At 46.2% G+C, this 229404-nt stretch overlaps 6 protein-coding genes, 3 long non-coding RNA genes and 1 pseudogene across 25 annotated transcripts; 5 read left to right on the top strand and 5 right to left on the bottom strand.

Annotated features, from left to right (window-relative positions):
* Positions 1–25513: 25513 nt before the first annotated feature.
* TMEM229B (transmembrane protein 229B) lies at positions 25514–65617 on the bottom strand. Of its 9 annotated transcripts, XM_061156834.1 has the most exons (6): positions 40784–40928; positions 39391–39614; positions 39023–39202; positions 34663–34748; positions 34295–34394; positions 25514–29352 (listed from the first exon to the last, which is right to left on the bottom strand). In XM_061156834.1, exon 6 carries the CDS (start codon positions 29325–29327, stop codon positions 28824–28826), a length of 504 nt encoding a protein of 167 aa, XP_061012817.1. In that variant the 5' UTR covers positions 29328–29352; positions 34295–34394; positions 34663–34748; positions 39023–39202; positions 39391–39614; positions 40784–40928; the 3' UTR covers positions 25514–28823. The 9 variants fall into 9 exon arrangements, with proteins under 9 accessions (XP_061012817.1, XP_061012816.1, XP_061012811.1 ...); XM_061156833.1 differs by lacking the exons at positions 39391–39614; positions 40784–40928 and adding an exon at positions 65461–65617 and having other exon boundaries at positions 34663–34751; XM_061156828.1 differs by lacking the exons at positions 39391–39614; positions 40784–40928 and adding an exon at positions 65461–65617.
* Positions 42166–48513, top strand: LOC133066101 (uncharacterized). The gene is made up of 3 exons (XR_009695075.1): positions 42166–43109; positions 44057–44221; positions 45603–48513. It is a non-coding gene; the product is annotated as an uncharacterized LOC133066101 (long non-coding RNA).
* Positions 65618–68756: 3139 nt separating the features above from the next.
* On the top strand, positions 68757–71209 carry LOC133066102 (uncharacterized). 2 transcript variants are annotated; one of them, XR_009695077.1, is made up of 3 exons: positions 68757–68861; positions 70148–70419; positions 71127–71209. It is a non-coding gene; the product is annotated as an uncharacterized LOC133066102 (long non-coding RNA). The 2 variants fall into 2 exon arrangements; XR_009695076.1 differs by lacking the exon at positions 68757–68861 and adding an exon at positions 69522–69624.
* Positions 71210–75468: 4259 nt separating this feature from the next.
* Positions 75469–138485, top strand: PLEKHH1 (pleckstrin homology, MyTH4 and FERM domain containing H1). 4 transcript variants are annotated; one of them, XM_061156823.1, is made up of 29 exons: positions 75469–75562; positions 93102–93260; positions 106695–106757; positions 107663–107812; positions 112530–112613; positions 114127–114208; positions 114341–115083; positions 117481–117559; positions 118183–118274; positions 120456–120606; positions 120777–120919; positions 121917–122027; positions 122969–123055; positions 123359–123520; positions 124605–124685; positions 125003–125185; positions 125588–125696; positions 126518–126630; positions 127225–127401; positions 127741–127838; positions 128307–128484; positions 129191–129346; positions 130405–130505; positions 131494–131635; positions 132729–132871; positions 132983–133112; positions 134679–134765; positions 135036–135182; positions 136089–138485. In XM_061156823.1, the coding sequence occupies exons 2-29, from the start codon at positions 93135–93137 to the stop codon at positions 136197–136199; spliced, it is 4029 nt and encodes a 1342-aa protein (XP_061012806.1). In that variant the 5' UTR covers positions 75469–75562; positions 93102–93134; the 3' UTR covers positions 136200–138485. The 4 variants fall into 4 exon arrangements, with proteins under 4 accessions (XP_061012806.1, XP_061012805.1, XP_061012808.1 ...); XM_061156822.1 differs by lacking the exon at positions 75469–75562 and adding an exon at positions 83813–83957; XM_061156825.1 differs by lacking the exon at positions 75469–75562 and adding an exon at positions 84514–84664.
* Positions 138486–138508: 23 nt separating this feature from the next.
* Positions 138509–148717, bottom strand: PIGH (phosphatidylinositol glycan anchor biosynthesis class H). 2 transcript variants are annotated; one of them, XM_061156827.1, is made up of 4 exons: positions 148440–148717; positions 143635–143844; positions 140968–141048; positions 138509–139158 (listed from the first exon to the last, which is right to left on the bottom strand). In XM_061156827.1, the coding sequence occupies exons 1-4, from the start codon at positions 148647–148649 to the stop codon at positions 139066–139068; spliced, it is 594 nt and encodes a 197-aa protein (XP_061012810.1). In that variant the 5' UTR covers positions 148650–148717; the 3' UTR covers positions 138509–139065. The 2 variants fall into 2 exon arrangements, with proteins under 2 accessions (XP_061012810.1, XP_061012809.1); XM_061156826.1 differs by having other exon boundaries at positions 140968–141051; positions 148440–148716.
* LOC133066097 (beta-1,3-N-acetylglucosaminyltransferase manic fringe-like) lies at positions 141080–142685 on the top strand (annotated as a pseudogene).
* Positions 148718–160042: 11325 nt separating the features above from the next.
* On the bottom strand, positions 160043–162117 carry LOC133066095 (uncharacterized). Its single transcript, XR_009695074.1, has 3 exons — positions 161986–162117; positions 160633–160783; positions 160043–160297 (listed from the first exon to the last, which is right to left on the bottom strand). It is a non-coding gene; the product is annotated as an uncharacterized LOC133066095 (long non-coding RNA).
* A 397-nt stretch (positions 162118–162514) lies between these two features.
* ARG2 (arginase 2) lies at positions 162515–195406 on the top strand. The gene is made up of 8 exons (XM_061156817.1): positions 162515–162692; positions 163617–163689; positions 184280–184457; positions 186883–187042; positions 191058–191152; positions 191328–191432; positions 192367–192503; positions 194939–195406. Exons 1-8 carry the CDS (start codon positions 162582–162584, stop codon positions 195142–195144), a joined length of 1065 nt encoding a protein of 354 aa, XP_061012800.1. The 5' UTR covers positions 162515–162581; the 3' UTR covers positions 195145–195406.
* Positions 195366–213707, bottom strand: VTI1B (vesicle transport through interaction with t-SNAREs 1B). Of its 3 annotated transcripts, XM_061156819.1 has the most exons (6): positions 213372–213662; positions 205032–205090; positions 203203–203394; positions 200870–201043; positions 196924–196985; positions 195366–195693 (listed from the first exon to the last, which is right to left on the bottom strand). In XM_061156819.1, exons 1-6 carry the CDS (start codon positions 213484–213486, stop codon positions 195597–195599), a joined length of 699 nt encoding a protein of 232 aa, XP_061012802.1. In that variant the 5' UTR covers positions 213487–213662; the 3' UTR covers positions 195366–195596. The 3 variants fall into 3 exon arrangements, with proteins under 3 accessions (XP_061012802.1, XP_061012803.1, XP_061012804.1); XM_061156820.1 differs by lacking the exon at positions 196924–196985 and having other exon boundaries at positions 213372–213707; XM_061156821.1 differs by lacking the exons at positions 195366–195693; positions 196924–196985 and adding an exon at positions 196834–196869 and having other exon boundaries at positions 213372–213678.
* Positions 213708–216550: 2843 nt separating this feature from the next.
* RDH11 (retinol dehydrogenase 11) lies at positions 216551–229054 on the bottom strand. 2 transcript variants are annotated; one of them, XM_061156816.1, is made up of 7 exons: positions 228898–229054; positions 226707–226825; positions 225048–225203; positions 223543–223647; positions 221818–222027; positions 220041–220236; positions 216551–218293 (listed from the first exon to the last, which is right to left on the bottom strand). In XM_061156816.1, the coding sequence occupies exons 1-7, from the start codon at positions 228963–228965 to the stop codon at positions 218191–218193; spliced, it is 957 nt and encodes a 318-aa protein (XP_061012799.1). In that variant the 5' UTR covers positions 228966–229054; the 3' UTR covers positions 216551–218190. The 2 variants fall into 2 exon arrangements, with proteins under 2 accessions (XP_061012799.1, XP_061012798.1); XM_061156815.1 differs by having other exon boundaries at positions 228886–229040.
* Positions 229055–229404: the final 350 nt, after the last annotated feature.

The raw sequence follows: 229404 nt of genomic DNA, 5'->3' as shown, positions 1-229404 counted from the left end.
CCACATAAGAGCTTGAAGATGGATCTGGGAGCATGTGAAATTCAATAGCCACCAAACTCTAGGTGTCAGAGTTGGATGTCTACAATGCTGTTTTCTCCAGGATAGGGCAATATGGGGGGAAAAAATAACAGCTAGTGGGTTTTCTTAAATCTAAATTTACTCCATTTTTCAACTTTGAGATTTTCATCCTTCAGACATTCGGTGTTGAAGTGGTCTTTCTTTTATAAAGTATTGGTGATAGTCTTTGGTGATGTGACTGTTTGATGATCCATTCTGGTGGATGTGACTGGTGATGATCCATACTGGTCCATGAAACCTCAAATCTGAAAACCACTGGTCTTTTTTACAAATGGAGAAACTGAGAGATGGGGAAGAAGTGACTTGCCCAAGGTTACAAGTTTTGTGGTTTGTGACAGAGCTAGGGCTGGAACTTGAGTGTCCTGACTCCCAGGCCAGTGCTTTTCTCACTGGACTCTTCCATGGCTCATTTAGGACTCTTTCACTTGCCAGTGAGTGAAACCCACTGCCTTAAGCAAAACAGAAATTCAAAAAGACTTCCAACTAGAAAAAAGGAGAAATAGATTCTTGACAGGAAAAAAAAAAGCTTTGAATGTCCATGAAATCCCTGGAAATAGACCCTCATCACAACCAGAGGAGAGGAGTACATCATGAGAACTGGCCGAGAGGAGTTACCCCACATCCAAGGTCAGGAGCAGCAGCTGCGCTTTGCTGGAGCAGCCGTGAAGCCCACGTCCAAGGTAAGAGAAACCCGATAGGTAGGTGTTGCGAGAGGGCATCAGAGGGCAGACACACTAAAACCACAATCACAGAAAACTAGCCAATCTGATCACAAGACCACAGCCTTGTCTAACTCAGTGAAACTAAGCCATGCTGTGTGGGGCCACCCAAGACGGTCGGGTCATGGTGGAGAGGTCTGACAGAACGTGGTCCACTGGAGAAGGGAATGGCAAACCACTTCAGTATTCTTGCCTTGAGAACCCCATGAACAGTATGAAAAGGCAAAAAGATAGGACACTGAAAGATGAACTCCCCAGGTCAGTAGGTGCCCAATATGCCACTGGAGATCAGTGGAGAAATAACTCTAGAAAGAATGAAGGGATGGAGCCAAAGCAAAAACAATACCCAGTTGTGGATGTGACTGGTGATAGAAGCAAGGTCCAAAGCTATAAAGAGCAATATTGCATAGGAACCTGGAATGTTAGGTCCATGAATCAAGGCAAATTGGAAGTGGTCAAACAGGAGATAGCAAGAGTGAACATTGACATTCTAGGAATCAGCGAACTAAAATGGATTGGAATGGGTGAATTTAACTCAGATGACCATTATATCTACTACTGTGGGCAGGAATCCCTTAGAAGAAATGGAATAGCCATCACGTCAACAAAAGAGTCCGAAATGCAGTACTTGAATGCAATCTCAAAAATGACAGAATGATCTCTGTTCGTTTCCAAGGCAAACCATTCAATATCACGGTAATCGAAGTCTATGCCCTGACCAGTAACACTGAAGAAGCTGAAGTTGAACAGTCTATGAAGACCTACAAGACCTTTTAGAACTAACACCAAAAAAAAAAAAAAAAAAAATGATGTCCTTTTCATTATAAGGGACGGGAATGCAAAAGTAGGAAGTCAAGAAACACCTGGAATAACAGGCAAATTTGGCCTTGGAGTGCAGAATGAAGCAGGACAAAGGCTAATAGAGTTTTGCCAAAAGAATGCACTGGTCATAGCAAACACCCTCTTCCAACAACATAAGAGAAGACTCTACACATGGACAGTACATCATGTGTACCATGCAGAGTACATCATGAGAAACGCTGGGCTGGAAGAAGCACAAGCTGGAATCAAGATTGCCAGGAGAAATATCAATAACCTCACATATGCAGATGACACCACCCTTATGGCAGAAAGTGAAGAACTAAAGATCCTCTTAATGAAAGTGAAAGAGGAGAGTGAAAAAGTTGGCCTAAAGCTCAACATTCAGAAAACTAAGATCATGGCATCTGGTCCCATCACTTCATGGCAAATAGATGGGGCAACAGTGGTTGATTTTATTTTTCTGGGCTCCAAAATCACTGCAGATGGTGACTGCCGCCATTAAATTAAAAGACGCTTACTCCTTGGAAGGAAAGTTATGACCAAACTAGACAGCATATTAAAAAGCAGAGACATTACTTTGCCAACAAAGGTCCATCTAGTCAAGGCTATGGTTTTTCCAGTGGTCACGTATGAATGTAAGAGTTGGACTGTGAAGAAAGCTGAGTGCTGAAAAGTTGTTGATTTTGAACTGTGGTATTGGAGAAGACTCTTGAGAGTCCCTTGGGCTGCAAAGAGATCTAACCAGTCCATCCTAAAGGAGATCAGTCCTGGGTGTTCATTGGAAAGACTGATGCTGAAGCTGAAACTCCAGTACTTTGGCCACCTCATGTGAAGAGCTAACTCATTTGAAAAGATCCTGATGCTGGGAAAGATTGAGGGCAGGAGGAGAAGGGGACGACAGAGGATGAGATGGTTGGATGGCATCACAGACTCAATGGACATGAGTTTGGGTAAACTCTGGCATTTGGTGATGGACAGGGAGTCCTGGCGTGCTGTGGTTCATGAGGTCGCAAAGAGTCAGACACAACTGAGCAACTGAACTGAAGTGAACAAACACAACCAGAGTTTCCCCTCTCCGGTTCAAAACCCATCATTAGACTTGCCTGGATTCTTAGCCTCCACCCCACCCCTCCAACATACACACCCTGTCCTCCAACACACAAACACACATACAACACATTGATCTGCTCCCTCATATACACACACACAGAGATTCCTCATTCTGATCAGTTCCTGAGGACCCAGACTTTGCCTCACTGACCCTGACTCACGCCTTTTCTCAGGAGGCACCAACCTGGAGTGTCTAATCGACCCCTCATTAAACCCATCTCACTTCTTCCTCAGGGACAGAGTTACCTCCCTAGCAAAGGTCATCATAACACACTGTCCCCAGGAGCCTTTGAGACAGGACTTACTGGCTGAGCAGTTCTGCCTTTCTGCATTTTCTTTACTGTGTTGTTGACAATCCGCACACATCCAGAGAACTAAAAATAAATGGCAGGAGGGCTGACTTTGAAGCTGGGTCAGTGTTTATTTTCTCAAAGATTGAACTTCCTTGATGTGGATGTAAAGCTACATGAAATGGGCCTTAGATGCATGGACTGTGGTCTGTGTTTTAAACATACAGACAGGGAGGATTTGCCCTGAAAATCTTAACTGTGGAATCCCTGTCTCACTCGCCTTGCCCCGCTCCCGGGTCAGGTCTAGGGCATGGGACACACACTTCACGAATCTCCCACTTTGCCCTGGTGCTGCCTGATTCTACTTCTCCCCCTGCCTTGACACACCAAGCAAATGGACACCCTTCTCGAGGCCTTACTGTCCCCATCCAGCAAGTGGGTCAGTAGAATAGAATGGAGGGAATGATGGCAGAATGTTGATCTTAACTGTTTTAGTGTCTTAAGGATAGAAGTGGTTTGTGACAAAAGAGAGATGAAGCCCTTTCTGGTGGTGATGACCTCCCCACAAGAACATGCCTCTCGCCAAGGATCTCCTTCATCCCTCTCCAGAATAGAAAACACAGGAAGAAGTGCCTGGTTCGTATTTCGTGGCTATGAAATGCCCAGGATGCTATGCAATCACCACCGTTTTTAGCCAGGCGTAAACAGTAGTTTTGTGTGTTGGCTGCTCTCCTGTCCTCTGCCAGGCTATGAGGAAAAACAATCTTCCAGAAGGATGCTCCTTCAGACAGAAGCAGCACTAAAAGCACCCTATACCAAGATGAATGGAAAACCATCCCAATAAACGCATTTTGGATACAAAAAAAAAGAGAAAGAGACAGATGAAAAGTCAATCCTCCAAGACCTTGACTCCCTTTCTTTCTTATTCCACCCAGCTAGAGATTAAAATGCCTGGGCTCCAGCCCCCAGGCTCAAGACCCCTGGCAGTGAGCCCAGGTATCCACTGTATGCTCAGAGCTATCTCTTCTGTAGGTTCCTTTTACAAAGTGGTAACGCCAAGGAAAGGGCCATGTGTAACTTACTCCCTAAATCCTCAGGGCCAGCTTCTCCAATAGGCTCAATAGACAAGGTGCCTAAAGTCCTGGATTGGTTAATTTTATGTGTCAGCTTGACTGAGCCATGAGATGCTCAGATACCTGGCTAAACATTATCCTGGGTATGTTTGTGTTTCTGGCTGAGATTTGGATCAGTGGACCCATGGAGCAGATTGCCCTATTCAGTGTGGGTGGGCCTCATCCAATTTGTTGGAGGCCTAAATAGGACAAAAGAAGGCAGAGCAGGGAGGCATTGAAGCTCACTTAGCCTGGGATATTGATTTTCTGTATTCAGTCTCACACTCAGGTAAGAACTTACGCCATTGGCTCTCCTGGTTCTTCAGGTTGTCAACTGAAGCCTGTAGGACTCCTTGGCCTCAGTTACCACATGAGCTAATTCCTTACAATAAATCTCTTTATATATTTATATATCTCCTAGTGGTTCTCCTTCTCTGGAGAACCCAGACTAATACAGTTACCAGTACTTTTAGGGGTCCGTGAAAATGTTGCAGGTTTTTAATCAGAAAGAGAAGACAAATATAATAAAAATGAATATACAAAAAAACTAGTCAAGGCTGAATTATACTTGTCTTTACGCCAATGTAGCCACAAAGTATAATTTCAAATATATTTTTATATAAGAAAAGGCCTATAAAGGGACAAGTGCCTAAAGCCCAGGAAAGCCATAACGTGACCCCATTCACCCTCCATAGTGCTCCATCCTTGAGGATTGGGGTCTTTTTATCTGGGATCCAGTGTCCACCAATTGGTTCAGTGGGTTGACCAGGATGGTGTCTCTATGGCCTTGAACTGACCTTGAAGATGATGTTATTTTGGAGTTGCCCTCTTGAGTTGTATCTATTAATAGAACTCTGTGTGTGTGTGTGTGTGTGTGTGTGTGTAGTGGGGGTGGATCTAGCTGTGCAGAAGGCTAGCTGGGCAGTAAACCGGAACTAGGAATTTGATAGCAATAGCTTCTCCTTCAGAAGAGGTTGGCTGTAAGGAGCACCCTCCCTGCCTCCACCCCAACCAGTTTTCCTCTGTGTCCTGTCCTGGTTCTTGTCTAATTAGGGTGACCTCTCTCTCCAATAGACCAGGACTCAATATTTAGTCTCCAAGATATGTCAGATACTGCTCGGGGCAGAGATCAACAACACCATGCCTGTAGCCTTTGCAAGCAGTTTTCCTTGGTGGCTCAGACAGTGTAGAATCTGCCTGCAGTGCAGGTGACTTGGGTTCGATCCCTGGGTAGGGAAGATCCGCTGGAGAAGGGAATGGCTACCCACTCCAGTATTCTTCCCTGGAGAATCCCTTGGATGGAGGAGCCTGGTGGGCTACAATCCATGGGGTTGCAAAGAGTTGGACAGGACTGAGACACACACACACACACACACACACACACACACACACAAAAGCCTGTAAACAAACTGATGGAATAGAGTACCAGGTGCTACGGGAAGACCAGTTTTAATTCCGCCTGGGTAACCACAAAGACGTCGTCATACAGGTGGGAACACTTGGGCAAGACTTGGAAGTATGGTTGTGATTTTGACCACAGGTGTAGCCTCAGGGGAAAGGGGGAGAGGGTGTGTATCCTCCCATCTGCCCAAAGGGAAGAATTTGTTTGTGATGACGAGAAATGCGATAGAACAGAAGCAAATGTAAATAAAGAGCATTCTGTCAGGACTTCCCTGAGGGTCCAGTGGTTGAGACCTCGCCTTCCAATGCAGGGAGTCGGATTTATCCCTGGTTTGGGAGCTAAGATCTCACATGTCTCAGGGCTGAAAAACCAGAATATAAACAACAGAAGCAATATTGTAACAAATTCAATAAAGACTTTAAAATGATCCAAAAAAAAAAAAAGAGTTCCCTGTCTTAGAAGACCTACCAACATCACAAAGCATTCTGTGCCCTGCAACCTTTTTGATCACCTGCACTTTGACAGGAAAAGAAGGGAAAGAAGGTCATGCCAACAGACAGCATGGTGCAGGCAAAGGGGAAGAGGGCCCATGCCTTGGGGATGGCAGGTAGTTCGGCCAACTCAGAAGTGGGGTATAAGAATGACATGGCCCCAACCAAGCCCTTTACCCAGATAAGGAAACAGGAACCAAGAAAATGGGGCTTCTCTGGTGTCTCAGGCATAGAATCTGCCTGCAGTTCAGGAGACCTGGGTTTGATCCCTAGGTAGGGAAGATCCTCTGGAGGAGGGCATGGCAACCCCCTCTAGTTCTTGCCTGGAAAATCCCATGAACAAAGGAGCCTGGTGGGCTACAGTCCATAGGGTCAAAAAGAGCTGGACATGATGGAGAAAAGGAGCATCCTTGCCTTTCCTGGGAGGAGGGTGACCTCTTAACAATGAACATGATAAAGTAAGTGTCCAGAGTGTGTTTCTGAGGCTCTTGCTATAAACATCCTAACTGATTTAGGCACTACATATACAATATATATATATAGTATAGTGTACTATGTATAACAGAAAAAGATTAGTCTGTGTTCTGGGTTCCTGGCACAAAGGTCCTAAAACCCTTGGAATTTCCTGATAGGAGTGTCTTTTGCTATTCACAATAGGCCCTTTTGAACACACTAGAGTTTATACTAATGAGGTGACTCAGGATGAGACCCCTAGAGATAGCTTTATGGGGGCTGCTCACCCAAAAGACCAATTATTCTTGAGGGTGGGAATATTCAGCCCCACGTTCCAACCCCTGAGGAAGGGAGGGGCTGGAGACTGAGTTATAAAAACTCAGGAGCAATGAAATTTGGAGAATGTTGGGGTTGGTGAACTTGTTGAGGCGCTGGGCAGACAGTGAGCCCTGAGAGGACACAGAAGCTCCCCTCATGCTTTTCCCTGTGTATCTCCTCCATTTGGCCCTTCCAGAGTTCTATCCTCTATAATAAAGTCATTAAAAGCAGAGCACTTCCTGAGTTCTGAGTCACTTTAAGTGAATTGTAGAACCGGAAGAGGGGAGTCATGGAAACCCCCATAATTGGTCGGGTAGAAGTGATGGTCACTGGGGGGCTCCACTTGCAGCTGGCAAGTGAAGGGGCAGTGTGGTGGGACTGAGCTCGTAACTGGTGGGAAGTGACTGTAAGTCTAGGTAGACAGTGTCAGCCAGGTGGTTCCCGTCTGGCTTTCCGTAGATATCCTCTGTGTCTTAGGGCAAGTTGTGCCCATCTCAGGTTTCAGCTTCCTCATCCATAAATGAGAGGTCCTGGACGTGATGAATACTCAGGTCCACCCCGCCCCAGGGAGGGTGCCCCAGAACACAGTAAAAGAGCAGGCAGCAGCAGCAGTTGAGTAAAGGAATTTTTCAGAGAAGCAAACAGACTCCAGGTGACTCCTGCCCCACCCCTGAGCCAGATGCCCTCCAGGAAATCAGAGAAACAGAGACTGCAAGTTGGCCCCTGGGTCAACAGAGGCTGTGTAATTAGAAGGCTGTCCAGCCATAAATAAGATGAATCAAAACCTTCAAAATGGGAGAAAATATTTGCAGATGAAGCAACTGACAAAGGATTAAACTTCAAAATATACAAGCAGCTCATGCAGCTCAACATAAAAAAAAAAACAAAAAACAAACGACCCAATCAAAAACTGAGCAAAAGACCTAAACAGACATTTCTCCAAAGAAGACATACAGAGAGTCAACAAACACATGGGAAGATGCTCAACATCACTAATTATTGGAGAAATGCAAATGAAAACCACAATGAAGTACTACTTCACACCAATCAGAAAAAAAAGTGGAAAGTGAAGTCACTCAGTTGTGTCTGACTCTTTGCAACCCCACGGACTGTAGCCTACCAGGCTCCTCTGTCCATGGGATTTTCCAGGCAAGAGTACTGGAGTGGGTTGCCATTTCTTTCTCCAAGGGATCTTCCTGACCCAGGGATTGAACCTGGGTCTCCTGCATTGTAGGCAGACGCTTTTACCATCTGTGCTACCAGGGAAGTCATATTTCACCAGTCAGAAAGCCCACCATCAAAAAAAATCTACAAACAATAAGTGGAGGAAAGGGAACCCTCTTGCACTGTTGTGGGAATGTAAATTGATACAGCCACTATGGAGAACCGTATGCAGGTTCCTTAAAAAACTAAAAACAGAACTACCATATGACCCAGCAATTCCACTATTGGGCATATACCCTGAGAAAACCTTAATTCAAAAAGATATATATACCCCAATGTTCTGGAGGAGGAAATGGCAACCCACTCCAGTATTCTTGCCTGGAGAACCCCGTGGACAGAGGAGCCTGGTGGGCTACAGTCCCTGGGGTCACAAAGAGTCAGACACAACTGAAGTGAGTTAGCACAGCACAACATTCATTGCAGCATTATTTACAATATCTAGGATGTGGAAGCAGCCTACATGTCCATCGACAGATTTATGCATAAAGAAGATGTAGTACATATACACATGGAATATTAGTCATAAAAAGGAATGAAATTGACCCATTTGTAGTGATATGGATGAACCTAGAGTCTGTCATACAGAGTGAAGTAAGTCAGAAAGAGAAAAACAAATATTGTATATTAACATATATACATGGAATCTAAAAAAAAAAACAGTACAGATGAATCTATTTACAGGGCAGGAATAGAGACACAGATGTAGAAAACAGACTTGTGGGGGAAGTGGGGGAAGGAGAGGGTGGGACAAATAGTACTCTTGCCTGGAAAATCCCATGGGCGGAGGAGCCTGGTAGGCTGCAGTCCATGGAGTCGCTAAGAGTCGGACACGACTGAGCGGCTTCACTTTCACTTTTCACTTTCATGCATTGGAGAAGGAAATGGCAACCCACTCCAGTGTTCTTGCCTGGAGAATCCCAGGGACGGCGGAGCCTGGTGGGCTGCTGTCTATGGGGTTGCACAGAGTCAGACACGACTGAAGTGACTTAGCAGCAGCAGCAGCAGCATTGGCATATATACACTAACATGTGTGAAACACATGTTTGTCTAGCTCAGGGAAATCAGCTTCTTGCTCTGTGATGACCTGGAGGTGTGGGTTGGGGGAGGGTGGGAGGGAGGCCTTAGAGAGAGGGGATATGCATATGTACACATATGTACATGTATACACACACACACACATAGCTGATTCACAGCAGAAACACAGCATGGTACAACAATTATACATCAATTAGAAGAAAAAACAGAAGATTGTCCAGTCAAGCAACCTTCCCCTGGCAGTCCTGCCTTCTCCCTAGTGAGACCTTTCCCAGGATGGGCAGCATACCACCACTTACCACATTTTCAAGAGCCTGCTGGTCTGATGAACCACGACGACCCTGAAAGTGCACCCAATACGCACGGGACACAGAGCAGAGGGGGAGAGCTACTGTGCTGGGTGGTAGAATCAGGTTTCAAAACTACGCCCCCTGACTTGAAAGATGCATTGAAGTTAATGAGATTATGTTTAATAAGGAGAAATGAGACCAAGCTCAGATCCAAAAAGACCAAGTAGATCAGGGGTTGGCAAACTTTAGCCTGAGTGCTGAGACCAGCCTGCAGCAGCTTTTGTAAAATTAGATTTTACTGGAACACAGCCACATTCATTTGCTCACATGCTTACATGCTACAATGAGAAAGTGGAGTAGTTGCACCAGGATCCTATGGTCCACAAAGTCTAAAATAATTGCCATCTATCTGTGTGACTCCTGAAAATCAAACAAGGAAGTGTGGAGGAGATTTAAATTTATAGCAGCTCAAATAGAAATAGAGAGGGGGAGAGAGAAAATGAAGGTGTGATTATTTAGTCTGCATTAATAGTGGAAACTGGAAAAGATCCTGATGCTGGGAAAGATTGAGGGCAGGAAGGGAAGGGGGTGATAGAGGATGAGATGATTGGATGGCATCACCGACTCAACGGACTTGAACTTCAGCAAGCTCCGGGGGGTAGCGAAGGACAGGAAAGCCTGGTGTGCTTCAGTCCATGGGGTCACAAAGAGTCAGGCATGACAGAGTGACTAAACAGCAACAGCAAAAGGGTGTTACAATGTTAAGACAGATTCCCTGGTGGCTCAGTAGTAGAGAATCCACCTACCAGTGCAGGAGACGAGATCTGCCAATGCAGGAGATGTGGGTTTGATCTCTGGGTCAGGAAGATCCCCTGGAGAAGGAAATGGCAACGCACTCCAGTATCCTTACCTGGAAAATCCCAGGGACAGAGGAGCCTGGAGGGCTACAGTCCACGAGATCGAAACAGAGTTGGACGTGACTGAGCAACTAAGCAGCAATAGCAACAATATTAAGACGAGGAATGTGTTAGATAGATAGGTCTCCTTTAGCTGTAAGTGACCAAAAGTAATGCAAGATTAGCTCAGCACCAGAGGAGTGTATTGGAGGGACACAGTCAGATGACCCCAAAGGTCTGAGCTATTGACTTGGCCCTAGGCCTTTATGTGAAGGAGGCTGGGTTGGGTCCAATTGCCCCTTTCCCTGATTTCAGGGGTGTATGAGCCTATCAGCCATTGCACCAAGGGAGCCCCTGACAGATAGAGCAGAAGAGCAGGGAGGGACCGCACCAGGGAAAGCATCCTGGCATTTGAGAGATGGATGGTCTGCCAGAGGCCCAGGCCCTGCGGGGGTGTCACACATGGACCGTGCAGGCCCCCGGGATGCTGACTCAATGAATCCTTAATCGCCTTCCCCTAGATTGGACTGTGGCCTTCCTGCCCATCAGTTCAGTTCGATTCAGTTCAGTCGCTCAGTTGTGTCTGACTCTTTGCGACCCCATGAACCGCAGCACACCAGGCCTCCCTGTCTATCACCAAATCCCGGAGTTTACTCAAACTCTTGTCCGTCGAGTCGCTGATGCCATCCAGCCATCTCATCCTCTGCCGTCCCCTTCTCCTCCTGCCCCCAATCCCTCCCAGCATCAAGGTCTTTTCCAATGAGTCAACTCTTCGCATGAGGTGGCCAAAGTATTGGAGTTTCAGCTTCAGCATCAGTTCTTCCAATGAACACCCAGGACTGATCTCCTTTAGGATGGACTGGTTGGATCTCCTTGTAGTCCAAGGGACTCCCAAGAGTCTTCTCCAATACCACAGTTCAAAATCAACAACTTTTCAGCACTCAGCTTTCTTCACAGTCCAACTCTCACATCCATACATGACCACTGGAGAAACCACAGCCTTGACTAGACGGACCTTTGTTGGCAAAATAATGTCTCTGCTTTTTAATATGCTATCCAGGTTGGTCATAACTTTCCTTCCAAGGAGTAAGCGTCTTTTAATTTCATGGCTGCAATCACCATCTGCAGTGATTTTGGAGCCCCCCAAAAATAAAGTCTGACACTGTTTTCACTGTTTACCCATCTATTTGCCATGAAGTGATGGGACCAGATGCCATGATCTCAGCTTTCTGAATGTTGAGCTTTAAGCCAACTTTTTCACTCTCCTCTTTCACTTTCATCAAGAGGCTTTTTAGTTCCTCTTCACTTTCTGCCATAAGGGTAATAATAAGGCTGTAATCATCTGCATATGTGAGGTTATTGATATTTCTCCTGGCAATCTTGATTCCAGCTTGTGCTTCTTCCAGCCCAGCGTTTCTCATGATGTACTCTGCATATAAGTTAAATAAGCAGGGTGACAACATACAGCCTTGACGTACTCCTTATCCTATTTGGAACCAGTCTGTTGTTCCATGTCCAGTTCTAACTGTTGCTTCCTGACCTGCATACAGATTTCTCAAGAGGTATGTCAGGTGGTCTGGTACTCCCATCTCTTTCAGAATTTTCCACAGTTTATTGTGATCCACACAGTCAAAAGCTTTGGCATAGTCAATAAAGCAGAAGTAGATGTTTTTCTGGAACTCTCTTGCTTTTTCGATGATCCAGCGGATGTTGGCAATTTGATCTCTGGTTCCTCTGCCTTTTCTAAAACCAGCTCGAACATCTGGAAGTTCACGGTTCACGTATTGCTGAAGCCTGGCTTGGAGAATTTTGAGCATTACTTTACTAGTGTGTGAGATGAGTGCAATTGTGCGGTAGTTTGAGCATTATTTGGGATTGCCTTTCTTTGGGATTGGAATGAAAACTGACCTTTTCCAGTCCTGTGGCCACTGCTGACTTTTACAAATTTGCTGGCATATTGAGTGCAGCAGTTTCACAGCATCATCTTTCAGGATTTGAAACAGCTCAACTGGAATTCCATCACCTCCACTAACTTTGTTCATAGGCACACTTGACTTCACATTCCAGGATGTCTGGCTCTAGGTGAGTGATCACACCATCATGATTATCTGGGTCATGAGGATCTTTTTTGTACAGTTCTTCTGTGTATTCTTGCCACCTCTTCTTAATATCTTCTGCTTCTGTTAGGTCCATACCATTTCTGTCCTTTATCGAACCCATCTTTGCATGAAATGTTCCCTTGGTATCTCTAATTTTCTTGAAGAGATCTCTAGTCTTTCCCATTCCTCTATTTCTTTGCATTGATTGCTGAGGAAGGCTTTCTTATCTCTCCTTGCTATTCTTTTGAACTCTGTGTTCAAATGGGAATGTCTTTCCTGCCCATCAGGGATGCATAAATAGATTTTAATTTTTTTTCCCCCAAAGTTGCTGATGGATTTAACTGTTCCTAATTTCGTGCCAGGTCGAGGTAGTATTTCTGTCTCGATGGTGGTGGGTTTGAGCTTCAGAGCTGGGATGAGAAGTTGAGGAGTAGACAGGGCATTGTTGAGTCAGAACTGTACACACAGGGCATTGCATTTGCCAGACCTTGGCTGGGGCTCCCCTGCTGCGGAGGGAATGGGCTAACCCCCAGGTTTAGAGCTTAGCAGAGTGCATCAGGGGGGCATGGGAGAGAGCAAGGTGGCTGTAATTATAGATCCTGGCTCTGCCACATACCAGGTGGCTGATCTTCGGCAAGTTAGCTTCTCTAAGCCTCAGTTTTCTCATCTGCAAAATGGGGAAGAATCAGATGTCCGTCTCAGGAGGATGTTAAAAAAGATGCCAGTTCCTCAGTTATACCAGCAGTAGAGCAAGGGCTGGCTTGAGGGCAGCATGAGGTGGTGATAAGAACCTGGCTTCTGGGCCAAAGTGCTTGGTTAAGGCCGGACTGCTTACCTCTATGGAACATATTGAACCTCTCTGCCTTCCAGTTTCCTATTCTGTAAAATAGACATAGTCACAGTTAAGTGCTTCAAGCAATTGTTAGAGAATTTAAATACTAAATACGTGTGAAGCATTTAGAATAGTACTTGGCACATAACACATGGGAGTCTACTAAATACCCAGGTGACATTCTTGTTCATCCTTATAAATCCAGACAACTTTACCTGTCAAAATTCCTTTTTCGCATCTCATAAGCATCTTGACATTGTCATCCCTCCTTCCTTTTAAGGATGACACTGTGTACCCTTTTTTCCTTCATGTGGTACTTGTTCAGTCACTCAGTTGTGTCCGACTCTTTGCAACCCCGTGGACTACGCACGCCAAGCTTCCCTGTTCTACACCATCTCCCAGAACTTGCTCAAACTCATGTCAATTGAGTCAATGGTACCATCCAACCATCTCATCCTCTATCGTCCCCTTCTCTTCCAGCCTTCAATCTTTCCCAGCATCAGGGTCTTTTCCAATGAGTCAGTTCTTCACATCAGGTAGCCAAAGTATTAGAGCTTCAGCTTTAGCATCAGTCCTTCTAATGAATATTCAGGATTGATTTCCTTTAGGATGAACTAGTTTGATGTCCTTGCAGTCCAAGGGCCTCTCAAGCGTCTTCTCCAACACCACAGTTCAAAAGCAGCAATTCTTCGGTGCTCAGCCTTCTTTATGCCCCAACTCTCACACCCATATATAACTACTGGAAAAACTACAGCTTTGACTAGATGGACCACTGTCAGCAAAGTAATGTCTCTGCTTTTTAATTCAGAGGTTTGTCATAGCTTTCCCTCCAAGGAGCAAGCGTCTTTTAATTTCATGGCTGTAGTCACCATCTTCAGTGATTTTGGAGCCCAAGAGAATAAAGTCTGTCACTGTTTCCATTGTTCCCCATCTCTTTGCCATGAAGTAATGGGACCAGATGCATGATCTTAGTTTTTTGAATGCTGAGTTTTAAGCCAGCTTTTTACTCTCCTCTTTCACTTTTATCAAGAGGCTCTTTAGTTCCTCTTCACTTTCTGCCATAAAGGTGGTATCATCTGCAGATCTGAGGTTATTAATATTTCTCCCGGCAATCTTGATTCCAGCTTGTGCTTCATCCAGCCCAGCATTTCGCATGAGGTACTCTATATATAAAGTTAAATAAGCAGAGTGACAATGTACAGCCTTGACATATTCCTTTCCCAATTTTGAACCAGTCCGTTTTTCCATGTCTGGTTCTAACTGTTGCTTTGTGACCTGCCTACAGGTTTCGCAGGAGGCGCGTTCCACATGGTTTTCATTGCACAGAATCTTCTGACCTTTCTTTTTTTCCAGCCTTCTGGCTCCCTTCTCCTCCAGAACTCAGCAGAGACCTCCCATCCACATTCTCCTGTTAACAGCACAGGGCTCACCTAGGGCTTCCTGAGTGTGTAGAGATCCAAACACCTGTCCAGCACACGCCGTGACCTGAGGGCTCTCCACTCATTCATTCACTCATCAAACACTCGGGTCGTCTCTCACTCTCAGGCACTGTGTTAGGCACTGGTGGCACAGGAAGAATAGCCAAGGTCTCTGCCCTCCTGGAGCTCACAAATCAAGAGACAGGGAGACCAAAAACAAGAAAAGAGATCATTAAAGTTGACTTTTATAAGTTGAATGATAAGAGGAAGTCCTGGTCCCTTGGGAACACAAAAGAGGTGCCTAACCTAGGCTGAGGGGTTGGGGCCAGTCTCCTGGAGGAGGTGCCTTGGCCCAGGGCACCCTTTGAGCACATCTGGTTGCTGCTGGCCATCTGCTCTGCTTGGGCCTCACCAAGGGCCATCCTGCCCTCCCCGCTCCCTGGCGGTGCTCAGTTTCTCCTCCTTGCAGGCTCCCTCCCCGCACCCCCAGGCCTTCTGCATATCATCCCCTCTTCCAATAGTTTCCTTCAGTCCCCACCTTAGCTCCCAGTTAATGACTGTTTCCTTCTAGATCTTGGCTCGCAAGTGACTTCCCTTGACCTCCCTGACTAGGTCAAATCCCCCACCTCTGACTCTTCATAGGTGCTTGTAGACGTTTGTACCTCTGTTTTTGTAGCCCCGAGACACACATTCTGTGACCAGTTAATTCAAATCTCTCCTACAGATCAAATGTAAAATTGAATGAATGAATGAACGAGGGAAAAAATGGATAATAAATAAATAAGGCAGGAAAATGTGTATGTTAGTCTTGAGAGACTATGGAAATCATGCTTCCTTTTAAAGTAATTTATGATAATTACTTATTTATAATAACCATCACTTACTACATAGAACAACACTGCAATAAGAGTTTATTTATTGTCCATGGGATTCTCCCAGCAAGAATACAGGAGTGGGTTGCCATTTCTTCCTCCAAGGGATCTTCCCAACCCGGAGATCAAACCCGCATCTCTGACATCTGCACTGGCAGGCGGTTTCTTTACCACAAGCATCACCTGGGAAGCTCATTCATTTATCCACAAACATTAATTAAGTGTCTGCTTTGGGTCAGGCACTCTTCTCAGCACTGGGATGAGAAAGCGGTGAAAGGGTTAAGCATGCGCCCTGCCCTCTGAACCCTACATTTGAGTGGAGAAGACAGAGAATTAAGAGATAAATGCATAAGTATAGAAATCAGATTTTGGAAAGCCGTCACAATCCCACAGCTGCAGACCTTCAAAATTTGTCCTGTCCTTGAGGATATCACAATGAGAAAGATGACATTGACTCAAGAAATACAGGAAACCTTATTGGGAAAGTTCCACCAGACTCGAGCCTCTTTGAGCTCCCTAGCGCAGGCCTGACCAGGAGTTGTTGGTACCAAATGCCCCAGGAGCAGTGGGCGGGCGGGGCTAGGAGATGACGGAACACCTGAGGTTCCGGCTGGGGGTGCGTCAGGTGTGGCTGCTCTCTGGTGCCAGGCCAGAGAGCCACTTGGCTGACTCCTGTGGCCCAACATTCCCCTGCCTCAGCAGACAGGAGCGGGAAACAAGGGCGGAGCTGGCCAGTCCCTTGTGGCAGCGAGTGCTGCAGCCCGAAACCCGAGCAGATGGGCTGAGATCAGTGCTGGCCTCTGCTTCCCAGCCAGGGGTGAACTCAAGGCTTCGAATCTTTGCTGCCGTGGATGAGGGACTCCTTATAGTGGATATGGGGTGCCAGAATCAGGATGGGGTCCACTCTGGGGACGATGGATACGGGGTTGAAGCTGGAATGGGGTGAGCCTCCTCTTCAGGCTAGGAGTTGATGGAAGGATGTGTAGTTCTCTGTCCTTTATGGACTTGTGATTATACCTGCCTATTCCGTCATTCACTCCACAAATGTTTATTGAGCTTCTACTGTCTGTCAGACCCACACTGTACAGGTGCTTGGGATGTGGTAGTGAGATGTGGTCCCCAGTCTCCCCCAGATCATGTGGACAACATTTTGTTCTTTTTACTGCACTATGAGGATCTCAAATTATCCTTGTTACAATCCTGTGAGTCCCATGAGAACGTTACTATTGTTCCCATTTGATGGATAGACAAACAGAGGCAGAGAGAGGTTAAGTAATTTGCTAGTTAGAACCAGCCATCAGATCTTGCTTAGTCCTTTTGCTGACCCGCCCCCCACCAAGGGAATTCAGGGAGGTGGTCAGTCACTTCAGTCTCTCGGTCGTGTCCGACTCTTTGCAACCTCATGGACTGCAGCACACCAGGCTTCTCTGTCCATCACCAACTCCTGGAGCTTGCTCAAACTCATCCATCAAGTCGATGATGCCTTCCAACCATCTCATCCTCTGTTGTCCCCTTCTCCTCCTGCCTTCAATCTTTCCCAGCATCAGGGTCTTTTCTAATGAGTCAGTTCTTAGCATCAGGTGGCCAAAGTATTGGAGCTTCACTGGAGGAGGGAATGCCAAGCCACTTCAGTATTCTTGCCTTGAGAACCCCATGAACAGTATGAACAGGGAGGTGGTACTTTCTACTGATTTTTAATGATTCATCCTGCTCGTTAGCGTCTGAAAGTAAAACTTTCTAAATCAGGGAAGGTTTCATGGAACACCTGACCTTGTTTTCCTCATTCATTATTTCATTTTTAGCACCTTCTTCCTGAATGGAACCAAAGCCCTTGACAGGCAAGGGGATACATCAGAGACCTATTTAAAGTTCTTGCTTTCACCACTCATGTAACACCCTGGTGCCCATCTTTACCAGCCCTGCTTAGAAGGCCTCACTGGCTGGATGCAAACCTGGCTTGGTTTGAAGCTGAAAGGCCTCCTGGGTTACACATCAGGCTCTTAAGGGTCAGAGACATAGCGTATGCTTCTGTGCCCCTTCACAGCAACAAAGAGCTCCCTGTTCCCCACGTAGGCGTTCAATAAACCCTAATTGATTAGCTGATTGGGAACAACAAATATATGGTGTAAGTGCCGGGAAATACAATCTCCCAAAGGTTGCCAGCCAGCCAGGGGCTCAAGGGACAGGTGTTTTCAGATCAATGTGCTTGCTCATCCCCAAGGCAAAGTTTAAAGTGAGTGACTGAGCATTATTTTAGAGCAGTGCAAAATTGGAAAGAGGCAAATACCCAGCGACAGGGGAATAGCTAAGCTAACTGGGTTATATTAAGATGCTGGAAGACTGTATAGTTTTAAAAAATGACACCACAACACAATACCAAATAGAAAATTGTGTACCAAGTACCAAAGTGGGGAAAGCAGAGTATGTGGAGAATGTGGAAATATACACACAACTGTTTAGAAAGACAAGAAGAAAATGACTACTTAGTAGCAGCTTTTTTGTTAAGTTCACTAAGGAAAGGGAATGACTATAGCAGGGTGGTGTCTGTCATGGTGTGTGGTGTGATGGGAAGAGTCCCTGGACCAGTTGACCAGGTGACCCAGGGATCCTGGTGCTGCCAATTATAGTCCACGTGCTCTTGAACTTTAGTTTGTTACCTGTCAAGTGAGAACTTTAATACTTGCCCTACTTGTCTCACAAAGTAAGAACTTATTTACCCCACGTAGTGTGATATTTATAGGTTTCCTGTGGAAATAATAATGTGTTTGACTACGGGGTGCTGACTCACACCTGGTTCAGGTGTTACAAAATACACAGCATTTAAATGTTATTATTTTTCTGAAATCCAGAAAGTCTCACAAAATCCCGTGGGTTTAGAGTAAGGAGTCAGGAACCTGTACTAAGCGTTTAGACACATAATTTTATTTAACTTAACTTTCACAATAATCCTTCAAGTAGGTTAGATCATTCCCACTCTACAAATGAGAAAACTTGTGTGTTTAGAGGTTTATATGCTTTTCCGTTGATAATAAAGTGGACCAGTTCAGTTTGGGAGCACTCAAAGCCCATGATTTTGGCCACCATGCCTACATCAGCAGGAGTCCAGAAATCTGTGGTGGAGTGACATCTGCTTGTATTTGACTATGAGACCAACAAAGAATATTTCTTCTCATATCTGACACCAACTGCATGCCAAGCACTTGACGAGTATTGTCTCATCTGATGCCCATGACTCTGGGAAGTGCAGACTAATATTAGCCCCATTTTCAGATGGGAGACTGAAGCATAGACAGGTTACATCACACACCCAAGTGAGTCAGGGACCTGAGATTCAAACTCAGGTCTAATGACTCCAAAGCCTGGGATGCTGCATCTTCTCCTGAACAATCAGGAAGCTGCCAGGGTAACACGGAGTGCAGATGGTCACATTCTGGAAAGACTGAGAAAGGGCCTGGTTACAAATAATGTCATGAATGTAGAGCAATCTGGTCCTTCCATGTCCTGGTTTTGAACCTTCCCTCCCCTCTCCCTTATCTTCATTTTCCCTCTTCATGGACAAGGTTAGCAGGCATCTCAAGGACATGAAATGTAAGCTGGGATTGGGTCCCAAGTGCCTTCAGCAGAGTCATAGGAAGGAAAAGTGTATGGATAACTAGATGGGATCACAGATATGTCAATTAGAAGGAGATGAGGAGTTGTTTCTCAGGATGGCCAAGGCCTGCACAAAAGCAGAAATGATGAGATATTCCTACAAAAGGTACCATCTGGTCCTGCTGGTCAGCAGGCCTGACACCCTAGGGGAACAGACTGAGTAAAGTCAGCAAAATAATACCTAACGTCATTTTGTTCTCATTTCTCAAGTGATCCAAGGAAGAGGCTTGTTCTTTGGTGTTGAAGTGGTCTAGACAAGGTTCTGTCTTCTGCCTTGACCCTTGATGTTGGTTCAGCAGGAGAGACTGTCCCAAGGAGCAGCCCATGGGGGAGTCAGGTAGGCAATGGGCAGTAGCTGTCCTTACCTGTCTACCCAGAGGTGGTGGGCAGACTTGTGCCTATCTCTAAAGGATTTAGAGATCTTCAGTTTCCCCATCTGAAAATGGGGCTAATATCAGTTCAGAGCCCTAAAGGTTTCCTAGAGACCCTACTGCAGAGAAGGACAGTTTCTGAATCAGATGAATCCCAATCGGAACAGGTCTGAGCCCTGGAATACGCACAAAATTAGAAAGAGTGTTACTTGTACTTCTTAGCTGATAAAAGAAGGGCCTAGTTTGGGGCACTCCCATGTTGAAACTTCCTCAGCTTTCAGCAGTCAACCTAAGTCTCCCAGCAGGTGCAGAGCTGGCAGGCATAGATGGTCATGGGTGAGGTCTCCTGGAGGAGGGGTGCAGACTGGATAAGGGGGTATTAGTTCAAGGCACAAGCAACATCTCGCGAATCAGGAAGGAGGAGTGTGAGGGCTAATGATACGACTACAGGTGACAGCTGATGCTGGAAAGAAGTCAGCTGTGTAGCAGGGTTCCTGACTGTCAACACAGGAGGTTCTCACTGCTTTGCAGAGAGTGGGAGAAGGGTTGGTTAAAAGCAACAGAATCAACTAACACAAACCAAGAAGGGATTAATTGGAAAATTGTGAGGGGCACCTATGGTGTCAAAGGAAAGGCCAAAGAACACTTCGAGAAAACAACAGGAACCCAAAGTCCTCTGGGGCTCCAGGGGACAGGAAGGGTTTATTGGACGGAGATGAGCATGTTTTGTTCACTGCTGTGTGTAGGCCTAGCACAGGACCTGGCATGTCGCAGGGTGAATGAATGAATGAAGGTCTGCTGCATGGACAGCCCCGGAAGAACGGAGCTACTGCTGCTGGCAGCTGTCATGCTGAGGGTTTCCAGGGAGACAGCTTCCATCCTGAGTTTGCCTGAACTAAATCGAGAGCTGGGGCCAGTGAGAGTGTGAAGTAAACAGAGACCAACCATGCTGGCTGTAATCGAGCTCATCTGTCATCTAGTTGGGCTAAGAGAAGGGGTAAGAACATTCCAGGAAGAGGAACATAGGGCTGAAGGCCCAGAGGCAGTGAGTGGGGACATGCCAAGGGAACCACAAGTCATTCTCCCTGGACTGTGCAAGGCTGAGGGGGAGGCGAGAAATGAGGCCAAACCACAGAGGGTTGTGTAAGCCTCGCCGAGGTGGTGAACTTGATCCTAAAGGTAATGGGAAATCGTTAAAGAGTCTGGAGTAGGGAGTGAAGTGGTCAGGTCTGCATCTAAACAGAAAACCCAACTGCAGCTACAGGCTGTCTTGGGATGGACAGCTTCAATCACAACCTAAATGCTTGAGTTCTCTCCCAGATGAACTACATTGTACTTCTAGCTCTTACTCATAATGGAATTCCTACATGGGTGTAGGATACAGGGCTTCAGAAGCAATCTCCCTCCTGAGCCCTTGAGTGGCTCCCCAAAAGACAGTGTTGTTGTTGATTTTCAGTCGCTAAGGCCTGTCCGACTCTCTGTGACCCCAAGGACTGTGGCCTTCCAGGCTTCTCTGTCCATGGGGTTCCCAGGCAAGAATATTGGAGTGGGTTGCCATTTCCTTCTCCAGGGGGTCTTCAAGACCCAGGGATTAAACCCGTGTCTCCTGCTTGGCAGGTGGATTTTTTATCACTGAGCCATCTGGGAAGCCCCTTCCCCAAAAGATAGATCCACATTCAAATCCATGGAACATGTAAATGTGACCTTATTTGGAAAAGGGGTCTTTGCAGATGTAATTAAGTTAGGGATCTTGGGATGAGATCATCCTGGATTACCTAGATGTGCCCTAAGTCCAGTGATAAATGTCCTTAGAAGAGAAGACACAGAAGGGGAAGAGGCCATGTGACCATGTGGCAAAAACTTGAGTGATGCTACCACAAGCCTAGGGAGCCAAGACGTGCCAACAGCCACTGGAAACTGGAAGAGACAAAGAACAATACTCCCCTACAACCACCAGAAGAAAGTCCTGCTGAAACCTTCATGTCAGACTTCTGACTTCCAGCACTGTGAAAGAATAAATCTCATTATCTTCAGCTAGCTAGCTTGTGGTAACTGCAGTAGCCACAGGAACTAATTACAGCCTTACACTCTGAGAAGAGTCAGCCTTCATCATCAGTGGACCCTTATAAACCAGAACATTTCCTTTCTGTTTGGAAAGTGTGATTGTGACAGAGGCAAGAAGCCAGACTAGACTAACAGTGATTCCTTCTTCTTTGAACTGCTTGGCACTGAAAGGACACCTCTGCCCACACCAAGAAAGCATATCACCAGAATGAAGCAATGGACAAGTCAGTGGAGCTGGGTCTTTGGCCAAGGACCAAAGACTCTGGGAGTGAAGCTGGAATGCTGGCAGGGCCCTGCAGGGACTAATGGTTTGGAAACAGAGGGGAGGGCAGTGAGTTGCTCTATGGCAGTGGGCACAGGTATGGCAGGGATGACTGTTACCAAAACAGGATTCCTAACTCCAGGTTCCCGAAGGGGCAGTGGGTGCTCTGGAACATCCAGCCTGGTCTTTAGGGTGGGCTTACTAGGTCGGACATCCTGTAAGACTTCATTCATCAAGAGGTCCTTAAAGCACCCACTGTGTGCTGGCTTTGTTCTGCAGTCTACCCATCTAGGTGTCTCACAAAGCACAATCAACATACATCTTTCTGGACAGTGAGAAGTCAGCCCACCGCTGAGAGCATAAGTACTTGGCCTTCAGGTCTGCGCTGTGTCTCTTCTGTGGGGAGTCCTTGCCTATCCCTGTAGATGCGTCAGCTCCTCTGTCAGACTGAGGCTTCTCTTTTGGAGGCCTGATCAACATTGTACTGATACAACTATCTGCATGAATGAACATTCAATGCCTGTCTCTTGACTAGCTGTGAGGACCCCAGTAACTAGCCTGGTCCCCAGCTCATTGCAGGTGTCCAATAAGAAGTTGAAGAACTAACCAGGTCAATTCTCAGGCCAACTGAGTTTTCAAAAGGAAAAAGATTTCACCTCGTGGTGAAGACCTTGATGCTGGGAAAGACCGAAGGCAGGAGGAGTAGGGAACGACAGAGGATGAGATGATTGGATAGTATCACTGACTCAATGGACATGAGTCTGAGAAAGCTCTGGGAGTTGGTGATGGACAGGGAAGCCTGGAGTGCTGCAGTCCATGGGGTCGCAAAGAGTTGGACACAACTGAGCAACTGAACTGAACTGGCCGTGTCAGACCCTCTGAGAGCACCTACAGCTAGGGGATAGGCTTAATCTCAAGAGAAGGAAATAGGATCAAAGGTGGAAGACCCAGGGAATAAATAAAGTTGCACATGGGAGGGAGAGAAGGTGTCAACCCTAAACTCAGGTTGCCAAAGGCCAAAATCTCACAACCCTCCCTCCATGAGGAGCCATGAGCCAGTTGGTTTAAGTCTTGGCTGAGATGGTGCCTCTTGAGAAACCTGTAAGCAGGTCAGGAAGCAGCAGTTAGAACTGGACATGGAACAACAGACTGGTTCCAAATAGGAAAAGGAGTATGTCAAGGCTGTATATTGTCACCCTGCTTATTTAACTTATATGCAGAGTACATCATGAGAAACGCTGGGCTAGATGAAGCACAAGCTGGAATCAAGATTGCTGGGAGAAATATCAATAACCTCAGATATGCAGATGACACCACCCTTATGGCAGAAAGTGAAGAGGAACTAAAAAGCCTCTTGATGAAAGTGAAAGAGGAGAGTGAAAGAGTTGGCTTAAAGCTCAACATTCAGAAAACTAAGATCATGGCATCTGGTCCCATCACTTCATGGCAAATAGATGGGGAAACAGTGGAAACAGTGACAGACTTTATTTTTGGGGGCTCCAAAATCACTGTAGATGGTGACTGTAGCCATGAAATTAAAAGACGCTTACTCCTTGGAAGGAAAGTTATGACCAAACTGGATAGCATATTAAAAAGCAGAGACATTACTTTGTCAACAAAGGTCCATCTAGTGAAGGCTATGGTTTTTCTAGTGGTCATGTATGGATGTGAGAGTCGGACTATAAAGAAAGCTGAGCACAGAAGAATTGATGCTTTTGAACTGTGGTGTTGGAGAAGACTCTTAAGAGTCCCTTGGACTGCAAGGAGATCCAACCAGTCCATCCTAAGGGAGATCAGTCCTGGGTGTTCATTGGAAGAACTGATGCTGAAGCTGAAACTCCAGTACTTTGGCCACCTCATGTGAAGAGCTGACTCATTTGAAAAGACCCTGATGCTGGGAAAGATTGAGGGCAGGAGGAGAAGGGGACGACAGAGGATGAGATGGTTGGATGGCATCACTGACTCGATGGACATGCGGTTGGGTGGACTCCGGGAGTTGGTGATGGACAGGGAGGCCTGGCGCGCTGCGGTTCATGGGGTCACAAAGAGTCAGATATGACTGAGCGACTGAACTGAACTGAACTGAACTGAGATGGTATCTCATACTTTCTTCTTTATAGCCCCCATCTCTCCCCCGAAACCTCCTCCTCCTGCAGGTTAATTTCTGAGGTTAACCTCCTCCTGAGGTTAATTTCTCTTCGTGGATGGCATTGGGAGGGGCTGGGCTCTAACAACATCCGGAATCTCATTAAAGCACAAAAGAGCACCTGAATCATCACAAGTTCTTGCTAAAGTAAGGGAAGGGTCTTTTGCTCACATTAAAACAAAAAAAGTGATGTGGTAAATTGCAACTGGAGACTGGTTGCCCCCAGACCTCCTCTGTAAAATAGGGAAACAGCGGAACTCACCTAGGATAGGAGAAAATTCGAGAATGAGAGTGAGCTTTCAGTGCAATGCCTGAATGGTCGCAGCTGCAGCACCACCAGCAGCAGCAGCCACAGCTCTTGTTCTTCTAACCTGTGATGCGATGAGTCAGACGGTCCCATTGAATTGGGTTAGGGTGGGGCAGAGGAGGCGAGGAAGGAAATTTATCAAGAAAGGAAGGTATCCACTGAGTGGAGTACAGAAGGTACTGGCCGATGAAGAAGGGCCTCAAGTCCTTTCAGGCTCTTTGTTCTGGGTCTTACCTCTTCTCCATCAAGTAGACCTTGTTCCACGGAGCTTGCCTCTTTCTTTTTGTAAACACCTGCTCTAATGAACTAGTCTTACAGGTTTATTTGTACTAACACGTAAGTGACTGTTGGGGTTTTGCTCATTTGTATAAAGGGAAACGCTTTCAGTTACAGCAATGAATACCATCAAGGGGGGGGGGGGGTGCGGGTGGAGGCTGAGGGCCTTCTCAGTAATTCAGAAAGCTCACTGCTTATTCCATCCAGAAAACCAACATGTAATTTATAGCTGAACTGTGGCAGTAGGGGGCAGGGTGGGGTGGGGTGGGGTAGGCAGGCAGGCCATCTTGGTTTGGTTAAACTTGCTGAGCAAATTCTGAACCCTCCCTCCTCTTCCCAGAAGCAAGAAAGTAGGCGGGTGGAAGTAAGAAAGTAGGAGCATGGTGGGAGGAGAGGAGGACAAGGGGGGCTAGACAGAAGAGAGGTTCACAGAGCAGGAAGGGATGACTCCCTCCAAATGCACTTCTCAGGGAAAAGAGCACTGCTGGGGGGAGTGCAGAATTCTGTTTCTAAATAGCATGACTCCCAAGGCAATGGGAAGTAAGGGAGTCTGGTCTTCCAGCTCTCTGGGGTACCCTCAGACTCGATCCATGGGCCCTCCCACCCCATGAGACATGGCAGGTCATGGCTGGCGTTTTGAGAGGAGCTCATCTCATGGGCAGTAACCTACAGCCAACCTGGATACTGCTGAGCGGCTCCATCCTTGCAGTCTGGGCCCAAAGTCAGGACTGGACCAGACTGTGATAGGGAGTGGGAGGGGCTGGGTGGAGAATTCAGGTTACCAGAGCAGGTCAGCACAAAGATTGTGGATAGGACTGGTGGAGAGGGCCATCTGCCCTTCCTACGGCACCGCCCTGTCCAGCGTGCTTCAGGGCAGCGTGACGCCAGCGTGTGCTGGCCAGTGTGTGCAGGGCCAGCAGCCCCTAGGGAAGGGGCTCCAAAATATAAGAAACAGAGATGGGCCAGAGTCAGTCCTGGAACACAAACACCAGTATATTTTATGTGCACGAATGTGAAAAGAAAGAGACAATGAGACCAATGAAGACAGAGCAGGCAATGGGCGCACAAACCAGTCATGTGTCCTTCAGAAGAGCTGCCATAACTGGGGGACAGTCCCACCCATAAAAGGCCCTTTTGCAGAGCAGGGACCTGCAGGTCCTCCAGGCCTGGGGTGGCCTCGGAGTAGAAGCTGCTTTCCTCGCTTGAGCCATAACTCCCCCAGGCCTGGGCCTCCCAATTTTCTGCATCCCCTTGACGATGTCTGCATAGCCCAGAGTTTCATAAATACAGGTTCTCATGACCTCATCCACTCAATGGCTGCCTCCCCAGGAGACCCATGCAGAAGGCGAGGGACCAGGACAAAAGGACTTTGCGGGCACCCCCTAGGTATTATTGCTGTGAATAAGCATAGGCCGTTGTGACTCACTGGCACATCCGAGGGAACACGGCACAAGGGACAGGATGCCTAGCAGATGTTGGAAGCGATTCAACCATGCAGGGCAGCACATGGCGACCTGTGCCTCAGAGATGCTGCCATGGCCAGTGGGGAGAGGCCCAGGACATCAGAGGTTCATGAACAGTGAGTAGATTCTCTCCTGCTTTGCAGGGCTGGATTACTCCAAACTTTTGAGTCCTTGGGCACTAATGGATTGGGGCCCTGAAGATACCCAAAAAAAGCAAGAGTTGAGGTCTGGGTGACCTCTGGTGAGCTCTGAACCTGCAGATCCCATGGTTAAGCTCCAGGTCATCACCTGGAGTGAAAGTGAGAGAACAGGAGCCTTGGGGCAGCTGGATGAAGCAGAAGCATAATGCTCTGCATGCTGCCAGGCAGGCAGGTTTACTCGGGGACCTTTCGCACTTGGGAATTTATAGGGCCCGGAGAGATGGTACCAGGGAGCATGGACAGGGCAACCTTCTGGAGCAGACAGACCCAGTGGGCCATCCAAGGACTGGCTCTGGGAGAGAATCACAGAGGCCTTGGGCTGGGAGACATCAACAAGCTGACCACCAGATTTCTGTCGTGAAGGAAAGAACAAAAGGTGAGTGGTGTGGCCAAAGGGCCCACTAGGGGGCTTGGAGGGGTCAGGGTTGGGGGTCCAGGAGACCGAGATAACATGGAGCAAGGGGAAAAGACCAAGGAGACGACTACAGGGCAGAACGACTACAGGGCCGTCGTAGCAGATGACCATGGAACGGGGACCAGGCAATACTCTTCCTGTGGAATCCCTTCCACCTATAGATGGAAAGCAATTGGCCCCCACTGGAAGGCTGAGTCCCTGGGAGCCCCAAAGCCCTGGAATTGGAGCCACATAAAATCAAAGGGAGAGTTAATCCCTGCAGAATGTAGGTCGTGCCTGGACTTGAGGAGCCTGCCCAGGACAGAGAGACTGGGGATCACCCTTTATCCTGTCCTGGATGGGTCACTGCAGAACTCAACCCTGCCAAAGGCAGAGTCTCTCAGCCTTTCTCCCAAACCAAGACACCACTTCTGCCCACCCCCAGCACCCCCACCCTGGCTTGCACCCTGGCTGGTACTATCTGCACAGTATACCTGGAGTAGTACAGCAAGAAGAGGAAGTTCTCTCCACAGGTGGTATTACCACTTTTAATGTTCTATAAAAAGGGAAAGGCTAGTTTCTACCTAAGAGTCCTAGGGTGGTCAAAAAGAGACCACGTACTGCCAGATAGGTTGCATTTGATGGAGCCCTCCCCTGGGGGAGGCAGCAGAGCTGGAAGTGGGCTGGAGTTAGGATCTCACCTGTCCACTGCCAGCAATGGACCTGTCAGTGGGGAAGGTGGGGCAACTGAGATGACAATGCCCGTGATGGCAGGCTTAATACTGTTTAAGGAGCAAACTCAGCGTGTTCCTCTTTCTGGGAGGGGGAAGGAGAGGATAGACCCGAGGAGGTTTTGCTGCAGGGCTGGGGCTATGGCAGAACCAGAACTAACTCATTCCCGCTGAGGATGCTTTGAGGACCCTCCGAAAGCCAAAGTGTTAGTCCATCAGTCATGTCTGACTTTTTGCGACCCCACGAACTATAGCCTGCCAGGTTCATCTGTCCATGGAATTCTCCAGGCAAAGATACTGGAGTGGGTTGCCATTGTCAAAGCTGAAAAGCCCTCTTTTTCTCCCTCACTCAGTCTCCATGACTCTTCAGCACTGGATACCTGCTCCTCCACCCTCTGGAAAGCTGGACTGTCCCGAACTGGTTTGAAAATAAACCAGCCGGGTGCCTTTCCTGCCCACCTCCCCCTCCCCCTTCAACTGATTTGTCTCTCGGTCCCCACTGTGGATCTGTGGGGCCCATCTTAGCCTGACTGTGCGTTGGGGGTATTATTCGGTTTTTAGCCACTGTCCCCCAGATAAGGGGGTGGGGAGCCATAACAAGGAACTTCCCAGGGATCAGGCCAGTGGCAACAGGGGAGGGCAGGCTGCAAGAGGGTGGGACGGGTCTGCTCAGGGTTCTATCTCTGGCAGCTGTTGTGTTGGCTAGGGAGATGGGGGTGGGGACAGGTGGGGTGGTTGACTTGGATACAGGGGGCTGCTAGTGGTAAAGGCTCTGAAAATAAGAGAAAAGGGGGAAACGCCACCGAACACACAGGGATTGAAACCTCCCAAAGCCTAAGGTTGGTGGGAATCCAGCACCAGGGGGGAGCCCCAGAAGGCCAAGGGAGCAGCGTGGGGCCCTGGGGGAGGGTAGAGGAGCCAAGGGAAGGCCTCCCAGCCCTTGCAGACCAGCACTCCTGCCCAGCAGCCTCCTAGCTGCCCAGTCTCTTCTTAGGCTGCAGCTCAACAGGCCTTGGGGGGAGGTATTGGTTGCAAGCAAGCACCTGAATATTGCCTAATGGAACCAGCCCAAGCCCAACTAAACTAGGTGAGAGGGAGGGAGCCAGCGGCGGCTGCAGCCGCCCACAGCCCCTGCAGGCCTTGCCCCCCACCTTCTGTCCCCTTCTTAGACTACCTTAGCCAGGACAGGGCCTGCTGCTTCCAAAGTCACCCACATAGTCCAGTCGCTGCATAACCACAGGCCTCCCGCCTCCAGCCCCTGAGCTGGGCTGAGATCCACGCACTCCACCCCAAGTCCCTCTGTCGCCCCCAACACCTGACCACGCCTCCAACCCCGCCCACAGCGGACGGTCCTGGGGTGCTCCGTGTGCCCCCCATGGGGCGGGGCTTGTGCTGTACCGAAGGGGCAACCCCGCCAGCTTGGTACCCTTGTCCACAGGGTCCATGAGAGCCCCCGGGGGCCCCCATCCCAGCAGCTCCCCGCCCCCACCCCCCAACTCAGTCAGTCTTGACGTGGCCATTGGCCAGGGCCAGGGCGCCGCTGGGCTCCCCGGGCTCGGCGTCCTTGTCGAAGCGGAGGCGGAGGGTGTTGCGGATGATGAACTGCTCCACGATGAGGGCCCCGCAGAACCAGGGCACGGCGTACTCCAGGGTGATGAGGCCCATGAAGTCAAAGTCGAACTGGGAGTAGTCCCAGGGGCAGGCGTTGAACTGGCGCAGGATGAAGCCGGTGGTGAACTCCCACAGGTATGTCCAGAGCGTGTAGATGAGGCAGCGCACCAGCAGCGGGCAGCGGCCGCGCAGGCGCAGGTACATGCGCTCCACGATGAGGATGGACGTGCCGTAGATGAAGAGCGCCCACACGCTCGTCACCCCCGGGAACTTCCAGTTGAAGTTCACCACGAACTCCCAGGCCGCCGTGAACATCACCTCGCAGAAGTAGCCGTGGATGGCGTACAGGTACCAGCGGGACAGCGCCGTCAGGGGCTCGGCGGAAGCCATGGTGCCGACGGGGGCCGGCGGGCCGCTGGGGACCAAAGGACACACAGGTGAGGCAGGCGCGGGGGGACTGCCGAGGCCAGGCCGGAGGGGATTTCAAGCCTGCTTCTGCCCCTCTCTTTAGGCAGCCATCGTATTCCTAAGCCTATCCCATGGTCCTTACTTCAGTTCATAGTCCTTCCCTGAGCCAGGGAGGCAGGAGAAGTGAGAGAATACAAACAGCCCCGACTGGCTTCCTCTGAGCCAACTCTACTCAGGTGCTACTTAGAGGGAGGTGGCCAGTACACTCCCCATCATAACTTCTTAGGATTTATTCGTGGTCAGTGAAATAGTCAGCTATCCTGGCCCAGAATCACCCCCATTTCCAATCTACTTGCTGATCTTTTGCCACTGGGGTTCCCATCTCTTCCTCCACTTCTCAAACATCTCCACATCACTCATGTTTCTGAGATCTAAGGATCCAGTAACATTTGCGTGTGTATGTGAACATATGAAAGTTACCACTTTACTTTGTGTTAAGTGTACACTCAATGGTATTACGTTCGGTCTCATTGTTGTGTTACCATCACCACCAGTCAGCTCCAAAACATTTCCCCCATTCCAAACTGAAACTGCACACTCATTAAACACTGACTTCCATCCCCTCCCCAGACCATGGCAACCACTGTTTTACTGTGTCTTTATGAATTTGACTTCTATAGGTATCTTATAATTTAAATGGAATCATACAATATTTGTCCTATTGTGACTGGCTTATTTCACCGAGCATAACATTTTCATGGTTCATCCATGTTGTGGCATGTGTCAGAATTTCCTTCCCTTTTTAAGGCTAAATAATATTCTACGCTGATCTATCTAGATATATCATATTTTGTTTATCAATCCATCCATTAATGGGTGTTTTTGGTTACTGTGAATAATGCTGCTCTGAACTGTGCTTAGTCACTCAGTCGTGTCCGGCTCTTTGCAACCCCGTGAATTGCAACCTGCCAGGCTCATCTGTCCATGGGGATTCTCCAGACAAGAATCCTGGAGTGGGTTGCCATGCCCTCCCCCAGGAGATCTTCCCAACTCAGAGGTAGAACCCAGATCTCTGGCATTGCAGGCTGAGCCACCAGGGAAGACGGCTGCTCTGAAGATGGGTGTACAAATATGTATTCCAGTCTCTGGTTTCAATTCTTTTGGGTACATACCCAGAAGTAGACTTGCTGGATCATATGGCAATTTTATTTTCATTTTCTGTTTTCCACAGCAGCTATACTATATTACATTCCCACCAGCAATGCACAAGAGTTCCAATTTCTCCATATCCCTGCCAGCACTTGCTATTTTCTGGTTTTGTGACGATGGCTGTTCTAATGAGTGTGAAGTGGTGGCTCGTTGTGGTCTCATTTGTCTTTAACTGCTCCGTTAAGTGGGGTTTTGATGTTTAGTTTGTTGAAAGGAAACCAGTGGGCTGACAGAGGAGAGAGTCCTCCCTTGTACTTCTTATTCCCTTCCATTCCTCTCTTTTAAACCCCACTGATCTTCAAGGCCCCATCACATTTCCCCAGAGACTGTCCTGGCCCTGCACTGGAGACTGTGTGGACCATTCATTTGGTCCTTTATTCAGTGCTACCCCAGTTTACTATTTTGAGGCACATACCCTCTTGATCCCACCAGCCTGTGTACTCCTCAAGGGCAGCAACTACCTCCCAGTCCTCTGTCTTGAAGCCTTGGCACAGACATCCCCTGAACAGGCATCTCTAAATGACATGTAGTTTATATGGAGGGTGGGATGAGAGAGTTCGTGGTTAAATTGAGAATGGGAAGATAAAGCAGGAGAACATGAACCACGGCTCTGCCAGCTGCCAGTAGACTCTAGGCTGACACCTCTGGCAGTCCTCTCTCCGAAGTGGTAGAGGGGACAGACGTGAACAAGATGACATCTGTAGGGACTTCCCTGGTGGTCCAGTGGCTAAGTTTCTGTGCTCCCAATGCAGGGGGCCTGGCATTTAAGACTCTCCAGGATCTCACTCCAATCTACTTTTTCAGCCTAATTCTCACATTTCCAGCTCTCCCTGTCTTACCACCATCCGGTTTATTGTTTTATGTGTGTTTATCTCCTTGCCCGCACAAATACAAACCCAGCTTACAGGTTACCTCCGGTACAAAATCTTTTGCATTCTCCCAACCACAAATCCTTTCTTCCTCCTCTGAATATCCACAGCAAGTACTTTGTCTCTCTTTGGTATAGATGATCTTGTTTCACTATGTTGATAATTTTCAGTCTCCAGCCAAACATCTTTCCTGTGTTCTATACCTATTTATCCTATTCCTTTCTGAACACCTCCACCCAAGTGTCCTATGGGCACCTCATATTCCTTTCCTCAATCAAACTCATTATCTTCTCTCCAAAAGTCTGTTTTCCTCCCATGACCCCCATCTTGATTAACGGTACCACCACGAACCCAGTTAGCAGACAGAGGTCCTTCTTGCTTCTTCTGCCACATTGCCCCTTTAACCTGAACTCCCTGAAATTAAGGGCTTTGTCTGATTCAGCACTGCATCCCCAGATGCAAAGAATACTGCCTCGAACACAGTAAACACTCAATTCAAGAATGAAGACATTTTTATCACTCAGCAAGTGCTACATAACAAATCACCCCCAAACTCGGTGGCTTAAATAAACTCTCACTTATTATTACAGCTCACATGCCTGTGGAATGGCAGATCTTGGCTGGCCTCAGTCACGAGACTGTGAGTCATCTGCGGGCTCTGTCTGGCGTATGCTTGGCCGGGATGGCTCTGCTCCGCTTGCCTCTCGCCCCTTCCCTGGGCCCAGCAGACGAGCCTCATCAAGTTCTTCTAATGGCAAGGGCAGAGGCCCAAGAGCAAGCAACCCAACTGCACCAGTGCTTTTCAATACTGGTTAAATGTTTAAGTCACGTCCACTAACATCTTATTGGTCCAAGCAAGTCACATGGCAAAGCCACCAAGTCAGCCATTAACTCCTATCCATTCTACCTCATTTTTAAATATCTTTGAAATCCATCTCCTCCTCCTCTTTCCTCTTTCTCATTCCTGCTCTAGTTCAAGCCTCATCATCTCTCACCTGGATGACTCCAATAGTCTCAGTCTCCCAGACTTGCTTTGCTCCTTTCAATTCACCCATCACACTGTGAAAGAGTGTATAAAAACAACAGTCTTTCTAAAATACAAACCCAATGTTTCTCTCCACTTAAAGCCTAGGCTCAACTCCTAGGGATGACTGGCAAAGCCCTTCGTGATCCACTTCTGCTTTGGAGCCTCTCCTCCTGATCCCTCCATTGCTGACTTTGTTACCTGGGGTGCCCTTCCCAACTGCTGCTGCTGCACAATGCACCCCTACCCCTGCCACCCGTCCAGCCCATGGCCCGAGAAGTCATAATCCTTCTTCAAGATCCACCTCCTCCTTTGTGAATATTTTCCTAAACACTTGCAGCTCCGGAGCTGTCCACTGCCCTGTCTACCTCTGCACCCCACTTGCTTCTGTGATGACAGCTAGCACTCGGCTTTGCTACAATTTGTTTGAAGGCCAGCACTAGTAGCTGCTTGATGAATGTTTGTTTAATACAATATTAAGAGAAAAAAGGCAGAATTCAAAACAGGATACTTAGTACAATTTTGATTTTGCAAAGGCATGCAGTGTGTGTTAGTCACTCAGTCGTGTCCGACTCTTTGCGACCCCATAGACTGTAGCCTGCCAGGTTCCTCTGTTCATGGAATTCTCCAGGGAAGAATACTGGAGTGGGTAACCATTCCTGTCTCCAGGGGATCTTCCCGACCCAGGGATTAAACTCATGTCTCTTGCATCTCGTGCATTGGCAAGTAGATTCTTTACCACTGAGCCACCTGGGACGCCCCAGTTTCCTTACATGGGAGAGTAATGAGTAACTTGCTCCAAGGGTTACAGGGCCAATGGATGAGCTAAGAGAAGTCCACTACTAAGGATATAGCAAATGCTCAAAAAAAGGTGGCTTTCATTTCTGGCACAGAGCCAGGCTTCTGATCGGCTTCTCCCTCCTACCTGTGGCAGAGTCTTTCTGCCCCTGTCCTTGCTAGCAGCCGGGCAGCCTTCCATACCAAGCAAGTCAGGTCTTCGCCTCCACCCAGAGCCCCAATCCAGGCAGCCAAGCTACTCATGAAAATAAAGTCTCACCATAGCCCACAGAAGGACAGAAACCCAGCTGAGGAGGGTCAACGGGAGCTGGAAGCTCCTGTGTGGCTGAGGAGGTTTGATGAGTGGGGAGGGGTCCCAGAACCAGCCCTGTGAGGGCCAGGCTTTAAAAGAATATGAGTGAAAAGGCCAGCATTCCTGGCACAGTTCCTCAAGCTCTCATTTTATCCTGAACTCCTAACAGGTTCTAAGCTCTGCTCAGAGCAGAGCGGGGCAGTGAAACTAGTGAGGAGTGAGGAGGGGTCCATGGTCTGAGGGGGGTGGACAGAGGTGGCCTGGAGACCACTCTGCCTCCCGCCTGACTCAGGGTCCCCTGAACTCAGGTTTCTCCACCTGACCAGCACTTGTACCCCTGGCCCCTCTGTCCCACAGGACTCCAAGGAAGGGGCTTCTTCAGATGTGTCCTTCAGCAGCCTCATGTAACTGGTGGAGACATCACTCAGCTCAGTCCCCATCTTGATGCTGATTTTAAAACCCTGCTCTCGTTGCCTCTTGGTCTCATCTTTTGCGGCGGCCAAGAATGGCTTCCTGGCCAGTTACACATCAGAGGCTCCAGCCCCCACCTCGACCCTGGAGCAGGTGACGTGGAAGAGATGGACCCCCCAAACCCTAGAGAGCAGAAGCAAGATTAGAGGAGTAGCTGTCAAAGGGTAAGAGGATGGTGGCAGAGAGAGAACAGGGAGAGCCCAAGACCTGGATTCCATTTTTAGACTCTTCTGAGCCTGGAAGAACACAGGTAGGGGGTGGGGGTGAGGGGTGGGGGGAAGCATACCTAGGAGAAGTCAGGCCGAGTCTGAGAGGTTGTGCCAAGACTGGTCCACGGAAGATGAATGGGGAAGGCTGGAAGTCCTGGCTGGGGCCAGAAGGCACGGCTGAGGACAGGGACAGGGATGTGAGAAAGTGTCGTCAGCCGGGATGGCAGCTCACACTGTGATGGGACAGATGCTAAAATTAGAGGCGGCCAGTGGCCGGGGTGGATTTTCAGAACTCCACTCCCCAAACCCATTTCTAATCATCACAGGAGCTGTGCTTAAACTTTGAGCTAGCACAGGCTCTCCCTCCCTCTGCTAGGCCCAGCAGCCCCCCATCCTTGCCTGGCCTCCCTCCACCTGAACCCTTTGCCCCAGGCCCTTCTAGTACCTCTCTTGTTCTGCCCCGGGGATCAGAGCCCCAGTCAGACCGGCATCAAAAGGAACCAGCAGCTCACGAGACGTTGCTCCTTTCTCCTGCTGACAAACATAACCATCCTGAGGACCGTGACACAAAGATGGGACAGCCCGGCAAAGAAAACTCGGGGCGGAGTAGAGAGGAGAGCATGGGCAAGACTGAGGGCAGAGAAAACATTCTGGAGAGCAGTGGATGGTTTCACAAGCAGGATTTGGGGGAACAGTACACAAGTACAAGAGCCCTCGTGTATGATGAAAGAATCTGGGCACAAGGAGTTCCCGCAAAGGACCAGAGCTTAAGAGGCTCCTAAGGACAGGGCACCGCCCCTCCCAGGAAACAGGTGGGGACCGGGGGGAAGGCCGGCTTTCTGAGCCTGGCTCCCTGGGAGAATCTCACCTGCTATTCTCAGAACCTGCTGAGCTGTTCCTTAGGTGGCAGAGAGCAGAGCAAGTAATTGAGAGAAGTGAAGAGAATACCATAAAAGTCCAAGATGGTCTGGAGGCAAAACCAGATGGGGTGACTGCTCCTGGTTTTGCCCAAAACTCCTATCCTGTTCCTGGAAGCTAAGCTGCTACAACACAGAGACTCTGGGAGTTTTCGTCCAGAGGAGCATCTTGCTAGAAAACTGGGAGTCCCCTTCCATGCAGACACGCTAGGCAGGCCTTCCTCTTTCACTTAATTTACTTCCCAAATTTCACTCCCCATCCCCAGGCAACAAAGCAACTAGAGTTAATTAATACCACTGCCCCAGGGAGAAGCACAAGCCTTCCGGGGGCCCCTGAGGGCAAGGGATTTGGGGCATGGCTTGAGCGACCCCGAGTCTAGTCTCCTGGTAGGGGAGTGGAGTCAATGAAGGGTGGGCGGGTGCCCTGACAGCTGGGCGCCAGATGCAAGTTCTCAAGCAGTCCTGAGCTTCCCCTGTGGTCATCAGGTTGAATGAGAGGAAAACTGTGGTGGGGAGGGCCTTCAGGGCCAGAAGGGAAGCAAGTGGGGGAAAATACCTGTGGTCACTGGCTGCTCAGAACGCTGTACAGTCCCACTCTCTCTTGCTGTGGGTGTCCCCCAGGAAAGCTCCCAGGGATGGTCTGTCTGCCACTTCCCAAGTCACAATAATAATCAGGCACTCTTCACAGTACTTTCCATGTGTTAACTCAGATAATCTTTAAACCCATTTCACAGATGGGGAATTTGAGGCAGAGAAAGGCTGCAAAATTAGCCCAAGTTCCTACTTGGCTAAGTACAGCCTTGTACAGCTATACAAGGCAGCTGTCCGCTGGGACTCAAACCCAGCTCGAGAGCCTTCCCTCCTGATCAGCACGCCTCACTGCCCTTAAACCTGACTGCAGGCTCCTCTAAGGGCACTACATTTTCTGAGTTTCTGCTTGTGGCAGGCTGAGATGGCATATGGAGAGACAACAGGAAAGCAAGGACAGGAGCTTCTAGGTAGATCATCAGTGAAGCTCAGGTCTGGTGTCAGAGCTGCTGAAGGCTCTCAGCCTCTCCTGAGAGGCCAGGTTCTATTCTGAAGCTGCGTTCTGGCAGGAACGACGTGAAGGTCCTCCTGGGTCATAGCTGACCCTCCCAGGACCATCACAGCAACACGTGCCACTCAAAGACCTCTCACCAGGACATATATTACCCAGAGCTTCCCTGACTGCCAGCCTGCCCCAGTGCTGCCGGGAATCTTAGATGCCCCAGCCCTGCCATGGCAGTGCCAGTCAAGAGCAGTGGAGGTTGCCCAGAGAAGCCTTGTGCCTGGAGCAGCAGCAACCAAAGTATCAGAAGCAACCGATCCACGCAGGATGGCCGGCAGGGGAGGATTCAGATGCGCTTAGATGCTAAGCATATCCCAGCTGGCAGGTGCAGGGGGGCAAGTGGGCCTGGGGCATAGAGTCAGGTTGGCACAGAGGCTCACGGGGGCTCAGGCAGCAACGGACAGCCTGCGGGTGGTGCCTGCAGGCTGCAGGACCCCCCCTTCCCAGACCTCCCGAGGCTGCCTCTCTGTTGTTATTCAGATCTCAGCTCATCCATTACCCCTCAGAGGATTCTCTGATCTCTGATGCAAAGCAGCCTCCCCATCACTCACATCATGCCATTTTAGTCACAGCACTTTCAGTTTCTGATATTTTGCTACTTGTTCAGTCACAGCACTTTCAGTTTCTGACATTTTGCTACTTGTTCACTGTCTGTCTCTCCCAGTTAGAATGAGCCTGGGTAATCAGTGCCTAGAACAGTGAGCAGCAGTGAAATCCACTGATACCTGTGAATGAATAGGTTGATGATGAATGAATGGGCCCAAACAGGTTCAGGTCCTTAAACTGATAGGAGCAGGTATAAATAGCTAACCAGCTCAGCCTTTCTCTTCAACTCTTTCTTGGGAAATATAGCCTTTAAAATTTTTTTATTTCTAGCATTTTAAAGTCATTTTCCCAATTACAAAAATGACATGTGCTCACAGTTGAAATGTAAACATGACAGAAAGGAATGACGTAGAAAGCAGAAGTCCCCCATCTTCCCACAAGTTAGAGAAAATCACTTTTAAAGGTATGGTGTGTACACATCCAGATTTAATTTCATTTTAAAATAAACAAGTTAATGCATCATAGAAAGAAAAGGCATTCATAATTCCAGCAGCTAGCAGGCATTATCATTTCCCCTCTGCAGTCTTTTCTCATGTGTTTATTTTACAAGTTACCATAATGTACCTATCCTGTAACCTGACACTTCACTCATGACATCATAATCATTATTTCAAGTTGTTATATTTCCCATGTCCTCCTCATTATAATGGCTGCATAATATTCCACCAAGTGGGAAACTATAATTTACTTAACCTAGATGTTCAACAAAGGGAGAATAACTGTTTTCCATATCCACTGTGACAATGACACCACAAGAAACATCTCTTTTATGCCCGTAACAGGAAAATTCAGCCCTTGTCTTTGCTGGGACTATTTCCTAATGAAAGAGTTCTCAACAATTCCAGAAGTGGGATCACTGGACGAAAGGGTACAACCATTTTGTTTTTGTTTTTGGCCACTCCGCATGGCATATGGGATCTTAGTTCCCCAACCAGGGATCAAACCCATGCCCCCTGTAGTGGAAGCATGGAGTCTTAACCACTGAACTGCCAGGGAAGTCCAGGGCACAGCTATTTTAAGGCTGAGGATTTAGGTTGTTCTGGGGAATTCTGTCTAATGCAGGGAATAGATCTCTGTCTGAGTGGCCGTGTTTCCCACAGTGGCCTCCATGACCATCCATCCACCCCAAACCCCCTCCCATGGTCCAGGCTTGCTCACACCACCTTGGCTATAAATCAATACAGTAACACATTTCCTGAAAGACTGTCTAGTCACGAACTGATTTTGTAAGCCTTGGCTGACTGAAAAGTAAATTCTAGCCTTGAGTGTTAAACTGTCAACTAGCAGTGGAGTCAAGAGTTACCTAAAGCTGAGAAGTGCCCAGTTGCCCTTGCCCCTCTCCTAAGTAGAATCTAAGGGCTCCGCACTCCCATGGACCAGTCCAACACCTCCTAGAAGCCTATCCAGTCAGCAGTGCAAAAGCACCAGCCCTCCCTGACCTGCCTTCCCGGGGAGCTCTAAATCTGCTGGCTCTGAATCCCTCAGTGGGGCTGACTGCCCTGTTCAGGCAGATGAGCCTTCAGGCTGGACAGCCTCTGGGTAAAGCAGCCAATTGTCATTTTTTAAAGTGTCCTCAAGGAAAAGCCAGAGGCTGAGGCTGGAAAGGAAGGCTGTGTGAGGACAGAGGAGACTCCGCAGCCAGAGGGCCCTCGCCCTAGAGCCGCTCCTCTGGACTGCGGAGGAGACGTGGCTGAGACACTTGGAAGCAGTGGAGGACTTGCTTCTCTTGACGACATTCATGGCAGCCAAGACGCCACAAATCCCTCCCCATCCAGTGGCCTGGATGCCCTACCCAAGCCACAAGATCCGCTCCTGGCTTCTGGGCAGAGTCTGGGAGCCTAGGTAAGATCCAGTTCCCACTGCACAGAGGCGAAGCCCAGGGCCCAACGCATCCATGAGCCTACAGATGAGAACAAGAATTGGGGAAGTTGCCGTCTCCTTGGGGCTGGGTGTCTCCCATCACTCAGCTCAACTGGCTCTGGCCTGGTTTTTAGAAGCCATGTAGCTGTAAGATGGCTCTGGCATGTGACACGGCCTGAAACTGCTGGAAAACGCCCTCTCATTCCAAAACATAACCCTGTGACAGGCCCTCGGATGGGAAGCAGGCTCAGAAGTGGAATCTCCAGACGCGTGCTTGTGCCGCTGAGGCAGGAAGGGCCAGTGATTCCCCTGGGAGCCAGTAACATACTCACTTATCACACCCTTGAGTGCGCAGCTCTGAACAGACATCAGGATCACTGGCCACGAGTGTCCCGGGTTAACCTTTGTGGGTGCCTGGCTGGGCCGCAGTGCCACTCTCAACAGTGTGAGCAAGCATTAGCCCCAGGGCTCAGCTGATCCTTGGCTACTGGGCCGGTGGCTTCCATTTATCCCTGGAATTAAAGAGGAGGAGTTCATCAGCTTAAACTGCCCCAGATCTGAGCTACCAGACCGGTCAGAGCGGCGACCTCAAGGCAGACATGACAACTCCAGGCACTGGCTCAGCACCAGACACGCATCACGCCCAGGCCACGGGGCCCTCTCCTGGAGCCGGCCACCTCCTCCCGGCCGTCCTGCTCACCCAGGTCTGGTTAATCCGGTGATGAGAACCAGGCAAGGATCCCAGGCGACTCCCGCGGGGGCTAGGACGCAGCGCTTCTTGCGCCATGAGTGAATGTGTGCACATTTGTAAATCCGAGTGGCGATATAATTTTAGAATCCAGTTCCCTTCTCAATTGAGCTTCAAATTACACTCTCACCTTCACCCTGTAGTGGGTACATCTGTTCTCAAGGGCAGTCAAGAACCTCACAGGAGACAGACAACATAGGACATTTGTTTTTAGCATTTGGGGAGCCAAGCACAATTACACCTGGAAAAACAAGCACACCAACACAATGTGCACCAAAGCCCCATCCCCGCAACCCCACTCACTCAAATTTAATTCATTCTATTATTTTTTTTTATTATTGTCAGACTGTTCCTATTAACATCAGTGACTGACTACAAGCTGATGTAAATCTGATTTTATGACATCCCTTGCCACATATATGTTTTTAATTTAGCCCTAAGACTTGACCATTTGGTAGAGATTTCAACATTTCTTTTTGTTTCCTAAAGGAAATCAACCCTGAATATTCATTGGAAGGACTGATGCTGAAGCTGAAGCTCCAATACTTTGGCCGTGTGATGCCAAGAGCTGACTCACTGGAAAAGACCCTGATACTGGGAGAGAGTGAGGGCAGCAGGAGAAGGGGAAAGCAGAGGATGAGATGGTTGGATGGCGTCATCAACTCAATGGACATGAGCTTGAACAAACTCTGGGAGATAGTCAGGGAAGGGACAGGGAAGCCTGGTGTGCTACAGTCCATGGGGTCACAAAGAGTCAGACACAACTGAGCAACTGAACAACATTTTTGCTTTAATATGAAAGTGCTGAAGCTTCCACTGAAAATCCCTGGGACACTGCCCCTTCTGCATGAGCCCAAGGACAGCCCAGTCCTACAGAAGGAGGGACCAGCTGCTCAGAAACCGAGAACAGTGTGTGACCAGGGGGAGCTGTCACCATACCCAGGGGACATCAAGCAGGGTGAGCCATAGAGGCATCACCTGAGCTGCTTGCTACCCATGGCCACCCTCCTCCTTCCCTCTACCTGCCAGGCTCTCTGAGCAGGGGTGACTTGGGCCTTTGCTTCCAAAGCTGACAACCTGCAAGGCAGCAGGGGAGCCAAGAGAAGTGAAAGGGCAGGACTTGAGGAACTGAAATTCATTGTGTGCGCATGTACTTTGGGGTAGGAAAGCTGTGCACCACCAGCTCTCTCCCGGGAGCCTCTGGATGAAGGACAGAGTGGGTGAGGGGCTGTGGGTTGCTATGCTGTCCTGGCCTCAGCCCCTCCCCATCTCCTCCACAAACAGGAGCCCACCCTCCCTTCTCCCAGCCTGCCAGACCATGGGCAGGGGTCACCCTGGCACGTACCTGTCATCGGCATATCCAGCACACCCTCCACTCCCAGCATCACCATGGCCCAATGCCTGGGGAGTTTGATTCCCCTTCACGGGCACTTCCCCTTCTCTGGGCCCTAAGCAGGCCTCCTTAATAGCACAAGTCAAACCCAAACAGAAACAGAAACCAAAGCCCACATCCTGGCAGCACAGCCTGCCTGCAGTCAGCCCTGGGAGCCCCTCACTGGCTGCGGGGCCGCCCCAGCAGATGAGGTGCAGCAGTCAAAACGGGGTCCATCTGGGGCTCCTCCTCAGGTTGGAGCCCCCCTCCTTCCTCATCTGCAGGCTGTCCCTCTAGGGAGCCAGGGGGTGGTGGGGGTGCTGGATAAGGACTTGATGGGGTCCCACCTCTGCCTCCAAGTGTACCAGCTGTTCCCAGACTCCTCTGACACTCCCTGGACCCTTCGACTGGGTCCCAGGGTATAGAGGGCATGCTCCCTTGTGGACAGCATGACCTGAACCAGAAGTTTCTGGAAGAGAGGAATGGGCGAAGAGCCATTAGACAACTAACATGGGGGTAGAACTTACACTTTTTCAAGTGTATCATCTCTCATGATTCTCCCCAAACTCCTGCAGAGAAGGCAGGAATTAGTCTACCTCCCACCCTGTCCCCAACCCTGCTGCATTTTAAAGATGAAAACACGGAGTTTTAGGACATTAAGCGATTAGGCCAAATCCACACACTTGATTCAAGCCCTGGTCCTAGGGCTCCAGAGTCACCCCTCTCTCCACACGGCATTCCTTCCAGTTGCTTCCCATCCCAGTTTCATTCTCAAGGCCCATGTCCGCACATGCTCGTCCTTCGTTGAGTGTAATCTACTTAGTCCGTTCCGTAAGCCGCTTACTCGAAAACACTGCTGAGTCTGTCCATCCAGCTTCTTCTTCAACACAACCAGATGCCCCAGAAGCTTGAAGGAGACCACGTTCAAGTTCAAGCTCTCTCTAACTGCCCTCCTCCACAGCCCATCACACCCACACCTCCTTTGAGATCCTGCCCCTCTTCATTCTTTTGTGACATCCTCCCACAGTCCCCCAGTTATTCCATCACCGATGTTCCTACAGGGCATTGAACATCCTCCCATTGAAACATATGGTCCCATCTTAAAACGATTCAGTGTCTGTTTCCCCCTTCATATGGTGAATCCCTTGAAACCATGGAACTTCTGTTGGATGGAGGGACAGGCAAGGTAGAGAAGGCTCCAGCTAAATTACTGGGTGATTGCAACATCCAGTGTTACTAATCAAACATAATGATGCCTGAAAGTGTTAAGTCACTCAGTCATTGTCTGACTCTTTGTGACCCCATGGACTGTATGTAGCCCACCAGGCTCCTCTGTCCATGGAATTCTCCAGGCAAGAATACTGGAGTGGGTAGCCATTCCCTTCTCCAGGGAATGAAGAATCCCTTTCCAGGGTTGGAATCCCTTTCCAACCTAGGGATTGAACCGAGTCTCCTGCATTGCAAGCAGATTCTTTACCATCTGAGCCACCAGGGAAGCCCCGTATCTTCTCTAATTTTTAGGCCACCATCACAGAAGGGTTCTTTCCCACAAAGCACGTAAATATTGGTTTACAATGGCCAGGGCTGTCTCTGCAGAGGAAAGAAAGAAGGGTGCTTGCTATCCTTTCTCCTACCTCCAAAAGCCATCACCCAGCCTAAGGTGAGGAGAGATGGGGTGAGTGCCTGGGGTCTGGACAATACAGAAGACATGAGAGGAGAGATGGGGCTAGAACAGAGCATCCTAGGCATCCTGGGAGACACTGAAGGCTCTCACGTGGGCAAGAGGCCAAGCTCAGGTTCAAGTCAGAGAATACCAACGCCTATTCTGTTATTTCTACGATGTGCTGGCACTCTCAAAAGGCGCATCCAGTTTTGATATACGTAGGATTCATCTCCCAAAGAGGTTTAACCAGCAGCTGCTGGCAGGAAATTCCCACCGCAATGCTCTCTCTCCTCCCCTGTAACTATTTAGGGTAAGCTGGGCTTGCAGGATTGAATCTCTGCTTCTCTGACTAGAACCTCAAAATCCAATGTACCCTCCCCCAACCCTTCTCCATGGCTCGGAACCTAAGACTGAAACCAGAAAGCGGCAGGCAAACACTATGCCTTTTTCTCTTCTATTCTCTTCCACAGATTCCCCCAACCAGGTGCACATAAAGTAAAGAAAAGATGCCCCAGAGACTCACTGGGGTGTGCTCTGGTTATGCAAATCCTCCCCAGTTCTTCCCTTTTGCTTTTACTTGTCCTGTAGTAAGACCAACCCTGAACGCAAGTGGATTTGGCAACTTCCCAAACCAAGGTGTGAACCCCGGGGTGGGGTGGGGAGTGGGGGGCAGGGAGGCTGAGTGTGGTCAGCTCCCTCTGGGGAGCAAGGAGCCCCAAGCCCTGGGGCCTGACCGGCATGCGGAAGAAAGGGTGGAGATAGGGGATAGGTTCCCCACTCCACCTGGCCGTGTCCTTCCACTCCATTCCCCTCACCTTGGGCTTGGAATGTGGGTTTCCCTGCCTGTTGGACATCTCACCGCCCTGCCCCGCCCCCTCCCCCCCCCCCCCCCGCCCCGCCCTGACCCCGGGTCTTCTGCCTCACCTGCAGACCACCCTGTCCTGATAACCTTCTCTTCTTCCTTCCTCCTCCCCACTCTCCAGCCCACTCTCCCCAACTCCCCACTTCCCTCCTACCCCCAGAACCAACCCTGAAGGCCTGCCCACATCCCCCTACACCTTAGAGGGTGGTCTCTGACCCTGCGCTCCTTGCCTTCCCTCCCATCCCACCCCCTGGCCCTGGGTGGCTGCTGCTCGCGGCCTGAAAGGCTGGACAGCTGCTGGGCTCTCTAATTAGCTGCCTGGCCGCCGTCCCAGAGCGAGGCGTGTGTTACTGTACAGAGCCGGCTCCCCTCCCCTCGGCCAATAATCCCTTATGCAGATCCCACCGGGCAGCAGCTGAGGGGCCCTGGGATCCTCATCACGTGACCCCAGCCAGGTTCCTGCTGTCAGCTGGACAGGAAGAGACGACAGTGGCCTCACGGGCGCCCCCACACACTGAGCAGGAATTCATCTATCTGGTTTCTCCCTATTACTGCTCACATCCTTAGGAGGTCCCACAGGTAAATCCACCGCACCCTACCTTTGCAGCAATGGAGACCCTGCCCCTTCGTTGCCTTCCCAGGGAAGGCAGAAAGAAACCCAGGGCGAGGACAAGTCTGGACGTTGTCAACAGCGTGACACCCAATGCCCTACTTTTCACAGCCTTCTGCAGCCAAGCCACCCCCGGAGATTTCTAAACAACAGGGGACTGGGTCCAGGAAGTCCTGTGGAGGCTGGTTTCTTCATCTGAGGTGTCGTATTCCAGAAGTCAACAAATATTGACCAAGCACCTGCTGAAGGCCAGGCACTACACCCACTGTGAGCAAGGTGAGGTTCCTGCCCGCTTGATGCTCGCAGCTCTGTGGGGAGACAGACAATAAGGAAGCCAGCCAGCACATGCTGTAATGTCTGATATCAGGCCACGAAGAAGGGGAAAGGCCTGGTAGGGGGCAGAAAGAAACTAGATGCTGGAGGACGAGTCTTAAACTTCTCTAAGGAGCTAGCATCGGGCATAGGTCAGAAAGATGCAAAGAAGCTTTGCAAAGAGTGTCGGGAAAAGCATTCCAGGCAGAGGGAACAGAAGTGCAAAGATCCTGAGGCAGAAACAAGCTAAACAAGCTTTGTGTAATTAGGGGTCTGACATTCCCTGCCCCCAGAGTCCTCTGGTGATCCCTACAGGGTCTACTAGGTCAGGGCAAAGTGCTCAGGTGCCAAGTAAATACAGCCAGCCCACTGAAAACTCTTTCTGTGGTCAGGGGCTGGAAATTGTGAAACCTTCAGCTTTTGTTGGCAATTGTATTGAACAATGAAGGGAAGACAAAATCCTTTGACTGATGGCCTAGAATTTCCACCTGCTTCTGATCAAAAGAATTTAAGTAACTTTACCAAATCCTCTCTAGTCCGGGTGTTTCACCTTAACGAGAAAGTAGATATTCCTTTTTTTCTCCAGCTAGTTTGTTAGATTTTCTGTCACTTGTGATCAAGAAAATCCTGACCAGCACAGGTAGTTTTTCCATCATCTGGAACATACGTAGCTGGCATGAGAATCACATACCTGAGCACCACCTACCCATCTCTGCTGCTGTGAAAACCAGTGGCTTTGCCCCCTGCAGACTGTAAGGGGGCAGAACTGTGGAATAAGAAGGTCAGATGCCCAGCACAGTCAGTGAATCTCAGCAGGAAGGCTATAGCTCTGGGGGTTCCAAATTGCCCTTCTGGTCACTGATTTTTGTCATTGCCCCTTGACTCACCTGGCCTTTGCCAACAGCACACTCAACTCTCTTCTCCAAACAGGACATGTGAAAACTAGTAGCCTTGAGATGCAGCCCAAGCCCAGAATATGAAGTACTCAGAGATTAATTTTCTGATAACTGCACAACTGCACTAGCCAGTCTGATAGCTACATATAGCTATTTAAAATTTAACTTTAATTAACTAAAAATGAATAGAATTTAAAAATCCAGTTCCTTAGTCACTGGAGCCACATTTCAAGTGCACAGAGCTACATGTGGCAAGTGTCCACCATATTGGACAGTGCAGAGGTAGAACGTTTCCATCATCACAGAGAGTTCCACTGGACATTGCTCTCGGAATTATCAAGGGTGACCAAAAGGCTGGCAAACATACAGACCTAAGACTGAGCTTCGTTCCTTGTTCTTGGAAATCTTTGTGTTCTGAACAGACACCCTACTCTCCTTCTCTCCCACAGGCTCAGGCCTAGTCAACCACGGCTGCCATTGTGAGATGGGGGAGAATGAACCCTTGTTCCAAGACAGTCACTGTCTACTGTCTGAAGAGTGACTTTTATCTAAGAGGCCAGGAGAGGGCCCTGGCCATTGGTGAATGAGACCCGTCCCTGTGTCTTTGGCTGTAACTCAGCATAGGGGCTGCTTCTTGGAGTGTTTAAAAAAAAAAAACAAAACTTCAAACCATTTATTGAGCACCCTCTACATGCTGGGCAGGTGTCACACAGGTCGTCTCATGGGTCCCCTCCATAAGCCCATGACGTGGATTGACTCAGGAGGCAAGGGAGGCTCAGAGGCTTAATGACAGCTGGAAAATGGGAGGACCGAGGTTTTCATCAGCACTTCCCCTCCCATCACTCATGAGAGATGCAGATGTGTGGACAGGAGTCAGGGCACTTAATTCTCCTATGGCAACAGCCCACCTACAGCTGCCCCTTCATTCTTACAGCAAACAATCTCATATGACCTGCCCCTTCCAGCCTACTCAGGCCCACCCAGGAGCTTGGGAGAGATGCCTTCCATGGATCTGCCCACGAAGGCCCAGTTATTGAAAGACACCTCAGAACACATCGGAACTAAAGGAAGGTACAGAAGATAAACCCTGGAAGAGGGTAGGGGTCAGAACACAGACATGTGACATTGCTCCTGGGCAAAGAGGAGAAGGGTGTGATCAAATTTTTGGTTTTGGAAAGCCATCTGGACCATGGGTTCCTTATCTTTGCATCCTCATGTCCTGGATAAAACTTGACATACAGTAGGAACTCAAAATCCAAGTACTGAATGGGAGAAAAGGCAGGGGGCAGGTCCCCCAAGAGTGAGAGGCTTGGCCAAGAGGATCCTGAAGGCCAGGTGCACTAGGGGGGAGGACTGAATGAGTTGTTGAGGAGGAGCTGTTATGGTTGCTGTTTGCTCCATACATGACCTGATCTGATCATCCCTTTAGGTAACGGCCCAGAGGACAGGCCAGCATACCCGAGGCTGGGCACTGACTGCAGCCAGGCGCTTCCACTGTGGGCCTTAAGTCCTGAAACCCAGGTCCCTCTGGACCAGCTTCTCTCAGACAGCTCCATCCACTGTGAAAGTACCAAGCTTTGCAACACGTTCAGATATGGCTCCAAACAGCACTTAGGCAAGAGTAATTAAAGGGAATGTTATCTCAGCCAGGCTCTCATTAGCCACATAATTAGACTGCTGAAAATAATTAACATTCCTTTTGACAAAGGAAGCAGAGGACCCATTACATTCATTAGGACAGCCTCAAACCAGCCTGAGGAAGGCCCAGAAGAGGACTCATCCCCTCCCAGGCCTGCACAAGACAGAGTCAGCATCCAGGATCCCAGACCAGGTGGCAAGTCCTGCCCTCGGCCAGGCTCCTGGGTGAGCAGAGAGAGATGGCAATGGATGCCTTCGTGTACATATTACAGATAATAATAAGACTCATACAGCTCACTGAAGAAGATTTGAAGGAAATGTATCACTGTATCAAGATGGCAGACCAGGGTCAACTGTGTACCTCCCCCAAGGCCCTTGAAAGTGACACAAAAGACATTTTCTAAGAAGAATAAATCCATCACAGCAAAAAACAAGAGGGAATTCTATCCTTGAAGATGGAAGTAAATGATAATAAACTGATAGAGAAACCACAACCCCCACAAATAAAACCATGAAAAATAATAATAACTGACATTCATACAGCACATATATTGAACCCTCACAAAAATCCTTTGAGACAGAGACTATTATTTTCCTCACTTTACCAATAAGACCCAGAGTTCCATAGCTTTCCCAAGGTCATAGTGCTAGTAAGTGCCGGTGCTAGGATTTTAACCCCAGCAGTGTGGCTAAGGATTCTACATTTGGGGGAATGGCTCTGGGGGATCCAGTTTGGAGCAAGCAGATTAGGGGTCCCGGAGAGGCCCTGAGTGGTTGGTCATGGGATCTGGAGCAGCCAGGCAAGCAGCCCCTGGCCCACGTCTCCACCCAGCTGTCCCTCCACCAGGGACATTAGGGCATTGAGGCAAAGGGACACCTAGACAGTTCCTGCATCCTGGCTTGAGAGCATGTAATCGGGATTCATGTAGAGGTGACCGAAAAACCTCAAAATACAGAGAGAGAAACACAACCAAGACTCACCAAACATTTGACAAAAACCAAAACAGCCAAAGAAGCACCAAATTAGAGAATACAAGTTCTAGCTAGAAAACAAAATTAGTAAAGTCAACAGAATGAAACGTTTGTCAAAATATGATTAATAGCCTCTGAGGGACAAGAAGGGCTCCTGAGTCCATGAACCCAAATGAGCCACTGCCAGAAGAATGTCAAAGATCTCAGAAATGAAGGAACCACACTACGGTTAACTGGTTATCTCTGGATGAAAGAACAGAGTGACTTCATTAAAAATTTTCTTTCTATAGCTCTATTTTTCTAAATGTCTTATACCACACATGTATCACTTGTAGAATCAGAAAAGTTTTTTTTTTTTTTTAATGCCTGGTATGAGGTAGGTGTTCAGTAAGGTGTAGATCCTGCCACCTACAGCAACCCTTGGCCCCATCCAGGCTGGTACATAACTCGCCATCCCACAGTCACTCCATCCATACTCTCATCTCTGGGCCTTTGTGCACACCATTCCCCTTCTGGAGTGCCCTTATTTCTGTTTATCCAGATTTACCTGTCCTTCAATGCCCACTCAGAGATGACCCTTGTTAACGAAAGGTCCCTGCATCAATCTTACCTAAACCACTTTGATCCCTCTCCCCCCAAATTCCTAAGAGCCTCTAATTCTCCAGGGTCACAGGATAACTCTTGTTGAGTTGTCCTGTGGGGTCACAGTACTAAAGACTTACATGTTCTTTACCTTTCAGTGACCAAGTCTTGTCTCCCCAACTCAATGGTAGGCTTCTTAAAGGCATCGAAGGAATGAGCTTTCTTTTTATACCCTACCGTGCCCAAATAAAGCTGTGAAGCTTTCGCAAGAACATTCTTATGTGTCAGTTGAGTGAATGACGAATGAGTTTCTGTTTCTGGTGGGAGTAGGAAGAGGGAAATTATCATGGAGATGCGGTTACTCAACAGGGCTGGGTAGCACAGCCAGGCCCTCCCATGTGGGTGAGGCCCTCATATATAGGTCACCTGGTCCCGGATAGCTCGACCTCCCATCCCTCGGGTGGGATCCAGAAATACCTGCAAATCCAGTGTGGATGATTGCTAAGTCTTGGGGCAAAATGTAGATTCGGAGTAAGACATTCATATGGTCTTGTCTCCCCACAGACTGCTTATTAGTAGTGAGGAAAAATTAGTAAACACACAGTGAAGAAATGGGACACCTTGGCCGAGTGATCAAACGTAACATCACATAAAAGTGACAGAAGGGCATTTGGTGCCTCTGGGTGTAACACACCAAAAAAGACACAACATCACTCCTGTGTATGCTAGCTGGGAATGTGTAACTTGGAGTCTAAACATGACCCAACAGCAGACCACTCCAAAGGGAAGAGCATTCCATTTTTTTTTTTTTTAAAGGTGAAAAGAAGGCTGTCTTCTTTGAACATGTCATTGTCATGAAAGACAAAGAAAGACTGAGGAACTGTTCTGGATGAAAAGAGACTAAAAGAGACATAACAAATGCCATGTTGGATCCTGACTGGGGAAAAATGCTGTAAAGGATGCTATTAAGTTAATCAACAAATCTGCAATAAAATCAGCAGATTAGATAAAGTGTCATATTAAAGTTCAACATACTGCAGAGATTATAAAACAGTATCCTTATTCTTAGGAATCCACACATGAATTATCCAGAGAGAAAGGGCCACCATGTAGGCAACTGACTCTAAAAAGGCTCAGGAAAAAGAGAAAGAAGGAGAGAGAACATAAATGATAAAGCAAAATGTTAAAAAAAATATTGAATCTGGATAAAGAGTATATGTGTATTCTGTGGGCTTCCCAGGTGGCACTTGTGGCAAAGAACCCAATCCCTGGGTGGGGAAGATCCCCTGGAGGAGAGCATGACAACCCACTCCAGTATTCTTGCCTGGAGAATCCCATGGACAGAGGAGCCTGGGGTCTACAGCAATGAGTCAGACACAACTGAAGTGACTTAGCATGCATGCATGTGTGTTCTGTACTATTCTGCCAACTTTTCTGAAGTTACTTCTGAAGTAAGTCTGAAATTACTTCCAAGTAAAAAGTTAGAAAAATTAGGACAACAACAAAGGAACCCCTGCCACTAGTTGGAGTGGGATGGAGTAGAGCAGACACGGAGGGTGAACCCAGGAAGGACACTGGTCATCGGCTGTCTACCTGGGCCCCCAGATTCCAGCCCTGTCAATGGGTCCCTCATAGACACATTTCCCCTCCAGTGGGGCCTTCCCCTTCTCTTACTTCTCCACCCGTTTACTCCTCTCTCTCCCCAAGATCAGCAATCTTCCAGGAGACCACCCTATCAGGACCAGAGGACAGGATTATTTAGATCTATTCTTGGATGTAGTTAATGTTTGCTGGAGATATTTTGACACTTGTTTTGTCCACAATCCCATACTAATGAGTTAGGGTATGTTTGCGAAACCACAGCCTTCTGGGTATTACCTGGTATTTCCTTTCCCCTACACTGCCCAGATTTGTGGTTAGTCCTATTCATACTGCCTGACTTTAGGTCTTTAGACCATGTTCATCCCTTCTGAGATCTCATGCAGGCACAGCCTTCCTCCCCCGAGTACCATGTCTGTCACAGCTGAGTGTGGCCACTTTGTTTTTTTCTTCTATTTTCTGGCCACACCACATGGCAGTTCCCCTACCAGGGATCGAACCTGTGCCCCCTGCCACGGAAGCGTGGTCTCTTAACCACTGGACCACCAGGGATGTCCCAGGGTGTGGCCACTTTAAATAACGCACCTCTTTAAATAAGGGGCAGGTGATGGAGTCTCTTGAAGCAGCCTCACTGCAGGAAAGGGAATCAAGCAAACCATCATGTTGTGCAACTTCATTTATTTATTAATTCAGAAATCCTCAGATGCATCTTTTATGTTCAGACTACTCAGTGCAAAGTGGCTTGAAGTATGAAAGCTGAAGCACAACAGTGGCGCTGATTGTCTTTAGAACATTATAAATATACAATCTTGGAAATTGTACTGTAGCATCAAATACCAGAAGCCTAGTAATGATAATAACTTTCAACAGTGCCTTTTACTTAAATGAACCTACTTCAAGTTCATCTCATTATTCATGCACTCATTCACATGTTCCTTAAACAATTACTCAGTATCTATGTCATGCCACTAGGTACACACAAACACCCAAGAGGCAAAAACCACAGGCAAAGACATCTCAGGCCACAGGTGGCTGACATTCTAAGTGATCCTGGATTGTCCAAACTGGCCCACTAGACACACACTTAGGCCTACCAGCCACAGTAGGGCACCAGAGGAAAATATTTTAAAGAAGATCAAATGAGAGAGATTAAAAAAGAAGCTATGAGAGAGAATAAAAGAGAAACTACTGTGGCTTTGGTATACAAATAAATTTTCTTGTTTCTGAAAACATTATTTTATATTATAATTCAGAATGAGGTTAATTTATTTTTAATTACTTAGGAAACTCTAAGCCCTTCCGTGCCGAGAGCCCCTAGAGACCTTAATCCAGCCAAACAATAAGTACAGGTTGCAATCCTAAATGTCAACAAGGGTCAGGCAGCCAACTCAAATTAGCAAAGACTCCAGAACTATTAAGAAAGCAGGACTGAAAGGACTCAGTGATAGATTTATTGGAGGTGGGGCAGGGGGTGGGAAGGAAGGAGGTATGAGAGAGAGAGGAGAACGGCACCCATAGTTCTGACGTGGGCCATGGTAGGATCATTGTAGGTTCATTCACTGAGAGAAGAGGATGCAGGCAAAGGTGTGCATCAGAGGTGATCCCCAGTGAACTGTGTTTCAGATGCTCTGATTTTGAGATGCCCACAGCATTCTAGGCTGGAGGCAGGTCTCAGCCCCCAGTGGATGCAGTGGTAGAGAGGAGAAGCCTGCTGGGGAGAAGGTGCAATGGGTGACATCCAGGGCCCATAGAGGATGGAAGATGAAGCTTTGGAAAGGCCAGGGAGGAAGCAGGGCACCCAGGAAGGGATCCTTCTGGGGAAGTGGGGGCAGGAGTGTGTGAGGGGTCACAGTCAACTGCAGAGGCAAGCCAAACAGGGACTGAGGAGAGTTAGCAGCAAAAAGGTTCCTGGGGACCGCTGTGACTGAGACAGTATGGACCCGTGACTCTTTTGAGAATTTTGCTTATGAAGGGAAGGAGAGGAAAAAGCTGCTGGAAAGTAGAGATGGGGGCAGGGGGAGGTGTCCCTTCTCCCTTCCTCCTTCCCAGATAAGAGAGACGTGTGTGTGTGTGTGTGTGTGTGTGTGTAAGTCACTCAGTCATGTCTGACTCTTAACTCCATGGACTGTAGACTACCAGACTACCAAGCTCCTCTGTCCATGGAATTCTCCAAGCAAGAATACTGGAGTGGGTTGCCATTCCCTTCTCCAGAGGATCTTCCCCACCCGGGTATCTAGCTTGGGTCTCCTGCATTGCAGCCAGTTTCTTCATCATCTGAGCCACCAGGGAAGCCCTAAGAGAGACATAAATATGTTAAAATGCTCAAGAGAAAACCATAGTGGGGGAGAGCTGTGGCTGGGACATACACTGTGCGGTACATATGGATGCTCTGCGCTGACCTGAGATCGTGGAGGGAGCAGTGAGCCACAATCCCAAAGACCAAGGACAAGTGTGTCATTATATTAATAACCCCTTTTCAGAGAGGAGACCCAGGCGGCCAGAGTTAAGGTCATACAAGTACTAAGGTGCCTTGACCCGAAATCAGATCTCCCAGTTCCTGGTCCTCCGGTCGTTCTTCCAGACCAGTAGGTCTCAGTGGGGCCACTCCTGGAAATGGTGGGGGTAGGGTGGGGGACCTGTGTCAGCACCACAGTGGGTGGGGAGCGCTGCAGGTACTTATTAGTGGGGAGCTGGAATGCCGGACGCCCTGCCATTCCCACAACAACCCACAGAAGAACCCTCCCACATAACTTAGAACATGCCACTGGGCATTCACAGAGAGGAAACGCTCATTCCTTGTTATCAGCATCTAGAACCAAACTCCTTTCTGAAATAAACACAGGAGATTTTTGCACAGTTTTAACATATACTGAATTGACCAGGAATACCACTGGAGTGCAAACCAAGGGGATACGGTACTTTATGTTTGGAACTTTACCAAGAGAGGTTCAGCATCTGGGAAAACCACATCAACTTCAGGGGCGCCTCTCCTGATATCTGAGTCACCCACACGACACACCTGTATCTTGTGGGTATTTGTGGCTGTTACATTCTTGGTGATTCTACGCACAGGTTCAAGCACCTGGCTCCTTCCTTCTGCTTTCTGTGTCGTTGTGCCCAAGCAATCCATATCAGAATATGTGGTATGGTATTATAATTAATTTTCCCCTTAGTTCTCTTTCAATTTAGGCATGTTGATTTTTTAATTTATGTATACAGGTATGTCATATTATCTATAAATTTTAATTGGGGTAATCAGGAGGCATTACAAATAATTGTTCTAATAAAAAGGGACACCATCCTAGATTGTGCAATGCAAGGGAAACTGCAGTGCTGAGGAAAATGGAGATGAGTAGAATCAGGGTGGCTTTGTGTGATCAAACCCAGACAGTAAGTTCAATGGTCTCTTACAGATATTGACATGAAGTTCCTGAATTATGGGTACACGGTGTGATCAAACCTTGGGGCTTAAGACAACTATACAACTGGGGGCCTTTGGGAAATTTCACCTCCACAATTAATTTAAATTATACTATACTGTAGCATTTTCCAGCACATAATAATAGGTAGAAGACCGCATGTCATCTGCAGGGCCCAGGGAAATGACAAATGGTTGAATGTCTGGAGGCAGAGGTGTGTTAAGAAGTCAAAGAAAGAGGTGCCAGGCTTGATCTGGTGAATATCTTCCTAATGGATGAGAAGATGAGTAAACAGTATGTAAGAGGATGCTTAAGGATATTTATGGAAATGCTATATCACGAGGAATCGTGAACAGAAATAGGGATAGAGAAATGATCTCAGAGGACCTCCAATAGGTTAGAAAAGCAGGCCAGAAATACTTACGGCTCAGAATATAAGAGGGGCTGGTTACTTAATGGTAGGGGAAAGGTGGCCTCAACTCCCATAGGCATGCTCATCACTGCCAAATAGGTATGAGGGGTTCAAAAAAAGTGTCTTTCTGTATATACCTATGGCTGATTCATGTTGATGTGTGGCAGAAACCAACACAATATTGTAAAGCAATCATCCTCCAATTAAAAATAAATAAAATTCTTTAAAAGTGTCCTTCAATCAAGAGGAGATAGCTAACTGATTCATGGATCCGCCCCATCTGAGGTCACCTGGGGATGGGAAAAAAGGAAAGTCACAGCCTGCTGGCTTGGATACTAATGGAGGGCCTGGAAACAGGGCTGTCTGAACCTGGCTCTTCCACAAACCCTCACAACTCTATTACCTCTCCTCTCGATTCCCTCATCCAAAAGTGAAGAAAACACAATAAAACATTTTAGATTCCATCACTGTACATTTTTCTACTGTTCCGCTGTTCTTCCAGGAGCATTTGTGTGTATATATATATATATATATATTTTAATTTTAAAATGTCAGGTTGAAGCAGCTATTGGGATTAACAAGAAGAGTGATTCTCAAATGAGTAACTGCATCCCTTCTCAGAAGGTGGTAGAGGAACTTGGCTCACATGGGCTCTGAAGAAACATCCATGTGTAGGACTTGCGTCCAGGAACCAGCTTATAAGTCTCTCTTCAGACCTGACTCAGTCAAGGGCCAACAGCCTACCCCCCACCCCTACCCCCAGGATTAGAGTGAAATGCAAGCACCCAGCAGGCACTCACACCTGGAGGACACACCAGTTCATCATTGAGACAAACCAGGAAACCTTCTTGATTTTCTAGGGTGAGGCAAGATTGACAATGTACCTAAGGCACAGAACTGAAGGAGGTGCCAAAAAAAATCTCAGCAATCAAGATAAATGGCATTGTATGCAATACAATATTTTAAAAAACCAAATCGGTAAACCAAGGTGTGGGCTGTCATACTGGAACTAGGGCCGAGATTAGGACAAGGTCAAGGAGGCAAGATCATGTGAGGGTCTGTGACGCCGGCATTGTCCTGCATCCAAAGGACCTCTCTACCCGTTACTGCCAATAGCACCTCTGGAGAAATACTGCCCAGAACCACAACCTCTGGTCCCAAACCCCTGACATTCAGAATTGTTTAGATTTTTTTTTTAAGGTAATGTAGAGCGCATCCAGTAGATTACATAACCCCCACAACTGGGTCTGGGGGCAACATCCCAAATACATGAACATCTCTGCAGCCAAATTTATGAATATGCTCGCTCTGCGGATAAAAGAGACCACCACTGGCCTCATGTTCGTCCAGGTCAGGGTTTGCCATCACACAAGTTTAAAAAAGCTTTTTGGTTTTAGAATGTTTTGGATTTTGAAACCACAGATAAAGGAGTATGGGCCTGAATAGCATTACATTAGGTCTCTTAAAGAAAAAAGGCAGCAGATTGGACCCAAAACTTCTGTTACCAACTTGTACAAAAAACAGAACTCCAAAGGTCCTCAGCAGTGACCACCCTGAGGAAGGTGATTTCTAGAAGTCACTCAAGCCCAAAGGAGACTTACAGCCTCTCCCACCGACCAACCAACCGACACTTAAATACCGTCTGCATGTAAAAGCTTGGGCAGAGTCCTGGGCTCTACTGAGACATCCAAGACACAGGTCCAGCCCTTGAGAGCTGAACAGTTAGAGGAGGCCGGAAGGCAACTACGAACCACTGTATTTTGGAAATCAGAAGGAGCAAATCCACACCCACACTTTAGGAATGATGAAACCAAAAGTTCATAGGGGGTGAAGGCCTTTCACATATTAGCAACAGGAAGTGTCAGGGAGAGTTCATACTGGGGTGTGCTAACTGCCCTTCCCTACGTTCTGCATAAAGGCACATAATAACTGCCATTTTAGTGAGGACATGGCAAGAGTTGTCAAAGATCCTAGCTGAAGTGGCTTTGGTCAAATACACCTTTGCAGCAAAGATGGGTCCTCTTAAAAGGACTGTAATGTAGGGAGGGAGCAAAGAGGTGAGGGGCCTCCTGGCAGGGAAATAATGAGGTATGGGATGGGTGATATGTGGCAGGTGAGCGGGCATGTGGATTAGGCTTTGGTGAAAGGCAGACGGAGTTGTTGGGAAAGCAGGCAGAGGCGATGAATGGAGAGCTCAAATGTCAGGGTGAGGACTCTGCAGTTAGGTCCTAAGGCAGCATTTCTCAATCATTTGAGTTCCGCCTTCATGACTTACGGCTTTCGACTACCCTTGTAGGAAGAGGCAGATACAGCGATTTAAGAGAGACCACTCTGGGACTTCCCTGGTGGTCCAGTGGTTAAGGGTTTGGTTCCTGATCCAGTAAGATCTCAGATGACTTGGGGCAACTAAGCCTGTGTGCCACAACTACTGAGCTTGGCCTGGGAGCCATGACTACTGAAGGCTGTGTGCCCTAGAGCCTGTGATCTGCAACAAGAGAAGCCACTGCAATGAGAAGCCTATGCACCACAACTAGAGGATAGCCCCTGCTCTCCGCACCTACAGAAAGGCCACGGAAAGCAACAAAGACACAGCGCAGCCAGGAAAAAAAAAAAAAGAGCCCACTCTGGGGTCACATTCTTTCCATCTGAATCTGGGCTCTGATGCCAGCTGTGTGACCTTAGAGAAGCTCTCTCTGCCTCTGCTTACTCAGTTGTAAATTAAAAAATAACACAAGTACCTCCCTTGTAAGAGTTACATGAAAGACTGTTCTTGGTTGTTCGGTTGCTCCGTCATGTCTGACTCTTTGCGACCCCACGGACTGCAGCACGCTAGGCTTCTCTGTCCTTCACCATCTCCCAGAAATTGCTCAAATTCATGTCCATCCCAAAAAGAGCACCTGGCATTTGTTATATGTTTTCAGTAAATGTTAGCTGTTGCTAACGTCTTGATTTAAGTTAAATTTGTAGTTATGTATGTATTGTAGCCTTATCCTAAGCAATAATATTCACGAAATCCTGGGTTTTTCCTGTCGTTATAATTCTTATGACACACAAAACAAGAGGTTCAATCAAAAGTCTTGAAAATCTTAACTAAAGCACTGAATACAACAGGTCTGATGCTCCCCAGCTGGTGCAAGGGCCTCCAACAGAACCATCCAGGGAATCTGATATCTGAGCCTGCAACTGAGAGGACAAGGTGGACTGGCACCTGACTGTACCTGAGACACACAAGGTGTGAGACGTGCGCTGCCCATCTGCTGTGGGTGGAGCAGAGGGAGCCAGCTGAGCTGGGGGCGTGGGGGTGGGCCCGCGTCCTCGGGTTCGCTGCAGGAGAGACAGTGTGATTGCTTCCCGGGCTAATGTGGGCCACATGCAAGAGAGGCTGGCTCCAGATCAGAGCAGGTCTTGTCCAAGAGGGCCATTTGGACAGATGGAAAGACCTTAGCTGAAAGAGGCGAGAGGTGAATCGCTGGATTTTCAGGGGCTGAGGAAAGAACAGTGATCTAGAATAGAGGATAATTTGCTCTTTTCAAGACAACTGGAAGTAAACAGTCCCCACTCATGGAGGAAGAGTCTCTGAGAAACCCATGACCATGGCCACAAGAAGAGACTCAGCATTAGGTACCTGCCAAGCCCAGGAAGCTGGGAGCTGGCCGACAACAGTGCTGGCCAAGCAAGCCCTTTCCTGTCCCTCTCAGCCCAGGGACAAAGGACTGGACGTATTCAGTACTGAATTGAGACAGTTTGTGACTTAAAGTGACCACAGGACCTTCTACTGCCTAACAATGACCCGGGTCATTCGTTATGAGGCCTGATGGAGTTTTCCTGCCGGGTCAGGGAAACAACCAATCCCACTGAATAAAGGGACAGCGGGAGACAAAATCAAGTCGTATTATGAGTGAATCCCAATGATTCATGTTTCTTTACACTCATTAGAAACATAGCTATTAAAATAAAATGTTTGTCTCTGTACCAACTAAAATAATTTCTCAATATCCCCAGTGGTATGGTAACCACCATTCGAAATCACTGCAATAAGGCAATAAGGAACTCAGGAAGAAAGCAAGGCAGGCAGGGACAGAAAAGATTGGTTTGGTGGATTCAATGGCAACTCATTTGCTCCCCAACCTTGAATATGATGAAATTAAAAGACGTACCAATGGAGAGCAGAATCCTTGGATGAGTGGCTTGTTTAAAAGGAAATCGAGGCAGCCCAATTCCATGAACAGAAAAGCTGTGACTCTCTGGATCCCTAGGCTGAGCTTATCATATGATCTTGTTCTTTTAGGAGGAACTAGGGCTGCAGCATTGGAAAAGACCCTGATGCAGGGAAAGACTGAGAGCAGGAGAAGAAGGGGGCAACAAAGGATGCAATGGTTGGATGGCATCACCGACTCAATGGACATGAGTTTGAGCAAACTCCAGGAGATGGTGAAGGACAGGGAAACCTGGCATGCTGCAGTCCGTGGGGTCACAGAGAGTTGGACATGACTGAGCGACTGAACAATAACAAGGGCTGCAGCGGGCGATACATCCTCATTGACTCTGAGTCACTGGGAAAACATCGGCCGGTCCCTACGTCCTGGGGCTTTGGAAGGATACTGGGCTGAACCAGAACCTGTATCTGCCAAATCCAAGCACAGACTGCAAGACATACACCAGTGCACGACCTCCCTGCTGTCTTCACTTGGGGAGAGTAGGAGGATGGGGGGGATGAAGATTAAGTTTTAAGACAAGATCATTGGGAGATGACAACAATAAGGGTGAACAGAAGTCACCTCTTGGCTCCCCATTTTAACAAGGAGACGTGACCCAACCCAAGCCTCCTTCACAAGACTTGGTCCCTAACTTGTAATAGGGCTTCTTTCTCCTTCAACCTTACCTCTATTCTCTCAGCTGTGACTTCTTCCTACTCCAGACCAGCTGAGTTATCGCCTGAGAAAGAACCAAATTATCCAGATTCTAACAAGTCTGTGTGCACTTAGTTGCCCAGTCATATCTGACTCTTCGAGACCCCATGGACTGTAGCCCACCAGGTTCCTCTGTCCATGGGATTTCCCAGGCAAGCACACATTCCCTTCTTAAGGGACCTTCCCGACCCAGGGATTAAACCCATGTCTCGTGTTGGCAGGCAGATTCTTTACTGCTGAGCCACTAGGGAAGCCCCAGAAATCTACTAGATGACCCAAGCATTATTGCCGGGGGAGATGTTAGAGAATATCTCTCCCGACGCTCCTATTTTACAGATAAGGAAACGAATTTATGTCACATGCCCTGAGTCACTGAGTTGAAACAAGAACTGAAGTCCCACGACCTCAGCTCCATTATACACTGTCACGTCAACTCTCAAAAGGGGGTCAGCCCCCCTGCTCCAGGCCACCAGCTCAACCTCCACTCCTCTTCCAAAAGCATCTCAAAAATGGTAGAAAAGCCCCAGAGTTAACTTGCCTGAAACAAACAAGAAAAAAAAGAGATGAGAACCATCTCAGTGAACTAGCTGGTCAACTTTGAATGGAGTAATCAGCGACCACAAACACTTTCTCAGAAGGACAGGATGGTCCAATGCTTGCTGTACCCTAGAGAGTATACCTGAGATCCAGAGTCATAATCAGGGTCTCCACAGCTGGATTATAATGATGGGCAGGGGAAGGCCCAGAAACTAGGTTGGAAAATGAGGCCTGGAGTCCAGAATCTGCAAAGGACTTCCCTGGGGGTACAGTGGATGGGAATCCACCTGCCAATGCAGGGGACCCGGGTTCAATCCCTGGTCCGGGAACTAAGATTCCACATGCCACGGGCAACTGAGTTTGTGCACTACAACTACTCACCCCATGTGCCTAGAGCCTGTGCGCCACAACAAGAGAAGCCCCTGCAATGAGAAGCCCGTGCACCGCAATGAAGAGTAGACCCCACTCATTGCAGCCAGAGAAAGCCCACACATAGCAACAAAGACCCAGCACAACCAAAAATTTAAGATTAAAAAAGAATCTGCAAAGATAAACTACTATGACTAGAAGAGGTAGGGTGATAGAAGGAAAATGCTGCCCCAATAGCTGGTTAAGCAAGAGAAAAATTTGGCATGCAAATGTAATGGGGTTTATGAGATACATTCTTATGCTAAGCAGAAAGTCTGTCCTCTTATAGTAACTCCCAGGCTTCCCCAGTGCAGAATACTGACCTCTCTCTTGCCGAACATTCAAACACTCGTCAGGATGTTGTTTTTCAAAGGAGAATCTCAATTTCCGTCTCCTTTTAACTAGCTGTGTTTAACCCACACCAGCTCTCCTACTTACACTTTAACTGCCACCACCTCCACTTGACTTTCTCCCCGACATTTGTTCCACCATGCGATCCGAGGCTATAGAACACAGTGGACTCGGACAGATCTCAGTTCAAATCTCAGTTTGGACTCTTTCTAACTGTGTGGCATGTGCAGTGATTTTATCCTTTATCAAGTGCTCAGCCCAGTGCCTGGCATAGAGTGAGTAGTCAATAAACAGTGGCTGTCATTGTTATTATCGCTATGTTCCCAGAAGCCAGCTGGAGCTCCACGGGTGGGACGAAATCTCAGAGGGCTGAAGTGGGCTGTCCAAGGTCACACAAGTGAGTCAGGGAGGGATCCCAGATTTCCTAATCCCAGAAGCCTTTGCCAACCGTCAGCTCCTACACAAACAGCATTATCGCCCAACGACCTCGAAATCTGGGTATCCGATTATATCCAGGTACTCCAGCTGATGATTAAATAGGTACTCACTATGTGCTGGAAACTGGGTAGACTATATGAAAGCTCTGAGGCGTCTACAGGTTAGTACAGGAAGGCCATCCCCTTGTTGTGACAGACAAAAACACAATCACAATACAAAAGTCTGGAGCCACTGCTTGTGTTGCCCAGTGGTGATAATATTTCTCATCCATACTTGTTTTCAGAAGGTAGATGAAAGGAAGACCAATGCCCTGGCTGCCCCATTCCTGGCTTTTAGAGAGGCTTTTTCAATTGAGAAAGAGAAGGGGAGTGGTCCTAGGGACTGAAGACTAAATGGGTCCGACCAAGGACTGCTATGAAAAACAAGATGGGGGCTGGAAGTGGGCTAAAAATAGGTCCCACCATTGATTCAAAGAACTGTGGTTATTTTCTTCAAGGTGGGCTTCTTGTTGTACCAGGACCTGTCTCTCCACTGACTGTGCAAATGACAAGACCGGGGGGCCCCAGGAAGCACACTTTATCTCAAAGTATGAATCACCCCCTCAGAACTCCAGAAAAGAATCCTCTCTTTGTGGCCCTTCACTCTCCTTCTTGGCAGGCATCCCTCACTCCTCAGGGCTGCTGTCAAGGCTTTAGGATAACCCAGGGTAAGTGTCCTTTCTGATGGAGACAGACCATTCCAGAAACTCACGAGACAGGAGTGCCTCTTAAAAACTGAAAGGAAACAATGAATGAATGAACCAGCTAGAAGGCTTTCATTATTCAAGTCCCATTGAGAAAGCAGTCCCAGTGTGCCCTGAATGCAGGGCTTCTGAAGTGGAAAGCGGTGGCAGAAAGAGCCCTCAGTGATTACGCCCCCTGATCTATTAGATCTCCCAATGGTAAGTTAGGATTTGACAATGCCATGCTTGATTTTTTTTAACTGCCATGCATCTAGAGGGTGGAGCAGCAGAAAGGAGCAATCTGAGGACCCAAGTCCTGCCACGTAGACTGTCTGCCCTAATTCCAAGGGTGCTGTCCCGTCTACAATACCAGCCACGTGGAGAGCCAAGAGCCCTGAAAGGATATCAAACTCCCCGCTAGGGAGCAAGCAGAATAAAAGGCAATGGGGAGCTGAATGTTCAGAAACAGGAACTGGCAATGACTTTGGTTACTCTTCAAGCTGCCAGACTTAATTGTGACCGACCCCAAAGGCAGAAACACCAACATCAGTAGAGGGTGGAAAGTTACCTTTCAGAACCATCCTTTGAGGAAACAGAGAGCCATTATTACTCATTCTGGGGCTTTGACCCCACCAAATACCTAAAGGAACTGATGGATGTTAAAATGAACATTGGGGACAGCCTTAGGGCAAAGGGGAGTGGGAATCCACAGCCGCAGGATGGTGTGAGCAAAGGGTAGGGAGCAGGCTCTCCCTTTTATCTGTGAATGGGATAGATTCCCTATCCAGCCTCAGTTCTGTCTATGGATGTTAGCTGCAGGGGTGAAAACCCCTTCCATTCCCTTGAATCACAGCAGCATGGCACATGCCATAGCACAAAGTCTAAGACAAATGTTTATCTGAAATCAAACATGTGGGTACCTAAATTCTATCAGTGCCTGTTTATCTCATAACAAAAAAGTGTAACCAGTGGATCTCTGGTACTGGATTCTAAACACTTTTAAATCCCAGGCAAGGAAAACTTCCCCAACACAGGCATTCACACACATATCATGGCCAGCATGCTAACTCACAGTGTGACTCAGTTTCCCTCCACGGAAGCCATAGTCAAGAGCGCCACTTCCTAGCCCTTCCCCAGAAATCAGCTTGGACTTTACTTTTCAAATATAAAGCCTCTATGATTTCTGAGAGGTGGTGGTGGGAGAAGCAGAAGCCCTGGCCAGTCAGGCTGAGTTCCTTCCTGCTCAGAGCACCAGAGTCCCTCCGACATTCCCAGGTCTTGCCACAAAGGAAGTTGAGAGTTTGCCAAGGCAGAAGTTGTCCACACCTTAAAAGGAATGTTCCTGGAATAATTATAAAAAACAAACAAACAAACAAACCTAAACCACCTTGCCTGTAAAACTGGGGATGGGGGAGGAGCGCAAAGGAAAGTAGAGAGACAAAAATTTGTAAACAGCCAGGGTTAGATTTCCCTTCCCTCAAGGACAGCCAGATCTGATACGGCTGCTGATAAGGCCAAGCAGCTTCACTTTACTGCCCTTATCCAGGTCTCAATTTATAACATCAGTGTTCCCAAACATCATCAGAGACCCTTCTGAGAGTATGGAGGGGGATTGTCACTGACATCCAGGCTGGACAACATCTACCAGAAAAAAATCCTACTAGGAAGGAGCTCAAAAGGCTTCCGGAAAGCAGGGGCAGAAAGCATAGCACTTGCTGCCCGCAAGTACCTTTCTGATGAAAAAACTACACTTTTGAAACCAACACTGAGCTTTCCCTATCACAAAGGCTGTAATGTGGCCCTTTCCTGCCAAAGGAGACCTTTCCCTTTAGAAACAATGTGTGAATCTCATACAAGTGAAATAAACACTGTATAAGACTCCCTAGCTCATTAAACATCTTTCATTCAAGACTTCAAGGCACTTAAGTCATTTTATAAATGTAAAAATTCATGCCTCATCACTTTAAAAGGGGGAGTCAGAGGGAGTATCATTTCCCCATCTTACGTTCAGTACATTTGAGAAACAGTCCATGGAAAAGCCCCTCTCTCCCCACTGTAAGTGGGGAGGTCAAACCTCTATATCATTATCCTCAGCTCGGAAAAGCTTGGGATAAACCCAAAGGAGAATTGAGCCATAGTCAACCCTGCCTGTTGGGAGGGGAAAGGGCCCTAAAAGCGGGGTTGGTGGTGCTCTCCAGTCTCACACCTGCATCTGACTTCAGCCACAGGTCCCAGGGCCATATAGAGCTATAGCTCAGGGGACTTCATTTTTCCTGATATCCTTTACTGCACCCTCCCTCCTGTACCTTTAAGTGGCCAAAGTCAACACGAAATCAGCTTGTTGTTTCCCTCCAAGGACTGGATAAATAAGTTGACCCAGCATCGACTGTTTCCCCAGTTACTCAACTCTGTCCCCAAATATAAACTAAAGCCTTGGGGAGGAGGGTCAAGCCTTATCTCAGCCCACCCCTCCATGTGTCCGGCCAGGCCCAACCCTGGCCCAACCACTTACAGCATTAGTAATTCATTTACAGAAGCAGACAGAAGAGTCACCCAGCCAGCCTGCCCCCACTCCCCGCAACGCCACCCCCAATCCCACCCAGCGCATTCTGTCTCCACAAGCAAGCAGATGTAGGTCTGCCTTGCAACCAGTGGATAACCTGATTCTCAAAGGGCTGTCCTTTCTAAGAAGGCAATGGGCAGTCCTGCCACAGGATGGAAGCTGGGGGTCACATGCAAGAGGCTCAGAGCTGGAGGCACATTCTTCTTGGAGACACAAGGTCGGGGACTGGGGACCTGGAAACTGGCTCATTTGCTTTCTATAGAAAAAGACACTTTATCCACCCCACCCCCACCCCCCAATCCCCAGAGGGTGTTCTGCCCTCCCCTTGACCACTCTCCCTGCTTACAGCAAAGAGAAAACCCCAGGCCTCCCGACTCAAGTCGGAAGGCCAGAATAACAGCTCATTTGTTACTGGGCGCTGAGAAGGCAGACTTGTGAGCTGAGCCCCCAAGGTTACACTGGCGCAGCTCCCCAGGGTCCTGTTCTTCTCCTTCTGGGAGGGCTCCCAGTGGTATCAAAACAACCTGCCACCCTCAGCAGGTTGTACCCGAGGCAACCAAACAAACATACCCCCGAGGAAACTGAGGAGAAAGCGGGAGACATAGTCCAGGGAGGGAAGGAAGGGGGTCAGTTTCCGACTGGACATAGAAGGAGGGAAAGGAAGACACCTGGGGAAAAGGCCAACGTCTCCCTCCCCTTGCGGTAATGGTCCCCATCCCAGCCCCGCCTCTCCAACAGAGCACCGGAGATCAGGGTGGGCAGATGGAGCTCTAGCAGCCAGGGGGCTGGGCTGGGCCCCAGGGCCCGGACCGGGGGAGGGGAGGACTAGGTGTGCAGTCCACCATCGCCTCGTTTTCCCATGCACCCTGGAGAGAGGGTTCATCTTGGCACGGTTTCCTCCCCTTCAGAAAAGTCCTCAAACTCAGGAGGGCCCGTGATTCAAGCCTCTCTAGCTTCCACCCAGACTGACGCCCCCTCCGCCCTCCCGAGGCTTCGGGGATGCTCTCCGCGCGGAGGAAGAGGGGGTGTCAACCTTGCGCTGCCGGAGATCCCCGGCTGGCCCCTTCCCCTCGCATCTCCCGGATGCCCCCTTTGTTTCTGGCGGTGAAAGTTGCCAAGGTGCACCCCTTCCCCAACACGCCCCCCTGTGCGCCCATCCCCCGCAGCGAATCCAAGCCCGGGCGCACCATCTAATCTGCGGCTCGCTCTCTATCCTGGGCACCGCAACGAAATCGAAAGCAAAGAGCAGGCGGGATCCGGCAGCGCCTCCAGCCTGGTCACCCGGTCGCAGGGTCTTCCCCATCACCTCACCATCGCCCGCGCCCCCCGCAACTCGGCGCTGCCCGCCCCGCGTGGCCACTTCTCCTGGCGGCGGAAAGGCCTCTCTGCGGGCATCGAGGGCACCTACCGGTGCGGGGCCGGGATCGCGAGCCGGGGCAGGGCAGGGCCGGCCGCCTGCCGGGCGCAGGTGCGGCCAGGAGCGCCGTCTCCCGGGCTCGCTCCCGCTCCTCCTCCCGCGCCGGGACTCGGGGCGCTCTCCTGCGCCGCCTGCTCCCCGCCCCCACGCCCGGCGCTCGGGCTCCCCCCGCGCCGAGTTGCCGCTGCCCGTGCCTCCCCCACGCCGCCGGCCCTCCCGCGCCGCGCCTAGTCCGGCATCGTGTGTAGGCGTCCGCCGCGGCGCGGGGGTCGGAGGGCTGCGGCCGCCGCTGCCCGGGCCGAGCGGAGCCCCCGGCGGCGGCGGCGGCGGCGGCACTCACCCATAGTATGGATGCGGTGCAAACTGCACATGCTCGCGTCTGACAGGCGCTCTGCCTCCGGCCCCGCTTAACTCCTTGCTCGCCCGTTCACCGGCTCGCCCTCCGGGTTCGCGGCCCGGCCGACTCCCTAGCCCCTCCCCCGCCTCCGGGAGTCGGTTGCGCCCGGGCGCCTGGAAATGCGCCCCCGGGTCCCGACCGCGGCGCGCCGGGCTGCAGTGCAGAGCTCCTCTGCCCGCCCGGCCCCTGCACCCCGCCTGCGTGTAAGGTGTCTGAAGGAGCCCCGAGGAGAGCACCCCTCAGCTCCCCGCTTGTAGGAGTTGTGGGGGTACAAATTCCACTGTGGGTATCCTCTGGGTACCAGTTCCCCGAGGGCCACGGTCCGCATGGCACTGCAGACCCACTAGATGCCAGCACTGTGTCTTGTGTTGTCCATTCGTTGAAATAGGCCTGCAAGATCGGTTTTATTATCCCCACTTTCAAGATGGAAAAACTGAGGCCTGTGGCAGTTAAGGAATCTACCTAATGCAGAGCCTGAATTTCCAAGGTTGACAGTTTGGTTTATACCACAAAGATTAAGCAGATAGAACTTTCTTAAGTCAGTTGGGATCCTTCTATTGGAAGGTGGAAAATGATGGCTGTCATCTAGAAAACCTGGAGATTCTGGTATGTGGATCAGTGGGAAATCCCTGACAGGAGGGCCAGAACTTGAGACAGGCCCCTCAGGTGGGCCCTAGGTCCTGCAGAAAGGCTGGGAGGGAGGAGGAAGACAATGCAACTCCAATCCCTACGTCAAGCCAGGGTTTGGTACAGGAGCTACAGCCAAGAGGAAAAGACATTTTTACGATTTCTAGTGCCCACTAGGATATCTCTTTGTCAATTATCGGCCCGGAGGGGACACCCTTTGCTAATTCTCACAGGGACCCTATGTGTGTCAAGGCCTGATCAGAGAGGTCTGATGGCTGCTTCCCTGCTAGCCCTCACCCCCGTTTTAATCACATGCCACAGTGACAGAGAGTTCTCAGAGGTGCAAGGCAGCACAGAGTCTTCTAAGGAAAGGAACCATCCAGCCAGTCTCGCCCCACTCTGGATGAGAAGCTGAGCTGCTGTCCTAATCCGAAATTGTGGGTTTCTCAAGCCGGCAGAGGAAGTGCACTGCCACGTGGTGCCAATGGCAAGAGCTCTTGGCTTCCCTGAGTTAGTTTTCTCTCTGAGATGGAGGTAGTAAGGCCTGGGTCATAAGTAGATTGTGATGACCCAGTAACGAAATGCATGTAGCGTCCTCAGCGCAGGAGGCCTTCCATAACAGGAGAGTATTTTCTGCTGAGGGTAAAGCAGGGCTGGGGAGAAGGGATCAGGGCTACAGTGAAGCCGTGGGTTGTCCTAGGACACTGTCAGAGAGGCAGGAGACAGGCCCCTCTCAGGAACACCTTGCAAGAAGATCCTGCAGTCAATCTGGCAGCAAAGCCCACCTGCTGAAGGCGCCTCCTTGGCGCCCCCTTGCCTTGGAGTCCGGCTCTGCTCTGGTTTTCCATCTCTGGCTGGTGGCTGATTCCACTCCCTTCTGGCTCAGGGAGGCAGCATTGTGCAGAAGAAAGTATAACGGGCTGTTCAGACAGAGGATCTGAATTGGGGGTGATTTATCCCTTAGGTACAGTGCAAGGCTGAGCATCCACAATATTTTTAGGGCCCATAAAATTTTCTGAGTTTCTTTTAAACTCAGAGGCAAAAAATAAACTTTGAGGTCGAAGAAAATGTTTTCCTATATAATTTTAGTTTAGAAGCCATAGTGTATGGAAGCCAAGGGACCAGTTACAGAAAATAAAAGAAGGAAGAGTTAGGAACTAAAGCCCAAGATTTGGCGTCCGTCAGTCTCTATCCAGCTCTCCCACGGACTTCACTCCATCATCTGGGTCTTCCTCATTCCGAAATTAGGAATCATCTGTTCCTAACAAAAATGTATACAATGCCTTACAGTTGACTTATCTCGTTTCTTGGGTTTATTATTAATCCCCATCTTATAAATGAGGAAGTCAAGGCTCAGAGAGATTATATGGTTTGGTCAAGGTTATGTTGCTAGTAAAAGCGGAATGCAATTCAAACACAAGTCTTCTGGCACTCTGTCCAAAGTCCTTTCCATCTACATGCCAAGTAAGATCAGGTGTATACAGGACAGAACTGCCTGCTGCAGAAGCAGACCTAAAAATAACATCTGTAATAGTGAGTGGGTCCCCTGGCTTTTCACCCAGGGAATGCTGAGACATACGTTCATTGTTGTGAGAATGGGTAGAGAGGGTGACCCTGGGTGAAGGGAGGCACTGTATAATGGTTCTAGTGATTCAAGTACAGATTCAAGGTGGAGGGCCATGGGACAAACCAAGCCCCACGGCACTAACACACACACCAGAGGATACGAGCCCCTTTTCTGACTTCTTGTCTTATCCGAGCAACCTGGCCCTGAGTTCAGACTCCACATCCTAGTCAGGCGTCTTAAGGCAGTTTATTTAACCTTTCTGAGCCTATTTCCTCATCTGTAAAATGGAAATGGCAATAAAACTCAACTCCATGGCTGTTGCAAGCATAAATAAAGATGATGAACACATACAGAGTTTGAAGTCCCTGCCATCACAGGCATTTAATGATCGTTCTTTTCACATCTCTCTTCTACCACCAGGTAGGGAAAAAGAAAGTCTCACAAGTGTCTTTGTAGTCTCTAAAGTACCTTGAAAATGTTAGGTCCTTAACCATATATTCTGAAAGACAAGAACTTTTCCGCCCTTCTGCAAAGCAAACCATCCATAAAGTGGTAGCTCTTGTCCACCATAAGACATTTTCTTGAGGACTTTCAAGGGGAACCAGAAAAACTTCTGCATACTTGTTAGAGAGGGTTGGTTTCCTGGGGGTTGCCCTCTGACCACAAGTCAGGAGACATGTTGCTCAAGAGGGTGATTTCAGCGAAGGGGCTGGGCCAGCAGCCAGAGCAGGAAGGACTTAGGAGGGGACCGAGGCGTGGAAACTGGAGGCCAAGAGATAACCGTGTATGGTCTGTCACAGAATGCTGTGATAAGAAAAAGAGAAGTGAGGTAGGGTGGAGGAAGCGCTGAAGTCAAAGGCTATCTTGAGTTTGGAGTTATTTGGAAGAGCTTAGCAGGAAAACGGGCTTCCCAGGTGGCATTAGTGCTAAAGAACCTACCTGTCAATGCAGGAGACACAAGAGACACAGATTGGGAAAATCCCTGGGTGGGGAAGATCCCCTGGAGGAGGGCCTGGCAACCCACTCCAGTGTTCTTGCCTGGAGAATCCCATGGACAGAGGAGCCTGGAGGGCTACCATTCATAGGGTCACAAAGAGTCGGACACAGCTGAAGTGACTTAGCAGGCACGCACGACAGGAAAATAATCTGGGTGAGAGAGAACTGGAGAAACCCCCCAGGGAACCAGTCTTCCCTTACAAGCATACAGAAACCTTCCTGTTCTCTTTGAATGTCATTATGAAATTACTTACGGTAGACAGGCGCTACTGCTTTATGGATGGTATGCTTATGGTATGCAATGGAAGGGCAGAAAATTTCTTGTTTACCAGAAGATACGGGCATGGTCGAGGCAGTAAGAGAGGAAGACAAGATCTGCTGGAGTCTGAAAATGGGGTGGGAGGAGGAATCTGTTTGTAACAGCCTTTTTTTCAAATAGGAAGGAAAGAGGCATAAAATTTAGAGGCATAAAGAGCCTAACTGGAAGGAATATGAAGCTGGAACTTTTAGGATTCTTTGGTTGCAAGTAACAGAACCCAACTTTAGCTGTCTAAAAGGAATTTATTAGCAGGATACGATCAGATGGCTCACAGATTTGGAAGGCGTGCTGGCAAAACAGACTTGAAAAGGCTAGGACCAGGAGGACAGCTTTGGGAGCCCAGGGAATTGGAAGTAACTGAGAGCCTCCTGGGCTCTGCTGCCAGAACAACGGGACTTCAATTATTTTTATCACTTTTATCTGCTCAAGTGCAAGGGTTAAGTTGGTTAAGTTTACCTAAGTTGAGTCTTGTATCTACCGCTCGACCAGAGAAAGGCCAGGAGTATACGCTGATGTAAGCTCCACCAACGCCCCACATCACAATTCAGAGGAAGACAGAGAAATTGAAGTGTTGTTACCCCAAGGGAGAGAAAGGCTGGTAGGCAGCCCCAGAAAAGGGGATGTCCACGGTATATGGGGGAAGCAGCACAGGGACTGTGCAGTTGACTTGGGGCCCCATTAAGTTCTCAGTTAGGAGAGAAGGTGAAGGGAGAAAAGTACTGGGACAGGGAGGCCTAGATTGCTGACTAAAGTCAGTGCTCGCTCTAGGGTGGGTATCGAGCTGGAGATAGGCCAAGATTTTCGGGACTTTGCACAGCTATGAGCTGTGCTCAGAAATGGATGAACTGTGATAGGAAAGCAGGTGCAATGGGTTATTAAGGATGTCCTTGAATGTTTGTTAAATGCTTCTGAGGGGTGGGAAAGTGGTACCAGCGGAGGGCTGGGAGGCATCAGGCCCCAGAGAAATGGTCAAGTTGCCTACAGGTTTATCAGAAGGTTTTCTATTCAAATGTCCATGTGGGAGAGGGGTTTGTGTACTTTCACCGAGCTCTCAAAATAATGTATGTTCCTACTTTATGGATCTTTAAAAGTCATGTCCTCTTTTTTTTCTTTTTTTTCAGTCATCAAAAAGAAAATGCAGTGGATAAGAACTATGCAGTATTCATGAACACCTAGAGCCTGAAAATGAGGAACTTACTATATTCTGTGATAATGTGAATTCATCCATAAAGCATTAAGACATTAATGTGTGGGCACTAAGATAGCCCAGAAAATGAACGCAGGTTCATGAAACCAGCAGTAAATTAAGGGGTGGGGGAAGGCCAACGCTCAAAGAAATCAAAGCGAGAATATGAACACACATGGGAACTACACAACTTCATAGTCGTTAAGTGTGAGTTTAACTGTGACGGTGGTAAACTGGAGGAGGGGGGAGGCTAGAGTTGATTATGAAACTTAGGAATCATGGGGAGAGCCGTCCCCATCCCCAGCTGCTCTCATTTCCGACTCAGCAGTCAGCCCAGGTGCTGGGCAAATTTGAAAGAATTTCTGCCCTGGAGATTAGAAACCAAACTCCAAGCTAGTCACCTCCCCTCCGTGCCTCCCTCTGCCAGGATACAAGGAGCTCAGTCGTCTGAGGAGGGACAAAGGAGTATTGTTAAAGCAAGCCTGGTTAAGAGAAGGCTTTGCAACTAAAAGCTTTTATGTTGCTATCTAAGCCCTTCTGCCTGGGGCGGGGGTGGTGTACTCTGTGTGCCTGTCCCAACTTCACTAGATCAGTTCAAAGAGAAATTTCAGCCTGGAATTTTTGATTGCAGAAGGATAGCTTGGGACTTGGCAGCATTAATAGGTTAAGAATGTCTATCACAACATCTCATCCAAGACCCAGTTCCTGGTCCCACTAGGTCCTGAGATGGGTTAGAGTGGGATAATCCTTTTTTTTTTTTTTTTTTTAAGATTTGAGTTAAAGAAGTTGTTCTATAGGAGCTGACTGAGAGGCAGCCCAGCTTGGGGGTGAGAGTAGGGGTAGATGGGTGGGGGTGTTGGGACTATATTACCTAGGGTAGGATATAACCTGTATCAATTCTTTTCACCCAACAGACCACCAGCCCAGGTGGGATGCATGAGACAAGTGCTCTGGCCTGGTGCACTGGGAAGACCCAGAGGAATCGGGTGGAGAGGGAGGTGGGAGGGGGGATCGGGATGGGGAATACATGTAACTCCATGGCTGATTCATGTCAATGTATGACAAAACCCACTGAAATGTTGTGAAGTAATTAGCCTCCAACTAATAAAGAAAAAAAAGAAAAAAAAAAATTCTTTTCACCCTCTTTGTCCTGCCCTGTGTAGAACTCTGCCACCTCCAGGAAGGGCTGCACAAGCCTGAGGGGTGGATGATCTCAGAGATTCCATCTTGTCTGAGACATGAATTCAGGTGAGGTGTCCCATTAGTCTCAGATGCTCACTAATTAATAAGTTTTATATCTAATCTCTTCTCTGGTACTGTGCTGTCATGAGGACTGGACTCCTGATTTGAAGAAAATTGTTACTTAGTTCAACAACTATTAACGTACATGCGCTGTGTTGAGGAGTAGGGTTATGGAGGTAAAAAGATTGAGACCTAAGTGTTTGGATGTGGGGACACTACACAAGCATCTCTAACAGAGATCCCATGCTCCTAGGGACTTAAATTTTCTCCCTCCCATGGAGCTCAGTTCAGTTCAGTTCAGTCACTCAGTCGTGTCTGACTCTTTGCGACCCCATGTACTGCAGCACACCAGGCCTCCCTGTCCATCACCAACTCCCGGAGTCTACTTAAACTCATGTCCATTGAATTGGAGATGAAAGGCAGTGATTATTAGTGTTCTAAGGTGAAAAAAAAATAATAAGATGGAGGTTTATCCCTACCACACTTGATTTGTAAAGCAACTTTCAGGCACTGGCTCAATATTGACTAGTATTTGCAAATTTGTACATTTCTTTCTGTCAAAGACTCTGCCTTTCTTTCTTGCCTGTGACTTAGGTCAAAGTTTGCTTTTGTTTATGCCCTTCAGCAAGATACAGACTTGGGACAGGGCATTGTCATCTTTACTGGAATTTTCCATACTTATGAGCAGTAATGATGTCAGGTATAGAGCTGTGACCTCCCTGGAGAATACAGCAGAGGGGTCTAGGGACAGGGAAGGAAGAAGAGTGAGGTTCCCCATGACTTAAAGAAAGACCACAGAGGACAAGAGTGCTTTGTTACGGACCTCCGTGTGTGTTCTTAGCACCGTCAAAGAAGGGAACTAGTTGCTCCAGGCCTCATCTTAACCTAGTAAGTGTCCTTATGGGCAGTTGTATGATGGGAGGTTAACACTACCCCATATCCTAGCATTTTTACTATTGAAATCCAAATTCATCTTGTAGGAAGACACTGGACCCAGTGAATCCCACCCTCTAGCTTAACTGAAAGGAGCTGAATGATGGCCCAAAACTCTAAGAATGTTGAAGGAAGGGTCATGAGTGTCTCTGGTGCTGCAGTCAAGGAGCGTGGATGAGCATAGGTGGGTGTGGTGGAATGAGAAGCGTAGAAGGAAGGAACAGGGGCTCTAGACTTTCTTCCTGAGATCATGCACCATGCTGCTCCCAGCCAGAGGCTCACAAAGTCTACCCTCTGGACCACACCCCACTAGCTTCACATTCCTTCTTCCCTCAAGTGGACACCACGGCTGAATGCATCATTTCCCTTGTAGGATGTAAAATGGGCTTGGGTTAGACCTAGACCCAACTTAACTCTGTCCTCAGACTTGTGTCTGCTCCTTCAAAACCTGGACTACTTCCAGACCACAAGAACATAGTGTATAAGAGGAATCCAGTAATGCTGTTGTGGGCACAGCTTAATTGCTCTGAAGAGGTAACAGGATCCGGGCAATATCAAAAGCATGTGAGTCCCCTCTGATCTCAGCAATGGTCCCCAGCTCCTCCCCCTGTCGTACCCCTGCCCAGGATCTTCACCAGTTGGAGACAGTGAGTTGGCATTAAACTTGAAGGATGGGAGGTTATGAGGCAAGTTCTTTGACTGGTAGATTGTAGCTTTCTTGAGTTAGTTGTCAACTTCCCTGAATCTCAACTTTATACTTTACCGATGAGATCCATGTTTTTTAAACATTTTAATAGCTTTATTAGAAAAATAATCTATACTCCTTGTAAAACATTCACATAATATAAAAGAACAAAAACTAAAAATATTACACCAGATTTCTACACCCAAATATAATCAGATAATCACCATTAATGTTTGGGGGAAAAGCCATCTACTTATATTTATTTACATATAGTTTTATATATATATATATAGGTATATATATATTAAAAAATAATAGAATATTTTATATATTTAATAAAAATATATTTTAATAAATAAAACAAATATATAATTTTATATATAAATTTACATATATATAGGTGTATAAATATATACAACCATATGTGTGTGTGTGTGTGTATATATATATAGGCTTCCCAGGTGGCTCAGTGGTAAACAATCTGCCTGCCAACACAGGAGACACAGGAGGTGCAGGTTCTAACCCTGGGTCAGGAAGATACCCTGGAGAAGGAATTGGCTACCCACTCCACAATCTTGCCTGGACAATTCCATGGACAGGGGAGCCTGGCAGGCTATAATTCATGGGGTCGCAAAGAGTCAGACATGACTGAGTGACTAAGCACAGCATATATATAGTTCTACATAAAGTAAATTCTATTATACATACTTTTCTGGAAATTGTTTCACTTGACATTAATAATGAATTTGTTCCATATCAATAAAAACAATTCTTCAACATAAATTTTAATGGCCGCATAGTATTTTATTTTCTAGACGAATTTTAATCATTTATTTACTAGGTTCCAAGTGATGAACATTTAGGTTGTATCCTTTTTTCTTTACTCTGTTATTATTGCTGCTATAAATATTTGGGGCAACACAGTCCTTTGAAACATCTTTCTCCTAATGACAAAAATACTGAATGATGTAGCTTGAGGAAGGGCACAAGAATCATAAAACTCTGTCAGTGAGAACAGGAATTTGGAGTGGAGGAAAAGGCCTTAGAAAATATTTAGTGATCCTCACCTGTATAAATGGTTTCCAATCTTATGTACATTACTACATATGTACATGACTATTGCTCTGCCTTAAGTAGCAAGTTTATTAGAGTTATTTCTCATTCTGAATATCCAGCGAATTTATTTCAACACAAAACTTTGCTTCCCAAAAGAACCGTGTTCTTCCCAGGAGACGCTTTGTTCCAGAGATCCTGCGTCCACGTAAGCACAACTCTCTGTGCCCTGCAGGGAGATTCCTTCTTGCAGGGTCAGGCCATTCCAGAAGCTATCTGAATGTTTCCCCAGTGGCCAATGAGGCGATGCATAATAGTGTTTGGAAAGAGCAGCAGTCACATGTCACCCCTAGAGCAATGCCTGTTGGTTTCCCATCCTAGGAGCCTGTGTGTTCTGCTCCTTACTCACCTCCCTTCATATGTACAAGACCTGTCTGTAGGTACTACCTGATTCCTTAGGGTGGACTCCATTCTGCAAGGGGGAAAGAACTAGTGCTCCCTCTTCTGGGACTGGATCAGGAAACTGAGAACCTGCAAGTGTGGATATTCCTTTTTGGAAAGGTACACTGTCCATAGGACCTCTCTGAGAACTCCAAAGGTCACTTTTACATGAGAAAAGCCCAGTTCATGCATGGATTCCATCAGTATTCTGAGTCAAGCCATCTGATTCCAGCTCCATGTCCCATCTCTTTATCTGTGGCACAGCAGAGATGATTCTTAATGCTCAATTTGCACTTTGTGCAGAAGAGACTTGTCCTGTGCCCTCCTCTTATGGCACAGCTGGGTGAGAGATGCCTGGAATACATGCCAAGCTGATGGTGTGTGTGTGCATGCTGGAGCCACGCAACTGGGGAAAAGGAGAACGTTCTTTCTATCTATCCCTACTTCACCCTAGTCTTTTAATACCACTAAATTCTCCAATCCCCTTCCCCAAAACTATATAAAACTGAACAAGGATAAAGGATATGGAATTTAAAGTTTCCACTTTAGGCAGAGCTTAAAGCCTCATGAATCACTTGTCAAAGTGTCCAAAGCCCGCAGTGGTTTGATCAGAAGGGATATAGCCCTAGGTGTGGCCAGAAGCAGGAATGCGCGGGCTCAGGGTCTTTTCCGGAAATAAGCCAAGCCCACCACTAGATGGCGCTGAGAGATAGCCTCCAACGTCCTAGCAGGTAGCGACTCACACCCAGGACTTTGAGATGGAAGACAGGTTACATTGCCTGGACTAACCCCTCTTCGCAAAAAGGAGTTGGCAATCAGAGCTTCTGATAGGATGTAAGCCCTGACGCTTCTCATAAAAAACCCTGAGCCGGAGCCTGATGATCAGAAGCACAGGAGAGAAAGGTGTGATTGATCAAGGGAGACCTACTGGTTTCACACTAAACCAGCCGGAAACTGAGGAACTGCTGCAAGGGCTATGTCTTCTCATCCGTTCAGGTATTTCTGGTCTTCCTTTCTCTGTGAATTCTGAGGAGCGTGTTGGCCCACTGTTAACAGCAACCACACCCTGGAAAGTGTGGTTGGTGCCCTGCAGGGTCATGCTGTATTCCTGAAGCAGAGGGAACTCTCAGCCTTGTCTGGCCATCCCCACCTCAGTCCATAGGCCTCTTCCAGTCGACAGAAGCAGCTGCTTAGAAGGGAAACCAAGCTGCCATAGCACCTGCCACCTACCTGGACTTGGTCCCTGCCCAGGCCCTCCTGCCCACTGATGTGAGCAGCCATTGTTTTCATCTGTGATGAAAGTTGAAGGAGAAAAAAGACAGCTGCTTTCAAACCACAATGTTCCAAGTTCTGAAATGATCTATCAATAGAATCCCAGTTAGATGGCTGGATTTACCGGATTCCATGCCCTGAGCTCCATCAGCTCCAAATTTAGCTTCTCTTTCCCCTTCCCTGCCATCTCCTCTCCCTGATTTCCTCCTTCATCCTACCTAGTCCCACTCCTCCTGGCTTTTTCTTGCCTGGGGAGCCCTCAGCTGCACTGGACAGATCATTCTGCATTGATAAATGTCATCATTGCGTCAGTTTTACCCTGTGTTCCCTCTGGGGCTGTTGCTGCTCTCTGAGAAGATCAGCGGAATGTGGGAATATGATGTATGACAAACCTGTCAGTACTGAGCAGGATCCAGGGCCTAAGCAGCAGAAAAATACATATCCCTGAGCCTGCTGATCCCAAAGGTCACGGCCCGAATGCATATTTTGAATAAGTGCCCCCAGGATTTTGTGACCAGAGGCTAGATGGAGAATCACTGCCTACCTTCTTATTGGAATCCTTCTCCTCCACACCTCCTGTCACCTAGTCCTCTTAATAGTTACCAGGTCTTTAGTTTTTGCATATCTTCCTAGTCTTCTACCCCTTTATACCCTCATGTTCACTCCTCATTTAACAACACTCATTAGGTGTCTATCATATGCCAAGGATGGGGCTAGACCTTCACCTCCACTCCTCAGAGCAGGTAAGAATCCTGCTCCCTGCCCTCCAAATGCAGAACCCCTCCCCTCCCCATCCTCCACCTGGCTTTCTCTGGCTTCAGAGCCCACTGCTGCCCTGGACATATGGGTCATTTGCAGAGACACAAGCGGTAACTGCATCGGTTCTTCCCCATGGTCCCCACTGGGAAAAGCGTGGATTAACAGCAGGTATGTCTGCTTCTGAAACCCGTGTCCTGCGTTCATCCATCACACTTGCCACACTTTGTCTCCTCGTACAGTGCCTGGAAAACAGGAAGTGCTCCCTAAATATTTGTTAGGGAGCAGCTGAACGAATAAATGAGAGAAGGAGCCACATTCGATCTTAGGATACTCCCCCAACACACACACACAAATCCTGCCTCTGGGCCATCTCAAGTCCTTCCTGCCCAGCACCTCTCTGCATGTCCCATCACTGCCTTCCCAGCCCTATTTGGATGATGATTGAGCCTCCGTGACCCCAGCCCATCATTGCTCTGGCTGCTCCCAGAGATTCATCAGTAGAAATAGCCTCCTGATTTCTCTGTAACCCCAAAGCCACCAAGCTCTGCTCCTGAAGCAAAAGGCTGGACAGGGGACTGGCCCCAGGGCTCCTGAGACTCTGAGGCCCCTCCCCCCTTCTCCTCTTTACTCTCCTCCTTACAGCAAGTGAGAATCAAGCTGTGAAGGCAAAAGGGTTGCTTTGATTTGATAAGGTTTCTGTGAAGCAGGAGGGCTCTCTTTGGAGCCCAGAACCCTGCTCAGAGAAAACAAGTGGGGTTGGGAAGTGAGGTCTCTGGAAAGCCCAGGACATGGGGAGGACAAACTGTCAAGCATTTCATCAGTTCTCCTGGAGTTATTGCTGTCTCCCAAGCTATCTTGCTTAACTACTGCACTGCAGTCTTACAACAAAGAGAATTCTTTGGAAGCAGATAACACTTCTGGACCTAGTAGGGGAGGGGTGTGGGAGGGTAACTAGTAAACATTAGACCTCCAGCAAATATTTGTGCAAGAATGCATAATAAAAGCTATCATTTAGACAGAAACTTGCTAAGTGCCAGACATGTACTATCTCACCGAACCCTCTCAAAAGGCCTAAGTTGCAAGAATTGTCATCACCATTTTACAAATGAAAAATTAACTCTGAAAGCTTAGCAATTGTTCCAAGGTTACATCAGCACATGGGTAGTGAAGCTGGGACTCGAACTGTGGCCTGGCTGGTTCCAAGGTTCCCATTCCCTTCCACAGTGCTGCCCAGGGAACCAGGCACAGCCTGGGATGCTGTTGTATTGACTCTGGAGGAATTTCTTTTTTAACTCTTTCAGTCCAAACAGTGTGGTGTGTGTATATGAACAGACTCTCCTCTCACCCCTAGAGTGGTCAGTTAGAATCTGAAGTGCCCGAATAAGGAATCCGCACTCTACAGCACAGTTACATAAACACTTCAAATGCTACTAAATGCTACACAAGCGGACTGGATGTGCTCGAGGGATACTAGAAATAATCTCTCACTGGTAAAATGAGTGGCTTTCGAAATATGGAGGTAGTCAGAGAGATGATCGGGCCCTCGTGTGACAGACACGTGAGAACAAAACCAGGCCAACTCCCCAAGTCCCGTGAAGCAGGTTGTGGGGCTTCTGGTGCCTGCTTGCTGATAAATGTAATGTTTGTACATTTGGTAGGTTCTGGCCTTGGCCACATTTAATGCCCCACCTGCAGGAAGCAATGGAAAGGGGACACGTGGCCTCCACTCACCTCTCATTTCCAGTGGCTGCAAATATTGGGTTGGCCCAAAAGTTCATTCAGGTTTTCTGTAAGATGATATGGAAAAACTCGAATAAACTTTTTTACCCAACCCAATAGGAGACCTTGACTATCACCAAAGGGCCAAATGGGTTCAGAGCTGTTCACAGTGGGTGCTTATCCAGGCCTCATCCTCCTCTCAGAAAGGTGAAAGGAGGCCTTTGGCTTCTGTGGCCTGGCTGAGCCTTCATCTCTGGGAACATGATGGCTTTCTCCTCTCCTCTGTTCTGTCAGGCCACCTGTAATGATAAGCAGAAACAAGCTTTAGGTGTGGAGGGTACCGTCTCTCCGTGGACCCTTCAGGGGGCCTGCAAACTCACAGCCTCTCTCTCAGCTCCGTCCAGTCCTGCCTGCTCTCCTGCCTCTCCCACAATGGCACTGGCCCAAAGCAACTTATTATTTTTTTTGTCTCAGTTTTTCAAAGGTTCCCCTCTTCTGTGGGGACTCCCTCACAATCCAGCCTTTTCTCCCTCATAATCCAGCCTTTTCCTCCGACTCTCAAATATCATGATCCAGAGGGTAGCTGAGCAGAGGAAATAATTTCCCTACTTTGTTGTCGTTCAGCTGCTAAATCACAGGATAAACTGAGGCAGGAAGCAAGGAGATAGTTTATCCAAGCTTGTAGCTGGGCAGCTAATAGATTCCCTGGAACAACTTGAAAGTCAGCTACCAGAAATGAGCAAATGAATGAATGAATGAAAGGGTGGGAGAGAGGGACAGATATCAGCAGATACTGTCCACTGAGTCAGCAGTAGCCACGGTTTGACTTTGTCTCAGTCCATGGAGGGCTACATAAAAAGTGCTTTTCTTTTCTTTTTTTTAATTAATATTTCAATGTGGACCATTTTTAAAGTCTTTATTGAATCTGTTACATTATTGCTTCTGTTTTGGTTTTTTGGCCAAGAGACATGTGGGATCTCAGCTCCCCTCCCAAACCCCCTGCATTGGAAGGCCAAGTCTCAATCACCGGACCTCCAGGGAAGTCCCAGAAAGAGCTTTAAGACAAAAAGACTGTGGGAAAAAGACAGTGTCTCAGACATTCCAACCCTGAATCTCAGAGTTGAGTTAGGCGTAGGCCAGCCTTAAGGTCCGGAAGAATCCATCCTTGGGGAGGCGTGGCACAGGGAGCTATGGCTGAGGGCACCACTGGGGAGCCAGCCTCACTGGAGCCTGAGCAGTCTGTCTCTGATGATTGGGGACCAATGAGGGGGCTGGTGCAGGAACCCATCCAGAGTTGGGGGACAGTGGGCAGGACCTCTCTGGGCTGCTATCATGGAGGTGGCTGGGGTCAGGCAGAGGAGGCAACTGCAGCAAAGGCTGGTGGGACAACCTGTAGCATCAGATGGGAAACTGCTCTTCTTGTGAGCATTCCTGCCGGCCTGCTTATTGATTACCTGCCAGGGTCTGGGGCTGTGGGAGTCACTTTTTCCCCTGGAGCGGAGGAGGAGACAGGCCCATCTTCCTCCAGGCAACCATTCACCCTGGGGAGTACTAGGTAGGGATTAGTAATAGTAAATAGAAGAGCTATAAAACTGGGCTATAAAGGGCAATATTGGGGCAATTGGGGAAATTTATGGCCTGTACAGTCAATGATAGTATTGTGTTGATGCTAAATTTTGTAAGTGTGATGATACTAGGAAAACATGCTTGTTCTTAGCAGGAACATCCTGAAGTATCCAGGGACAAAAGGTCATGATGTGTACAACTAAGTCTCAAATGGAAAATACACACACACACACACACACACACACACATATACATGGAGAGAGAGAAAGTAAATACAGCAGTGTGTTAACAATTGGTAAGTCTAAGTGAAGAGTATATGGGTGTTTAATATACTGTTTTTTGCAACTTCTCTAGGTCTGGAATTTTCATAATAAAAAGTTGAGGGGGGAGCAGAACTAAGAGAAGAAGAATAGCCATCACTTATCAAACAATGATTGGATCTCAAAATTTCAGTTCAGTTCAGTTCAGTTCAGTCGCTCAGTCATATCCGACTCTTTGCGACCCCATGAATCGCAGCACGCCAGGCCTCCCTGCCCATCACCAACTCCCAGAGTTTACTCAAACTCATGTCCATCGAGTTGGTGATGCCATCCAGCCATCTCATCCTCTGTCGTCCCCTTCTCCTCCTGCCCCCAATCCCTCCCAGCATCAGGGTCTTTTCCAATGAGTCAACTCTTCGCATGAGGTGGCCAAATACTGGAGTTTCAGCTTCAGCATCAGTCCTTCCAATGAACAGCCAGGACTGGTCTCCTTTAGGATGGACTGGTTGGATCTCCTTGCAGTCCAAGGGACTCTCAAGAGTCTTCTCCAACACCACAGTTCAAAAGCATCAGTTTTTTGGCGCTCAGCTTTCTTCACAGTCCAACTCTCACATCCATACATGACCACTGGAGAAACCACAGCCTTGACTAGATGGACCTTTGTTGGCAAAGTAATGTCTCTGCTTTTTAATATGCTGTCTAGGTTGGTTATAACTTTCCTTCCAAGCAGTAAGTGTCTTTTACTTTCATGGCTACAGTCACCATCTGCAGTGATTTTGGAGCCCAAAAAATAAACTCTGACACTGTTTCCACTGGCTCCCCATCTATTTGCCATGAAGTGATGGGACCAGATGCCATGATCTCAGTTTTCTGAATGTTGAGCTTTAAGCCAACTTTTTCACTCTCCTCTTTCACTTTCATCAAGAGGCTTTTTAGTCCCTCTTCACTTTCAGCCATAAGGGTGGTGTCATCTGCATATCTGAGATTATTGACGTTTCTCCCGGCAATCTTGATTCCAGCTTGTGCTTCTTCCAGCCCAGTGTTTCTGATGATGTACTCTGCATATACGTTAAATAAGCAGGGTGACAATATACAGCCTTGACATACTCCTTTTCCTATTTGGAACCAATCTGTTGTTCCATGTCCAGTTCTAACTGTTGTAAAATTTAGGTAACTCTAATATCTGATTTAATCCTCAAACCAACTCCAGAGGGAGACATTACAATCCTCATATTAAAGATATGGAAACTGAGTCCCAGAGAGACTAAGGAACTCACCCAAGTTTACAGAGCAGGGATTGAGACAGAGCCCAGAGAAGGGGAGGTCTTGCAGGGGAGTGTGGCTGGGACTCTGTCATCTAACACTTTTATTGAGCCTTTCTGTGTGCTGGCAGTGTTTTAAAATCATCCATGTGTTTAACTCATTTCATCTTCCCTTCCTAAAAGCTTTGTGCTTTGTGATAAATCACTTCATCATTATGGGTGGGAGGGAACAAAGGATCACTCAAATGCATCGACAGAAGTGTTGGTTGGTACAGTCTCCTTTGAGGGCAGTGCGCAGCATCTATTGAAATTTAAAATTCACATTGTGTTTACATCCAGCAATTCCACTTCTAAGTGTTAAACCATAAAGATAGTCACATATGTGGACCAAGAAATAGGTATAGAGATATTCACTGCAGCAAGGTATATAATAGCCAAAGACTGGAAATGTTCTAAATATCCATCATTAGGCGTGCTAGGGAACCATTTAAAAAGTAAGGCAAATGAACAAACATAACAAAACACAAACAGATTTATAGGGACAGAGAACAAACAGGTGGTTATCAGAGGGAGGAGATTGGGGAGAAGAAAGAAATAGGTGAGGGAGATAAAGAGGTACAAACTTCCAGTTGCAAAATAAATGAGTCATGAGTATGAAATGTACAGTGTGATGAATATAATCAATAATTATGTAATATCTTTTAATGGTGATGTATAATAATAACCAGTAGTTAGAACCTAACATGGAACAACAGACTGGTTCAAAGTTGGAAAAGGAGTATGTCAAGGCTGTATATTGTCACCCTGCTTATTTAACTTATATGCAGAGTACATCATGAGAAATGCTGGGCTGGATGAAGCACAAGCTGGAATCAAGATTGCCCAGAGAAATATCAATAACCTCAGATATGCAGATGACACCACCCTTATGGCTGAAAGTGAAGAGGAACTAAAAAGCCTTTGATGAAAGTAAAAGAAGAGAAAGGAAAAGTTGGCTTAAAACTCAGCATTCAGAAAACTAAGATCATGGCATCTGGTCCCATTACTTCATGGCAAATAGATGGGGAAACAGTGGAAACAGTGACAGACTCTATTTTTTGGGGTTCCAAAATCACTGTGGATGGTGACTGTAGCCATGAAATTAAAAGACGCTTACTCCTTGGAAGGAAAGTTATGACCAACCTAGACAGCCTATTAAAAAGCAGAGACATGACTTTACTGACAAAGGCCCATATAGTCAAAGCTATGGTTTTTCCAGTAATCATGTATGGATAAGAGAGTTGGACCATAAAAAAGGCTAAGCGCCAAAGAATTGATGCTTTTGAACTGTGGTGTTGCAGAAGACTCTTGAGAGTCCCCTGGACTGAAAGGAGATCAAACCAGTCAATCCGAAAGGAAATCAATCCTGAATATTCACTGGAAGGACTGAGGCTGAATCTGAAGCTTCAATACTTTGGCCACCTGATGTGAAGAGCCAACTCATTTGAAAAGACTCTGATGCTGGGAAAGACAGAAGGCAGGAGGAGAAGGGGATGACAGAGGATGGGATGGTTGGATGGCATCATCAACTTAATGGACATGAGTTTGAGCAAGCTCCAGGAAATGGCCAAGGACAGGGAAGCCTGGTGTGCTGCAGTCCATGGGGTTGCAAAGAGTCAAACACGACTGAGTGCACACACACACGTATACACACAGACTAGGGGACAAGGGACAGGTGAGGAAGGAGACTTACTATTCATTGTTAGCCCTTTGGTATTATTAATAATTCAAATTTATACTATGTGAATGATTACCTATTCAAAGTGAGTGAATGCATGCATGAATGAACATAAGAAGTCTCCTTGACAAACTCCACAGGACTTGTTTCGGGGCTTCCTTAGCAATATTTCCAGTCTTGAAGGGGACAGAGGCCAGTTACCCACACACAGTTTGGGGTTGATCTACTCCAATCCTCAGGAGGTATGAGTCCATGTGTAAGCTCATTAAGTCCCAGTAACCCTGTTGAACTTTCACCCTTGGCCTCCTGAACTACACGAGTCAGCTTTCCACAGAATCTGGGCTCTCAAAAGTTGTGCATGAGATTTACTTGGAGGCCTTATTAACTGCACAACTTTCCAGGCTAACCTCCAGACACTCAGTTTCAAACATGGGGTGCAGCCGGGGGCACCACCACCTGGAATGAAACTTTCAAAGCCCCTTGGGAGAAACTCTGGTCAGTCTGCCTGTGTTCAGAACTAGCCTGAGAGCCTGCCGGATTGGGGAAGAAAGCTGTTCTGAAACGTGGATCCTTCCCTGCAATATTCTCCATATTCATCGTCTTTACCCCATATCCACCTAACTAAAAACTGAGTACTCCACCCCCCCCACCCCCTCGCAGGTTTAGGATTGTGTTGGTGAGCGCAGGGGCTGCAAGAGTGCACGGTGAGCTGCCGGCGCAAGCGACGTCCTGTTTGCCTTTCCGGTTCCTCGGCCGGCCGGCTCCTTTAAAATAAATAATACGTGCATGCATACATACAGACGTACGGACGCAAGCAAGTTACCCTCTAGGCTGCGGTGAGTTTTGTTTTTTCCTTCATATTACACATCAGAACTTTGGTCTCCCAATGGGACAGACTCTTTGAAATAAGGATTTCTGCTCCAAATATCCAGGCGTGACGGTTCCTGCAAGTTGTTCGGCCAATGAGGGAATCTCCTTTTGGGGAGGGACGGGGGAGGGTCTGGTCTTGAGCCCCATCCAGGGAGGGTCTCAGGCTGGTTGGGAGCTGAGGAGATGCTGGGGCGCCCCGGCCGCCCCAGGTGGCCGCTGATTCGGCCTCTGCAGAGAGCTCGGGGCCGGAGCTCGGGACACGTCTCGGCCCGCGGGACCCCGCCGCCGTCCCCGCCGCCCCAGGGACTAGCCCGGCGGTGCCGAGAGGAGGGAGGCTGGAGCCTGCTGAGGTCATTTCCTGCGCCTCTCCGCGAGCCGCCCCGCGAGCCAAGCCTGGCGCTCTGCCTCTAAGGAGCGGGCGGGGAGGGGGCGCGGCGGAGTATTGAATGGGGCGCTGCGAGGTCGGCTCGGCTTTTGTGCAGCCAGCGGGCGGGCAAACCTCCCGGGCCAGCCCGGCCCGCCCCGCCCACGCCGACCCCTGCTGCCGGGGAGCGGAGACCCGGCGGCGGCGGCGGCGGACTCGGGAGAGATCGACGCAAGGTCAGCGGCGGACGCGCGCGGGGGGCGCCCGTGTGCCCGGTGCGCAGCGGGGACGCCCGGGATCTGGCTGGAGGTGAGCGGCCCCCGGGAGCCCCGGGGCAGAGATGGGGTGGGCGCGGGGGTGGGAGTGAGGGTTCGCTGGCCGGGGAGGGTGTTTGGTTAGACTGAGACAGGATCCGCTGCCTCTGGCCGGCGGGCGATTCCGGAGCAGGTGCCTCCCTACCTGGAAACAAGCTCCTAGCAGCCAGGAGCGCTGGGAGCGGAGCGTCGGGCTTGGGGAACTGGCACCGCCAGGAGAGGAGTAGCGTTCCTGGAGAGGATCCGGAGTGTGGGACCGGCTCGATCCAGTTGCTCCCGGGAAGGGCCCTCGGAGCGAACCTGCAGGCTTTCCACCGAGTTGCCTGAGCTCTAGCAGGCTCTCAAGTCCTCCCGCTTTCTTCCCGGTCTCATCTCGGGTTATCGCCTCTGTGATTCCTGGGTGGTTCTCTTAGGGTCCCGGATTGGGCTTGAATTATGGAGGCAGGTCAGCCAAACAGAAGAGAAAACCAGTCGGGCGCCAAATGACAGCAGAACTTTGCGTCCTAGGAGCCTTAGAGAGGAATCCGTCACCGGGGCGCAGGGGGTCTTAATGGACATGGCAGGGGCAATGAAGACCCTCATTTGGGAGTAGATCTGCTCTCTGTTGGATCTGTCCCTGGTGGTTTAGTCGCTCAGTCGTGTCCGACTCTTTTGAGACCCCATGGACTGCAGCCTGCCAGGCTCCTCTGTCTATAGGATTTCCCAGGCAAGAATACTGGTTTGGGTTGCCATTTCCATCTCCGGGGGATCTTTACCCACCCAGGGATGGAACCTAAGTGTGGCGGGAAGTCTCCTGCATCGCAGGCAGAGTCTTTACCAACTGGGCCACCAGGGAAGCTCTGGATCTGTTCCTGCCAGGGGACAAATAAGCTTTTACTATGAATACACTTCATGAAACTTCAGGACAAAGCTTTAGTTCTGGCTAAAACTTCTGCTTGAAAGATCGTTTTAATATCAATTTCAGTGGAAAAGTTATTTGTTCCTTCCTTAAACTTTTTGGACTGTCTTCTATGCTGCAGACGTTGTGTCTATGGTAACTTCACTCAACTCTTTATAGAACATCACTTTGAGTGTTTCTGCATGATGTTATCTCCGTTTTATAAAGGAGGAAACTAGGACTCAGAAAAACAGTGACTTGCCCAAGGTCACATTGCTGAAAAGTGGAGGAGGCAAGACTCAAAGGAAGCCTCTTAAACTGCATTTACCTCGCTGTTCACCACCCTCCTTCTCCACAGGCTGCTGAGGGGGCCTGTTCAGAGCTGGGTTACTCATTGAAACTAACAAGCGCACTGAGAAAATGCCTCTGGCACCCCTTCTGCCCTCTGCAGAAGGCATCAGCTATGGGAAGAGGTCACTGCTCGCAGAGGAGTGCTCCAGACTGTTCCCATCTTCTCTCTGTGAGGCTGTGTGTGTGTGTATTGCTTCATCGTGTCTAACTCTTGCAGACCCCATGGACTGTAGCCTGCCAGGCTCCTCTGTCCGTGGGATTCTCCTGGCAAGAAGACTGGAGTGGGTTGCCAGTTCCTTCTCCAGGGGATCTGTCTGACCCAGGGATCAAACCCAGGTCTCCCACATTGCAGGCAGCTTCTTTACTTCCTGGGCCACCAGGCAAGCCCCACGCGAGGCTGCGTGACTGTGCAGAACTCTGTGCTCCCTGTGGGTTGGAGAGTGCGTTCTACACGCTGGCGCTGAGGTGTCAGGATCCCCTCACTACTGATCCAAGTGACTCCATGGCAGTCTGGCCAGTGAGCCACCATCCTGTGTTCTCTGGCAAACCCTTCGTCAAAAACGAATTAAAAACTGATTACCTCTGTGGGGAAATTGGTGCTTATTGCTGACTGGAATATGAGTTAGAATAGCCTCAGGGGAGAGCAGTTGGAACTCTTTGGCCATTGCAAAATGTACATCACTCAGAGGTCCAGTTCTATTTCTGAGACTTTATCCTTGAGATAAACTGTATTTCATACATGTGTATGAAATAATGAAATATGAAATAATGTCTATTCATTGAATATTCATTGCAGCATTGTTTTTATGAAAGGTTTATAACAACCCAAGTGTCTGTCAATTGGGGACTCAAATGAAATCATGTAATAGCCACACAAGAGGATACAATATAGCTCTTAAAAAGCATGAGGGAAGAACGGGGCAGGTATATATTATTATATATGCACACTTTTTCTCTGGTGGCACAGTGGTAAAGAATCCACCTGCAATGCAGGAGACGCAGGAGACATGGGTTTGATCCCTGAGTCAGGAAGATCCCCTGGAGGAGGAAATGGCAATCCACTCAGTACTTGCTGGGAAAATCCCATGGACAGAGGAACCTGGTGGGCTGCATTCCATGGGGTTGCAGAGTCAGACTGAGTGAGCATGCATGCATACACACATACACACGTATAGGAAGCTCTCTGAGTTATATTAAGTACAGTGTGTATAGTGTACCACCTTGTGTGTATGTGTGTGCAACATACATATGGACACTGGTATATGCAGGAAACATCTCAGAAAGACTCAAATCCTCCTAACAGTGGTTGCCTCTGGGGAAAGCTATGCCTGGAGCTCAGGGGTGGGAAGAAGCCTTACTTTGTACCATATACTCTTTTGCTTAGTATTCAAAAACAAAGAGGTAAATAATTTTTTCATTTGGCCACGCTACACAGCATATGGGATCTTAGTTCTCTGACCAGAGATCGAACCCATGCCCCTTGCATTGGAAACCCAGAGTCTTAACCACTGGACTGTCAGGGAAGTCCTGAGATAAAAGAATTTTTAAAAAATCTTCTGACCTGTTCTCTGATCATGGTGGTGAGCACATCTCCAGGTATGCCCAGGGCACTGTTGGTTTGCCTCTTGTTTGTTGATAATAGCTGTTTTTTATTGAGTATTTCCTGTGTGCCGGGCTTTTGTATTATAATACCTCCCTTGATTCTCAAAAAAATCCAACATAGTATGGCCTATGAAATTGCCAATTTTGAAAGTAAAAAAATGGTTAAGTGTTGACAGTTTCACATGGTTCGAACAAATATTATTATGCTCCTTTCAAATATTATTGCCTTCAATTTCAAATAGGTTCAGAGAAGTCAAGCAGATGGTTGAAGGTCACAGTTCGTTCTTGAGTCAGTATTCAAACTCAGGTCTGTTTGGTGCCAAAATTCAGGATCTTAAGTACTACACTCTGCCATTTCTCTTTGTTGGTTTTTGTCTGAGGGATGCTATATTCCTGGATCTCTTAGCCCCTTTTGGGATTTATGTCCCAGAAGTCTGTAACATGCTCACCTTTTCCTGACTCTCCCACCATTGTGAAATGGGATGCTCACTCAGCACCCAAAAGAGGTAAAAATGCATGTTGTTGGCTTGATAAGATGACAGTGGGAGATCAGATCGGAGGGAGCTGTGCCCCTGTGTGCACTCACCCTCCCTCCGGCTTCATCCCTGGAAAGGGAGCTTTTCCTTGCCCAGAGCTGGGCAGGTGGTCAGCCTCATCTGCACAGCCCTTTCAGAAGCCCACTGCTAGTGAGTGGGAATCATGGAAGGTGCTCACACTCAGAGAGTGAGCCTCAGTGTGGTGACCCAGGAGAGCCTAGTGGAGACTGCACCAGAATGTAGCCCCTGTTATCTTCTGATGCCCCCTGCAGTGCCTTTAGGCACTTGCTCTGATTGGCTGTCTTTGCAGGAAGGTTCCAGGATATTCATACTGTAGACCTGAAACCTCACAAACCACAGGGTCTTTGTTCCTCTTTGTGTCTCCAACCTCACACATAGGAATCACCTAACAAAAGTTGGTTAAGTTAAATTTACTATCAACATTTTGTCCATTTCTGGTCCATATCCCTAAAGTTTCCAGAGCTATCCCAGGTCAAGTCTGTGTTTTCTCTGATACAGACTGAAGTCACCTAACAACTTCCTCTTGCCTCTTTTCACCGCCTTCCACCCATGGCCCCTGCCTCTTGAGGCATATCTCTGCTGACCTCTGTGGCCATGTCAGGCCAGGGTGCTGGGAGCCTTAGGGAGTTCTAAAGCAGGTGCCAAGGCCATGGCAACCATTTGACTCTTGCCTGCCAAGCCATTCAGCATGCTGGGTGCTAGTGGGAATCGAGAACTAGCTTTCACAAGAGCGACTATGAGTTGGTGATCATTATAGCTGGCCGGATGGCACATGGGGATTTATTGTATTGTCCTCCCTACTTGTGTGTGTTTGAAGATTTCCAGGATAAAACATGAAACAAACAATTGAGCTGGGTTTTGTCCCCAGCTCACATCTCTTCTGTCATTTCCGCATCTAACGCAGCACATTAATGCTGTATGCTATTAGACTAGCCTGGTACCGCCACTATGGAAGCATCTTCATGGAAAGAGAACAGTTCTAGATGTTGCGAGATCAGGATTCTTAGCCCAGCTCTGATACTACTTGCCTCTGTGTCCCTGAGCAAGTCACTGATGTGGGGAGTTTGCTCACCTATTCAGTGTGAATTATATATCACTTGTCCTCCATCTCGGGGATATGTGAGAGGGTAACGAGAGAAATAACACCTGACAACGCAATGCTTTGAAGAGTTAAGGACCATTCTGCAAGTTCATTTCTTCTTATCCTTGTACATCTTTATGGGCGGTTCAAATGCAAGGTGACTTAGCAGCTGAGGTTCATCTTACTGGTATCTCCCCCTAACGTCCTGTATACTCAAGCTGCAGCTCCAGACACCTGCCTGTGTCGAAAGAGCCTCTGGGTCTTGGTTTCACAGCAGGCACCTTGCTCCAGATCCATTTAGAAACCTCTTAGTTCCACTCACATGCTGAGACAAGCCTAACAAGATTGCCAGCTCCTTCACCAGCATCCCCAAGGCAGGGAGAGGATTAAGCTGAACACTTTTAAAAACCAGGATGACATGAAGATGCTGGATTGGGGAAAGAACTCCTTCCAGACTAGGTATAATCTCAGGTATCACCGTGAGGCAGAGACCAATGATGTAGTTTATTTCCAAAATCCCTGGAGATTTTGATAATTTGGGTTTCTGCCCTCCAACAGAATCTGAGCTGCAGCTTTGGCAATCAGTAAGAGGGAATTAACATTCGCCAAACTTTTTTTAAACAACACAAAAGAACTGAGTTTCTGCTGCCCTTTGGTTTTACTTGGGTGCTTTTACTGCTAATTCTTAGCCCCGGGCTAGGTTGCAAGACTCCAAGGTCCTAACTTTGGGTCTGCCACTTTTTGTACTTAGGCAGGGAAAGTGAAATCCCCTTTAAAGGACAAAGAAAACTAAACATGAAGCCTCTGGGCCTTCTATGGAGGCCCCACAAGGTTCTGTTGTGTCTTTTCAGCTGTGATCTTAGCTCAGAGAAGGTCATGTTTTGTTTTTGTCTTTTGTCTTCCTGTCCGTTCCAGTTGGTCCCAGTCTTTTGAGGTGGGGATCGCTGGGAGGTCACAATGTCGAATTGTTTGGGATGACAGTTCTGGGAGCGCAGGACTGAGGTCATGTGTCCAGTGTTCTGAGCCGCCCAGAACCGAAAGACTCCATCACCTGACCTATCAGTGGTTTCATTGTTGGGCCTTTCTCTACAGGTCTACTGACCCTGTTTTTTAAACAGAAAGGGCACATGACAAATATCCTTGCTTATGGAGGTTAAAGGGTCAGAATATTTGAGACTAGGGTGCCCTGGGAAGTCTAGGGTGTAGGTTCAGGTTTGCACTGAAAATCTTGAGAGAGCCTATAAAATGTTTCATTCTTAACAGTCTGCTTCACTCTTTTTTTTTTTTTTTTTTTAATAGTGAACACTTTTATTAATTTTTTTAATACTTATTTTTGTTTATTTGGCGGTGCCAGGGTTTAGTTGCAGCATGCAGGATCTTTGGCTGTGGCATGTGGGATCTAGTTCCCTGACCAGGGCTAGAATCCGGGCCCCCTGCATTGGGAACCTGGAGTCTTAACCACTGACCACCAGGGAAGTCTTCTCCATTCCACTCTTTGTGAAATCAATTCTTGCAGTTTTTGGATGGGTAAGGAGCTCAGTGGCTAAGAGTAGGCACTTTAGAATGAGAATCTCAGCCCTACTGCTTGCCGGCCACAGACTCTGTTCCTCAGAGTCCTCACCTGAGAGTGTGGACTAATGCCCACTCCTTGTCTCATGGGTTCTTGTGAAAATGAAAGAGGCCACTTGTGCCTGGAGTACAGTGAGGACTCAGTAGGTAATAGCTCTTTGTGGTGTATAATGGAAGAAAGATATTGTAGAGGTCACATGTCAGGTGGGAGGCAATACGGGTGGTGAACCTACCAAGGACAGGCTCACTGGTGCCCCAGGGTAGTATTTAGTGACATACAGGAGGTGGCTGGGTTTTCTGAGACCATGTGTCTCCTGAAGAAGGGAAAAGAGATTTTTTTAAAACGACAAATTTTTTCATCTCTCTTTTTTTATTGAAGTATAGTTGATTTACAGTGTTGTACTAATTTCTGCTCTACAACAAAGTGACTCCGCTATACACACATATACATTTCTTTTTTAATGTCATTTTCCATTACGGTCTGTCCCAGGAGATTGGATATAGTTCCCTTTGCTATACAGTAGGACCTTGTTGTTTATCCATTCTAAATGTAGTAGTTTCCATCTGCTTATCCCAAATTCCCAGTCCATCTCTCCCCCACACCCCTTGACAACCACAAGTCTGTTCTCTAAAGACAAATTTTTATTATGGGAAATTCCAGGCATGTATTCAAGTAGAGAGACCAGTATACCCATCACCCAGTTTCAGAAATTATCAGTGTTTTGACAAGTCTCATTGCATATATCTCTCTCCACCCCAGCTTCTCACCTCCTATGGTGAAGTGTTTTAAAGCAAACTCCAGGCATTACATCATTTCACCTGTAAGCCATAGCCATCTCTAAAAGATAACATTAAAATATATTATCAACCTAAGACTCCTGCTTCCACTGCAGAGGGCACAAGTTCAATCCCTGGTCAGGGAACTAAGATCCCACATGCTACACAGCACCGTCCCCGCCCCCAACTTTTTAATGAAAAAAAAAAAAAAAATTATCAACCTAGAAAATAAACAATCATTCTTTAAAATCACCTGATAGTAGGGAGACCACATGTCATGGTTTGGGACCGACCAAATTTATGCTTATTGTCAAACATAATTATTAAAAGCTCCCTAGAAAGGGGATTTAAAAAGGCCTGGTGATGGATATGTCTCCAGCCCTTCTCTTCTCTGTGCCCCCTCTGCGCCTGTATCTCCCTTCTCATGCACACTTACACATTCTTCTTCATTTTCTCATCCCTGACCCAGGTTTGTTTCTCTGAAATACGTTCAGGAGACATCTGGGTAAATTCCCCTGGCTGGGGATATTCTAGGTGTCTACTTGGCTTGTTCTGAATCTGACTGAAGTGTTTTCTAAAGATCTGTGGTTTCCTCCAGTGTGTGTGCATGCCTGGTCGCTCAGTTGTGTCCAGCTCTTTGCAACCCTGTGGACCGTAGCCTGCTAGGCTTCTCTGCCCATGGGATTTTCCATGGCAAGAATACTGGAATGGGTTGCCATTTCCTCCTTCAGGGGATCTTCCCAACCCAGGGATCGAACCCGTGCCTTCTGTGTCTCCTGCATTGGCAGGCGGGTTCTTTACAGCTGAGCTACCGGGGAAGCCCATGGTTTCCTCCAGAGGCTACAGCAAAGTATCTACCAATTTTCTGGTTTGCATTTTATAACTTAAAGGAAAGTGAGAATCTGTTCTGAAACAGGATGATTTGATGACAACATATGAAATCCCAACTGAATAGAAACTTGTCAAGGAAATTTGAAGCATTAAATTTTCACTCTATTTTTTTTTCCCATCTGAAATCTTTTTAGTTGTGAAAAATCAGTACCCACCTGGGAACCATGATTCTATCTCCAGTTAGCCTTGTGATCATGGATGAATCCGTTATCCAGTTTGAGCTTTCCCTAAACACCCTCCCCCTAACACAGTCCTCTCCATTTCTCTACTTCCTTTTATTGATTAGTAATTGTGACTACATTGTAATTTTGCAATTAGACTTTTCCAAAGAGTTGTTTGAAAAGACACGGGGACCTCTTTCATTTCCCTTTGCATCTCCAATGTCTAGAACAGTGTCTGGCACTGAATGTTTTGTTGAATGAACACATTTTTTGTTAAATGGATAATTGAATGAAAAACCAATGAGCCCTGCTTTTCACTTCTGTAATAGGAGACGAGGTTCTCCTTGCGGTTTCTCAGGTTTTGTGATTTCTCACAAAGGTTGCACAGCTGCCTTATGATGAAACAGGACCAGCTGGGCTCAGAGCTTGCCGATGCGACAGAGGGAGAGCCAGGCTCACTTACCTTCCCCGCCCTGTTTCCTCTGCTTTGCGTCGGTCTCCTCCTTTCCCCACCGAACTCCTCCTCACACACTTATCTTTTTCCCTCTCTGTATGCTGGTCCTCAGGGCTCCCTGGAATCCCCACAAGTTGCTCCCATCATGGCAGAACTCACGGTGGAGACACGGACCAGTGTGGACTGGCAGAAGCGCTACCTGGCTCTAGAAACCCAACTTTTCCGGTTCCGACTGCAGGCCAGCAAGATCAGAGAGCTGCTGGCCGACAAGGTGAGTCCTGGGGAGCAGGTAGTCTCTACAGTCCCTGCAGAAATCACTGTCAGAGAGGAGAGCTGGAGAAGGCCAACTTTCTTTTTCTTTTCATTTTTTGTTTTTTAGAGGTTTGATTGATTGGTTGACTGACTGAAATATATTTGACATATAACATTGTGTAATTCAAGGTGTACAACATGTTAATTTGATCCATTTATATATTATAATATGATCACCATTGCAGCAATAATTAGCTTGTCTATCATATTACGTAATTATCATATCTTTTTAGTGGTTGGAATAATTGTGTTCTAGTCTCAGCAAGTTTGATGATTATACTACAATGAAAAGTGAAAGTGTTAGTCACTCAGTCATGTCCAACTCTTTGAGACCCCATGGACTGTAGCCCGCCAGGCTCCTCTGTCCATGGAATTTTCCAGGCAAGAATACTCGAGTGAGTAGCCATTCCCTTCTCCAGGGGATCTTCCCAACCCAGGGATTGAACCCGGGTCTCCTGCATTGCAGGTGGATTCTTTACCATTTGAGCTTCCAGGGAAGCCCTAGGGTACAATATTGTTGTCTATATTCATTATACTGTGCATTTGATCTCTAGGGCTTTTTTAGTACCTGTTGCAGTAAGATGAACTTTAAAAAAAAAAAAATTTATTTCTAATTGGAAGATAATTGCTTTACAACATTGTGTTGGTTTCTGCCAACATCACCATGAACCAACCATAGGTATACATGTGTCCCCTCCCTCTTGAAAGGGCTTCTCCAATAGCTCAGTTGGTAAAAAACTTGCCTTCAATGCGGGAGACCCCGGTTCAATTACAGTCAGGAAGATCCGCTGGAGAAGGGGTAGGCTACCCACTCCAGCATTCTTGTGTTTCCCTTTTGGCTCAGCTGGTAACGAATCTGCCTGCAATGCAGGAGGCTTGGGTTTGATCCCTGGGTTGGGAAGATCTCCTGGAGAAGGAAATGGCTACCCACTCCAGTATTCTGACCTGGAGAATTCCATGGACTGTATAGTCCATGGGGTCTCCAAGAGTTGAACATGACTGAGCGACTTTCACTTTCCCTCTTGAATTTCCCTCCCACTTCCCACCCCATCCTACCCCTCTCCAAAATATGCAGGCAGCTCATGCAGCTCAATACCAGAAAAACAACTCAGTCAAAAAGTGGGCAGACATTTCTCCAAAGAAGACATACAGACGACTACTAAACACATGAAAAGATGCTCAAATTGCTCATTATTAAAGAAATGCAAATCAAAACTAGTAATACAAGGAAGGTGAACTTTTAATAAGGTACTTTCCACACTTATAAAATAAAACCCGGATAGTTTTTTTTTTTTTTCCAAAGATCAAAATCTAAGCAATTTACTAATCCGTCATCTGGCATTCTTTCCCACTCTGTATCTCCCTGTAACACACCAAAGAAATGCTACAAATCTTCTTGGTCTTGCATCACTTCTTGAGTCATGTGTGTCTGCAGTGGGGGTTCTATTATTCTCCTAACACTTCTTTCTCAGTGTGAGAAAGAAGATATTTTAGGAGAGTTGTTCCACACGCAGATGTATTTTTGATATATTTGTGGGGAGGAAGGTACTCGCCACATGCTACTCCTCTGCCATCTTGAAGGTCCCCCCGATATTTTAGGAGAGGTGAATGGATATCTCCACCCTGCTGCTCACCCTCTGTTAAGAGTGTGAACTATGGAAGGCAGCCTGCTTACTGGTGACAAAGACCCAGGCTTTGGATCCAGACTACCTGGCTCTGCCACTTTTTAGCTTTGTGACTGAGGGCACATCCCTTTACCTCTCAGGCAAGGACACAAATGTCTGCCTACACAGGAAAAAGGAAAGTCCTTAGTGAAAATGAATATATGATCCACAATGACTAAATACTTGAGAGAATAGCCCACAGTGAGTGAGAGTCCATGTATGCAACAAACTGGACTCAATCTCCCCCACAAGAATTTCTAATAACTGTTGTTCCAACTGTTCTAAGAACTGTTGGCAAGACACTATAAAGTCCATGAATTCAAAACTACTTAAGGGAATTCCCTGGCAGCCAGTGGTTAGGACTGCATACTTTCACTTCTGAGGACCCAGGTTCAGTCCCTGCTCGGGGAACTAAGATCCCACAAGCCACTCAATGTGCCCCCCCCAAAATAAAACTATTGAAGACATAATAAAGTAATTGAAAATATAAGATGAAGACAGGACATCATCCAAAAAGATCAGAAAAAGAACCAAATAGGACAGCTAGACATGAAAAATATTTGCACTGAAATGAAATACTCAGTGGCTAGATTAACACCAGATAAGGCGCCGCATGAGAAAGACTTCAGGAATGGAAAGATGGACCTGAGGACATAACCCAGACTCGAGGGCAACACAGAGAGATGAAGACACAGGCTAAGACGTGGATGCCAGAATGACAAGATCCTTTTTGAAGATTCCAGAAGTGGAGAAGAGAAGCATGACTTCAAGAGATAATGCCTTTAAAGTTTCCAAAGTTGATGAAAGACCTGAAGCCTCAGATTTAGGAAACAGGATGAGCCAGGCAGTACATGTGTTTAAAAAATCCATTCCTTTTCATGTGACATTCCAGACATAAGCAGCCTAACTCTGCAGGGAGGTCTGCACATGTTTGAAGGTGGTTCACCCTCATGTCCACATTCCAGTCCCTTGCCTTTGAGAGCATGACCCAAAGGCTGCCTTCATTCCTTCCACTCACATCCCATTGGCCACTTATTCATGGTTATATCCCGCCACCAAGAAGATTGGAAAGTGTAGTCTTTATTCTAGATAACCATGTGCTCTGTTAAAAGTCAGAGCTTCTACCTATATGACAAATAGGGGGAGAAGAGAATGTGGGGAACAAATAGAAGTCTTTAAGTCTAAGTCACTTCAGTTGCTCAGTCATGTCCAACTCTTTGCGACCCCATGGACTGCACTACACCAAGCTTCCCTGTCCATCACCAACTCCCAGAGCTTGCTCAAACTCATGTCCATAGAGTCAGTGATGCCATCCAACCATCTCATCCTCTGTCATCCCCTTCTCCTCCTGCCTTCAGTCTTTCCCAGCATCAGGGTCTTTTCAAATGAGTCAGCTCTTTGCATCAGGTGGCCAAAGTATTGGAGTTTCAGCTTCAGCATCAGTCCTTCCAATGAAGATTCAGGACTGATTTCCTTTAGGATTGACTGGTTGGATCTCTTTGCAGTCCAGGGGACTCTCAAGAGTCTTCTCCCAACACTACAGTTTGAAAGCATCAATTCTTCGGCACTCAGCTTTCTTTATAGTCCAACTCTTACATCCATACATGACTACTGGAAAAACCATAGCTTTGACTAGACACACCTTTGTTGGCAAAGTAATGTCTCTGCTTTTTAATATGCTGTCTAGGTTGGTCATAACTTTTCTTCCAAGGAGCAAGCGTCTTTTAATTTCATGGCTGCAGTCACCATCTGCAGTGATTTTGGAGCCCAAGAAAATAAAGTCTGTCACTGTTTCCATTATTTCTCCATCTATTTGCCATAGAGTGATGGGACTGGATGCCATGATCCTAGTTTTTTTTTTTTTCCTTAGTTTTTTGAATGTTGAATTTTAAGTCAACTTTTTCACTCTCCTCTTTCACTTTCATCAAGAGGCTCTTTAGTTCCTCTTCACTTTCTGCCACAAGGGTGATGTCATCTGTTATAGAAATAACAAATAGAATGTATAACCTTCCAATCAGGAGAGTAGCTACTGGAAATGGAATAAAATCTATTAAATCCAGGCAGGGAAGAGAAACAGGAATATAGAAAATAAGGAGTAAATACAAAGCACAAAATGCAGCAGTAGAAATAAATCCATATACAACATTGTAACCAACTATACTTCAATTAAAAAAAACAAGAAATCCAAATATATTGGTCATAAATAGACCTATACAAGAATGTCTATTGCAGCATTGATGCATGAAAAGTTGAAAATATTCTAAATGTTTATCAGTGTGATTGGGTAACTATGTTGAGTGTATTTGCACAATAGAATACTACATTGCAGTTAAAAATGAGTCAAGTAAAGCCATATGTATAAGATCAATGAATCTCAAAAACCAACATTGAACAAAAAGGATCAGAAGAATATATATACAAAAATACACTTTATATAAAGTATTAAACCTGCACAAAACAGTAATCTCTGTTGTTGAGGGGTGTTTACAAATGAGGTAAAAATGTAAACATACTCAAATGTAGGGTACATATATTTGAAAGGAGAGGAGTAACATTGGAGAGAGGAACACTGGAAGCGTCAACTGTCTGTAGTGGTTTATTTCTTAAAAAATCAGAAGCAGATCTGACAAAAATTAAGATTTGACAAAGATGAATAGTGGATACATGTTTTTAAAAAAATTATTCTCTATACATTTCTGTTGGCCTGAAACGTTTCATGATAGAAAAGTAAAGCGTTTTAAAATGCTTTCCTCCCCTATTCCCCAGCAGCCTTAAACACATTATAAATAAACATGTTCTTTTTCCACAGCCCCTTGGATCTGGGGAGGTTGAACTTCTATTGGGTTGGCCAAAAAGTTCACTCAGCATTTTCCATAAGATGATGTGGAAAAACCCAAACAAACCCTCTGGCCAACCCAGTATAATATCAACCCTTTCTTTTCTTCTAGACTGTATTTGCTAAGTAACCAGAATGCTCTCTAAGTACCAGTACTTACCATCTAAGCAACCAGAATGCTCTCCCATAAAGACGTTGGGGGCTCAGGGTGGGACTTGAGTAAAGAAAGGAGAAGCATATAGACTCAGGGCAGAAGAGCCTGGGGGTGTAGGAATGGAGAAGGGAGGGAAAGAAACTTTGACTAGGAATCATGGGCTAGAAGACTTAATCAGGGACTACGGCTGGGGCATTAGCTTGACATCGGACCTCTTGGCAGGAAACCGTAAGGCCATAAATATTGTGTTGCTCAATGTTGGGGCCGCTCTTGTCATCTGGTGTCATTCCCCAAACCAGTAGGCCAGATTCAAGAATTCATTAGAGGCTTTCCCCAGTACATCAAGGTAAGTTTCAGGTTATAGTAAGAGATGACCCAGATTTCTCAGGAGAGCTCCTGCCAGGGCTGGGCCCTGGTCCCCATCTCTGTCGCTGCTCCCAGAACTTACTTATTAGTCATCATCAGTACCCACCTGCACCCAGGTGAGCCAGGTCAGCTGGGTCCCTTTGCCCCACCCCCTCACCTGCCTGCCCCCTCCACTGCCCCTGTTGTACACAGCTCACCCACTGGCCTGACCGCCCGTGGAGATGACACTGCCTGGATGACCGATGGCCACTCACTCGCCGCTGGCAGTGGTGCAGGGCAAGCCGAGCCTGCGTGTCTCCCAGGGGACGGGCCCTGCCTGTGATCAGATGCCACCCGCTGGCTGCTAAGACTTGGGAGCGAGCCCTCCTCCTTCCCCATCACACAGCCTGCTCGTACCTGACCCCCTTTTTCAGAATTGTCATTCGACACATGGAATCGTCATGCTGAAAACCAAATTTTTTTAAAAAAGAAAAAATGTCAAGGATGCCAGATAATTCCTCACCTGTTTTTGGGGGCTCCAAAATCACTGCAGATGGTCACTGCAGCCATGAAATTAAAAGACCCTTGCTCAGTTATGACCAACCTAGACAGCATGTTAAAAAGCAGAGACATTACTTTGCCAACAAAGGTGTGTCTAGTCAAAGCTATGGTTTTTCCAGTGGTCATGTATGGATGTAAGAGTTGGACTATAAAGAAAGCTGAGTGCCGAAGAATTGATGCTTTCAAACTGTAGTGTTGGGAGAAGACTCTTGAGAGTCCCCTGGACTGCAAAGAGATCCAACCAGTCAATCCTAAAGGAAATCAGTCCTGAATCTTCATTGGAAGGACTGATGCTGAAGCTGAAACTCCAATACTTTGGCCACCTGATGCAAAGAGCTGACTCATTTGAAAAGACCCTGATGCTGGGAAAGACTGAAGGCAGGAGGAGAAGGGGATGACAGAGGATGAGATGGTTGGATGGCATCAACCGACTCGATGGACATGAGTTTGGGCAAACTCTGGGAGTTGATGATGGACAGGGAGGCCTGGCGTGTTGCAGTCCATGGGGTCGCAAAGAGTCGGACACGACTGAGTGACTGAACTGAACTGAACTGAAGGGTGAGCGAGGGGAGGAAGCGGGAGAGAGAAGACGGTTCTAGACCTTGTTTCTGCTGGGACACCTCTCATGGTCTGCTGTGCCCTTGTCAGGGCCACCCATTCGGAGGCCAGGTGAGCCGTGGACTCACTTTCCATCTGGCACAGGAGTCGAGGGAATGGCTCATGTTTCGGAGGTCGCATCCTGTCCTGCTTCCAGGAGCCATTTTTCTGGCTGTCTTCTTGGTTGTGTTGAAGAAGTCACAGCTAGTCTGATCAATCTAAGGTGAAATGAAGTGAAGTTGTCGCTCAGTCGTGTCTGACTCTTTGCGACCCTGTGGAGCCTACTAGGCTCCTTCATCCATGGGATTTCCCAGGCAAGAATACTGGAGTGGGTTGCCATTTCCTTCTCCAGGGAATCTTTCCAACCCAGGGATTGAACCAAAGTCTCCTGCATTTGCGGGCAGATGCTTTAACCTCTGAGCCACCAGGGGCGCCCCGCTCAATCTAAAAGTTGATGCTGTCCTAAGAGCTGGATGTGTTAAAAGTCCCTTGGACTTTGTTCATTCTTGCTAACCTTGTGCCTCAGTTTTCCCATCAGAAAAGTGGGAGTATAGCATCTATCTGCAACAGAGCTTCGTAGGAATTATCATGATGAGTACATGGCATCAATATGAGGACTAAAATGAGTTTAATATTTTTTTATTTATTTACTCCCTCTCTGCTTCCAAAGGGTATTTGAGTGGATCTGTTAAAGAGAGGACTTTATGTAATAAAACATCCCTCATTTTTTAGCTTGAATATTTTTAACTGAGGCAGGTCTTCCTGAGGCCTGTTCTGGTGGGTCCGTATGCATTTCCTCTTTTTCTAGAATCCTTTACTAGTTTCTCTAACCAAGGTTTTGAAATACAGTAACTCAGTTTTATGTTTATATACCAAAAATTTGTACTTCAGGATTTTTTTTTTGAGTGTATCAATGGTTCAGTTCAGCCTGTTACACAAAGGAACAATGGCTATTGCTCTTCCCTACTCTGACCAAGGATTATACAGAGGCGGCGATTCAGTTTAGGCACCAGCTTGACAGCACAAGGATGGTTCACAGAGCCCAGAAAAACATCCTTATATACTTCAGAAGTTGTGAGAAGGCCGATACTGTTATATAAAAGGAGAACACTAGGGCTAATTAGGACTAGTTGGAAATAAAGAAAGTCTGCATAAAGTCATCTCAGAAAAAAAAAAAAAGTCATCTCAGAATCGGCCTTAGCAGATCTTGCTGATAGATCCGATTTGCCTTCTAGAACTTTTATTCACTATGTTTAAGGGTGTGCATGCACGTGTGTGTGTGTGTGTAGAGAATTTTTTTTTTATTCTCCTAATCCCCATTTTTAATAAGGCTCACTATAAGATTTCCCAGGAACCATAGTCTTTGCTAGACCTTTGTACTCCTATAAAGTCATTTGAGAAGAGTCCTGTACTGATGCGGGCTTGACCTTGGGATGTTTGCATCCCCAAAGGAGTCAGTTAGCTTTGCTTTGCATTCTGTAGCCGGTCTAGCGTTTTTCAGTGGTGTGTGGACCACCCGTATCAGGATCACCTGGGGTTTTCTTTTCAAGCATATTCCTGGGTTCACGCCTCAGATGTGCTAAATAAAAACCTCTGTGGGCACAACCCAGGGATCTGTAACAAGCTCTGTGTGGATCACTGTGCCCCTGAGAGTGCGAAATCTGCTGCTACGAACTCCTCCCCTGAACATGTCCCTGGGCCCCATCCACCCATCCTTCTAGCCTTGAGCCCTGTGCGCCTCCGATGGACTTTTGGGCTGGGTGGGGCCAGTGGAGCCACAGACAAGACTTAGGAGTCCCTTCTTTCCTGCCTCTTCTGCACTCGGATACCGGGGCAGCCCCACAGTTGTGTGTTTTATATATTTGGGAATAAGAATATGATTTCAATTGAACACGAGATTTGATATTAAAAAACAAAAAGTTGAGAATCAAGGTCTTTGATGACAACAGAGTTAGAACCATTTAATAGCTAACACTGGGGGTTGCAATCTCAAAGGCTTGCAGTTAACTAATCTTCTATGAATGCAGTGGGAGGGTTTTGGGGAGGATTCAAGGAATGTGCTATAGCTAGAGGAGGAAGCCAGGTGTTGCCAAAAGGTAAGTGTCGTGTGTCCAGGTCTGAGTTTTCAGGAGAAGCTGGGAATTGGGGATTGCATTTTGGAATCGGTTTTTGCAGGACAGGAAATTTGGATGTGAGGGCCACAGTGTGAAGTCGCTTAGTCCTGTCCGACTCTTTGCGACCCCATGGACTGTAGCCCACCAGGCTCCTCCATCCATGGGATTCTCCAGGCAAGAATACTGGAGTGGGGTTGCCATTTCCTTCTCCAGGGGATCTTCCCGACCCAGGGATCGAACCCGGGTCTCCCGCATTGCGGGCAGACACTTTAACCTCTGAGCCACCAGGGAAGCCCAGAGGGTATAATAGGGTATAATAGACTCTGGAACCAGTCCTCTGGAGTTTGAATCCTGGCTCTGCCTCCTGGCTGTGTGACCTTAGGCAAATTGCCTCATCCCTCTGTGTCAGTTTATCTGTACAACAGGGATAATAACAGGACCTGCCTCCTAGGATTGGGATGAAGACGAAATGAGTTGATACTTGTAAAGTGCTTTAACCAGTGCCAGACACATAGCAAGTGGCCTTGTTTAAATATATCTGTGTTGGCTAAATGCCCACAACATGGTAGATCTTACATGATGCTCTGTAGGCTAATAGCCCTGACTTAAAGCCATTCTTTCTGTAGATGGATTGTAAGCAGCATGACCAGGTAATTTATCATCTAAACCAGGAGACTTTGGAGAGAGAAAGGAAGGGTCTATTACTCATTATTCTGGAGGACAGGTGACCACAGGACTGTCCCAGGCAAACTGGTCTCCCTGGTCCTAAGCACCATCTTTGGTAATGAAAATCCAGCAAGTAACTGATATCTGCACACTGCTCAGTAAGTGCCAGGTTGTGCATGTGAGCTGGCATCTCCTGTGATCTTCACCACAACCCTAGGAGGTGGACATTCATTACTGTTTTTTTCTACTGGTGAGAAAACTGAGGCTCAGAGAGGTTAAGGAATTTATCTTAAGTCACACTGTGATGGAGCCAGCCGGGCTCCAGAGCCTTATTGCTTACCTGTACCTTTCTCTTCAGAGGGTGTGATGCAATGGTAAGATGTTGAGCCCTTTTCAGAGGGATGGCTGAGACCAGCCTGGCGAGGCTCCGGGCTCGAACCACTGCTCAGCACGCAGGTCTGTCCTGGGAGCACAGGAGGGTGCCTTCTGCCTTGGGGCCAGTATTTCACAGCACCACAAGGAGCTGTGGACATGGGGATTAAATACCAGGTTGGTGCCAAGAGCCTTTCATCAGGTCACTGCAGCCCATTCTAGGATGGCTTACAAGTCTCATGTGTAAGTCGAAGCTGGTGAAAGTGGATCCTGCCTAAAAGTCAGCCGCCTAAACCTGACGCCACCTTGGCTGGCGTGTCACCCAGACTGAAAGGATAGCTGAGGACTCAGTCCTAGGGAACCCTCTGAAAGGAGAAACAGAACCCAAATAAGGGGGCCTGCCTGTAGCTCACCTTTTCAGATCTCCCAGTGTGGCCCTCTAAGTGAGTGCAGGGGATGATCTGCCATCATGAATTGTGTTGATCCTGGAATTAAGAGTTTGAAAACTCCAAAATCGACACTCAGGTATAGGCACAGTTGGGAGTGTTCCCACAGCAATGGAGAAAATGTGTTTTCATAAAAATGGAGGGAAACATGATGTTAAAGATATTCTCTTCAGACAAGGATGGCAGGATGTTGGTAACTGTTAGAGCACAGTCATGGATACATATATGGTTTTTTATACTCTTCTCTTTTAAAAAGCTACCAGATGTGCCAAGTGGTTTCAATGTTCGGAAATTTGTTTTAGAGACAAGAGAGTGCTCCAGCATAAAGGTGACTACAGACTGCTTTTAGCTTTGAGTCTCAAGTGCCCTTGCCCAGTAGATAAGAATGGCTGGAGGATGGGTGACAGGAAGGACCACGTGGCAGTCAGGCCAAGGCTGGGAAGAGACCCTAGGTTCCAAGGGGCGCCTTCCTTTCCATCTGCTTCAGTGGTAGCTTACCCTAAAGGATATCTGACATTAAAAATTTAGGGGGTTGAATGCTCACCTCTGACCAGTGTCATTGACCCTCTTGACCCAAATGGAAATGCCCAAGTGGGAGGTAAGACTCAAATGCATTCTCTTCTTCTCTCTACCATGGTTTCTTTACTGTGTAAGGTCACAGACATGCATGATCATTTCTTATGGAAATCATATGTCTTCCGAGCTACAGAGCAGATGTCAGATCTAAATGAAGGTGAATCTAGGAAACTTGTCAAGAATCTAAAGCCTTCCCATCCAGTGTTTCACTGTGTTCTTAAAAATTAAATGCTCCTAGTAATTGTATTAGTTAGATATGTTCCTGATGTGGGCAGAAATTTCAACCCTGGCTAGCTTAAACAGACAGGGGATTTATTAGGAAGGACCTGGGACATATCACAGAACTGAGGGACTTACCTGATAATCATGACTTGGTAAAGTTTGTGCATGTTCTCTGGTGCAGTCCCCTGACTCTCATCTCTGGCCTCTTAATCCCACATTTCGGCTTTCTGGGAAGAGAGAACCTGATTTGCTCCTGGAAGAGTCGGTTCTGGTGCCCAAGTGGGAAGGGTTATATAGTACTAACCTGGTCACTGGGTTATGTGTCAATCACCACCCCACCCCAACACCAAGTGGAATGTTTTTTGCACTATGCAACCATGCCTATCACCATAATATTGGTTTATTCTATGCTGTTACCTCCCCCGTAGCTATGATAGCCTGAGGACTGTTTGATTTTGGAAAGGCCATCTGGCTATAATTGATGCCTGAGTCTGGCCAGAACCAACCCAGTGTCTCAGGCTTGAGTCAAGAGGTTCCATCATGATTATTAAACCCAGGAGAGTAAGGAAAGAGGAGATGTAGACATCCTTGGACTGAGCACAGAAATGCTCATCAAAGATGGTCCTGTCCGTTGGGAGCCCAGGGAACATTTTTGTCCCCTGGGTTGTAAATCTTGAGGTTTTATTTGGTATCCTCTGTCCTTTCAAAGGGTACGTGTACTGAAAACATCCGTCTCTCCCCAATTCCAAGGAGGAAAAAACAGATGAGGGAAGGCGGTCCTGAGAGCAGTTTCTCCAGGCTCTCTAACTTGAACCACTTCTGGGTAACCCTGCTTTCACTGCCTGGCACCAGACTGGGGGACTTCTTTTCTTTTCCATCCTTTAATCAAGGCCTGAAAGCAGAATTTCACCTAGGCAGAAGAGAGATTGGGAAAGATAGAAAATTAATTGCTCAGTTCACTGGTAAATATCGAGCCAGGGTCCATGCTACATGGAGAAAGCTGAGTGGCTAGAGAAAAGGCCAAATCTGCAAAGATAAGGTGGGCGAGGACTGGACTGGACCTTGGGACATGAGGCCTGTCCAGTCTCACGGAGGACACAGCTGGGACATGATGCCTCTAGTATGGTTCTCCTGCATACCTGTTGCCCTGGGACAAGGCATGGTGGGGAAAGCAGGAATTGACTCAACCAGACCATGGCCCATGGCATCTGGTTGGAGAATGCAATGTGTGACTGTGCCCTGCTTCTGCAGGGCCTTTATGTGATGGCGTGTGGTTTTGGCAGTGCTCTCTGAGCCCTGACCAGGGGGAGGGTGGGAGCTGAAATCCACTCCACTCGGTAGGCTGTACGCTCAAGAAGTGGCAGAGATGCCCCCACTGCTCCTGAGCTGCTCCTTAGGCTTTAGCTTAGATCTGTTCCCTGATGAGCTTCTGTGTGTAAGAGCATTGGTCCCTTTTCTTGGGCCGGTTGGCATGAGATTCCAGAATTGCTGTGATCCTCAGACCTCTATGGGAAGCAAGAGAGAATTTTTAAGAAATGTGTCTTAAGCCTCTATTTAAGATTAAAACAATCAAGAAGGGGATATCCATGAATGCCATTTGCAGTTGGAGGTGTCTGGAGAGAAGGAGAGGAAGTATTTGTCCCCAGCCATTCCCAGTGGGAAGAAACAGCCTCATCCTGATGATGGCGGCTCACGTGGGAGTAGGCTCCATGTCAGACACGTGGCGAGCAGTGGCGGGGCACTGCCTGCAGCCCGCTGCGAGGAGGACGGCCTGGGAGAGGAGCCTGAAGGCAAGAGTGGGGTCGAGGACACCCCAGGAAGAAAGATGGTGGTACTGCTGCCCCTTCCCGGTGCCCCCAGAGGGAGAAAGACCTTACGTTTTCTCACTCACTGTAGAGAGGGCAGCACCTCTGGGCTCCTCACATGCCCCAGGCTTCAGGGCTACCTCTTGATGAGGGTGAAAGAGGAGAGTGAAAAAGATGGCTTAACACTCAACATTCAAAAAACAAAGACCATGGCATCTGGTCCCATCACTTCATGGCAAATAGATGGGGGAAAAAGTGGAAATTGTGGCAGATTTTATTTTCTTGGGCTCCAAAGTCATTGCACATGGTGACTGCAGTCATGAAATTAAAAGATGTTTGATCCTTAGAAGGAAAGCTATGACAAAGCTAGACAGTGTATTAAAAAGCAGAGACACCATTTTGCCAACAAAGGTCCATCCAGTCAAAGCCATGGTTTTTCCTGTAGTCGTGTACAGATGTGGGAGTTGGACCATAATGAAGGCTGAACACCTAAGAATTAGTGCTTTTGAACTGTGGTGCTGGAGAAGCCTCTTGAGAGTCCTTTGGACAGCAAGGAGATCAAACTAGTCAATCCTAAAGGAAACCAACCCTGAATATTCACTGGAGGGACTGATGCTGAAGCTGAAGCTCCAATACTTTGACCACTTGGTGTGAAGAGCTGACTCATTAGAAAAGACCCTGATGCTGGGGAAGGTTGAAGGCAAAGGGAAAAGAGGGCGGTGAAGGATGAGATGGTGAGAGAGCATCACCGACTCAACAGACATGAATTTGAGCAAAGTCTGGGAAACAGTGAAGGACAGGGAGGCCGGGCCTGCTACAGTCCATGGGGTCACAAAGAGTCGGACATGACTGAGTGACTGAACAACAACCAGGGCTGCCATGGTTATCTTTACCCTGACATTCTTGAGCCTCTTGCAATGGGTAGTTTAAGCCTGGCCTGTGTGTAGCGTCTGCAAAATTCACATGTGTTGCCTTGATGCCATGTTCATAGCAGGGACACTGCACTTATATCTCGTTTCCTCTCTCGCTGAACAGATGCAGGAGCTGGAGCAGAGGCTGCTGGAGGCAGAGCAGAGAGCAGAGAACGCGGAGACCCAGGTAATGGGAAGGAGATGGTGGGAGTGTACAGGGAGAATGACCTTTCCTGATGCTTCCCCTGAACACTCATGGACACATCACACCAACGTGGTCCCACCCAAAGAGACCTGCTTCTTACAGGGACGAGGAAAACCAGAAGTCATATGTTAGACCTTCTGAACAAATAAAGGTGCCTGGGGCTTGCTATGGGCATGAGGGAATCTCGGGTAAGGGTCAGTACAGTGAGCAGATACATAGCTTAGTCCAAATAGGCTGGGTTATGCTGAGATAACCAGTGAAGTCTGACATGTCCACTGTTTATCATATTTAGTTCTCATTCACGGTACCTGTCCACTGAGAGGTCAGCCAGGGATTCTGCTTCACACAGTGATTTGAGGATCCAGGTGAATAGAGTCCCCCATCTTCCAGCTGAATCAGCGAGAACATACAGTCTTCTTGGTTGCCATGGCAGGGAAAGAGAGCTGGATGCTTGTGCAGTAGCTCTTAAATACTTCAGCCCAGAAATAATGCATCATTCCACTCTGACCCATTGACTTCAGTGACTTCCACAGCCACCTAACTGTAAGATGGCTGAGAAGTATTAGGAAATTCATGAACATTCAATGAGCAGTAGATGTCTCTGTCACAATGAGGTTGGAGCATTTCCTCTCCAGGGCTTTTTGTCCTGCCCAGCTTGTCCTTACTGAGGCCCCCAGAGTTAGATGGCCCTACACCTGGCTATTCCTTCCTCGTCAATTCCTTCTTTTTCCCAGATGAGGCTTCATAATTGGTCACTGAATTAATTGGCTCCCATTGCCCTGGGTAAGGACTCTGCCTGGGAGTCACAGGCTGGGGCGTCCGGAAGCATCCCATCCCATGTCAGCGGTGTCACATCCCTACCCTATGACACGATTGGTACTTTCCAGGTGGGTGTGATGGAAGAGAAGGTGAAATTGTCCAATCTGATGAATGGGGACTCAGCAGGCAGCCTGCACCGGAAGTACCAAGAGTTGCTGAAAGCCATGCAGGGCAAAGATGAGCTCATCAGCGAGCTGGAGGCACAGCTGGAGAAGCAGGTAAGTACTAGCGCCCTTTGCAGCAGCTGGAGCAGTTGCCTACAGCCCCTGAGCTGAGCCCGTCTTCTTCAGCCTCGGGTGGCAGGGGCTCACTCCCTCACCAGACTGTTCATTCACATGGAGATATAATTATTGGAAGGGGAGTGAGGAGCCAGGCAGGGGATGTGGTGGGAAAGGGAATTGGAGGCTGACCCATCTGGGTTGAATCCCACCTGTATCACCTGTCTGCTCCCTTGTGGCTGAGCTGGTAAAGAATTCGCCTGCAATGTGGGAGACCTGGGTTCGATCCCTGGGTCGGGAAGATCCCCTGAAGAAGGGGAAGGCTATCACTCCAGTACTCTGACCTAGAGAATTCCATGGACAGAGGAGCCTGGCAGGCTACAGTCTATGGGGTCACAAAGAGTCGTACACGACTGAGCAACTTTCACTTCCTTCCTTCACTTTAGCACCTGTGAGCAGATGACTTAACCTGTTGATTCTCGTTTTATACATCTGTAAAATGGGGGTTGTAATATGTCATATGGCTGTCAGCAGAATAAACTCAGGGAGTCAGAGTAGAGTGTCAGACACGAGGTTGGTGTTTGGTCAGGAGAACTTTTCCTTCTCCACCACGTGCCCTGCCAACCTGTGGGACATGTAGTATTTGGAGCAGCACAGAGCTGGACCGTCAGCCTCCGTTGGCCAAAGTTTCTCAATGCACCTGAGTAGGCAGAGCCCAAGGTTGCTGCCTCCTCTGAAGAGCGTATGGAACTCAGGAGAGGCCAATGCCCAGCATTGCAGCCATGGTCAGCACCTTTGTTCTAGAGAGGACATCTGGGACACCCGCTGCCAACAGTCCCATACACCCAGCTTCCCCGTCACGATCTCATTGACTTCATCCTAATTCTGTCCGTCCCTTCTGCCATTGGTCTTACCTACCCAGCTTTTCCCTGGTGCCAGAGCTTCATTGTTTCCAACAAAAAAAAACTTCATAGCATGGCCAGACAACTTGCAATTTTCCACATGTGTACTCTCTATGGAAGTCCCAGCTGATCCTGCTAATGCCTTCCCACTGTTGCAGGTACATTCGTAACCATTTGCCAGTAGTCACTGAACATTTCCTTTGTGGGGCATACCTTCCACAGTGTGGGGTACCATGTCTTCCTGAAAAATCATGGGAAAATACAATATTGACACAAGGAATTTTTCATCAATTTCCCATTGATTTTAGGTGCCTGTCTTCTTCTGGGCTTGCCAGGTGGCACTGGTGGTAAAGAACTCGTCTGCCAATGCAGGAGACATAAGAGACATGGATTCAATCTCTGGGTTGGGAAGACTTCTGGAGGAGGGCATGGCAATCCACTCTAAAATTCTTGCCTGGAGAATCCCATGGACAGAGGAGCCTGGTGGGCTACAGTCCATGGGGTCACAATTGAAGCAACTTAGCACTCATGTACATTTCTGTTTTGAGTGGTCCATAGTTAAAAGTGGCAGCATCTGGCATGGGTGGACAAAATGCTTCCTGCTAAAGCTGAGGTCAGGAAAAAAATCCTTTCACGGTAATACTAGGTCCAGATCAGAATGGAAAAATGCTGTTCTGCAAGTCAGGAGACCTGGTTTTAGTCCCAGCCAGGCCATAAACTAACGGAGGCAACTCATTTCACCCTCTGGGCCTCAGTTTCCATAGCCACATAAAGATCAGGTTATCAGACTAGGTCAGGTTGGCAAATTTTTTCTGCAGAGGGCCAAGTAGTAAATATTTTTGGCTTTGCAGGCCACGTGACATTGTTGCAACTACCCACCTCTGCTGCTATAGCCTGGAAGCAGCCTTGGACAACACAGAAATGAATGGGCAGGGCTGTTGGGGGAGGGCCCAGGTGGAAGGCTGGATTTGGCCTGTGGCCAGTCTGCAAACCTCTAGATCAGGGCTCCCCGACCTCCAGGATCTAGTGCTTGATGATCTGAAGTGGAGCTACTGTAATAGTAATAGAAATAAAGCCTGCAATTAAAGCACTTGAATCATCCCCAAACCATCCCTCTAAACCCACTCACCCCAGTCCATGGAAAAGTTGTCTTCCACGAAACTGGTCCCTGGTGCCAAAAAGATTGGGGACCACTGCACTAGAAAAGCTTACCAGTTCTCCAGCTCTGAAATACTAAGTCAGACATATTCATAGCCCCGTCTCATTTCCACCAACCCTCTTGTTTGGGGCTTACATCCATCATCTTACAGTTTTGAGGCCGTTTTCCCCTGGAAGTGTGACCAAAGTTGTTCTAGGTGGTCTTCAAACTGAGAATACCAGTTGCCTCCATGTTCTTTAGAGCAAGGAACTAGCAGTCATTCCGGAACGGGTTGATTACCTGCTCCTGAGGCGCTGTGCTGTATACGTTCTGTCCCTTCATCCTCAAGATGATCTGGAAGGGAGATGTGTCATTGCCTATTTTAGAGATGACATCACCAGGGGGTGATGGAGCCTGTGCAGTGCCCAGCAGCAAATCAGCTTCAGAGGCAGAGGCAGATCCCCACAGATTGTATTTTGTTCTTCCCTAGGCTGCTGTTCTTTACATGCAAACCTCACTTTTCAGTTACCTTACAGGGTCCCCTGTGTATCCACAAGGGACTGGTTGCAGGACGCCCCACAGATAAGATCCACGGATGCTGGAGTTCATTATGTAAAAGGGCAGAGTACCCTTTTATATAAAAAAGGGTATATACAACCTAGATGCCCATCAGCAGATGAATGGATAAGGAAGCTGTGGTACATACACACCATGGAATATTACTCAGCCGTTAAAAAGAATTCATTTGAACCAGTCCTAATGAGATGGATGAAACTGGAGCCCCTTATACAGAGTGAAGTAAGCCAGAAAGATAAAGAACATTACAGCATACTATCACATATATATGGAATTTAGAAAGATGGTAACGATAACCCTATATGCAAAACAGAAAAAGAGACACAGATGTACAGAACAGACTTTTGAACTCTGTGGGAGAAGGTGAGGGTGGGATATTTCAAAAGAACAGCATGTATACTATCTATGGGGAAACAGATCACCAGCCCAGGTGGGATGCACGAGACAAGTGCTCGGGCCTGGTGCACTGGGAAGACCCAGAGGAATTGGGTGGAGAGGGAGGTGGGAGCGGGGATCGGGATGGGGAATACGTGTAAATCTATGGCTGATTCATATCAATGTATGACAAAACCCAAAAAAAAAAAAGGGTATATACAGATCTTCCGCATCTGTGGGATCAGGTCTGTGGTTGGTTGAATCTGTGGATGCCAACCCCACCAGTAGGAAGAGCTGACTGTACTCCACCCTTTTATCTAATGACTTGAGCACCCAGGGATATTGGTATCTGCAGGGTGTCCTGAAACCAGTACCCTGGTACGTATCGAGGGATCACTGTATACTATTGATTATTTTTAGGGAATTGCACTCATGTGCTAATTTACCTTTATTTTTTGCTTTTTAACTATAAAGGCAATACATGCTTATAGTAAAAAATACAAATGGATCAGAAGGATATAAAATGACAGCATTTTTCCCTCTGGCATCATCCTTCATTTCCATTCCTTGCCACTAATCACTGTTCATTGTGACCATTTCCTGTGTATCAGAGCACAGTGTTCCATTTTCATTTTGTTTATTCAGCCAAACCCTAGGAGTCCACAAAGACTCTTAGAGGTTATTTCCAGTTTTTAGGGTTTTTTGGTTTTTGTTTTTGTTGCTTTATCAAATAATAATGCAACTAGTGATTCCTAAGCAGTAGATTTGTTAGATCAATGGTATGGACATTTAAAATGTTGACAAATACTATCAAGTGTTTCCCCCAAAAGCCTTTGCCAGTTCGTAGGAAGTGAGCTGTTTTCCAACACCCTTGATAATTTGGGGTTATGTCAAACTTTTAGGTTGTGTTAGTCTAGTCACTTTAATCTGCATTGTTAAAATTATAATTAAGATTGAGCAGCTTTTCTTGGGTTTCTTGGCCTTTATTTTGCTGTTGATCTATTCATATCCTTTGCATAACTTATTCATTTGTTCATTTCAAATTATCCCCTTTGTATGTAAATCATTTGTGTTGCAAATCATCCCCCAGTTGGGTTTTTTGTTCAGAGGGGCTGTGCTGGGTCCTCCTTGCTTTTCTCCAGTTGTGGCAGTTTGCAGGCTTTTCTCTAGTGGTGGCAGCGAGTGGGGGCTCCTCTCTAGTTACATGCACGGGCTTCTCATTGCAGTGGCTTCTCTTGTTGTAGGGTATGGGCTCTAGACCACCTGAGCTTCAGTAGTTGCAGCTCGCAGGCTATGGAGTACAGGCTTAATGGTTGTGGTGCACTGGCTTAGCTTAGTTGTTCCATGGCATGTGGGATCTTCTCAGACCAGGGATCAAACCTGTGTCTCCTGCATTGGCAGGTGGATTCTCTACACAGAGCCACTAGGGAAGCCCTCCAGTTAGTCTTTTAATTTTAAGGGCATCTTTTTTTGGTTGTATAGTAATTTATAGTGATGATGTAGATTTTTTAGTCTTTTCCTTCATGGCTGTTTGGGATTTGTATTATGCTTAGGAAGGCCTTTCCCACTTTAAGAATATTTTCTAAAAATTCATAAAGGAATGTATTTTCCATATTGGCCCACCTCCATCCTGTCTGGTAATATTTCTTCTCAGGGCCTCCCACCTCCATTTATTCAATAAACCAGGGACTGCCATGACTAACTAAAGGCCCTTTCCATCTTGCAGAAGCAGATGAGAGCTGAAGAGGCAAAAATTGTTCAAGAAAAAGCTGCGAAGATCAAAGAATGGGTAACACTGAAATTAACAGAAGTGAGTTAAAAGCTGGTCTGGGAACACCTGGGAGGAACCTGTGTGGGGTTGCTCTGGTCCCCCTGTGTTTTTCTGCTTCCATGTGTATTCAGGGTCTTGCCTGCCTTTCATGTTGTTAACCATTTGTCCCTCACTCAGCTTAGATGTGGAGACCCTTCACTTTCCCCTTCCTGTTGTCCGGGTTGGGTTTCCCTTGAGCTCCTGGTTAGCTCTGTGACTGGGGAGAAGGAAGGATTTTCCCTTCGGAGAAGTCCTATCAGTTTCCCTCTGAGAAGCACATGTGGTCCTTACCATCCACCCTCTGTCCTCACCATTCTTTTTAACTGTTTTTTTTTTTTTTTTTTGATGGTCAGATATACAGAGTGTACCATTTGAGCTGTCTTTAAAGTGTACAATGCAGTGGAATTAAGTACATTCACAGTGATGTGTACGCATCACCATCATTTCCAAAACTCTTCATCACCCCAGAGAGAAACGCTGTACCATTAATCACTAACTCCCCATTGTCTCCATTCTACTTCCACCTCTGTCCATCTCTTTTCATAGTTTCATTACTTGCTATAGCTTTGTTTAGGAAACTCAGGACTAGAAGCTATAGCACTGTGGGGAAAAAAAAAAGCTCTAAACAAAAGGAAAGGGAATTGAAGTTTGGAGAGGAGTGAACACTCATCGTGGCTTCCTCTTTCCTGACACAGGTGACCCAAACCTGCGGGAGGTAGCTGCTCATTTTGCCTCCTGTCCCATCTGTGGGTACACATCTCGGGTCACCTGCTAGACTACTAGTCCTTGGGGACAGAACTGACGCCTGTTACTCCATCTTCCACAGCTCTGACCTCTTGCTAAAAGAAGCTCAGGAAAAGCGTGTTGGCTTTCATTTCCAAGAAAATGCAGCCCTTCTGAGGCTGGATCTCATGGGATGGTGTGTTGAGCAAAAGAAGCCAGACAGAAGTTCACTGCAAAGAGTTCTATTTACATAAATTTCTAATGGGTACAACTACATGAATGTGTGTAGGGATGCATACTTAGACAGTAAAACACAGAAAGCAAGGAAATGAGTTTAAGAGACTCAGAAGATTTGTCTTCTCGGTGGGGAGGGAGGACTGTGTGACTGGGGAGGGATGAGTCTTGGTTGCCTAGGGTGCTGGCAGATTCCTCTTTCTTAACCTGCATCGTGGTCATATGACTATTCACATCACAATCATTTGTTAAGATATTCACTGGTGTGGAATGCATTTTTTGTGTTATATTTCACCACTTTTTGAAAGATTAAAACAACCTAGAAAAGAAAGCCCAAGGGCTCCCAAATGGAATCTTGTCCCAACCATAATCAGGGAGCCCAGAGGGAAGGCAGAGGTCAGGGCTCCCAGAAGAGTCATCAGTGGATTGGGTGAAGGGCAGCACGGGTTCTGTTTTGAGGATTTGATCTTTGAGAAGGATTTTAATCTCGTTTTGAATTATTTGTCTAAACCTGTAGGCTTGAGTATTCTAAATCTTCATTTTTCTTTATGCCTAGCTTGAGATGGAGAATCAGCACCTGAAAAGCTGTAATCAGCATCTGGTGGAGCAGGTGGGAGCCCTTCAACATGCACTGGAAGGTAAGTGGGCCAGCCTGCTCGGGGACTGGGGGAGTGAGGGGTGTGTGGAGGGGGCGGGGGTGCTTGCGTATGTGGTGGGTAGTGGCTGAATTGGGGGAGCCCTTAATATGCCTGTATTTGCCCCAACCACAGCTCTGCAGATGGCACCTTCGGGGAAGCTGCTGGTGGCCCCCCAGGGAACCACAGAGTGGGAGTCTGTCCCTTCGGGACCAGGGGCCCAGCCAGCGGGGCAGGACAGTGGTCCTCCGGCCCAGGGTGCCCTGAATGCAGCTATCCCCGCACCTTCTCCAGGTGCCCTGCAGAGCAAAGACTCTGTTCCTAAAGCAGGAAGCCCTGTGCAGGATTCTAGTTCCCAGACAGTCCACCCTGGAGCAACATCAGAGGCCAAGACCCTTCCACTTCATCTGGGAAGACAGGGCTCTCCTGGCCAGCTGTGCCTGAGGCCTCGCACCCCCAGGCATGGTCTGACCTCCTGGGGTGAGGGCCTGGTCACTGCTCAGGGAGGGACGCTCCCTCGGACGAAGACTTCTGCCAAGGAAGGTGGCCCCGGCTGCAGCCTGACCCTGCCAAAGGCCCGGGCTCCCAGTGCCCTCTGGGACAGCATCCAGCTGGCCAAGCGGCACCACAGCCAGCCTCAGGCAGGCCCTGGGCACTTCAGCCACGTGGTGCGCATTGAGATGGGGACCCTCTCAGCCTTCCACCCCCTTGGCCTTCCCAAGGAGGCGGTCAGAGTCAAGCCCCGGGAGGAACCAGAGAAGATGGAGATGGAGGAGCAACCCCCCGCGGGGAAGAAGGAGGCCCCGGGAGCAGAGCTGAAGGAAGTGGATTTGGAGAACAAACCACCGCCACCCCCCTTGCACCGCTTTCCATCCTGGGTAAGAAGCTCCCCCAGGGACAGGACAGAGGGGCCTGGCTGATGATATGACCACTTTTTTGGTGCCCAGACCACCCCACCCACAAGGGGTGGAGCCAAGATTTCTGATGATCAGATGGTGGCTGGCTGTTTCCTGAGCTTGGGCCACAGCCAAGCTGCGTGCCTGTTTTCTCGTGTGATCTTTGTGACTCTCCAAGGAGGTGCGATCTGGTGGCTAAGAGCACCTAGGATCAAACAAGAAGGGCTGAATCACTAGCTCTGAGAGTCAGCATGAGCTAATGAACCTCTGTGCCTCAATTCCCCTCTCTGTAAAATGGGGATAGCAGTACCTGCTTTACAGGGTTGCCTGAGGATGAAGTGTATTAATATGTATTTGGTGAGTAGTTGCAGCAGTAGTTCACAGCAAGGGGAGAGGTTGTTGGAAACAGGGTAGGGGCCAAGAGAGGTTAGAACACCACCAGAACCATCCCTCCTCTTGTTCACTGCTATCTTGTGAATCCAGATGCTTTGGAGTCCTAAAGCAGAGGTGGGCAGTAAGGGAGCATTCGGCAAGAGGGCTCAACTGCTTCCGTCCCTGAGACAGGATCACTCTTGTCACTTTAGGGAACCATAGTGGCCAGAAAACCCAACGTCTCTTCTTGAGTGGGACCAGCTGGGCAGTAACCTCATGGGAAAAATTGAGACTGAAAATTGGGGGGAAGGCCGTTTCTTAATCTGAGGGAGTCAGATGACTTACTTGCTGATTTAGAGTTCCTTTCTCTGCTGCTGCTGCTGCTGCTGCTAAGTCACTTCAGTCGTGTCCGACTCTGTGCGACCCCATAGATGGCAGCCCACCAGGCTCTGCCGTCCCTGGGATTCTCCAGGCAGGACTACTGGAGTGGGTTGCTATGCTCTCCTCCAGGGGATCTTCCCGACCCAGGAATCAAACCCACATCTCCTGTGTCTCCTGCATTGGCAGGTGGCTTCTTTACCACTAGTGCCATCTGGGAAGCCTGAGTTAGGCATCAGGTAACCTTCTGTAAAACACTCTTGCATTTGTTTAACCTAAATCCCACAAGTTTCACTTTCTGTCTATGAAGTCAGAGGCCTATGCGTAGTTGAATTCCATAACCACTACTGGCAGGAATAATTTTTTTTATGCCTGATTTTACCACTTGGACCCAGTTATCTGCCCTACATAAGCAGAGAATTCCCTGCCCCAGCCCAGTGCCACCCCCACTCCGTAATCCCTCCTTGCTGCCCGTCACTTCCCTTCCCTTGCCTCCAGGTACCGCAGGCCCTCATCCCAGCCCTTGCCAGCCCATTCCTCCCTCCCCCAAGTGCCCCAGCACTGCCACTCCTCTCTGGAGTGGCCTTGATGTAGCATCCACCCCGCTTCCCTCCCCAACCCCAAGAACCAGGCCAACAACCTTTCCCAGTCCCCGTGCCTCACATGTCACCTGAAGGGGCCTTTGTTTTCCCTTTACCTTGAGTGGAAAAGAGATATGGAAAAGGATAGGTGGGGCTTCTGGGTTGTTTGGGAGGGATCCAAACCCTAAGGCAAGCTCCCCAGATCTGTGGGCCTGCTTCAGAACCAGGGAACCCTGAGGAGGGGCAAGGGAAGAGTTGGGGTGGGCATTCCTGTTGTCTTCTGTGGTGGGATTCAGGAGTCTGGGTGAGCTAGGACTTTGAGCTCGAAGCCTAACCATGATATGACATTGTTACCATAGGGAAAAAAGATGTCTCAGTTTTCTGACAACTGGCTTACAAAAGGGCACGTCCTTGCCATGGGACTCTGACCTCCTCATTGTCAGTGCCCCAACGTCTAGGGCTCTGAGATGCAGAGAAACAGGTCCTAGTCCCCTCTCCTCCTGAACTTCTTGCCCCAAGGGGAAGGGCTGCAGCGAGGGAGGGAATAAATATCAGCTGATGAGCACTGGCTGTATTCCAGGCGTTAGATGTTTTTGTTGATAATTTTATTTGCTTGTCACAACAGCCTGAAAGGTATTATTTAAAATTTACGTCCATTTTGGTTGGTTGTTTTAGTCACTAAATCGTGTCCAACTCTTGTGACCCCATGGACCATAGCCCGCCAGCCTCTTCTGTCCATAGGATTTGCCAGGCAAGAATACTGGAGTGGGTTGCTATTTCCTCCAGGGAGTCTTCCTGACCCAGGGATCGAACCTGGGTCTCTGCATTGCAGGCAGATTCTTTACCAACTGAGCCACCAGGGAAGCCCACATTTAGAGCCGCGGAAAATGAGGTCCAGAAATGATGTTGACTTGCCCCCAGATCCCCCCGCCCCTACCCTTGGAGCACACTAAGCATGAATGTGGACCCAGGTCTGCCCGCCTCCAAAGCCAAGGGCCGGGATGGGCACAGGGGTGGGTGGTGACACCCTGACACCGCCATGTTACAGGAGAGCCGGATCTACGCTGTGGCCACGTCGGGCATGAGGCTGTCTGAAGTGTCTGTCAGAAGTAACGTCACCTGCTGCGGTGAGTCCCAAGTGCCTCCTGTGGTGGGCAGGGTGGGCATGCGCGGAGGAAAGGACTCTGAGCTACGCCCAGGCCAGGTCACCTGCAGCCCATTCCTTCCCACAACAGGCGAGGTTCAGGTGAAAGCACGTGGCCAGGGCTCCCTTGGAGGGAGAAGGAAGCTGCGGGGTTCTGCTCATCAAGTGCAGGGTGGGAGTGGGCATGACCGGAGTTCTAGCCAATTACAGAGATGGAAGGGGTTTTGGAGGCGGGGTCTCCAGCAGCCGTCCACCTGCGCCGGCTTTCCCGGCCGGTGCGAGGACTGTGGGCTGAAGGAGCCGCCAGCCCTTGCTGTGTGTGGCTCCGGAGTCACCCGCCACAGCGTCCCCACAGTGATGCAAGCGCCGCCTAGTCACATGGCTTGTAGCTCACCTTGGCAAGAGTGGGACTGAGGAAGACCTTGGCCCTCGTCCTGGTATCTGTCACCCGGTCTGTCCGGTCTGTCCGGAGGGCTGTTTGTTTCAGGGAATGCTGTCGATGCAGATCTCTCTCGTCCTGGCGCCGCTCAGGTCTCTGTCTCCCTCCCACCCCTTCCTGAGTTATGTCACCGGAGTGAATCTCATTCCTCTCTTCTGCCCCTCCAGCTTCAAGCCCTCCTGCCCTTGCATCACCCGGGCCGTTCTCCGGCCTTGTCTACAAGAACGTCACCGTGCCTGTCTACACAGCCCTGAAGGGGGTAAGAAGCCGCTGTTGGAGGAGGGATTGTCCTCCTCCAGAGAGGCCTTCCCTTCACCTCCTAACCACCACCCGTATCTGCAGGCAGTGGCTGGAGTCGAGCTCTAGGGTCAGGCCCCTGAACACACATGTAATTCTGGGCAGGCAGCTCAGTGCCCGCCCACCCCCCGCATGTATCATTTTGTTTTGTTTATCTTTATTAGATTTTTTAAAAATCTATTTTTAATTTTTCTTCCAATTTTATTGAGGTGTAATTGACACACAGCATTGTATAAGTTGAAGGTGTGTAGCATAATAGTTTGACTTATATCACGAAATGGTTACAATGATAAGTTTAATAAACATCCATTATCTCATATAGATATAAAATTTAAGAAATAGAAAAAATACCTTTCCCTTGTGATAATGACTCTTGGGATTTACTCTTTCATGTATTAACATGTAACAGTGTTAATTATATTTATCATATTGTGCACTACATACTTAGTTCTTACTTATAGCTAGAAGTTTGTACTTTTGATCACCTTCATCCAATTCCCCCACTTGCCCCACGAGTATCCACAAGTCTGATCTCTTTTTCTATGAGTTTCTTTGTTTCTGAAGTATAATTTATAATTGACCTACAACACTATATGAGTTCCTGGTGCACAGCAATATCTTTATTAGGTTTTTATTAGAAAAATTCAACATTTGCAAAAATGTGAATCATTATGATTGAGGGCAAAGTAAAAAGTTAGAGGTTAAACCAATGCCTGCTCCACCTCTGCTCCTCATCCTTTCACATGTCTGTCCCAGAGACCAGTGGGGTTCCATCCTGAATTTTTTATGTGTTCAAACATGTATTCCCATATGTACTCCCATAACTTTTCTACATTTTAAAAAAACATTTATTTATTTGGCTGCCTCCGGTTTTAGTTACAGCACATGGAATCTTCACTGCATCATGTGGCATCTTTCATTGTGGCATGTGGACTCTTAGTTGCTCCACGGCATGTGGAGTCTTAGTTCCCTGACCAGGGATCAAACTCATGTCACCTGCATTGTAAGATGAATTCTTAACCACTGGGCCATCAGGGAAATCCCTCTGTATATTTTTAACATATATATATTTAAACCAAAACCAGATATTGCTGCAACATGATGTTTTCATATATTTTGGTCTGCTTTTGTTACTGTTTTTTGAGATCATAACAGTAATACTTAGTAAAACTTGTTTGTAGAAGGATAAAAAGCCAAAAGTGAAATTTCCTTTTACATTGCTTTTCCCTTATTCCTAACCCTAGAGGCAACTATCACTAATGGTTTGGGGTTTATTCTGTAATGCCCTCTGATGCATTGACAAATTTTCTGTCCCCCTCTTACACGCACACACAAAGAGGATGATGTCATACATGTCAGTCTGCCCGTTGCTTGTGCACCCAGCCATGTGTCAGGTCTTCCTGCCCCGCCCCCACAAGCAGCACAGCTCTGCCTCCCTTTTTAGGGCTGTCCAGTATCCCTGGTATAGATGCCCCCTAACGACTTTAACTTGTCCTCCCTGATTCACAACATGGGTCATCTCTGTCTTTCTCTAAAATCAATGTTACGGTGAACATCACCTTGCAAATACTTCTCTGTGCACTTACATATACATATTTCTGTAGGACCTAGTTCTAGAGGTGGAATTTATGGGTAGATAATATGTATGTTTTAAATTTTGACAGGTAGTGCCAAATAACCTTCTAAAAGATTTTATCTCATTCTAGAGTATCCTTTTCTGCACAGTTTCCCCAACATTGAAGTAATTGGTCTTTTAAAAATTTTACCATGATCTCTCGATTTGTCATCCCCACCCACTTTTAAAGCTCGTGTCTCACACTTGGCGGTGGTGTGGTTTTCTGGCCTGCTAGTGGCAGGGAGCAAGGGTCCCAGCGGCCAGGTGTTCAGCCCCAGTGGGGCAGCTCCACTGGGGACCACGTGGTGTGTAGGGGAGAGAGATGAGAGGTGAGGATGCAGGGGTAGGGTGGTCAGGTCGGGAGGGGACAGTTGTCTTTTGGGTGTTGCAGCTGGGTGGAGGCGTCCCCATGCTCTAGACAGGCTGTGTCGGCCACACCTGGGGCACGTGGAGCTGGAGTGAAAGTGCAGGTGGGCGGGGGCTTGCTTTGCAGCAGGAGCTGCAGCGGGGAGGGGGCCTGTCTTGCAGAAAGCCACACAGATCAGCTCCGTGCCCTTTGTGGATGAGTCCTCTGGGTCCGATGATGACTGCAGCTCCCAGGCAAGCTTCCGAATTTCACTCCCCTGCTCTGAGTCCAGGAAGACCAGTGGACTGGGCAGTCCCCGGGCCATCAAGAGAGGTAGGGAGGAGGGGAGTGGGAGGGATATGAAACAATGAGGGGCCCCTCCTCTCCTCCCATGGGTGGTCCTACTTGGGGGTCCTTGGTGGGTGAGGAAGGCCCTGCAGTTCCCAGGCTGGGCTAGCCGGGAGGGTGTGGACCCAGGCCTGGACTCCTCCTCCCTTGGACAGGTGTGTCCATGTCCTCGCTGAGCTCTGAGGGTGACTATGCCATTCCCCCGGATGCCTACTCCTTGGACAGTGACTACTCTGAACCTGAGCACAAACTGCAGCGCACCTCATCCTATTCCACGGACGGGCTGGGCCCAGGCGGGGTGAGCTGGGAGCTCCACTCCCACCCCACGGGGCCGAGGCAGAGCTGGGTGGGAACGGACCTCCAGCATGAGACCCAGGCAGCAGCTGTGGGGTCCCTGGGACTGGTGAAGGGACAGCGGGGCCTGGGGGTTGCCACTGATGATGTGAGGCCTCAGGGAGTGGGCTGGGGGTGTGCAGTTAGGAGGTCAGGTGCACACAGACCCCATCACTATGGCCCAGGGGGCCCAGTGGGGCAGGAGGAGTTTACACGTGCTGCCTCTTTAGCTCCACGCTGGCTCAGGGATGCTGACCGCTAACAATGTATTTATTGAGTTCTTAGTGTTCCGGGCACCATGCTCAGGGCTTTGCATGCAGTGTCTCATTTGTCCTCACGGTCATCTCAGGCTTATTACCCCCTCTTGCGGATGAGAAGTCTGAGGCTCAGGTGTGCTGTTGTGCTCCAGAGCCAGCGGTGAATCCAGGTGGCTCATTCCCCATCCCTCGCTCCGCACCGCTGTGCTGCCCTGTCTTGTCTTTCCCTCCCCCTCCACAGACTCTGCTCCCCAACTGAGCTCATGTTCCCCAAACTCTTCTCTTGCCCTTCCTTGCTGCCTGGGATGGCCTCCTTCCTCCTCTGGGCTCATCTCGAAGGAAAGGCTGATTTCCTTCCAAGGCTGGTTCAGATTTGGCTCCTGCTGGAAGCCTCCGCTGGCCAGCCTCTCGCTTGTACAGCCCCTGATCCACCACCTCCTCTTGGTCCTGTGTTGTGTCCCCCTGCCAGCAGGACCACCCATGCTTTATGATTCCTCTCTGCACCCTTAGCCGGGCAGTTCCCTGAAAACACACATTGTTGTTGTTGTAGTCGCTAAATCATGTCCAACACACACAGTAGATACTCAATAATTTGTTTTAATTGATGACAAAGCAGTGATTCTGCTGGGCCCTTTTGGCTTGTGTGATGTCCAGGAACCCCAGTGATTTTTCCCCTTCTCACCCTGCACCCCTCCACTCCTGCAGGAGTCACTGGAGAAGTCGGGATACTTGCTGAAAATGGGGAGCCAGGTGAAGACGTGGAAGAGGCGCTGGTTTGTGCTGAGACAGGGACAGCTCATGTACTACAAGTCTCCGGTGAGACCTTCCTTCCCTGGACCGTAGGCAAAAGGACCCACCCCAGCCCCAGAACTGCATGAGGGACCAGAAGCCAGGCAGAGGGCGAAGGTCTGGCAGGTGGAAGAGGCAGCCTGGGCAGGTTCCCGAGGCTCTGAGCCCCATATGGGACCAGGAGTGAAATCAAGCCCTGGGCAGTCAAGGGCACTTCTAGACCACTTGGCTTGGTGATTTCTTTTCCCTTTGGAAGCCAAGTTCTTCTTATGCCTGGTCCTATAAATAAACTATTCCCAGGCTGCTCTCATGTGATCGGGGCTGTTCTAACAGGGAAGCTTGTTACTTCCTCCATCTCCTTCCAACGCTGTTTGGAATTAGGAAGCCTTAAGATCCTGGGACCTAGTTTGGCAGGATCTCCCTGGAGGACCAATGTTAATGTTTTTTTAAATTTTTTTAAATGTTTTAATTTTTTTCAATGTCAGTGTTTTAAAGAAGGTGAAAAGGCCTGTCTCTTGTGCAGTTCCAGTTGATTGTTAGTGCCTGCGTTGAGCACCATGTTAAAGATTCTGGGCCTGCACCACTCAATGAGTAGGCATGCTCTGATTGATTAATAATGTCTGGAAAGGGTAATGGTGATATACAGGCCACCTGTTTGTGACACTTGCTATAAAATATACAGTAGAAAGAATTTAAGGGCTTTATAACTCAGGAATAACTTAGTGGCTTCTTGCCCAGTTTTTAAAAAGGTTCAAGCTATACTTTTGAGGCCTGGATCAGCAGGACCCATGTCTCTAATCATTGCTCCATTTACTTAGAACCAGGATCCAGAACAAGTTACCCATCATACCGCAGCCCAGGAACGCTTGGGAGTCACTTTCCCCTTTGTGACCTGGAGTAAGATCTGAGGGGAAACGGTGTGCTCTGGGAAGGCTCCACCCTCTTTCCTCTTCTTCCTTTCTTTACAGAGTGATGTCATCCGGAAACCTCAAGGCCAAGTGGAACTAAACTCCCGTTGCCAGATTGTTCGAGGGGAAGGTGCACAGACATTCCAGGTGAGCACGCTCCTGGCAGTTCGTGTTTTAGATAGAAGAGGTGCTGGGTTTGGATATGGCTCCGATGAAAACAAAGATGGGGCACGATGAGCATGTATGAAAGACATCACATTGACATTTGCATCGATCCTCATTTGTGGGTTCAAGGAAGGAAGAGGAGGCAGGATGTGAGAGGGAGTGAAGGTAGGAGAGAGATGGAGGAAACGAGGAGAAGAAGGAAGGCCCGGTGGGCCAGAGTTCTGTACCACCTCATAGCCGGGCCCCTGTTATTCCATCCTCCTCTCCCCACCGCTCTCCCCCCAGCTCATCTCTGAGAAGAAGACCTACTACCTGACGGCTGACTCGCCCAGCCTGCTGGAGGAGTGGATCCGTGTCCTGCAGAGCCTGCTGAAGGTCCAGGCCATTGGGCCTCCAGCCCCGCCTCAGGGGGGCTCCAAGCCCACCGTGAAGGGCTGGCTGACCAAGGTATGGATGGGGGGATGGGGGAGAGTCAGGGGAGCCAGGAGTGAGTCCCAGAGGTGGTGGGTCCCCTCCTGACACAGCTTTCTGCAGAAGGTTCCTCGCACTGGTTACCTATGGTCTGAGCCACATAAGGTGATGGTGAATGACTCTGGAAAAATAGGGATCAAGGTTGTTAGAACAACAGCTGTTCTCAAGAAAGAGGAGGGAAAGGAATGTCTTGGACCCAGCTTGAGATCATTAGAAGTTGCCCCCACCCCTGCCTTGTACCCACCACAGCTCAGTATGAATAGAGGGAAGCTGTGACCTTGGTGAGGCAGGCGTGGCCAAAGACTCATAATATCTCAGGCTGCCCTTAAGACATTTTTTGTTTATTTGTTTGTTTTTGAGCCGTGCCACTTGGCATGGGAGATCCTGGTTCCCTGACCAGGGATCGACCCCAGGGCCCTCTGCAGCTGAAGTGCAGAGTCTTAACCACTGGGCCACCAGGGAAATCCCTAAAGACATTTTAATTAGGGCCTTTCTGGTTGCAGGGAGCTGAGAAGCACTTGTTGACCCCAAGGAAGGGGATGTTAACAGGGAAGTGCAGTAACTAGGCTAGGATGCTGTCAGGAGTGATGTGTGAGAAGCCCTGTGTTCGGGGCTCTCCCTCTGCCTTCCTGGTCAGTCTGTGTTCACGGCCCTCTCCTCTGCCCAGGTGCAGTGTTTTTACACTTCAAGATTACATTTGCCCAGGGGCTTCAACCCACAGTGGCCCTGCCCTCCCAACTCTATAGCCCTTGCTGACTAGCAAGCTCTTCTTGTGGTCATATTCCTGGGACAGGACATCTGGTTGGCCAGGTCGACCTTTTAATGGCGGCTCATATGAGGATGAATGGGAGTGTCGTGGCCATGGACCCTTGCTGTGAAAGGGCTGGTTCCATTAGTCGAGAATCTGGATGGCATCTGAGTTTGACCTGGAATTGACCTAAGGGTCTGAGTTGAACCAGGGGTTTTGAGATGTGTCTCCTTGTGGCTTCTCTTTGCCAGTCCCAGATTTACTTCTGGGGTCATCTGATTCTGATAATGCTGGTTCACTTCTGACCTGCAGGTCAAGCATGGCCACTCCAAGCTGGTCTGGTGTGCTCTTGTTGGGAGAACCTTCTACTACTATCGAAGCCATGAAGACAAGGTACTTCCTGGCCTCCCAGTAGCTTCCCCCAATCCACGTTTCTGTGGCTCCGTGTCCTGATGGAAGGCCCCACCCCAAACCCTATAACCAGTAAGAAGCTAGTGACTGGATCCCTTTCTTGAGTGTGTGACCAGTGTGCAAGGCCCACAGGTTGTCTGTGTGTGGTGTGTCTGTGCTCCTCCAGGCCTGTCTCCCCTTCCCCATCCTGTTGTCCATCCACCTCCTTGATCCCCAGCCCTGTAAGCCCTGCGGTTCAGAGGGAGGAGACTCCTCCATCCCTGCCGGCCCTCCCATTCATGCGCGGCTCCTGTCTGCAGCGACCCCTGGGCCGTCTGCCTGTGCGGGACGCGCGCATAGAGGAAGTGGATCGATCCTGTGACTCAGACGAGGACTATGAGGCTGGAGGAACCCGGCGGTTGCTGTCCTCCCACTACACCCTGGTGATCCACCCCCCGGAGCACAGCCCCACCTACCTCCTTATTGGCACCAAGCATGAAAAGGTGAGGGAGGGGACTGGGCCTCCATGGCAAAGCTCAGCCCTTTGATCCTCATCTTCCTTCAGTCTTCCCTGAGAGTCCCAAGATTCAAATTTATTTTCCTCCTAGACATGTTGGCAACTCGTATTTCCTGATTGGGAATATTCCTTGCACTGGGTTCATTCCCAGTGACCAACATTTATTCACTCAGGCGATGAGATGGAGGGGACCACAAGCTTAGGAACTTAGGTTTACATTCATTCGACCCCAGGTCTTTCCTCTTAGAGACCGATGGCCTCAGCTTGTGCCAGCCAAGCAGGCTGAGCATCACCCTGGACTTGGCCCCTTCAGAGAAGCTCTCTTGGAGGTCCTGCCTCCATTCTGTCTCAGCCCAGCCCCATCAGCTGGCTTTCGGTCCTCTTCTAGGATACGTGGCTTTACCACCTCACGGTGGCTGCGGGTGGCAGCAGTGCCAAGGTGGGCACGGCCTATGAGCAGCTCATTGGAAAGCTGATGGATGGTGAGGGAGACCCAGGTAAGCCAAGGGTGGCCATCACTGCTGGGCTGGAGGGCAGTGGCTGAGTAATTGGTGCTTGGGAACCCCAAGAAAGCACAACCATACCCTGAAGCTGTTGGGAAACCATCTGAGCCACAGAAGGGCATTTGTGTCCCATGCTCCAGGGCCTTATTTCTGGAGAGAATACTGGGGAGACCACTCAGTATCTGGGGGAGTTGTCTGGGGAGCAGACACTTGGTCAATGTTTTACTTTGTCCCCTGCAACTTTGCTGGCCGGACAGAGGGTTGAGGAAAGAAGGTAGCTGGTTAATCTGTAGTTAGAGGTGGTTAATAAATGAAGTTAGGATCAGGCTGACCTGAGCCTGGCGCATTTAGAAGTCTGTATTTTGCTGCTGATTCTCAGGACCCTAAGGACCCAAGGGCTCCCAGCACACACCCTGCTCCACTGCTGCTCCAAGGCTTTTTCATTCCAGGCTGACACACATTCCTCTATCCAGACCTGACACTGCAAGGAGGGGGCCTCCCCTGCACGCGTGCACACACACACACACATGCCTACATTTAGATGCCCATGCCTTGCACACTCACTCCTACTGCATCCCCACGAGCAAAGCAGTAGCCGCCTTCCTGTAAGCCGTGCTTCTGAGTGTGCTGAACAAATGCAGCGCACACCTGCCCAGCCCATGCTCTGTGGGTGTAAACGCAGCACAACCCGTGTATCCAGACTGAAAGCCCTGTCTTCCCTGCAGATCAGAGTGGGGGGGGGGGGGGGGGGGCGCGTTCCCTGTTCCCTCCGCAGTGCTGACTGCCCCTGCTTTCTGGTGCTGTGCCCCGGGCAGACTCCCCGCTCTGGAGGCACCCCATGCTATGCTACACCACAGACGGGCTGTACACCTCCCTCACCACCCTGCCGTCCGAGGCCCTACAGACGGAGGCTGTCAAGCTCTTCAAGGTAGAGTGGGAGCCGAGCCCAGGCCCACAGTCTGACGGTTGGCACCCTTGCCCTGCATCTTGGCTCTGTCCAGAGCAGTTCTGCCCACCGTGGTGATGAAGACCCGGGCAGTTTAGGGGGTGGCTTACGGAGGGATTTGAAGGGATGGGAGACAGTCCCTCAGGGTTCCCACCATGTCCTTTATGGGGAAGATACTGGAAGCTCTGGGACGTCACCCCGGGCCCTTGAAATGAAGAGCTGGCCTCCTGGAGTGCACAGCGGGAAGGGGCAGGTTTCTATTGCTTCTGGACCTGAGAGGTTCTGGCCTATTTTAGGATGTTCTTTGTTCCCCTCTGAATCTTCTATTTTTTAAAAAAAATAAATATGTCTTGTAATGGGAATATTTAAAGAAGGAAAGATCCTCTCCCAAAGTAGCCATCTCAGTAAGCATAGCTATTCTCAAGCAGTAACACTGCTTGCTCCAAGAAAGCACTGTCTGCAGTGAACTGGGGCCTCCCTTGAGCTCTGAGGGGGTGGAGGGGACAGCCCAATCTGTCCCAGCCACAGGGGACAGTCATCAAGGAACCGCCCAAGCCCACTGTCATCTCCCTGCAGTCCTGCCAGCTCTTCATCAACGTGCCCGTGGAAGCCGCCTCGGTGGACTACCACGTGTCCCTGGCGCAGACGGCGCTGCAGGTCTGCCTGACTCACCCCGAGCTACAGAGCGAGATCTACTGCCAGCTCGTGAAGCAGGCCAGCTGCCGCCCGCCGCAGAAGTCCTCCCTCATGCAGGTGGGCGTCCCTGGGGCAGAACAGCCGCGGGCCAGGGCTGCCCAGGAGGTGGGAGAGGTGGAAGGAGGTGACGGGGCACATATTCTCTGAGCCTGGCGGCCAGCAGGTGGCCTCGGGGCACAAAACTGTCCCGCTGTCTTCTCCGTGCCCCTCCTGGACGTCTGCACACAGATTGCGTGACAGCGGTTCTGGACGGAGCCTAGCCAAGCTGGCCCTCCTGGTGCCCACAGGAGGTTGGGGGCTGTGGTTTGGAGGGGCTGCTGACGGCTCTGCAGCTCAGGACCGTGAGGGCGGTGGCGCGCAGACCCAGCACTCACCCCGCACTTCCTTCCCCCCCAGTGCTGGCAGCTCCTGGCTCTGTGCGCCCCCCTCTTCCTGCCTCAGCACCACTTCCTCTGGTACGTCAAGCAGCAGCTCCAGCGCCATGCGGATCCCAGGTGAGATAGTGCCCCTCTGGCATGATCGAGAGGGATGCTGAGGGAGACTGGGATGGATCAGATCACCCCTGCTCCCTGGGATTTGTGTGGTGGCCATGGAGACTTTGCCCGTCAGCACGTACACCGATGGGCAGATGGCGATCCAGGCATGCTGGGCTCCTCTACACGCCAGTCCACGTAGGCACGGGTACTCTGTAGGGGCTCTCATGTGAAGCTACAATGCCCCCACATCATCCCCGTATTTTCATTCTCTGTTGCCATGTTTCTTTCTGCTCCCGCAGAAAACAGCCATGCCAGCAGCCTGCAGCAAATAGATCCCAAAAGACAAATTAACACCCCAGGCCAGTCTTCGGGCCTCCTATCACAGCCTTCCAGCTGCGGGTTCAGTCCTACAGGTTACGTGTCAGTAGGGAGCCAGGGGTGAGTGGGTTCCCCAGTGTTCCTTTTTCCCTTCACCTGTCTTTTTAGAAATGAAACCGGCCAGTACGCCACGTACTGCCAGCGGGCGGTGGAGCGGACGCTGCAGACCGGGGAGCGGGAGGCCAGGCCGTCGCGCATGGAGGTGGTGTCCATCCTGCTGCGGAACCCCTTCCACCACTCCCTGCCCTTCAGCATCCCCGTGCACTTCGCCAACGGGACCTACCAGGTGACCAGGCTGCCGCGCTCCCTGAGCTGAGTCTTCTCATGTCACCGACCCAGAGGAGAACACCTTTGGGCCAGAGGGTGCTGAGCCTCTGTAGACCCAGCGGGTCTTAACAGGTAGACCAGGCGAAGGACAGGCCTGGGGTTTAGAGGGCGAGCAGGGCCATTTGCACCAGTGTGGAGGGAGGAAGGAGCTTGAATCGCAGAGGTGCTTCACTCTTCGGGGCCTGGGAGATGGATCTCTTGAACCCACTGCACGAACAGGGACGCTGAGACACTGACCGAAAGAGTGGCCTGGGAAAGGGCCCCCCAAGAGAGTAGAGTATAGCATGTGGAACTGCAGTTCACTGTGGGCAGGCTCCTCCCTTAAGCACTCACCACTCCATGTGGAAACCAGCTCCCTTTGGCCTTTGCAATTGCCCTTTCAGACTGCCCTGCTGGCTCAGCCAGTAAAGAGTCTGCCTGCAATGTAGGAGACTTAGGTTTGATCCCTGGGTTGGAAAGATCCCCTGGAGAAGGAAATGGCAACCCACTCCAGCATTCTTGCCTGGAGAATTCCATGAACAGAGGAGCCTGGTGGGCTACAGTCCATGGGGCCACGAAGAGTCGGACGCGACTGAGCGACTTTCACTGCACTTGCTTCTTTCAGTCACAGTCACGCCTCTCCACCTCCTGGGCCCTGACCCCTCCACTGGCCCCTCTCCCGGCAGGTGGTGGGTTTTGATGGCTCCTCCACTGTGGATGAGTTCCTCCAGCGGCTAAACCAGGAGACAGGCATGAGAAAGGCCTCCCATTCCGGCTTTGCCCTCTTCACGGACGACCCCGCTGGCAGGGACCTGGAACACTGCCTGCAGGGGAGCGTCAAGGTGATTATCCCCACCCCCAAGCCCACTGAGTCCCTCCTGCTCCACCTCGGCCATCAGGATTTTGTGTTCCCAGCCTGTTGGAGACTAGCCCGAGGCGTTCCCGCCGGCCAGCATTTCTGTGCCATCCTAAAATGAGCCCATACAGGCAGAATTGTCTCTGCCCTTGTCTCTGGAGAGATCTCCACATCCCGCCCTCCCTTGAGAGACTCTTCAGCTTCCGGGGAAAAGCTGCCTGTCAGCTCAGTGTTGGAAGGACAGGGAGGTGCTTGTCAGCATCAGCCCCACCTGGGCAGAGCCCCCTGCCAGTTCTATACGCACACAAACTCATAGATAGACAACTGTATGCTGGACCCAGCAGATGTTGTGTTGCACACTGGCCACTTGCTCTTACCTCAACTGCCAAGGCCACTACTGTGCTTACAAGTTCCATCATAAAGAGGTAGATCCTTATAGTACCTCTGTATGGACTTTTGAGTGGGATTCGAGCCCTGTGTTGCATTGGGGTCTGGGGTTAGAACTGCAGGGCATGCTGGCTGTTTGTGGGAATGTGCTGGAGCAGTTGCTAAGGATGAGGGTTTGGCTTCAGTGCCTGCTTTCTTTATGGTGACAGGACAAAGGCTTCTATAGTCTCTTACCATTGCCTGGAAAAACTATGCCATGTACCTTCTTTGTAAATGCCTGGCATCTGTAAGGCTTTGTTACACAGTAGGCCTCTGGTAATACTTGTTGAGGAGGAGAATGGCGGCTGGTGGAAGGAAAGTGGAGCTGGTGATAAGGGGCCATGGTTTTTGACTGGGGCCTGCCCAGCCTTGGGAGGCCGTCTCAGATGTTAAGGCAGTGGGGGGCAGGGTTCCATGGTGTGCTGCCCACACCACACTCGGAGCTCCACCTCTGTCTGTAAGGAAGTCGCTGGCACCCTGGGTCCCAGGAGCATGAAGCCCCCTCAGGTCAGCCTCTGGATGGAGAATGACCATTCTGCTCTGCCTGGGTGCAGGCATGACTGGACCTTCTTCCCCTCATCGGGGGCTTTTCTGACTTTGCTCTTTTGCATCTTGCAGATCTGTGATGCCATCTCCAAGTGGGAACAAGCCCTGAAGGAGCTGCATGCCGGAAAGTCTGAGGGTGGCACACGTGTTGTGAAGCTGATGTACAAGAACAGGTCCTGAGGGCTGCCCAAGGCAGGACCGAGCAAGAGGGCTGCTGCTGGGGTGCAGCTCTTCACCTTTTCACTGGAGGCCTGTCCTTCACAGACAGGCCCACAGATATAACACTGCCTACTGGTCATGAGCTGGGGGCCCAGGCTGGCCCTGCTGGTCTCTGTGAGACCCTGGACAGCTCAGGCTCTCGGTCCCTGTACTGTATCTGCACACTCACCCATGCATGCAAACACACACACACACACACACACACCCCTGAACCCCAGCCAGCTTCCTCAGGTGGCTACATGTGCTACATTAAGAGAGGAAGATTTTGAGCGCTAGATATTTAAGGCTAAAGAATAAATTGCTCCTATACCAATTCCAGGAAATACAGGAGCCATCCTGACTTTGAGCCATATCACTTTGAGTAAGAAAATTTCATCTCAGATATGTCTCTAGGCAAATAATTTCCATTAGTCTCTTGGCATCTTAATTTATCCAGTTCCCTAGTAAACTATGAAAAAGGAGCTTCCCAGGTGGCGCTATGGTAAAGAACCTGCCTGCCAATGCAAGGCACCATGGGTTCAGTCCCTGGGTTGGGAAGACCCCCTGGAGGAGGGCAAGGCAACCCAATCCAGAGTTCTTGCTTGAAGAACCCCATGGACAGAGGAGCCTGGCAGGCTACAGTCCATAGGGTTGCAAAGAGTTGGGCATGACTGAAGCGACTTGGCGTGCATGCCCCAGGCACCAGCTTCCCTCACCTAATCCAGTAGGTCTAAAGGTGAATTCAGAATTAACCACACGCTACTGTTGCTGTGAGATCTGGTGGCCCTGTATTTTCTCTGTGTCCTGCTTGGTTAAATTTTCTGGAGGCAGTGGAAAACAGACTCACAAATGGTATAAGAAGAGTAGTTTTTTTCTTTGGAAATCAAGAGAAACAGATGCAGAGACAGCCTTATCTGTTCAGGATTCCAGTTGATTCCTCACTTCTCTTTCTCTCTCCCGTAGGCTGTATTTTCGGAGTCAAGTCAAAGGGGAGACAGAGCGAGAGCGTCTGCTGCTCGCCTCGCAAACTAACAGAGAGATCGTGGCAGGGAGGTTTCCTGTCAACAAGGAGCTGGCCCTGGAGATGGCTGCCTTGATGGCTCAGGTGAGGCTCTGTCCAGGAGTCAGGAGGGTCAGGGGGCCGTCTTGGACTCGCAGGCGGAATGCACCACACGGCGGGACACAGAGGATTCTGCAGGATCTGAGCTGCCAGAGAGGGTGGCCTTGCTGGCTCCTTACCTAGTAGAGCGTCTCCCTGCAGACACATACTGAGAGCCGGAACCCAGGGGCCTAGGTTTGAGTCCAGTCATCTAACTGCTGTGAGATCTTGGCCAACTTACTTTTCTTATCTATACTTTAGTTCTCTTTTGCATTTTGAAAGCAAAAATCCTTACAGTGTTGTACTATGATTCTTAGGTAATGTATGTTGTAAAATGTGTACTTACCAGCTGTCAAACACTGCAGTGAGAACTGGGAAAAGGAACGTGCATTCTGGCTTTGACTCTTCTCCCTGTTAGCTTTAGGAGGCTGTCTTGCCAAAGGCATCTGGGATGCCTTCATGGTTCCCCTAAGAAAGAGCCTGGATTTATATGCTGGAGAAGAAGGAGATATAATCATAGTTGATCTTTAATAAGCATGTACTGAATATGCTAGAGAGAGGGCCCTGTGCTGAGTGTTTTATATGCATTACCCTGTTTAGTTCTCATTCTTACTTTGTAGGAGAGTAAACTGAACAAAGTTTAACTTGATTGTGGTTTCAAAGCTGGTAAATGGCAGGACTGGGATTTGAGTCAAGCATCTGACTCTCAGGGCCACATCTGGAACACTGCTATACTGTAGGATCTGTAGCATCTTCAGCCCTGTATCCCATAGTTTGGGATTAGAAGCCAGAATTTCTGTAGTGTTGTCTGCCACTGATTAGCTGTGTCTTTGGATAAGGCACATAACTTCAGCTGCAAAATGAAAGTTGAACTTGACAATCTTTAATATTCTTGGACCCTAAGATTTTTTTCTCTTGTGTCTGTAAAACTTGAGATAAAGGGTCTGTTCACAAGAAATGTTTTTTTTTTTTCCCATCCATTCCCTCCTCACCAATAAAGGAATGAAATGATGGTTTATTGTACCTCTCAGCAGGCCCGCACCCATACCCTATGCACATCCAATTTCCTGACTTGTCCCTCCGCGTGCTTCTACTGCAGGTAGAGTACGGGGACTTGGAGAGGACCATCCTGCCGGGACCTGGGGGTACACTCTCTGCCAAGGCTCAGCATCACCTCCAGCAGGTCCTGGACAGGTTCTACCCAAGGCGCTACAGACACGGGGCTCCCGCTGAACAGCTGAGGTAGGCTGCAGGGTCTTGCAGGGAGTCACTGTGGGGAGGGCTGCAGAGCTGGGGAGACCTCAGAGCTGCGACAGAAACATGGCGCCCTGTCTCTCCATCCGTCCAAACCAGGCTCCTGGCAGACCAGCTGACCACGAAGTGGGCGGCCCTGCATGGCTGCTCCTCTCCTGAGTGCATCCGCATCTACCTGGCAGTGGCCCGGAAATGGCCCCTCTTTGGTGCTAAGCTCTTTGCTGCTCAGGTAAGTGTGAGCGTTTCCAGTGGGAGGAGTGGGTACCATCCCATCTGGAAGCCCACCATCCCATCAGAAACTCCCCTAAGTTCCTCGCGGATTCCATCAGGTTTGAGCCAGTTCAGTCCGTAGCGCCCGCCTGCACACTAGCAACCACTAGGGGTCGCAATCTCTCCATCCATTTCTTGCCTGCTGCAAGCTTGCCTTGATCCAGGGCAATTGTGACTTACTGCTTTTGGACCAGGATTATTTCTGGGTGACCCTCAACTTTCCTTATTGACTTCTTTCCCAATCCTACCCCTGGAGAAAAAAAAAAGATAGGGTCAACTAATTCTCAGCAGGGTTCAGACTTGATGTGGACGTCCCTCTCAAGAGTGCTTTCATTTGAAAAGAAGTTTGAAAGGACGTATTAGTATAATAACCTAAACAAACACATCTCCACTGACCTGGAGTGGCCCTGGGGGATGTGACTACTCAGGCAACAGTTCATTTCTCCTGCATGAAGGCCAGGTGGCCAACAGTAATTTCAGTTGGAACTTTTCTTCACTGGGTATCTGGTATATGTGAACTTTGTACATAACCACACAGAGTGTCCTGTCCTTGATGGTGGATTGTGGCCCTGTTCACTGAGGACACAGATCAGACAATAGACAGTCACTCATTCATTCAACGAAGAACTGTTGAGCTCCTGTTATGTCTCAGGCATTGTGCTGGTTGTTTGCGGTTATAAGACATAAGCAAATCTGACACAGTCCTTGCCTTCATGGAGCTTTCTATCTAGTAGGGGAGGTCCACATTAATCAAATAATAATTCTCTCTCTAAATACATATATAATTTTTTTACAAGTTGTCACAGTGCCATGAAGGAAAAGTACAGGGGTGTTATAAAGGCATATAACATGGGGACCCTCTTGGCCTGGAAGGTTGGGGAAAGCTCCTGATGAAAGAGGCATGTCCATCTCTGCCCCCAGACTTCTGGGTAGAAGAGATAGAAAATCTAGATTGCCCTCATGCAACCCTGGCAGGGAAAATTAGTCATTCTAGAACTTGTCCACCAAATAGTCACTTTTCTCCCTGGTAGGGCCTAAAGCCTTTAAGGTTGCATTACTGTTTTCCTGATTTTTAAAAAAATAGTCCCTAGAAAATTGGTTGAAGCAGGATGCACTGGTGCTGGGAAAAACTGGGTGGAATGCTTTCAGTTTCTGAGAGCCAGGAGAAGACAGCCTCTTCTCCATGCCTGTGACGGAACAGCCAGGGCTGGCCTCTGCAGCAGGAACAGTGTGCCTTGCTCTGTACCGTAGCAGGATGGGCTGTGGGTACTGCAAGAAAGTGGTACCCTTCCCCACTCAGCCTAGTTCATAAGTGGCCAGAGCTCCAAGCCAGATGCCTCCCGCCACGAGCAGTCTGTTTATCCAGCATGCTGCACAAATACCATCGTCTGTGTTTTCCAAAAGGAGAAAAAAGTTGGAAATCACTGCCTAGGAGATCCCTGGATGTGCCTTCTACCTCAGAAAGCTCTAGTGGTTCAGAATCCTAGCTGTGACTCGGTCTGATGAGATTTTCCTGTTCCCCCAGCCTGCACAGCTGTCTTCCAAGGAGAGAGCTCTGGTGTGGATTGCTGTGAATGAGGATGGAGTCAGCATCTTGGACCACAACACTATGGTATGGGAGGGTGAGGGCTGGCTCCCTGGCTCCTCCTGTCTGCACTCAGAGTCCTGAGCTGAGTGACCGTGGTTGCTCTGCCCCCACTCCCCCCGCCCCCCGCCCCCCGAAGCACTACTGTCCTCTAGTCTAGACACAGCTATAGACATTTGAATGGAGCTCTCCAAAGTGTGGCCACTTCAGACTTCTCTTTCCTGGTCTGACGAGACTCCCAGCTCAGGAGGCAGGGGGAACTAACTGCCCAGGAACTAACTGGATCGCTTCTGACAGCAAGTGCACGTCACGTATCCGTACTCTTGGGTGACGACCTTTGGTGGCTGCCGAGATGACTTCATGCTTGTGATCAGATCCTTTCCGGACCAGAGCTCTGGGAAAGGTCACGTTGAGAAGTTGATCTTCCGGATGGCTGCTCCCAAGGTGGGCCTGAAAGCTGCTAAAACATTTGACTCTGATCGGGTATGATGAGGTGGGCTTGGAGCATAGAAAAGAAACTGAGGTTGTGATAATACTCCAGAAGGGCCCCGCCCGAACAAAAACGTTTGGCCTTGTCTCTCATCGGTACTCCTGAGGATGCTGGGCTGGTAGGTAGAGGGGCTGGTGGGGGCACTCCTCACGCTACTTCCATTCTGTCAGCCACCGCACCGGGCAGCTTGAGCTGGGGGGCCTCTCGCTGCTCGTTCTTGCAGCAGGCCCAGGCCCAGGGCGGCTTCCTCCTCCAGGCGCTCTCACCTTGCCTTGGGTTCTGCTGTCCCAGCACTGGTCACAAGTGGGCCAGTCAGCACGGGCCCCCCCCTTCCCTGGGGTTTTGAAGAAGGCCCAAAGACCTGTTTCACTTTAAGGGCTTTGTTCCTACTCAGTACAGGAAATGTTGATTGGCAAAAATAACAATTCCAGAGACTCTGAAACCGAAGTTCTGATTTATAGTTCCTGGTTCCCTTCTGAGCAGCTGGAAACCCTGTTGTTTTAATCCTAAAGCTGGAGTTTGACAAACCTCCTCCTTTAATACTGCCCCTGCCGAAGGAGAGGACACACAGGTCCCTTCCTCCAGGGAGGCCGCTTGCCCCAGCTTGGAGACAACCAGAGCAGAACGTTGGTCCTCCTGTTTTCAGGAGGTACTGCGGACTCCAGACGCCCATTTCACTGGTTGTCTGACCCTCACTAGTAATGATCCCCCGCCTTGGACATTTCCACCCTGGGTGAGTATTTAAGAGACAAACCGAAGCCCAAGAAGCTTATGTACCCAGTGCAACAGCTAGTGAGAGAGAGAGCCAGGATTCAAGCCAAAGCTAGTTCCATTCCTTCATTTCTCTGTTGTCTCCTTAGATTGCAGAGATGACCTTCATCTTGGCCAGCTACATGAACCACTGCTCCACAACTGTGAACCCACCCACCACCCCCACTGCTGCCTGCCAGCCATGGGAACTGCATGGATGACAGTTCTTTGCTTCTGTTCCCTGTGCTGCCAAGGGGCCAACGTTGCTGTGAATATTTCTCCTGTCCTTTTCCCCACCACCACCTGGTCCCTCTGGGATGAGAGACACGCATCCTCGGGTGTGATACTACTGTGATGGCTCTGATAGCCCCCTGCAACCCGCCCCGGTTGTTCTGTGAAATGTGTACTTCGGTGTCCATGAAGCCTTTACTCTCCAGGTGCCTTATCATGTTCCAGGGCCAACCTTTAGAAATCCAGACCCAGTATAAAAACCACTTTTCCCCCCACAAAAATACTGAGCTGTGGACGCTGTTCGGTTCCAGACACAGGGTTGGCCCGCTGTCCCTGACTACTGAGGGCATCAGTGCTGTACGTCAGTTTTCCTGCACTGCTGTCCTCAGGGAGACTAGTGTTTTTTATATTGTCTATGGTCCTCACGCAGGGATTTATACTTGAAGTTTTTCTGACATCCCTGAACGGGAGAGGACTAGAATTTCCAATTCACTTGAACTTCAGCAAAAGCCTGGAACTCACTCAGGCTAGACTTCCTTTCCCACATGGGAGAGGTGTTGGTGGGGCTGGAGACAAAGGAGTCGACCCACCTTTCCCCTTCCCCTGCTACACACGAGGCATCAATGGTGCCCTTCCAGGGCAGAGGCCCCTGTCCTTGCAGGACAAGGTGCTTTACCCCAAGAGTGAGGCTGTTCTCCTCACACTGGACCGTCAGCCCAACTGAGTACAAGCAAGGGCAGGGATGGGTCCACCCTGACCTCTCCCTGTCTCATTTTAACGACTGGACAGGGCTCAGTGAAGGCTGTGCTTACTGCTGTAGAAGGTGGGCGTCACTTATTCCCCTGCTCATTGAAAGACTGAGCAAATGCATCCTGCTCTTTGCTACTCTGTGAGGCCACCAAAAATGACTCAGAAACAGAAGATCCCCCCCTCCAGGCTTGTGAGCCTGGATTTGCTTAAGACTTCTGGTGAACTTGCACTGGGAATTAGTTTGAGGGCAGAGCACACACATGTGTTATCTGATGCCTGAGAGCATCTGGTGAAAGAAATTCAAAGTTTCTTTCACCTTTTGCCTTCCTGATGATACCAATATCTCCCCAACCCCCCCAAGTGAGACCTGCTGTTGAGTGCAGAGATGATCTTGTCTCCGCCCTCCCCTGACAGGAAAAAAAAAAAAAAAGACGAAAGAGTTCATTTATACTCTGATTTTCCAACACTGGAGAAACCGAGTTTTATTTCATAACTCTAAGACAGCCTTATCATTTTTCAATAAAGTGCTGAACAAACTATATGGTTTAGCAATAGCATCCATGAACCAAGCCTTTAACCCCAGCAAAGTGTGTCGTGGGGGCACACTGCTGAAACCGCAAGGCTGGAACTCGTTTATCTGAACACCTCCGCTGCTGTACGCTTCCCCTCTCTCACGCTTTACACTGAGGAGCATGATGAGAAAGGCAGCACATCAGCGTGTCTGCCTCTTTTAAAGGAACTGGACTTTGCCAGGCTGGCAATTTTATAGCTGCCTTCCATTTTGGTTTCTCCCTTTCCCCCAGGATTTGGGATTTAGCTGAGACATTTCTACCTCGAACAAGTCACATGTCACATGTCCCACAGGCTCCTGATAACCCTTCCAGGGCTGGTGTAAAAGGCAGAAGTTACAGCTCTGGTTTTGTAATATCTTGAGTATCTCTAAGGCAAATAAGGATATTATCATCTACAGGACCCTGTACAGAACTACTCTGCACAGAACACAGAAGCTAGGTGGACAGAGACTAGTCCTTTGTAGGACATTGCTTCCTACTAACCAGTCCCTGAAGGGATTGCTTTTTTCTTTCTTAACTTTTATACAGGAATATTGCACAGTTGGAAAAATTATCTTTTATCAAAAGAGCTGATTCAGGAGTTAAAAAAAAAAATCCCAAAGAAAAAGCAAGCAGGGATGGAGCTGTGTTTATAGTGAGTTTAGAGGGTCAAGCTGTTTTCCCTGCCCTGTCTTCTTCCCCGCCCTTCAGGAATCCTCCCTAGTTTGTTGATTTTATACAAAAGAAACGGCCTTATAAACAAAGGCTTCTACAGTATATGTTTATCCTTCTTCAACACGTCTGGGAACCAAAGTCAAATTTCTGTCTGGCTTTTTGTTTCATCCCTCTTGGCAAAAGAAGTTTTTGAAAAAAAAAGAAGTTTTTGGAGCCATAGACAATGCTGAGTAACAAGAGTATTAATGTGCTTGACGCCCTTGACTGAAATGCCACGATCATGTTTGTCAATAAAAAGCAGCTGTCTGAAGCAAGCAGTGGTGTATGTTTCGGAAGAAGTTCTGTTTATTAAGAGAATCATCATAAAGTAACCCTGTACAGAACACAGGAGCTAGGTGGACAGAGACTAGTCTTTTGTAGGATATTGCTTCCCAGTAACCAGTCCTGAAGGGCTTGCTTTTTTTCTTTCTTAACTTTTATACAGGGATACTGCAAAGTTGGAAAAATTATGTTTATCAAAAGAGTTGATGTCAGTTTCCCATTTTCTATAAATTCCAACAAAAAGTAAGCCCAAGTGTGCTCACAAAGTGCGTTTAGTCAACATTACTCCTAACATAGAGTTTCGAGGTCTCCCCTCAATTGGTAAAATAAATAAAATCTTACAAGAGGAACACTAAAATATACATTAATACTTTGCTCAATATCACACAATAAGTTAGGTTTCCAGTCTCCTGCTCTATGGCTCTGAGATCCACCATATCCATACTGGTTTCTCAGACTGTGTCCACTTGAAGGTTTAAAATACAGAAAATAAGCCAGCCACTGTGGCTTAGGAGTCATCTCCTTTTGAAGACATTACTGGCTTTCTGAATGCTGGGACTCATGGGTTTGTTGATGTGGCTTTCTGGTGTGCCAGGATCTCCTGGCAGCTTCTGTACACTTCAATCAAGCAGTCCAGCCGGGGCTTGGCACTCTGAATTCCAAAGGGGGAGAAATGCAGAGTCAAGATGAACGTTAAGAGACTGATTAGTGGTGTTGCGTCCATGTGCAACCTTGATCTTTCACCCACAACCTAGGGCGGGGGGTGGGGGGGGGGGGGCGTCTAAAGGGCACAGGTGTGGGCTCAGAGAGGCAGAAGTTCAGGCCTCACAGGACTTTGCTGAGAGTAATCCCTGACCAGGCCCACAGCCCAGCCTGTGAACTGTAGGAAGCAGGAGCTCAAAAGACAGTTTTTAATCTGTCTAAATTTCATGACCTCCGCCTAAGAGCAAGAAAGGGGAGTAACAAGGACAGACCCTCTTGGGAAGTGTCACAAGCTGTGAAGCAGCTCTCAGAGACAAGAAGGGCACTTTAATATGTGAATATTTCAAATTATTTTGTATAATGAATACAATCAAATTAAAAGCCACAGAATGAGAAAATTTTATGTGGAAAGCATATTTAATAAAAGTTGGCTACCTAAAATAAATTGTTACAATGCATAATCAATATGTAGTATCTGCTTGACTAATAGAGGAGATGGATAGCTTAAAACAAGAGAAAATACTGATAGGTAATACTTACAAGGAAATATAAAAGTCTGTTATTTAAAGAGATACAAATTTAGTAACTCTAAATTCCTTTAACTATATACTAAACTAAAAAATAGCTAAAACTACTGTTAGACAAGACTACATAAAAACAAGCACAAATTCCCAAAAGTATAGTAAAGTTGTCTAATCTCTAGAGCCAAATCTCATACACTATTATATTAAAATCTATGAAAGTATTCATAAGCTTTAATAAAATTTTGAGATATAATGCAAAAGAATTTTAGCTTAGTTTCCTTAAATCCTTTGTGAAAAAGGCAGTGAGGCAGAATTAACTGCATACATAACTTTATATACCTATAAAATAGTTTATTGTAATTATGTTTGTTTTTTCTAAGAGCAAAATAAAAAATAATCTGGATGTGGTTTTAAAAGCTAGCAAGTGATGTGGCTAAATAAACTGATATTTGACATGAAGATATGATTATTTAAAATAATAAGTATAATGGCTTTTGTAGATACATGAAAAAATATATATTAGAAAACCAATTATGGCTGATTCACATTGTTGTATGGCAGAAATCAATACAACACTGTAAAACAGTTATCCTTCAATTAAAAAAAAAAGATGTAAAAAAAAGAATCAACTGAAGAAAACAAGCAAGACACCACAACAGTGTGCAGCAGTCTGTGTAGATCAGTAGCATCTGTGTAAAATCATATATTGGGCTTCCCGGGTCACTCAGTGGTAAAGAATCCTGCCAGTGCAGGAGACCCAGGCTCCACCCCTGGGTCGGGAAGATCCCCTGGAGAAGGAACTAGGCAACCACTCCAGTATCTTTGCCTGGGTAATCCCATGGACAGAGGAGCCTAAAGGGCTACAGTCCATGGAGTCTCAAAGAGTTGGACACGACTTAGTGACTAAACAACAACAAAAATCACATACTGGCAGACTGACAGAGTCGAAGCAGGTGAATAATGATATATATGCAGAAGCTGCTATACATGTGTTATTATCTCTAAAATTTGTATAGGGTCCTAATATTTCTGAAAGTTTTGTCTGCCTCAGAAAGGAATTTCTGAAATAACATTCTAATTCTTAGTAAAAAATAGCCCTCAGGAATCCTCAAATATTCTTGACAACAGAAGATTACATTCCTACTGAACCTAAGAAGCAGTGGATCTGCTTAGAGAAGGAGTAAGGTAAAGGACTTCTCTGGAGAAAAAACTTAAGAAAAGTCTTCTGTGCTCACCTGGAAGAGGGGTACTACTTGGGATATCCCATGTGGTTCCACTGGATCCTTCAATAAAATGCAGAGGTAGTAAATCACCTTCTGCTGTAAGAAAAATAAACCAAATAGGAGAGATCTAGGTGAAACTCAGTTTTCTTTCTCAAAACTTTTCATAAATGAAATAACACTTGATAGCTTCTGAACTGAGAGAGAGGTATATTCTCATTCTCTAGAGGAAAAAAGACAAAACAACAACAACCAGAGATGATTCTGAGGCTGGGCTAGACAATAAAGTTGAAATGCTAACTCCCTACCCATGAAAACCTACTCCATCTCTTTAAGAATAAAGGGTGTTGTTTTCAATACAAGTTTACTTTTATGGTTTAAAGACATGCCAGCCAAAAAGAAAACACTCTAAGTACTAGTACACGGAGCCCTCAAGTTTAATTCTATGACATCATTGACTTTAGGTATTAAGACTCAGTTTAGATCCAGACACACCCTATGGGCTGCCTCCTCTAGGGAGGCCTGTAACATTTACCACTTTAAATACTTACCATGGGAAAAGCAGGTGGAGGCGGGGCTGCGGTGGCTCTGCCTGCGGCCCGGAGCTCCGACTCCCACCTCTCCCCTCCCCTCCCGGCCCGCCCGCCATGCCTGCCAGCCCTTTGCCTTTGCCGGGGCTCCCGCCTGACCAGCCTCCCCTCCCCGTCTGGTTGGGGCTTGGGAGCTGAGCCGTCTGGGGCCCTAGGGCCAATGCACTGCCGGCTCCTCCGGGGCCTGGCCGGAGTCCTCCTCACCCGTCTATGCATGGGGCTCCTCTCGCTACGGTACCTCTCAAGCCCGTCCCCGCAACGTGTGCCCGACACCCCCGAGCTGAGCCCGCCAAGCCCTCGGCCCTCCGAGCTGCAGCTGCACGATGTCTTCATCGCAGTCAAGACGACCCAGGCCTTCCACCACTCGCGCGTGGAGCTGCTGCTCAACACGTGGGTCTCCAGGACCAGGGAACAGACCTTCATCTTCACTGACAGCCTGGATGAAGGCCTCCAGGAGAGACTGGGGTCCCACCTTGTGGTCACCAACTGCTCTGCGGAGCACAGCCACCCTGCCCTGTCCTGCAAGATGGCCGCTGAATTTGATGCCGTCTTGGCCAGTGGGCTGAGATGGTTCTGCCATGTGGATGACGACAACTATCTGAACCCGAGGGCGCTGCTGAAGTTGCTGAAAACCTTCCCCCAGACCCGTGACGTCTAAGTAGGCCAGCCTAGCCTGAATCGGCCAATTCATGCTTCGGAGCCGCAACCTCACAACCGCACAAGGCTGGTACAGTTCTGGCTTGCCACCGGAGGTGCTGGCTTCTGCATCAACCGCAAACTGGCTTTGAAGATGGCCCCCTGGGCCAGTGGCTCCCACTTCATGGACACCTCTGCCCTCATCCGGCTGCCTGACGACTGCACCGTGGGCTACATCGTGGAGTGCAAGCTGGGCGGCCACCTGCAGCCCTGCCCCCTCTTCCACTCCCACCTGGAGACCCTGCAGCTGCTGGAGGCTGCCCAGCTTCCGGAGCAGGTTACCCTTAGCTACGGCGTCTTTGAGGGGAAACTCAACGTCATTAAGCTCCAAGGCCCCTTCTCCCCTGAGGAGGACCCCTCCAGGTTTCACTCTCTCCACTGTCTCCTCTACCCGGATACTCCCTGGTGCCCGTAGCTGGTGGTCTGATGAACCCTGAACCTCTGGGCAAAGACTGGGCTAAGGCTCTCTGGTTGTCCTTAGCTTCCCAGGCAGCCTTGAGGGCCTGTGGCAGGTCTTGTGTGTGGGGGGGGGGGGGGGGAGGGGGCGGTGGTGGGCGCAGGCAGTCCCTGGCAGGGCCTCTGAGAGATGAGCAAGCCCAGGATTGGATGATGACTGGTGCTGAATGCATCTCAAGCCCTGGGGGAGGGTGTGTTGCACAGCCCAGGATTGGGGGCACCAAGTAAGCGCCAGAGAGGCCTCAATGGCTGGGCCTCCATGGGCCCTGGGCAGCTGAACTGAATGAGGATGGAGGGTCCTTAAGCTACTTGGGCTCAGGAATCCTAACCCTCCAGAGAATTACCTGGGCCCCTGGGTATGCAGAGCCCCCAGCTCTCGTCTCTCAGTTCCTCTCCTGGGATCAAGCACTGGGCCACTCACTCCCAGCTTCCTTGGCTGGATCCTCAAGCACTAAGGGGACCCAAGTGGAAGAAGGGCAGAATCCAGAATCTGTGGCAGATAATGTTGTTGCTGACCAGTCTCCAGCCCCTGCTCCCTACCTGATGTTGTTTGGAGCATCAGCATGGCCAGACCCAGATGATGAATCAGAATGGGTCCCAGCCCATCGTGATGTTCCTTTTGCTCCCTTTCCCAGCTTCCCTTGCTATTAGGAGCTAGTACATGGCCCAGCTGTGGCCAGAGCCAGATCTCTGTCTGTTAGTGCGAATTAAGCAAAGCCAATAAAGAGGCTTCTAGGGAAGGCTTTGTAGCCCTATACCCCATCTTTCTGATGCAAATGTGGGTGTGATGTCTGGATCTAGGGCAGCCACCTTGCTGCCATGAAGGGAATGCCAAGACAATCATTTCCACAGCTCTCCCTTCCAGTATCTGGTTCTGTAAGAAGATTAAACCCTTATTTGTTTAAGCCTTAAAAAAATAAATAAATAAATAAATACTTACCATGTAAATAGCCTCATTAATGATGACATCCTTCACCTTGCCCATCTCAATGAAGGTGGTGCTTTCTTTGCCTGAGGCATAGGATGAGGTCATCTGGATGCCCAGGGAATCAATGATTAACAGAGTCTCATGATCAATCTTTACAAAATGGAGGTAACCAAGCAGGCCTAAGAGAGTGATGAAGATGGCAGCAGAGAGGATCATGCTGTTCTGAAGAGAAAGCCAGACACAGGCGGTAAGGTTAACAAGTGTTTCTCTGCTGGTTAATAAGTCAACTCCAGACAATGTGGAAAAAAACCTTTGTTTTCCTGTGAGGTGAATGAATAGGAAGAACCGTGCGTGAAGGAAGAGGAAGCTACTTTTATTTGGGCTCTGCAGTGCTAGGGAAGCACATGATAAAACACATCCAGACAACAAATGGACAGGTCTGGGGAGGAGACCCTCCCTCAGCAGGATATCCATCACACTACGTTCTGAGATTTTTCTTCCAAAATTGCAACTTAAGGACTCATTTTACTTTACTCATTTACTTCTCACCTTTCATCAGTAAAATATGTAGCAAAATCTCAGACTGAACAGTAATAAAATGCTTAGCAGCAGATAATACTCAACAGCCACTCCTGCTTCCTAATACTCCCGCCAACAACTGGTTCAGAAATGGACCAATGACACAACTCTACCCAATAACATATAAGGGGAAGTCTGCTGGAGGGCTTTCTAGAAAACTAAGTCCATCTCAAGAAAGAGATCCAAGGAAGAGAAGGCCCCTTCATCCTGAAGTTTTGATGCCCAGAACTACATGGCCTCTGCTGTGTGGAAAGCTAGGTTGAGGACAGGTAAAGGCTAGAAGATTGGTAAGATAAAAAAACCTAAATCAACTGAGCTTCTTATGCCCTCTGGTTTTGTTAAATAATAAAGATCTTACTATTCAGGGCCCTTTTGGTTGCTTTGGGTTATGACTGATTGATGTGTTAAGGCTGACTAGCTGAAATGACTAAGAAGTGTGTTAAGGGCCCCTATAATGGTATTATTTCTTTGATTCTAAGACACATTTAAAACCTTTTAATATTTCTGAAGTTGAAGTGTGTTTTTCTATCGAGGTATGTTTCTTTGTTTTCCTTTTTTTTTTTTTTTCCCCAAGAAGCTATTTAGAAGGAAGGCACAGGGAAAAAAATCATTGGTGACCTAGAATCATAAGAGATTCACTAATTTATGGCTGTCATTCCTTGAGGGCAGGAGGTGTTTTACTAATCTTTGTTACTGAAAAGATACCCTCTTTGACCTAACTCTTGTCAGACTCTTGTTGAATAATGCAGGCCTTGTTGGCCAAGTTGTAGCAAGACTCTTGCTAAGTGAGTTTAGAGAAGACGCCCACCTTGGTTATCTGATCACCCTGGCCTGCCTTCAGCAAGAATCCCCCATTTACTCATGTTTCCTTTTAGTAATTTTGCATCCATTGACCACTGACCCTGCTCTTTGGCTATAAATTTCTACTGCTGTATTCAGAATTGAACCCAACCTTCAATACTGAGGTCTCTCTTCTCCCATTGCAATAATTTCTGAATGAAATCTGTTTTTATTGCTTTAACTACTGACCAGCTCTGGTACTTCTTTCTACATAACACATAGTTAAGAGTTAGATAAGAAGTCTAGAAACTATTTGGACCTGTGATCTGCTTTTGTCTGGTTCACATTAAGCTAAGACTGTTTTTGTGGGGTTTTTTTACATTTTTTGAAGGATTGATAAAGAAAATGAAACAGAAGAATATGAGACAAGAGACCTGCAAAGCCTAAAATATTTACTATTTGGCCTTTTCAAGAAAAAGTTTGCTGACCTCTGCACTAGATAATTATTTATTAGTTAACAAATGGAGGATGGAGACATCTATGTGCTGGGTATTTGATGGGCCCAGAAATACCTACATTGAGTTAATTAAATGTCTAGTACCTAGTACAGTGTCTTGTATATAGTGTGAACTGAATAAGCATTATGGAAGAATGGAGAGATATAAACTTTAGTTCTGGCCCTTACAGACTTTTTAGAGGCAAGATTAAAATATATAAAATATTTTTGGAGAATACTATAATATAGAAGTGACTAAAACAGGATTAACAGAGAAAGAAAAAGCAAGAAAAAGAGAGTTTAATTAAAGCACACAGGAATATCCTATGAAGACTTCTAAGGAAGCAGGATTTAACTGGTGCTGAGGAGGTGGTGATTATTGACAGATATACTTAGCTGAGAAAAGGACAGGGGAAGAACATTCTAGGTTGGAATAAGTACGGTAAAAACCTAGAATTTTAATAGAACTGTGAATTCAAAAACTGGGAGGAAAGAAGGAATGAAGAACAGTATATACTTAGGGGATTTTAATATTATTTTTAAATTTTTTATTTTATTTTGGAGTACAGTTTATTTATAATGTGTTAGTTTCAGGTATAGAGCAGAGTGATTCATTTATACATATTCATATATCTTCACATTTTGAAATTCTTTTCCTATTGAGGTTATTACAAAATATTAAGTAGAGTTCCCTGTGCTACACAGTAGGTCCTTGTTAGTTACCTATTTTAAATATAGTAGCGTGTATATATCAATCCCAAACTTCCAATTTATCCCTCCTCCCTTCTTTCCCCTGTGGTAACCATAAGTTTGTTTTCTAAGTCTGTGAGTCTGTTTTGTAGGTAAGTTCATTTGCTTACTTAGGGGGGTCTGACCCATATCAGCTTTCCTATAATCACTGCCCAAAACTTTATTACCCCTGCATTTTTTATACTTAATTTTTCTTTCTGAAATTCTAACAATTCAATATTGGTTTGGATTGAAGTAAAGCCACATGTCTTAATGAATTCCTCCAACAGATTTCTTATCTTAGCTGAGATTCATTACTCTGATTAATAGTTTTGAGTAGGAGGAAAAATAGAAATCCTGGTACACAGAGCCCTTAAGAAGTGCTGCAATAGAGTTTAAAGGAAGATAAGGTTACTTTCGGTTCAGTCGCTCAGTCGTGTCCGACTCTTTGCGACCCCATGAACCACAGCATGCTAGGCCCCCCTGTCCATCACTAACTCCTGGAGTTCACCCAAACCCATGTCCATTGAGTCAGTGATGCCACCCAACCATCTCATCCTCTGTCGTCCCCTTCTCCTCCTGCCCTCAATCTTTCCCAGTATCAGGGTCTTTTCAAATGAGTCAGCTCTTCGCATCAGGTGGCCAAAGTATTGGAGTTTCAGCTTCAGCTTAGCCCTGAACATTGATGAGGGTAAGTAGGATATACCAGGATGAGAGAGATAAGTACAAAAGGGAGCTGGTGTAAAACAAACCTCCTATTTAAAAATTCTGCTAAGCAAGCCATCGGACAACCTTGGGTTTGAAGCCCCCGAAAGCCATTTACTAGTTTTATCACTTCAGATAAGTTACTACTCTTTTTGAGTCTCGGTTTTCTTCTAAGACTGAAATGAGGCATTCAGTAAAGCAGCTGGCACTCAGAGGGCATTTAATAAATATCTGTTCCCTCCCCCTCACATGTCTAGGTGGACAGAACTCAGGCTAGTACTGAAATTCAACTGTATTATATATTAAAATTTTTAGGGGGCAGGAGGAAGAACTGTCCTGGCATTTCAACCAGTTCAACTGACTTATGAACTTTTAGGTACAACTGATAGAAATTAGGGTCTTAATTTTGGGCATATCTATACTAAATTACCATGCTCTGAAATATGCTCCGGTGGCTTTTTCAAAAAGCTAATGGGGGACTTCCCTGGTGGTCCAGTGGTTAAGAATCCAGCTTGCAGTGCAGTGGATGGGGGCTGGATCCCTGATGGGTGAACTAGGATCCTATAGGCCATGGAGCAATTACAATAAGCAGGCAGCTCCAACTACCTGCCACATCCAAAATAAAAAAAAAAAAAAAAATTTCTTTTTTTAAGAAAAACTAACAGATGCAGTATTGAAAACAATACCCAAAGTACAGAAATAAATAGCCTTGCTGTACTTGGCTCTGGTCAGATCACTCCTGGAATAAGATATGCCACTCAGGACACTACATATGAGACTAAGTTAAAAATGAAAACGGCAATTAGGATGAGTCCTTTTATTTGAGAGTTGTCACAATGCTGCTACATACGAACCTCACAATGCTGTGACGCTGGTATAGAAGATATCAATTCCATTTTAGAGGTGTGAAAACGGAACCTGAGAAAACACTGGTGGGAATGAATCTGGAAATTAAGCACAGAAACCACCCATCTCTGAAATCTCACAGTGCTTTAGAAAATACTTGGAAGTGGGGTAGTGATTGTGGGGTGGGGGAGGTTAGACTGCCCTGAAAAAGAGAGATTCTTAACCTGCGTGTGAGAACTGTGGAGGCAAAGACAGTTTCTCGAAGACTGTAAAAGGTATTGTCAGCAGTGATTCCTGTGACGAGTGGAAGTGATGGGTGAGGACGATCCATCCACCTGGTTCTCTGAACTCTTGGAACTGAACTACCCTGAGCCTGTACTACACAGAGCACGCGGAAGTTAACGTTTTAGGCTGGCGAGCAAGGACGAGATGTATGCTGAGTGGAACCACAGGGCAGAGAGCAGCGACCCCGGAGCGGGGATAAAGTACAAGAGCGCAAAGTTCACTCAACGTTAAGGAAAGAAGAGAGCTGTCCTGCAGCGGAATGGCGTCCCCTGAACCAGCGAGTTTCTGCCCTCCAGGCCGCACGCCTGCAGGAGGGTCTGGCGAGAGCTCTGGGCTCGAGCCTGAGACCCCAAAGATCCTTCCAAACCCGAGCCCCCGACTCCGAGGCCGGCCTTACCTCACAGAGCGTGAAGAGTCCGTAGGCCGCCAGCCACACGGTGCAGGTGACAGCCGTGAGCGAGCGCAACGAGATCCGAGGGCAGCTGAGGCAGAACTCTAGGCAGGAAGGGGAGTAGTATCGGCGATGCAAGGCCAGACGGCCGCCGCAGATATCTGAGAAGCTCCGCTCGTCCTCCATGGCCGGTTCGCCGGCCCCAGGCCCAGCCATGCCGCGCCGCTCTAGCGCGCCCTCCAGCGTCCTCTCGCTGGTTCTGGACTCACTGCCTCACCGCGGAGTTGGCCACGCCCCTCCTCTGGCGGCGCGCAGCCGCAGTTCGGCGCGGACGGAGGCGAAGGCTCTTGAGGGGTTGTCTTTTCACGCCCTGCGCGGCCGGGATTCTAAGTGTACATACCACCGAGATTCGTAGGGGGTGCCAGTGCCTGAGCGGACAGATGAAAACCACTATTAACTTGCTTTCCACTCGACAAACTGATTTTTATTTACAAGCTAGAGTATGCCCCCCAGGAGGCAGTCAGCAGGTATTCGTTCATACCATTCATTTATTCATTCATTTCGGTGCCAGGCCATTTTAAGTGCTGAAGGTACAGAGGTGAACAGGATCGACAAGGTCCTTGGCTTCAAGCAGCTTCCTTCCTATTAAGAAACAGTATAGAAATAATTCCAGAGAGTGCTATTGCAGTAATATGACCTGCAGGGGTGGCTTGGGGAGTCAGGAAAGTCTCAGACAAAATATACCAGAGCTGCAAGGATATGGAGCCAGACTAGTCTCTGGGAACTCTGGAGGAGGAATTTGCCAGGAAGGAGGACCAGAAAAGACAAAGCCCCCGAGGCTGAAACAGGATTGGCTATTGGAGGAATCAATAGGTCAGAGAGACGAAGGCGTGGGAAATGCAGTTGAAAGTTGGGGGAAGTAGGGAGGGGTCAGAACTAGGAAAGTCTGGGAAGGAGATTGGGTTTCATTGCCTAGTTTTCTCTCCCAGACCACTAAGTGGAGCAGTGAGGAGGCAGACAAGTCCTGGCTGGAAGGGTTAGCAAGAGTGGAGGAAGGGTGCAGAAGGTATTGGATAATAAAATTACTAAACTCATGAGTAATAGAGACCTGTGGTGTGGATTCCCTTTTTTACTTGGGATGTGGCCCAAGAGTGCCTGTGTGGCCCATTAAAAGAATTATGGCGCTTCAGCCCTGGGGCACCATTGTGTATTAAAGAATTTGTGTATAAAGATGAATGGTATAAAGGTCTCATGAACTTGTGCCCTGATGAAAGTCAGGTTCAGTTTCTCCATCTTCATCCAGGATTTTGTTTTCCTTTTTCTTCAAGCATTATTTTGTTTTTCCAATTTTATTTCTGTATTGTTAATCTTACCAAGCAATACACCCCTTTCATTTTTGTAAATATCATGTGATGTCTTTTATAATGGTAAAAGTGATGTTTGCTTATTATGGAAAATTTGAACAATACAGAAAAGAAGAGAGGCTTCCCTGGTAGTCCGTCCAGTGGCTAAGACTCTGTGCTCCCAATGCAGAGGGCCTGGCTTCCATCCCTGGTCAGGGAACTAGATCCCACATGCCACAACTAAAGATCCTGCATGTCACAACGGGTTGAAGATTATGCACGTGTACAACTAAGACCCAGTTTAGTCCATTAAATTAAAAAACAACATTGTCACCATACATGGTTATAAAAAATAAGAAAAATTTAAACCATCCATATTTCCACTACTCAGAGATAAACACGGTCAGTGTTTTGGGGAACCACTAGTCCTAGAGTTCTTAACTTGCACACCATAGATAAAATCAGAGTTTTATCTTTAGTTTCTTAACTTCTGGTTGAAATTTAACATTTCTTTCGATTGTGAATTAGGCAACAAACCAATTAGTATTAGTAATACTTGTGATTTTTGTCACTGATAGAAACCACAGATATTTTCATCTCATAATATTCTCAAAATGTCATTTCCACTCATTACTTCAAAGTTTCTGCAGTAATTATTAGACCAATTACTAGATCTCCTTATTTAATGTGTCAACAGAGACACATATTACCATGAAACACTTAAAAAAAATTCTGATAACTATTTTAATTCACTTTTGTTTGAAATTCTATGTGTTCATTTACAAACATTATTGTGATAAGAGGTCCATTAGGTTTACTAGATTTACAAAGTATCTGTGACAACAAAAAATGTGAAGAACCTGTGTAGGCTCAGAAGTTTCACCACTCTAGAGTCATAGAAAAAAGACACCTAAGACACCTAAATGTATTTAAAGTACTTAATTTTTTGAATATTAAATTATTATATTAAATATTAAATTCTAGGGACAAATAGTATGGTAATGTAATTCCACAATCTTTATAATCACTTTGTTCTATCAGATCATCTTCTTAACTTGGTTATCTGCAGTAGAAATTGAAATCTGTGTATTTGCCATTTGCTTAGATGCCGCCTGGGATATAAAGTGACAAGTTCTCACGACCATAACCCTGTAAAGACAGCAAGGAGTGATATATATATATATATAAGCTATCAATTTTGGACTTCAAAGTATTCATCAGCCTCAAAAGTTCGGTGGAGGGGGCTTCCCTGGCAGTCCAGAGGCTGAGACTGTGCTCCGAATGCAGCGGGTCCAGGTTCAATCCCTGGTCAGAGATCTAGAACCCACATGCTGCAACTAAGAGTTATGTGCCATAACTAAGATCTGGTGCAGCCAAATAAATAAATAGAACTACATAAATAAAATTTTTTAAAAAAAGGTCGATGGAATATAACAGCAAGGAAGGGCGGGCTGACAAAAAGAATTCAAACTTAGCAATTGGCAAGTTTCTCCATAGAGTTTTATTAATGATATCTTTTTGCAGGGTCACTAAAAGAGTGTCAAACTAATTCCCTAGTGAATTTAGTTGTGGAGAAGCAGAGAAAGGAAGTATGAGAAACACATACCCCGTGTATGTCAAGGCACTAACTGCTATGAAAATAAAATGTCAGTAGCATAACAATAAATGTTGGTATATTGTCTGTCTATAGTTCATTTAAGTGCTTCTGGTCAAATGACTCATCATTCTGCCTAGTGGTAACTCAGAGACCCAGACACCTTCTATTTAGCGGCTTCACAATCCCTTGGGGCTTCCTCATGTTTCCTTCCATTGGATCTTCTGCATCTAACAGATGAGGGGGCAAGCATAGAGGATCATTCCTGGGAGGGTTTTATGGCCAAGTCTTCGACCTGCAGAACTCATAAACATGGATATAGGGAACTTCAAAGGAGGCCGGGAAACACTGTCTATCAGTAAGCCAAGTGGTGAAAGAAAAATGATTTGGTGAACGACTGGCCAGTCTTCGCTACACTTTCCAAAGAGTTCTGGCTACAAGAACTAGAAAATATATTTGAGTGATTTGAGCATTGTGGTGACAATAAACAGGAATAATTTGACCTACTTTTGATAAAACAGTTACATACTTCAACTGCTGAAGTTGTTCTTGGAAGCTGAGTGTTTATGAATAGTAAGAAAAATATCTAGCCAAAGAATTCAGATAACTTTTTATTTTTATGGCCTATGCTAGATTCCTTTTTTTGTGTGTGTGTGGCTACAGTGGGTCTTCATTGTGACACTGGGGCGCTCTCTAGTTGTGGAGAACAGGCTCTCAAGTGTGTGGACGCAGTTGTTGCAGCACGTAGGATCTTATTTCCCTGATCAGAGATTAAACCTGCATCCTCTGCATTGGAAAGTGGATTCCCAACCACTGGACCACCAGGGAAATCCCCATGCTAGATTCTTAAAACCTTTCTATAGAGCTTTCTCTTAGTATTTATACTTATTGATGGCGTAGTTTTTCTAAGAATACTGTCTTATGCTGTAGTTTTTATTGTTTTTTTTTTCTTATGATATAACAGTAATGATTGTTGCTACTGTGTTAACTCACAGTAGACTTTATTTAGGACCACGTACTCATAGGGGAGAAAAAGGAGAGGCCCATCTAAGCGAAAAGAAATTCCAAAGAAATAGGGTTTTAAAAAGATAAATATTGAAATTATACCTCAATTTTTAAAAAGCCAACTAAAAGGACTTAAAAAGCTTGTTGCAATTTTGTGAAATTGATCAAGAAAGAATTTACTTTGCATAAAAAAAAGGTAAATATAACACACTTCATCTTGTTCAGGATTTCATTTTGGTTTATCTATGTAGTGTAATGAGGATATGCCTCTTTATATAGCTTTTTTTAGTGTGATTTCTTCTGGTATTACATTACATATATGAAACTGTTTTAGAAAAACTTGGTCTACTGTATTTCTTCTTTACTCTTACAGTACTACCACACTCACAACACTTCTGACACCAAATGCTGGGGAAGGGGGTCCCACACCAAGGACAATAATTCTCTGTGACACCAGTTTTCACACTCCATTATGTTCTGTTGTTCTCTTTTGTTTCTCCTTGTGCCAGCATCAACCTGTCTCGTTACTTTACAGTAGGCATTGATTTCTCATAGTGTTAAGTCTTTCAACTGTGATATTTTACTTCAAGACTGTTGAAATATTTTACTTCAAGACTGTTGTTGGCTGTTCTAGGTTCTTTGTATACAACATAGTGATTCACAGTTTTTCAAGATTATTTATAGTTATTATAAAGTATTGGCTATATTCCCTGTACTGTACAATATATTGTAGCTTATTTTTTTTTTTTTTGCTTTGGTTTTTTTTTTTCACTTTTGCTTATTTATTTTTTAACATCTTACTTATGTTAAGATTTCTAGGTCATGAACCTGGTACTGTATATCTCTGTTTATTTAGGTCTTCTCTACTTTCTCTTAGCGGTCTTCTGCAGTTGTCTTGTACATCTTTCATCACACTTATTTCTAGGTATTTGGTGCTTTTTGATACTCTTACAAATAATATATATTTTAAAAATTGTATTACCTGTTTCTTTTAATATGTTCATTATTTGCCCAAAAACATCAAATTAAAATTTTATAAAAGAAAATATATTCCTAACCCTGTCACCCAAACACTCTTCATTTCTCAAGCATGTGAGTCCTTTTGTTTTAATGTTTTTAAGTATTGAAAAGATGATGTAATATAGAAAATTTATGAATGAGAAAAAAATTACACAAATCCTAAAGACCTTTCAGTTTTACATATCACTTTCCCATCATTCTCTCTTAGTTTCTGCACTTTAAAATATTATCATAGTGATAGAATACACACCATTTTGTAATGTTAAAATATAAACAGGCATTAAAAAAAAAAAATAAGAGTTTGAGAAAAAATCAATTCAAATAGGGCAGTAGCAAGCCAGAAGTAAGAGCTGTCATTCCACTGACAGGTGCGAGGGGAAAGACTTTTACAGAGAAATTGTTTTTGCTGTTTAGTTGTTAAGTAGTGTCTGACTCTTTTGTGACCCCGTGAACTACAGCCCGCCAGGCTCCTCTGTCAATGGGATTTCCCAGGCAAGAATACTGGAGTGGGTTGCCATTTCCTTCGCCAAGGGATCTTCCTGACACAGGGATCCAACCCAAGTCTCCTGTATTGCAGATGGATTCTTTGCCACTGAGCCACCAGGGAAGCCCTTATAGAGAAAATGTGGAAGCAAAACAAGGAAATCATCTGATTGGCCATATCATAAGGTTGCAGTGTTTGGAAAGCCTGGTCAGCCATGTGTGATTGGTTGTCCTTAGGTTTAGATTTCTTAACCTAAGGCATTTATAGGTTTCTTGGTTTGCTTATGTAGGCAGCAAAAGTATTAGAATCACCTCAGTGTAATTAATTTAACAAGAATTAAAAATGAATGTTTTGGCAAACATTTTCCATACTTCTATAGAATTTATGAATACATTTAAAATAGCTACATAGAGTTCCAGCCTGTTAATCAACCATAACTTACTTCATACCCCCCTGTTGTTTTCCTGCTCAGTGAAAATGGCTAGTAACTGTTTCAAATAAGGAAGACAGTGGGGAAATATAGACAGCTAGAAAGGGAAAATAGACACACAGAAATAGAAGGAAACCTGCAGAAACGGATACAGCATAGGAAGCAGAGGGGTTTTTTTCCTTGGAGTCATATCTCCACCTTGTGGCACTTTAGGATAGTAACGCTTAATGTTTTTGATTTAAATCAAAGAACACAATGGCCTTTGTGTGTGTGTGTGGCAGGTTTCTTTCACCCCTGAAACATCAAGCGACTATATATCCTTGAACACTAAAGTTTTAAATGGAATAAACCAAATGTGGAAAAGTTTAGTTAAAATGATGGATCTAGTTTGAAGCACAAGGGCTTGAGAAACAGGTTCAGATAGACCATTATATTCTCAGCTTGATTTCAAGTGATGGGTTATCAATGACTTAAGTCATTGATGAAGCCACAACTATGTAGCCTAGGAAGTTGTTAGCTTCATGTGAAAATGATTCTGAAGATTTAAAAGGAAAAGTGAAAAGAAAAAAAAAAGGCTGGTTAAAGAAAGCCTTACCATTCAACGTGTGGTAGGTAGGGCAGCCGCATGGACATCACCTAAGAGCGTGTTACAAGTGCAGATTCTTGGGTCTCACCGTAGATCTGTGTGTGTGTGTGTGTGTGTGTGTGTGTGTGTGCTCAGTTGTGTCCCACTCTTTTACGACCCCATGGACTGTAGCCCTCCAGTCTCCTCTGTCCATGGAATTCTCCAGGCAAGAATACTAGAGTGGGTTGCCTTTTCCTCCTCCAGGGGATCTTCCCAACCTAGGGATTAGAACCCATGTCTCCTGCATCTCCTTATCGGCCAGCTGATTCTTTACCACTGCGCTACCTGGGAAGCATCCCCCAACCCCGCCCATAGGCCTGCAGACTCAGAATCTGAGCTTAACAAGATTCTAAGGTGATCTGCTTACACATTAAAGTTTGAGAAGCGCTGAAAGATCTAACTCCTCATACTTGATTCTCTATCTTGACTGCATATTAGAACCACCTGGGGAGCTTTCAAAGCTCTGTTGCCTGGGTCCATCTCTGATAACTAATCAGTGGTGGGGGAGCTGCTGCTGCTAAGTCGCTTCAGTCGTGGCCGACTCTGTGCGACCCCATAGATGGCAGCCCACCAGGCTCCCCATCCCTGGGATTCTCCAGGCAAGAACCCTCGGTTCTTTTTATCAGCTGCCAGGGTCGAAAACTGTTGGGAGAAATATTTTCCTCTGCCATTTTAGGTTCAAGTGACTTGGGGCGGGGGCGGGGGGGGGTGGCTTGCAAATTAACTGACAAGAGATTAACAGGAGGAAAGGAAGTTAGTAAGAGTAACTCACTGAATAGCCAGAGTAAAGCTATAGACACCAACTTAACAAAAGGAGAAGTGGGGAGGACTTCATACTTCAAAGTATGGAAAATTCTGTTTGGCTTTTTGATGCCAATAGGCAGCCAGTTCCCTCTTTGGTGTTAAAGGTCAGTCATTTCCCAATCAGGAAAATCCCTCAGTGGAGTGAGGGGTGGGAGTCAATGGCAACTGTGTTTTCAGGAGGCTCTGCTTAAGTTTTTTTTTTAATGTCTTTTTATGGCTCATATCAGATATTATTAAAATAATTTTCATACAACTTTGGTGGGCTCTTCATCTTTTTTTAAAAAGACCACACAATCCCTCCTTTAAATTTTATTTATATTTGGCTGCTCTGGGTCTTCTTGCTGCTCTTGCAGCAAGCGGGAGCTCCTCTCTAGTCGTGGCAGGCAGGCTCCTCACTGCGGTGGTTTCTCTGGTTGTGGCGCCCAGGCTCTAGGGTGCGGGCTCCGTAGTTCCGGTATAAGGGCTTAGCACACTTCCAGCATGGCCTGTGGAATCTTCCTGGAACAGGGACTGAACCTGAGTCCCCTACGTGGGAAGGCGGATTCTTAACCACTGGACCACCAGGGAAGTCCCTATTCATTCTTTTAGAACTGTCATTCTAGCACCACCATTCTGTTCCTCTATATTGTATAATATATATTATATACATGTTACTCTAGTACACCATCCTCCTCCTCACCCAGGCTTTAAAACCTCTCCTAATCTGCAGCTCAGTACCCTGTGTTTCAGTTGCTCCATACTTTTAACCTCTGTCCCTCACCTCCCTGACTGCATTGGTTGACAAAGTTCTCCCCCATACATACTCTCTACCACATTACCTTATATTATTTATCACACATGTTTTATTTATCATGCAGATCAATACCTACAATTCTCTGTCTCAAGGAGAGCTTGGACTCTTTATCACTGTACCCAAGATCCTAGAACACTATCTGATAAAGTGGGAGCCCAAATATTTATTGACTCTCTCCCTCTACCTTCATCACTGAAGTTCCAAACACCCTACAGATTCCTCCTGGAAAATCCTTAAGCTCAGCTTGAATGCCAGTTCCATGAGTTCTTCCCTGCCCCATATAAGAGTGGTAATTACATCCTCAGAACTTTCACAGTATAAAGAGACATAACTTCTTTTAATCTTTTAAAGCTTTTTATTTTGTATTGGGGTATAGTCAATTAACAATGTTGTGATAGTTTCGGGTGAACAATGAAGAGACTCAGCCATACATATACACGTATCCATTCTCCCCCAAACTCCCCTCCCAACCAGGCTGCCATATAACATTGAGAAGAGTTCCATGTGCTATACAGTTGGTCCTTGTTGGTTATCCATTTTAAGCATAGCAGTCTGTACAGAGACATGACTTCTTTTAAAACTCACTTATGATAATTAACAAGGTCCTACTGGATAACATAGGGAACTATGTTCAATATTTTATAATAACCTATACTGGGAAAGAATATATATAAATATATAATCTGAATAACTTTGCTGTACACCAGAATCCAACACAACATTGTAAATTAATTATACTTCAATTTAAAAAGACACTTACATATGTCATTTAGTATCTATTTATTCAATAAAAATTTATTGAACACCCCTCCTGTACCAGGCACTGTGTTAAATGATAGTAAGACACTATTCAGGCTCTCAGAGAAGTTGCTCTCCAGGAGAAAGAGAGAATCCTCTTAACGGATGATTGTAAGTCAGAGGCTGCAGGGAACCATGGGAGGGGTAATCAACACTCTTGATCTGACTTGGTTTTGGATTCTGCTTTTGACCACTTACTCTGTGACCCTGAGCAAATGACTTCACCTTACCAAGTCTTGGTTTCCATATCTTAAATGGAGGTAATACCAGTGCCTACCTCACTACATTGTGACGAAGATTTAAATAACACTTGCAACACGTTGGGTAGGTATCTAGTTTATAGTAATCATTCAATAATGTTAGCTAGTACTATCATGTCTAACTCAGCATTGGAGGGTCTGGAAAGGCTTCCTTGAAGAAGTGACTTCAAACTGAAAACCTGAAGAATGAGAAGGAATTAAGTAAGGGAAGGAAGGGAGGGAGGGAGGGAATGGAAGTAAAGTCCTAAACAGAAAGAACAGTAAGGTGCAAAGGGCTTGAAGGTTGTTTGTAGTGTAGACCTGGACAAAGGACAAAGTGTTCTGGTGTCCTTTGCAGCCCCAGCCACTGCTGGCACTAAAAGAAATTTCACACCTAAATTTCATTTGGCCTTTGATGGTAGCTGTTGGTCTGTTTTTACTTCTTTATCACTGATCAAGGCTAAAAATAAAATCCCCCTCTGTGTTGTGGGGGTGAGGGTGAGGGTGGGGGGAGTGATGAGTATGTGAGGGGCTCAGGCACCTCCCTCCACACAGGACTGCTGGTTGGGCAGGCAGTGAGACCAGTCATTTACTCCTACTTCCCCTCTTCTATTCCCCTCACTTCAGGCTTTCTACTGAACCCAGGAATCCCCACTGTATGGTAAACAGACTGTTATGTCTTACCCTCCTTAGAACTCATCCTTGGCTTCCTTACCTTTATTGTATGAATTCTCCCAGCTCCAGGATGGAAAAGCAAAGAAAGAAGGGACCACATTTTCCCAACTGCAGATTTTCCCTAATGCAGATTCAGAAACATTAATCTTCTGCCTTTCTGTAAAAATTCTTTTTCTGAAGTTTATGTTCTTCACAGATGCCCCTGACATCTGACCCTCACCTACCAACATGACCGAAGTCACCATGTTTCCTCTGCTCTGGACATTTGGGCTATATAGGCATTCTTGTTCTTCTGACCCACAAGCCGGTTTCAACTTAGGGCTATTGATCTTGCTGTTCCTATAAGTCTGAAAGGCTCTTTTCCTAGAACTTGTTATGGTAGCTCCTTATCATTCAGGTCTTTGGCTCAAATGTCAGTTTGGAGAGGCCTTTCTTGACCCTTCTCTCTAAAACAGTACATCTGGTTCCATTACTCTACATTATTTTCTCCATACCATTTACTGCCATCTGAAATTATGTATCTGTGTGTGTGCGTTCAGTCACTAAGTCATGACCGACTCTTTGCAATCCCATGGACTGCAGCACACCAGGCTTTCCTGTCCTTCACTATCTCCCAGGAGCTTGCTCAATTATGTATCTACTTAACTGTTTTCCCCACTAGAATGTTAGTACTGGGAGTGATGAGATTTTATCTGTCATTGTCAACAACACATAGACAATGTTTTTTTGCACTTTAAATATTGACAATATTTAAATGTGTTAAATATTGACAATAAATGAATACATGAATAGTTTAACTAAGAGGCTCTAAACTTTAGAGTCAGGCTTCGCAGGTGGCTCAGTGGTAAAGAATCTGCCTGCCAGTGCAGGAAATGCAGGAGACTCGGGTTTGATCCCTGGGTTTGGAAGATTCCTTGGAAGAGGTAATGGTAACACACTCCAGTATTCTTGCCTGGAAAATCCCCATGGACAGAGGAGCCTGGTGGGTTATAGTCCATGGGGTCGCAAAGAGTCAGACACAACTGAGTGAGTATACACACAGACTTTAGAGTCAAAAGGTGTGGTCAATGAGCTCAGCCTTTGGAAATTTCCACTTACCACATCAGAGCCCTAGACCAAGGACCATGAACAAGGGCTTCATAAAAGTCTAAGTTTTGTTCATTACCAAGCTCCTGTTATGTGCCAAGCACTGTACTCTGGAAAGGATCAAATGATGAACAGAAAGAGTCATGGTTCCTGCCTTTGAGAATTTGCAATTTAGTCCTCTCTGAGTTCCCTTTCTGCTGCTGCTGCTGCTGCTGCTGCTAAGTCGCTTCAGTCGTGTCCGACTCTGTGAGACCCCATAGACGGCAGCCCACCAGGCTCCCTCATCCCTGAGATTCTCCAGGCAAGAACATTGGAGTGCCCTTAGATTTGTAGCAAACAGTGGTGTGCTGGACACTGCTTTTAGCCACCTGTCGGAAAGATCTGCTGGAGCCGGAAATGGCAACCTGCTCCAGTATTGTTGCTTGGAAAATTCCATGGCCAGAGGAGCCTGGTGGGCTACAGTCCCCATGGGGCACAGTTCCCATGGGGCTGCAGAGAATTGGACATGACTGAGCGACTAAGCACACACAAGACCCTATTGTCAAATTTTCAGGAATTTTGCAAGCCAGTTGTTAAACATTGCCATCATTAAAAGTCAAATTATATAAACTTACAAGTAAATCATGATAAAAACAAAGATATACTCAAAACTTTATGCCTAATTATTTTACTATATCTTACTTTTTTATGCTCTTGAGGTTATTTATGGTGATTGTATACATATGGTGAAAATATTTTATAAGCAGCACATTTTCCCAGTTTCATGTTCAGTGACATCACAATGGTAGCTTGAAATGATAGCCCCTGTGGAGTATTTACACCAGAGAGATCTCTCAACACCATCATCAGGTCTTACCTACTGACCAGCCCCCACCTATCACCCCCAGCACACACTCCCAGCAACTTATCAAGGGATAGAGTATGTGTTGGCAGCCAGTGAATTGCAGAGGCAGAATCTCTAGGTCCTCCTACAAAGGAAGAAGAAAAAGAGAACCAGCTGATTTGGACCTGAGGAAAGGTCCAAGAGCTATGCTATAAAAGAGTACTACAAGTCTTAAAATATATTCTAAAATTTAATTCATTCTTTTATGTAATGTTAGAATATTATCTTTAATTACTTATTTTGCAAATAAATACCTATTTTGGAAATAAAAGCAGACCTGTTATTTGAACTTTGGGTTTTAAAGAAATGAATTATAAAATATTTCAGATATATAAAATTAATAATTTTAAAGTATAATAGTGATATAAAAATCTACTATTCACTCCCCTGAGGTATAGTATTGTGAAACTAGTAATTTACCTGTGAGTAAACTGTAGGTGGTGGAAGACCAGTGAAAGTGACATGCAGGATTCATGTAATACTTTAGAAAATCAATCTGGTGACTCACAGTAGGTGCTCATGAGCTGAGGTTTCCAGGAAAACCTGAGGTAATCTGTGACAGTATCAACTTCTGAAAACATAGCAAGGGGGGAAAAATGGATGGGTCAGTGGGCAAGAAAAATGCACTTAGATAATTACAAGGATCTGCTCAAGTGTGACAAATCAGTGACTCCCTGACCACAGCCCCATCCAGGCTCTCCGCACTCCCCCACCCTGGAGAACTTGTTTAAAACCCAGGCCGTTGGCTCCCTACCCCCAGAGTTACTTAGCCAGTAACGTTTGGGGGCGGGGGGCGGTCGGCGGTCAGACTCAGTAATTTGCATTTCTGCCAAGCATGCAAATATTGACCCTGCTGATCTGGGACCACACTTTCAAAACCACTGCCTCACAGTAATACTCTGCTTATTTTGCTAAGGCTTCAAAGACACCTCTTCTAAACCAGCAGGGGGAGACAGGTATAAAATTTATCTTTTAAAAATAAAACCGCCTTAGGAATACCCTGGTGGTCCAGTGGGAAAGATTCCGTGTTTTCACTGCCAACAACCGGTTGGATCCCTGGTCCCCTGGTCGGGGGAACTACGATCCCTCACAAGCCCCCGCAGCGCAGCCAAAAAACAAAGAAACAAAACCTGCCTTATAGTACTAAAGCTCCTTGGAATTACGACATTGCCATGGAGACTTCTGAAATATTTTAGAGAGCTGCATGGAAGTTGGCATCAGGTGAAAACATTTTCAGGTATTTATATAAAAATTTATTTTTGATAGGACTAACGTCCAGATTCCTGTAAGTAATTCCTTTCAAGTCATTCCTGTAAGACACTAATCATGGTTAAGGGCTTGGAATCTAGAGTCAGGTAGCTACCACTTACAAGCTTCCTGACTTTGGAAAAGTATTATCTTCTCTAATCCTGTTTCCACGACCTTAAAATAGTCCCTACTTTATGGAATTGTTAGAGGGCTAAAAGTTCTTAGAACTTACGTCGGTTATTAGAATATTACTATTACAACTTTAAGTAGTTACATATCGGCTCTTTAGCCTCTCTAAAATTGAGAAGTAGTTCAGATACGTTGCTATGCTTGTTTTTTAATAATCGGTACTCCCGTTATTCAGATGAAGAACTGAAAACGCCTAGAAGGTAATTTATAAATCCTAACCTTCACATCCAAAATACCTAAAATAGGTGGGTTTAACACGCCCCTCCCGGAGAGCTCTAATCTATATTGGATCTAGCTTTTGACGCCCAAAGGAGGTGATAAGCACGTTTCCTGGACCTTGAGCTCTGAGATGAAACGGAGCCGATGGACACCAGCTTGGTCTTGGCCAGGCACTCACGTGGGGTTGGACCAAGTCCAGCCCCAGCCAACTCTTCCGTAGAACTGGCATCTGCCAGGCGTGCATTTGTGCGAAGAGAGTCACGATCCTCGAGCCTACGTACGTGTTGGTTGGTTCGCATGTTCCGCTGAGTTCGCGCATTTGGGGGGTGGGGTGGGGGGGCGGCGGCCGCTTCCCGCCAAGGGACACACCTCTCCGGGACCTCCTTCTTATTGGCCAGGCCCCCGATCTTGGCCCTGTGGCGTCAGCGGCAGGGGCATGTCCTTGGCCCGAGAGTCCGGACCCGAGCCAAGTGACATCAGCGAAAGCAGGGGCACGGAGCAGCAATGGGCGGGGCCTGAAGGAAGGTGTGCCGGGGGCTGGCTGGGGGCGAGGCGGCGGGGGCCTGGGCGGGGCCGGGCGGCGGTGACGTCACGGAGCGGGGCGGGGCGGCGCGCGCCGGTAGGCTTTAAGTGTTGCCCGCCCAGGCGCTCACCTCAGTAGGCGATCCGCACACAGCAGGCTTTTGTGTTTGTTACCTCCCGCGCTGCCCATCATGTCCCTGAGGAGCCACCTCTCGCGTCTCCTCCGGACGCAAGTGCACTCCGTCCGGAAGAAGTCTGTCCACTCCGTGGCTGTCATTGGAGCCCCATTCTCCCAGGGACAGGTGAGGACTGGGACCTAGCACTTTGGGGCTGGGTTCCTCTCCCCTCAACCCCCACCCCCCAACCCCCTCACTCGAGCCCCGGAGAAAATCGGGACCGGTGGAAAGAACGAGGAGGCGAGGAGAGGATGGGGAGAAACGGAGTGGGGATGAGGTGGTGGATTCCCGCGATTGGACACCAGGAGAGCACGTGGGATTTTTTTTCCCCGGGGTAGAAGATGGGAGTGGAGGGAGGGATGGAGGGCACCCTGCGGTGCCCGGGGTAGCGGCCTGGTGGGTTTCTTCGGCCTCCCCTCCGAGGAGCGAGAGAGGGGTGGGTTCCCCTCGGGGTGATGGAGGAGAGGAAAGACGGGAGAGGATTTCACAGAGGGGCTGGAGGAGGAGAAACCGAGGAGAATCCCCGGTGGAAAATCGAGGGCGGAGAGGCTAAAGAGAGCGACCGAGGATTTAAGCCTCCAGGGTCTATTCTCAGAAAGAGCGTTCACTGGAAAGGAAGTCGGCGCTTGTCTCTCCAGCGGCGGGAAGACTGAGGGGCTGTTTTGTCCTCTCTTCAATGAAAGAAACCTGCAGTCATGGAGAGCTCACTGATGGAGAAGCCAGGGCTCAGCCCAGGCCAGAGACGCACACACCCAACAGCCAGATTCTGACTTGGCTCAGGCTCAGTCTTATCTCTGCCTGCCCTTCCCGACCCCGGGGGGCTTGGGAGGTTGATTTGAATCCAGTGATTGTTGTCTCTCTCCTCCTTCCCTCCAAGTGTTTGATATGACCAAAACTCAGAATAAAAGGAAGGGCTGATGCTGTCACAGGTTTCCAGAGGGATCTGCTGGAAACTAAGAATACCATTGCAGACTTCTGTATTTTTTGTGAGCTAAAATGGTCTTATTTTCAGTCATCTTCCCTCACATCTAGCTCTAATTTAACTTACAGAAGAGAAAAGGAGTGGAATATGGTCCCGCTGCTGTAAGAGAAGCTGGCTTGATGAAAAGGCTCTCGGATCTGGGTGAGTGGCTGGATTTTAGAAGTCTGAAGGCTGTTAATAGGCCAGTTCAGAGTTTCATTCTCTTATATCCTGGAACTGCACTGTGTGCTTGGAAAGTGCTTCCCATCCTCCCTTGGATTTCACCTGCAGCTTAAGATCTATGGAGGAGTCTTCAGGCAAAGACTTCTTGCAATAAAGAGCGAATGGGGAAGGCAAGGAGGTGAAGTGAGGCAGGACCTGGAACAAGTGCTGGTGACTGCAAAGTGGTGCTGAGGATGCTGGCTCCCGCTCCCACTGGACAGTCAACCTTTCCTCGAAATTCCAGTTCTCCTAACTCAGTCAGAGGTCCTTCTGATTGATCCGTCTAACCAGTTTCCTGTCTTCAAGCCATTTGTTTCCTCCTTAGTTTTAAGAACTTGCTATGACTGTAAGCAGAGACTTAGATCTGTGTTCTCCATACTTCCCTGATTATGAAAATAACTTGGTTTACTTGTCAGAAACAGAGATTCCTTGGCTTCACTGAGGATGAATCTGATTTACTGGCTCTGAAGTGGGACCCAGGCATGTGCATTTTCACAGACAACCCAGATAGTCAGAAGTAATATTGCTGTCTTGTAATCAGGATAGTGTTCTAAACATACAGAACCAGAAGTAAATCACACCCACAGATATATGCCATTTGTCTAGTAATAACAGGGCACCAGATTCCAACACCTTTATGGTAGGAAGTTTCTTATATTGAACTCAAATGTTTCTAGCTGCTATTCAAGGCCATTTCCTCTGTTATATTAGGACCATTCACATATCTCTTCTGGAGCTATAAAGTGCAAAAGGGCAGTGGGAACTATAGGTCCTGGAGACAGTAATACAGAGGCTAGGTGGGCTACAAATCCCCTCCCCACGCTTGCTTAGAAATCTCTGCTGATCATTGAGTCCATTCCAGGGGTGGGTCATCTCCCTTTAAAACAAGATTAATGAACTCTCCGAAATCACCTTGATTTGAGGGGCCCTTCATACACCTCTGGCTACATATGGATGTGTTATCTTGGTTTGAATATTGAAAACTTTTCTGTTAAATAATAGAGACCCCTACTGAAGAAGGAAGTATAATTGATCACTTTAATAACTTTCCATGTTTACCACCAAAGATGAGAGAGAAGATTTACTCTTCATGTGTCAACAAGTTACCTGATGGGAAGAGATTGTCCCCCTCTTCCTGCTTATAAATGAAGATGTGTGTACTTAATCGATCAGTTATGTCTGACTTTTTGCGACCCCATGGACTATAGCCCATCAGGTTCCTCTGTCCACGGGCATTCTCCAGGAAAGAATAATGGAGCGGGTTGTCATGCCCTCCTCCGGGGGATCTTCCCACCTCAGGGATTGAACCCAGGTCTTCCACATTGCAGGCGGATTCTTTACCATCTGATCCACCAGGGAACCCCATAAATGAAGATACTGTCTCTTTGAATCAGCTGTACATTCTTTCTTTTTAAAAGTGTCTTTTACACTCAGGAAAGCAATTTCTGCTAATCGCTATTTTTTAATACTGGGTAAACCTGCAGCCCATCTGATAAACTGAGCCTAGCTTTGCTAAAATTGCCTGCTCATTCTATTCTGCCTTAAGAGACTCCTGACTGGAATCAATTGTAGCTTCTTACAGGGGAGGTTAGTAATACCCAGCGGCTGCTGCTGAATGAGGGGGAGGGGAACGTTTATAGCAGCTTCTCTCGCTCTTGCTTTGTAGACCTTCTTTCCGGCCACAGAGCCTGGTATTTTTCCACTCCAACCTGGGGAAGCCATTCTCCCTAAAAATTCCACTCACTCAAAAACTTCTTGTGTAAATTTCCAACCTAAAGTGATGATGAAGCTTCAGTCTATTTGGTCTCCCCTTTAATTTTTCCCAGATATTTTTAGTTTTACACTTTATGTCCTTACCCTGTAGCTGATTGGCAGCCCGGTATTACAAGCAGTCTGAAATAGGATCTCATTGCATATTAATAAGATCGTGGCACTCAGCAGATTTCCAGCATGTGGTTTTGGCTAATCTCCAGGAAGATGCTGGAGAAAAGTAGCAAGAGGAGTTTTAAATGGCACTATTCTGAAACAGTACCAAATAAGCAGCATGAGTCAAATTTCAAGGGAGAGAAGACCCGTGGAAAGGTAGCTCACAAATCTCTTTGTTCCTTGCCTTCTGCTCTGATGTCACAGGCTGCTGGTGTTGCCATGGCATCAGTTAAACTTCCTGTTCCCTTGAATGAATGTATTTGATTTTGTCTGAGTTTGTTTGTTCCTTTCCCTGGGCTTAGCTAGGCCATTCAGTGGTTCTTCTCTTGGGTGACCACTTTACTATATAAAGAGAGCCTGAGAGAAATGAAGAAGTAATTTCTCTGGCAAGGCTTAGGTGCAGGACCATTGCTCCTGATTCTAGTTAGCGCTTATGGTCATGGTAATTTGCACTCTTTCCTCCAGAAGGGGAATGAATGTTCTGTGGGTAAGATAGTTATAAACTAACAGTTTGAGGTGTCTGTTATTGTAATTATGGTAATTTGACCCATCTGTGGTAAGGAGTGATGGCAGCCACTGAAAATGACAGCCTAAATGTACCGTGCTCCCGAGCTCAGCCAAGGGTTGTGGGGGGTCAGGAAGCCATTGTTCCCCTCAACTAGGCAAGGGGCATTTATGCTTTTGTCCCATTTGGTGCTCCATCGGAGAGGAGGGCAGCAATCTCTGGTTGAGACCTAAGCATCTGGTTTGCTTCAGCAAGAACCAATAGAGAGCCCGAGATAGTTTAAACATAAAGATATCGGGGCTGTTTGTTTGGGACAGATTGCTATGTGAGTGCAGGGGTCTGCTTTCAGTGTTCGGTAGAGAATGGTAGCCATCACACATTTAGTTGTATGCTAGTGATGCTTCAGCCTGGCTCCCATCCCACCATTGTACTGAAACTACCCCAAGTAAGCTTACTGGTTTGTCAGCCTCTTTTTTGCTGGACCTCTGTACTATACATCACTTTATTCCTGAAATATCCTGTAAGCCAAGACACTGCTGTCTCCTGAGCCTTCTCCCCATTGCCTGGTCCTTCTGGACTCCTTTGTGGGATCCTCCTCCTCTTCCCAACTCTCAAGTGCTCATGTCCCCAGTGTTCCTCCAGCTTTTTTCTGAGTAGCTTCATCTCACTGTCACAGATGTCTCAAACGCAACAGGATGGAAACAAAATTCATTACCTCCCTCCCCAGTTTGGTCCTTGGTAGGGGAGCTAAGGTCCCACATGCTTTATAGCCAAAAAGAACCAAAAATATAAAACAAAAACAATATTGTAGCAAACTCAATAAAGATTTGTAAAAAGGTCCACATAAAAATAAAAAGACCCAAAATAAATAAATAAATAAAATAAAAATTAAAAAATAAAAAGAATCCTGCATACCACTGTGAAGATTGACAGTCCCACATGCTGCACCTAAGACCCAGTGGAGCAAAATACGTAATTTTTTTTTAAAAGAGGATATTCAAAAAAAGATCGTTTATAATTTGACCCTCAACTACCTCTTCAGACTTCTCTCCATCCACATTCTACTTCATTTTAGTTGTAACTAGGGTTGTGGGCACTTGACCTCGGCTCTACCAATAGAAACACCCATCCTACACCTTGTCTTGATATTCTGGATGGTGCAGTAAAGATTTCATTCTGTGTGGGCCGTGGTGGCGGCAGTTCCAGCATAGCTTCTGTCTGTGGGGTCAGCCTTGCAAACCGCAGTGCTTCCTACCTGCCAGTAGTGGAGTTGACAGCTGCAGTAGTATCTTCACTGGGAAAACCTGCATTGGAAAGGCAGAGTCTTAACCACTGGACCACCAGGGAAGTCCCAAGCCTAAAACTCAAAAACGTCATCAAGTTCCAGGCATGCCTGACTGGTAAACAGACCTACCTTAGTGTGTTAACTGTGACTTATTAATAATTTTACGTTCAGTGTTCTGTATCTTAAGCATGGTGTAGGTTATAGGAGTACATATGTTTGCCAAAACTCATTGCACTTAAAATGTCAACTAATATAAAGTATGCATCAAAGCTGTTTAAACATTTCTAGGCTTATTCTTTTTTCCTTTTCATACTGTGTGTGGGGTTCTTAAGGCAAGAATACTGATGTGGTTTGCCATTCTCTTCTCCAGTGGAGAGCCAACTCGTTGAAAAAGACCCTGATGCTGGGAAAGATTGAGGGCAGGAGGAGGAGGGGTCGACAGAGGATGAGTTGGTTGGATGGCTTCACTGACTCGATAGACACGAGTTTGAGCAAACTCCAGGATGTAGTGAAGGACAGAGAAGTCTGGCATGCTGCAGCCTACGCAGTCACAGAGAGTTGGACATGACTTAGTGACTGAACAATAGGTTTATTTTTAGGATCAGCTTTTAGTCACTAAAAACTATAACAAGTTCACTAATTTGCATTGTGACTGTCTGCAGGTGTTAGTCACATAGTCATGTCCAACTCTTTGTGACCCCATGGACTGGAGCCCGAAAGACTCCTCTATCCATGGAATTCTCCAGGCAAGAATACTGGAGTGGGTAGCCATTCCCTTCTCCAGGGGATCTTCCTGACCCAGAGAAAGAGCCCTGGTCTCCGGCATTGCAGCAGATTCTTTACCATCTGAGCCACCAGGGAAGCCCACAGTTTCATTAATTTGTATATTCAAAAAATCTGAGCACTACTAAGCTTTAGGTACTAGAAATACAATAGTGAACAAAACAGAAATACCTGTTATCATGGAACTCTCATTCTAATGAGGGGTGGTTGGAAGCTGATATAATTAAAACATACAGAATGTCAGATGTAATGACATAAAGAAATGAATATAAGGGTTGGGGGATGGGGTAAGCATTGCAGATGTAGGTAAGATACTTCACTGAGAAGGGGTCCTGTGAGCAGACCTTTGGGAGATAAGGAAAGGAACCATGTGCATATCTGAAAGAAGAGCATTTTAGGAAGAAGGTAAGTGCAGTAAGTGAAGTGCAAAGACCTTGAGATAGAAAGGTGCCTGGAATGTTGAGGGAACAAAAAGCTACTCCTAAGGTCCTTCCAGTGGTTGTCCTGTGGAAAGGGGAGGGCCTTTCTACACTCTCATCTCCAGTTTTTCAAGAAAAGCCAGAAATCTGGGTTCTTATAGGAGATTTAAGAAAAACGTGATATTCATAAAAAGGAATATTGAGTCACAAAAAGGAATGAATTGCCAGTTCATGCTGCGAAATGGATAAACTCTGAAAGCATGATGCTGAATGAAAGAAGGAAGAAGACCACATGTTGTATAAATCCATTTACATGAAATGTCCAGAGCAGGCAAATCTATATAGAAAATGATTAGTGGTTCCCAGGGACTCGGGGGAGAGAGAATGGGGAGTGACCGTTAATAGGTCCTAGTTTCTTTTTGGAGTGTGTTAAACTTTTCTGGAATTAGTAATTTGCTAATGCCTTGGCAAAAGCACACATCACTGATGAGCTTGAATATAGGCAAATCTATTATAGGCATTACTGGGTGGGATTTGGCAAATTTTAATGTAACTGTATCTTTCCTGGTTAGAAAAAGGCAGCACAGAATTTAACTTACATCTTATATTTCAAAGTTGTTTGATATCTAACCTTTATTATGTTCTAGGCACTGTGATAGGCTTTTGCTCTTATGGGATCCTTAATCTTAAGAGGAAATTATGGCATTAGGACGGCTAGCATCAAAAATAAATAACAGTTATTGGTGAGGATGTGGAGCTATTGGAACCCTTGTGCACTGTTGGTGGGAATATAAAATCATTCAGGTACTGTGGAAAACAGTATGGAATTTTCTCAAAGTTAAAAACAGTTAATAGATGATCTACAAATTCTACTCTGGGCACATATTCAAAGGAATTGAAAAACAGGGTTTTGAAGAGATGTTTGTGTACCCATATTCATAGCTGCATGCTTCATAATAGCCAAACGGTGGAAGCAACCAAGCATCCCTTAATGGACGAATGGATAAACAAAATGCAGTACAAACATACAACAGAAAATCAGCCTTAAAAAGGAAATTGACATATGCTATAACATGGTGAACCTTGAGCATTATGTTAAGTGATATAAACCAGTTGCAAAAAGACATATGTATGATTCCATTTATGAGGTACCTGGAGTAGTCAGATTCATAGGGGCAAAGTAGAATGGTGGTTCAGGGACTGGAAGAGGGAATGGAGAGAGATGGTTTAATGGGTACAGAATCTCAGGTTTACAAGAAAGAGTTCTGGAGATGGATGGTGGTGATCATTACCTAGTAATGTGAATGACTTAATACCCCTTAAAAGTGATTAAGATGGTTATTTTTATGTGTATTTTACCATAATTTAAATTTATGTGTATTTTATCACAATTTAAAATTTAAAAATGAATTAGAATATTCTAAGAACAAGGAAGTTCACTTGAGGTTGTAACTTCTTAGGGACATAATAATGCTGTATGCTTGAAAAATTTTCAACTTGTTATTTAGCACACTGTCCTATAAATAAAATCTGAGAATGGAAAAAATGTATGGCCTGAAGGTCATACAGTCAGCAGTAGAAGTAGTTGAGAGCTTCACAACTTGCCATATACAACCTAGCCCCTCAGTTGGGGCAGTCAGAACCTTTCTCGGTTCATCATGGCTGAATAAGCTGAGTGGCACCATCATAAAGGTATGGTCCCCAGCTTCTTCTGAAATCCCTGTATTCCTCATGATGGCTATTTCAAACCTACCCACAATTCTCCTATTTTTCCAACTCAAGTATGAACTCCCTTAACTTCTAGCTCTTTCCCCCATCATCCCCCCAATTAGTTGTATCTACAAAGATGCTATGATACTCTCCTTAGAGGATGAGGTATTCAGTCCTTCCTGGGTAGGCAGGTACAATTGCACATGATGAAAGTCCCAAATAACAGTGCTTTAAGAAAAACAGTTCACTCTCCAGGAAATAGAGTCTAGAGAGAAGTCAGAGCTGGTTTGGAGGCCCAGTTCCTTGACATTCAGACCTAGATTCTTATCTTGCTGCTTTACCAGCAAGGCCTCTATCTAATGGTCCCTTAAGGCTGTGGCCTCGTTTCTGGTGGCAGGATGGGAGAATCAATCAAGAAGCGGGCAGAGGGAGAACCTGCGCTTTCCCTTAAGGGAAGTTCCCAGGACATTGCTGGAGGATGCCTCTGCTTATCCTCTTGGCCCCAGCATCTCACATGGCCACAGCCAGTTGGAAAGGAAGATGTTGAATTTAGTCTATTCTAGGGGATCACACCTCAGCTATTAATAAAATTCTTTCTGGAGGAAGGGAAGAGCAGATACTGGACAAGTGATTCTCAGCCATGCCATCTCCCTGTGGTCTAGAGCCTGTCCCTTTCTACTACCCGAGTGTCCTTGTTCAGTCACTTAGCCCTTCTTTCCCTTGTTTCTCAGCACCTCTTTACTAACCTGTCCCTTCAATAATTCAGTGCAAATCTTACCCACCTCCTACCCGCTATCTGCCAAATGTAGCCTTCCAGCCCTTGTCCAGATATTTTGCTTCTCTTCAGAGCCGCTGTCTTGGCTTCCCCACTGCCTTTTTACACATCTCCTTGCTATAACCTGGTGTCCTGGGCCATCACTGCAATGAAACTGATTTTGCTAAGGTCTCTGATCTCCTACTTTCTAATATGGTGGATTCTGCAACATTCACATTTGACACTATTAACCATGCCATCCTTATTGAAACTGACACCACCCTCTTCTACTTTTAATTCTTCGGGTTTCTTTGCAATATTCTCCACCACCTACATGGTGGTATTCCTCAGGGTTATTGCCCTTGATCCTCTTGCTTTATGCTGCCTTGGTTGGCAGTTTGTCCATTTCCATGGCCTTCCTGGTACTTGTACATTGATGCCTCCAGAGCTTTATCTCCAACACTTAAAATTCCCTTTCCTTCCAGCTCCAAACTTATATACCAGCTGGCTTCTGTGTATCTTAACTTTTTTATTATGGAAGTGTTCAAACATAAGGAAAGTAGAGACGGTAACATAATGAATTTGATGTCTATCACCTAGTACCAATTATCCATACTTGGCAATGTTTCTCATCCCACCTTCATAACTTTTGAAGCAAATATGAAGACATCTATTTTTTCATCTGCAAATATTTCATTGTATTTCTTCAAAATTCGAGAAAGCTTTAAAATTAACTACAATACTTTATTGCATCTAAAATAAGTTAGTATCAAATACAGAGTATCAGGGAAATATAATTTAAAAGAATTTCTCAACTGAGAACCTGTCCACAAAGGTGGTAGAGAAGGAAAACAGTTTATTTTTGAATAAACATTAAATCGGGCAATCTGCTGAAAAATTACAAAGATAAAGAAATCTTACTCTTTTCTATAGCCAAGCAGGTGCAGTACAATCCATGTTTTCAAGATTAATAACTAGTCCTCCAGTTAGAAGACTTTGATAGTTGACCTTATGTCACAGGGTCCCAGGTAGCACTAGTGGTAAAGAACCCACCTGCCAATGCAGGAGACGGAAGAGACTCGGGTTCAGTCCCTGGGTCAAGAAGATCCTCTGGAGGAGGGCATGGCAACCCATTCCAGTATTTTTGCCTGGAGAATTCCGCAGAGGAGCCTGGTGGGCTCCAATACATGGGATTGCAAAGAGTTAGACACGACTGAATCAACTTAGCATGCACACAGTTATAGCACATGTTCAGTTCAGTACAGTCGCTCAGTCATGTCCAGCTCTTTGCGACCCCGTGAACTGCAGCACGCCAAGCCTCCCTGTTCATCACCAACTCCCGGAGTTTACCCAAACTCATGTCCATTGAGTCGATGATGCCATCCAAGCATCTCATCCTCTGCCGTCCCCTTCTCCTCCTGCCCTCAATCTTTCCCAGCATCAGGGTCTTTTCAGATGAGTCAGCTTATTGCATCAGGTGGCCAAAGTATTGGAGTTTCAGCTTCAACATCAGTCCTTCCAGTGAACACCCAGGACTGATCTCCTTGCAGTCCAAGGGACTCTCAAGAGTCTTCTCCAACACCACAATTCAAAAGCGTCAATTCTTCTGCGCTCAGCTTTCTTTATAGTCCAACTTTCACATCCATAAATGACTACTGGAAAAAATATCATATGTAACTCATCCTAACTTTATCATCAAACTTGGAGGGACTACTTTAGTTGACTGGCTTTATCTGGAGGGGAAACAAACATCTCACATCTTAACGTGGGAGGTAGTTTTTTGGCAAATTGAAGCAAGGAGCCCACCATCCATGCCCTTAGAACTGGGAGGTTGAGACCCTAGATGTTTGCATTTCAAAAAGTGGTTCCCAGATCCTTGAGGAAACATTCCTAAATTATGAGGCCTATTTAGTCTGTAAAGATTACTTGCATGTGAAAAGGACAGAGAAAGAAATTCTGAAACACAGAGATGGGAAAAGTCTACCCTTGTTTTCAACAGGGATAATCAAGTCTATTTTCAATTTGCATCTGTCTTTACACAGTTAAGATTCACAGTGCCCAACTGATTTATACTTGTGGTTGATCTGTAGAGGAAACTAGGTCATTTGTAGAATCTCTCAGCTTGGATTTTGCAGATGGCATCCTTGTAGCATTCTGGGACATGTTCTTTGTCCTCTGTATTTCCTGTCAACTGTTTACTAAATCTAGATTCTTGGTCAAATTCAGGTCCAGCTTTTTGGGTTTTTTCCTGGCAGTTCTGCTTCTTGTGCTCAGTCACATATGACTCTTTGTGGGCCCATGGACTGTAGCCCACCAGACTCCTCTGCCCGTGGAATTTTCCAGGCAAGAATACTGGAATGGGTAGCCATTTCCTTCTCCAGGGGATCTTCCCAACCCAGGGATCAAACCTAGGTCTCCTGCATTGCAGGCAGATTCTTTCCCATCTGAGCCACCAGGTGACATGTTTTCATTCAAAGTGATGTCATCAGTCATTGAATACTCATTGAATTGAGCCTTTAACTTGTTGAATTGAGTCATTAACTCGTTCCTGTGTATGATCAACAGGATAGTCTCTAACACCCCAATGTCGGTGCATCCAAAACTGAACTTAGCATCATCTCCACTCCCTTCCCCTGTGCTTTCTTATCTCTGGTGGTAGCAGAGCCAGAAGGCTGGAGGGCAAACCCTTTCTCCCCCATAGCCCTCTTAAGTATTGCTGGAATCTCGTCAGTTCTCTCCCACCGCCTTGTCTTTATAGGCCCTCTGGCGGCTGCTCTTCTGCAGGCCAGGCAGTTTTCCAGAGGCCACCAGATCTACGGTGCAGATTTGATCTGTCACCTCCTGACTTGAACCTTAGTAGCTCCTACTGCATATAGGACCTGAGCCCTGCCTCTTCCTGCCTCATCTCTCTGCAGTCATCCCTGATGGTCCCTGGGCATTGTTGTGTAGGCCTGAAGGCATTATGTGCCTTTTCTGCTTGGCAAGCCTTTCTCCTTTTATTCCTGGCTAAAATCTTCAAGATTCAGACACCAATTCTTCTGAGATGCCCTTTTGGCTCATCCTGGATCTGAGTCAGCATCTTCTCGTGACTCTTTCCATCACACCCTGTGTATGACGGCGTCATCACAATTAGCACCGGTCTGTGCTTCCCCCGCCTGTCTTCTGACCAGGCTGTGAGCATCCTGAAGGCTGCAGCCAGGCGCGCAGTCAGCACACAGTCAGCTTTTGTTGAAGGAAGAAATGGGGCAAAAAATCTAGCTATCTTCTGGAACTTTATCCATCGTTACCCATGGGATTTTCCCGGATCACAACTTCCTTTCTCTCAAAATAGTTTGCTCCTCAGAAGCCCCCTGGTTTCTCAGATTTTAAAAATGCATGACAATAAATAATATATCAAATTGATATATTATCAGATTATATATATTAATCTATATATCTGTCGTGTATCAAATTGTTTAATTCTTACAAGGTGTTGGGCTACCAGTTGAATGAACTTAGTCACGCTAAGTGTTGGTAAGCAGTGATGACCAGTTTTTGCCTCCTTTTCTGAAACATGCTTGGTTTTAATCTAGAACTTGAGTGTCCAAGATGACTGCTTCAAGTAAGGCTGACCTCTAGTTGCTTTAGACAGAAGTGGCATTATTCCTTTCATATCCAAGACAGTACCGTTCAGAGGCCTAGAACCTAAGAGATTACCATGTTTAGTTTAAATAACTTAGCGCTTGAATAAATTTACTTGTCCTCTCTATTAATGAGCAAGCTCTCCTGGTGGGGAGGGTGTATTCCTGTAATAGCTGTAGTAATGCTAAGATTTGATGAGAAGATAGAAAGCATCTTTCTGGCTCCCTCCTCTAACCCAAGAAATCAGAATTACAGAATAGGAAAAGAAATAGAAAATACCTTCCTGTGTGACTGAAAATTGAGTCACAGTAGGATGTGGCATTGCGGTTAGGGTTTTCAGAGAATCACTGTCCCAAGTGAAATTGGCGGTGCCTTTATATTCTTTTATAGGGAAGGTAGAAAGTTTGAACTGTGTGTGAAAGCTGGACTCCTTAGGAGCCATTGTGATGAGAAACCAATGGGCCTGTGTGTATTTGCTACTTCTCACCGAAAACTCTTTTCTTCTCAAAATGACATAATCATATTACAAACAAGTTTTGGGAAGTCTTAAGTTACACCATCTATTGTGAGGAAAAGGGTAGGGTGGAGAGAAAAACCACAAAGATGCCTCATCCAGTTGAACTAATACAATGTCGCCCTTAGTGTGTTGTAGGCTTTTCCTTGTTCAGTTCAGTTCAGTTCAGTCGCTCAGTCGTGTCCAACTCCTTGCGACCCCATGAGTCGCAACACGCCAGGCCTCCCTGTCCATTAGCAACTCCCAGAGTTTACTCAAACTCATGCCCATCGAGTCGGTGATGCCATCCAGCCATCTCATCCTCTGTCGTCCCCTTCTCCTCCTGCCCCCAATCCCTCCCAGCATCAGGGTCTTTTCCAATGAGTCAACTTTTCCTTGTTACCTTATTTTAACTAACGACTGTGTGAGGGTGGGACATACTTAGAGACTGAACTTGGTTAGAGATCTTGACTCTTCTGGGGAGTCAGGGGCCAGAGGACAGTGATTCTTTCCTTTGCATCTGTTATGACCACATGAGCCACCCTGGCCACCTGGTCTTCATGCATGTGCTTTTGAATTGTGTGGAATGTGGTCGGTCTGGTTTGTTGAGGTTCCTTGGGAAACTCACTGGGATGCTAGCCCAGGTCTGGGGCAGGGAGCTACACATCTGGACTGGTTTACTGGCAGAGCCTTAGTAGTCACTCACCCTTTCAGTCCTTCCTGGAACAAGGTGAAGCATCAAGAATTTAAAAAAGAAAAAAATCACATATTCTGAAGAGCAATATTTTAGCCCCAGGGATCATTGCTATCTCTTTCTGTGGTTAGATATTGAAGTAGCTTGAGGTCTTGTCAGCATGTTAACAACAGATCTTTTTCTCAGAGAAGCTTAACAGTCTTGTTTGGAATGAGGGAAAGTGGTTATGTTGCAGTGACTTGTGAAGCCAGAGGAACCCTCCTCTTCTCTCTGCCCCTGCCTGTGTTGGAATCAGGCTGCCATCTCTCTGCTGATGATCTGAAGACTGCCCGAGAAAGCTGAGCTGGCTGGCTCACTGTGGTCTAGAAGTGCCTGGAGGGTTGACATCAGTTGGGTACAGAGGGGCATGCATTACTAAGCCTATTCTCAGCAGGTGATGCCCTGTTCTCCTTCGGCAAGAAGTTCAGATGTAGCTGGAAAACCAATTAGCAGGAAACAATATAAATATGAATATAATATAATATAAATATAAATGGTATTGCAAGTCATCTCTTGTTACATGTCTTGGGCCAAACTTTCGCGCTTGTTTTGTGTTGGGGTTTTTTTACACCAGGATCACAGTCATGCACAGGCATCTAGTAACCACGTCTATATCAGCTGATCTTGAGGTTAAGCCCGGTATGTGTTAGATGGACATGTCTGAAGTGACCAGCCTGGATGCCGGGATTAGCCTTCCATCCTCGAGCCCCCTGTGCTACTCTCCCTGGCCTTCCTCAGCTGTGGTCTTAGAGTAGCATCGTAACTGTTTTCAATAAGTTGATCTTCCAGGTACAACTTTGAGGTTCTAAGAATTAGCAGGTGCAGTCCTTTTAAAATACCAGGAATTCCCTTTCTGTGGGATGAAATCTGCCATGTGCAATATATGAATCTGTAACTTTAAGAGCCACCAGTGTTCTCTTGGCACCAAATGAGAACTCAGAGTCTTCGTTTTTCTGCACGTTTCACTGACTCATTATTCCTGACGAATCATAAGCTCTCATCCTATTCAAGGACCGTTCAAAAATGGACTCTCGGGCTTCCCAGGCGGCTCATCTGCCTGCCAAGCAGGAGACATGGGTTCAATCCCTGGGTTGGGACGATCCCCTGGAGACGAAATGGCAGTCCACTCCAGTATTCTTGCCTGGGAAATCCTGGACAGAGGAGCCTGGCAGGTTATAGCCCATGGGGTCGCTAAAGAGTTGGACACGATTTAGCGACTAAACAACAGCACAACAACAATAGACTCTTGGCTTTTCTCCAAGTCTGATATTCTGCCAGTAGGCTACCTGTGGTTCGCTATACTCACCCATGTGTCAACCCACTTCAATACCCGTCTCTCGACTGGCTGGAGGCCTTGGGAGCAGCTAAAGCTACCTGTAAGTACAAGTGGAGCAGCAGAGAGAATGGGGTCCCCTTCTTTTGTAGAAATGCCTGCTCACTCATAATATTCTTATCTGATCTCTAACCAAAGGAGGATTCAGGCATGCTCTGAACTGTGGGAGCCATTTACCTTTGCTGAATTTCTTCTGCAGCATGTGGATGATGATACCAACAGAGGAAGTAGATGCTCCGTAAAGCATCTAGCCAGCACTACATGGTAGGCAGAGAGAGACAAGTTGTGTTCCTTTCCCTTGTTTCCTGTCACTGGCTTCTTTCAGGGATTCACTGGTGATGAGGGCCCTGAAATAGAAGTGCTGTTCGCAGACATTGCTAAGGTCAGATAGGGCTCTTTTCATTTCTTCCGGTTGCATCATTCTGTGGATGCCCTTGTGTTCTTGTTCCACTCCGATGGAACCTGAGAGGTTTATCAAGGCCAAAGGTAACATCCAGGCCTAAAAGATCAGAGTAGTAGTCAGTGTATTTTTATTTCCAGCACTGAGGAGAAAAGCAATGAGGCGGTGCCAGTATATATAGGGCTTGACTTTTTTCCCCACTGCAAATGAAAAATGAGAGCCCTTTCCAGTTGGTTGCAGATCTATTTGATATGAGAGCTTCCTTGGAAGTTTCGGGTTTATTTCATCTTACAGTACCTTCTAAAAGAGGAAAGAGCAGCAATGGAATATTGTGTCTCTTCCAATTTAGACTTGCAGATGAGTTGACCTGAAGCACAAAAGATTTGAGAAGAGAGAGCTCCCTCCAGCATGGTAGCTATTCCATGTTATAGTATGTGCAGTTTTCACTATTATTCCAAGATTCATTAAAATTGGTGAAACCATTTCTTGTTTTTTGAACCAGAAAATTTGCCATTAGCACTCAAATTAATTGCTTTAACTGTACTCAGTTCATCCTGCTCTTAAAAAAATTAACCTCCCATCAACCTCTTTACACCTCAAAAACAGCCTATGGGTCATAATTTATGTTCCCTATAACTTCATATTGCTTAGCTCCAATATGCAGACATCTCATTCCTATTAAATTATTCAACTGTTTCCAAACAAGGCATACATTTCTTCTTTCAGGTCCTCATTTTCTTTAGAAACCAATCTTAGGCTCTGTTCCACTAGTCATTTGGGTGTTACAATGCTACTGGTGCAGTAGGCATTATAGGAGAAAGCTGCATCAGGTTGCATCAGGATGGCATGGTCCCCTCACTTGATTCTGCTCTGTAATGAACTGGAACAGTTAAGATCAGCAACATAAGCTTTCATATTTTGAGTTCTTAATCACTTAAAGATTATGGCAGTGGAACTAGAAAGTATTCACTGTGTCACAGATTTAGCTGTCTGCCAGAATCCAGTCTCATCCTCTTCTGGATGTGAAAACCTAGTTTGCTGGCCAGTGCCATCTGAGCAGGAATGATGTGCCACTTCTAGGCTGGGGCCTTTAAAAGCAGAGGTGTGCCTTCTTAGTGCCTTCTCCCTCTCCACCTGCCTTGAACCTGGGGAGACTTAACCTTAGCCATACAAGATGACAAGCTCCTAAGTGTGGCAGATCCACGAGCCAGAAGGAGTCTGGTTTCTGAATCATATAGAGGAAAGCTGCTTGCTGACCTAGAATATTGAACCCTGGATACTTAAATGAACAAGAAACCAATCTAACATGTATATGTATGGCTGAGTCCCTTCATTGTACACCTGAAACTATCACAACATTGTTAATCAACTATACCCCAATACTAAATGTTTTTTTGTGTTAAAAATATATATAAAAAAAGAATATTATGGTGCTTGCTTCAGCAGCACATATACTAAAAAACTGGAACAATTCAGAGAAGATTAGCACCGGCTGTATGTGCAAATTTGTGAAGTGTTAACAAAACAAAGAACACCATGGATTTTATTTAGGGATAAAGGTCTACAAGGACAGAGTAGTCAAACTTGGAGAATGGGATAAGGGGCTCTCACCATTTGACATTTCCTTGACGATTTTACAAAAATTTCTATTGTCAATTAGAAAGGAAAACAACAATAGAATAACAAAATTTTCCTGTACAAAACTCACTCATTGTAGAAGCCCTTCCTTGTCTACCCGATCCTCCCTGAATTTCCTTTCACTTCTTTAGCATTCACTGTCCCTAGTCCTTACCTGGACTTTATTGTGGAATTCCAGGAGCAGAGTTGGGAGTCATACAGGGTGGGCCACTCAGGAAGGGCCCTCAAGGTATTAATCCCTTCAAGGGGTCTGGCCCTCAGCTTTGTGGATCCAGGAACAGAAGTCTTAAAGTGTGTAGCAGTTTATCAGGCTTTTAAACCCAGAGACTGATGCTAACCATGATGTATAAACCCAATGCCCATCTGTGCATAATTACAGTGAGCAATGGTCCTTCTGACATCCACTGTCAGGAAGTCCTCTTGCTGGTATGAGGGCAGCTGGGAAACTAACTGAGTAAGCAAAAGGCTGTTTGGCAAGCAAGGAATCAGAACCCACCATCCAGGCTGTGAATTAATCTGGTGATTCACTCCACAGTTACACGTTTAATGACCGAAATCCTTTTATGAAATTCAGTCTCTCTGCCATGGAGAGTGTTGCTTTTAAGACTGCCAGATTCTCTTAAGGTTCCTTTTTAGGCTTTCTGCAGCTTTATTCTGATAAGTAAACAATAGTGAGCCCAGTTAGTACTGTTTCTGTCCCACTTATCGAAGCCTACATTCTATATTCCATGATTGGACTTGAGTGTTCCTCAAGTTCTGTCACTTAACCACTAGGCTGATCACTTTAGTTCTCATTATTTCTTATTGGCTATGGGAGGATTAAATGAGTTAGTCTTCAAAAATTAGTATTAGCATTATTTACTTAGATTATAAACCCTTTCTAATTATACACCTAGCATAAAACACCTAGGAAGAGCCTAAATGCTTGATGTGGTTTAAGGAGATGCTGAGATAAACATGGGTAGGGAAGTTAAAGGGGCTTCCCAGGTTGTGCTAGTGATAAAGAACCAGCCTGCAAATGCAGGAGACTTAAGAGACATGGGTTCAATCCCTGGGTTTAGAAGATCCTTTGGAGAAGGGCATGGCAACCCACTCCAATATTCTTGCCTGGAGAATTCCATGAACAGAGGAATGTGGCGGACTACAGTCCATAGGGTTGCAAAAAGTCAGATATGACTGAAGCGACTTAGCACTGGAGAGAAGTTAAAACATCCAAGTATAGGCACTGACATAGAATCTGTCCAGCACAAGACTGTCTTGCAACAGTGGCAAGAACTAATATTAACTTGAAAGTTAATGCTTCATTTCTCTTAAATCCAAAGTGTCCTTCCATATTTTGAGATTCAGTAAAGTACATAGTGACCTTCAGTTCAGTTCAGGCACTTAGTCATGTCCAACTCTTTGTGACCCCATGGACTGCTGCACGCTAGACTTCCCTGTCCATCACCAACTCCCAGAGTTTGCTCAAATTCACGTCCATTGAGTCGGTGATGCCATCCAACCATCTCATCTGCTGTTGTCCCCGTCTCCTCCTGCCTTCAGTCTTTCCCTGCATCAAGGTCTTTTCCAGTGAGTCAGTTCTTCACATCAGGTGGCCAAAGTATTAGAGCTTCAGCTTCAGCATCAGCCCTTCCAATGAATATTCAGGACTGATTTCCTTTAGGATTGACAGGTTTGATCTCCTTACAGTTCAAGGGACTCTCAAGAGTCTTCTCCAATACCACAGTTCAAAAGCATCAATTCTTTGGCTCTCAGCTTTCTTTATAGTCCAACTCTCACATCCATACGTGACTACTAGAAAAACCATAGCCTCGACTACACGGACCTTTGTTGGCAAAGTCATTTCTCTGCTTTTTAATATGCTGTCTAGGTTGGTCATAGTTTTTCTTCCAAGGAGCAAGTGTCTTTTAATTTCATGGCTGCAGTCAACCATCTGCAGTGATTTTGGAGACCAAGAAAATAAAGTCTGTCACTGTTTCCATTGTTTCCCCATCTATTTGCCATGAAGTGATGGTACCAGATGCCATGTTCTTTGTTTTTTGAATGTTGAGTTTTAAGCCAGCTTTTCACTCTCCTCTTTCACTTTCATCAAGAGGCTCTTTAGTTCCTCTTTGCTTTCTGCCATAATGGTGGTATCATCTGTGTATCTGGGGTTATTGATATTTCTCCCGGCAATCTTGATTCCAGCTTATGCTTCATCCAGCCTGGGATTTTGCATGATGTACTCTGCATATAAATTAAATAAGCAGGGTGACAATATACAACCTTGACGTACTCCTTTCCTAATTTGGAACCAGCCCATTGTTCCATGTCCACTTCTAACTGTTGCTTCTTGACCTGCATACAGATTTCTCAGGTGGCAGGTCAAGGTGGTCTGGTATTCCCATCTCTTGAAGAATTTTCCACAGCTTGTGATCGACACAGTCAAAGACTTTGGCGTAATCAGTAAAGATGTGGATTTTTTTCTGGAATTCTCTTGCTTTTTCGATGATCCAATGGATGTTGGCAATATGATCTCTGGTTCCCTTGCCTTTTCTAAATCCAGCTTGAACATCTGGAAGTTCTCAGTTCACATACTGTTGAAGCCTGGCTTGGAGAATTTTGAGCATTAGTTTGCTAGCATATGAGATGAATGCAATTGTGCGGTAGTTTGAACATTCTTTAGCATTGCCTTTCTTTGAGATTGGAATGAAAACTGACCTTTTCCAGTCCTGTGACCACTGATGAGCTTTCCAAATTTGCTGGCATATTGAGTGCAGCACTTTCACAGCATCATCTTTTAGGATTTGAAATAACTCAACTGGAATTCCATCACCTCCACTAGCTTTGTTTGTAGCAATGCTTCCTAAGGCCCACTTGACTTTGCATTCCAGGATGTCTGGCTCTAGGTGAGTGATCACACCATCGTGGTTATCTGGATCATGAAGATCTTTTTTGTATAGATCTTCTGTGTATTCTTGCTACCTCTTCTTAATAGTGATCTTATGTCTTTTTTCTTTTTAAAAGACTTTTAAGAAAATTTTTTTATAGTTGTTTTATTTGATTACTTTTTTTTCTCTTGGTTCCCAATATCTTTGGTCTGTTTTCATATTCTACCTCCAGAACCTTTCCTTCTTATTTAGTCATTGATATCTTCTCCAGTTTTGGATCTCTCATATGTTATTTTTAAAAAAGCAATGGTATACAAAGAAGATACACACAGAAGTCTAGCTGCATATGCATCTTACCTTTAATTGAGAATAGGATAAGACAGTCTGTTTTGCTTCCAGTATCCTTACTAGTGGTGATCCCTTGGTTGGGCTTATGTTCCAGGCCATTGTTGGCCTTATGTTCCAGACCGTGGCTTCTCAAATTTCTACATTCTTTCAGAAGTTTGGCTTTGGATTGAGTTTGGGTTCAAGAGGTAAAGCTCAAACTGTACAACTTACACTCAAGACTGGTCTGTGCTGGTCTTAATCTAGATCTTTAACACAAATCTCTGCAGACATTAAGATGTCTCTCCTGTGACCCACCCTTTGCCCCTCCCCTCATCATACCTGGATCCCAGTTGGAGGAGGCCCTTAAGAATACAATCTGTTCTAACATTCTGTTTACTCATATCTCCTGATAGTGTTAGATTATTTAGTCCTCACCCTAAATGTAACTGATTTATTGATATAAATGGTTAAGATGGAAAGATTGTTACTTACACTAAAGATTAACATGTAGTTACTAAAGGTTACTAGAGTGACTAATGTAATTTGCTGGAATACTGTGAACCCTGCCTGGGTGGGAAAATGTTACAGCTTACTGTCAGAATGTACCAGTAGCTCATTTTGTTTGTTTTAAAGAGAAGTCTGTGCCTTTACTGGCCAAACAGGTACTCGAGGCAGATGAAGCAGGAGGAGTGGGTGGCTCCATGCTTCCTGGGCTTGTAGGTGATGGAGAACTCACCCAGGTAGTGTTTGGACTTGGTTTCCACCCAGTGAAGGTCTTGCGGTTGTAGACACCTACCGTCTGAGTGGGATGACTTCAGTACCTATGGCTTCTCTTTGGGCCGAGCCCCGAGACTGGTCCTGCCCAGGAGCTTCTGCCACGGCCATGGGGTGCCGTGCACCTGTGTCACTGCGTCGGCATGTCCAGCAGCTGGTCTGGGTGCTCATCCCTGTGGGTGAACTTGTGGAAGGCCCACTGCTGCCTGCTCCCCTTCTGCTGTCTTGTTGGCTCCTGGGAGAGGGCTGTTTAGTTCTTAAAGTGTTGGAATCAAGAGGGAGTCTTTGAGGTCTCAACTGCATAGTGTAGAATACACACTTTGGGGCAAATGGCCTGAATTGGGATCCTGATTCTGACACCTAGAAACTGTGTGACCTTGGGGCCTTGCATCAGTTCCCTCACCTATAGAATGGCATACTGCAGTTGCCTAATAGGATTGTGAGTCTTAAGAATTTCTGTTGAGCAGTTGCAACAGTGTTTGGGATCTTATAAGTATAATTAACGGTAAAAGCCTCCTACACACGAGATATTTAGGTACTCATATTGGCCTTTTATTTTTTAAAAAGTTGATATTATGAGAATTCCTATATTTGTTTCTTTGTCCTAAATTAATGCTACTTAATTTTCTATAAATCCTTTCAGTTCCTCTTGGTATTTTACTTTCACTCTAACTTGAGGCTATCTGAGCTCTAATTGCGACCAGCTTTGTGACTGGTAGGTTAAGTGAGTGAACATTTCTGGGTTTTACTTTCTAAAATTCAGCTTCTTTACCTGTAAAATGATATTCCTAAAAGAATCTACCCCGCAGGATTGCTGGGAGGACTGAGAGAATCCTGCCACTGTCACGTGACGTTTTAGTTACCCTGATATGCACTTTGTTACAACTGTTATTTGTGGCTCCAGGCCAGTAAAAGTGGGAATAACATGATTACTCTTGTCACCCCTCATTCCTTTCTAGGCTGCCACCTTAAAGACTTTGGAGATTTGAATTTTACTCCAGTTCCCAAAGATGACCTCTATAACAACTTGATAGTAAATCCTCGCTCGGTGGGCCTGGCCAACCAGGAGCTGGCGGAGGTGGTGAGCCGAGCTGTGGCGGGTGGCTACAGCTGCGTCACGGTGGGAGGCGACCACAGGTAAGCGGCAGCCGGGGCGGTGGAGGGGCTGGACTGCGCGGTGCTCTGGGCGGATCAGCTAGCTTCTTTGTCTCAGTTTCCTCATTTAAAGAACTCTAGAGTTTCTAGGGCATCATGTACATAGCATTTTCATGTCTAAGATCAGGACCACCTGAGGCATGTAGTTTCCTTCGTAAGACGTGGCACATAGTATGAGTTTCTTTCGTAAGACGTGTCGCAAGTTCAGAGTTAGACTAAGAGCCAAGTTTTTAGATGGTATGTTTCATGCTTGCTTCTTGGAGAACTTTCTTAAAACTTCTAATGACTTTTCATTTTGATTATTTAGGAGAATTGGAGGGATTCATCGACAAGCTGAATTTATTTTTTTAAAGCATTTCTGCTGACAGGAAATGCCCCACTTGGCATGAGAATACTTTCTCTACCTCCACAGTATGGACCCTAGGTGGCTTATGCAATTGATCCTTCCTCTCAGTGAGTCAGCATGCAGTTTACTGAGCACTGTTCTGATCAGTTGTCAAGCAGTGCCAAGGAGTATTGGAAACCTGTGATCTATTAGAATTAAATGAAATAAATATACATGCAATGAGGAAAAAATACTGAATTCTACATCTCCGAAGGAAGAGACCAGTCTGGGCTGGACTAGTCACATATCACGGGGGAGTATAATTTGAGCTAAGTAATGAAGATGTTTTTGGTAGAAAGAAAAATGGCACTGAAGTCCTAGGAATATCAAGCATTTAATACATAGTCTCAGTTAATCCTCAAAACCGTGCCATGAGGCAGATACTATTTTATCTAATTCACTGCTGGGTACAATGAGGGACAGATGCTGAATAACATCTAGAGCCAGGAAGTAGTAGAGCTTGGATTCAAGTCCATTGTGACCACTATGGGCAATTAAATTGTCTTTTGAGATCAAATCTAGCAACTTCCCTGAGTCACTCAACTTTCCAGATCAATTAACAGAACTGGAAAGACAGGTAGAGTCCTCATTAAGAATAAAATTTTAGGTAGAGTAAGGAAGTCAGTCCCAGATTCTCTACTGAAATTGATTAAATAACTCAAGGGTGGGTCTCTTGCTCTTAGCTCAGTACTCTCTGAGCTCTGAGAGCTCATTTATTGTCTCTCTCATTTATTTATTGTCTCTTTTCTGGTTGGCTTACCTATTTAGGGCTCACTTATTACTGCAATTATAATCTTTGGTTTTTCTTTTGTTTGTATGAAGATTGCAGTCCTCTCACTGCTAAAACCTAGGTTGTCTGAAAGATTCTAGAAAGGAAGGGGTGTGTGTATATAATCTGAACAGCTGCTGAATATTTTAAAGAAAGAGGCACTTTTCAGTCACTCAGCTCCCTTTAACAGAGTAACATACACTACTGCTTTGATCATCAAACTGACTAAGATTATTATCCTTACCTTATAGAAAGGGAAACAGCAGTCTAGAGAAGTTAGATGACTTGTCCTATTTCACACAGTTCTTCCTAGAAAGACCCGCAGTATTCTGAATTGATCCAGTGCTTTTAGCACCATACCATATGCTCTCTCTTGAAAAGGTCCTATGTGAGACACTGGGCTTAAAATGCTACCTCAGGGTATACTGACCAAAAGGATGACTGTGGCTAGTTCCTAAGATGCTTAAGCTGCATTTCCCATTACCCTGAGGACAAATTCTTTGGTTCCTGGGAAGCTTGGGCAGCTTTCCAAACACAATTTCATCAGCTGTACTCCTTCAGTTCAGGCAGGACAGTTGGCTAATGTAAGCAGAGACCAAGGACAAGCAAAGCAAAAACCAGAAACACTTAACGATACTTGAATGTCATGCTAATGTACAGAACATGCAAATAAACTTGTTTTATTCAGTGATCTAATGAGGTCTTTAATTGGGTTGCCTTGCTAATGTCTTTAAAAATGCTGACTTCTTGTTTTAGGAAGTATCACATAACCTTTCTAAAAAGTGGTAATAAAAATTTTTATTCTTAAAAAGTTAATATAACTGATTCTTTAAAAGTAATTCATTCTTCTTGGTCTCTCAAGAGATATTAAGTAGTTTCTAGTAAGTTGTTACATACTGATCAACTCTTTAACAGGATTTCATTTGTTGAACAAAATTTTGGGTCCTTTTCTGGGCCAAGGCTAATGGATCCAATTAAAGGAATTTAGGGGCAGCAATGACACCTGGCACACCCCAAGAATAACCGGTTGTCAGCTTTGAATCTTTAGCGCCTCCCATCTCTCCCTTTCATTCAGGATTTGTCTTTGGGAATGACAGTCCCAGGGGCTCTGTTCTTATCCAAATCCAGACTCAATCTAGAGCCCTGATTTCACCCTAAGGACAAAGTGTGAGCTGTGCTGGCTGAGAATGTTTGTCATTACTGATGTTTGCCAAGCAGGGGGCCTTTAAGATTATTTTATTTGTTCTTTGCAGCCTGGCAATCGGTACCATCAGTGGCCATGCCCGACACTGCCCAGACCTTGGTGTGATCTGGGTTGATGCCCATGCTGACATCAATACACCCCTCACCACTTCATCTGGAAACCTACACGGACAGCCAGTTTCATTTCTCCTCAGAGAACTACAGGACAAGGTCTGTGGGCCGAAATGAACAGAACATCGAGCAGGTTTCTAAGGGTTATCCTGGGGCTCTGAGAATCTAGTTCAGTAAGACTTCTCTGAAGGATAGATTTATGGTGATGGTGGTAATGTTCCCCACTTCTTCATTTGTTCACCAAACTTATTTTGGACCAGATAGTCTAGATGCTGGGGGCATAGAACAGGGGCCCTGCTCCTGGAGTGGCTCATAATCTCATCTCATAATAAAGGAATGTGGTAGTGGGCAGTACCCTCTAGTGATATGGATATACCTACAGCCTGAAGAATTATTGGTAAGAAGCTCCAGGGCCTCACTCCTGGACCCACCAGTCTAGAAGACAAATAAAACCATGATTACCTCGGTAATGTTTTCCCACCCAGAAGACATGAGAGCTCGTGCTAGGCATGGACTAAAATCTGTGTATCCCTCCCCTCAGTAAGGGACCAAGTTAAACCAGGACAGTACAAAGGTTATTCACTAGGCAGAATTCACATTTTGACTCTTGGGGACTTGAAACATAACCTGGTTCCCATCTCGAGAACCAATCTGTAAACAATTCAATAGTGTGCAAAGAGGTGGAAAAGATCTAGTCAGCAGTATTCTTGCTATTTAGGTAAGTTAATGAGAAACCAAAGCCACCTTCAATTCAGGTCATTCGCTCAGTTGTGTCCGACTCTTTACGACCTCATGGACTGCAGCATGCCAGGGTTCCCTGTCCATCACCATACTCCTGAAGCTTGCTCAAACTCATGTCCATTGAGTCTGTGATGCCATCCAACCATCTCATCTGCTGTTGTCCACTTCTCCTGCCTTTAATCTTTCCCAGCATCAGGGGTCTTTTCTAATGAATCAGCTCTTCACATCAGGTGGCCAAAGTATTAGAGCCTCAGCTTCAGCATCAGTCCTTCCAATGAATACTCAGGACTGATTTCCTTTAGGACAGGTTTGATCTTGCAGTCCAAGGGACTCTCAAGAGGCTTCTCGAACTCCACAGTTCAAAAGCATCAATTCTTCAGCACCCAGCATTCTTTGGCATTCAGCTTTCTTTATAGTCCAACTCTCACATCCATACATGACTACTGCAAGAACCATAGCTTTGACTAGACAGACGTTTGTTGGCAAAGTAATGTCTCTGCTTTATAATATGCTGTCTAGGTTGGTCACAGCTTTTCTTCCAAGAGTAAGCGTCTTTTAATTTCATGGCTGCAGTCACCCATCTGCAGTGATTTTGGAGCCCAAGAAAATAAAAGTCTGTCACTGTTTCCATTGTTTTCCCCATCTATTTGCCATGAAGTGATGGGACCGGATGCCATGATCTTAATTTTCTGAATGTTGAGTTTTAAGCCAACTTTTTCACTCTCCTCTTTTACTTTCATCAAGAGGATCTTTAGTTCTTCTTTACTTTCTGCCATAAGGGTGGTGTCACCTGTGTATCTGGGGTTATTGATATTTCTCCCGGCAATCTTGATTCCAGCTTGTGCTTCATCCAGCCTGGCATTTTGCATGATATACTCTGCATGTAAGTTAAATAAGGAGGGGGACAATATAGAACCTTGACATACTCCTTTCCTGATTTGGAACCAGTCTGTTGTTCCATGTCCACTTCTAACTGTTGCTTCTTGACCTGCATACAGATTTCTCAAGAGGCAGGTTAGGTCAAGGTGGTCTGGTATTCCCATCTCTTAAGGAATTGTCCACTGTTTGTTGTGATCCACACAGTCAAAGGCTTTGGCATAGTCAATAAAGCAGATGTTTTTATGGAACTCTCTTGCTTTTTCAATGATCCAATGGATGTTTGCAATTTGATCTCTGGTTCCTTTGTCTTTTCTAAATCCATCTTGAACATCTGGACTGTTGAAGCCTGGCTTGGAGAATTTTGAGCATTACTCTGCTAGTCTGTGAGATGAGTGCAGTTGTGCAGTAGTTTGAGCATTCTTTGGCATTGCCTTTCTTTGGAATTGGAATGAAAACTGAACTTTTCCAGTCCTGTGGCCACTGCTGAGTTTTCCAAATTTGCTGGCATATTGAGTGCAGCACTTTCACAGCATCATCTTTTAGGATTTGAAATAACTCAACTGGAATTCCATTACCTCCGCTAGCTTTGTTTGTAGTGATGCTTCCTATGCCCATTTGACTTCTCTTTCCAGGATGTCTGGCTCTAGGTGAGTGATCACACCATCGTGGTTATCTGGGTCAGGAAGATCTTTTTTGTATAGTTCTGTGTATTTTTGCCACCTCTTCTTAATATCTTCTGCTTCAGCTAGGTCCATACCATTTCTGTCCTTTATTATGCCCATCTTTGCATGAAATGTTCCCTTGGTATCACTAATTTTCTTGAAGAGATCTCTAGTCTTTCCCATTCTAGTTTTCCTCTGTTTCTTTGCATTGATCACTGAGGAAGGCTTTATCTCTCCGTGCTATTCTTTGGAACTCTGCATTCAAATGGGTATATCTTTCCTTTTCTCTTTTGACTTAAGCTTCTCTTCTTTTCTCAGCTATTTGTAAGGCCTCGACAACCATTTTGCCTTTTTGCATTTATTTTTCTTGAGGACCGTCTTGATCACTGCCTCCTGTACAATGTCACGAACCTCTGTCCATAGTTCTTCAGGCACTCTGTCTATCAGATCTAATCCCTTCAATCTATTTGTCACTTCTGTAAAATCATAAAAGATTTGACTTAGGTCATACCTGAATGGTCTAGTGATTTTTCCCTACTTTCTTCAAGTCTGAATTTGGCAGTAAGATTGAGTTCATGATCTGAACCACAGTCAGATCCTGGTCTTGTTTCTTCTGACTGTATAGAGCTTTGCCATTAGGCTGCAAAGAATATAATTAATCTGATTTTGGTACTGACCATCTGGTGATGTCGATGTGTAGTCTTCTCTTGTGTTGTTGGAAGAGGGTGTTTGCTATGACAAGTGCATTCTCTTGGCAAAACTTTGTTACCCTTTGCCTTGCTTTATTTTGTACTCCAAGGCCAAATTTGCCTGTTACTCCAGGTATCTCTTGACTTCCTACTTTTGTATTCCAGTTCCTTATAATGAAAAGGACATCTTTTTTGGGTGCTAGTTCTAGCAGGTCTTCATAGAACTGTTCAACGTCAGCTTCTTCAGCATTAATACAGACTTGGATTACTATGATATTGAATGGTTTGCCTTGGAAATGAACAGAGATCATTCTGTCATTCTAGATTGCACCCAAGTACTGCATTCTGGACTCTTTTGTTGACTATGATGGCTACTCCATTTCTTCTAAGGGATTTTTGCCCACAGTAGTAGAATGGTCATCGGAGCTAAATTCGCCAATTCCAGTCCATTTTATTTCACTGATTACTAAAATGTCGATGTTCACTCTTCCCATCTCCTGTTTGACCACTTCCAATTTACCTTGATTTATGGACCTAACTTTCCAGGTTCCTATGCAATAATGTTCTTTACAGCATCAGATTTTATTTCTATCACCAGTCACAGCCACAACTGGGCGTTGTTTTGCTTTGGCTCCATCTCTTCACTCTTTCTGGTGTTATTTCTCCACTCTTCTCCAGTAGCATATTGGGCACCTACTGACCTAGAAGTTCATCTTTCAATGTCCTGTCCTTTTGCCTTTTCATACTGTTCATGGGGTTCTCAAGGCAAGAATACTTAAGTGGTTTGCCATTGCCTTCTCTAGTGGACCACGTTTTGTCATAACTCTCCACCATGACCTGTCCATCTTGGGTGGCCCTACAGGACATGGCTCATAGTTTCATTGAGTTAGACAAGGCTGTGGTCCATGTGATCAGTTTGATTAGTTTCCTGTGATTGTGTTAAAAGAAGGTATTTTATTCTTCTGAAGACTATACTGTGTTCTGCAGCTGCCCTTCTGAATCATTTCCACTTCTATCAGTTTTTTCCCAGATCTTGTGTTTGCTGGTTTACACATACACTAAGGGTAAGGAGAGAAAGCATACCGCACACAGGGATTTATCTTGGGGAGACCAAGAATCCCTGATGAGTCCTTCTCTTCACAGGTACCACAGCTCCCAGGATTTTCCTGGATCAAACCTTGTATCTCTTCCCCAAGTATTGTATATATTGGACTAAGAGACGTGGACCCTCCTGAACAGTAAGTTGATACATTAGGGTTGAGTTTTAGGCCTGTCCTGGCCACTAATGTTCCACTTGATAGGTTATTTCTGGACTTAACCTGTTGTAGGTCACTATAAAGACAAGCCCCACTCCCACATCTGATTGAAAAAACTGCTCTTTAGCTAAGGCTTCTTTCCTTTATATCTCACCAGTTTTATTTTAAAGAATTATGATATCCAGTATTTTTCTATGAGAGACATAGATCGACTTGGTATCCAGAAAGTCATGGAACAGACATTTGATCTGCTGATTGGCAAGTAAGTAACTACAATGGATGTCTACTTCTAGGTTCCAAAGGGAACAGGGCAGACTGTCAGTGGGCAGTAAACTTTGGCCTGTCTCTTGAGGATAATGACCTTATAAAGCAAAACGTACATATAAAAAAATTCAGATAATTCAGAAAGAGACTATGAAACTTTAGTCATGTTCTTCTGGGGCCGGGAGTGAAAACAGCTCCAGTGAATTTCTCTTTAGCTCCATTTTTAATACTTATCTTTCGAGAGGAGAAGCATTCATTGTTCCAACTTTTCTCTTCCCAGCCTCAACTATTGCATCATCTGAAAGTTTTATATTAAGCAAATCTTGGTAGTATAGAAAGATGACAGATGAATGCTAATAAAATGCTAGTTAACATTTTCCCAGTGCTGAGTCTTCATTTCTGGGTGATTAATTGCCCCACCTTGGTAGTATACCGTTTCTTAAAGTGTTAAGAAGTATAAATAATTTACTATATAGGTGTTTACTGTATGTTACCTTCAACCATTGGGCTAAACTGAAGTTGCAATTGGGAGATGGTAAGATCGCAGTCATAAGTTCAGAGCTGCTGTTCTACTCTGAGAGGATAACTAACTGTAACCTAGACCAATCCAACTACAACTAGAATTTGCCAGAACCCTTGTCCTATGGAAGTGAGGAATTCCCTCTGTTGATAGTTCTTAATATAAGAGGCTCTAAAGCCCAGGGTAAATCAGAAATACAAACTGGAGTTAGTCTGAGGCGCACAGAACCAAGGGCAAGACTATGAAGTGTGTAAGCACCTAACATAGTAACTTTCAGAACAGGAAATCTGGAAATCTGCTGCATTAATAAAGTACTAGCATTAACACAACAAAACCAAGGAGTTGTAGCTGTAGGAAGGATGAATATCCAAGTACAGCCCAAATGACTTTCTCTTATTTTCCTCCTTTCAAGAAGACAAAGGCCAATCCATCTGAGTTTCGATATTGATGCATTTGACCCTACACTGGCTCCAGCCACAGGAACCCCTGTTGTAGGGGGACTGACCTATCGAGAAGGCATGTATATTACTGAGGAAATACACAGTACAGGTAAGCAGTGATCAACCTGTTAATTACCTAAGTAGATCTGCTGAAGCCCCTTGCCTGCCAGGGGATCTTTTCTATTACATGTCACTGGAGACACTGTTTCTCTTTAAACTTCTATAGCTAAAAGCCATGTGGTCAGGGTAATAAGGAGTCATTTAGAGGCATGTTGACCTGGCTGATAACAAAATACGTTAAGGTAACACTGAGTAAAAAAAAAAATATTGTCCACTTAAACACTTAATAAATACAAGAATAAACTCTCAAACTGATGTAGTTCTTTGCATCTGAATTGTATAAAGGCAGATGAAGACTAAAAGGCAAGGCCAAATAGCTCTAATTTTAACCCTGACACTATAAGATTGGTTCACTGGGAGTTAAGAACGTCAAGCTGAAGCTTCCCTTGAAGATATTTCAAAGCTGGACAATACCTTGTGCCCTTTCATAGAAGTCTTATACTAGAGCTTGTTTGCTAGGACCTGTAATATGGGGATACTGGAAGATGAATGGCTGAAAGGAAGATCAGTAAACTGAAAGCTAGGGGATCAAGAGTAGCTACAAGAGGGGAATTCCCTGGTGGTCCAATGGTTAAGACTTACTTGGTGCTTTCACTGCAGTGGCTGGGTTCAATCCCTGGTTGGGGAACTAAGATCCCACAAGTTTTGTGGTGCAAAAAATTAATAAAAATTTTTACAAAACAGTAGCTATAAGAGGTTACTGTCCCCAAACTCATACTTATTTGCAAACACTTTCCATTTCTGTCAGAAAGCTTTTGGTTTTAAGGCTACTTTAAATGACCTCTCATTGCAAAATTTAAACAATTACTGCATGGTACTTTAATACCACCTCATGAAATTGGGGTTGAAATAGCATAGAGACCCCAGACTGAAAAGTCGAGGACTATAGGAAACCCTTGACTAGCTGGGATGGGATACAGAAGTTGAGAAATGGTCTCCCTGGCTCTGGAGCCTACCAGAACCTTAGGCACTACAGAAAGAAGAATGCTTGTCAATCAGATCTGATGGAACCAGAAAATCTTATTCTCAGACCTAGAACTGTAGACACTATTAGTTGTCCTTAGCCAGTGAACCTGGCAATTCAGTTCTCCATTCAGTTTCCCACTGACACCACTTAGAGCAGATTAGTAACCTCTAGCACTTAGATGGGGGCAGTGGTCATACCCTGTCCCTCCCTCCCTTGCTGCAGTGTTATTCTATTCCAAAAGGCTGTCTGTCCTGAGACTATCAACTAGATAAAGCAGTTTGCTTAAATTAATCTACAAGGTGGCAGCAGTCTAGAAACATGGGTAGTATATGTTTTTAACAGCTTGTACCCTCTTGATTTACTTCTGGGCTATGTAAAGGGTCCACATTTAGTAGGTGGAAATTGGATACAGATGCGTGTGCAGGAACTGGTGGACACATCTGCCCATTGTAGTTCTGCACGGTGCACTGAACCCCACATTGCTCCTAAGGGACGGCACACTGTGTGGATGTACTAGCATTGAATGTACATGTGCTAAAACGTAATATCCATAAGTCATTAGGTATATTCATCCATGTATCGAGGCTTTATGACCACCCTAAATATTCAGATACTTGTATTCTCCAATCTAGTTTCTTCTAGTGACTCTTAAAAGGAGGTAGATTAACTTCATCCAGAATAACCAACTAAAAATAAACACCCCAGAGGTAGGGCATATATGTGTTGATGGGGAGGGGCAGAGGGCAGGTCTAGATAGGTTCTTTTTTTGGTTTAATCTTTTCAACTCAAACCCTTTGGCACAAGTACCCAGACCGTCACAGAAGGTAACTGGAGTTCAAACTAAATATGACCAAATGCAAGATACTGCATCAGTCTGAAGGGAAACCTAAGAACTGTGTCATACATGGAGCCTGTCCTAAGAGTTCAAACTTGCAGGGTTGAGAGTAAGATAAGGAGTAACAGCTATACTTTAGGACACACGGTGCCTTAAAAGCCACATAGCGCCAGAGTTCAGAAGTGGGAATAGTGCTGGCTAGTGAGCCCTGAGATCTCATCACACAACTACAGGCAGGCATCTGGGAGGTCGGTCCCTAGAAATACTGGAAGTGATACATTTTCCCAACTAGATTGGAAACTCCTACTGCCACCCCTGCTTATCCTTCACCCCGACCTAACTCATCCTAACCAGAAAGCCTGTCAGCCATGCCCGTTGTGTTCATTAAACAGGGATAACTGACTTAATTACTTTAAAGGTTTCTTTCGATCCTACTCCAGCATTACCAGTGTTTCTAACTTAAATTCATGCCCAAGAGGATGAGGTGTAAGGGCCTTCCTGACAGTGGGTAATTTTCTATTAGAGAATGACCCTTTCACCTTGGTCTGTTCTCCCTGGGTGGGACGACCCCACTGAGAGGAGCAGCTCACAAGTTTCCTTTTGTCCTGCTTTGTGTTTTCAGGGTTGCTCTCGGCCCTGGACCTCGTTGAAGTCAATCCTCGGTTGGCCGTGTCAGAGGAGGAGGCCAAGGCTACAGCCAGCCTGGCAGTGGACGTCATTGCTTCGAGTTTCGGGCAGACAAGGGAGGGAGGGCATGTTGTCTACGACCAACTTCCTACTCCCAGCTCACCAGATGAATCAGAGAGTGAAGAACGTGTAAGAATTTAGGGAATACTGTTTGCTGACACGTGTGTCACAGTGGGCATTCCAGAGCCGTGAGGCGTTTGTGGTGACAGATGTGAATGATCATCTGGGTCAATACTGCCTTAATGAGAACATTTGTGCACTCTCACAATTGCCTTCCCTTTCATTTTGGTGACCGATAATTGTACTGTACATGTACTTGGTTTTTTGAAGCTCACAGGGTATTAATATGTCGGAGCACTATGTAAACTTAAAGAAGTCATAAACGACATTTATTACCTTGGTATATCATACTGGTCTTATTGCTGTTCCTTCACATATCAGTGGTTTTCCATCTTCCTCCCTCCACCCACAGTCTGGCTACATAGTGCCTTGAACCGCTAGTTCACAGCAGCAATAAGATTTTTTCCACACCTCTAACACCATTCATTCACAAAGTCACAGTTCTGGTCCACAAACCCTTCCCTGTAAGAGGTTCAATGCCTGCGAAAGAATTTGTAATAAACCAGGCCTCCCAGAATGGCTAGCTCCAGTAAGATGACGATGGAAAGCAGCAGCTTGTTGGTTGTCACTCTACAAAGAGAAGCAAAGTGGGATGTAGTCAGAAGTCTGGGTAACCTTATTTCTTTCCATTCTTAATACTGAGGAGTTTGACCTGGGGCCAAGGCAGGATACTGTGAGGCAGACTGAATTTTTGTTTGATCATGTAGCCACAAAGTAACCTTGTAAATAATTACTACTATCTACCTCACAGAAATATTGAAAACTGAGGCAATAAGATACCAAAACATACAAATGTTTTTTTTAAAAATGTCTTCAAATAGTAATTAGTACTTCACTTTAAAAGTAGTTTTTCTATGATGGGCTAGTTAGAAAAATATTAAATGTACATATGAAAAATTATATGATTTTTTAAATCAGTTGAATCAGATTTCAAAGTAGAAGCTCACTATCTAACCATCTACAGCTACCCTGACCACATATTACAGCTGCCGAGGACACATTAGGAGAAGGGTTGGTGGGAGACTCCAGTGTCCAACTCCAGCTCGGTACAAAGAGGTGGTCCTGCTTTAGGATAAGTAACTAGAAGCTGGGAGTGCCTTTCAACGTCTTCTCAACTTCTTGCCTTTCTTTCTCTATAAAGGTAGAAATTTTTCTGAAGCTCCTATACTCTTTAACACAAAGAATCGAAATCAGACATTTCCTCCTGCTCCACAAGGAACTTACCACTGTTTTGGAAAATCTCACTCTCTTGCTAGTTCCATGACTTGGTTATAGTTTTATTCATACTACCTACACTGACTTACCCCCCAAATTCAGCCTCAGTGCCAGTACTTCCCTTCTGCCCATAGTTCTGCTGCTGTCAGCACTTACCTAAAGGGTTTTTTCTCAAGTCAACTCCTTGCTAACAAGACAGAACTCCCAAATAAGGGCTGACTCCCATAAAGGGCAAGCAGAGCCAAAATCAAGTATGAAGCCATAGCAGTGAAAAGTTTTCTAATTAAGTTTTTACAAATTTATTTCCAGGAATTTGAAGCTCTGTTCCCATGTGCTGTCTTCTCTAAAGAATGTAAACTGGGATGAAAAGTCCTTCCAGTGGACCAGTTTTCCACTGCTCCAAATCATAGCAGTATATATACTTCCAACAATGGATTTTTTTACTGGGATACTTAACTATGTGATATTCTTTATTTCTTCTGTTTTATCAGTACCTTTGGAAGTCACGGTTTAAAGCTTTGACATTCTCAGCTGAAAGATTAGAATTAAGAGAAATTAATTCTGTGACTAATTTTTAAAACTTACTTTCTGGACATTGAGCGGAGAATCTTCCGACTTTTGCTCAAGTTTTCACTTGTATTTACCAGCTGAGAAGAGAAAATAGCAATTATTTCCCTCTTCTTACAGAAGTACACACTGTAGAACTGAACCTTAGTAAACTGACGGGTGTTAAAGGGTTTATGTTGAAAAACTCCCAGAAATCACATCAATTTAAATGATGGCCTCTGTAAGTAGAAGAAACTGGAAAGGACAAGATACTTTAATACTTGTCAATAGGCCTAGGAATGATTGTATCCCAAGGCTGCTATGAAGAGACCTCTGGGACTGAGCTAATCCTTCACTGTGGCTACCCAAAACAAAGTCTTCAAGTTCACCTTGCCAGTAACTACAGTAACTCTGAGCAACTTAAGATGTGAATTTCATCAGCCAAACTCCAGGAGAGCCTGCTGAGCTGATGTCTGTTTTGGTTGGCTGGTGGATTACCACTTTTGAGATCTGGTTCTTTTTCCTTTTTTCTTTACCCTTTTAAGAGATATTTACATTGACTTGTGAAAGGAATTTATATTTTTTTTTAAAGTCTTTTTTATCCCCTTTTGGTTGCCTGTTACTAAGCTATATAGCTGGAGGACATTTCAACAGATGCCACCTGCCATCTGTCCCTGTTCACCAGTGGCCTTGGTAAGCTGATCTCTCAGCTCATTCCTCAGCTTTTAAATTCAACTAATCCATCTAGTAAGTTCAAAAGTAAAAAATAAACCATGCAATCTGCAAACAAGCTGCTTTCTCTGCAGCTTACCTTGAATTCAGTACTTTACTGTGAATTTTCACTGAGGAGGGTGATACCTGGCTTGATTTTTAAGTTGTCAAAATCATTCTGACTTGATTTTAAGAGTGGAGAATTACGGCTATTACGGTGGGAAAATAATAGCTCAGTGTGGGGATCTGAGATGACTTTGTCATATCTAAGTCGTGCCCACAGCATCTGTGTTTCATTTATCTGCCTCATGCTCTTAATACAGCATTCCATTGGCAATTTTTAAAATTCCTTTGCAGATGGTACAGAAGGGAAGAAATAAGTTGTTTTTCAGAGCCTCTCAGAGCGATAGTAGATTAGAGGCCACAGTATAGTCATCATTTGGCCGAAGTATTTTGTTTTCTCACAGTGATCTCCCTTAGTGTAGTGGTAGTAGTGTTAGTTGCTCAGTCATATCTGACTCTGTGATCCCATGGACTGTAGCCTGCCACGTCCTCTGTCCATGGGACTTCCTAGGCAAGAATACTGGAGTAGATTGCCATTTCCTACTCCAGGGGATCTTCTTGACCCAGGGATTGAACCCCTGTCTCCTGTGTCTCCTACACTGCAGGCAGATTTTTTACCACTGAGCCATCGGGGAAGCCCATGACCTCCCTTACCTTAGGTTAAAGAGTCCAGGATTCAGTCAGTTCAGTTCAGTTCAGTCGCTCAGTCGTGTCCAACTCTTTGAGACCCCATGAATCACAGCACGCCAGGCCTCCCTGTCCATCACCAGCTCCTGAAGTTTACTCAAACTCATGCCCATCGAGTCGGTGATGCCATCCAGCCATCTCATCCTCTGTCGTTCCCTTCTCCTCCTGCCCCCAATCCCTCCAAGCATCAGGGTCTTTTCCAATGAGTCAGCTCTTCGAATGAGGTGGCCAAAGTACTGGAGTTTCAGCTTCAGCATCAGTCCTTCCAATGAACACCCAGGACAGATCTCCTTTAGGAAGGACTGGTTGGATCTCCTTGCAGTCCAAGGGACTCCCAAGAGTCTTGTCCAACACCAAACGTCAAAAGTATCAATTCTTCGGTGCTCAGCTTTCTTCACAGTCCAACTCTCACATCCATACATGACCACTGGAAAAACCATAGCCTTGACCAGACGGACCTTTGTTGGCAAAGTAATGTCTCTGCTTTTTAATATGCTATCTAGGTTGGTCATAACGTTCCTTCCAAGGAGTAAGCGTCTTTTAATTTCATGGCTGCAGTCACCATCTGCCGTGACTTTGGAGCCCAAAAAAATGAAGTCTGACACTGTTTTCACTGTCTCCCCATCTATTTCCCATGAGGTGATGGGACCAGATGCCATGATCTTAGTTTTCTGAATGTTAAGCTTTAAGCCAGCTTTTCACTCTCCTCTTTCACTTTCATCAAGAGGCTCTTTAGTTCCTCTTCACTCTCAGCCATAAGGGTGGTGTCATCTGCATATGTGAGGTTATTGATATTTCTCCCAGCAATCTTGATTCCAGCTTGTGCTTCTTCCAGCCCATCATCTCTCATGATGTACTCTGCATATAAGTTAAATAAGCAGGGTGACAACATACAGCCTTGACGTACTCCTTCTCCTATTTGGAACCAGTCTGTTGTTCCATGCCCAGTTCTAACTGTTGCTTCCTGACCTGCATACAGGCTTCTCAAGAGGCAGGTCAGGTGGTCTGGCATTCCCATCTCTTTCAGAATTTTCCACAGTTTACTGTGATCCACACAGTTGAAGGCTTTGGCGTAGTCAATAAAGCAGAAATAGATGGTTTTTTTGGAATTCTCTTGCTTTTTCGATGATCCAGCGGATATTGGCAATTTGATCTCTGGTTCCTCTGCCTTTTCTAAAACCAGCTTGAACATCTGGAAGTTCTCAGTTCAAGTATTGCTGAAGCCTGGCTTGGAGAATTTTGAGCATTACTTTACTAGCGTGTGAGTTGAGTGCAATTGTGCGGTAGTTTGAGCATTCTTTGGGATTGCCTTTCTTAGGGATTGGAATGAAAACTGACCTTTTCCAGTCCTGTGGCCACTGCTGAGTTTTCCAAATTTGCTGGCATATTGAGTGCAGCACTTTCACAGCATCCTCTTTCAGGATTTGAAATAGCTCAACTGGAATTCCATCACATCCACTAGCCCTGTTCGTAGTGATGCTTTCTAAGGCCCACTTGACTTCACATTCCAGGATGTCTGGCTCTAGGTGAGCGATCACACCATCATAATTATCTGGGTGGTGAAGATCTTTTTTGTACAGTTCTGTGTATTCTTGCCACCTCTTCTTAGTATCTTCTGCTTCTGTTAGGTCCATACCATCTCTGTCCTTTATCAAACCCATCTTTGCCTGAAATGTTCCGTTGATATCTCTAATTTTCTTGAAGAGATCTCTAGTCTTTCCCATTCTGTTGTTTTCCTCTATTTCTTTGCATTGATCGCTGAGGAAGGCTTTCTTATCCCTCCTTGCTATTCTTTGGAATTCTGCATTCAAATGGGAATATCTTTCCTTTTCTCCTTTGCTTTTTCTTCTCTTTTTTTCACAGCTATTTGTAAGGCCTCCTCAGACAACCATTTTGCCTTATTGCATTTCTTTTCCATGGGGATGGTCTTGATCCCTGTCTCCTGTACAATGTCACGAACCTCCATCCATAGTTCATCAGGCTCTCTGTCTATCAGATGTAGTCCCTTAAATCTATTTCTCACTTCCACTGTATAGTCATAAGGGATTTGATTTAGGTCATACCTGAATGGTCTAGTTGTCAGTAGTACTATTTTATGACATGTGGAAAATAGCCTTGGCTCTAAATGACAGGAAAGCTAGAATCTTTTAAAGCAAATGATGCTTTCATAAGAATAGCAGGTGTTCTACTAGACGTGTGAGAAACAGAAATTTAGTTCATAACACAGGACCTAATAAAAGGATGGTATGGCTATAATCCTATTTGACAATCTTCAATAAATGTAGAAACTGGGTTTCTGCAATCTCAGTCCCCCTGCCCAATGACCTCTAAATCTTACAAGTAAAATTACTTCCAAGGGATATGTTTTAGTCAAGCAAACTGCGAACAGAGAAAAGCATAAGAACCTAAAAAAATCATACCCTGAATTTGGAACTGTGGTAGCTTCTGGCAGCAGCAAAGCATCAGGGTGTAACGGGCCCAACTTTCCCCATTCTTGCCCCTCTCCCTATCCACCGAGACTTACTCTACTCTTGGTACGTTCCAACTGGTCACGTTGCTCCCCCAGCTCTTCTATGATTTCTGAGCCAATCTGGTCAGTCTCTGCGGCAATACGATGAGAACGCTCAATACTCTGGGTGGCCCGGTTCAGGCTGTCAGTGCCTTGCAGAAGCAATGTCCTTTGAGACTGTAGCCGATTCTGACAGGAGTACGGAAGGAATTGTTAGATTTCTTCTGTTATAAATGAATTTATAAGAAGGGATATAGGGTGCAGTAATTTTCATTACTTGTAAGACAATCAAAGATGCTAATGAATCAGACTACAAGAAAACCTGGGATTCAATCTAGGATCACAATACCTCCCAGTCCACTGCTTGTTACACTTAAGTGAGGCAAGGAAAGGATTAAATACACCAGAGCATCTTCTTTGTGCTCCTGATGAATCTGAAATGACTCATGTGCTTCCTGGACTAACAACTTCTGAGAGGCAATGGCCCAGATCTAGCATGCAGGAGCTACCTGAAAATGCATACATCCTATCATTTTGATAGGACAAATCAACTAAACTCTACTGCCTTAGAAACAGTGTAATTCACTGAAAGTTCCCACTGATTGGTACTAAGTGACCATGAATAAGCTATTCGTTTTCAGCACACATAGAAATCACTTAAAAATGTGAGAGACTACTACTCTCTGGAAAAAAGCATCCAAAGAATTTCACCTCAGACCAAACACAGAAAACAAATACTAAAGTTGTTACACTGGTGATTTGCTCTCAGGTGAGGTAGTATCTGGGGCCAAGTAAGGGCCCTATTTCTGAAACTCCACCAAAGCATTATTCTACCTATAGTCCTAAGCACAGAAGGCATGAGGACAGAAGTAGCCTTTGTCAGGCCAGAGATAACTACTGGCAGAAATGGAGGCAGCTCTAAGTTCTCAGCTATTCAGAGCATACATGTGCACAAACTCTAAAAAAGGGGTCGGCTCACAAGGCCTATTACTGAGCAGGTGACCATTAGCACTTGATACCAACATTAAGAAGCCGAAAGATGTGTTTCCAGATCAGAAGCAACAAGAAGGCTTTTTCACTTCATATATAGCTACGGACAAGTGAGTGAGGAAACCACTGAATGAGGCTGAAATGAACCCCAGTTTACACTGGCTTAAAAGCAGCAGGAAAACAACATTTTTAAACATAAAAGATGAGGATTTTCAACTGATTAGGCTTAAGAAAGAGTAGGGAGAGACAGTAAGGTCACATGAATCAACCCAGATTTGAAACAATAATTCTACTGAAAGTAGTTTATATACCTATATTGTCTTTATAATTTCTGAAACTAATAATTTTAAAGCAAAATTATTGCTTGGAATTATCCTCCCCCCTTTTGTTTTTGGGGCTTTTTGGGTCACAGATGACCAAAGTCACTGTACACCTTTCATCTCACTTTTAACAAGTGCTACTTGCCTGTGTTTTCCCACTCTGCTTTGAAAATTTTACATTATTCTAAAATACTCTAGTTTTCACATCAGGAATGTCAGGCCAGTATCATTTGAATATTTCTTAAACTTTATTTAGGATGCATCATGAAACAGGATTTGTTTAAAACTGTCATCAGCCTTTCTACATCCATACAGTCTGCACTAGTGGGCCCCCTTCCACTTCTCTCCCACATTACCAGCCAGGCCATTTCTACTTTGTGCTGTGGAATATAGTCCCAAATGTAACACATGAAATTTAACCTTTGTCAAGCTTTTCTCCTTTACCTATCTAGCTTCTCTAGACAGTTTGAGAATACAGATTTTCAATTTAGAAGTCTAATTTTATAAATGAGAACACTGGAGGCTAGAGAGGCAGCCTGTCTCACTTTCTATTATGATGAAGTAAGGTGTCAGCCCCGTTTTTGAGAAGCATCCTGCTTTCTCTACTGTGTCTGGGCTATTGGGCCATCTTGATACAAATAAAAGGGAAAGTGTGGGTTACTTTTGTAACAATGCTCTGATAAGTTAAAATCCTAACTGAACTCTGGGGGGATATGTGACAAAGAAACTGGATTGGTGAATCAGACTACAGAGTCCAGGTGTAATATGAATAGGTAACACTTGTATATCACCACTACCCATCAAGCACTGTTTTATACATAAAGGATACAAAAAAATCTAAACAGGCAAATTGTTTGGAATGGTCTGCATTAAATTCAGTAGAGGTAGGCACCCAAGGGGAGAAGGGGAATTGGATGCAAGAGGGAAAGATAAGATAGAAAAAAACAGTCAAGTATGCACTAATAACATGAATTGTACTTCACAATTCGGTTAATCATTGTACCACAGACCCACAGGGAAAAGACAGCTGAAGCTTACCATATGCTCATTCTCCACAGTGTATGTACCATATCTCACGTCTCCTCGGGCCCCAGGAGTGGCTGTCAAAGGCGTACTTCTCACTTCCCGATGGAGTTTAGCAAGGTCCTTTCGGTAGGTTCGAAGCTTAGACATCATAGGGTTACGGAAAGATAGGGGAGCGTAACGTAGTTCCTCTTCCATCTCTGCCAGCTAGGAAGGCAGACAGTGGTGAGCAGACGGCCTGCTTCTATTCTCTTATGGGTTGTATGTCTAGTCGACCAATCAAACCACAGGCAATCCTAAATAAATACTCAACATGTGGCCCAGGAGGGCAGGGACCACATGTGACACCTTCACTTCATTACTGAGTGCTTGGCACAGTGCCCAGCGGGCACAGAACAGGCCTTCCCAAAGTATGTGATGAATGAGTGAGAAAACTAACAAGTAGCTTATAGCTTATTAAACATTTTGACATATACTCTCTCATTTAATCCTCACAACAGATCAAAAAGGTAGGAAATACTTTTACTTCATATATGAGACTTGAAGAAACCTGTTCAAGATTACATAAGTCAGGATTCCAGATCTTCATACTCTTTTCAGTACACCAAGTTCTTAGCCTGTTATGGTTCAAGTGCTATCACGAAGCACTTAGGGATCTACTGTACTAAAAATGATTAGGGGTATGGCATCAAGGTTCTTCCCTTCCTCCTCCTGAAAATCAACTGTGTCCATGTCAGAATAACCAGAGGTCCAAATCATTTCCATTTTTCTGGGACAAGTAAATTGTAATACACAGACTTATTTGTAAGAGGCCATGAGTCATTTTCTTCTGCTTTGGATGGCTAGAGTAGGACTGGTTAACTTTAGAAAATGCTACCAAGATGTTAATTGAAAAAGAGGACTAAAAAAAAAAAAAAAAAAAAAAGAAAAAGAGGACTAGCTCTGTCACAGATATTACAGATATATGCCCAGTAATGCAGAGGTATTAGAAAAGTTTCTGGAAATCCCATGAAGGTGATAGTTTCCACAGTCTGGTAGGCTGATCCTTCTTCAAATACATGCAGAAAAAAGGATGCAGATGGGCTTAACTTCTCAAAACTTCATTGTAATAAAACAGTTATTCCTCAACAAACAATGAAGTTCTCTGGCTTAAAAAGAATTCTTCAGTCTACTCTGGGGTAGCAGATACTAGAGGCAACTGTTTCTTTGGAGTGCTACCAGGGACCAAGATTTTAGCTCCAGCCTCCTAAAAGGGTTTGCTAAAGCTAGAGCACAATGTGATGAAGACAGAGGACCCTTACTTCTAAAAGGTAAGACCAAAACTTTTTTTTTTTTTTTTTAAAGAAAAGTCACAGGTTAAATGAGAAGCAGTTCTTAAACTGCTTAGCAACCTGGACCAACTTCTGTTAAGCTTTGGGTCCTGACTGAGAGCTCATCCTGACCATGCATGCCTTGCCCAAGGTACCAAAACCTTCTATTTTTTAAAACAAGGCAATGTGAGTAGGAACCACCTCTGAGCTCCATTTTCTGTGACAGTAAATTTAACAAAGGAGAATAAGTTATCTTAATGGCCAGCTTTTAAAATGAGCTTTCCAAAGACCACCCAAGTAAAAGGAGAATGTCCTTATGGTATCAGCAATGTTTTATCAAGGATTCACTTCAGGGGAGTCTTTAAGTTTTACTCAATACCCATCTCCATCAACTGGCCTCATTTAGTAAGAAATAATCAAAACTAAGATCAATAGAAAGGAACGGTTAAATCTGTGATCATAATGTCATAAGCATTACTTCTGGCAAAGACCAACAAACAGGAAGAGGAAATAAGGACTTGTTCCTGTTCTCACCGTTTCATTTGCTTCCTGTTGCTTTTCATCGAAATCTCTGATCAACTTCTTCTTCTCTTCTGGAAAAGACAGATGAGTTTTAAATACTCAATCCTGCTTCCAAACATTTATTTGTAGAGGACATACCCTCTGCTTAGAATATACTCCCCATTCCCTTCCCGGGGGTACCCTACAGTACTTAATAACCCCTAAAAGACATTTAGAAATGTAAGGGAACTAGTTACCACAATTAACGGGGGGGGGGATGGTATTACCACTGACATTTAAGTGCCCAGTGAACAAGAGTACCTATGCTTCCTGCGTAACAATGATCTGGCCCCAAAGACCAATAGCATTCCTACTAAGAAAGGAAACAGGGCTAAATTATTGTCAATCTTTCTTCACCGACCCTAAGAAAGGGATCAGGCACGCTTTGATCAATAAAAATGTTTAACAATACCAGTTCTCTGAAATCTTCATCCCCATGGTAAATCACATCTCTACATTAACCCTTATCCACTGCTTTTCTGCAAAATATATTCAAAGCCCACCTACTTTGCTCTCTGGAGAGCCTGTAAGGCATACAACACAAGTTTCTTAGCCAAACCCTCTGGCAGCAGTATAGGAAATGATGTAAAATACCACTGACTCACACAGGGGAAAATGTCATTCCTTGTTCAATCCTTTGCATCATGTAATTTTAGTTCTAGTATGTCTTTAATACCTAAAAACTACTAATCTCCTCTTTAAAAAAAATAGAACGGGCTTTAGCCTCAAAGCAAGGACATCTAACTAAACCAGCATTGTTTTGTCTTCATTGAAGCTTTTCTGATCATATAACTAGGTTCTATAGATTTTCCATCTAAGGCAGTGATATGAAATTTCCTTTTAAAGTAACTTTATATGTTAAATAAATGCATTTTACATGAAATACTGATATAAAGGAAATAATTACAGTAAAAATGGTGCTTAGACACACCACAATGATGAAGGGAGTACCTGGTAAACTTTGTATGGAGGGAAGTGCTGGGGAGTAAATGGGCTTAGGTTTTGGTCTTAGCTTTGGGCCTAACTCAACATGTAAGCCTGGATAATTCTCTTCAACTTTTTGGGATCTAACCTCCTTCCTTGGCTAGGAAATGAGGAGGCAAATCACACCTAAGCAGCAAAAATTAGCCCTATTTATGAGGAGTTTCTTTTTTTCAAATGTATACAGCAAAATGAATGTTCTCCCTGGAAATCTACACATAATCTACTTATTACCACAAAACTGTCACTGCTTATAATATTTTTTGAACTCATCTTTTGGGATTACATTCACAATCTGGGATACTTTTTTTAAAATTGTGGTAAAATACGTATAACATAAAACTTACTATTTTGACCATTTTAAGTGTACAGTTAAGTGGCATGAAGTACATTCACAATTTTGGGCAACCATCACCATTATCCATCTATAGAACCTTTGCATCATCCCAAACTGAAACTCTATACCCAGTAAACACTAATTCCCTATTTCCCCTCCCCTCAGACTCTGGTAACCACAATTCTACTTTCTGTGTCTATGAATCTGACTACTCCAAGCACCTCATATAAGAAGAATCATCAAGTATTTGTCTTTTGGGTTTGACTTATCTCACTTAGCATAAAACCTTCAAGGTTCCTCCATACCGCAGCATGTATGAGGGCAGTCCATGTGTTTTTCACTCAGTGTGATTTCTAAATACCAGCCTGCACTGCCATCAACTGAAGAAAAAGCAATCTTTACCAACGCCAAGAAAACAGCAGAGTAAGGCCTACGAAGGGATGGCATGCAGGTACTCGACATGCTGTCCTAAGATTTTCTTGGATAATTTTGTTTACCAATTTTCATCTCACACCTTGACTTTCAAACCCAATCCCATGTTGGAAGTAACACCACTGTCATGCTTTATATAGATTTACATTGTGTTAATCACATAGCATCTAGCATGTTAGCTGTCCACTACTTTTTAACTGATCGTAAATCACTTGGCTGTATATATTCTATGTTCTCAACTTGAGCTCAGTCTCCCTCTGAGTAGAGAAATTTACTTTTTCTTTTATACATCCTATAAGTTCCAGAACTCTAAACCTGGTAGGGTGCTTCTTAAACACTGTTATTGCCTGCAAGACTTAAGTGACAATCCACCCTTTACTAAGCTGCATTCATTGTCATGTGCATTCCCTTAATACGTATTCCAGGTGAACAATTTTTCACCACACACTGCTCACAACTCGCCCCCGCCCCAACAAAAGGAGAAAGTTCAGGCAAAGCAAAAGGCCTACCTCTTGACCAACCATGAGGTAACCACCATGAAATTACCACCACGAGTGAAAGTGTCAGTTGTTCTTTGCAACCCCATACTGTAACCCATCAGGCTCCTCTGTTCATGGAATTCTCCAGGCAAGAACACTGGAGTGGGTAGCCATTCCCTTCTCCAGGGGATCTTCCTGACCCAGGGACTGAACCTGGGTCTCTCACACTGCAGGCAGCTTCTCCCTGTCTGAGCCAGCAGGGAAGTGCCAAAGCAGCTTTATTATCCTTGAGTGGGCTGTGTTTCCACCCATCAGCAGTGAAATAATATCTGCAATCAAGAATGGCTACTTCCATGGAGAGCTATCATATTATTTTATAATAAGCATTCACAAAAGTGTTGAGTGTCACCACTCCTCTGAAGAGGCACATCTCCAAACTCAAGCACACTCACTCAGTTCTGATCCAAGTTCTATAAGTGCATTCTGGTCCTAGATTTTTCTACATCTCTGTTAGTCCTAAGTTCTCCTCGTTTAATCTTTGTTAAAGGATACGAGTATCTGCATTCCTAAGAGACAAATTCTAGAATAATTCAAAGAATGCAGCTGTATAATAAGAATCGGGGTGGGGGGCGGTGGCAAGGTAGTCCACAGAGTCTTGATCCTTTCACTAACTTCCCTGCATGATTCTGTTATTCTCAGTCTTTTTGGAATACTCTACTCTCTGATTTCATAAGACATATATTCTCCTACGAGTGCTCTACAGCCTATACACTTCTAAAGATTCAAGAGACGGAACCCTTACCCAACTGAGAGGTATCAATACCTGTTCCTTTATGCTTTGCTCAGAGCTGTGAGATTAATGAATGTTAAGAGCTGAAATCATTTTACAGCTGAGGAAACTAGAGCCTGGAGACTGTCTTCCCCAAAGCCATAGAAAAGAGAAGATGTGTAGCAACACTAGTTACAGAATTCAAGTCTCTAACTATGGCACTGAGGGGTATTTTCACGCTCCCAAGATACACAAGTATAATCTTTTCAAATCTCTTCATTTTTTAGGGAGCTAGAATTAACACTACAATCAACTACAAAACAGCAGGACTGATAGCAGGTAGACTGGACACCGGAAACTCAGAAAGAATGAGCTACTCCAATAACACTATTCCTGACCCCTCATGTCTTTCCAAACCATTCACACGTTGAGTGACTCACCCTGAAGCCGAATGTCTGGTAAACTAGGTGCACAGCAGCACAACGTCTCAGACACGGAATAAAATGGAAACACCCAGCTCTGAAAGTGCTAGAGGAAGCCTACCGCATCTTAACCAAGGTGGCAGCCTCTCCACCTTGTAGAAAAAGAAAAGAAGGTAGCTCAGTCATGTCAAACTCTTTGTGACACCATGGACTATACAGTCCATGGAATTCTCCAGGCCCGAATACTGCAGTGGGTAGCCTTTCCCTTCTCCAGGGGATCTTCCCGACCCAGGGATCAAACCCAGTTCTTCCGCACTGCAGGTGGATTCTTTACCAGCTGAGCCACTGGTAGGCGGTTTGAATTTTCACAACCCCAGAATGACTCGTCTTGGTCCATTAGAACTGTGGAAATAACTTCAGTTTCACCAGGATCTTTAAAATTTGTGATTAATGCTTTTGGTGCCCCCTTGCAGCATTTCTAGGACCTACATCCTCTTTGCAGACCTCATGGTTAACCTGATCTCACACCATAAAGGAAGTTAAAGCATCAGATCCCTCTAAGCCTGTTTCCTCAATTATAAATAAGAAATATAACAGCACTGACCTGTATAGTTGTCTAAAAAGACAATACATATAACAAACACGCAGCAAATGCTAAGCACACTAAGGGTTCAATAAATAGTGCTACCACTGTTTTTTAAAGTAAATTCCTAGGTAGGAAGAACTAAGCAAAAACTAAATTTAAATATGAAGTGTTGGAAAAATTAAAATTCTGCAGCCAGGGAGTAATTGTGTTTACCAACCTGCTACATATGGTCCTCCATAGTTATCATTTTTTCTGGTTTCTGAAATAATGGAGTTTCGTGTATAGCAATTGAAACGAGTGAATTAAAGTGAAACACTGAATAATTTTACAATGTTCATTACAATATGTGAAGAGATGGCTTCAGGTGCTACGAAACTAAAACTAGAAATCACGACTATAGGTACTTACTGTATTAACTGGATAAGAATTTACAGCAGCTTGAGATATGTGGAGAGACCTCTTCAGATGCTGCAAAACTAAAACTACAAATTATTGTGGGTGTTTAAAGTAATAATAAATGGATTAATAAGTATCACAAATGCTAATGGACTGTCACTGCCATACAAACTTCCTAAAGTAAGACACATTGTGTCTGTTAATCCTATCCTTTTTAAAAATACATATACATTGATTTTAAAAGTGATGACAATATGGAAAACATGGTAAATAAAATCACCTTCAGTTTCAACATTTAATCATACATTGATAGTTACTATTTTCTTCCCAACAATTCACAGTATTTATACAACCATTCAACAAATATTTATAGAGCACCAAGTATGTACTAGGCATTGTTCTAGGTGCTTGAGTGCTAAGTTGCTTTGGTCATGTCTGACTCTTTTAGACCCTATGGACTGTAGCCTGCACCAGGCTTCTCTGTCCATGGGATTTTTCAGGCAAGAGTACTGGAGTGGGTTGCCATATCCTTCTCCATCTAGATGCTTAGGATATATAATTAACAAAACAGACAAAATATAGAGCTTACAACAGAAGAGGAGGGAATGCTTCCAAAGTCTTTTATGAGGCCAGCACTGCATACCAAAACCAGAGAACATCACAAGAAAAGGAAATTACAGGCCAATATCCCTGATGCAAAAATCCTCAACAAAATATTAGCAAAACAAAGGGCATTTTCCACAGAAACAGAACAAACAATCCAAAAATTTGTATGGAACCACAAGAGACCGCAATTAGGCAAAGCAATCTTGAAAAAGAAAAACAAAGCTGGAGGCATCATGCTTTCTGATTTCAAACTACAACTGACCCTTGGAAAGGGTCTGAATTGGGCAGGTCCCCTTTACACACATATTTTTTTCAATAGTAAAATCTATAGTACCATATAACCCGTGGTTGGCTGAAATCTGCAGATACTGAGGAACCTTGGATAGGAGGGCCAACAAGCTACACTTGGATTTTCAGCTACACAGAAGGTTGGTGTTCAAGGGTTAACTGTATATTATAAAGCTAAAGTAATGAAAACAGTATGGTAACTGGCATTAAAACAGATTCAAAGCTCAATGGAATGGAAAAGACAGCCCAGAAAAAAAAGCAAAACCCACTAAGGTATGGTCCCCAGTATAATTCTGTGCCTCTTTCAACCTCTACTCAGTCACCAGCATTCTCCTTCTAAAATACAATCATATGGTTCGATTTATTTTAGAATCTGTATTTTGTTCAGGATTTTTGCATCTATGTTCATCAGGGATAGTGGCCTGTAATTTTCTTTTCTTGTGATGTTTCCTGCCTTTGGTATCAACTTGGCTCGCCTTTAAAAGAATTTAAAATCCTTTATTGAGTCTCCGTGTCAAGTTTAGATGTCTTAATGTAATATTTAGGTCCCTTAAGGGTCTGGCTGTGTCTTACTTATCTCATCTACTACTGATCTCCCATACACATCTTAAGTTTCAGTCATAGATCTGAATATTTGACTTTTATTTTTCCTTCCTTTGTTGTCTCTTCTCATTTCCCCTCTCAGGCAAACTCCCGCTCAACTCTTTACACTCAGAAGCTTCTCTTTTTTCAGAAGCTTTCCTCTCACTCCCCTATGGCCATGTTAGCTTTTCTGTCACGGTCTCAAAGCTATGTTAGGACTCATCACACACTTTGGAAATTTGCTCCCATTTAAGGCAAGAACTCATAGAACTCCCCAGACCCAGGATACTGAGTGATACATAATTCTTGATAGATGTTTATTGAAAATATTCAATTACCGAGCATAAGCTAAATGCAAGGGATGTGTTATGTATTAATATATTATTCAGTGCTTAATAATTCATGATAGGAAAGCTTTGGAAAGCCTATGAAGTCGTCTCAGGACAAGAAAAAAAGGATTCAGAGATGACACCCCAGTATGTTTGCTTAATTAAATTCAACTTATTCAACAAATATTTATTGAGGAATATAAACACAGCAGTGAATAAAGAGGCTGAAGGTTGTTGAAATTCTTATAACCTGGGGATATGCAAATACTATATATACTTACCCACTGAACAACTAAGTGTTACCAGCAACTTGTGTTGAGAATATTTTGTACTTGAGTAGAAATTCACACCTTTTTGATTGTCCTCTTTGCAGCAATTAGAAGTTCAGGTAGATGACAAAAGTGAATACAACTAAGTTTTCTATTTTTGGAAACAGAATGTCCTTTGGCATTATTTAGCCTTCCCCGGTGGCTCAGTTGGTAAAGAAGTCGCCTACAATGCAGGAGACCAAGTGCAATGCAGGAGACAGGGGTTTCAATCCCTGGGTTGGGAAGATCCCCTGGAGAAGGAAATGGCAACCCACTCCAATCTGGGAAATGCCATAGACAGAGGAGTCTGGTGGGCTACAGTCCATGAGGTTGGAAAGTCAGACACGACTTAGCAGCTAAACCACAACCACACCCTTACAGAAACAAACCTTGCAAAATTTAAATAACACTAGGCTGAAAAAATGATCTATTTTTCAACCATGTAAATCAGATCCAATCACTCTCCTGTTCTGTAGCCTTTAACTTCAAGTCACTGTATTCAGATAAAGATGCAAATCTTTCACCATGGTTCACATGGCCCCACACAATCTGGCCCTTTAAAACCTTATCCACTACTACTATTTCCTTTGCTCATTCCACCCTAAACACACCGGCCCTTTAGTTCCTCCTAGAGCATACCAAGCTCACTTCTGCTTAAGGACTATTGCAGTACTATTCTGTCCTCCTGAAACGTATTTCTCCCAGATTTTTGCATGGTTCACTCCCTTACTTCAAGTCTCTGCTCAAACGCCACCTCCTCAAAGAGGCCTTTCACAGCCACCCAATTTACAACGAGAGCTTCCCCATTCCTTGCCCTGCTTTATTTTCCTGTATGGCCCTTAACACCACTTCCTAATATTTATATATCATCATCGACCCATAAGAACAGAGATCTGTAAGTCTTTTCACAGCAGTTTGCAATATTACCAGCATCCAGACAATGCCTAGCGCACAGCAGCCTCTCTCAATAAGTATATGTTAAACAAAAGTATGAGTTTCATTCTCACCAGAGTCATGCAATTCATGTGACCTTGGGTAACTCTCAGAGCAAACACTCAAGCTTCCAAGCTTCAGTAAAAGCAATGAAAGTCTCATTGGCCTTGTCATCAAGATCTACTTGTCTTAAGGCAAAGAACTATGATAGACTTTCCTATACAGATTCAACCAGAAAACTCTTAGCTCCCCCAAGCCAAGCTTGCAGCACACTGCATTATGAAATCAAGGGGCAGGAAGGTCTAAGCAGAGGTCATAAAAGGATCGCACCTGAAGGCCACCATCCTTATTTTAAAGACCAATCCCTCCCCCAACCCCCACCCACCCCCAAGACTGGTTATTTACACCAGCCTCAAAAGTTATGATGGCTTTGGGTTCTTAACTCTTTTTGTGCTACAGGTCCTTTGCCAGTCTGGTGAAAACTATGGGCCTCTTTGGAGAATACTTTTAAGCGTGGAAAACAAAATACTGAGAGCCACAAAGAAAACCAATTATACTTAGTTTACAGATTTAAGGGTCACAGGTCTAAGGTGTCTCATGCCCATCTTGCCACAGTGAAAATGAAACGAGCGAGCTCTGAAGGCTACAGGGGATTCAAGAGAGAGATGACACTCCGTGGTGGATCCCTGGGTACCTAAGAGGCAGCACGGAGATTCTGGATGCCGGGACTCAGCCAGCCCTAGGGGGCGTGTCTGAGGATGCCAAGCGAGGAGACGGGAGGGTGGGCCTGGGAAGGAGGTGGGGGCTCTTCCTCCCGGTGCCAGCGGAGCGCTGTTCCCGTTGGCTCATCCCGCTCCCACCTCACCTGTCCCTGCCATCCCCAGGAGCCGCTCCGGCACCCCTCGTAGGTCTTCATGGAGGCCGCGGAAGATCTCGTGCAGTTTCTCGAAATGCTCCGAGGAGGCGGCGGAGGCGGCCATGGCGCAGGCCGCTTTCGAGCAGCGGGCGCCGAAATTCTGGGCCCAGGGCCCGTTCCTACTCCGTCGTCAGCCGCCCAGCCCCGCAGGCATCACGGCGACCGCCGCCACAGTCGCCCTAGACGAGGCGCTTCCGGGGCCGCGGCGGGGTCCTCCCGGGCCGGAACGCCCACCCCCCGCATGCCGTCACTGACGGCGCGCCGGGCGCCAAAGCCTGACAGAAAGTTAGTCTGGCTCCGTCACCCTGGGGACTCCTGAATCGGCGGCGGCGCTTTGGCGCGAGCGGCAGTCTCGGAACCCCGGAAATGCTCAGTCCGAGGCTGGGGGGAAGCCCTATGGCGGAAGGAAAACATGGGCACCTGCAGCCGGGCGACGCGGACGCCTCTTTCCTGGGCCCCGCGGACGCCTCTTTCCTGGGCCCCGCCTTCCGGCAAGGGTTGGGGGCGCTGCAGTGCATGCCGGGGGTTGTAGTTCGGTGCGGAAGACGCTCCAACTCGGAAGTCAGCAGTTGCTGGGGGCGGTGGTCCTGCTGTAACCGTGGCCGCCGGCGTGACCCTGATGCGCAGCGGTTAGGTATCAGTTGCTACCTGGCCGCCGTCTTCATAATCATCTCACTGTGTGACTATCCTGACTTCCTCAGTTCACATTCCGGCTGTTAGCCTTCAGTTCTTAGAAGATAGTTGAACCGGGTGCCTGCCTGACCCGGAGCTGAAAGCACTTTTATTGGGGAGCAGGTGACCGAAGTGACATGCTTTCAGGAGTGGTCCCCAGGCAGCAGTGCGACCCCTCAAATATGCGCTCAGCCTCTAGCGGTTGGGCTTGCTCATGCATTCACTCACTCAGTCAATTTAAGCGTAGCCTTTATGCTGGGATTTGGGCATGTGTTGGTGAATAAAAGATTCACCCTCTGCGCTTGGATAATTTATAATGTAGTGAGCAAGGCAGACCTGGCTTCATCAGGTCTCTTTCCCATTAAGTGTAATGTGTTAACAATTACAAAGACTTTTCCTGCACACTGTGGGTTTCCATGGTTTCAGTTCAGTTCAGTTCAGTTCAGTCGCTCAGTCGAGTCCGACTCTTTGCGACCCCATGAATGGCAGCACTGCCAGCCCTCCCTGTCCATCACCAACTCCCAGAGTTTACTCAAACTCATGTCCATCGAGTTGGTGATGCCATCCAGCCATCTCATCCTCTGTCGTCCCCATCCTCTGCCCCCAATCCCTCCCAGCATCAGGGTCTTTTCCAATGAGTCAACTCTTCGCATGAGGTGGCCAAAGTATCGGAGTTTCAGCTTCAGCATCAGTCCTTCAAATGAACACCCAGGACTGATCTGCTTTAGGATGGACTGGTTGGATCTCCTTGCAGTCCAAGGGACTCTCAACAGTCTTCTCCAACACCACAGTTCAAAAGTATCAGTTTTTTGGTGCACAGCTTTCTTCACAGTCCAACTCAAATCCATACATGACCACTGGAAAAACCATAGCCTTGACTAAATGGATCTTTGTTGGCAAAGTAATGTCTCTGCTTTTTAATATGCTATCTAGGTTGGTCATAACTTTCCTTCCAAGGAGTAAGTGTCTTAATTTCATGGCTGCAATCACCATCTGCAGTGATTTTGGAGCCCCCCAAAATAAAGTCTGCCACTGTTTCTACTGTTTCCCCATCTATTTGCCATGAAGTGATGGGACCAGATGCCATGATCTTAGTTTTCTGAATGTTGAGCTTTAAGCCAACGTTTTCACTCTCCTCTTTCACTTTCATCAAGAGGCTCTTTAGTTCCTCTTCACTTTCTGCCATAAGGGTGGTGTCATCTACATATCTGAGGTTATTGATATTTCTCCCAGCAATCTTAATTCAGCTTGTGCTTCTTCCAGCCCAGCGTTTCTCATGATGTGCTCTGCATAGAAGTTAAATAAGCAGGGTGACAATATACAGCCTTGACATACTCCTTTTCCTATTTGGAACCAGTCTGTTGTTCCATGTCCAGTTCTAACTGTTGCTTCCTGACCTGCATATAGTTTTCTCAAGAGGCAGGTCAGGTGGTCTGGTATTCTCATCTCTTTCAGAATTTTCCATGGTTTAGTGGGGAAAATTCCTATTTCCATTGATTACGTGGTTTGCCTATGGAGTTCATTCTGAAATGTTTCCTCGGCAGCCCAATACTGAAGACTGCCCACACATTAAGATACATGTGACTGTTCAGGGGGAAATGATTTGGTGATGTATATCTCTTTGGGCCCTTATTTTTATTAGACTGAGTTCACTGACCTTTGATTCAACAAACATTTGTTGAGCTCTTTTTGTAGCCAAGTCTGCGGTTGTCAGTAGCAGTGTACTGTGATAAGTCCCATGAAAGTGAAAAGTGTCAGTCGCTCAGTTGTATCCAGCTCTTTGTGATTCCATGGACTGCAGCCTGCTAGGCTCTTCTGTCCATGGGATTTCCCAGGCAAGGATATTGGAGTGGGTAGCCATTCCCTTCTCCAGGGGAATATTCTTGACCCAGGGATGGAACCCAAGTCTTCTGCATTGCAGGCGGATTCTTTATCACTGAGACACCAGCATTCATTGAGCATTCAGAGATAGCGAAGTCTGGGATTGTTAGTAGCAGTGTATGTACTGTGATAGGCCCCATAGCATTGTTACAGAAGGGGCAGGTACAAAAAGGAAAGATAATAAATAGCCTGGGCTGGAAAAAGTGGTCTTTGAACAGTGTCACAAAAGATTAGTAGAAATGGGTGAATGAACAATCAAATTATCAACAATGCAAGTTAATAGCATTTGAATTGAGACTGCACTGTGGCAAACTCTGGGACAAATTATCCTCATGAATGAGGACTGATTGCATAACCACAGTAATAAAAAGTGTTTTCTTCTTTTGACTGTAATTAAACTGTCATTTAATTGCTTTCTTCTGTTGACTCAAATTAAATTTGCTTAATTATTACAGGCTTTATTCTGGTAAATAAAAACATGGTTAATCATCAGATTTTTTATTTGTCATTGACAGTTCAATATAAATTAAGTAAAATATTAATTCAGTTCTGTACTATTATCAAAAGTTTTCCAATTTTTCCATAAAATGACCATATTTATAGTTTAATGGTCAAAACAAGTTCAACAAAAGATTATTTACAAATATGAGAAGACCATGGTCCTATAACTCTTTTCCCCACCAAAGTGATCATGTAATTATTAGTCCAAGAAAATCACAAACTCTACTAAAAGAATGTACTCCAAACAAGTGATGGAACATATTTGTGTTCCAATTTCTCAGACTTCCTTAACTTTGGATAAACATTCTTCACGTAAACCATACAACAGGCATTTTAATCTTGTCACGGTAACGTAAGGAAATGCCCTGAATGAGTTTTAAAATGACCATAATTACCAATACCAGTCCTTAAGATAATTTTGCTGAATAAAGAATTGGAGGGGGTGGGGGACTGTTTTTGCTTTTTCTGCCACATAGGTTGATGGGTGCTTGTTAAAACAGTGCCTTATCATGCTTGAACACAGGGTAGTCACCCTCAATTCTTCTATTGCTGGATTTTACCATCTTTAGCTGTGCATTAAAAAAAAAAAAACAACTCCCTTTTCTAGCCCCTTCATTGCCTTTGCGTGCATTATCTTCCAGGATTCTTCTCTTTTTTGGACTTCTTCCCTGCTACCCATGTGCTTCTTGGTGGGTAGTTATCAGCATAGACAGAGTTCATTTCCTATTTGTATCAAAGACTGAATGACACAGTTCTGCTCTGTCTCTATTTATCTGCACTAGGGTCCAGTTTAATACTGTTCCTTTCTGACTATTTTGAATACTCCCAACTGCTTAAAAACACAAGAACACACACAAAGATATACTCAGGGACAATCATTAAATAGCCTTCCTCTTCTGGTTTTCTAAGAGAAATTAAGGCACAAAGAGGAAGCCTCCATGAATTAGGGTCAGTAAGTGAAGCCAAGTGGCCTATCTTTTCAAACTGCCTTTTCCACCACCTTCTTGCTGATTTGAAAAACAGCAGAAAAATGAATGGCAGTTTAAATTTGATGTTTATTTCTGCCTTTCTGCAAATCTCTGTGGAAATCCAGTAAACTCCACCTTCTTAGAAAAAGAAGTTCTTCTGTGGTCTAGGCATGGGAAAGTGTTTTAGCAGCAGTGGCTTTAGGTTGTCAGAGATAAAGCCATACCACAATCCAGATTCAGTGAAGAGCTGAGAGAATTCAGGTGTTGGTGCCATGGTGGTTTTCTTAAGAGAAGAAGGACAAACCCTGCTCTTGAGCCAAGCCACTGGGACTCCTGTTAGCTTAGGCTAAATCATGCCTCCCCTTGAAGGTTGTTTGGTTCAGAAGAACTACATTGTGGACAAAGAGGATAGAAACTAATCCAAAGTGCCATCAATCAACCCCTGCGCGGCTTAGGTTCCCCTGGGTAAGAGGCTTCAGAAGGGAAAGATGAGTATGGAGGTCAACTGAGGGTCTACTTAGCCTATATTATCTCTAATAACGGGCAGGAATAGGAGCAAAGTAACCGGGACAAATGCAAGGTGTTTGGATGAATCCGGCAGTGGGCTTTCATCAGGCATCAAGCACGCAAGGTTGGAAGGTCTGCTCTGTGCTCCAGGTTTTGGCCATCCTGAAGGAGAATCATTTTGGCAGGGAGTGCTGAGTAGTCTGCTTCAGGCTTCTCTTGGGTCCAGCTGCCATCATCAGTCAGTCCACAGGGATGCCCAGCAGGTCACAGCTGACATCCCACAGCCGCCTTGCTACCGTCTCATTACGAGCCTGTGCAGAGACCCATGCCACATGGCAGTCACTGGAAGGGAAAGAGAAAGGCTGAGAACACGGGGTTAACAATGCAGTCTGCCCTCCGCCTGGCATAAGGAACACGACAGAAAAATAACCCAGGGATGACATGGGCTCTGGGTATTTCACAGGACCAGTGTTTGTCCTATCTCTTCATTCTCCAGGCTTTAGCCCAGAGAAATGGGGTCAGAACCATTTTGGAGCTCACTAGACCGCCTGGGATCAGAATGTTTGTTTGATATATAATACATATCATTTAGTCTTTATATCCCCTTTGTGTGTGTGTGTATATATAAATATTTATTTATAATATCAGTGCCTGGCTGATACCTGTTTATGTCCATCTTGTTCAAATATGTCTGAAAGTTCAACTCTGTAAGATGTTGTACGGTGTCATGTGGCTGAGATACTACCTTGCTCATAGATGCTTGGAGTGATTAAAAAAGTGCTTCTTCTTTCTGCAGTGTACCTATAGTTATAACTGTTTTTAAACTCAAAGAACAAGTAAAGTCAGCTTCATAACCAACAAAAGAAGGAAAAGATGATAGGAGAAAAGAAATGGTAACAAGGGGACTTCCCTGGTGATTCAGTGGTTAAGACACTGCCTTCCAACAAGGTGCAGATTGACCCCTGGTTGGAGAGTTAAGATCCCACATGCTTCATTGCCAAAAAAACCAAAACAAAAACAGAAGCGATATTGTAACAAATTCAAAATGACTGTTAAAACGGTCCACATTAAAAAAAATATCGTAAAAAAAGAAATGGTAATAAGGTCCCATCTGTTTCATATACCTTCTATTCACTGTTGTAATTCCAATTATTTTAAGTCCCCATTAAATACAGGACAGATATCCAAACTCTTTACTGCCCAGAAAAGTGTCTCAAGAATAATTCTTTTACTCATTTTTGTATTCTCTGCATCTAGTACACAGCAGGGATTCAGTGAAGGGTTATTTTTTAATGATTGAGTAAAGGGAATTATGATCTTTGAAGTCATGTGAGAAACGATTTCTAAGACTACCATTTTGGGGGATCTGCTGGTGGCTCCACGGTGAAGGATCTGGTCTGCCAACGCAGGAGACACAGGTTCAGACCCTGCTCTGGGAAGAGTCCACATGCTGCGGGGCAACTAACACCATGCATCACAACTACTGAGCCTGTGCTCTAGAGCCCAGGAACCTCGACTACTGAGCCCACTTGCCGAAACTACTGAAGCCCGCTTGCCCCTGAGCCTGCAGACCCCGCAGCAAGGGAAGCCACTGCAAAGAGAAGCCCACGCATTGCAACTGGAAAGTAGCCCCAGCTCGCTGAAACTAGAGAAAAGCCCTTGAAGCACAGCCTAAAATAAATAAAATTACTAAAAAAAAACAAAAACACAACACTATACTATTTCAGGGCTTTCCTAGTGGTCCAGTGGTTAAGAATCTGCCTGCCAATGGAGGTGACGTGAGTTCTATCCCTGGTCCAGGAAAATCCCACTTGCTCCAGAGCAACTAAGCCCATGCTTCACAACTACTAAAGACCTCACGCCTGGAGCCTGGGCTCCACAACAATGAGAAGCCCAGGCTTCGCAGCGAAGAGTAGCCCTTACTTGCCGCAACTAGAGAAAGCCTGTACATAGCAATGAAGACCCAGTGCAGCGCCCCCCCTGAAATAAATAAATAAATTTTTTTTTAAAGGGTATAGTGTATCAGACAAATCCAAATAATTTCCTATAGGCAATAAAATTCCATCCTCAAAAACAGACACATTCGTACCTGAAGTGGTTTCCGCTGAGAACTTCTAGACCCTCCGTTAAGGCACAGTATAGGCTGGTCTGGGCTCCCTGCTGAGGGGACTTGATGAGGAAGGAGAAAATCCACCAGATCCATCTCATGAGGGCGGAGTGTCGAACCAGCTCAGAGCTGACTGTGCCAGGATGCACAGAGTACACCGTGACGCCAGAGCCTGATGCTAGGAAGCCGTGTAGAAAGAGGAAAACAGGACTTGACGCTGCCGAATGGCCAAAGAGGGCAGGAGACATGAACAAACATTTGCCCGCTGTGGACTCTGTTCTCCTGATGCTGTGACAAGCACTCCTCGCGGTAATGTACACCTTCACTTCACAGATTACGATTCAGGCTCAGCATGGCTGTTAACTGTTAGGAAGCAGCAGAGCCAGGACCCGCTCAGAAGCACTTGACCTTGTTGATCACTGCCTTTCTAAAGCGGCCTTTTCACTGATGGTGGTAAATCTCCAGTACTAAATGGAAAGATCTCTAAAGTACTGTGTTAGGATTTCAGTTCCTTATGTATGGTATATACACAGTTAAATGCACAAGAAAACAATTGGAGAGGTGCACGTCAAGTTTTTGACAGTGGTTTCTTAGGGCGGGCAGGGGGGAAGCAGAAGAGGGACAGAGAATAAGTGAAGGGGGTTTTTCATTTCTAACTCTATATATTTCCATATTATGGGAACTTTTCACAGTGAGAATTATTCACGCATTACTAGATTCATTTTACATGGGATAGCTGGATAAAAACTTGCTAATTATTTCTCTTTCCTGTTGGATGTGAACCATTCCATCCCCAGCCCCTAATCCAGTGTGTAGAATAACATGGGCACTGAATACGTGGCTATTGAATGGCTGAATAAATGACTCTTCCATCATGCCCAGGTTTCTTTCTTTGCATCACGGCTTATTTCCCACCCAATCCTCATCCATCAGGTTTCCTTGTGTATCCTCTGCTCTTGTCTGATCCTCACAGCTGGACCCATCTCTCCACTTATATGCCTCCCTAGCACCCTGACCAACTTTTGGTTGATTTTCACCACCCAGTTCCCCTGATCCGTCTACAGCTGATAAAGGATATCATGCCCAAGACATAGACTTTCCTCCCCATCTCACAGCTGTTCATGTGTTTTGACACTCCTGTTCCAGCGCTGGAGTGCCTGTGTCTGATTCCTTCTGCCTGATCTGCCTGTCTCAAGTCTAAGCACTTCTAATTGTCCACGTTGGATTTCCTTACTCTTTATTGGAAATCCAGAGTAGCCTATGCTAAGGACCTCTGTTTGTGTCTGGAGACTCCCTTCCTCAAGCATACATTTCCCTTTTATTTGACCCTTTGCTGTTAGGGAGATCCCCTCACCCTCTATAGTCCCAGGACCTGCTTTATCCTAGTGTTTGTAGCCAGTGCTGTTTTGGTCCCTCCATTCTAAGTCAAAAACCTTCCTTGACTTGCTCATGAGGCTTGAATTAATCATAACAATAACCCATGAAGCAATCCCACTTTACATATGAGGAATTAAGTCTTGCAAAGTTAAGCAACTTGTTGCAGGTTATGCAGCTAGTAAATGCCAAAGCCAAGCTTTCAGAACTCCCCCATCACCTCCAACATTCATTTGTGGGCTGTTTAGTAAAACTATACCCAAGCAGAGCCATGAAAGCAGATGCTGTCCACCAGATCGGCTCCAGAAAACAGCTCTGATTCCTGAGACTTTTAGCTACTTCCCATTGACTCCTGTTCTCCATACTCACTTCTTTTAAAGCTTACCTTTTAGCCTCCGGGCCAGTTCCTGGGTGAAGAGAATGTTGGCTAATTTGCTGTGACAGTAGGCCAGACCTGATTGATAGAACTTCTCGCCCTGCAGGTTATGGAAGTGGATCCTTCCCAGGTGATGTGCTAAGGAAGACACATTCACCACTCTTGATGGTGCTGATTCCTTCAGCTTTTCTAGCAACAGATGGGTCAGGAGGAAGTGACCTATGAGAAAAAGAATTAACAGATTTCAGGGCCAATGTGGGGGGAGAGGGAGTAGAGGTGAGCCAGGCTCCGCTATGGGAGACAGAGAATCCAATAATAAAGCTTTTTGCTTCATTAATTCATTATCAACTACAGAACAAGTTCAATGAGAGTTTAGGGACATAGGAGCGCCAAAGACATGAGACATCCTTCTATGATGGAGGTCTAGATTATGTGAATATGAATTCTCCAGGCCAGAATACTGGAGTGGGTAGCAGTTCCCTTTTCCAGGGGATCTTCCTAACCCAGGGATCAAACCCAGGTCTCCTGCATCGCAGGCAGAGTCTTTACCAGCTGAGCTACCAGGGAAGCCCTCATGAGTATGAAGTCAAATCTTATTCCAACTTTGAATAACATCACTGTTGCAGGGAGGAAGTCAATTCTGACCCCATGATGGAACTGTTTCTTTGACTTGCTTTTTGCTGCTTTTGTTATTAAAATCATACAGAATGGTCTGCCTCAGAGAATCCTGCCCCTCTGTCTGGCTGTTAAACTAAAAGTGCCTTTATTCAGAACCTTGTCCACCTGTGGATGGCAGGAAGGGAGAAATTAACACATCCCACGCCTGAGGCTTGCCATTCCAGCAGGTGTTTGCAAGATTAACGGTCTTTTTACTTTGCTTCCTTACCTATCCCCATCTCTGATCTATTAGAACCTGGCATCCAGACGCTGGTAAGATGGTTACTTTGAGGTGCTAGTCTGCCATCTTCTCAGTCTGCCTGCTCCCTGATTAAAGTCTCTTCCTTGCCTCAACACCTCGCCTCTCGGATTCATTGGCCTGTTGTGTAGTGAGCAGAGTAAGCCTGGACTAGGTAACAACTGTTTAAGAGCCGATGGCCTCCATTTGATGCCTGCCACAAGGGTGGCTACAAAGAAAGCAACATAGCACCCACTCCAATTAGGTTAAGTTAAACTGAATGTGAAGCACAGATTAAAAAATAGGGGGAACCTCAAGAGAGCCTGAGCTTTCTGGCAGGACCACACTAGTTATTAAATTAATATATTTATGGTCTGTTATGGAAAAGACTCTTGAGAGTCCCTTCGACTGCAAGGAGATCCAACTAGTCCATCCTAAAGGAGACCAGCTCTGGGTATTCATTGGAAGGACTGATGCTGAAGCTGAAACTCCAATACTTTGGCCACCTCATGCGAAGAGCTGACTCATTGGAAAAGACCCTAATGCTGGGAGGGATTGGGGGCAGGAGGAGAAGGGGACGACAGAGGATGAGATGGCTGGATGGCATCACCAACTCAATGGACATGAGTTTGAGTAAACTCTGGGAGTTGGTGATGGACAGGGAGGCCTGGTGTGCTGTGATTCTTGGGGTTGCAAAGAGTCGGACACGACTGAGCGACTGAACTGAACTGATGGCCCAGAGGTCCATTCACACCACAAAGAAGGCGCCATATGACCCTAAGTTTTCCAATGAGAATTTAAGTTTCCCTTTAGCTTTGTGATGAGATAAGATTTCTTACCTAAGTGGTTGACTCCCATATGCATCTCAAAGCCATCTGCTGTTTTGGAGTAGGGACACATCATGACTCCTGCGTTGTTGATCAAAATGTGGAGATGCTTTTCCTCTACAGGGAAGAGAAGGAGAGTGCACATGGCCAGCCACTCCTGTTACATCTTCGAAATCTGCCCCACACCCATGCTTTGAAAAGGGGGATGCATGGCTTCAATCTTTCCTCTATTTTCCCTTCATATTTATTTTGTATTGTTTTTCATTTTAAGATGCTAGTTGAATCCTACATATTCTTACTACAGGGAAAAATTCCACACGACATGACCAAATGGCCTTTCCAATCTTTCCAATTCAGGACCTACTGACTCACTGCTTTTGGGAAGTGTTCTATCTCTCCCAATAGAAAGACTTCCCCAGCTGAATGAGAAATTCCAAAACAAGAGAAAAACAGGATGTTTGGTATGCCTCCCCGCCACTCGGTTTCAGGCCCCCAAAGAACTGGTTTCACCTCTGTTTCAATTGCCAACTCTCTTATGATTTCGTTTTTCATATCATTTGTAATTTTTGTCTAAAAGCATGTATCAGGGGAAGTTGTTTTCCCTGGGAGGCCTAGATCCCTGGGTTATGAGGGGAAAAGTCTACAGAGTGCTCTTGGACTTGCTTTTGATGTGACACTACAGGATTTTATGTTAATTTCTCGGCTTCAGTTTCTTGCATAGTTAGTGATGTGCATGAAATTCCCCCCGCCCCCATAAATGTCAGCCTGAAGTTCTAATTTCTTGCAGATGACCTTTTATTCATCCACCTCCTAGAGAGATGATAGGCTTCTTTGTCATATCCTTGAGCAGCTGGCCTGGGTTTTTTTTAAGCCCCTGTACCACGGACCAGATGGCTTTTTGTGGATCCCAGCCTGACGTGGCGCCTCAAGTACCGCAACCCAGCCCTCAACATCCTGGGGCCTCATCTCTTATCTCTATATGGACATTTGGACTCCAGACCATATGGAGTTCTAGTACACATATGAGATTTTTGGCTTTAGTTCTTATGAACTACTATGACATTTTTGGGTGAATTTTATTTATTTATTTATTTATTTTTGGCTCTGCTGGGTCTTCATTGTTGCATGTAGGCCTTCTCTAGTTGTGGCGAGAGGGGGCTACTCTCTGGTTGTGGAGTATGAGCCTAGGTAGGCATGGCTCACAGGTTTAGTTGCCCCAAGGCATATGCAGGATCCTCCTGGACCAGGGATCAAACCTGTGTCCCCTGCAATGGCAGGTTGATTCCTAATCACTGGACCACTGCGGAAGTCTGCTCTAACTTTTCGAAGTCACTTTTTTTCTGCCTCTTGAGGATTTCCCTTTGTTACTAAGGAGTTCCGTTATGAATCCAAAAGTTTTTGGTTGTATCTTGTCTAGCATTTCTAGATGTCAGAGAGGGAGAGGAATCTTTTCCTTTTAGCTAAGTCTTCCATGTTGATTGCAAGACCCACAGCATAGTCCCTAGTCGGACACTTACCTTCTAAGAAGCGCTTAGCAAAGGCTCGAATAGATTTAGTATCAGCCAAGTCCAGTTTCCGCACCAACACTTGTTGGTTCCCTGTCATCATCTGGATTTCTCTGGCCACCAACTCCGCCTTTTGCACGTCCCGGCAAGCTAAATACACACGGGCTCCTGTCAACCAACATATAAGAGAGATAAACTGTTGGCTCTGTTTTTGAGTGAGCATCAAAGACTTAATTCTAATGTTAAATATTATTTTCTACTGTTTGTTTCTAAAAAGGGACTACCCCTACTTCACAAAGAGGTATCTGATGAATAAATCAGGAAAGAAAAATAAATCAACACTTTTCATTATGTCCATTGTATGTAGAACATGTACAACATTCAGACCAGCAGATCAGTGGGGCCCTTCAAATGTTCTTGTATTCCAAGCCTGGGAGGAAATAATGAAAATGGTCATCATGGCAAGGGATAAAATAGCAGTAGCAAGCAGGAGACCTAAATAGAAGTTTCTCCAAAGAAGACAGAGGGCCAACAGGCACATGAAAAGATGTTCAACGTTGTTAACTATTAGAGATGCAAATCAAAACTACAATGAGATATCACCTCATACCAGTCAGGATGACCATTATTAAAAGTCTACAAATAACAAAAGCTGGAGAGGGTGTGGAGAAAGGGGAGCCCTTCTATGCTGTTGGTGGGAATATAAGTTGCTACAGCCACTATAGAAAATAGTCCTCAGAAAACTAAAAAATAGAATTATCATATGAACCAGAAATCTACTCCTAGGCTTATATTTTGATGAAACTATAATCCCAAAAGATACATGCACCTTTATTTCATAGTAGCACTATTCACAAAAGCCAAGACAAGGAAAAACCCAAATGTCCACTGACAGATGAATGAATAAAAAAGATATGGTACATATATACAATGGAATTCGACTCAGCCAAAAAAAGAATGAAATAATGCCATTTGCAGCAACATGGATGGAACTAGAGATTATCATACTAAGTGAAGTTAAGTCAGGAAGGGAAAGACAAATACGATATGATATCACTTACATGTAGAATCTAAAATATGACACAAACGAAGCTATCTGCAAAACAGAAACAGCCTCACAGACACAGAGAATAGATTTGTAGTTGCCAAGGCAGAGAAGGGAGGAGGTTGCATGGATTGGGAGTTAGGGGTTGGCAGATGAAAACTATTACATATAGAATGGATAAACAACAAGCTCCTACTGTTGAGCACAAGGAACTATATTCAATATCCTGAGATAAACCATAACAGAAAAGAATATAAAAAAGAATGCATGTATAACTGAATCACCTTGCTGTACACAAAGTGATTGACACAAATAAACACAACATTGTAAAATCAACTATAAGGGTGTTAGTCATTCAGTTGTGTCTGACTCTTTGAGACCTCATGGACTGTAGACTGCCAGGCTCCTCCGTTCATGGAATTCTCCAGGCATGAATACTGGAGTGGGTAGCCATCCCCTTCTCCAGGGGATCTTCCTGACCCAGGGATTGAACCTGGGTCTCCTGCATTGCAGGCAGATTCTTTACCACCTGAGCCACCAGGGAAGCCCCAAATCAACTATACTTCAATTAAAAAAAACAACAAATGAACTAGTAGCAGGAGGGAACTGAAAGCAGATAGACTTGCCTCTTTGAGCCAGCTCTTTGGCGGTCTCCTTCCCGATGCCTGTGTTGGCTCCAGTGACCACAGCCACTTTTCCAGGAAGCTGGACGGTTGATGTACAAACCCCGCTGGACAGCATCTTCCTGCAGACAGAGGAGTTATCAGTTCTTCATTTTCTTTGCCTTAGCCAGAGGTTCCTGCAATAACCCCATATCTATACATCCCAAGGCTGATGGCTGTTTTCATTCCTTCTGCTGTCCTTTTACAGACTGAAGGAAGACTTGAGGAAAGAAAACAAAAGTTTTCTGTTCTTATGATTTTCTTGCTCAAATTTTTTCTGCTCTTGCTTAAGGATAGAAATGATTATATTGTAAGGGCAACTTTAACTTTAGCTCCTTGCAGTACAAGAACTGGATGAATATTTGAGCTCCTGGTGGAGCTCTTCCTTGGGTTGAGGAAATCACAAGACTCGGCCTAGAAAAAGAAAGAACTGGTCCACTGATGTTAATCGGTCCATAACTGGCACTTTATGGCCTTTATGGTTGAATAAAACAGCTTACCCAACAAAAAAAGTTAAAAATTATGAAAGCTTGTCAACCTGGGACAAAATGAAACGAGTCACCCTCCCCACTCCCCAGCCCCCTACTCATGAACACAGTTAAAAATAAGGCAAAACATGAGGTAAGTAAGTACAGAGTGAAACTTGATATTCCAGTCCTGGCTTATCCTGGTTTAATCAGTACAAGTCCTTCTTCCTAAGCAATACACCACCCTACTTCTCCAAAGGACTGAATGCCTAAACAGGTTTTAGGTCTTAGAGTGTCCTTTACCCTGCAAAGCCTGGGGACTCAATTTAAAAGAATCAGTTGACTGGGATATGCATTTTTTAATTTAAATGTTTCATTGAAAATTGGAAAGCACACACTGCTAGCCACTCAAGTTCCTGCTTAGAAGAAACAGGCCAATAAGGAAGCAAGGTGCCCAGCATTGGGTATCTTTCTCCTCAGACAATCGTCCCCGCTCAGTTCTCCCCCGTCCATTCCGCTTCTTCTCCAGGAGCACCCACGAGGACCTCAACCCAGCTGTTCCTTCTCCTTACCCAGCAGGAAAGAAAGAGACAACCAGCTACGAAAGTCCAGCTCTGGTCCAGCCCCCCTGACCTAGCTTGGTAAGTTGGGAATATGACCCTTGGAGTATAACTTTGATTAGAAAAATCTCTTTGACGTATGAGCAGTATTTTCAGCTCAGTTCAGTCGCTCAGTCGCATCCGACTGTTTGCGACCCCATGGACTGCAGCACGCCAGGTTCAACGTTTCACTGAGATTCTGTGTGGATCAGAGGATGTTGTGGCGAAAAAGAAAGAAAACGCAGCGTATTCATCCGAGTGTCGCACTCGTGTGAGCTTCTAGAGGTGGGAGCGCGGCGAGTTCAGAACAACAAAATTGGAGAAGCGGCTCGAACGAGGAGAGGAAGGAGGAAGGAAGGGGTGAATGTGTAAGAAACGGCGGAGGGTGATCTAGCGCGCCTTCCAGTCCCAGTCGGACCTTGACTGCATCTCCCTCCCGCCCCACCCAATCCCCACCGAGGGAAGGAGTGTTCTTTGCAGGCACAGGTCCACCGTCACTACTGGTGACTTACTCAGAACCAATCAGCAGTCTGCCTGTCCGGCAACTCGCTGCTGATTCTCTGGGGCACGAAGCCAGCCATTGGCTGATACTGCACCTGGTGAAGAGACCACGACCCCCAACCTCTCCTCCTCACCCCCAAACCCCAGGGCAAGACTCGGGACCGCCCTCCCCCACGCCGCCCCACCCCATACTTCTGCTGCCTTAAGGCAGGTTAGAAGACAAGAGTGATGAAACCCTTTCATTTCTCTCCTTTACTGGGCATCTGCCCAGAGGAAAAGTCAGTCCAACAGCGACATGAGAGCAAGCAGTGGGGGTGCAGATGTCACGACTGGCATCGAGGGAACAAAGCGGGGTGCTCTGGATGCAGCCTCTTCCCACGACCTGGGGGTCTCTTGATCTCGCTCTCCTCTCCCCGGGCAGCTGGACCTCCCCCGACCCATCGAACATCCCCTACCTGGAGCCCCGCAGGGAGTCTTCCAGTCCTCCTTTTGAAGCTCATAGCTTCGATGAGGATGTCTGTCTCCCCCCGCCCCGCGCCCCGCGCCCCGCAGATTTCTCTAAGAGGAAGGCAGTACCTTTGCACAGACCTGATTTGGGGTGCAGCGATGTACAAGAGAAAGGGGAGAAGAAGGAGCAGGAGCAGGACCCAAAGCATCTCGCCGGGAAGCAGGTGCGGCTGCCGGAGCAGCAGCGAGACGCCGCAGCTGTGCTCGCCGACTGCGGCCTCGCCTCCAAGACACGCCTTGGTAAACTACGACAACCCGGGGAGCAGAGCCTTCTGGGAAATGTAGTCCGAAGCTTGGCATGTGCGCTCCTATTTCCCAGACTCCGAGAGAAGCTGAATCTTGCCCCAGATACGCAAAGACTCCCCAACCGGCTAGGATCTAGGACATTTGGGATCACCCAACCAGCTCTCCCATGGCCCCTCTGGCCACCGTGAAATCTCCCCAGTCCTCTCTGCCCTGGTGCCCAAGTCCAGACCCTGTTCAGGTTTCCCTAGTTATGGTTAGTCGGTTACCGCATGTTTCTTCTAGAGGTCAAATATTGGCGCCAGGAAAATGTTCCAACGCTGATTACAAGGGAGAGGAGCGGTT

This window comes from Dama dama, chromosome 12, assembly GCF_033118175.1.
Source record: "Dama dama isolate Ldn47 chromosome 12, ASM3311817v1, whole genome shotgun sequence".
NCBI lineage: Eukaryota > Metazoa > Chordata > Mammalia > Artiodactyla > Cervidae > Dama > Dama dama.
This window is presented reverse-complemented; position numbering and strand designations above follow the sequence as displayed.

What these genes read in the sequence shown, in the direction of transcription:
- RDH11 (XM_061156815.1), bottom strand. Translation starts at nt 228,965, where the DNA reads ATGCTTTGGGTCCTGCTCCTGCTCCTTCTTCTCCCCTTTCTCTTGTAC. An exon ending in CAAATCAGGTCTGTGCAAAG is followed by an intron (nt 226,826 to 228,885) that starts GTACTGCCTTCC and finishes CTCTGTCTGCAG; the next exon opens with GAAGATGCTGTCCAGCGGGG. An exon ending in TGCTAAGCGCTTCTTAGAAG is followed by an intron (nt 223,648 to 225,047) that starts GTAAGTGTCCGA and finishes TCTTCCCTGTAG; the next exon opens with AGGAAAAGCATCTCCACATT.
- ARG2 (XM_061156817.1), top strand. Translation starts at nt 162,582, where the DNA reads ATGTCCCTGAGGAGCCACCTCTCGCGTCTCCTCCGGACGCAAGTGCAC. An exon ending in CCCCATTCTCCCAGGGACAG is followed by an intron (nt 162,693 to 163,616) that starts GTGAGGACTGGG and finishes TTTAACTTACAG; the next exon opens with AAGAGAAAAGGAGTGGAATA. An exon ending in TGAGGAAATACACAGTACAG is followed by an intron (nt 192,504 to 194,938) that starts GTAAGCAGTGAT and finishes TTGTGTTTTCAG; the next exon opens with GGTTGCTCTCGGCCCTGGAC.
- VTI1B (XM_061156819.1), bottom strand. Translation starts at nt 213,486, where the DNA reads ATGGCCGCCTCCGCCGCCTCCTCGGAGCATTTCGAGAAACTGCACGAG. An exon ending in CCTGGGGATGGCAGGGACAG is followed by an intron (nt 205,091 to 213,371) that starts GTGAGGTGGGAG and finishes TGTCTTTTCCAG; the next exon opens with AAGAGAAGAAGAAGTTGATC. An exon ending in CTCCGCTCAATGTCCAGAAA is followed by an intron (nt 195,694 to 196,923) that starts GTAAGTTTTAAA and finishes TTCTCTTTGTAG; the next exon opens with AGTGACAACCAACAAGCTGC.
- TMEM229B (XM_061156833.1), bottom strand. Translation starts at nt 29,327, where the DNA reads ATGGCTTCCGCCGAGCCCCTGACGGCGCTGTCCCGCTGGTACCTGTAC.
- PLEKHH1 (XM_061156823.1), top strand. Translation starts at nt 93,135, where the DNA reads ATGGCAGAACTCACGGTGGAGACACGGACCAGTGTGGACTGGCAGAAG. An exon ending in GAGAGCTGCTGGCCGACAAG is followed by an intron (nt 93,261 to 106,694) that starts GTGAGTCCTGGG and finishes CTCGCTGAACAG; the next exon opens with ATGCAGGAGCTGGAGCAGAG. An exon ending in TCCGGATGGCTGCTCCCAAG is followed by an intron (nt 135,183 to 136,088) that starts GTGGGCCTGAAA and finishes TTGTCTCCTTAG; the next exon opens with ATTGCAGAGATGACCTTCAT.
- PIGH (XM_061156826.1), bottom strand. Translation starts at nt 148,649, where the DNA reads ATGGCTGGGCCTGGGGCCGGCGAACCGGCCATGGAGGACGAGCGGAGC. An exon ending in GACTCTTCACGCTCTGTGAG is followed by an intron (nt 143,845 to 148,439) that starts GTAAGGCCGGCC and finishes CTTTCTCTTCAG; the next exon opens with AACAGCATGATCCTCTCTGC. An exon ending in AAGTAGTACCCCTCTTCCAG is followed by an intron (nt 139,159 to 140,967) that starts GTGAGCACAGAA and finishes TTTGGAATTCAG; the next exon opens with AGTGCCAAGCCCCGGCTGGA.